Source organism: Onychomys torridus, chromosome 6, assembly GCF_903995425.1.
Source record: "Onychomys torridus chromosome 6, mOncTor1.1, whole genome shotgun sequence".
Taxonomy (NCBI): Eukaryota; Metazoa; Chordata; class Mammalia; order Rodentia; family Cricetidae; genus Onychomys; species Onychomys torridus.
In genome coordinates this window covers 52,847,588-53,121,728 of record NC_050448.1, presented here as the reverse complement: position 1 = coordinate 53,121,728, position 274,141 = coordinate 52,847,588, and the positions used below count along the sequence as shown (strand labels likewise).

The 274,141-nt window shown below is 38.2% G+C and overlaps 3 protein-coding genes across 6 annotated transcripts in view; 2 read left to right on the top strand and 1 right to left on the bottom strand.

Moving 5' to 3' along the window:
• Positions 1 to 30,596: 30,596 nt before the first annotated feature.
• Serpini1 (serpin family I member 1) lies at positions 30,597 to 110,085 on the bottom strand. Of its 3 annotated transcripts, none has more exons than XM_036191114.1 (9): positions 110,056 to 110,085; positions 56,726 to 56,996; positions 55,503 to 55,733; positions 53,201 to 53,395; positions 50,784 to 50,988; positions 45,812 to 45,909; positions 34,168 to 34,254; positions 32,464 to 32,553; positions 30,597 to 32,277 (listed from the first exon to the last, which is right to left on the bottom strand). In XM_036191114.1, exons 2-9 carry the CDS (start codon positions 56,976 to 56,978, stop codon positions 32,201 to 32,203), a joined length of 1,236 nt encoding a protein of 411 aa, XP_036047007.1. In that variant the 5' UTR covers positions 56,979 to 56,996; positions 110,056 to 110,085; the 3' UTR covers positions 30,597 to 32,200. The 3 variants fall into 3 exon arrangements, with proteins under 3 accessions (XP_036047007.1, XP_036047005.1, XP_036047006.1); XM_036191112.1 differs by lacking the exon at positions 110,056 to 110,085 and adding an exon at positions 109,592 to 109,863; XM_036191113.1 differs by lacking the exon at positions 110,056 to 110,085 and adding an exon at positions 59,395 to 59,455.
• A 333-nt stretch (positions 110,086 to 110,418) lies between these two features.
• Pdcd10 (programmed cell death 10) lies at positions 110,419 to 151,972 on the top strand. Of its 2 annotated transcripts, none has more exons than XM_036191116.1 (8): positions 110,419 to 110,544; positions 127,209 to 127,315; positions 135,007 to 135,060; positions 139,114 to 139,231; positions 140,628 to 140,754; positions 147,022 to 147,100; positions 147,364 to 147,446; positions 150,078 to 151,972. In XM_036191116.1, the coding sequence occupies exons 2-8, from the start codon at positions 127,220 to 127,222 to the stop codon at positions 150,157 to 150,159; spliced, it is 639 nt and encodes a 212-aa protein (XP_036047009.1). In that variant the 5' UTR covers positions 110,419 to 110,544; positions 127,209 to 127,219; the 3' UTR covers positions 150,160 to 151,972. The 2 variants fall into 2 exon arrangements, with proteins under 2 accessions (XP_036047009.1, XP_036047008.1); XM_036191115.1 differs by having other exon boundaries at positions 127,098 to 127,315.
• A 22,952-nt stretch (positions 151,973 to 174,924) lies between these two features.
• Wdr49 (WD repeat domain 49) overlaps positions 174,925 to 274,141 on the top strand; it is a 168,800-nt gene continuing 69,583 nt past the window's right edge. Inside the window, exons 1-8 of the mRNA XM_036190936.1 lie at positions 174,925 to 175,286; positions 215,183 to 215,623; positions 216,156 to 216,332; positions 217,145 to 217,319; positions 230,120 to 230,287; positions 232,032 to 232,180; positions 257,571 to 257,804; positions 271,832 to 271,996. Of these exons, the coding sequence (XP_036046829.1) occupies positions 175,098 to 175,286; positions 215,183 to 215,623; positions 216,156 to 216,332; positions 217,145 to 217,319; positions 230,120 to 230,287; positions 232,032 to 232,180; positions 257,571 to 257,804; positions 271,832 to 271,996 (1,698 nt within the window). The 5' untranslated portion in view covers positions 174,925 to 175,097. The remainder of the gene's footprint in view (positions 175,287 to 215,182; positions 215,624 to 216,155; positions 216,333 to 217,144; positions 217,320 to 230,119; positions 230,288 to 232,031; positions 232,181 to 257,570; positions 257,805 to 271,831; positions 271,997 to 274,141) is intronic.

The following is a 274,141-nucleotide window of genomic DNA, read 5'->3' as shown; positions in this document are numbered from 1 at the left end:
AAATAGAGAGCTCTTTGTGTAGAAGCAGGTAGGGCAAATACAACTTTATAATGTTGATGTTTTGAGGGGCCTGAATGGAAGTGGGGGCTCCTGAGACCAGCTCCAGGAAAAGAGGGCATTTTTTTCTGTTAAATCACATAATATGCAGGAAGAAAAGTTATTGATTTATGTGTAAGTCCTATGCATAATGCAGTATAGCTCAGTTATCCTCAAAACTCAGGGTGTATCAGAATTACCAGGAATGCTTGCTCAGCACAGGCTAGTGGACCACATCCAAGAGTTTCTGATTCAGGAGATCTGGTGGGCAAGTGCTAAGAGATGGCTTTTCTAACAAGTTCCTTGGTAATGCTCTAGGGTCTGGAATGTAAAGAAAAGGTCACAGTTGGGAAGCAGAATGCCTATGCTCTTGTGTAGGCTGTGTGTGTGCATGCATGTATGTATGTTTGTATATGTGTGTGTGCACCTCTCTTGAAGTTATTTTAACATTTACTTTGAGGTAGAGTCCCACCATGTCATCCTGGCTGGTCTGAAACTCACTGTCTAGACCAGGACGAACTCATACTCACAGAGATACCCTGCCTCTGCCTTGCAAGTGATGGGATTAAAGGAATGAATCACTATGTCCAGCCCCTCTCTTTACTTTTATGACAAGATTTCTCACTGAACCCTGAGTTCATTGATAGATTAGGCAGGCTGGCCACTAACTGCAGGGGTTCCCCTGTGTCTGCCTCCTCAGCACTGTGACCCCAGGCTCCCAGTGTGCCTGCTCTGTTCATGGGTGCTGGAACTGGAATACAGATCTTCATGCTTACACAAACATTTCACCAACTGAGTCATCTTCACAGATCCCCTGGCCAATTCTTAGCATCCCATGGCTGAATGCCCTCGCCAGAATCACTCTACCTTCCTGGTTTGTGAACTTTTGACTTTTTTTCCCCTGTAAAGTATGTATTATCATATACCAGCTGAATCACTTACTCAAAATTGTTGGGAGGGCCCAATGAACTGATGCAGGAGAATGTTTATAAATGTTGATTAATAACATGAATTTCTTCCTCTTGCACATTTAGAAAAGTCAGTAAAATCCTTTCATTCACAAATCTATTCCCAAATGATTCTGCCTTGATTTCTTGGAGCTGATGTACATATAGATGGACTCATATACATGATTTCAAACTGGAAATTCTGGAAGACAATGTTGGTGGCCTACTTTATAGCAAAAGTTCTTAGTAACAGAACATTAAATTTTCTCAATAATGTCATTTTGTGCCCACATGTATAAATTATATACATTTTACCCATATGTATAAATTGTAAGTGGTCTAAGACCATCTTTTTTTTGTGTGGTTTTTTGATATAGGGTTTCCCTGTGTACCTTTGCGCCTTTTTCTGGAGCTCACTTGGTAGCTCAGGCTGGCCTTGAACTCACAGAGATCCTCCTGGCTCTGCCTCCCGAGTGCTGGGATTAAAGGCGTGCGCCACCACTGCCTGGCTAAGACCATCTTTCTAATCTTAGCATTTTCTCATAAGAATAATGTTAAGAAAGTTAAAATTCATGAAGTTAAGTAATATCAATTTACTACTGTTATGTCGAATCTTGGTTATAACTTAATTTTCTGTATCATATTGACCTTTGGGCATGTCCATGGGGCATTTTCTTGATTACTAACAGACAAAAGAAGGCCCAATACGCAGTCAGCCTTAGCATTAATGAGCAGGTGGGCCTGGGATGTATTTCAAAGGCAGCTGTCTGCAAGGCTGGAAGCAAGGCAGTACGCAGGATTTTCTGTGGTTTCTGCTTCAAGCTCCTGTCGTGAGTTACAGCCTTGGCTTCCCTTGATAGTCGACTTGAAATAAATCCTTTCCTCTCCAAGTTGCTTTTGGTTATCATGTTTATCACAGCAACTAATAATCAAACAAGGACAATTCCTAAGTAACATCTTGCTGCAATGAGATAGGATGAAGGAGAACCATTAAGTCTTCAACTGGTGCTATATTGTGAAAGAGAATATTCTCGAAAATGTCACTGTTGGATTTGGTGTGAATAACTAGATTGATACATCCTTTTCTGAGATGCTGATGGAGTAGCTGGATGGAAAAAAGAAACATTTTTCTTTATATATGAAAGACAACATATTTTGTTTATATATGAAAGGCAATGTACTTTGGTTTGTTCATACTGGGTGTGCAGCTCTTCAGAGAAGATCAGAGCAGGACATGAAATTAGTCAAAGATGATCAGTAGAGCTACTGGGGTCATGGAGTTCAAAGGGTAATTGACTGTATCAAGAAGTAACTACTGAGGAAGATGGTAAATATTCCCAATGCAAAGAATGATGAACAGTGTGAAAGACTTGCCAGTTGCCCCCAATATGACCATCACACACTGCATATTTGTGTGAAATGCCACATCCTAGTCCACAAACATCCTAAATTACCACATATTAAAAAGAAATTTAAAAATACTTTTTTTCATATATTTTGATTGTATTCTATTCCCACTTACCTTCTCTCAGATCCCCACCCCATCCAACTTCATGTTTTTGTCTCTTAAAACAACAAAAAAACAGGAAAATAATGCAAATTTTTAAGATGAAATCATTTTGTGTTGGTCAACTACTCCTGAGCATGAGGCCTGCCCTGGAGTGTGGTTGATAAACTTGGTATTACTCCATGAGGAAAAAAATGATTTTCCTCTCTCCTAGAAGTTACCAATTGTAAACAGCCTCTTGGTTAGGTGTGAGCCTGTCTGTCTACTTCCCCTTCTCCATGCTGGGATTTTGTCCAGTTTGAACTTTTATAGATCTGTGGGTTGTCACAGTCTCTGTGTATTCATATATGCATCAACCCCATAATTTTTAGATAATACACTTATCCACCTCTTCTGGCTCTTAATCTTTCTGCCTCCTACTGCACATAAAGACTGAGCCTTGAGGGGAGGGGTATGGTAAGATACCCCATTTAGAGCTGAGTGCTCCAAAGTCTCCCACTCTCTGAACATTATCTAGTTCTGGATCTCTATTTGGATTACCATCTATAGCAAGAAAAAGCTTCTCTAATGAGGGGTGAGTGATGTGCTGATCAATGTGGATAGCAATATGCATCAAGTTTATTTCTCTGTTTGTTTAGGAGAATAAAGGCTTTCCCCTAGATTTCATGTCCTAGCTAGTCTCTTGTTTTGGGTCTTATTAGCAGTGCCAGGTATGGGTTCCATCTCATAAGGAGTGGGTAAAATAAATTCATTCAAAAAGTGGTTAGTTACACCCATTCACGCCGCTATTGTACTAGTATATCTGTAGGCAAGCCTATAGAGCATATTCTTAACTAGTAGTTGATGTTGGGAGAGCTGGGGCCGTTGGAGGTAGCACCCCTGGTGGCTGGTGCTCCTGGATAATGGCTGAGCAAGTCACAGAAGGAAGCCAGTAATTAGCATTCCTCCATGGTCTCTGCAGTCTTTGCTGCCTCCAGGATTCTGCCTAGAGTTTCTGCCCTGATTTTCCTGGATAAGCTACATAGAAGCCATACTATAAGTTATAACATTTTCTTCTCGAGCTGCATTTGATCATGGTCTTTATCATAACAATAGAAACCCTAATATATAAGACAGTTTTTTTTTTCTTTTCTTTTCTTTTTTTTTTTTTTTTTTTTTTTTGGCTTTTTGAGACAGAGTTTCTCTGAGTAGTTTTGGTGCTAGTCCTGGATCTCACTCTGTGGACCAGGCTGGCCTTGAACTCACAGAGATCCACCTGGCTCTGCCTCCTGAGTGCTGGGATTAAAGGCATGAGCCACCACCACTCAGCCAAAACCCTGACAGTCCCTAAATATCAAAATTGAAATTTCAAGTGATTAAATGTTTCGTAGTTCTCCATTACTAGTCTTTCTGTGTGCATATTAAATTTCCTTTCATTTTCCTTCAATACTGATGATAGAACCCAGGGTCTCACATATGCTAGAAAAGTACACACCACTGAGCTATATCCCCAGCTCCTTTTTCTTTAACTTACATATTTATGTTTTATTTAGAATGAGGTCTCACTAAATAGACCAAATTTATCTTGAAACTACTCTGTAGTCTTAGAAGATCTTAGATTTAGGATCCTCTTTCCCTAGCCTCCTAAGTAGCTGGAAATAAAGGCCTGTGCTACCATTCCTGACTAAAATGTCTATAATGAGATGTTGCTATTGAGTTTTCTATAGATATACTTTTCTAAGTCAGATGAATTCAAAAGATAAGGATTGAAGCATGTTCTTGAATCTTTCTATTAGAATACAGTTGTCCATATTTATAGCTCAATTAGCCCAAGCCTCAGCATACTCTTTTGACATTTGAGAATGAAGAATATAAGAAAAGATGATTACAGTCCTAGTTACAAATAGATAAAAAGAAAAAGACTAGGACAGTTTAGATAATGTCTCTGGGCTTTCATTTCATTCTACTTACATTAGGAAGAGGGGAAGCATACAGGTATAACTCTGATATTTCCATACACTGTGTAGTATTGTGCTTTAGTTTACACAGAAGGAAATGTAATCTAGCCTCAGGATTTCCTATTATTACATTTCAACAATTTAGAAGTGATTATTGGGTAGGTATTTATTTATTATTTTGTTTCAGACATGGGTCTGACTATGTTACTCTAGCTGTCTGGAACTTGCTATATAGTTCAGGTTGTCCTCGAACTCACAGAGTTCCTGCCTCTGCCTCCTGAGTGCTGAGATTAAAGGCTTACAAGCTTCTTAAAATATATACATATATGAAGGTGACCTAAATGAAACCACCAAATAATATGGAAGCTTGAGTTCCAACTGGACATCACTTACCAACAAATGAAGCTTCTGGTATGGGAAATTAGTTACATCTAAGTGATTTGTTGGCCAAAGGGGTGCCATGGGAACTCCCAAACAATCCATGCTGTTGCTAAGGCTCTCCATAAAAGACAGCAAAGTTCTCTTGGTGAAAACAACACCTACACAACTCATTGAACACCAAGAAATAAAGCTGGTGGCTCCTTAGATCCTTTACCCCTGGGGATTAGTGTTCTTAGTACTGGAAGGTACTCTGCACACTTTCAAAGGAGAAATGTAATCACCGAAACAGCTACAATCTTCAATCGACAGTGGTATCTCCCCTCAGGGCTCAGGGAACCTTTAAGAAAAGAAGGCATGAGAAGGGGTCTCATGGGGAATCAGCAAAGCCTGGTATATTCAGTTGAGGCAAGACCAAGTCCCTCTCCCCTGCTTCAACGGTGAGCAGGGCCTCCAACCATAGGTAACTGGTTCCAGAAAGCCAGCTCATGTGCCAGGGATATATCTTGATCCCACTGCTAGGGGGCCCCTAAACACATCAAACTACACAACTGTCTAGGAGGGATGGGGTGGGGGTCTGTGGTAAGTATGTAAAATGAATTAAAATTTGTCTTAAAAAATTTTTTAAAAAGTAAGAAGGAAGGAAAAAAAGAAAAGAAGGCCCAAAGAGTTTAAGAGCCAGAGGAGGATGAGAACTGCAAGGAAACAAGGCCTTCTAATCCCAGCAGGATCAACACACACAGAAAATGACAGAGACTGAATCAGCATGTGCAATGCCTACATGGGTCTGCAACAGATGAGATCCTAGAGCTGAAAGAAGTGGACACATGCCCCCATCCCTAACACAGAAGCTATCTCCAATTGAGAATAAATTGCAAGTGAAAACTGAGATTTTTTTCTCCAAGGGAATCTCACTGGGCAAACAAACTATTCCCAAGTGTAGGCTGCATGCCCTGCAGTAGATGTGCAACAGAAAATGAACTCAACAACGTCTTTGTGGTTCCTTATTTTAGGATGTTATGCTCTCTCTCTCTCTCTCTCTCTCTCTCTCTCTCTCTCTCTCTCTTTCTCTCTCTCTCTCTCTCTGTCTCTCTCTGTCTCTCTCTGTCTCTCTCTGTCTCTCTCTCTCAATTTAAGTTATTTTTCTCCATTTTTTATTTATTATATTTGTGTTTTAATTTTACACATCAGCCATGAGTTCCCCTGTCCTCCCCTCTCCTGCCCCCACTCCCACCTTCCCCCCATCCCCTCCCCTCTATTCCCATCTCCTCCAGGGACAAGACTCCCCTGGGGATTCATTTAAAACTGGTGGATTCAGTACAGGCAGGTCCAGTCCCCTCCTTCCAGGCTGAGCAAAGTGTCCCTGTGTAAGCCCAAGGTTCCAAACAGCCAGCTCATGCCCTAAGGACAGGTCTGGGTCCCACTGCCTGGGTGCCTCCCAAACAGTTCAAGCTATTCAGTTGTCTCACTTATCCAGAGGGCCTGATCCAGTTGGGGGCTCCACAGCTTTTGGTTCATATTTCATGTGTTTCCATTAGTTTGGCTATTTCTCCCTGTGCTTTTCCAAGCTTGGTCTCAACAACTCACACTCTTACAGTCCCTCCTTTTTCTTGACAATTGGACTCCTGGAGCTCCACCTGGGGCCTGGCTGAGGATCTCTGCATCTACTTCCACCAGTTATTGGATAAGAGTTCCAGCATGACCATTAGGGTGTTTGGCCATCTGATCACCAGACTAGGTCATATCAGGCTTTCTCTCAACCATTGCCAGTAGTCTACAGTGGATGTATCATTGTGGATTTCTGGGGACCTTTCTAGCACTTTGCTTCTTCTTGTTCTCATGCAGTCTTCATTTATCATGGTCTGTTATTCCTTGTTCTCCCTTTCTGTTCTTGATCTACTGGGATCTCCTGCTCCCCTAAGCTCTCTTTCCCTTGAAACTTGCCCTTCATTACTCCCACTGTCATCCAGGTTGTTCAGCTATGTTCATATCAGCATTGTTTGTAATAGCCAGAATCTGGAAACAACCTAGATGCCCTTCAACTGAAGAATGAATAAAGAAAATATGGTACATATACACAATGGAGTACTACTCAGCAGAGAAAAACAATGACATCATGAGGTTTGCAGGCAAATGGATGGCTCTAGAAAAAATCATCCTGAGTGAGGTAACCCAGACTCAGAAAGACAAACATGGTATGTACTCACTCATAGGAGGATACTAGATGTAAAACAAAGATGACTAGACTGCTACTCACAACTCCAGGGAGGCTACCTAGAAAACGGGACCCTAGGAAAGACACAGGGATCACCCAATGACAGAGAAATTTAAGTTAATTTTAATTTTTATTTTACTTTACTTCTTTACACACTACAGGTCCTTCACATACATACTATGGTTGCTGGTTTTGTGTTTTTACGAGACTCCTGTGGGCAAATGTGTGTCTCTGTGTCTATCTGTTTTTCATGCCTTTTCTTGGCTTTTCTTATTTCTCTTTTTTTATGTTCTATTTTGATTTGTTTGTTTTTGTTTTATCTTATTATTTTTATTTTATTATTGGCCCTTAGATGCCTGCTTGTTTTCTAACAAAGGACAGATGAGATGGGAAGGAACTGAAAAAAGTAGAGGAAAAGGAAAACATAATATTAATATTCTGTATGAAGAAAAATCTATTTTTAATAAAAGAAAAAAGTGCCTGTATATTACATAACTTGTTTATTATGAGTTCAAGTTGTGTGATTTGTTTAAGGTAATAATTTTAAATGTCAGGAATCAATAGCTAATGTCCTGATATCTGTTTGCTTTTCTTCTCTATACCTGAGTAGAATAGTATAGCTGTCTGATTATTTTCTTAATTTTATTGCTGGGCTTTGGACCACTGTACCAAAACAACAGTCACTTTTTCTAATCTGTCTTACTCTATGAGATGATATAATAACCACTACCCATTGCAAAGGAGAAGTTTCTATGACGGATGCTGACAGTAGCAGCAATGTGTTGGTGCAAAGACAGATATTTAGCAATTTGACTTGTACATCACATCCACTTAACACAACAACAATGATCTCTCCATCAAAGCCTATGACCTGTCCGTCACTTTATCATTGTCTTTACTAACAGAGCCAAGTATTAAGTTTCTTCCTTGGGAGCAGGCCTTTAATCCAATCAGGAAGCAGATACTTGCATCTGTAGAAGTAGTGATATCAATACAAGAGTGGGCTCATCTTAGCTGGCACACTGTAGTAGAGAATGCAGGATCCATAATCCAGCAGTGCTACTGTTTTTGTTCATTGTTCTGAAGCAGTGTACCTATTGACCTTACAAAACTAGGCAGCAGGGAGGAAGCCACCAGCTCAACTCCAGCTTGGTTTCTCTAAGTCCCACAACCAAGTGCAGTATTTTTAGCAAGGGGTTACATCTAGTTCTAGCATGTAATCATCAGCAGTGGCTGTAGCACTGATGTTTTGTGTGGTTTCAGGGACACTCCCTCCCAACAACTTTTGAACTTTTTTTTTTTAACTGAGGATCAACCCAGGGCCTTGCACTTGCTAGGCAAGTGCTCTACCCCTGAGCTAAATCCCCAACCCACCCAACAACTTTTAGAAAGGGAACCCATCCTGGTATTGAAACTTTTATCCAAAAACCTACAACTTCTCAGAGTGAATTTTTTTAAGCAACTCAGGAGTCTATCATTCAAAGTGTTCAACTACAATGTTTGCCATTTTTCCAAATGCTTTCCCAAATATGTAAGACAATAAAGGATTAACCTTGTATTTTGGATTTTTTTTCAGAGAATAAACAGGATCTCTCAAGCCCCACTTTCATCCATTCCAAGGAAATTCAATGGATCTTGGAATTCAGTGTACAAGGGGAATGCTAAAGTAAAGCATAAGCAAGGCCCAACACAATGTGCGAAGATTTGTCATTTATGTCCACGGTATGCCCAAGCACTACAGACAGGTTTGTCCTTCCCCTTTCCTTTCCCTTGTTAAAGCCTTCAGTTGCATTACTAAAGCTGGCCCCCAAGGTCTCTCCCTTCCTTTGACTATTGACTCCTTCCTGAGGCTAAACACCAAGGTCCAGCAATCAAGATTCATTATTTGGCTACACAGGCTAACCTGTCTAATCACAACTTACCAACTCATCCTAACAGAGATTTCCCATTTTCTCCTTCACACACACACACACACACACACACACACACACACACACACCACACACCACTTCTGTAGAAATACCTGCTGCTGCTTTGATCTAATCTGGAGACAGCCCCTCCCTCTGGGATATTAAATATCCTTTGTGCTAAGAAGAATTTTAGTGTTTGGGTGTTTTCTTAACTAATTCCAATCCATGCCTACCCTCACCCCCATCTGACAGTTTAGACCATAGATCAATACTAGATATTTGTGACATGGAGAGGAGACACTATCTCATCTAACCTCCTGTAATCTACATTAATTTTCTATGAGACATTCATTTTCCTCATCTGGAACCACTGCTGTGGCCTCATAACATCCCAACCTCAATGATGTAGGTAGGGCCATCTTGCACTAGACAGTCCTGTGTAAGGGGAAGGGGAGACCTGTGGACTTAGAAACTACTGGCTTAGAAAGCCTTCCTGACATGAAGCAGCCATTGTTGCATTTCCTGAACCATATTCCTTAAGCCAATCTAGTAAATATCATATATATTCATCATATCAGTTATTTCTATGGAAACCCTAACTAATATATAAGTCTTCTTGTTAGCTTTCTGAGTTTTATGAGCTTGTGTCCTCCCTCTCAGGGGCAAAGTTTTGATTCAAAGAAAATAACTACACAAAAATATGTCTTAGTTATTTAATAAATCCATATGAAATATCTGATTAATGATTTATAATCACTGTAGAATTAGATTCCTAACATCATTGGCTGAAATACACTAAAATAAATTGTGTCTGGGTTGACTATCCAAATGGAAAATGAAGCAGATATGCTATAGGATACATGGGAACTCTAAACATATAGCAACTGAAAATATAAAGAGAAATTTTACCTCTAAATTGAAAGGTGAGCCACATCTGGAAGAAATGCTTACAACAATGCATAACAAAATGCTGATGTACATAATAGAAATCTATTACAGAGGGCTAAGTAAACTATAAGCAGGGAAAGAATAAAAGAGAAAGTTTCTCAAGTATACACAGTCAAAAAAGAGTTAAATTTCAGGTAAATTTGGATGCCAGGAAGGATTCTTTAGCACAGATATATTTGCTGCACAACAAAGAAAGAGTTCCAAATGAAAGGATGTATTGGCCTTCTTGCTTAGATATCCTTCCTTGTTCCATGGGCTTGTCTTTGTTATCTTTCCCAGTGGGAAATTCTGATTATGTCCTTTGTCATCCACACAGGTCTTTATTTTCTTACCGCCTATATTTATTTTCCATGTCAAATTGTGCTGCTGTAATAAAATAGCATATGCCAAGTAGCTCTACATTACATTCCTCAGGATTCCAGAGGTTGGAGATCTGAGGTCAAAACTCTCCAAGGTGAGGTCCTGGTATGTAGTAGAATATTTTAAGGTGTGTTACTTTTGTTTATGTTGCATTTGTTTAGCTCTGTGAAGCTATGTTGCTGTGCTTGTGTAAAATACCTGTTGGTTTAATAAAGAATTGGCCAATAGCAAGACAGGAGAAAGGATAAGCAGGGCTGGCAGGCAAAAAGTATATATACAAAGAGAAAACTAGGAGAAAGGATCTAAACTCAAGGAGAAAGAGAAGGAGAAGGACTTCAGGGACCAGCCACCCAGCTACACAGCGAGCCATGGAGTAAGAGTAAGATTTACAGAAGTTAGAGAATGAGAAAAACCCAGGGAAAAAGGTAGTTGGAATAAGTTAAGGAAAGCTGGCTAGAAACTAAGCCAAGCCAAGGCTGGGCATTCATAAGTAAGAATAAGCCTCTGAATGTAATTTATTTGGGAGCTGTATGGTGGGCCCCCTAGAAAAAGACAAAAAACTCCAACAATACTGGTGTGGGTCCTCTTCTAGGCTGCTGATAGCTGACTTACCCTTGCTTGTTCATGGTATAAAGCATGGCAGGAGCTCTCTGAGGGTCTTTAAGTAAGACTCTTCACACATGATCCAATTATAACTCACAAATCCTACCTACAATGTCATCCCACTGGGGAAAGGTTGCAGCATATGAATTTGGAGGGACACAAATGCTCATTCCATGAAAGTGCAACATGAATTTTTTGTACTTTAAATGTTTTTAGAAACTTTATCATGCCATATACTTTTTACTGAATATTTTTAAATATTTTAAGATCAATAGTTGGAACTGTAGTTTATTATCTTTAATGTATGTTGAAGCATATGAATCTGTAATAAATTATTCATTAATTCCTATCTTGATGGACATTTATCTCATATTTTATGCAATGGATACATATTACTTCACAAAATCACAAGTTGCTGATGTTATTGAGTGATGATAAAAGTTAAATGATGGGATTTACTAATACATATGACTGCAATGTCTTGTAGGAATTATTAATTATGCTACTCAAATGCAAATGTACCTCGAAACTCTCCTTATATTGTTATGAATTCTATTTATAATTCATGATAAATTAAAATTCTTTTATTTTTAATTTTTAAAACTTCTTCCTTTCTTAAATATTAAAATAATGTAAAAATGAAAATCTATTTTCATTTTTCATCTCTTTAAAATACAAGTTTCCTAGGTAATCCTACACATAACTGAGAGAGAAGAAACAGGTAGGAGTTTAGCCTTCTATAAAGATCAGTTTTCAACATGTGTGCAATTCACCATCAACTGACTTACAGCTACTCATTCCTCTACCCTGGGGAGGCTAACATGTAGTGAATGGTCACTAAATAGTCAATGAATAAGTTATTGTATTGACTTTTGATGCTGAGAAAAAGCCTTAGAGAGCATGTTCATGTTAAAATAAAGATATTTCACAAAGAACTGGGAGTTTTATAAGGGAGATTTTGGAGAAAGTACAGTTTAAATTGCTACTGTTCTCAAAATTCTAAAATATTGTTGTAATAGATTTCCAATAGACTTCAGTCTGTCTTATTGAGCCTATTTATTCAATACCTAGGTGCTGGATTATAGTGATATTTTATTTGTATTGAAATGTGATTTTATTTGTATGTCAATAAAGTTGCCTTGAGGTCAGAGCAAGCCAGAGCAGAAGCTGAGCAGTAGTGGGGCACGCCTTTAATCCCAGCACTTGGGCAGCAGAGCTAGGCGGATCTCTGTGTGTTCAAGGATACAGCCAGCATGGCAGACACACGCCTTTAATCTCAACACCAACCATAGAAGACTTGGAGGTCTGTACAAACAGGCAGTGACGAGGAGGTCATGTGGCTGGGTTTACAACCAATGAGAAAACAGAACAGAAAGTCTTTAAATAGACAGGATGCACAGAAGTAGTTCTCTTGAGGAGAGGAAGAACAGCAGAAGCAGTGAAGGGTAAGGTTTTCCGCTCTTGCTCTGACCTCGTGGTTTTTAACTCTGCAATCGGTTCTGTGTTTCTTATTTAACAAGCCAGTTACATCTACACTGGATGACACTGAGGCCTCAGTAAAAAAGTGTCAGTAGTAATATGTTATTGTCTAAATCATAACTTATGCTTAGAGAATGTGTGTGTATATATACATGTATGAGATACATATATATGTGCTATATGTAGTTAGATGCTATGTAAAACTTATTATGACTTTAAAATGTGATATTATTAATGCATTAGCATATAATTTTAGTCCTTAATTATTTTTAAGATAACATACCAAGTAATGGATTTCATTATTGCATTTTTGTACATACGTTGTTGTTCCTTGTCCTCTGTGATGGTTAGTTTTGACTGTCAACTTGATTCAATGTAGAATCACCTTGGGAGAGTCTCAGTAAAGGATTGTCTAGGTTAGTAGGTCTATAGGAATGTCTGTGGGAAATTGTCTTGGTTCCTTAACTGATGAGGGAAGACCTCGTCCACTCTAGGTGACACCATTCCCTGGGTTTCAATCTTAGGTGCTCTAAGAGTGGAAAGTTAGAATCATATGCATGTGTTCATTCTCTCTTCGCTCTTGACTGTGGCTGTGCCTATCTGCTTCAAGATGCTTCCATCTTGGGTTCCCTGCAATGATAAAATATAACCTGGAACTGTGAACCCAATAAAACCCCATTTCCATAAATGGCTTTTGTAAGGGTATTTCACCATAGCAATGGGAAAGGACTCCTCCATTACCTTCTCCTAGTGCCCTACATCCCTCTGGCTGGTCCCCTTGCTCACCTCCAGTCTCCTTTCTGCTCTCATGTCCTATGTGCTTCAATAACCTCTCATTTTCCTTCACACACTCCCCACACATAACTGTTCTTCCTCCCTCCCGTGTCTTCCATTTAATTGGTGATTAATTTTTCTTTTCACTTTTATTCAGCCACATTTTTGAGTCCTAATCTCTTTGGAGGTACTGCACATTTTCCTGTCCCATAAGTGTCTTAGATTTTTTATTTTCTGTTAAGATAATGATTAAAATAGTAATAAATCTAATCCAATGAAGAATCACTTTATTAAGTGGCTTGCAAAGGGCCATGTGTTGATGATTTGGCTCCTAGTCTGTGATCTGTGGTGCTGTTAAGAGATAGTAAAATCCAAACAGACTCCAAGAACACATCAAAACAATTATACACCATGGTCAAGTAGGCTTCATCCCAGGGATGCAAGGGTGGTTCAACATACGAAAGTCCATCAATGTAATACACCATATAAACAAACTCAAAGAAATAAACCACATGATCATCTCACTAGACACAGAAAAGGCATTTGACAAAATCCAACACCCCTTCATGATAAAGGTCTTGGAGCTATCAGGAATACAGGGAACATACCTAAACATAATAAAGAAAATTTACAGCAAGCCAACAGCCGACATCAAATTAAATGAAGAGAAACTCAAAGCAATACCATTAAAATCAGGAATAAGGCAAGGCTGTCCCCTCTCCCCATACTTATTCAATATAGTACTTGAAGTTCTAGCCAGAGCTATAAGACAACAAAAGGAGATTAAGGGAATACAAATTGGAAAGGAATAAGTCAGGCTTTCACTATTTGCAGATGACATGATAGTATACATGAATGACCCCAAATAATCAACCAAGGAACTGATACAGCTTATAAACACCTTCAGCAACATAGCAGGATACAAGATCAACTCAGAAAAATCAGTAGCCCTCCTATATACAATAGACAAACAGGTTGAGAAGGAAATCAGAGATACATCACCCTTTACAATAGCCACAAATGATATAAAATACCTTGGGGTTATTCTAACTAAGCAAGTGAAGGACTTATATGACAATAACTTTAAGTCCCTGAAAAGAGAAATTGAAGATGTCAGAAAATGGGAAGATCACCCATGCTCATGGATAGACAGGATTAACATAGTAAAAATGGCGATCTTACCAAAAGCAATCTACAGATTCAACGCAATCCCCATCAAATTACCAACACAATTCTTCACAGACCTGGAAAGAATAATACTCAAATTCATATAGAAAAACAAAAAACCCAGGATATCCAACCTCTGGAGGCATCACAAATCCAGACCTCAAGCTCTACTATAGAGCTACGGTAATAAAAACAGCTTGGTACTGGCATAAAAACTGAAATATGGACCAATGGAATAAAATTGATGACCCTGACATTAACCTACACACCTATGAACATATAATTTTTGACAAAGAAGCCAAAACTGTACAATGGAAAAAAGAAAGCATCTTCAACAAATGGTACTAGCATAGCTGGATGTCAATGTGTAGAAGGCTGCAAATAGATCCATATCTGTCACCATGCACAAAACTTAATTCCAAGTGGATCAAAGACCTCAACATAAATCCAGTTACACTGAACCTGATAGAAGAGAAAGTAGGAAGTAGTTTTAAATTCATTGGCATAGGAGATCACTTCCTAAATATAACACCAGTAGCACAGACACTGAGAGAAACAATCAATCAATGGGACCTGTTGAAACTGAGAAGCTTTTGTAGAGCAAAGGACATGGTCAACAAGACAAAGCGACAACCTACAGAATGGGAAAAGGTCTTCACCAACCCCACATCTGACAGAGGGCTGATATCCAGAATATATAAAGAACTCAAGAAATTAGACATCAAAATGCCCAAAAGTCCAATTAAGAAATGCGCTATAGAACTAAACAGAGAATTCTCCACAGAGGAAGCTCAAATGGCTGAAAGACATTTAAGGAATTGCTCAACATCCCTAATGATCAGGGAAATGCAAATCAAAATAACTCTGAGATACCACCTTATACCTGTCAGAATGGCTAAGATCAAAAACCCTGAAGACAGCTTATGCTGAAGAGGATTTGGAGCAAGCGAACTCTCCTCCACTGCTGGGGGGAATGCAAGCTTGTACAACCACTTTGGAAATCAATATGGTGCTTCCTTAGAAAATTAGGAATCCATCTCCCCCAAGACCCAGCTATAGCACTCTTGGGCATATACCCAAAGAATGCTCAATCATACCACAAGGGCATTTGCTCAGCTATGTTCATATCAGCATTGTTTGTAATAGCCAGAACCTGGAAACAACCTAGATGCCCTTCAACTGAAGAATGGATAAGAAAATATGGTACATATACACAAGCAGTACTACTCAGCAGGGAAAAACAATGACATCATGAGGTTTGCAGGTAAATGGATGGCTCTAGAAAAAAATCATCCTGAGTGAGGTAACCCAGACTCAGAAAGACAAACATGGTATGTACTCACTCATAGTAGGATACTAGATGTAAAACAAAGATGACTAGACTGCTACTCTCAATTATGGTTCGGATGAAGGACCTTCAGGGCTTGAGATTTAGTTTTCTGAGTCAGGGCATAGTGCACAACTGCTTTTGACCTCAGTTTCCTTAATAGATGGTGATTTTAAACGCCCTTGACGTCGTTAATATGATGCTACAGTACAGAGTGTAGAAAGCACAGTAGTCATCCCATCGAAAATGCCCAGAAAGCACCAACATGGCAACAGAGCTGATGATAATGGTTTGATTGATGAGAAGCACCTTTTGTTGTGTCTATTTCTCACATTGAAGTGGGTCTCTTTAAAAACATATTGTGGGGTTGAAGATTTAGCTCAGTGGTAGAGCGCTTTCCTAGCAAGCACAAGGCCTGAGGTTTGATCCTCAGCTCAAAAAAATAAAACAAAAACAAAAACAACAAAAAAACATATTTGTGATTGCCTGATTAAAAACTTCTAGGAGAACACTTTATTGCCTGTATTGCTTCACAGTAAATCACGAATTCCTGGAGATCTCTAAGGACTTGCCAAGAGTACAGGGGCAAAGAGACAGCAATCCTGCCCCTGTGAATGCACAGATTAAGTTTCTATAAAGTTTATTTTCTCACTAAGAATTGTTTTCATTTCTATCACAATGTTTATTTTTGTCTGTCATATTTGTCAGTTTGATTTAATGTTTAAAGTTTTGGAGTTTATCTATTATGATATTGGACTTTTTTTTCAGAGCGGAGTTATTAAAATAAAGCTCCCACTGAGTCTGACTCCTGGGGGAAATATGTACACAAAATTGCTAAATCATCATCAACCCCTTTCTCACCTTTGATACTAAAATTTAAAGCTTCCATAACACTTCATATTTTTTAAATAGTTTAGCACTGTTTTAATTTCTGTTATGCTTGGGAAATGTGAATGCCCTAAATAACTCAAAAGTAGGTTGAGAAAGGATCAGTAAATATCTTGAGTCTTCAAGAGAAAATGAAGACCAGAATTAAAAATCAGAAGTAATAGGTGGAATCCATTTAAATAAATGTACTAGGAGTGGCTGAGAGTGTAGCTCAGTTGGTGGACAATGGGATTTGATCCCCAGCAGCAGATAAACCAGGCATGGTGGCACATGCTTGTAATTTCAGTATTCAGGAGGTTAAGCAGGAGGAGCAGAAGTTCATGGGCATATTTGGCTGCATAGTGTGATAGAGGTCAGTCTGTGATACACAAAATAGTATCTTAAAATAAAATAAAATATACTGTGGCAAAAGAAGTAAAAGCTTTCCCTGAAACAGAGGAGTGGGCAGGCTGCAAACCAATGCCAATGGTTAATAGATTTTAATACATTCTTTATTTATTTTTAAATATTTGTTCTTATTTCCTGTATATGAGTATTTTGCCTGCATGCATGTATGTCTATCATATACATACCTGATGACCTCAGAAACCAGAAAGAACATTGAATTCCCTGGAACTAGAGTCACAGACAGTTGGGAGCCATCATGTGGATGCTGAAAATCCAATCCCAGTCTTCTGCAAGAACAGGAAGTGCTCTGAGCTGCTGAAGCATCTCACCAACCTCTAGATTAATTTTTTGAAGTAGTACAATTTACAAAATGCATTCTGCTGCATATACTAAGACACACAGAACTGCAGCTTGCACAGCTCAATTGATTTTGACAAATCCCCAGAGCATCTTCTGTCTCACATCTTGCATAACATCTTAGCTGCCTCCACTGACTTCTGTCTCTCCCTCTCACTGTTCCCCACTTGAGTGAAATCAGGGTGGGAGCTGGGTTGAGTGCACTTTCATGTTTGTGTCCCCAAGACTCTGGTGGCTAGGTCCTCAACAAACAGTTAATGGAATAACAAATGAACAAACATTTACTGAATTTATCAAATGGCTTCCCTATTACATAACTTCCTAGGGAAAGACAGTAAGGTTAAAGTTCAATAATACCTTTGTATCCTTAGCTTCAGGAAAGTCAGTCAGGTTTATTAGCTGCCAGTCTCGGCTCTTCAGGCAGTGGCAATCAAGCACACGATGTGAATCCTGGGGCAGGCATGTACAGAACAGCAAAAGCTGTTTCAACTCTCAGAAGCAGAGAGGTAGCAAGAATGTAATCAATACCCATCAAGGGACCCACTGGCATGTGTGGAGGTCTTGTGATGTTAGAGACTTGTCCTGCATTATTTAGCAAGTTCTAGTGTGAGCAACCTCACAAAGACAAGGTATTCAATTAAAATAAATGCATCTTTCTGACTGGAGACCACACTGCTGTCACGAGTGAGTATATTACATAGTTTATTATTTTGGTGAAATACCAAAGGGGGAAAAATGAAAACAAAAGTAGAAAGGTGCATTTCTTTTCATGAGAATAAGTTAGTCATACGCAAGCCCAGAAAAATCCCAGCAGCCTAACAACTATAAAAATGAGCAGATGCACATTTATCTGTTTAATTATTCAAGTTTCTTTTTTGTGTGTGTGCAGGCCAATTAGACATTTCTATTCCTTAGGCTGTCCTCAGCATTTGTCCTTTAAATAGAAACTCAAACTCCTTTCCTGTTGGAACTATTTTGGCTCACACAGTCAGAGTCTCTCTTCAGATATATTATACCCAGCTAGCAGGGGTGAGCGGAGAAAGGGCCAGACAGTAGTAAAGAAATGTGTTCATGTTGATTTGTATGGACATGGTTACCTGACTGCAAAGTTATAAGACAAGCTGGAATACAACAAAGGTGGCCTTTATTCATGTCATTGCTTTTCCTTTCCTCTAATTCATTTTTCTTCCATGCAAAAGATTTAATAGGCCTAAATGAGGGTGAGTGGACACTATATCTCAGCATCTCCCTCATAGAGGTTGACCAAGTTTGGTTGCCTGATGGTACTCACAGAATGAAATTTCTATGCAGATCGAGGAGCATAATGAAGGTGGACTAGTTCCTGTCTATGCCCAGCCAGTGCAATCCTCTAGAGCAGCTTGTATACCTATCTGTGGTATGAATCCCCTGTGCAAGAGCTCCTAACTTCCATGCTCTAGATGCTGCCAACAAAATTGAAGGACCATCTAAACTATGTCCAGCTGGCTAATTCTGAATCTACATTTTTTTTTTCACCATAAAAGCATATGTAAGCATGGTGGGTTATCTGTGTGCTTTGACTTTGAAAGTATTTCTGTGAGAGACCAAAACAACCTTCTTTTCTTTGTCTTCATCGTTAGCATCAAGAAGCTTAAGATTTATGGCCATGTTTCTCTCAGGCTGGACCAGATATGGCCTAAACAAGTGAGACTTTTTTTTTTAACTCTAGAGAATAGGTTTGAAAATGTCTATTACCACAGAGACAACATCCAGCCTACAAGATGAACAGTGGAATTTGCGGCATCTTTATTATGCATTAAGGTGAATTTTGGTGTGCCTTTTCACTTTTTACAAACCTGTAGCTCAATGGATGAGTTTTTTTTTTTAAATAATGGGTTAATATGCAGAAGCAAATGGGTATACCATCTGATCTGATCATGTAGCTACCTGAGTACTGCCTTAGAGAAAGTTTTCTTTAGAAATGTTTTCCTTCATAAAGTAAATAGTTCCTCATGTTTCTTCTATTTTTAGCAAAGTCATACAAGTTAAAAATGGTTGGTCTTAATTAATTAAGTTGATAAACTGAAAACTGAAACCAAGCATCTGGGCAGGTTTACTTTAGTACAGAGGAAACAATAAGCATAAGTGGGTAACAAACAATCCCTCGAATAGTCTGCAGTGTCTTGCATTTATACACCTTTGGCCTCTGTCACCAGTAACCTGAGACATAAGAGCACTGTCAGCTGCATCAGTACAAGCTTCTCTCGCATTATTTTTAATATGCTCAACTAGATTTCATCTTTAAGCTGCATGCAGTTCTAAGTCTTATTTATCTGTGTGTCGCTAGTATATGGCAATTATTAAGTGAGTAAGTTGGAAAAATTCCAGTAAAAGGAAAAGACCCATTATGGACAGCAAAGGCATTCATGTAGTTAAAGAATTTGCTAGTAGAAATATTCTACTGTTTCTCTATTTAAAGAAATAAGGGGCAATTTCTTTCTTTCTTTTATTGAAAATAGATTCTTCTCTCATACGATACGTCCCAACCACAGTTTCACCTTCTTCCACTGCTCCTAGCTTCCCCCTCCCCTCTCACCAAGATCTACTCTTCCTCCAACTCCTCTTCAGGAAAGAGCAGGGCTCCAAGAGGGGACAGTCAAACAGAACAGCAAAATACAATAAGATAAGGAGAAAGTCCACATATCAGGACTGAATAAAGTAACCCAATAGGAGGAAAGGGTCCCAAGAGCCAGTAAAAGAGTCAGAGACACATCAGCACCCACTGTCAGGAGTCTCACAAAAACACCAAGCTAACAGCCATAACATATCTACAGAGGACCTGGTGCAGATCCATGCAGGGCCCTTGCTTGCCACTTCAGACTCTGAGAGCCCCTGTGAGACCTGTTTAAATGATTCTGTGGGCCAAGTTCTCCTGGTGTGAAGGACAAGTTTTTTAAATGTCACCTCCAAATTCATGTATAGCAACCATTTACCCCCTAATAATTAAAACCCAAAGGCATTGAATGTAACTTCATTTTACACATTAAAAGAAAGAAAACAAGCAGAACATGGTGGGAAATGCCTTTAATCCCAACACTCGGGAGGCAGATGTAGGTGGATATCTGTGTGTTCGAGGTCAGCAAGGTCTACAAAACAAGTTTTATGGCAGACTAGGCTATAATATACAGACAAAGCATGTAACAGGCACACAGGAAAAGCCACGGAATATGTGGAAACATCTAGATTAACAGAAATGGGCTGAGTTTGATTGTAAGAGCTAGTTAATGGTAGGCCTGAGCTAATGGCCAAGCAATTTTAAATATTAGCCTGTGTCTGTTTACTTGGCTCTAAGTGGCTGCAGAAATGCAAGGACACTGGAGCTGGGTGGACACAGGAAAACTTCAACTACAAGGCAGAAATAAGATATGAAAAATATTGATTATTTTACTTGAGTAGGGGGAAAGATTCTTCTGCTTTCTGAAACTTACCATTGACATCAATAGTCTTGTTTTAGCAGATACTTTCTGTAGTTTGTGTTATTCTGGAACTACACACTAACATTGTCAACAGTGCTTTGGTGCCTACTGGGTGGGGGGACTTTTCCTACTCATCAAGCTCTTTAAAAATTGAAAGGAAAACATTTATTATTCTTAACAGCTTATCAAGATTGCAAGGGCATATTTTGCATGCCATTCTTCCTTTAAAAATTGATGCGGGGGGGGGGACATCTCAAGCTTACTCTTTCAAATTTGTATTTAAGTGTGTGAGAGTGTGCATGTGAGTGTGAATGTGCACAGTGCATCACATGTGTACAGGTGCTCTAGGAGGCCATAGGGGAGGTAGGATTCCTGAAACTGGAGTTACAGGCAGTTGTCAGTTGCCTGAAATAGGTATTGTAAAATGAATGGGGAAGCAAGTTCTCTTAATCACCAAGTCATCTCTTTGGCCTCCTCATCCTTAGTTTTATTGAGAAATGTTAATAAAAAATTTTTAGAAACTACACATTGAAGTGGAGCCTAAATGACCAAAACCATTTCACTTTAAGTATTTCTGAATAATTTAAATTAGAAAAATGTTGCCCTTCAAAAATATTAAACTATGTACTGTTCAATTTATTTTTCTATCAGTATTATTGTGACATGGGAAAATATCCTAGAAAGTTCATTGTGATTTGATCCATACAAAGACAATGAAATAAAAAATTTTAACATCTTCTCCTAAGAAATAATTGCCCAGATCATAACTACTAGAGCACGTTAAATTCAGTCAATTAAAATAATTTTATTGAAAGGAAAGGAACTTCTCTGGGAAAAAATTAAAGCTCTGCTCTTTATATATGGTGGCTATCAGCCTCCTCAAAGACTGCCACTAATCAGCATGTGAAGTATGCTAGGTAAGAATGTGATTAAACATCCCTGAAAGACGCTTGCTTTTTACAGAGGCTCACAGAACTAGATTCAGCACTCCTAGACTCCCCTCTGTCTCAGCACTCAAACACAGATTCCAGTCTTTAATGTTCACTCCTAGGTCATGGGTGAGTGATGGCCATGTTTAGTTTACTTCAGATAAGACCCACTCATCTGCTGAAAAACATTCGCAACTCCCTCAGCATCCAGTCACTTGTCCTTCTCATCTCTTCTTCCTTTCTTTCCCCAATTACTCTCTCTCCTCCTAATTTTGATCTTCTAAATAGCCCTTATAATAGCCAATAGAAGTAATACTTTTAGGAAATTACAGTTGACAACATTTCTTCTTGCTGTGTACTTTAATAAATAAGTCCCTTTTAGGCCCTGAGATGAGTAATATCTATCCCAGTTCAATGGACTCAGGACATCAATGACAGGATCATTTTTTAATGTGCCACCAAGAAAGAATAAAAAATACTGACCTAAAATGATATCAACTACATTGTTTACTTAAAATTCATTCAAAACTCAATAAATTCCATTTATATTAATTCAAAATAATTTTATTGTATATCACGATACTTATATTTGAAATATAAATACAGACAATATGCATGACTGTAGAGCAAACACCAGCTCTAAGTTCCTTCTGTGAAGTGACTGTTGCCCTTATTGGCCCCTACCATTGACAGGGGTACCAGTGACTCAGTGCCGACAAAGGAGTCCTGAATTTTTTGTCTCTAGGACATTCTTCCAAGCTATTGACATCTTTTCTTAACGTCTTGAAACTGACACTTTATTTTACAGAAAAATCAATGAAATGTGTTTTAGACAATAACCAAGATTTATGATGCTTTCTCGAATGATCATTAGGATTTTTTCTCAGCTGTTCTTTGACTGAGTTCTCAAGGGACACCAGTTATGTGACAAGATTACTGCATGCACAGACAGTGGTAAATGTCTCGACTGTTGCATGACCACAAATGGTCCCCAAACAGCTTTGATTCCTCCATTGCCATAGTTTTGAAACATGGAAAATGGAATATTTCAGAAGGAATGAAGGTCAGTGATGAAAGATCATCTTTCTTGAAGCTAAGTATCAAGTACCTAGGCTCTTCATTCACATGACATCATTTAAGCTTTACTATAATATTATGAAGTAGATACTGTTATTAAAATAAATAGATGGTAATTAAGTAAGTTGCTTCAAAGATAGCCATCTAGTTAAGGGCTGACTGGGACTTTAACTCAATTCTCCAACCCTCCCCCGCAACCCCGTTTTTTTTCCCACAGATGTATGTTTATAAAAAAAATAAGCAAAAAGTATTGGAAAAGGAGGCCGCTCTATCATATACAATAGGGTAATCTTTTCATTGGTAACTTTTTTATTTTTTGTTCTTTTGGTTGTCAGAGAGAAGAACAGTTGTGTGAACAAAGGTCAGATTTAAATACTGATGAATTATAGCCATACACAGGAAGAGGAATGAAACATCTATCTGAGGGAGAACAAAACTGCACCAGCTAGCTCAACTGTGAAGGCTGCTAAAGAAATGGTTCTTCGCAGCATGCCATATGTTACAGAAAACCACTTTATTTTTCCTTTAAAATTTCTGAAAGCTTCAAAAAAAAAAAAAAGGATGTATATATGTGGTGTAATAATAAAGAGAGAACTTAAACAAATAATACTCATTTTGTCCCTTTTTTAAATTTTAACAAAGTTAGCATCCTTTTCATATATCCTTCCCATCAAAATGAAAAGCCAGTATCAGTAGTGTCCTCTTTAGATTTTTGACTTATTAATGTTAAATTATCTTCTTTTCTTTGACCTGAAGTATTTAATAAAAAGTTAAGCTGATTTTTTTATGGAAATCTCTTTCTTTTTAGAATACATATTTACATTTTTAACAAGATATTCTTATGTGCTTATTAAGGCTTTAATGTTCTCTCAAGCAGAACCTTGTTGGCATTCATGAAACAAAGCTTATGGGCTAAAATCATGCTCTCAGGCTTGCATAAATCAAAGAAATAAATGTAAACCATTAGGTTCTTTATACATTTCAGAAAAACAAATGGTTTTAGCTTTTCACAGTCCTGTAAAAGTTTCAAGATATTATAAAATTAAAATTGGACAGATAAATTAAACCTTTTATTTCTTGCAAACCTATTTTATTTAGCAATGTTAAAAATGTCTGTGAAGTCCAGGTGTAATAATCCACACCAGTAACACAGTACTTGTGATGCTGCAACAGGAAGATCATGAAATCTAGGCTAGCCTATGTTATAGAGTGAGATGCTTCCTCAATACATGCCCCCCCAGACACACACACACACACACACACACACACACACACACACACACACACACAATGACAAGAAAGAAATGTGTATGTAGATGAAAAATAAGCAAATAATTGTTCACAAATTAGAGAATTTGAAAAATTTGTTCTGAAATCCCTACACTTTATAGTGTCCAATGCCATCGAAAACAAAAGGCTAGAAACCTAACAGTTTTCTAAATTCTTCCTAAGAGAAAATTTAATCATCTGTTGATAACAATAGAAAATATTTCCAAAACAGTTAAAGTAGAAAAATAAATCTATTTAAATAAACAACAGGTTAAGGCTGGCAAGATGTCTCAGTAGTTAAGAGCACTGGCTGCTCTTCCAGAGAACCAGGGTTCGATTCCCATCACCCACGTGGTGGCTCACAACTATCTGTAACTCCAGTTCCAGGGAAGCTGACACCCTCCACATATACATACACACAGACAAAACAACAATGCTGTAAAGTAAAAATAAATGTTATTAAAAATAAATAAACAATAGGTCAGAAAAATCCAAGCATTCATGATCATCTACTTTTTGTATTAATCATACAGCATTCTCGCTTAATTACTTGGGGCTCAATATTATTATAATGCATACATGTCTAGGCATGGATATGAAGAGGCAGATTTTGTTGTACAGAGAGATATAGTACATAAAAAAAGGAAGTGCTCAATGAATGGGCAAAGGAAAATGAAATTGGAATTGAAAAGATTTAAAAAAAAACATTCAAAGTATCTAACTCTAAAGCCTATAATAAGCAATTATAACCTAGACAGTATGTAATTGTTGAAAAGACAGATATATAGATGAGTAGAATAGACTAAAGAGACCAGAATAGAGTCATAGAAATGCTGTCAGTGGATTTTTCACAAAAAACGCAAGAGCAATTCATTGGAGTAAGACCAGTCTTCAGTAAATGGTGCTGTAATAATTGCACATCAGAATGCCAGAGACATGAAATATCCCACAGCTCCACAAAAGTTAATCCAAGATGTGTTATACACACATGTATGTAATAACCATAAACATACAAGAAAGTAATCCATTTTCAGGCTTGATCACCTGAGATAATTAGTTCCATTGCCACAATTCTAGACTCTCATGAGAAGAGCATCTCAGTCAGACTGGCCTGTGAATATATCTGTAGGGGATTGTCTTGTTTGTTAATTAAGGTGGGAGAGGCACCCTGTTTGTGGGCAGCATTATTTCATGGCTGGGCCTGAAACTGTGTAAGATATGTAAGATAGAGAAAGCAAGGAAGCCAGGATGCAGCATGGGTGTATCTCTCTCTCTCTCTCTCTCTCTCTCTCTCTCTCTCTCTCTCTCTCTCTCTCTCTCTCTCTATCTCTGTGTGTGTGTGTGTGTGTGTGTGTGTGTGTGTGTGTGTGTGTGTGTGTGTGCTTGAAGGTGATGGTGATCTGATCAAGCTCCTGCCTCTGTGACTCCCCGCTAAGGGTAGACTATAACCTGGAATTGTGAGCAAACAAACCATATCCTCCTCTATGTTGCTTGTCAGGGTATTTATCACAACAGCAGAAATGAAGTTATAACATCACCAAGAGTGTGAAGAACGTTGACTTATTTGATACTAATAATGTTTTAATGTGTTATGTCTGTGTAATATAGTGCCAAGTGAGATATACTGTAGATTGATAGAATGTATTCACAAGTAGCATATTTGATAAAGGACTGAAACTATAAAATAATTTTTGAAGGCAAAGAAAAAAGAAAAAAATCAAATAAAGGTCATAAGCCAAAGATTTTAACAAATACCAGAGAAGAAGCATAGATGTAAAAAGTATGTATAGAAATCAAGTAATTAGGGATAAATTAGTTGAAATCATAATTAGAAACCACTACGAATTTTAGATTGGCCCATGCATACACAGAGACATGTCAGCACATGTAAGTGTTTGTATAACCTGACACTGGAAAGTGCTGACACAGAGATCAACTGGAAAATGCAGAATGGTGAAGTTACTATGTGCATTTAGGCAACTTCTTATGAGTATAATATTGTTAAATGATTCAGTAATCCCTATTCTGTGTTATATTTTTATCATTCAGACTTGGAAAAAGTATTTTTATAAAAGTTCACACTATTCTTCACGTGAGTTTTTACAACAGTACTATTTATAATTGCCAACAATTAGAAATGACACAGATATTACTAATGTGTTAGCAGATAAATACATCATGGAATACACATACAGTGAATTGATTCTGCCATAAAAACCAAGAATATATAACTTGAATGGAAAAGTTGGATGAATCTCAAACATGTCACAGCTGAATAATGCAACGTCTTGAAACTTTATCTTCTGTATTATTGTGTTCGTATGATCAGGATAAGACACAATTGTAGAAACAAAGACTAAACAAATGGCTGCTGGAAGACACAGGCAGAAATGATGTGACAGTTGCTGTTGACAGTGTCTAATGTTTCCATGGTTTTGGCCTCTTATCCAAAGAATTGCAAATAGGAACTTGTGTAGATGTGCAAAACAAACAAGACAGTTTGACTTGGAGTGAAGAAACTGTGCAGGTTATACATGGACGTACTATTCAGGTTGACAGAAGAGCACATTAGTGTGAGTACTCAAGGGGCCCACAGTACCCTATGGTATTTTTATGGACTTCAAGAGAAGGAGAGGCTATCTACTAAGAGGCCTAGTTTGTCTAATTCTCCATTTTGATTGACTTTATAGATTAGGCTATATTATCATTTCTCTTTTGTGAATAGCCCTTTCCATAATGCATATTATTTTAATCATACATATGCCTATTTCTGCACAGGCATAAGATGGTAATATGGATTCCCCCAAAAAGATCACTAAAGGATCAAGTTTCACGTTACTATACAGGATACCATGAATTAGTTCAGTTCAGATTGTCTCTTCTGTTCCTCAGAGTGAATAAGGGAATACAGTTTGGAACTCATTGAACAGAAATAGTTTTAAATTGATTGTTACCAGCAGTGGGGAAACTTGTTCAAAGATGGGAATATGTGTGGCCTGATGGAAATGAGAGTTTGTGAGGTTTCGAAGTTGCTAGGCTTCTTGTTGGAGTCAGGGTGATGGAGATACAGGTGAAGGAACTAGGCTGTGGAGTGCATTATTACAAAGCCTTGTGGTGGTATTGTGTTCCTCCAAATATTGTGTACCCTAATAAACTTATCTGGGGTCAGAGGACAGAACAGCCACTAGATAGACATAGAGGCCAGAAAATGATGGCACACACGCCTTTAATCCTATCACTTGGGAGGCAGAGATCCATCTGGATCTCTGTGAGTTTAAGGCCACACTGGAAACAGCCAAGCATGGTGACTTACGCCTTTAATCCCAGGAAGTGATGTCAAAAATCAGAAAGGTATATAAGGCATGAAAACCCGGAACTAGAAGCTTTTGACTGGTTAAGCTTTCAGGCTTCTAGCAACAGTTCAGCTGAGATCCATTCAGATGTGAGGACTCAGAGGCTTCCAGTCTGAGGAAACAGGATTAGCTGAGGGACTGGCAAGGTGAGGAAGCTGTGGCTTGTTCTGCTTCTCTGATCTTCCAGCATTCATCCCAATACCTGGCCTCAGGTTTGTTCTCATGAATAAGACTCTTTAAGATTCCTACTACAGTGTGTAAGTGCATAACTCACATTCAAATGGAGTTCCCAAGCTAATCTGTCTCCTATGCTTGCCTACCCCATAACCATGAAGAGGTATCGTGAGGAGAAGGGAGATACGTATTTTGATTGTAAAAATGACATGGATTTACATATTTTAAAAGCCAAAGAACCATACATAAAATGACCAACTTTCAGTGTATGTAACTCTTTTAAACCATAGCAATTCAAAATATTTTTATTCACATATAAACCAGACACCTATATTTGTTAAGATTAGACTATCATTTAATCCCATTCAGTTATGTAGCTACCCATGACATATGCAGGTAATTGTTCTAAACCTTAGTTTACATGTTTTTAAAACTGGCAAATTTCCTACTATATTTAAAATGTTAAAATTTTTGATGAGAAAGTGATTTTCAGAGCACAGTCTAGATGTGAATGAGTTTCATGTCATAAAAATATTCTTTTTTCTAAAGAGGTTTCTCTAAACTCTGGAGTAAATACCATCAGCATCCTGATGGAGTAGCAAATGACTCCCCAGTGAACAATATGGAAAGGCTCTCATTTACAGACACATTGAGCAGACAAATCTCCAATGCAGAGAGTAACGTGTTAAAATAAACACAAATAGGAACCTAAAAAAAGATCAAGACACACAAAACAAGCCACCATGTGCGCGCATGTGCGCGTGCACACACACACACACACACACACACACACACACACACACACACACACTGAGATATACATACTGAGACACATACACACTGAGATACAAACTGTCACACCCAGACAAACACACATATAACACAGATACACTCTCACACTAATAAACATACACTGAGACACACACAAGGGGACACATACCCTGAGACATATACTGAGATACAGATATCTACACATATATAAAGACACACAACCTAACAAGAGTGTAATGGAATGATTTGCTGGCTCAATTTTAAAGGAGGAAAATAGCTAAATCTTTTGAATAATACATGGCATGTAAGTGGACCAGAAATCAAATAGTAAAACCTTACTCTAAGTTTGCCTACTTTATCTTTGCTCCTTTATGACTCCCTATCCTGAAATCACACATAGTTAATGATTCAGTTATTGTCTAGAGACAAATAACTGAGATACGTTACTTTGCACCCAATGTCACCTAAATCTGGAAGTTCCTTATAATTATATGCTCCAGTTGAAGAGAGATTTGTCTTGTTTATTCCAACATTTTATTTTGAGATTATAATATAATTACTTAATTTCTTCCCTTCCTCTCCTCCCTCCAAACTGTCCTATATACCCTTTCCTTGCTCTCTTTCAAATTCTTGGCCTCTTTTTTTCATTGATTCTTATTGGATGAATATATGCATATGTATATATATGCGTATTTCTAAGCACAACCTGCTCAGTCTGTATAATATTACTTCTATGTATGTTTACAAGCAATTTGTTTTAATGTGCACAAGAATAGTAACAGGCCATTTAGGCTTCCTGGAAGCTACTAGCAGCCTTGGGACCTTGGTAGGATGTTTCTGTGAGTCTCTACCTTAGGACATTCTTCAGAATAATCATTGAACTGAAGAATCTTGCATTGTGTCTGCTTTTAGAAGATTCCCTTTATAATGGACCATGATGTCATGAGAGTCTGAGAGTAGGGCAAAGTTGCAGATTTTCACCAACAATATTTTTCCTATTATTTCTTTCATTTTTGAAATTGTATCTTATCTTTGCTCAAGATTACAGCAAAGACCTTTACTTCATAAAGACAACTTTCAACTTGCCTTCAGCTATTAAGTGAAATTCTGCTACTACTCTTGTTTTAGAGGAAAAATAAGACTGGATTTCAAATAAGAAAAAAATGACTACCATTAAAAATTCAAGAAACTGATTATATATCAATAATCAGTGAATTGTATTATATATAACATGCATATTTAATGAGAATGAAGCATGCTGTTACTGTATTTTCTTTTTATTTTCAGTCTTCTTAAAATAAATATTTTTGGTATTTGAATAAACATTTATATAATACCTATTTTAATATTTGTTTGGTCATAATGGTGATATTAAAGTATGAAGGATTATATTGTCTATAATTATTCAGTGCAATCTGTTTCATACACACAAATAACTAAAATACGAATTTCAGTTGATATCAAAATATTCAGAATGATGGTTGACTTCCTCTAAAACATAAGTTCAGAGAACAAAAATCTTTTCTGTGCATAGTGTGTGTGAGAGAGTGTGTATGAATGTGTGTGCATGTGTGTATGTGTGGGTGTGTTTATAGTAATTATCCATTGCAAAAAAATAATAAAACAACTAGGAACTATACATTGTTACTTTTTCAAGAGAAAGAAAACTAGTCAGGTGGTGGTGGCACATGCCTTTAATACCAGCATTTGGGAGGCAGAGCCAGACGGATCTCTGTGAATTCAAGGCCAGCCTGGTCTACAGAGAGAGATCCAGAACAGGCACCAAAATTACACAGAGAAACCCTGACTCGAAAAAACCAAGGAGGGGCAGGGCGGGGGGACTACAGAAAAAATTGAAAGCAAAGTGAAACAATAAAAAACCTTGAGGAACAGTGAGATAGCCCCATGAATACAAGTCCTTCTTGTACAATCCTGACAACTCAAGTGTGAGCCTGGGATCCCAAGGTGCAAAGAGGCAACGAACTCCCTGAATTTGTCCTCTGACTTCAATATAACATACATACTGTGGCATATGAATGCCTGTTCTCTGTTAAACACACACACACACACACACACACACACACACACACACACACACACACAGAGAGAGAGAGAGAGAGAGAGAGAGAGAGAGAGAGAGAGAGAATACTAAATTGATAAAATTGATAAAAAAGAAAAGCTTGGTAGTGTAAAGTATTATTTCTAAGCTTTCCATCAGCAAGGGAACATCCACTTTCAATTAAGTAACACCTAACTTATATTGAACTATTTTAATATAAATATTCCAAGTAGTACAACTTAATCATACATCTGTAAATAAAAATAGCATCTGGGACTTTTAAGAACCATATGATTGAATAATGAAGTTTATTCCTCCTTACAGGCAATACATTTAGTTAACTGGTGAACATACAGGTATAGCCATGTGTGTGATATTCACAAGAAGGATACAGTGATAAATACTGTCTTAGCTCAGAATGTGAACACTGGATCAACATCAGCCATCCCAGCTAAATAAATTATAAATGAAAACAAGAGCACTAGTCTATAATAACATGAAGAAGTCTTCTGAAAATATAAGTTGCAAAAGATTCAGTGTTAAAGTACTCTATCCTTGGATATTCATAAATTCCTTCATGGGTATGGCCTATAAATGTCTCCATATTTTTAAAGACTGTATTTCAAGTGTTGCAATATACAGAAGAATCTCATTTATCTGTAGTATGTACTGGAGAACAATTTTAGAGTCATACCAGATCTTGACAAGGGCATTGTGTTATTAATGCAGATTACATCCTGCCCCCACCCTGATTCCCTCTAAGTGCAGTCAGTGAAAAGGATAGTTTTTCCATTTACTTATTATGAATATCAAAATGTAATGCTTACATTAAGTAGAATTTTGTTACACCAGTGACAAACAGCAAAGCCCATGGTCAAACAACTAGGGCACATTTTGGAAGCTTGTTAGAAAGGTATGGTCCCCACTCTACCTTAGATATCCTGGATAAGATTCTGTCTTTCTAATAAGTGAACAAGTGACAGCATCACGCACCAAGTTTGTGTTCCATATCTTGCACTGACCAGCGATTTTTCCATAAAGTCAAAACATCTAGGTTCTGGTACATCAACATACCTACCACTTGATGTCTTGGATATATTCTAGGAAATGTGCCACTGGGTGATTTCATCTTTGTGTGAACATCAAAAACATCACTTAAAATTCAATAGTACAAGACAATCCCTTTGTGGGGCCTCTTGATGCCAACAAGAGTGGGTAATAAGATATTTGAACTTGTTTCTAGAGTCATGTAGCATACAGATTCATAGCAAACTCTTAAAAGTAAATATAACAGGTATACTCTAATAAATTTAAAGTACAAATTACAATATACACACAAATCAGTAACATCTATAGGCTTTAATTTCCCAATTTTTTTTCCTAAAAGTTTTATTATGGAGCTCTATGGTACATGATTATTCCAATTTTTGTGACTTACTTGTCTCCACATTATTGCTTATTATGTACACGTATGCTGCTCACTTTGGTGTTGATTCTGCATGATTATGAAGAAACTCAGAAACAGCAGCTTCTACATTTTGCATTGTGGGATCATTTTACTACAATTCCTAAAGCAACAACATAGTTTCCAAATCTCAGCTAACAGTGGTGTGCAGACTACACCTACCTTTAAAAGAAAAAGTTGTTCACAAGTTCAATATCTACTTTTATTTTAAACAACAGCACAACAGACACAATGACAGAACAGGACCATAATCTTAATATTGATAACATTTCTTGACAGGCTGACTGATAGGTCACATTTACTACTTCTATTCAGAACTACTCTAAATATTACTTTAAGTAATCCTGTAAAACAAAAATCCTAAATATATACCAATTACAGACATAATGTGCTTTATTACTGCTTTTTTTTTACTTAAATGTCATCATTTAAAGTTCCTCAAAATCATGTCCACTTGTGTTCATTGTTTCTGGGTGCATGACTCGTCCCATGAATAAGATTGTACCTGCATTGGTTTGGAAGTGAATGAAAGAGGAGAGAGAACAAAAAAATCAGAACTTTAAAAATATATGTTATTTTGATTTTTAAAAACATAAGAACATTGGAAACAATCTGAAAAAAATATATATCATTTTAAAACAGAGAGTTTCTTTGTGGCTTGTGCAATAACATGTTCATATGACACACTCACCAGTTTTCCTGTTCTTGATAAGAAATAAAAATGGATGGTCGACAATAACCTGGGGGTACAGCACAGCCATCCTGCTAATTGCAATCATTCCTATGGTTCAGAGAGAAAGTAATTACATGTCTGTAAAAGTGCAAAGATTCAAGACTCATGAGAATTATTCAAAACAATCTATGTCTATTTACTTCATGAAAAAGCAATAATCTACAGAAAATAGGGGTTTGAAGACAAATATTTTAAAGGTGTTAATATTTATACTATATTTTAAGGAAAACAACTACAACACATATACAAGTCATTTCTTCCCTCTAAACCATCAGAATATCAAAATGTCATCCTTAGTCTAAGGCAAATATTTGTGTTTTAGTCAAACTGCCTTTTCAATTAAGAGAAGGGGAAAAAAGAAAGAAAAAATTGTCAAAGTGAAGGCAGTCTTTCATATTTTCAGGATATTTCTGTTGCCTGTAGTAAGTGTTGTGCCCTGCAGTTCTAGCAGGTTCCAGTAATGACCAGGATGAAACAATCAATGAAAACTCAGCAGGAAGCCGGGTATTCAGTTTCCCAAGTTCTTATTTGCTATAGTCTGCTTAGTTATCTGGAGATTTTAATCGGTTTTGATAACCTAAAACTGTCTCCCTTTCCTCTTGAAAGTATTGTTATCCCCGATGAGGTCAGAAGTAATAGATGTCAGTAAGCTAATATATTATCAGGTAACAGAAAGTTTATTAATTTGGTCTTATCTGTTCAGTATGCAATGGAAGCAATCCTAGACCAGCAAGAGGACACAGGAAATGCAAATGGTAAAGTCATTCTTGGTTATCTAGGGAAATCACAACCATCAAAATGATCAAGGGTGTGGCTGGGGAGAAGGCTCAGTCAGCAAAGTTCCTACCCTACAGCTATGAAGACCTAAGTTTAGGTTTTTTGCATCCAGATAAAAAGCTAGGCATGGTGGGTTGGGCTGCACTTTACTTACAGTTGCTGAGGAAAGAGAATGGTTCTCTGAGGCTTACTGACCAGCTAGTTTAACTAAATCGGTAAGCTTGAGTTTCAGTGACAAAAATTATCTCAAGAAAATGAGATGGAAAATTATTTAGAAAGACACCAAATACCTACCTCTGATTTAAAACACCCCCCCCAAACATACATGCATATACAGGTGTACATAGGAACCTGTATTCATCACACACAAAACTAATGAAGGACAATTAACTATTGTAATCTGGAAATGGAATATATGTCCATTTAAAATTTTGCTAATTTCAAATTATTATCTTATGACCATTGTTATTTAAAAGTACTTAAAACATTTTTATATCTATCAATTCTTGTTTGTGCATGTAATTTTTCAAAACCAACTTTCCACAGACAAAAATTAAGAACTAACTTCCAAGAGTAATTAGGAAGGAAAAATGTTTGAATACACAGGAGGCAAATATGAATAATATTTATGCAAATGGTGGCAGGGGGTCATCTTAGAGCTGCCACCATGTGATGCCTCACTAGGACTCTAGGCATAGGCCTATGACACACTTCACATTCTATTGAAAATCTTCTGACTGCTTTAGGTTTTGCTTGACTTCTGACTTGGAATAGACTGGTGTCCTTGGTGCGGTTTCAGAAAAGGCTCTCCGTTTCTACCCAAGACTGTTTAAAAACAGAAATCTGGAAGAAGTAAGAAGAGTTCAGAAAAGGCTTAATATGTACCGGAGGCTGCAGCTGCTTCTGACCCTTCTTCGTTAACCTCGATGAAGGACTTGTGAACAATTTTAGAGAGAAACAGCTCTTTCTTATCTGAAGAGAAGAAATGAGATCATTAGCACCAGACAGAGAGACATATTTGACCCCTTGGGCAAGTGAGTTTGAAGGCTCTGAGAAAGCAGATATTGATAAAGAAAGAAAAAAAAAAAAAAAAGGCAATCTAATGCCGGATTTTACTTAAGGCATGGGAGACCTAGGGATGGTATCATTTCAAATTTGCCCTCATTTTATAACCACTTGTTAATTTACTTCTATCTTTTCTTCAGTAATTTTACAGTATAGATTTCTTTTTTCTATTACTTATTTCTTATATTGCTCAGCAGTAGGAGAGCAGAAACTCTGTTTTTAATAGTGACCTCAAATGATTTCATAATTCAAGATAAAAATGTTTCCCAGTGTCCTCTATTTTGAAATGTAAAGTTCACAATGAAAAATGGTGAAGATCCAGAAATAAAAATATTCTTTTCTTAAACCTAATCAATAATTTTTATAATAATATGGATGGCATTAACACAGTAAACTAAAATCGACTTCTTCCCTTTAGAAATGTTAAAAAAAAAAAGAAAAAAATATCTATATAATGGCATTCTAGTCTGGCTTAGTGGCTTATCTGAGTGCTTGTAAATACATCACTCCAAGATTATATTAAAAATACATTTCTAGTAAAAGGAAGAACATTTTCTGCATTGAGTTGCCTTTCAGCTTACTTTGAAATTAATGCTATTTGAGGCAGATTTATGATCCCTAAACATTCATTTGCTCAGGTCCTAACCTCCAGGACTTCAATACATGATTATATTGAAAAATGGGGCTTTAAAATGAAGTCACTGGGGAGGAGTATCACAAAATATGACTGGTCTCCACTCAAGTGTAATTTGAACTGAGTTAGCTACAGAGAAAAGCAGATATGGAGTGTTTAGTTTCATGTGTCAATTTGTTCAAGCTTTAATACTTAGACACTTGAACACACATTCTGGTTGTTTATTTGAGCACGTTCTTGGATGAGATTAACATTTAAATTAGTGGATTTTGAATAAAGCAGATTGCTTTCCCAGTGTGGGTGGGCCTCATCCAATCAGCTGAAGAAGCTGTATTACAACAAAGACATCTCTTCTGAGCAAGGAAGAATTCAGTCAGCAGATTGCTTTGGACCCAGCTACGACTCTTCCTTAGATATCTGCACTGTAGAATTTTCATTTCCAGAGCCTTGGCAATATGTAAGCCAATTCCTTAAAGGAAATCTATCTGTCTGTCTATCTTTCCATCTATTTATCTGCCTATATATGTATCATCTATCTATCTATCTATCTATCTATCTATCTATCCATCCATCCATCCATCCATCATCTGTTTATCTAGATTTTGTATCTATTTAGCCATCTAACTATCATATACTACACATGCAAAAAGATCTATCCATAAACACATAAAATATGTATTATTTAGACATGCATATACACATATGTGCATACACATGTCCTATGTCTCTGGAGAGACTTAACTAATGTATATGTGATGATGAATAAAGAAAATATTATCTGTAAGCCAAGGAACTAGACCTCAGAAAATGCCAGTTCTATCAACACAGTTAGCTGTAGAGCTAGTGGGAACATGAATTTCTAAGTTTCAATAAATCTTTTTATTAAAATTAAAATATATCATTTTTCTTGTCCTTTCCTTCCTCCAAGCCTCCCATATACTCCCCTTGCTCTCTCTCAAATTCATGACTTTTTAAAACTGTTACACATATAATATAAGACACACATTTTATATATATATTCTGAAATACATAAAATACATAAATACAACCTGGTCAGTCTGTATAATGTTACTTTTATAAATGTGAGTTCAAGGCTTACCACTGATTATTTCAAAATCAACTTGGGAGTTCTTCCCTGGAAAAGACTAAGTTCCACAGTCTGTTATACTTTGCTGTGGAGGACCTAGCAAACAATAAATGTCTTCCAGTCTTGAGTTCAACTGTACCCAAAGATGAAAACAAAAGCACCATCAAATTCATCCTGAGTATTTTTGAAAAGGAAGAAACATGGACAGCAGGATAAAAGGTTCTCAAGTGTGTTCTACTCCACAAAGTTCTTTCCTTTTCTTCCATCCTAAGAAGTCTAATCTAAATTACAGATCAATAACTGCATTGTTGATGTCCAGCACCATTTGCAGAAGCCACAATCCAATGGCTGGGTAGAAATCTACATTGGTAAGTTGTCTGCCACAAAAGCTTGACCTGTATTCAAATCCCAAGTACCCACGTGAAAAGGCAGGCATGGTGGGAGGGAAGAGACAGGAAAATCATTGGACCTTCCTGGCCAGCTAGTCTAGCCCAGTTAGTGAGAGATCCTGCCTCAAAAAAATAAGGCAGAGAAGATTTGAGGGAGACATATGATGTTGACCTCTGACCTCTACATGAACGTGTATACATGTGTACCTAAACACACATATACACCTGATACACACACACACACACACACACACACACACACACACACATACAAATGCATGCATACAGAAAAAAAATCACAATTGATTTACCATTAGACTGTTGAATAACTTATAATTAACTTTGACCTAAAACAGCATACATTTTCCTTGATGTTTTCAAAAACACACAATTATCTTTCATACATGGAGAACATTATTCACCAACATTTTGGTACATCTGGTAAACAGCACCTGGTTATTTTGAATTATCACCATGGTAACCAACAATGGTATCTGTGAATATACTTCTAATAGGGATACATTTCCTTAGATTATATTTGGCATCAGTGATAATTATCAGATTATTAAATAGCCTATCTCTTCTGTTTTCTTACAAAATATATTTGATGACTAAAAGAAAAAATAAAATGCAACCAAAATTTATAGGTGAATACCAAGTATAATTAGCTCTCTCAATTCCAAGAATTCTTTTATTTTTATTTAACAAGGAGAAAAATATAAGACATTTGGTTAATCAGGTATCTTTAGTTGGTAAAACAAAAACAAAGGCAGTGAAATAAAGGAAGAACTTAGCAGTTAATTGAGAACTATTTTCAAACCCTGATGCTTTTATCTTCACTCTATCAGTTAATGGAAGGTCATGAATCAAGACACAATTATGACCCTGAGTGCAAAAGCAGTTGAACTCAATTCCTCAGGACAATGGATGCCCCGCTTGCCAACTAAGCCCCACATAATACTCTAAAAGGGAGTTTACAAAGACATGGAATGATCTTCCAGCCATGTCAGTCTGCAGAGATGAAACTGCCCACAGTAGCTCTTAGACCTGTCCTAAATTGTGAATTAGACACCTGGAAATAGGAAAACCATGACCCCTTTACATGTGGCCTCTGTCCAAGTGTTGGAGCAATAGGGAAAGACTGATCAATGGACAGTACCTTACAGTTAAGTAGGAGTAAGAAGTTATGATTGTTAACTGCAGATGATAATGTGACTTGCATTTCAAAAGACAACACTAAAGCATTTCTGAATTGCTTTTTACCATAAGTGAATAAATGTTAAAGGAGAAAGATGTGTTTAGCATGATTTAAGTATTAGTCAAAGGTCGTCCAGATGGCCCAAATGGTAAAGTGATTTGCAGCGTAAGCTTGAAGACTTGAGTTTACTCTCCGGAACTCATAAAGGTGGAAAAAGACAAGTGGCTTCACCTAGTTGTTCCGGCATGGCACATGCAACCACATACAGATGCACAGAAATAACAGATAGAAATTCATTTTCAAATATTTTAGGGTTGGCAGGATGGCTCAGTGGGTAAAGGTGCTTGCCTCCCAAGCCTGATGACCTAATTTCAATCCCCAGGACACACATAGTGGAAGGAGAAAATTGACTCATAGGTTGTTCTCTGACTTTCTCATATGCACTGTGACATGTACATGCCCCTCCCTGCAAATAAATTAATGAGTGTAATTTAGATTTTTAAATTCTTATACAGTGTGTATGTGTACTTGAAATGTTGCACGGTACACCATTAAAATGCAATTTTTCTATTATTTATATCAGCTGAAAGTAAAATTGTAAATTAAACCCACTGACCTATATAAACGGATGTTTACTAAGTTGCAGTGACTGTCACAGTGTGTCAGAGCTAGGGGATGGAAGGGTTGTACTGCCTACACTATTCACAGGATGATTTATCCCAGGACCCTGCTGGGCACTCCTCCTCCTCCCTCTGGTCCTCAGCCTGCCGGCCCACCTTCAGGGTGTTTGACATTTGTGTAAGTCCTAGCCCCTCCACAGAAGACTCTCCCTCATTCACTCCACACTCTCTATCCTGCACTGTGTGCTTCTTGTCATCTGAGTTAAAAACACTCCAGCTTCACTCCTGTTTTGCCTCGCCAGATCCTCCCTCAGCCTCGGTACTCCTAAGGCTCAGCTTCTACCCCAGGAGTTTTCTCTTGCTTTTCTGATCCTGTGCCATTCTTTTCCCATGGACCCAAAACCTGATTCTATGAAGTCTCTCTAATTTATTACACCTGCATTAATGTCTGTCCTCATGGACTGCCACCTTCCTTAAGGCAATGGCTGTGCCATTCATCTGAGCACTCCTACCTTCCGGCAAACAGCTGGGCCTAAAAAGTGAACCCTCCCACCTCAGTACTGACAGTTTGACTTTTGAACGTACCTTCTAGGAATTGAACTTGGTGCTTGGGTGTCAAGCACTGTATTCCTTAGTCTACAAATGTTGCTTTCTTTTCTTTCTCTCTTTCTTTCTTTCTTTCTCTCTCTCTTTCTTTCTTTCTTTCTTTCTTCCTTCCTTCCTTCCTTCCTTCCTTCCCTTCCTTCCTTCCTTCCCTTCCTCCCTCCCTCCCTCCCTCCCTCCCTCCCTCCCTCCTTCCTTTCTTCCTTCCTTCCTTCCTTCCTTGCTTTCTAAAGGCATTCTTTCTTTCTTTGTTTGTTTTTGTGTTTTGTTTCGTTTTGTTTGCACATGGGCCCCAAGCAACCTTCTCTTCTGGCCACTGCAGACCCTGTTGTTCAGTGGTTGATTCTACCTTCCTCCAGGCAGCTGGAACCCAGACTTTTTTTTTTACAGTGGATAAGATGAGAACCAGCCAGCATACCCTAGGATACCCAGAGAGGAACTGGGCAGAAAACCAAACTCTTGGGGAAAAAGCAGGGCAAAGTACTAAAGCATTCATTCAGTGGCTGAGCAAATATTTATTGAGCAAGCGCTCCACTTGACTTATTGTGCGGGGCACAAAGGCTCTGAGCATGAGAAACACATCGAGTTGGCATGGTGGTCAGCAGGCAAGTGTTGGTCTCTGTTTTCTTTGTGGCACTGTTTCTGAATGCAGCCAATTTAAACAGATGTCTGCATCACCAAGGGCAGGCTTAAAATAATAAAATGAAGAGAGTATCATAGCCAAGCCCTACGTACAAAATGGGCCTCTATGTGGTTCTATTCTTAGCTTCAGCCCCACCCATATAACTTCTGAAGAATTTCCCAGGACCTGACTTCTTTCTGATTAGAACAGTATTTGTTTTCATATAGATTTTGTTCCAGAAGCAGAAATTATTCACTTGTGTTGTCATGAGTATCTACTGTACACACTAGGCATACCATGGACACCTAACAACCTCTTCCATATAAAGGCACATGGGCATAAATAAAATGGAACAATAATAAAGCAGATCCATAAATGGCTGTGATTTCCAGATGTGGTTCGTGTATCTGTGAATACAACATAAGACAGTATGTTGGCTGGTGACAGGGGCAGTCGGGAACATCAGCTTGGAAGAATGTTCAGTAAGGGAAGATGGGAGGGTACATGGGAGCTGAGACTCAGTGAATATGAAGGAACCAGTCAGGGGTAGACCTAAGTGTGCAGGTGAAAATGAGTGCAGAGACAGATTCAAACTGAGCATGTTTAGGGAGGGACCCAAAGAAACCCCAGTGGCTCGAGCATGGGAAATAGAAAGGGTGCGGAGCAGAGAGAAGCAGCCTCACATAAACCCAGGCAGCAACCCTTGCCATACTCCCTGCGCTGCTCACTCATCTTCCGCCCCACACCAGCACCAGGCTGATCTCCGAGGACAGAATGACCTCTCTCACACAGTAACTGCTTTGAAACAGCTTGTGGCTCAGGCACAAGTGTGTAAACAGACAGTCCAAGTGAAAGGTGAAACATGGTAAGAGACATAGGTGTGAAACCAAGCCCTGTTCTGGTTGAAGGAAAGGGAACTGCCTAGGAGGAGAGCACGATGTCAGGCAAAAGTGACAGCTGGGCTGGTTATGGAAGAATAGGTAGAGGAGAGAAAGAGAAGGAGGCAAGGTCATTTGACACAGGAATGCCAAATGAAATGTGAGAGAAACAGAAGGAATGACCTAAAAGGCTCAGTGGAGTGTAGATTATGAGGAGGCTGGGGAGCAGGAGACAGTGTCTTGTGTTAAGAGTTTTGACCATGAGGTTAGAGAGCCTGGGCTTTGTCTATAAACAATAGCATATGCTTGCTCTGATGCTGCAGTCCACAAGAAAAATATGAAGTAGGAATTCAGCTGATTATGACAAGCTAATACCTGGAAGAACCCAAGGGTCTTCCAGAGGTAAAGCCAAGGTTCAAGGACTCTTGGTGATATTAGTTTTTCAATATTAGCTGTTTCCTGCTATGAATTTCTTGTGTGCTATTGTAGCTTTTCCATCATTCATTGGGCACAATTTCACTGTACAATTAAAGTATTTGTATAACTTTCTCCAACTTGCTACAGTGGACATAGTCAAGATCCCTAATTTTAGGCCTTTATATAACTATCTTCATTAGCAGCACCTGACCAGGACTGTTCCCAGAGGGATGAAAGAATCTTATCTGAGATACCTCCCAGACTCTCTAAGAACAGATGTAAGCGTTTAGACTATCTGTTTGAGGGGGCCTGGTGGATGTGCTATTTAAGCTTAACCTTCCCCTTTCCAAAGTCTTATCTCTAGTTTTAGATCTACCTTTAACAATTAACTCAGAACTAAAGGGTTTCTACTTACAGGTAAATAAGCAATGACTCAGGGTGCCCAGCCACCGAGTACACTCCCCCTGCCCTGCCAGGGAATGGCAGGAGCTGAGATAGCTTAAACCAAAGGAAAAAAGAAGGTAGTTTTATTTTCACCCATGACCTAGGTTAGGACTCACAGGTTCTATAGGTTCTTAACATTTCAACTAACCACTTCTAAGAATATAGTTTGAGCACATAAATGCCCTTTGCTTAGCTATCAACCAAATTTGGCCCTAGTTGATTCATTTCCCTATTAGTCACTTCCCATTAGGGTTGCAGATGATGGCTGACAATTACTGTTCTTTTGTGTGACTCTTATTGCCCCTCCTTTTGACCCTGACCTTGAGAATTCAAGCCTGGTGACCTTGTCTTAGCCAAAGCATTGCTATTGCATGGGTATATAACTGCAAACCTCAGAGGCTTGAGGAGAACTGGACTGGAGGACTAGGAGAGAGAACTAGAAGGATGAGATGGAAGATGAAGAAGAGACAGATGGGGAAGAACTAGACAGGTAAAGACAAGATGAGAAAGAAGGAGATGGGAGAGGAGCTGAGATGGGAAAGAATGACATGGATGAGAACCTAGATGGGGCAGAACTAGATGAAGGAATTAAGATGGCACTTAGAGGGAACAGCAGGAAGATGTAGAGAGAAATCAGGCAAGAAAGGAGCTAAATAAGAGAGCAGAATAGAAGCTGTGTAGAGAGAGAACTGACTCAGAAGAGTAAAGTGAATGGACTAAAGAGTACCGTGTATGTAGTACTTATCATCTAAGATCAGATAATCAGCTGGTTGTCGATTCTTCCACGGGCCATGGAAGAGGGCTATGGAGGGGCTGGACCCAAATAGTCCTCCTGACTTTGAGTTTAAATGATACCAGTGACAAGACAATTTAGATAAGTAAATACCTAGGAACAGGCAGATCAAGTTCACTTTTGCAATAGTCAGACAAGGAAGTAGGAACAAAAGTAGAATTGTGGCAAGGCAGACGGAACAAGCCCTCTGGCTTACAGTGCAAGGAGAAGGAGCAACAAGGGGCCCACATGGGAGCTTGGCCAGCCTCCATCCACAGCACTTGCTTCTGACCTGAATATGCCTTTCACTGTGCCTTTTTAAGTCCTTTATTTTATTGGCTTCTTTATTAAAGCTTGTACTTTATGCTGAAGGATTTAGTAGTCTCTTTTTCTCGTCCCTTATACCTTCCAATAAGATTTCCTATTAATCCAAATGTCATTCATTTCCATTATATATATAAAAAAAATAGCCTCCCTCTGTAAAAGAATCCTGGCTGCAACTACCTAAGGATTTTAAAGGGAGCCTGAGAAGAAAATGATTCTCAGCATTGTGCATTCCATGTTTATTCTATGAGTCATTACTGTGTTTTATGTTAATGGGATTTAGCATCAGAAGTAATTGATATCAAATTGAGATGGAGAAGTCAACATAATGCATATTGAACACCCTACCTCATTCATATCTGCTTTCAGTGAGTCCTAAGCAAGTAAGAGTGGTGGGCACTGAGGAAACAAGCATCAGAATCAATCTTTGGGACATTTACATTCTACCCGGGATATTAGACGCATAAGTAACAAATATGAAATAACATGTGTGCTATACAACAAAGAGGAACAAAACATGCTAGGGACTTAATGAGTAGTTGCTTCTAGAGATGCAATCATGGTGGCTTGATGAAATTTGGGCTGTCTGGAGGTGAGGCCCAATTCAGGTGGAAGAGATTTCCCAGATGCGAGGAGCTGAGGAGACAGGCAGAGCAAGTGTTCAGAGCGACCAGAGCACAAGCTAAGGAGAAGGTCTAAACTTTAGAGGGAGGAACTCTCAGTTCCCTGGGGAACAGGGGACAGTGACCTGCAAAGCAAAGGAAGCTTTGAGCCGATGATGTAATGTATCTGAGAGTGAATATTAAAGTGATTAATCTTGGCAGGGGAAGGTACAACAGATTAGGTTAGAGAGGATTGGAAACCATTTCGCAGAGTATTGAAGTAGCCTAGGGCAGCGGTGATAAGCATTCCCACAAGAGTGGATTCAAAGGGATAAAAATGAAAGAGCCTCTCCAAGAAGTCTTAGTGAAGGATTTCAAGTCACTCGGTTTCCCCTAAAGCGAAAGGAGGTAACACAGGTGGTTTATTTGCCTCCCCATATGTGATTTAAGAATCTACCGTGTTTACAACAGTTCGTTGAATGCTTTCAAATTTGCAGATTCATTCTATTATAGTTTTTTAAAACTTTAAGCCAGGCAGTGGTGACACATGCCTTTAATCCCAGTACTTGGGAGGTGGAGCCAGGTGGATAACAGTACTTTTCTTATACATTTGCCTCACTAGCAGCTGTTTTATGAAAATAACAGACACAGCATGAAATATCATTCACATGATATGCCATTAACACCCCCATAATCCTTGAGAGAGTAGAAAGTATTAACTAAATGCATACAAATATTTCTACTGAGTCCTTGCGAAGGTCACTAAGAACGATAGAATCTCTATTTATCAAGGTTTTGTGTTATTTAGAGAGGTGAAAAATTAGTCATCTAAAAAGGATTTGAACCATGGGAGGCAGAGCATGTGATGCTCCAGTCAACAAGGCAGAGGAACCAAGCTGAAATGAGATGGAGCAGAAGCAAACAAATGAATGGTTCATGAATTAATGAAGGAGAGAGAAAAGGGGAGGGGGAAGAGGAATGGAGGGAGGGGGAAGGGTAAAAGGGAGGGAGGAAGGATTGGTTGGGGCAGCTGGCACGCTAGAGCTACCAGTGTTTAATCAAACTACTAATTTAACAATCAAGGAAGTCTCACTGCCAATCGTAAGCCATTTGCTTCAGATTCATTCAAGCAATCCAACGTCTAAACAAGGTGGTATTTAAGATGGTGAGTGCTGGCTTGGTAACTGAGTTCCCAAGAACTATAGAATGTAAAACGGCCCCAAACAGCCCCATTCCTTCATCCCTAAACCCGTTTTAGTCTTTGGCAAACATTTACTGTGTGCCAACTCTTTCTAATAGGTTTGATCAAATGACTAGACACATTTCATACAGACTCCTAAAAACTCTCCGGAAGATCTTAGTCTTATTACAAATCTCTAAGCCATCTGATTCATAGCAAACATTATGGTATGTTGTGCCTCTGGTAGTAAAAACAATGACATATTACTTTATGAACCTAACTATGTCTAAAATTGTAAGTCACTGACCACAGTGATTGACTCACCATAGCAGAGCTAACTCCTCAGGACTGAGTAATAGTAAGTATTATATTTGGGTAAAATATCTGCCTGGATGCTTGGGAGACAGTGAGGAATCCATGGTAAAGAAAGTAGACTATAATTATCCAGTGGGAACTCAGCCAGTAGAGTAAGATCAATGTTCTAAATTTATAAGGAAGACAGCATTAGAATTTTATGCTAGGCTTCAGCTATGGATATATATCTGACTCAGGTATAGAGATAGCAGATGATCTTTCGAGTCTCCACTCATCTGGCCTTCCTGACTATGCCAATGACGTGCTTACAGCTCTAAGAACTTGGACATGAGCCCTGAAGACATTTACTAAAGGAAAACACACACATCTCTCTTGCATAGGCAGGGTCATCTATACGGTAGGCTCTCGGAAAATATCTGCTGGTGCTTAGGGCATCAAGCTCCCTGAATGAGAAGCAGAAGCTATCGTGTCAAACAGATCAGAAATATATCATTCTCAGCTCATTGCTAGAATCTAAGTGATGCTTAAAAACAGCCCTCACTATCCTAATTCTGAGAGCTTGAGTACTAGGATTTCTTGAACCCTGCGATTCTCTCTCTCTCTCTCTCTCTCTCTCTCTCTCTCTCTCTCTCTCTCTCTCTCTCTCTCTCCCTCTCCCCTCCACTCCCTTCCTCCTCCCTCTCCCTCCCCAAAGTAAATGTACATAACAATATACATACACACATGTACACATGTAAGTAATTTCAGAAGTGGGGAATATATTTCCAGAATTCAGAATTTATTTAGGATTAAGCTTAAATTGTAAATACATTGTGATTGATCACTTAAAACTATATCCAAAATTATTTAAAGATCATAAATGCCTGAATGTTACTAACATTTTATGCTTTCTCGTCCAATAATTCAACTAGTTATTTTTAATTTGTTGTATACTTTAAAATTACTTTTTAAAAAACATTGTTTTACTGAAGACTTAGGAAAAGTTTTACAATATCTCACAAAGTAGTTTTTATTCTGTTTAAGATAATCTTTGGTCTGTTTCTTACAATAGAAGGTATTCCCTTATCTTTCCTCTATGACTAACTCCAGTGGGATATATTTAGATATTCAATCAGCATGTTCATGGTTTGTCAGTTCCACGAGGTATTCTATCAGGTGGGATAGCGAATTTGAGGGTATGTAAAAAAACGTGTTCTGGAAAGAATCTACTAAAAGGCCCACATCAGGCAATATGAAATCCTATGGCTATATCTATAGTTTTGCAACTTTTGTTTCATTTATTTGGTAATAACTATATGTAAGAAATCCATGAGAAGTGATAGACATAGGATCATTATTTTGAAGAGCTTTTTATATTTTAATTGATAATTATTTCTTACCTGACATGGCTGTCAAATTTGCATCTTTGTTGAAAATTTCAGTGACTCCAAGGGCTTTAAAGGTGTCTTTTAAATCAATTTCCTGTTCCACTGTGAACCTGGAGAACATATGAGAAGAAAGTATTCAGTTAACAACAGCTTCGTACCTAGAACAAGGATACACTGCTCAGGACACAAGTGACAAAATTTTCTTAATAATAAAAAAAGAAAAAATTGAATTTTATAGTAGGTAAATTATACAAAAACTGATTTTTCACTGAAAGATGTATGCGATTGTTTTTATGACAACAGGGGAGTAACAATTCTAAAAGACTAATTTTTCTTTTGCCAGTGGGTATCAATTTCAGATAGGTTCTTGGTTAGGTATGGCAACCTGTGTCTATTCTCCCTACCAATGCTGGTATCCCATCTGGCTTGAACCTGTGCAGGTCATGGTCAATCGAAAAGGAACTTGAACTTGATGGCATTTTTGTAGATGTTTTATCTTATATTGTTTTGTTTGGATTTTTTTTTGGTTGGTCTTTGGCTTGTATATTTTGTTTTCTATGGTTTCTGTTTGTAAGGGGGTGAGTGTGGTTGTGTGAATATGTGAGAAAGAGAGAGATTCTTGTTTTTGTTTTTTGATTTTTAGAGAATCTGTGCAGAGAGAAGAATAAGGATCTAAGTAGAATTGGTGGAGGGGAAAGCATGATCAGAATATAGTGTATAAAAAGGATTCTTTTCAATAAAAGAGAGGACGGATCAAAGCAAATGATGTAACACAATAGGATTTAAACTCATTAGTAGAAAAAAATATTTGCTACGGATACAGAACTATAATGCATGAGAGTTCAATGGATCTTGGAGGTCAGGTATTATGAAATACTATGTCAGACTTGGAAATGAGGACCAGTGAGACGGCTCAGTGGATAAAGGCACTTTTCACCAAGCCTGATAACTTGACCTTGATCCCCAGAACCAACGATGGAAGGAAAAAGTGACCCCATCAAGTTGTCCTCTTATCTTCACACATTCATACACACACACACACACACACACACACACACACACACACACACACACAAATATAAAAGCATTTTTGAAACCATAAATAAGTAATTTTCAAAATACTGTAATGAACCAAGTAATATACATGATGTTTCAAGCTGATAATGATTTACCCACAAATTTACTCAGGGTCTTTCTTCCTTTCTTTTCTTGGCTTTGTTGTTGTTGTTCTTAAGGATCTGGTCAAGTGATGCTTCCTTTCCATCCCCCTCCCCCACCATTGACAGGTTAAACAAGTGGCAATTTTGACTGTATGGTTAATGCAAAACAAGAATTTCAACTCTATGAAACTGCTATGTTAAAAATTATCACTGTGGTTATATTAAACTCTGGCATATAACTAAGCATGTTTCATGATATCATCATAAGAAATTACTTATCAATGAAAATGAGGTAAATATTGTATCTTCAATACTGTAAACTTTTACAATTACAGTAGAGCTTTTGAAAACAAAAAAAATTACTATTTGGTAAAGGATTTTGAATTACTATACACAAAAGTGCATCAACTTTATAAGAAGAAATAAACCATTAATTATCATAGCCATAAATGGAATCTCAACTTTATATAAATGGTTTCTATGGTAAAGCTTTTTGGTTAATATATAATCTCTCCATAAACCAATGAGTCATGTTATTAGTCATTCTGGGAAGAGATATTGAATGAACATGCCTTCACCTTTTTAATTTAATAAAGAAAAAATGTTTAAGACTTTAAAAACAAAACAAAAATATATCAGAAAGAAATGTTTTCCTTTTTCTGTTGCTTCCTTTTGCTGAGTACAAATGCTGCATATACATTTTTAGACAACAGGCTCTGCCTTTAATAGGTTGAACCATCCACTAAACACTACATTAGCATAATTTCTGACATTATAAGAATTTAAAGGAAATAACTGTTAAAACAATACTCAGATATAAAGACAAATGCCTGGGGAAAAATAATTTGGCAGGTTAATGTTTCCAAGAAAAGACCAAGAGACAAGTCTCTGTAAATCAAACATCCTAATCCAAACACTGAAATTTACTGTATTTTTACTTTAAATTAGACTTTTATTGATTGTTCATACCAAAATATGAATATTTATTGGGGAAACAGAATTGTTCAGTGTCTAATTTATTTTAGTGTTTGTAGTAGATTTAATAGGAAAACCCATACCAGTCCAAGTATATGAAATCTAGTTTTTTCTAAGATTTTTGTTCAAAATTAATAAAAAGCTGTCAATAATCTCTGGTTGTCTGATCCTGGTTTTTGTTGTTGTTGTTGTTGTTGTTGTTGTTGTTTTGTCCCTTGTGAGCAACTATAAATACTGTTCAATCATCGCCTCACCTCTTATTACAGACCATTAGCATATCTATTACTATCCCCCCTCAAACATATTTCACATACCCTGTCCTGTTTCTTATCATGATGTCAGACAACCTGAGAGGAAAATAGTGTTTTCTCTAGGATACAAAAAAAGAAGAAGAACTGAAGTGTAAATAAGATAAGCCACTTGCTCAAGTCCAACAGATTGAAGGGGAGAATGAGGATAGTGACTGAGTCTTTCTGACTGCACAGTTTTCCAAATTCCCTACAGATCTCTGGCCTCAAACTTAGTATGTAGCTGAAGATGACTTTGAACTTCTGATCCCCCCAGCTCCACCTCTAGAATGCTGGGATTAAAAGTATGTGTCACCATACAGGGTTCATGCAGTGCTAGGAGTAGACCCCAGAGCTTCAGGAATGCTAAGCAAGCACTCTACCAACTGAGCCACATCCTCAGTCTTCCACTCTACAACCCTGAAGGATGGTTGGTATTTAATACTATCTGTGTAAACTCTGGTGTGGCTGAAATTAAAAGTACCTGTCTCATAGGATAAGAATGTAGTTATGGAAATGCTAGCTTGAATTTTTAGAATAATACCTCCCCATGAAAACTACACGCGTCATTAAAAACTGATCCTTGAGTAAACCTAGAATCCAGCCAGTAGAGGTATTTTTACATTTGCTTAAATTGGGGTACAGAAGCCACTACCTTCATAGCACTTAGAAGTTCCAAATTCTATAGATGTGGAGCTTTGTAATCTACTACTACAAACAAACACCTATTTTTGTTACCAAAAAAAATCAAATTTATCCCATTGAGCTATTTACCCTCCCTATCTGAGCATTATCCATGTAGAGAGAGAGTTGATAAAAGTCCTAAAAAATGGAAACAGGGTAGTTAGCTGATCCTAGTTTAGTAACAGGCATTAAAAAGAACAAGTGAGCTAAACCATTTCATAATTGAAGAATAACTCTCAGAAAATGAAAATTTAATTTTCCTCTGCTATCATATTCTGTTTCTCAGTGGACATGACCTGGAGGACACATTTTCTAGTGAATGTGGATGAGTTAGAATCTATAATATTTAAGCACTCATTTAGAATTCTGTTAAAATACCCTAAGTAACTTTATATCTTCACAAAATGGAAGCTTTTAGAAACATTACACTTAGCTTATGGAATTTAATTACCGAAGCATTAACACTGTATTGAATTTGTAAGGAACTTCTTTTGAGAAAAACTATTAATTCATGCTAAAAATCAGGGAATGAGTTTTAACATGAGTTAAATTGTTTACAAATTTGAGCCTTAGACAATATTTTAAATTCAATCATTAATGTTTATAAATAAAATGTTACAGTTTAAAACTTGTTTATAAAATAAGCATAGAAAATCAATTTTTATATTTTAACAAATTGCTAGCATTTGTTAGATATTCACTGACTACTTCTCGAGAATAGACTTTTAAAATCTTTCTACATCATGGAAAGTGATTCACACTAAATACCTTAAGTATTTGGGTTATTATTACTTTGGTTTTCATAAGAAGAGTAAACAAGGTATAGGATATATGAAGACTTTATAATGTTCTTGCTACAAATATCAATACAAAATAGATCTCCTTCATTTACAAAGGCAGGACATCAGCTAAGTTTTTGGACAAAGTAGGCACTTAGATAAAATATAACTTTTAAACATCAACTTCTAAAATTGAAATCCATATGAATTAATAAGATTTTATAATCCAGCTTTATTAATTTATTTATCATCTTTTAGTATTTATAGAAACTAGTACTTGAATAGTTTTTTTAATGTAAAATGAGTCCGAGAACTTTACTGCCATGAACAAACACATTATATATGTTATTAATTAGTGTATCTTGTTCTCTAGCCTAAATTATTCACTATGCTTATGAGCCCATGGTTCATGGAAGGTTTTCTGGAAGGTCTAGTGTCACAAATGACCCTTAAGACTAAGTAAATAATACTTGGAAAAGGGCACTAAAGGTCAGCACAAGGATATAAATGGAGACTCAGACACGGAAAAGTAATCATACTGTGGCATAGCTCTCGGGAAGTAGAAACAGCATGCTGTTAAATATGGGTATGCTGAGGGAGGAGCCCAAGAGGAGTCACAGTAGGAAGGCCATGCACACATCTTATGTTTTTGGATACAGGGGAAATTTCGAGTAGATTTATTTCTTGTTTATATGTGAGCATATGTCAGAATCTACTACGGTGGCTTGTTTGCAAGTGTTTCTGATAAGGGCAGAGGTTTCCTCCCCTGCTAGATGCTTAACAAATCAGAGAGTAGATGTACATCTCTGGGCAGGATCATGTCTGTATTACGGAATATTAAGGAGGAGGACAAGAAGGGAGAAGGAAGAAAGAGAAGATAGTGGAGATAGAGGAAGGAAAGGGAGACAGAGGAGGAGGAAGAGGTAGAGAGAAGAAGGATGCAGAGAAGAAGAAAGAAAGAAAAGGGGGAAGGATGATGAAGCAGGAGGAATTGGAGGAGGCAGAGAACAAAGAGAACACTGAAAACTCAAAGGCATGGGCAAGAGATGGTCTGGATGCCAGCACTGTGCTATGCAAAGGGCTATGCAGGAACTCTCACCTGGGCAGGTACACTTCCACCTTTTGTTTCTTAACAGAGTTTGTCCACTCTTCAATCAGCTGGGCTTTGAGTAGAGGCTCCAGTGTGGCCAGTGGAACTTCCTGTCTGGACAGTACCAGCATCATGCTGATCTCATCTCCCTCATAGGGTATTTCTAGGACTTGGTAGATGCCACCAGCCTCATTGGATCCATCACTAAATTCCCCTAAAAACAAAACCAAGGCTTTAAAAAGTTCATATCAAAAAACTGATTTCAGACTTTTTTTCATGTCTGCACTTGAAAAGGTGTTGGGACCAAGAGAAATGCTCAGTAATTAAGACTCTCACAGAGGACATGGGTTCAGTTCCCATCACCCACATAGTGGCTCACAGTCATATGTAACTTCGTGTCCAGGAGTTCCAAATGCCCTCTTCTGGTGGCCTCCTGGACTAGAACAGGTTTTGGTAACATACATACACACACACATACATACATACATACATACATACATACATACATGCAAGAAAAACAATCATACACATAAAAATAAATCATTTTAAAATAAAAGGAAATAATGTTTAAAAATAAGAAATTCAGGAATCCAAAGCAAATTATTTATTTGAAAATAGGCCTCAAAAGCAATGAATCATCACCACCAAAAATGTAATTGTTTTTGAATTCCAAGAATTTATCTTACATTTTTTTTATGTTTGCCAGACCAATTTTTATTTTTAAATAAGATAATTCAATTTAACATAGTGAAAACTCTAATTCTAAAAATAAATCTCTGGCTTCAAGTTGAGTGTACTAACTTGGACAGTTAGCAGTATTCTCTTGATTTTTAAGAACACAGCTTGTATTTCTGGGTATTCCACTATCACCACAATTACAAGACACACAAGACCAATGTTGCCAGTTAAAATAAAATCTAAGCATTATATACTGTATATCAAGTGTGTTTGTGATAAGAAAGTCCTCAAAGTCAGTAACTAGAGAAGTGAGATAATTTATTTTGTGTTCCATAAATTTAGCAGAATTACTTATGTATGTGTACATACAAACACAGAGGCAGAGAGACAGAGATAGTCTTTAGAATACACCATTTTGTCTTTACTTTAAATTTTCTCTATCATCAAAACTAAGAATAATATATCTGTTATTGATATTTTCCTAAGTATATTATACATGGCATTAACCATCATGGTTTTCATAGTTTAAACTGTTGATTCTAATGTATATTCATTATACAATTACATTTCTGCTAATGACTTAACTAATTATTTTAATTCAAGAGGAAATAATGCCTTAAACTTCTGAGGAGTCAAAAAAATTAAATGAAAATAATGTCAAAGACATTGAATTGCATCATGATGTACAGTTCTCTCAGCCATATAAATACAAATCTGAGGCATCAGATCCCTTGGAACTGGAGTCACAAGCAGGTATGTAGGTGCTAGGGACTGAATCCACGTCTTCTACAATAACAGCAAGTGGTTTTAACTGATGAACTATTCCTCTGGCACTTGATATTCAAATTCTAAAGAAAAAATTTACAAGGAGCTGGTAGTGTGTTCAAGAGTGGAAAGGCATTGCTGCTGAGAACAATGACCTTATTATGATTCCCCAGAACACATATGGTGGAAGAAGAGAACCAACTTACTGCAGTTGTCCTGTGGCCTCCGCACATGAGCCATTGTATACAGGCTCACAAACAAACAAGTAAATTTAAATGAAAAAAAGGAAAAGAAAAATATATAATAAGAATGTTGAAAACTAAATCAGGTTCTTGGTAGACCAGAAAGCCAACGACCATCCCAAAGCCAATCATTTCATGTTGTAAACTAGAATATTATCACTCAAGATCAGAATTTTTAACGTGTGTGTGTGTGTGTGTGTGTGTGTGTGTAGGTACAAATATGTCATGGAGCACGTTTGGTGGAAGGGTCTACTTCTTCATTTGATACCAGGACTGGCATTGCTTCACTATTGTGTCTGATGGGTACCTGTGCCATGAGTTTCCCTGGAAACTATCTATCTCTATCTCCTATTTCAAGGTACCAGCACTGGGATTATGGATACACAAAATAGGGTCCAGTTTGGGTTGGGTGCTGGGCATTCAAACTCAGGTCCTCATGCTTATGTAGCAAATGCTTAACTCAGGAAGCCACCTTGCCAACCCAATATCAGATAATTTTAAATGAGTAAAGCCACTTTGCACATGTAATTAACTGTATAAATTAAATATGTATGTCGGAAAACTGTCAATACCTATACTATTCAGTCATGATCTAATGACAAGCCTTTGGAAATGCAGCCAAGCAAATTGAACTATAGCCAAATTATAGTCACAAGAGTAGGAGCACTAAATATTTCATATTTCTAAAAGATTTGCTGATATGCTACAAGAATTAAAAAAACATAAAAAAAAATATCTTACCATAATAAAATTCTCCTTGTTGATACATCATTGGAATCTGTACTTCACTTTCATCATCTTTAGTGAAGGAAAAAGTTCTGGTATTTTCAGGCCTAAACTGTGATTTCCAGTTCCCTTTGAAATACACAGCATTGATGAGGGCCAGATGAGTGACAGAATCAAAATCCCTTGGAGATACCAAATCTTTCAACAGACCTATTTAGGTGAAGTAAATGAAAACTTCCATTAAAAGTGGAAGAACAAAGAGAAGAATTTTGATACCACCCTCAGATAGAGTGGTCCTAAAAATGCAAGATGTGTATGTAACAGAAGCAGGAGAATCTTCTTTGTAAAGGAAAAATGCTATCATACACACATAATTATATCATTAACAATTAAGGGCACCCAAAATCAAGAGTATGCCTAGTAACATCCTAAGACAAAAACTATCCACTCACATCCAAGGACATCTTGGCCTTCACCACTTCCTTGGTGTACTGATACATGTAAAACTATGAACATAGACAAAGCACAGTGATTTCTCAAAGTTCATCTTTTAAAGATTCATTTATTTTTTTATTTTATATGTATATGTGTTTTGCCTGGATGTATGCCTGTGCACATGTATGACTGGTGCCTCTGGAAGTCTGAAGAGAGTTTCATGCCTCCTGAACTGGAATTATGGATGGTTGTGAGACACCATAGGGTGCTGGGAACTGAACTCAGGTCTTCTGAAAGAGCATCAGGTGCTCTTTAAGTGTGGAGCCAACTCTCCACCCATTAAATTTTATTATTCAACAAGGCACATATTCAACTTGTCCCCATTGAATACTGGTCATCTTCCTACTGTTTTAAATGATGTGCAAACATAATTGAGAGCTAATTTAATGCACCAAGTATTATTTTCTTTCTTTCTTTCTTTCTTTCTTTTTTTTTTTTTTGGAGCTGAGGATCGAATCCAGGGCCTTGCACTTGCTAGGCAAGCACTCTACCACTGAGCTAAATCCCCAACCCCAAAGTATTATTTTCTATCATTTGTCATTTGAAATCTTCTTTTTGAAAGTCTAATCTAAAAGATAGTAGGTTGCTGCTATTTGCTAAGAGTGCCCAAAAGAATTGAAAGCTAGCATATTTTAATGATGCAATATATTTCAAGTAAATAATTATTCTTTTTAGATGATTAATAATATTAAAATGTCTTACCACAAATAATTTCATATATTAAAAAGGTAAGATCAAATTTATTTAATATTTTATCAACCATATCACTTTGTATGATAAGTACTACCTCAAGGTTGTGTGAATTGTAGGGTTTAGAGTGTCTGATAATATTTTTTCTACTAACAAAAGATTTTAGAATATAACTGTTTGGGAAGTTTTCACATTAATATTTCATGTAATAAACAGCTATACTAATCTACCTAAAATATTGATCTATTTTTAATTCATTTATTTTTTTCATACACCATGTATATTTTTTATTATACACATTACCCACATATTCTTCTATTTTAATTTTCTCTCTCCTCTTCCATTGAACTACTTTTAATTAGTCTCAATTTTTATTATTTAAACTATCTTCTTGGCTAATTGGAAAATAAATGGTGAAATTTTAACCACTTAGAAGTATTTACAATTCTTAAATACACGTAAAATGTGAGTTATGGGGGCTGGAGAGATATTTCAGCAGTCGAGAGTACTTGCTGCTCTTACACAGGACCCAGGATTGGTTCCCTGTACCCACAAGCTCACATCAGCATGTAATTCTAGTTCCAGAAGATCTGAAGCCCTTTTCTGGCATCCATCGGTATGTAAGTGGTTCACATACATACACGTAGACCTACACATACGCACATAAAATAAAAATAAATCTGAAAACAACAAATATGAATTAGAAATAAAACGGAAAGTATGTGCAAACAGTTTCTAATCCCTCTCGCCTAACTTGACCTAAAACGGGCCACTCTTTTTAGAATTAATACCATTTACTTCTTAAAATTACTTATTAGTTATTGTGGTTGCAAAACCAAGAAACCTCTTCAAACTTTGATTTCTTTCTTTCTTATTCTATTTTAATTTTACAATGAAACTATCACCAATTACCATTCTGTCTGACTAGTTTATCAAACAGTTGAAGCAAACATCCACACAGTAGCTACACAAGGGAGTTTCCTCTATTGGAGAACATTGGTGGCAGATGATCAGAGCCAATATTCTACTCATGGCCACACATTTTACTTATTTAGTATAAGTGAGGGCACATATACATCACAAAGTAGAAGATGTTTAGGACTGAGCTAAATAGTGAAAAGAAAGAACATACTGTTTGTATAATTCTCCACCCACTTATTGATGTAATTGGCCACAGCTACATTTTGACTGAAATCCACATGATTGACTTCTGCATTAAAGTACTTTTTCATCATTTGCAAGAACTCATCATTGATATGAAATCCATTCTGCACAAAGAGGGAATTGGCAATTTTCATCACATATTGGCTCTCTTCAGCAGAGACCATGTTAGAAAAATCTTTTAGAAAAGAAAATTCTCCACCTGCAAGATGACAAATGAGAAGCATATCAGTGAAAGATCACTATAGCACAGGAAAGGACACTAGAAGAACAGTGATAAGTGAAAAGCAGCAGGCTTGCTCCTCGCCGAGACATGACAAGGATCTTCAAGTGCTGTTTCTAGATGCTCAAATTAGCTTGGTCTAATTTACCGAGTAATACTCTTTATGTGTTTTTGTTTGTTTCATTTTGTTTTTAGTTTGTTAGTTTTACAGAATCAGACATCAAGCCCAGGAGGTTGAACTGCAGCCTTTCACTGTGACTTAGATAAAGTCTACCAAGAAGAAACAAATTTAAGTTGTTTTCTTTCAGAATATTTAGCTTAGTTTCATTCAACTGGTCTTTTTTAAGGTTATCAAGCAAAATTAATTATCTAGAAGATATTCCTTTAAATGTTCCTCTCAATAGACTATTTAAATATCATAAGTAGAAATCTACTACTTTCTTTTTAACTTTCTAGTGAATTTGTTCGTGTGTACACTAGAAAGAAGCATTAAAACAGAAATCACACCTCATTTCAAAATTATTTTCCCCAATACATGTAATTTTTATAATAACAGTACATTTCAAAGGACTTGGATATTATTTAAACAATGAGAATATCATTAATTGTAAAGCAAAATGTGATATTTTCAAAAATCATGATAATCTTTTGATAATCCAGCAGTTACCTTCTCATTTATTTCTATAATAAAATTTACACTGAAAATTGCAGAAACACTTTCTGTTTTGTTTTGTTTTTTAATATGAAGGCGTACTTAAATAACACTTTTGGGAAGTACTTTCCTTGGACTTACTCAGCTACGACTAAAGACAGGAGTGAGCCCCTTCTCTTATTCTAACCCTTCTAACTATATTCTTGCAATGAGATCATTTCTTACCTCTAGTAAATATTGCTTCCTCTGGCAGAAGGCAATATGATTGAATTCAAAGTTAAACTCAAATAATTGTGAGAAACAAACCCCAGGAACTCACCATTTTTCAGGCCATCATATCCCATTGAATGGCGAATTTCTTTCAGAGTAGATCCTTGAGCCCCAAGCTCCATCACTCCCATTGCGAGGGCAATGCTCAGTGGAGAAAAGAGAATGTTTTCATCTTCCCCAGTGGCTCGAAGATGGTTATACATATTCACTGACCACTCAGCTATGGTTTCATCTGGAAAAGTTGCCCCTATCAGAACACCTTGCATGGCCAGCAAAGAGAACATCGCCAAAAAATAAGCCATCCTGGAATGGTTTTAAGTCTGGAAAACAATAATTTATATATTAATTATAATCTCTAATACATAAATTAAAGGAAGAAAAACAAAGAATTAGTATTTTATGGATTATAAGATGAACTTTTTTTAAGAAGTTGAAATTTAAAAATAATTCAATATTAATTTATCTGTGAAAATTGCCCATTAAAGATTTAAGGATAAGTTTCCTCTCCTATCCCACCTGTGTGTGTGTGTGTGTGTGTGTGTGTGTGTGTGTGTGCGCGCGCACTTGGAATGGAAGGCATACATGCTGAACACACGCTCTAAAACTGAGCTAAACCCATGTAATAGTTTGCTTTCTGTTGCTGTAATAAAGCACTGACCAAAGTCAATCTGAAGAGGAAAACATCTATTTGTCTTTCAAGTGTTTTGCTTATACAACTTAAGTTCACCTGCCTAGTGAAAGTATTGCCCACAGTGGACTGGACTCTCCTGTATCAATGAGGAATCAAGAACCTGGCAAACAGACATGCCCATAGGTGAGTGTGATAGATACAATTCTTCAATTGAAGTCCCTTTTTGCCACATATGTCCAGTTGACAATCAAGATTAACTATCACAAGCCACAATCCTCAAACTTCTACTTTTAAAAAGAATCAATTAATAGTCAACTGAACAGAAAAGATTGCTAAGTTATGAGGATTGCATAAGGAGCAGGACAGATATGGTCATAACATTCATGACATTAAGAGGATATATGGTGTCCTGACCAGTTTAACTTGACACTTGCTAGAGTCATTGGAAAGAAATTAATTTAGAATTAAGAATTGCAAATATGCCTCCATAAGGTCTAGCTTTAGGACATTTTCTTAATTAGTTATTGATGGGGCAGTGCCTAGCCCCTGGTGGATGGTGCTATCCCCTGACTAATGGTTCTAGGTTCTAGAATAAAGAAGGCTCAGCAAGCCATGATGTACATCAACTCCTGCTTCCAGGTTCCTACCTTATCTGTGTTCTTGTCCTGATATCCTTCAATGATGAGCAGTGATATGAAAATGTAAGCCAAATAAGCCATTCCTCCTTAAGCTGCTTTTTGTCATGGTGTTTCATCACAGTATTAGTAATCCTAACTAAGACAGAAATTGGTACCAGGATATTTGGGTACTGCTATGTAGACCTAATCATGTTGTTTTGGGGAGGATAGTGGAAGGATTTGGGGACTTTGGTCAAGAAAAGCCACTGAATGTTCAGGGACATTCTGTGGGAGCTTTGAAGAAATCAGATACTTTAAGCAGTGCTTAATGAATGGGCCAAGCTAGTAGGAGTAAGAAATACAGTGCTGAAGGTGATTTGAACTATGAAGGCCCAGCTCAAGAAGTTTCAGAGGGGAAGAATTTTAGCAAGTGGCCTAAAACCCACTTTTATGATATTTTGACCAAGAATATGGCTGGTTTTTTGCCCTTGTACTGAAAATCTGCCCAAGGATAAATTTAAGAGTTTTTGATTCATGGCAGTGGCAGTGGAGATTTCAAGATAGACTCTGACATGTGATTATTAGTAATCACTCTTATGGGAATCTATAATAAAAAAGGAGCAAGCTAGACAAAGAGATATTCAAAATGTACAATTTGAAGTGAAAAAAATCTTCAGGAAATGTAATGGAATTAAAGCCAGTGCTCAAGGAGATAACAAGTTTAAAAAAAAGTCTGATGCTAAATGGAATAAAGGGAGTGAGTGGTAGCTCAGTGTAAAAACCCACCCAGCTCAGCTTCTAACTTGTGAAAAGGAATTAGAGAAAATCCTAAGCAATAAAAGAAACCGTCAACAACAGAAAGTTGGTGCAAATGTAATTGAAAGAGGGGCCAACCAAGTTCTAGCCCCATCAGGCAACAGAATTTGGCAGCTTTGGCAATGTGCTTCTTCTAACTTCGTAGTCACAAATACAAGAAATGGATTGAGGAATCTCTCTGTGGCTAAGAAAAGCCACTGAGACCAGGTGTATGTTAGGGGTATTCCTGCATGGAGGCCCAGAGAGGCCATTGAGTGAAGGTCAAGCCTGGGTTTTGTTGGCTATCTCAAGATGCTAGAGATTCTAGAGACATGGGATACCACTCAAGAAGAGCTGTGACCTGATATAGATCCAGTCCAAGAGAAAGAAGTGTGTTGTGGTCAACAAAGCTGGAAGTTGGCATTCTGAAGAACACTTAGACATCATATATGAAGATGCACAAGTTAGAGTTTGCCCTGATGGTTTTTTGGTCTTGTTTTGGTGCAGTATTTCCTCACTACGCTCCCTTTCCACAGGGATTAGACTTAAGAGATTTTTCTTGAGTCTCAAAAGAGATTTTGAACTTCAGACTTTTAACTGGAGTTGAGACTATGACAAACTATGGGACTTTTGAAGCTAACTAAATAGATTTTGCATTGTGATGTAGCTACAAACCTGGAGTTGGGGCAGAAGTTGAATGAGGTGATTTGAATGGCCCCCATAGGCTCTTGTATCTGACTGCTTGGTCACCAGGAAGTGGAACTGTTTGAAAGAATTATAAAAATTAGAAGATTTTGTAGCATTGTTGGATTTGTAATGGTCTTATTGGAGGAAGTGTGTCACTGAGGGTCCCAAATCCCACAGAAGAGCTCACTGAGTTTTGACACTCAATGGCTTTTCTTTCTCATGGTTCCAAATTTTTTCCACAATCCAGGTCTGTCACAGCAGTATACCACTATCCTGGTAGCAATTTCTGACTTAGTTAGGGTTACTACTACTATGATGAAGAAACACCATGACTAAAGCAACTTGAAGAGGAAAGGGTTTATTTGGCTTATACTTTCATATCACTGTTCATTATTGAAATAAATCAGAATAAGAACTCAAAAAGGGCAGGAAGCTTGTAGCAGGAGCTGATGCAGAAGCCCTGAGATGTGCAGTTAACAGGTTTACTGATCATGGCTTGCTCAGTCTTCTTTCTTATAGAATATAGGATCACCAGCCAAGGAATAGCATGACTAACAATGGGCTGGGGCCTCCCATTAATAACTAATTAAGAAAATGTCCTACAACTTGACCTTATGCTTTTCTCAATTGAGGTTAGTTACATCCTTTCAAATAACTCTAGCTTGTGTCAAGTTGACATAAGACTGGCCAGGGCTATAAATATGGAGATTGGGAAAGCAGCTCAGGCAGTTCCTGTCCCATAATTGTGAGGACCTGCTTTTCAGTTCTATAATCCACCTAAAAAAGCCTCTGTCTGCTTCCTTTTAGCCATTGCTTGGAAGTACATCTATATTTAATGCTGTTACCACTGCTATCATCACTGACATTGGAGCCCTGTTTTCTGGGTTCTTCAGTGTGAACAGTGGCTCTTCAGGAATTCTCTAGGCCTTCTGCACTAGATTGTGACTGATAGAGCATCTAGCCCCTGAACTGAGTACCTATCGTTCCCAGCCTCTCCAAGGTACAGGTAGCCATTGCTGGCTATCCAGACTGTGTTGTGTAAGCTAATCTAAATAAATTATCTTTAAATATATTAACACCCACAGGCACACATAGCATTACATTGGCTCTGTTCCTTTAAAGAATGTTTTCTAAAGTTCTTATTTGTCCATAGTCTGACATGTACATTGAGGAAAGACCTGGTTCCCCCCTCTCTGTCTCTGTCTCTCTCTGTCTCTCTCTCCCTCCCTCCATAACCTCCCACTAAGTCACTATAGGTATCTGGAAGGCAAATTGCTTATTCAAACAATTCAGTAACTTATTTTTCTTGATCATTTTTTAAATCTATCATTAAAACACCACATAGAGTCATGTTGAACAAACACATTAGGAAAATTATAATTTAATTAGAGTTGATAGTCTCAACTAATAAAATAACTTTGTATAAAGGAATTTGACTGGAGTACATTTCCAACAGACTTTCATCCAGAGGACTCTAACTGCTTTGTGTTGTGATTCTGGTTTCAGTAAACAATTTGGTCACTTTCTGTAAGTTCTTTGCATTTTAGAGTTAGATACATGTTTTCTTTTTGTCTGAAGAGTCTCAAGGTTCTCTGCACAACCACAGTCTCCTTGCTTTTGTAATAAGGTTTGGAGAAAACTGAAACATTTAGGAAGGCAGACTCAACAAGGTATCTCCCAACCAATGTTTTAAATGTTCTGGCTACTGGGAGGTAAGCAGCTACATCAGAAGATGCTGTGTGACTCAGCCAAGCGCCGAGAAGGAGCTAGCTAACAAGACCCCAGCACTGAGCATCCACAGATGCTGCTCATTCTTGATTTCACAGACTCCCCCAGAGAACATGGCTGGAGCTTCCTCTTTCTGAGTTCAGAAGGAAAATTAGCAGGCACTCTTCTAAGGTGAAGATTTATTGGAGATTCATCTATTATTTAATTCATTAGGTTTAATAATCCTTAGTGGATCATAAATCCACATGAACATGCCAAAGAGAACAACTTGAGGAGTTTGGATCTCTCCTTCCACTATTTGCGTAGTGGGCATAAATCTGAGGTCATCAGGCTTCAAAGCAAGTACCTTAACTGGAGGAGCCATCTCAGGATCTCCTGAAGCCCATCTTCTTGATCAGTACAATCAACAGGCTCGTATGCCATCTTAACTTCCTGACTGTGAAGGACTGAACCTGGGCCTCATGACGTGCAATTAAGATCACATCCTATGGGGCTAGGAAGATGGCTCAGTGGTTAAGAGTGTCTGCTGTTCTTTTCTCAGACCCAAGTTCATATCAAGCATCTCATGATTGTTTATAACTCCAATTCCAGGGTATCTGACACCCCATTCTGGCCTCTGCAAGCACTGACACACATCACACACACACACACACACACACACACAAAAAAAAAAAAAAAAAAAAAAAAAAAAAACTCACAAACACTCACACACACACACACACACACATATCTATATAAAATAAAAATGAAAATTAAATCTTAACCAAAGGTTTGGTAAGAAGGCTCAGTGGGTACATGTTACCAAATCTGAAGGCCTAAGTTGTATCACTAGGACCCATATGTGAAAAGAAAACTGACTTGTGAAAGTTGTTCTCTGACCTCCAGGAGCACATCATGGGACATGAACTACTTCCAAAAATAAGTAAATGTGATCATTAAAAAAAATTTTAAAGTCTACATGGTGTGAAAAGATAGCTGTATCTACCAGCAAATAATGCAGGTCTTTAGAAAACACTGGGATTAGCACAAGTATCAAATTTCAAGGTAACAAAATGAATTTTATTCATATAAAACAAAACTATATTATCAATATAGTCCAGAAAATGATGCTAAGTCTATTAAAATGTATTGATAGGCATTTTAATTTACAAATGAGTATCTCATGATAAAATAACAGCTTGCTTAAAATTTGTTGCTGCCCTATAAGAAGTGCTCACACTTTATAAATGAAAACAATGTAATCTTTCCCATTGTCATAGGAGTTCTGAACTCAGAACCCAGGCTCAAGTCATCCTTACATGGCCTGGTCTATTAAGGTAATGTTCCTCCAGGCTTTGAATAAACAGAAAGACACAAGACTTGGAGAACAGAAACTTGATGTATACTGAACACGACCCTAGCAAGTCAGATGCATTTTCTCAGCCTAAGTGTCCACACTGGCAAATGAAAATTCAAGTCCTATGCTACAAAATTATTAAAGAAATAAATGAATTTTTTTCTGTATGAAACACAGAAATACTCATTTGAACATACAAGTTATAATAATGGGGCATTGCCATGGGGGGAAAATGTTTCTATATTCACATCTGTCAAAGAAGAGGCTGTAGAGTGAAAATGGAGATGTATCATTTCTCCTGGCCCAGCTAATGTACCATCTTTGTACTTTCATGCAGCCAAGAGTGTAGAGGTTTATAAAGATATATTTAAGCATAGGTTTTTGTCCTTAGGGACCTCACACATCATGCTGTGAGAATATACACTATAATATATGATCTTACCTTTTAGAGAAAAACTAATCCTCTAAAGGTCAGGACAAAGTCAATTGACCCATCAGAAAAAGGTATCACATTGATGAGAACAAATGACATTCCTCTGTAGGATAATCAGGGACCTCGGATGAAGATGCCCTAGTCTACAACAGATTGTTCAGATAAAGAATCTGTATTTGGCCGCTTTGCATTTTGCAAGTCTCCCTGTCTTCAGGAAACCATTATCAAAACCATTAATATATCTTCCAGTAACTAGAGGACTCTGGTAATAAGTACTCAGTATGTTTGTGGAAAAGGTTTCTAGCAAGGCTGTGAGCAGTCAGCTATGGACAGCAAATTACACTAGGAAATTAGGGGCCTGTGGCTTGGGATGGTGGCAGCAGGTCAGACCATGAAACATTTTTCAAAAATATCAAAAGACCTGCATTTTAAAAGCTTAGCTACCCAGCTGCACAAAGAGAGCAACCAGTTTGCAGGTCAAATTTCCTTTGCTATCCTAGTTATGCATTTCTGTTGCCACCTATCTTACTCTTGGGTATTTAACTTTTGGCTGGGGCAGGATTTCATTTCCCTAATGTACCTTGTAAGTGTATGTGGTCCCCGTATGTCTTATCGGGTCTTGCTCTCTTCTCTTGGACACATTTCTCATAGAGGTCTACAAAATGCCAGGGCCTTACTAGTAATCCAAATGACTAACACATTCTCAAAGATGTTCAAGCCTACTTTCCAATGTGCATTGCAAAATGTGCCTGTGGCTTTTAAAAGTCTTCACCTTGCTTGAGCACTTAGAGTGCTGTCTGGCTCAAATGGGGCTCCACACCTTATCAAGGACTTTTTTAAAAAATCAATGTCAGTATTTGGTTCTAGTTTAACTCTTTCCCCTCATATTCAGTGGGTTGTCCACATTTCCATATCTTATTCTATGCACTTCTTGCTATGTTTACTCAAAGGCTGCAACTGCAGTTGTCTTGTGATCTGTGCTCAGAAGTAAACCAATGATTCCGTTATTCTCTGACTACTAATTACCCTCTTCAACCTAACATGCTGGTAGCCTCCAGATGACTACCTTGACAGAACCTCAGAAGCCCTCTAATGCCTGTGGAATGAACCCCCAAAGCTTCAGTCTTGCATATAATCCTTTGCACTCTGGCCTTGCACAAATTTCTACACACCACTCTTTCATGCACCCTGACACTCTTGCAAGACTCCCTTTGGAAACACAAACCCCAGAAGTCCCTCTCTTCTTGCTGGCTTGTGCAGCTCCTTCTGGAACTCCCTTACCACAGTTCCCCATGCTCTGATTCTTACCACAACTCAGCCTCTGCCCTGCACCTACACCCTTCACGAACACCCTCTCGGTTTTTTTCAGGTAGAGTTTCCACAATTTCCCTTTCTGCTTCCATCTATCAAAGGTGATTCCATATATCTAGCATCTCTTTTGAGGGTTTTGAGGGCACTAACGCAGAGTATTCTTTGTGTACACTAAGCTAATGTGAATAAGCAGCGAATGTATTCCACAAAGGAGACAACAAATCAATGCTTATTGAATTAGTATGGTATAAGACTTGAAGTCACACAGTGCAGCATCAGTCCCACAGCCAGAGAGGCTGCAGTTTCTGAACACTACAGTGCAGTTTCATCTGAGCCCGAGGATAGAAACTCATTTTCATTTGTTATTATAATATGATAAATTGTGTCCTCACTGAATGTGAGGCCACTTTTCCAGCCTGACAAAGTGGTACTGTCACTAACACAGGTATAATGTGACAGCTGGCCACTGGAAACAGTAAGAACAAGCACATCTCCTTGAGCAATCACACAGGGGCTGCCCAAATGCTACTGTGATAACATAAGTCTGCAGAATGTCAGGGCCACTAGTATTAATAAGCAACCTTCTCAAGGCACTGGCTCTCACATGGAACCTTAACTTTGGAGATTTATTATTTACAACAGAACTGAATGCTTTAATGCAAAAACTACAAAGGGCTACAGTACTGGAACAGCAGGAGATGTGTGCTGCAGTGGTAGAAAAGTTAGAAGAATTCAGCTTTGGAGACACTACTGTTAAAATTTGCACTTCTCTCCTTTCTTACCAGTGGTGGGTAGTTGTGTGCACGTGACTATGTGCACACTATAATACAAAACACAGCGTAAAGCACATGAAGGAGCAATATTCTTTCTTATTACTGCTTTATGAGAACAATATAATTAAATGCCAGCCCTATTAAATAGTTTAAAAAATTCTTCTCAAGAGGATGGAGAGAAGGCTAAAGTGTTAAGAGCACTGCAGAAGACCTGAACTCCATTCTCAGCACTGCTCTAGAGATCTCACTACTCCCTGCAACTCCGGATCCAGGGAGTCTGATACCCGGTTATGGCCTCGGATGTCACCTGTATGCACATGGTACATATACAAAGAGGCACACACACGTACACATGAACAAGAATGTATTTAAGAACAATAACACAGCTTACCAGGCTTAGGAGATGGTTCTGCAGGCAAAGGAGTTTGCTGCCCAGCCTGACAACCTGAGTGCCAACCTCAAGACTCACATGGTAGAAGAATAGAACAGACTCCCTAAGCTGTCCTCTGGACTCACAAGCATGCTAGGGGATGTGCACTCCCCCCTCACACACACTCTCTCTCTCTCACACACAAATTAATTAATTAATAAATAATTAATTAATTAACAAAATAATTTAAAAACAGAAACAAAATCTTTTCTGGTATCTAACATAATTAGTGAGACTATTCAAAAATACATCTTATTTACATTTTAATAACACAATTATTTCACACTTAAAAATTTTTCATTATCATGAGTTGAGAAAAATGGCTAAATGTCCTTTCTCCATGGGAAAAAATGCAGGTAGAAATAACTAAGGATGAATAACTAACAGAAAATGGAGCGGAGAGGAAAGAGAGGGGAGGGGGTGGGGAGGGAGGAAATTTCAGTCTCTTAAACTGAAATTATTTATGTTCATGAAGTATCGCATCTTTTTTATTTTGCTTTAGGTTTTGAAACTTTATGATGACCATTTGGTGTTTGAAAGCATTGTTCCAATTTTGGTAGTATTTACTCTATTGATAAAACGTTGGATGAGCTGAAGTCTCCAGGTCTTTCTGTTTTACTAAGAGAAGGGCATATGTCAGATCAACAGCAATGATGTTGGAAAATTGAATTGGTCCAAGACAGAAAAAGTCCACTACTTGTTATAAATAATAATAATAATAATAATAATAATAATAATAATAGTAATAATAACAACAACAACAACCTGCATCTTAGCTGGCCTGTAATTCAGCAAAATTTCTACTTGTAACATGTGGAGTCTTCCTTCTTTTCCCCAGTTTCAACTTTTCTGAAATTTGAATGAATTTTTAATTCAAAGAAACCAGAACCCAGCTAATCTCTAGGCAGAGAGGCAAGTTGTGACATGATTGTTTCAGGTTGCAGTTGGAACAAGTGTGGACTTTGATTCCTACATTGGCTTCTTTACCTTAGTTCTGCATTTCACAATTGAAACTTTTCCTTCGTGGTAAATCTGAAAGTATCCACAATTGAATCCTGTTTATGAAGAAGAGACAAGAAAGGGTACCTGGAACATAAATTTGCTGTAGATGATGCAAATTTCCATGGAGAAAAAAAATCAACTAACTTTCTCATGAAATATCAATCAAATGTTTTAAAAGGTACCAAGAAAGAAGATACATGCACACAGATATATCTTTCCATCTGGGGATAGTCAAAATAAACAAAACAACAACAAATAAATAAAACAACAACAAAAACTATCCATTAGATGCCAAGCAGAGTAGTTAAAGACAGAAAAATGATCAGACCTCTCAGGATGAATCATAGTAAATAAAGCTAGGCAAGGGAAATAATCCTTCTGTTCTAGGATAAGGATTATTGTTAGAGTGCTAAACTATCAAGGCTTTCCAATATTTTCTGAAATTGTCTTATAATCCTATGTATCAGACTAAGTTGAAATGTATGTGAAAGGCAGGGATATCGGGTGAACTTTCCAAATAATAACTCTGCATTTCTGAAATATTATAATGACTACATTTTTAATCACAAAAGTGCTAAAAAGGTAGCAATCGAAATAAGCATTATGGAACTGGAGAGATTGCTCATGCAGAGGTAAAGGCATTTGCCAACAAGCCCCACAATGTGGGTTTGCTAGGCACAATCCATATGGTAGATGGAGAGAGTCAACTGCCGCAGGTTGTTCTCTATGACTTCCACACATGCACAGGGATATGCACTCACGTGCGTGCGCGTGCGCACGTGCACACACACACACACACACACACACACACACACACACTAACTAAATATAAAAAATTTCAATGCACTGTAGAAACATTACCTCCTGTGCTAGAGAAGTGATAACCAAAAATAGTCCTGAGGAATGTTAGAAAGTTAACAATTAACTTTCTGCCATGGCATGAATACATCTTTTTTTTTTCTCCTAAAGATGTGTACATTACTTGCTTTATAAATTATCTTTTGCTGAGCAGTAATGGCGCATGCCTTTAATCCCAGCACTTAGGAGGCAGAGCTAGGCAGATCTCTGTGAGCTCAAGGCCAGCCTGGGCTACAGAGTGAGTTCTAGGAAAGGCACAAAGCTACACAGAGAAACCCTGTCTCGAAACAAAAAAACCAAGATAGATAGATAGATAGAAAAAATGTCTTTCTATCCAAAGAACAGTTATTAAATTAATATGTTTCTTAAAATCTGTAAACAAAGGTAGTATGGAAATGCAAAGGGGTTTAACTCTGTAATCACATATGATATTGTTGGGACTCAAAAAACAATAGCCCCAAGCCTGGTTCCCTGTGTGCTGATTATCTTAAAAGACTTCAGAGATTAGCAGTTGCTACGAGCAGCTTTTGTCTGGTACCTTGTATCTGCCTTAAAAGAGCATGGCATACCTTCCACCTCTTTCTGCAGTTTCCTAACTGTTGAAACAGAGATGTAAGCATGGGATCATATTTGGATGGACTCTGTCACAAGGGATTGTTTATCTCTCGGGTTCCCTCAGATTCTAGAGGGAAAGCTGATTTCTGGTCATTGATTACTGCTCTGAATTGCCTGTACTTTCCACCCTCCTGCCTGTTGTGAAGAGGGTATTTAAGCTTTCACCATCTGAGCCTCCCTGAGGTCTCATTTTTTTGTGGCTCCCAAGCTATGCACATCAAATATAGTTGTGGATTTTTTTTCTCCTTTAAATTCTCTACTGTTTGTTTCAGCAAGATGAATTGTTGAATCTACAGAGAGAAAGCCTGAACTTTCCTACAATGCAACAATTTGGTCCTTTCCTCTTTTTCCTTTTATCTAAACCCAGCCACTCAGCACATCTTTCCCTGTGTTCTTAACTTGCAGTTTTCAGCATTATAAATGCTTGTTTTCCCCTCTCCCCTGTGGGATTAAATCAAGCAAAAAAAGGAAAGCTTCTTGAGGCTCATCTCAAAAAAGTTGAACTTGGGAAAATGCCAGGTAAATTCAAGGGGCAGAACTGAGGACAGAGTTAGCTATAAAGATTCAATTTATCAGTATAAATGAAAGAAAAGGGCTGAGATGCTGACAAAGTGTTCTGAATGGAGAACTATATATTGTCTAAAACATATACCTATATTTTCAGTTTACATTATTCTGTGAGTTTGGGAACCTTTATTCTGAACAGACTTCTAGCATTCTAAATTTTACAAGGCTGACAGTGGTGCAAATAATTTTGTTCATAAAAATGCAGATCACATATACTTGATGGAAGGCAGCTGATGATTGCCCCATGGACAAGACCAGCTGTGAATCTATTAAGTAATGGGATTCCAATTGACTTTCTGTTGGTGCCGAGGAATTCAGACAATATATTATTAATTACTGTTAACACATAATTAATTAATATATTAATCAACACTCAAAGAGCAATATTATTAATGTAATATTAATAATACTAAGGAATTAATATTTCTTATAGACACATATTATTCTGCTTTATGAATTCTCCACTGAATTGGTCATCCTATGCTAGCTCTCTCATAGTGAAGTAAACAAGACTTCTAATTTTACTAAATATCCTTCAGCTACTAATTGAATGAGTACTGTACCTATGATGCCTCTCACTGATTTGGTAGCATGCTGCACCTGGAAACTGTTGACCACAAAACCACTAGTAATATCTTAACTTCTTGGACATTTTGCTTACATCCAAGAGGGATGTCGGTCCTGGGGCCCCACTGGGGACTAACAAGTCCACTCTTATGGACACTGAAAGCTGGAGAGGGAGTATGTATGATGACAGAGCTCTGCAGACTTTCTGACACCCTCTGGTATATGCACAAGCTCTTTTTTGAATTGTTCAGTATCAACACAAAGCTAACTGTAATGAAGGTGCACTGTGACTTAAAAGACTCCCTTTCTTTGGCAGTGCCTGTGCCCAAGAGGAAGTGGTTTCCCAAGATCCTTCATGCCCTGAGGAGATAGGGTCTCTAAACCTCCCAGACTATTCAATAGCCACAATAACTTTGGGGTAAATTGTTTTTATATAAAGCAGCTATTGAAATAATAAATATCTAATTGACTCCTTTCTCTCTTGAAGTCTCAAAAAGTAAAAGCTAACATAATTTGGTTTTTTAAATCTAGAGTAATGCTATCAAAACACATGTGATGTTTGTTTAAAAAAATGATGAGGAAGACCTTATTCAAGAGACAAAACTGCAATGGATGTTCTGAAATAGTGGAGAGAGATTGGCATGATTATAAACAAAAGAATGAATAGATATTTACTAAACTCTCTCTGTGTCTGTCTCTCTCTCTCTTTGTGTGAGTGTCTGTGTCTGTGTCTGTGTGTCTGTGTGTCTGTGTGTCTGTGTATGTGTACATGAACAAAATGGAGACAGATGAGTTGAAAATTACTAAGAGAAACTCCAGGAAAAAGAGGCAATTTGCCTAAACTGACTTAACAGGACTCTTATGAAAGACAAACCAGAATGATAAAATATTGAAGACAGTGAATGAGAAATTTGGTCAGATATGAAGTGTAGTGGATAATTGCAAAGCTGACCCAGCAGGATTCCTACTAAAACTGGAGTTTTAATCAGACCCAGGAGAGAGTCGAATGCCTACTTGAGAAAATAGTTCGGAAAAAAATTTGACTGAAGTTTGGTCAAGCAGTGAGTTTTTTGTTAATATAATTTTATTAAATTTTTGAGAACTTCGTAGATGTGTATAATGAATTCTGATAATAATCATCCCTACTTTCCCATAACTCTTCCAAGATCCACCTCCACTCTCTGTCCTCTTCCTTACTTCACAGCATTTAAAAAGATGACACACTGACTTTAATTTGTGCCACCCATATATAGGTGTGGGGCTACCCACTGCACCATGGTTGACCAACCAGGGGCCATACTTTATAAGAAAATTAACTTCCCCTCCCCCAGAGGCTATGGCATTTCAATAGCTCTTCAGCTGGGGAGTAGGGGCCCATGAGCTTCTCCCAACTCCATGCTGGAATATTGACTGGCTTGATATTGTGTAGGCCACTACAGCTGCAGTGAATGCATAAGTTCAACACTCTTGCCATGTCCAGAAAAAACATTTTCGCTGCTCCTTCCAGACCTCTGGCTCTTAAAATCTTTCTGACCACTTTCCCTTGATATCCAACGACTCCTGGAGGCAGGGGTAGGTAGAACTGCTACATTTATGACTGAACAGTCCACAGACATTTATTCTAGCTGTCAGTTTTTTATTCAATACTCTTAGTAGTATTTTCTCCAAGGATAGATTTATTATCCACATGTGCTTGTCCAATTATATAGTAATTAGGACTTGTATTAGTAGGCATTGTGCAAGGTGGTTAGTGTAGTCAAAAATTATATTTTAATTTTGTTTAATTTTAAGCAACTTAAATGGCTCATGTGTTTAGTGGCTATCTGATGAAGCCAGCAGTATGCAAAGATCAACTCTTTATAACATTGGTTCTTAATCAAATAGCCTACAACAGAAGCATTTCAAGAAGCAGAAAAAAAGTATCTAGAACCCTACAGCATGTGTGTCTGTACCTAAGATGCTTTGACTTAAAAACAAACTCCATTTCTTCAGTGATCGCAAATGACAGAGAGGCTCCATTTGAAATTCCAAAGTGTTTTAGTTTCAGCTGGTGAGTACTGGGTGGGAAGCGGGGAAGCAAATCATTGCCTACACAATACCAGGTAAGCTGGCAAGTCCCCAACCATCCAGGAAATGTGTATTAGACTTTCTACATAATGGTAATAAATTATTACATTTAGCACAACTTTGGAGAAATCATACTTGTCAACAAGTGATTTCTTGTGTGTGTGTGTGTGTGTATAGAGAAAAATAAGACATGAAACCCAACTAGAGATGAATCAAACCTCATTCTCAATAAAAGTCACATTTTACCCATGTCCACTTCAGAGCTTGACCAGTCATTAAATGGTCTCAAAGTTCCAATTAATGTTTTAAGAAATCTCTACAGTTTCTTCCTCATACATTGGTCATGGATTGTTTCACAACTGTGGATATTCATACTAGAAAGACCTTGTCTCACACACACACACACACACACTGTGGTTGTTTAGCATGAGGCTTTTGTGGAACTCCTAACAATGGGAGTGGAGGTGTCTCTGATTCTTTTGCCTGCTTTTGGGACCCCTTTTTCCTACTGCATTGCCTCATCCAGTCCTGGTGAGGGTTTTGTCTAGTTGTGTTGCATCTTCTTATGTTGTGTTTGGTTGCTATCCCTGGGAGGCCTGCTCTTAAGGGAAAGTAGGAGAAGCAGATCTGAGGAAGGGGAGATGGGAAGTGTAAGGAGAGGATGGATGGGAGGCTGCAGTCAGGATGTAGTGTACGAAAGAAGAATAGATGTAAAAAAAGAAAACAAAAGGAAGTCTTGCAGAAACCTTCACAACCATTTAAGGTCAGTTTTAGACTAGTCTTGATGACATAACTTCTTGCAGAGATGCAAATACATCATTGTAATGTAATGGTATCTAGTAGAGAAGAGCTGTGGATAGGACAACTCTATCCAGGTGAAATTGTACCACGTTATATTTAGAGAGGGTTTCCTTTCTGTTTTTTGGACTTTCTGTCCCTCCCTCCCCATGCTATTAGCCTCAGCTCTTGTGTTCTGTCTGCTCCTTTAGCTCTATCCTGGGCCATTCATTAGAGAGATCTCACATGATAGTTTGAGGACCGCATACACTTTCCGGAGGCGAAACCCCTAGATGTCTTTCACTCTAGTCTCTACTGAGACCACACAAAGCTATTTTCTTGTCTGGCTAACAAGCATAGCATTTTCAAGATTGCATTCAGCAAGGCAGTTTTGGCTAATGAGATTCTGACAATAAGTAAACAAGGAGGAACTCTTAAATTAACTTTAAATTTATGAGGCTGTAATCTTCCTATGTCAAAAATATCAAGTATCAAGAACATCATATGCTTCAACCTGCTACACACTGAATATTACTGTGTGTCAACATGAAGACAAGTTGGCTAATATGCTATTTTGCTACCTTATAGACCATAGAGTTGCTATGTTTGAAAAATTCATTCAGCCTCAGGAATTCGGACTACATTCTTCATTATCAATTCCTCTAAGAAGTCTGTTCTCTGTCAGGTGCACAGGAGGTATGGGGGACAGAAAGAACTATGATGCAGAAGAACAACCTCGGTTAAGTGATCCTTGGGCTTTGGTTTTTGTTTTTGAAGACAATTTATTTTTAATTCTCCCTTTGTAAGAGATTATCTCTTTTATTTTTTGAGACTATAATATAATTATACTATTTCTCCCTACTCTATCCTCCCTCCAAATCCTCCCTTACACCCTCTTGCTCTCTTTCAAACTCATAGCCTCCTCTTTCATTCATTACTGTAATGAACACACATGTATATGTATATGTACATATATTCTGAAAGCGCTCATGGTTCATATTGGTTTTACCCTTGGGAAATGCACTCATATACATTACTTTTCAATGTTCCTGTTCAGGACTAGAGACTATGACAAGAGTGAATTAAGAACTTAAAGTTAATTTTATTGCTTTTATTATGAAACCCCCTGACATTTGCTAGGGTTATATGAATGGTAACCTAAACACATATGCCTGGTAACTGTTTATGAATCTGTCACAGGGGAGTTCTAACAGAAATGTTAGTTTCTTCATCCTGCTCATTGCCATGAATGATTGAAAGGACAGGATATTATCTTCAGTACTGAGTGTGGTCAACCAAGTAAAACATAAGCCAATAGAAAAAGGTTCCATAGAAGGATTCTGGTTTCATTTCACTCTCATATTCAGAGCAGCCTTTATAATACAGTAACAGCTCTAAGGAAGTATGTGAAAATATGTGTCAGGGAAGTCAGCCAATGTGAAAGTTTGTTAGGAAGAGGGTGGGGTGGGGGAAGGATTTATTGTATTTCTCTACCAGGTTCTTAATATAGGATTTTCTTATTTTAAGATATCATGAGAGAAATGGATTTAATTATTTCCTTCTGAATTGAATCCAAGTTTAACAGTCCACACTGACAGGAAATGGTCCTTTATTAAGCTACTCTCATAACAGCTTAAAGCTTTTCCCATCATCAACAGAAGAATGGAAGAAGGGGGCAGTTTATGCTGTGAATCTCCAGCATCTGTCTTCTCCTGTATACCTAGGACACATCACTTTCTCTCAATTTAGCCCCTGAGAGAGTACAGTAAGAGCCACTGTGTGTGTGTGTGTGTGTGTGTGTGTGTGTGTGTGTGTGTGTGTGTTTGTGTGTGTGTGATTTTCAGGCTTAAATTTGTGTGTATCCATGCACACACATATATGTGCGCATACATGTGCACAGAGGCCTGAGGGCAACACTATTTTTATGACTCTCCATCTTATTTTTTGAGACTGGTTCTCTCCCACAACCTGGAGATAACACATTAGGTTGGACTGGCTGGCCATTAAGCTCCAAGGATCCCCTGTCTCTGTTTCCCTAGTGCTAGGATTACTAGTATGCAGCCCTTCTCCTGGGAGTGTGCATGGGTGCTGCGGCCTGATTTCAAGGGGCTTCACAGTTGGGCAGCAGGCATTCTACCCTTCTTCAGAGCCTAAGTTCTTTTTAAAAAAAATTCTGGGTATGTTATCAAAATCAAAAGGTACTTTTATTGCAGGAATTTCAGAAAATATTTTAATAGTCATTAATTTGTCAGAACATATCATACAGACGAAATTTATATGTAAGCAAATTAGAACCAAAACCAATTATCCTGCTGGTTTACCCTTAACACACACACACACACAAACACACACACACACACACACACACACACACACACACACACACACACACACTTGACCCCACAGAGAATGACTGTCTGATGGTCATCATGTTGCCATGAGCATCATAAATTTTATGCTGTAACAGATCTCTATTTACGTGCAATTTTATAAAATCAGTGAGAAAACAATAATAGTTAAAGCTCAACTGGAAATGAGTGTAAGGCAGGCACCCCTAGCAGAGGGTCCATTCTGCAGCATGCTGTCACCTTCAGCATTTCTCTTAGAGTCTGTTTGAGTGGCTGGGACCTAGACTACTCACAGAGGAAAATTCTAGACATGTGAAATTTTCAAATTGCAGAGAAAATATGCCATAAAATAAATCCCCTGACCTTCTTTCCTACCTCCCAGGAGCCAGATGATTCAATAAATTCTGCTAGAATAATAATATAATAAACAGCTATCAATGAAACATTTAAAAATTCACCATATATGTTGAAATTAAGCATGATGGTGCTTCCAAAAGTATTACTTTTTCTGGGGATTGCTCTGGTTATCTTTGGTCCTTTATGCTTCCATATAAATATTAAGATCATATACACTAATAACCATTTTCATAATATTGCTTCTTCTGATCCAGAAGCATGGGTAATCTTTCCACCATCTAGTGTCTTTTTAAATCTTTCCTACATTACTAATTCTCATAAAAAGCCTATATATACAAAGATGGAGGTAAATTATTGTGTAGATTAAGAATTTGAAAGCCAGTAAATTTAGAAGACCTATATAATTGTTGGAAGTTTTCATATCCTTTGCTGTTTCACTGTGTCTTCATTGTATGAAATGTAAGGTCAGCATATACTTCTGTTCATTTAATGCATGAATTATGGATATGAGATTAACTCTGCTAAATCTTTCTCATCCCAACACATGCATCACTGTGTGTGGTATGTCATCTTACTTTCTGATGAAGTATCTCTCTTGTTTAGAGGAATACTCTATTTTTAACATATTGATCTTACCTGTGTTGAATAATATATGACAGGAATTGAACATAATAAAATATATTAATTTAGACATTAGCCTCTATTTATTTAGGTAAGGTTAGCTTGTCACAACAATTATATTTTTAACCAAACATGAACTGGGTAAAATATCCAGAGAGCAACAAAACTGAAACATTTTTGCAAAGCATATTAAGACAGGGTCTAATGTAACCCAGGCTAGTCTCAAACTAGTTATGCAGACAAGGATAACCTTGGAACCCTGGTTTCCTATCCCCTTTTCCAACTTCTGGGCCTATAGGCTTGTGTCAGCATCCCTAGTTTTATATGTTCTGGGAAACACATTACAAACTAGACATAATGGTAGTGATTTTCTTTCCCATATTCCTTTGCTCACATCAGTCAATTTCCCTCAGTTCAACCAATTAACATCCTCTTATGTATGCTAATACAGTGGGTGCATTATCATTCTTATAGTAATTAAGATAATAATAATGAAATAAATGTTCAATTGTTTTCATCTAGTAATATACATTGGAGGCTATTTTCTATTAACAAAGAATGTCTTCCTTTTTCTATTGGCTTCCAGTATTTCACTGATATAGATGTATGTCATTTATTTAATTAGTCTCCTACCAATAGGAACTTAGATCATGCAGTCTTTTACTATTACAAATAATGCTGCAATGAGTAATTTCAGGAAATACATCAATTCACAGGTATGCAATTACCTCCGCAGGATACATTCCTAGAAGTTAAATTACTAGGTCAAAAGACACGAGTACTTGTAATTTTCAGAAATACTGCCAAATTGCCTCCACAGAGGTGATGTCATTATAAACCCTGGGAAACACTCAAAAGAAACAGATTTATACAAAAGAAAAGGAGAAATACTGCTGAGGAACAGACAGAAAAGGGGTAGATTTCTTAGTGTCCTGCATGGTGTTCTTGCCAAAATAACAACAGTTCGGATTATTAAACAATACTGGGCCATAAACAGAAAGGACAAACTCGTAGGACAAGTGGTCCAGTTCCAGAAAAAAACATATAGGAATTACTGGTTGGAGAAGAGAGAAAGATGATTTGAAAGAGATCCCAGAGACAGCAACAAAGCTTAATGTCCAGACTTTATTTGGAAACTTTGTTAAACAAACTCTAAAAATCATTAGTGGTGATTATGAGGAAGTTGAAGATTAAGAAATATGAAAACTGATATAATATATATATATAATATATATTATTGAGACCAGAATATTCAACACTATGAAGATGTCAATCCTTTCTATAGTTTGATAGATAACATAATTTCAATAAAATAGCAACAAATTACAGAAGTTAATTTTGAAATTCATAAGAGCCAACTAAAATGTAAGCATAAGAAAAATGTTCTGAAGAAAAATAATGACCAGAAAATAAAAGGCACTAGGAAGTTATAATTAAAACAAAATGGCTCAAAATACAACTTAATACATGACAGAAGTTAGGATTTAAAATTAGTAGGTTAACATAGATTATCTAATTAGTGATAACTGATATTTAGATAACATGATATCTGTCTTCGGTGTGATTAAGTTGGTGGAATGTTTGCTTAGCATACAAGATGCTCTAGGTTTGTGACCCCAGAACCACATAAAATTGGGCATACTTGCGTTAACCTGTAGTCTGAAAAGTTGTGAAGTAGAGGTGACCAAGGGTTCAAAGTTATCCTTAGCTATATGGCTAGTTTGAGACTACCCTGGACTATGTAAGACCCCATTTTAAAACAAACAAACAAACACAGCCTCAAGAGAGGTAACAGGGTGAGTGTGTATGTAAAAAGTTTAAGGTAATGTAAGCTTTTCGTCACAATCAAAATAAATTCTAGACATATAAGATTTTAACAGCAAATGAATAAATATTCTAGGGACACATCATGGAAATATCTTAAAAGATGCATTATAACTGTTTCATGTGTTGGTATTGTGGTATCTTGAATGTAATTGGCTCCCATAAGCTCATAGGAAATGGCACTATTCAGAGGTGTGGCCTTGTTGGAGGAAGTGTGTCACTGTAGGGGTGGACTGTGAGTTCTCATATATATTCAAGCTACATTCAGTGTCTCAGTGCACTTCCTGTTGCCTGCAAGATGTACAACTCTCAGCTCCTTCTCCAGCACTAAGTCTGTTTGCAGGCTGCCATGTCTTGCCATAATGATAATGGACTAGACCTCTGAAACTGTAAGCTACCCAGTTAAATGTTTTCCTGTATAAGAGTTGCCATGGTCATGTGTTTTTTCACAACCATAGAAACCTTAAGACAGATATATTTTTATTTACACATGCATATGTATGTAAAACATGTCTATTGTATATACATACAAATGCATGTTCAGTGTTGAAATAGAAAAGGTCTAACAATAATAAAGACCTCAAAAGCATTAAAGAAAAGATTAATGAGTATGATTGAGCTATAATAAAAACATTCACATAGTCTACCCCCCAAATAAAAATCAAAGACAAAAAAGAAAACAGAAAAATCTGGGCCTGGAGAATTGCTCAGTGGTTAAGGCTCTTGAAGAGGACCTAAGTTAAGATCCCAGAAGTCATAATGGAGTTTGATGCCCCTGGCCTCAAAGGACACCTGCATTCATGGGTATATATCCTGATAAAGACGTGCATGCATGTTCTGGATAGGTTTTTGCAAACTTGACACAATCTAGAATTATCTGAGAAGCAGAACCTCAAACGAGAAAATGCTATCATGAGACTGCTTATAAGAAAATCTGCAGGTTATTTTCTGGATTAATGATTGATGTGGGATGGCCCAGTCTGCTGGGGGCCAGTGCTATCTTTGAACAGGTGGCTCTGGGTGGTATAAGAAGGCAGGCTGAGCAAGTCATGAGAAGCAAGCCAGTAAGTTTCTCCATAATCTCTGCTTCAATTCCTGCCTGCAGGTTCCTGACTTAAGTTCCTACCCTGTTTCCCCTCAGTGATAGATTGTGACCTGGGAGTTGTAAGGTGAAACACACCCTTCCCTTTCCAATGGATACACACAATTCAAATAATAAATAGCTTTTAAAAACTTAAAATGTAGAAAAGATAGAGGTTCATAGAACCCCTATAGACCAATAAAACCAACATAAATATAACTATATAAAATGTATATATTAAAGATTAATAGACACTTTACCAAGAAGTTCCTATAAATGGCTCTCAAGCTCACAAAAATATGATTACTTTATAATTAATAAAGATAACTGATACCTATGAGACTTAGCTAAAATAAAAATACTCTGAAGTATTATTAGTCATTTTAGTCATTTACTAATTTTATAAGCCCTCAATATTGGAGAATAACCCAAAGGCTAATTAACTTTTGTGAAAAAAAAAAAGAGAAGAGGCTAAAGACAGCTACTTCTTAAAAGTTACAGTACACTCCTAAAATCTCCAGGGCCTAGTATGAGAGTCTGTTATACAAGGCCTTAATATCAGATGAGTTCTCTGATAGAGAATGCAACTAAAGATTCAGAATAAACAAAATCTTTAAAAAGTTCTTTAAACAGTCAAAAATAAAGATCCATAAAGATAATTTTAATTGAATTTTATATAGTAAATTCATAAAGCCATCTCAATCCTTACCACAGAATGCATATTTTAATTTTTCATATAATAGTAATATACCTGATTGTTTTATTCATGCTCCCTATCTTTGTCAGTCAAACCAAAAATTTGAAGATAGGCCTCTGAAGATAGGCACAAAGTAATATTCACTACATTACTTACTATTATTAAAAGGCAGGCTCTCTGGTCTTCCAAATGACTGAACTGGGAAATTTCAAACTTACTTTGTGACTTCTAAGAAGTTCTTTTGTGAGTTTATGACTGAATGCAGAACTTGGCGACAGGCCATATTTTTAAATTCTTTGACTTGCAGTAATTACATTAAGAGAGTGAAATTACATTCCTATTTGAATCTGCATGACTTAATAATCGCAACCATTGGCACCATCTGTTGATCGCTAGCCTCTGTGGATGCAGATGTAAGACTCTCCGAGGTCAGTTTTCTCTTCGGTTGTGGCTGGTTTTTGCTGTTCTTTACTTTTTTATCCCCTCAAATGGATGGCATTTTAAAACTCTTCATATGTATCTTTTTTTTTTCTCCAATAAAGCCACAGGCAACAAAACAGATCCTCTGGGGGTAGGGAGAGTTATTTTAAGATTTAAATCCTACTATGATTAGATAGTGAGTATGTGATCTCTATAGGTCATTAATATCACTAATGTGAGCCAAAAATGTTAGATTAAACGGCTTCTGGGAGAACATAACTTACTCAGAATAACATGCTTTACAATGTTTTTATAACCTATTATTAAAAAGGGAGACAGTAAAGCTATTTCTCTAGATCAGCATTTCTCAGGGGTCTGGCAAATTCAGTGTTGGGATTTCATTAGCAGGTGTTAAAACACATTTTAGGGACCACATCTTCAATGTCTTGAGTCAGAAATTCTATGCAGTGGACTCATTTCCCTACATTTTTACAGGATACTTCAAGGGACTGATAAACAATAAGGCAAGCAGGTAGAATAGCAAGTAGACTATGCCTGGCTGAGACAGTTTTCTGAGAAGAATGGGAAGGAGACACTTGACCACTACTTATAGTAAGGCACTTCATAAGCCAGCTCATCTCTTCCTTTACACCCCCACACCTGTGGTTTTCACACTTGTTCCAGGATGATGCTTGTTTTCTATTGCTCTGCAGAGTGCAACCTCCATGAGTACAGGAGCCAACCTGCCTCACGCAGGGCTGTCTAAGTACAACCACTACTAGACCTGAGCCTATCCTCAGTATTTGCTGAGTAAGTGATATGTGTAGAAAATTACTTACATGTGAGCTAGTGGAGACTCCAGAGAATTGGAACACACTGGCTGGGACTACATAGCTTCTAAGAATCAGAAAAGAGTCAGTCACGTCTGGTTCTTAAGCATGGGCCACTTACATTCAATATCCCTGCAGCCTTCTCTTTTTTTGGACATTTGACCTGTCTGTAAAACAGACTTCTATCCAATCCATGCTGCTTGCTAAACTACCAAGATTCACCAAATCTCTAGGTTTTAAGGGGGTGCTTGAAGGAGGAAGATGAAGATGTAAGCTCCAGAATCCTGAGATTAGAGGCCAGAATTTACAAGTGTAACTGCTAAGGAATCTGTAGGTCATTTGGCTGAAAAGCAGAGAGGCTGACACAGATGGAATGGGCAAGGGGGCAGAGAAGTGGTGAATGCCTAAGGGAGATTCCTAAGTTGAGCAAAGGCAGCTCTTTTGAGCAAAGAAAGGTGATCTAGCTGAATGAAGGACAGGACAATTAAGAGGAGAATTTCATTATTTTCACATTGAAGACAGGAAAAGATAGCATTCTTATTTCTACTAGGGATGGCCCAGGAGAGGGGGGCATTGACTACAGGTCTTGCAGGAATGCGATCAAGAGCAGAAAACAGGAGATGGGATAGAGAACAAGGAGACATGTTGGCTCTAGACAGAAACACAGATGTTGCACTGGTAGAAACTGGAGCAAAGGTGAAGTCCACAGAAGCAGAGACATTTGGGTGGGTGCATGGGGGAGCAGGAGACCATGGTTTCCCAATGGATCTTCCAACGTCTTGGAGGAAGTGCTATAAAATCTGCCTTAAGAACATTTTTCCCCTGTCAACATTCTCTCCACACATAAGCATGAAACTACGTATTTCTGCTTAACCATATGGAATATGTAAAGCACAGATTCTTGCCAAGGCAGAGTTTCTCATCTTTGGTTAGAATAAGATTGGAAAACATATTGTACAAGTAATGGATTTTACAAAGTAAATTAATACAGATTGAAAACCTTCTTCTGTGTTCCCACTTGTATTGCAAATTTATTCTCTTAAAATCATTTCGTGTTCTGAATGTCACTGAGAAATTTAGTAGACTGCTGAGCTGCACCCCAGAAGTGGGTTTTCAACCATAATTTAATTGGAAAGGTCGTAACTAAGTTTCACCATATGGGACTGCCAGATGTAATCAATGCAATATAAGTTTGAAGAGGACATTATTGAGTGTGTCATTGCATTTTATAAGCAATGAAGGTTATCATTTATGCAACAGAAATCATTCTAATGTCTTAGGAAATTAACACATTGATAGAACATGCAAGTATCAGAGGGTAAATGCAGAATGAGTAATCATGACTGAGTGATACCATACTAAATAAAAACACACAGAAGTCAAGTAATAAAGCTATTGTCCACAAGCCCTCACTGTCCACATACACCAAATCTGTAAGGCTGATATGGGCTGAAAGTCTTAACCTTAATAAATTTGAAGATGCAACTGGAAACATATAATTGCAGATTCAGTTTTATTAACAATGACTATAAAGTCATTAAATAAAAGACAAAGGATGGTTTAAACAACGGAAATTACTTCAAGCCTCAAAGATTTTTTAACCCAGCTTCTAATGCACCAATAGATAAACTTAAAATGAAGTCAGTGATCCCAAGTACATCAAGTCCATTATTCACAGGTCTGAAGTCATAGTCAGTAGAAAAATGTCACACCAGTGTAAATCATACGAGATTCTGTTGTATGTCACCCAGGTTAGGTTGAAGAGGGTTCTTGTACAAACAAAGAGCTCAAATACCCTAACTGTATACCAGGAAGAGTTGTTGTACATGTTATATTTCTTTCAAATATAGGTGTATATGCTATTTACCACCAAAGGAGTAAGATTCTAAAGCTTGTGCAAAACCACCCATCATGTAAAGCATTATCATTTGTACTGATCCTCCTAGAACATGACACTGCTGAATTTCACCCTCATACTGTCCTAAACTAAAATTTGCTGAATTGTAACAGAGAAAGCATCACAAATATCATTGCCTCAAGTGCCCATAATATTTAACTCATCCTTCAAGATGAATCTCAATGTACATGTGAAAAGCACAAAGGAAAACCAATTCAGACTGTTTGTATTATATGGTCTTTGGTCACATCTCTTCAAGGGTATGTTCCCCTTAGAGAATCTCTAGAGATAAACAAAATTTGCAAATATAGTGCCATCTCTCCCTCTTTTTTGGATAAAAACACCTAGAGTTGTCCACAAATAAACTCATATTTTAAAACCAAGACAGCATGCTTGACCTAGAAATAGTCCATGAGATGTTTGAAAGTTACACCTATACTCCAAAAGTTACACCTTTCCTGTCCTGGTGCCAGAACAGAACAATGATGCTCAGCATTTCAAAACCAGGTTGGCACATTTTCTCCTGACAGGATCCAGCTGGCAGCTGCCCCTGTCTTACCAGAGCCATTTCAATCTTGATCAGACCCAAGTAATGGCACCACACAGAGGAAATGATGAGTTCACCCAGCTGGACCACAGGGATGTGTGGACAGCAAGACTAATTGAATATTTTCAGTGAAGCACAATTTTGCCAGTTCTAAAAGAATCCCAAGATTAAAGTTAGTTTGAAGAAAATAATGCTTATTTACCAACTGTCTTCTGTAGGTGTCCCTTTCTTGAGGTAAGGACACTATGTGCTTACAGAATATTCCAAGAAGGCAATGAGGATTTGATGCTCCGAGGTCATGTCTGACACAGTTGCAATTTTCATATCACTGAAGGCAGAGTTACCATACTTGCTTCAAATAATATTCTTTGTCCCTTCTACCTGGCCAACCTTCACTTTTTAAAAAAACTTATCTTATTGAAGGTGACCCTCAACAATTCATGTCTTTTTGGTTCTCATGATGTTTGGTTCAGTATTTTGACTTGTATATTCTAAACAAATGTTTGTCAAATGAAGGGGCATTTTGGGAATATGAATAATTTGAGGGTATGAATAGTGAGAAAATTACATTAAGAATGAGAAGATATGGACTCGACTTCTAACTCCACTGTTAATAACCCATGTTACCTTGAAAATATTTTACTTTTACTGGAAACTCCAAGTACTTTGTAGTTACAAGAATGAAATTGTTAAAGCCTAGGTGTTTCTGAAGTGATAAAAATAGGATCTAACAGCTGACCTTCAATGGATAGCTTCTACAAATCACTGAAAGAGTTGGTATCTGCATCCAGGGTCAAGTCTGAGCCGTAAATATGGCTCCTCATCTCCTCACAACTTTCTCCTCCTTCAGCATTATTTCTTCTGGATGCTCAGGACTGAGTGCAGGGCATCATGTGGGTGCTAAGCAGTAAGCACTCCATTGCTGAGCTGCACTCTCACCCTTCACTCTAACTCTTAAACTTCTTTTATAAAGCACCATAAGAATATCAAAACCTGTCACGCTTTTTATTTATTTAAATTATTTCCTGTTTAAGAATGATTTTAGCCTAAAAAGAAGTAGGAAGAAGTACAAAATTCCCGTGTGGCCTTTCCTGTTTCTCCAAGCATTAACATCTTATAACTAATGCAAAATTATCAAAACCAGGAACTTTACCATTGACATAATAATCTACCCACTTATTCCAATTTTATAAGTTGTATACTATCTGTTATTTTTCTGGTTCTGGATTCTGCCCAGGATCCAACATGATATTTAGCTCATGCTCCTAGTATTCTCCAATCTATGAAAGGTTATCTTATGAATTGATAGTTTAAGACAGTATAAATGTCCTTTCTTATCTCAATTTTGGTTAAGACAGTATAAATGTCCTTTCTTATCTCAATTTTGGCCATAATATTTTTCAAACTGTAATGTTTCTAATTTTCTTACTCTATTTTTACCTATTCCTATTCTACTGTAAAAAATAGGTTACCTTTATATGCTCATAATTGCATTAGTTTATATGCACTTTATTTTATTATATGGACAATAACATACTGCTATATAATTCCTTTTCAAGTTATCCTAAACTTGGTTTTTGCCTCAATGCGTTGCAAGAAATCAATCCATCCAAAGAAATGCTGGTTTAAAGATGTAGCCTGGCACATCACCTGAGAAATGAAGGCAGCAGGATCAGAACGCCAAGTGTAGTGGTTTGAAAGAAAACGACCCCCAAAGGGAGTGGCATTATTTGAAGGTATGGCCTTGTTGGAGGAAGTGTGTCACTGTGGGGGTGGGCTTTGGGGACTCCCATGCTCAAGCTACACCCAGTGACACAGTTCACTTCCTGTTGCCTGTGAATCAAGATGTAGAAGTTGCAGCTCCTTCTCCAGTATTATATCTGCCTGTATGCTGCCATGGTTTGCAATAATGATGATTAACTAATCCTTTGAAACTATAAACCACCCCAATTAAATGTTTTCTTTTATAAGAGTTGCTGTGTTCATGGTGTCTCTTTACAGCAATAAAAACCCTAACTAAGCCAGCCAGCCTGAGCTACATGAGAGCTAGATCTGAAGAGTGAAAAAAAAAAAAATGACACCGGGGAGTCATGACACACAACTTTAATCCCAGCAGTTGGGAGGCTGAGGCAGATGAATCTCTATGAGTTTGAGGCCAGCCTGGTCTACAAAGCAAGTTCCAAGGCTACAAAGAGAAACCTTGTCTTGAGGAAAAAAAAAAGAAATAAAAAAGCATGGCATGGAATGGATGAAAAATTAAACATATTTTAAAAGAAGAATTGTGTTTTCAGGGGACATTAAATCCAGATAGCTGCAAGTTCCAAATTGAAGACAAAAGGCTTTAAGACACACAGAAGTTTGGAAGAGTGAGCATCACCAATGTTTATACCATAACTAGAGATTTAGTCATGTAGCATTTGGCAAGAGGGAATTTAGGGGCACTTACATTGTTTTATACTTGTATGAATGTACAGAGCACAGTAAAAAGTGTGATGGGAACTTTAATGAGACAGAGAAAAAAAGAGAGGGGGACAAAGACAGGAGAGGTGGGGGAGGAGATGAATACTAGTTCACCAATTCAAGTATTTGAAAATGAGCGAACTTAAAAAAACAAATAGGTACCATCAATCTGTAACATGAATTGCATAATGTAATCCTCAATGCAACAGAACACATAGAAAAGCTATACTAATTCATCTATTATGTTTATTCATAGTCTCATCTATTAACTCATCAAACTGTCTCATGTTTTGAATGTTTAATATATTCCAAATACTGTGTGGAAACTATGGACAGATGCAACAATTAAATGTTTTCCAGTGACCTCACAATTTAGTGGAACTGGGCATCTTTCCAAAAGTTAGTCATAGAGAGAGCTCTTGGCTTCATGGGTAAAATGAAAGGTTCTGTCTTTGATTTGTAATACTATTGTTTGTCACTGAAGAGACTTCATATAGTGATTAATTAATTTGATAATGGCTAGGATACTGGTAAAGGGGCCTCCCTCTCCAATTTACCCAGGTGGTAGTAGATGCACTTTCCTTTCTCTAATAAATCCTTTGTAGCTGCTTAAATACTGAGTCTCACAGAGCTGATTCCTCACGGATGGAAAGCCCTGTTTACAGAGACTCTCCAACTCTTTCTTCTGCTGCAGCTTACAGCTGTGACATAATGAAGAGTCAGCTGAGATTCAGAATACATTATTTTTTTAAAATCCGAGGAGGAAAGCTGGTTGCATATTGTATTTTTATTTGTTTTTTGGGGGGGAGCGTGGCTTTTTGGTTGATACAGATAAAATGCAGTCTAAATAATTGTAGCAGTACACTGGAAATTTTTTCACAGCCATGATGGCCACATTGATTCAAGGGGATATACTTATCCACACCTTCTAAAACAAAATATTTTACTTCATAACCTATGACCAGATATTCTTATTTTGGGGTTTAGTTAATAAAACACATTCATAAAATAGGAAGCTTCTACTTATTTAGTCACTAATAATGCAGAGTTTTGGTTTATTAATTGCAAAATACTTAGGAGTGTCAGATATAACATAAAATGTGAAAATTAATGAAAAATTTTCAAAGAATATGAGCAAATAACATGAAAGGACTATTTACCAAACTCACATTTGACCTTTGTTTCAATTCAAAGTGTAAACAGTTAATGAATTGGTCTGTACTATAGAGACAGAAAGAAAAGTGGGAAAATTCACATGTGATATGTGCCAGGCAGATTTTGAGGGGCTCATGCTCTAAGACCAAAAATCTTTATGAGATTACCTAAAGCAAATGAAAAATATGACTATGTATGCTAAATGAGTCTGTGACAGGATCGCACATGTTTTCCTTATTGAGGAGAGAAAAAATCATTGTGAGAATGTTGAAGGCACAAGCCCAGAGTTATCAAGCAAAGTAAATGTGATTCTTTTTAAGTAATAAAAATCAAGCTTTGCTCTATGATAAAAAAAAAAAAAATCAATGCTCCCAATGTCTTTGGTTGCCTGCCTATTTCAGGCAGGGAATGAAGGTCAGTTACTGATAAAAACAAATTTGAAATTAATCTGAGAGGAGATTCAATTACAATGATCACAGTTCTGAAAGTTTATCATGGAGTCTCTTTTCTTCAAAGGACTTTTTTTTTAAAGCTATCATCACCCTGAAACATATCCTGTATTGCAATGTATCATTTTTGTGTTCAGATATCCTTATGCAATACAGACATGCAGTTACGGGTTCATGTTTACAGTGAGAGCTATGGCCCATGATTTACTGAAATTTTTGACAGACTAGACATAGTCAAGAAGAAATTGAATTGGTTGAATGAATGGTTTACAAATTATATATAGATCACACTGTAAGATGCCTCATTTACTGTCTGAGGCAACTGTAAGGTGTTGCCAACCATACTTGTTGACTTTAGGAAAGGAAGAAAAGAAGTAACTTAGTGGATAAGGAAGGTGGCTAGCATGATGGTTCTTTTTGGTGGTCAACTTGATACATCTGGGAAGAGGTAACCTGAGCTGAGTAATTGCCTCCAGTGGATTGGCCTGTGTGTATGTCTCAAGGAATTTTCTTGCTTGCTAATTGACTTAAGAGGGCCCTGCTCACTGAGGATGCCATCCTTAGGCAGGAAATAGGGCTTGGGCTGCATAAGAAAGGCAGGTGAATGTGAGCCAGGGAGCAAGTCACTATGCAATATTCCTTCATGGTCAGGGAGCAAGCCATTATGCAACAATCCTTCACAGTCTTTGCTTCATTTCCTGCTTGAGTCCCTTCCTTGGCTTCCTTTAATGATGACTGTGATAGGGACCTGTAAGATGAAATAAATCTTTTCCTCTCAAAGCTGCTTTTGGTCATGGTGTTTATCACAGCAACAGAAAGCAAAGTAGGTGATATGCAGAGGAAATGTGCTTCTAGGCAATAAGGAACCAGCAGTATTCTGGGCTGGGGAGGACTCAGACAAATACTTATCCTATGATTCTATGTTGGGTACATACTTTCCACTGTGGGCTTTATACAATAAAAAGGGATTCATTTAGTTAAATCTGGGAGCCCCAGGGAGTGGCAGCCAACAAGTGAATTATGCTGCAACTAAACATATAATGGGTGTGTTCCGTGAACATCCATATTTTTTTTAAATATAGCTCTACCAGAAGTGGGTTCTTCCTGTATGAATTTACCTGATTAGTGATACTCCTAACATTTAGCAGATGTGGCTTTCTTTAAAGCTGAGTCATGAACCTTAATGACATTTTATGTTAACAGTAAAAATAGTCAAGTTTGGACAGACTCTGTACACTTCAGAAAGCATAGCTTTATGCTGGAATCTCTAACTTAGGAAAATGTATGTCCTAGAGAAGTAAGCAGAACACTTATAGATGCTTAAGTACTTTAACTGTATAAACAATCAAAATGCCAGGAGCATTTTACAATTATGGATCAGTAGAGGTCTTTAAAGGGCACTCCCTCTATTCCAGTGGCTGAAGTTGCATCTCTATTGTCCATGGCCTGGCTATAATGTCTGGTTGAGTTGGTAGATAAATTCTCATTTCATCCATTTGGGGATTTGTGTTACCCTGCAGTAACTCTAAACATTTATTCATTCTTCCCTCCTGGATTGCATGCCTAATTAACTAATATGAAATTTACAGTAGTAATCATGGATTCTTAAACAGGATGAAAACAAAGGTAAACATGGCATAAGTCTCGATCACTTCTAAGCACAATTATTAGAAGTGGAAACTATGAAAAGGGAACTTGGACTATAATTTTTAGATGACTTCAAAGAAGAAACAAATTTACTCTTCCTCTTTAAAAAGTTATGGTTTATTAAATATTTTATGTGCTTGGGATTAAATCCAAATATGGCTCAAACAGTCAAGCAAACATATACTGTTTCTTAGCAGAATACAGTAGCATCACTTATAAAATCACTTCAGTTTTTCCCATACCCATACTTTAGCTGAACACTGAGTTTCTGATACACACTAATTATCTTTTAATGTAGTGATGCTGGTTCTATGCAAGATTTAGACATGTTTCTCAGTCTCTGCCCACATCCAATGAATATGACATATTCCTCAAAAAAACCAGTCTGTAGTAGGTGATGGAGATGAGGGAGACTTAGAAACACCACAAAGGCTCTTCTGATGTACACACCTCACTGCACATGCCCATCCCCACTCCAACCTGCATAAAAGGCCAAGGCTTTTGAGAATCACTGTTGGAAAACAAAGGGAGGGTACGGAAAACCGAGTAATTTAGCTCCATGCTCTGACATCTGATGAACTTGATTCTTCCCTGACAAACAGATCTATATATTCAACAACAACAAATTGCTTATACTTGCAATTTCACAAAATCTCCAATTTTCCATCTAGTTTAATCAAATCTCCAATTTTCTACTTTTTTCCCCCACAGGGAGAAAACATCTAAGAAAATAATAGAAAAGATTGGCTGTTTCATCTTTTAATTTTAGTACGGAGCAAAAGCTTTGAGAATTTTTTCTGATACACTTTGAGTCAGTCTGAGTAATAATAGGTCTACCTCAGTTTACTAAAAAATAAACATTCAAAATATTTGTAAGTAAATTAGTGTTAGCATTGCTACATTTTGAATATGAAATGTCCCCAAATTTATGTGTTTAGTATTTGGCCTTTACTGGGGATGTGAAACTGGGAGATGGTAGAAAGCAGGTGTGCTATAGTTGGAGAAAATAGGTCACGATGAGGTGAATATATATCAGCCCCTCCACCTAACTCCTAGTGTCTTTAGTCCCCCCTCCACCTTTTTTTTTCCCTGTTCCTATGACAAAATACTTTGAGAAGACAAACTTAAGGGAGAAAAGGTTTTTCTGGCTTACAGTTCAAGTGTATAGTTTATCATGGTGAGGAAGGAAAGGTGGCATGAGCTTAAAGCAAATGGTCACACTGTATCCATAATCAGGAAGAGAGGACCATGAATGCTTGCTGCTGCTCAGTTCCCTTCCATTTATATGGTCCAGGATCCTGTCCAGGGAATGGTGCCACCCCCAGTGGGCAGGGCTTCCTACCTCAATTAGCCCAATGAGAATAGCCCCTCAAGGCATGGTCAGTCATCCATCTTCTACCTAGTTCTATGTTCTGTTAAATTGACAATTAACAGTAAGCACTGTGCTGCATCCACAAGGTCAGCTGCTGTTCCAATCTCCCTCAGTCATTAATTCTTCTTAGACTCAGTCCCAAAGCTATGAAGCCTGCTGACTTCGGACCACTGAAACATTTAAAAACATGAGTTCGAGTAAACTTTTCCTCCATTAAAACTGTTTCTTTTAGATGTTTCTCATGGCAACAGAACACTGACTAATGCAAGAATACATTAAATGTGCCAGTAGGCTCATAAACCTGAAAAACTCAGAAGTTTCAAGTGTCTTTGGCACACCAGCAGGGTCTGTGGCATGGAAGAGGGTATATCTTACCTAGATACAGGGGCGTTTTCTCTAAAATAGAAACTCTGCTAAGCATACTTAATGAGGTGAGGCAGGTTTCAGTTACTACGCTGACAATTTGGATATCAGACTTAAAATAACCTTGCTGTGTTTTAATATCGCCTGTCTGAGATTATAATTGTGTGTGTGTGTGTGTGTGTGTGTGTGTGTGTGTGTGTGCGTGCGCGCACACATGTTCAGGAAGAGACCAAAGGTACCATCAGATATTTTCTTCAATAGCTCTCCACCTTATTCTTTGAAACAGCATCTCTCAGTGAATCTGGTGCTCATTGATTCAACTAGATTGGCTGGTCAACAAGCCTCAGGGCTTGCTTCCTATCTTGGCTTCCCCAGCACTGAAATTACAAGCCCATATTAGTATGCCTGGCTTTCATGAGGGGTTGGAGATTGAATTCATGTCCTTATGCTTGCAAAACTGAAAAAGGACTTTAGTAACTGAGCCCTTTTCCCTGAAGTTATAATTCTCCCATATAGATTTAATCAATATTTTATTTTAAATGGCTTAGATGTATAATAAACTCCCACACTTTTCTAATTTTAAGAATGCAAGAGAATTTGTAGCTGCCCAGTGTAAGTTGTGGGACATAAACACTGCAGTAACTGCACAATTTACAGAAAGACACAAAGGATTTTAGTTACTGTTGAAATAATGGTCAGACTGCAGGACCCATTATTGGTGGAAACAATAGAGAATTAACAGGATAGGTTGATCTCTGGGCTAACTCAGGCAACTTTTTCTGTCATTTTTCCCATTATAGTAGTTGGAATTGCACCAATAATTGACTCAAATGACAGTTATAAAAACCAAGGGGATAACATATGGGGGGTGATATATAGACATTGGCATGGTGCTTAAGTTATAGAAAAGGTACTGACTTGAAAAACAGTGTTGTTTTCTAAATTTCCCCCTATGCAGCACCCACTGCCGCCTTAAAACCTTTCACTGTCTGCTCACATACTAAGAACTGCTTCCACATAGCACACAAACAGGTACCAAGAAAACATGAGTATAACCCCACTGCGCCATGTTGCCTCTTCTGCTTCCTTAATTTTCCTTGTATTTATTTTGTTCTTACTTATTACATCAGACTGTATAGCTGAAATAACTTTTCACACAGCTTCCGGAGCTCAACTGCAAAAGGAGGAAGCTTATATAACATATAATGTGTTCACATGCCCATCTCAAGCATTTCTGTATGAACTGTTTCCATAGCTGGAAAAAGAGTAAATGCAGCTGCGTAGAGGAAGCAAAACACCAGTTTTGGTTTCCTTTCTCTGAAAATAAGTCCCTCTGGGTGGGTGTTTTGCCAATAGCTGTAATTTTACTTATTAAGCAACAAATATTTTTTGTATCAAAACAAGTTGTATGAAACCTTAAGGGAAAGTGTCATTATTTCCCCGTCAAAGGAAAGACAAAAATGTATGCTCTTCCTCATACAGGAAGATCATCATTTGAATTCAAAAGAACTGTCCTTCATTTTCCCAGCTAACTCACTGAACATCACTCTTGTCCCATGTCTATCTGGAACTTCTTTCAAAACACCTCACTCAATATTTGGATTCCCTAATTTCCTAGGGTTCTCCACTCCTTTCTTATTTGGTTTCTATTACTGAAGCATTGTTACCTTGTCTGAGCATACAGATTAAGTAGCAATGAACAGAAAAGTAAACACTTTGCTTAAATTAAACAGTTTCTGAAACAGGCTTAAGGCACTAACTGATGAATACAGTGAATTTTCATCGAATGAGTTGGCAAGATTCAGGAGCTAATCCCGTGTCAAACACAGGCTACTCTTCTGTGGGAATTCCATACCCATTTGACTGATGAGAACTTATAACATGATATTATTACCAAGCCTTGCTGATGAGAAGGAAAAGAGTTAAATATTTAGAATATTGAGTGTATTTGTTGTTGTTGCTGGAGATCAAACCTTGGGCCTTGTGTATGTTAGGCATACTCTCTACTACTGAGTTACAGTCCCAGCAGAGCACACATTTAAAAAAAAAAAAAGAGAGAGACTGTCTAGGCAAAGAGAGCAATTACCATGACATACTGCATATGATAAATGATTTTCAGTGATGGATTATTCATGCCAGCTAGCTAGCTGGATTTATGGCTCTGAGCATGAAAAGCACAGGTGTCTTAATATGCTTTGTGGACATGAAGAGGCATACAAAACCAAAATTTGAAAATTTCCAAACAGGATAAATTCGAGTACAAAATACACACAAAGACAATGAGAGGAAATGAAGCTGGGTATTTCAATCAAATTTGACACCTTTAATCAAAAAGCAAGTGGTAATTTTAAAACAGTGTTGTAAACATGTCCAAGGCACCATTATTTTGCAACAGGAAGCCAAGTGAATGCTGATGAATTGTCTTTTCAAGACAGACGATTTCCATGCTTCAAAGTTTCAGTTTCATAAGTGAACCCCTTTTTATCTAAATTTATAACCATATTTTTTTTAATGGGCAAAAGTCATCAAACAGCACATTTGTCATCTTTACCACTTGGGATCACAAATTGTTCTATAGTCATTCTTATTGCTCATTCATAGCTTCCATGATCAATGCTTCCTCAGTTTTTCCTATCCCATTGGTGATAAAGGTCACAGGCAAGAAGACAACTCAGCAAGGTGGGGATGGTGGCAGATGGCCATTTTTATTCAGTAACCACACACACTTACCTCTGGGTTGATTTCTGACCTGTACCAATTGAAAGACAAAAGTTGCCGTTGAACCCATATTCCAGATTTCCCTTGGGTCTACATGACTTTTACCACAGTGGGGCCACTGTTACCTCCTCTGCTTTGTCACTAGTTTCTTCTTCTCTTTTCTTTATTTGTAACCACGAGTCATTCCCTTTGTGTGCTCATTTACTTCCATCCGACTGAATACAGACCTGACACCAACAGCCATGGTTATGCTCATTTTTCAACTTGTGTTAGGTTGTAATTCTATGTAAGCTACACAAACAGGCTCGACGCTATGGTATCTTCACAATGTAATACACTGTCATCAGCATGAATGACTCCCTTTTCATGAAATTCAATCCTTTTGTCTTGAATTCTGCTGTGTCATAGAACCATAGCTTTTTTAAGATTTTAAATTAACCTTTCTATATTACTTCTTTGCATTCCTTTTTCTTACCCCAGTTTTGCTTTATTTCACTTCATCGCTTTAAACCTGTATAACAGGACACTAGGAATGCCGCTCATCTGGTAGGGTGGCTAGCCTACTATGCATGGAGTGAAGCCCCTAGCATCCACAAATCAGATCTGGTGGCACATGCTTGGAATTCCAGCACTCAGGAGGCAGAGGCAGGAAGATAAGAAGTTCAAGGTCATCCCCAGTCAGACAGACCATCCTTGGCTTTGAGACCCAGTCTCATTAGAAGATAAAAGAAATGCTGAGTTTTTAATGTTCAGCAGCAAAGTAAAGCTAGGCAGTTGTTTATGTCTGTAATCACAACACTCCAGAAGCTGAGACAGGAGGATCTTATGTCCAACTATAGCCCATACTACAAAGCAAAACCCTATATTTAAAATTGGGAAGGGACAACTGAAAGGGAAAAAATCAGTAGCCATCTTGAGAGACGCTTCCCCCTCCCCTCCTCCAAAGGTATTTGCTGACTAGCGGTTTTAGAAGTGATCAGAAGTTGAACTTAAGGCTGGGACAATACATCTATATATCCCGGACTTGGCCAAACAAGATATGGAGAGTAATGGGCTCAACTGACCAGAAGTTGACCTTAGAGGAGAGTAGAACTGGAACAATAAATCTGAATGTACATATTCTGGGTTCATAGGGAGTAAAAATTTGTGTCTCTAAGATACCCTGGATCCTGTTAGCCATCAATGACATCATGCTTATAGTTCAGCCAGTAACTTCAAAGAACTGCCTCACCCTTAGCCCTTACATCCAATCCCAAGCTGCATGTAAACTTTTCCTATATAAACCCCTTAAAGTGAATGCTGGGGCCATCCTCCTTCACCTGCTGAGTCAGATGTTGGATGGAGGACCAAGATTGCTTGTTTTGTTAGTAAAAAACCTCTGTGTGCTTGTATCAGATAATGGCTCTGTAGTGGTCTTGCTTGAGGGTCTTGTGACCTGGGCACAATGACACCATGCAGAGTTGTTTAGTATGCTGACATCCTGCATTAAAGCTTATATTCTGCTTTGATCATATTTTTATTCCTTGTTATTAATATTATCTTTTACAAATGTGAAAAAGCACTTATTGACTTCATCATTGGTAGAATAAAGACTTGAATATGGGGGCTGTTGGGATGACTCAGAGGCTAGATGACTCAGCAACAAGGCTTGCTGCCTTTCTAGAGGACCCTGGTTCTGTTCCTAGCACCCACAGAGGTGGCTCATGAAAGCTAGGAACTCTCAGAGGATCTGATATCCTTGTCTCTGCAGATGCTTGCAAACCTCTCCCTCTCCCTCTCCCTCTCTATCTCTCTCTCTCTCTCTCTCTCTCTCTCTCTCTCTCACACACACACACACACACACACACACTAAATAAAAATAAATTGTTTTAAAACAAATTTAATATTTCTTACATTTTCTCCTGTTTTCCAATGATCTGGGATAGCTGACAAAGCACATTATCACATTATTATTGATTTTTTTCTACCACAAAATATCCTATTTCGTACCAATTATGTATTTGCCACCAAATTTAATTTCTAATCCCATTAAAAGCTAGGCAGTAGTAATTTGTTTATATTTGTTTTAAGGGACAGCTGAGTCCATTTTCTTTTCAGTTAAACAATGTTAGAGTTTGATTGTGCCCTTAGCTAGAGGTCAACTTTTTGACTGGTTCTTCCTCAATAATCTTGTAAATCACACATTGTAAAGTGTTTCTATTACTCTGAGAATTGACTGACCATAAGATGTTTCATGGTATGTTAACTGTCTGACCACAAACAAACCCATAACATGCACCCTTCCCATGATCATAAAAATAACTGCAAAATTCCACTTTTAATCACTTGTTTGCTTGGCATAGACTACTCTCTCTCTCTCTCTCTCTCTCTCTCTCTTTTGGTTTTTCGAGACAGGGACCACCACCTGGTTTAGACTCCTCTCTCTCTCTCTCTCTCTCTCTCTCTCTCTCTCTCTCTCTCTTTTGGTTTTTCGAGACAGGGACCACCACCCAGTTTAGACCACTCTCTTTAATCTTAGCAGTTTTCAGTCTACTACAAGAGACTGAAAATATGGCCATTATTAATATTTTCCTTTCAGCATCTCAGTGTCAGCTCCTGGTTTTTGACACTGTAACAACTTGTTTGCATGTGAAACAATTATTTTTAAGATCTAAGTAACTTTAAAGAAAAGCACTGGCAAACATTTGTATCTTGTTTCACTAATCTTGAATTCGTGTTTACGTGGTCAACCAAGTATCATCTGCTATTTTCTGTGGATATGAGTTGTCCCTCACATGACCAAGAAGATTGTACTCTTGTTCTGATGTGTGCTGAGCTAAGGGATTAGGAATCATTAACACAAACACACGCCATTGGGATTCCCTGGCACTGCACTATTTCTTTCTGTCATTAAGTGCTGCAGTGGAGGACATGACAAGTTTATTGTGAGGGTTTAATATCTCAATTTGAGAAGATCTGTTGCCATGTTTGTAAGAAAGTTTTCGGACTGGCTTAATGAAGACTCAAACGAAATGTAGTCAGAATAATTCCATGGACTGGGGGCCAGGGCAAACCAAAAGGAAAAAGTGAACTGAGCACTCTCTGCTTCTGAACTACAGCTGGGATGATGTCTCCAATTCCTATCATCACATCTTCTCCACCATGATGGACTGTACATACCCTCAAGCCACAAGCCACTCTCACTTCCTTAAGTGGCTTTTGTCACATAGCTTGTTGCATCAAAAGGAAAAGTAACTACTAGAATGAGTTTTTCCACTTCAGTTTGTCTGCTTAAAATTTAGCCCTGCCCTGGCATTCCAAAATTTATTTATTTATTTATTTATTTATTTATTTATTTATTTATTTATCTATCTATCTATCTATCTATCTATCTATCTATCTATCTATTTATTTATGGTTTTTTGAGACAGGGTTTCTCTAGTTTTGGTGCCTGTCCTGGATCTCCCACTGTAGACCTGGATGACCTCAAACTCATAGAGATCCACCTGCCTCTGCCTCCCAAGTGCCCAGCTTCAACCCCACTTTTAAAGATGCCAATCTCTCTTCCTTAATTTTGCCTGGTGTTCTAAAGTCAAATGATGCCAAATGACTGATTTCTTTATTATTACTTCTGTCTGCCTGTTGAGGTTTCTCATAATTCAACTTTGTATAATTTGCCTTAGGTTGGCCTTTTTATATTAGCTTAAAAATCACTTTCATTGCAATTCAATTTACCTTTCATAATTAAAAAAATAAATTTAGTTTTAAATATAATAGGGAAGCCTTTTCCTGCCTGATTTTTGAGATATAGGTTTCCTGGCCAGCCAGGGGTTGTCAAAATTAAAATAATCCCCTTTCCCTGAAATTGATTCTACATTTTTTATTTGATAGGTTTAATAACTATATCCATATTGTGTGTATGCACATGTGTGCTATACATGTTTGCATGATTGTGCGTATGTGCATGTAGAGGTCAGAGGGTAGCACTGGTTGTCTTTCACATTCACATGTCTCTCCACACTGAAATGTCTTTCTAATAGACAATTCAATCAGTTAAAAAAAAGGCTCATGATATTGAGAAACCATCACTACCCCCTGTTTTGGGCATTCCATTACCATGTAAAGAGACACACTACTAACAGTCAACTTCCATGCCTTCTGACCCATCATTAAATTACTTTGTGTTTTTATGGATTTGCCTGTTCTAAAGAGTACCTAGAAAAATTGGCCTATTGTACCCTGTGATTTGCTTGGCATGTTTTTAATGGTAAGTGATGTTAGCATCTATCAGCACTTCATTCATTCTTAGGGTCAAGTAATACTCCACTGTATAGAAATACATTGGATTTGCCTATGAACCAACTTTTATGTAGACTTGTTTCCCAAATTCTTATGGGCATACTGCTACAGTGTTATTACTGGGGTCACATGCTAATTTTGTGGTAAAAAATTTGAGGAATGGTCAAAGTGCTTTTCAAAGTGGATGTGCCTAGTATTCTCAGAGGCCAGAACACAAAGGTTTCAATTTTGTCAGTTTGTTGTCAATGACTGTTACTGCCTCTTTTTAATTTAGGGGATTCTATAGTTGTCAGTTTCACATTTTGATTTTTTAATTTCATTCCCCAAATTTCTAATGATGTTATCTATCTTCCCCCCCATTTATTGAAAATAGTCTTTTCTAATACAATATATCCTGATTACAGTTTTCCATCCCTCTACTTCTCCCAGTTTCTCCTTACTCCCCTCCCATCAGGATCCACTCCCTTTCTGTCTCTCATTAGAAAAGAACAGGCTTCTAAGAGATAATAACAAACATGACAAAATAAAATGTAAGATAAAACAAAAATCACAAGGCAAACCAACAGACGAGTCCAAGAGAATGCATAAGAATCAGAGACTCACTCATACTCAAGTTAGGAATCTCATAAAAATATTAAACTGAAAACCATAATATATACACAGAGGACCTGGGATCTGTCCCTGTGCTTGCTGCTTCCATCTCTGAGTTGATATGAGCCTTGCTTAGTTGATTTAGAGGCCTTGTTCTCCTCATATACTCTATCCCTTCTGGCTCTCACACTCTTTCTGCCTGTCTTCCTAGGAGTTCCCTGAGCTCTGTGGGGTGGGATTTGATGGAGACCTCCCATTTAGAGCTGCATGCTCCAAGGTGTCTGTCTGTCTGTCTCTCTCTGTGCTCATTAGAGTTTTGTGTATACAAAATTTATTTCAACTGCCAGTATAGGTTTCATTATTTGTTTCTAATCAAGAAATTTTCTTTTCTTTTCTTTTCTTTTTCTTTTCTCTGTCTCTCTCTTTGGTTTTTTGAGACAGGGTTTCTCTGTGTAGCTTTGTGACTTCCCTGGAAATCATTCTGTAGCCCAGGCTGGCCTTGAACTCACAGAGATCTGCCTGGCTCTGCCTCCCGAGTGCTGGGATTAAGGGCATGCACCACCACCACCGCCGCCAGGCTCTAATTAAGAAATTTCCTATTTGCCTTTTCCAGGTTCTTCACTACAGGAGCAAACAATTGAGAGGTTCTATATTCTTCTTTTTCCAGATACTAAGAATGTACATTTAGCCCTTCATAATTAAATATCATTTTAGCACTGAAATTTGTAACATTCTTTGAAAAATCTGACATGTTCTATCTTATATGTGGAATCTGAACAATAATATATGTATATATGTAAACAAATGTACATTATGTATACAGTGTAAGTAAATATAGGGAAATGAGGAAGGAGTGAATGCAGGCAATGTACAAGGGTGTGTGTGTGTGTTTCTAGTTTTAATTCTGTCATGGATTTTTTTTCCTTTTGGTGCTGGATAAGTACATAAATTTAAGGTGAAACTTCACAGCTTCCCAAAGAGTTCCAAGTCTAACTGTATATAAATTCACCCACTTGTATAGTATTTGGGTCTGCAGAACTTGGGTGTGACTTTTTTATTTATTTCAAAATTTGTTTTTTTATAATAAAGTAAAAAATAAAAAGTTGAAGAAATTATCATCTTAGTTTTCTAAAAATATCAATATGAAAATATTATGGATTATTACTATTATTATGTTATTATTTTGCTTGAGACAGCCTCAATATGCAGCCAGGCTATATATCTTTACTGTGCTGTTGTGGTTATATTTTATGTTACAGTTATCTGGATTAAATTCTCTTTCATCATGGTAGATTATTTCTAACTTTTTCTAGTTCCTAGTTTTTTCATAGTTTTTCCTTTAGCTATTCGTCTATTACATTAATGTTATCTAATTTGTTGCTCTATAGTCACAGTACCTCATACTAACTTTTGTTTTTATAATAGTGATATCATTATGGTTCCTTTTAAATATTGCTTTCCTCTTGTTTCTAAGAAGGCATTTTTACCCCTTTAAAAAATCTGTTTTCATGGTTTCCTAAAATACTACACTATTTACCCTTAAATGTATCCTAGCTATAGAATGACTTCATATTTAGTTTGTTACTTTTAAGTAATCTTACTATCTCTATACAATACTTTATGCAGCTCTTCAAATTTCTTACAGTAAAGTATACCATTTGTAGTTTCCTGATCATTTTCCCTGGACATAGGAGGAATTAATTTTAGTTTTAAATTTTCATGTGAACCAATGTTAAGAGTTCACTTAAAATAATAAAGCATAATAAACCTAATATTGAATAAGCAACATTTAAACAGCAGTAACGACCGCTAGGTACAGTGAAATACTATACCAACATAAACAGACTGAGCCATTATACATCATATACTAAGAATTAAAGAAATAAATGGGAGCCCAGTTTTGTCTGACCACAGAGCTGATATACTCAGAGGATGGTAGACTTGCGAAAAAGACCAGATATGAAATATTTTAGGCTTGTGGACATCCCTTGTTCAACTGATATTACAGTAAGAAAGCAATATGCAAATGAAGGGAAATAGATGTGTTCTAATAAGACTTTATTTACAAAGGAAAGTTATGTGTCTGCAGGGGTAGCTGGTAGCTTGTCATTCCCTGAAATTCAGTGATATATCAGAATGCCTAAATTCTTTACAATCTCCCTTGATTACCAATAGATCAATTTTTCCTGCTTCTTAGGTTTCTCAAATACTAGTATCATACAAGAGCTGTGATTTGCATGGCTATTTTCATGTGATTGTGCTCCATGTTGCCTTTTTCTGTTAACGACGTTGACAGATTATGACATGCAGTAAATTAGTTTTGTGTTTTATCTTCCTACAGTACTCAAGCCCATGTTATTGAATGACTAAGAGTTTAGAAGCTTATGGGGGAACCTGATAGGTAAGGATAACGGGAGTAAAGTATTGATACAAAGAGTATAAATACAGCAACAATGTGGCCAAGACTGTTCCATAACATCAGGAAAATGGAGTCTATACGTAGGTGAGCTTCTCAGTTGTTTTCATTTCCTCCTTCTGGAATTCTCCTCAGGCTTTCCTATCTGAAAGAATAATTCATCACAACTGCTAAGTCCAGGATGTGTCATTGTACAGATGAATCACCCTGCAGATAGTAATCACTGGGTAGATGTTGGCAACATTTCATAATTTAGAAATGGACAATACCATTTTCTATGGCAACAAATTTTATAGGGTTTCCCTCTAGGAAGCAATTGCTTATTTTGTCTTGTCAGGCAGCTTAGCAAACTTTCAACTCTTCTTAAGTGCAATCCTAATATCAATAACTATTATTTATTTATTTACTTGGTGGGTCAATGTCTTGCCATGGAGCTCAGGCAGGCCTCCTCAAACTCATAACCCTTCTAGTGTGGCTCTCAAATACTAGGAATATAGGTGCGCATCACCATGCCCTACAAACCCATATTATTGAATGCAGTCCATACATAGAGTGTAGAATATTTTAAGGCAGATTACAATATAATCATCAAATTTTACAGAAAATGTTTCAGTGAAAAACTGCAGGAAAGGTTTTAGATTACTGGCTTTCTGGAGAGAGATGCCATCAGTCTTTAAGGATTCTCTTTGCCCAGGGACTTGAAATTTGCTTATTACCCAGATGAAAGTTGGCATGGGAAAGCTGTAGTGGGTGGTTGTTTGAACCACACCCTGAAGCACCACCCCTAGTAAAGTAGGTGACTGTTACACCTGCCTATGGCCGTGAGGCACATGCCCTTGGGGCATGGCCACTGGGATCCTTAAGACCTAGGATGTACATGTGTGGCTTTCTCTTAGCTTCGCTAAATTGTGGTTTTGGATGCTGATACAGACCAGGGCACAGTTTGCCAGAGAACTGCCTTGGAGCATGCCTCACCCTTCCAGGATCCTGTGAGAAATTCCTTTATTCTGTCTTGTGAGCTAACCCCCAAATAAATTCCTTTGATCATTAAATAGACTCCATGGATTAATCCCAATAGAAAGCATTGAGTTTCTAAGGCTGAGAATCAAATTTAAAGTTAACATGGTTTTAAGGAGCAGTCTGGCCGACACTACTGAAAATTACCCCTAGTCATTTTCCAACCTCCACCCCTTTGCTTCATACACCAGAAGTCCCTGATATCCCATCTTCCTTTGGGGTGCACAGTGCATATCTGCAGGAGGCCTTTAGGAAAGCTTTTATTTCTTGGTTCAAAGCTTCATTCCCCATTCTTCCATCCTCGGACTGGAACGGGATACCTGGACAGATGGGCAAAAGATTTGTTTGCCTTACACCTAAATGTGAGAAATTGCTGGGTCAAAGATCCTGAAAATGCTGAGCTTCTGCACAAAATGCAAAGTCTACTCACCTCTGGATTGCTGCTCTTAAAATAAAGTAGGAACGTAAAATAAATCCTATTGTTTTGCTATCATTTTGCCTAAAACTTACAGCTGATTAAATATTTATTATTGAGACGTTTGTTTTTAAATTCTTAAATACTTGGGCGCAACATATTGGGAATACAGTTTTTTGGGTGTTTGTTTCTATGTTTTTTTTGAAGACAGTGTTGCACTACATAGCCCTGGCTGTTCCGGAACAGGAGAGCAGGCTGGCCTCCGACTCACAGATATCTGCCTGCCTCTGTCTCCTGTATGCTGGGATTAAAGGCGTGGCTACCATGCCTGGCAAAATGTTTGGTTTTACATTACTATGAACTGATGTGTCTTCTTTTAAATCCGTGTGTGTGGTGGGGGTGGGGTGGGTGGGGAGAAAGGCACTGTGTGCCGCAGAGCGTGTGGCAGTCCCTGCACAGATAGATGACCTCGGATCGTTTAAACCAGGGCTTCTCGCTTTTGTTCCTCCCACTGTCCTGCAGGCAGGCTACGGGGGATATTCTTCTGCCTCTGCCTCCCATTTTGGAGTAGGAGCACTGAGACAGATTACAGACCTGTGAATCCTTCGGCTTCCTGCCGGTGCTGGGGATACGAAATGCATCCTCAAACTACCTCATAAGTCCTTTACCCACCAAACCACCTGCCCAGCCCAAACATGTTTTTGTTGTTAGTTTAAATGCACTTTACTTTCAAATAATTTACCCAACAAGCGTGGCCTCCCCAACGCCCTTAAAACAACCGATCCACTCAAATAATTGAGGATCAAAATAACAGAGCTCAAGATGACATCAGTCATCAGTGCAGCATAATGACAAACATCGGCCAGATGACATATACAAATTGGTGACTCTGTTAATGTGTCTCCATTTCTAAATCATGTAATCTGCTTTCATCTTTTGTGGAGCATGAGCGGTTGCCAGGCCCGGGTGGAAGTGGCCTATAATCCTAGCACTGGGAAGGTGGAAGAGGAGGAGGAGGAGGAGGAGGAGGAGGAGGAGGAGGAGGAGGAGGAGGAGGAGGAGTTCAAGGTCAGCCCTAGCTATGCAGCAATTTAGGGAGCAGCTTGAGCTAGTGGGACCTGTCTCAAACAAATTATACTCGAGTAGCTCTTCTAAATCTTTTATAATTTTATACTGTGTATATGTATTTTATGAATGCACGTGTGTGTGTGTGTGTGTGTGTGTGTGTGTGTGTGTGTGTAGGTGATGTATGTAGGTGGGTGTGGGGGGTGCACATTCATGAGTGCCATGAGCTCACACAGCTAGGAGGGCAGTTTTCAGAGTCGGGTCTCTCTTCTACCATGTGAGGCCCAAGCCAAGTCATGAGGCTTGGCAGCAAGTCCCCTTTACCTGTTCAACCACCTCAATGGCTCTAGTTCTTTACAGGAACACAGAGACGTTAAATACAGGCAATAAACCAAACACCTTTTCTGACAGATTTCATTTATGCACCTTTTGTGTAAGACCTCATAACTTTTTAAGTTTCCTGAGTTACCTGAAACAAAAAATACAACATTGTTATAAAGCTGTAAGAATGTCATTTGACTTTCATGTGGTAGCACATGGCAGAGGACTTATACATGATTTAAGCTGCTTTAAAGATAGATTAAATGATTTAATGTATGTAAGCAATTAAAACTCTATGTAGGTAACTAGATAGAATAGATAGAGACCTCTTTTTTTTTTTTTTTTGAGCCGAGGATCGAACCCAGGCCCTTGTGCTTGCTAGGCAAACACTCTACCACTAAGCTAAATCCCCAGCTCCCGAGACTTCTTAACTAGAAGGCTGAATATACCTCATATACATTGCTTGCCTCAAAGATTTCAAACTGTTATGTGAGGTGTACTGTGGTAGGTATTGTGTTCCCTGAAATATTGTGTGTTCCCCAAAATAAACATATTTGGGGTCAGAGAACAGATAGCCACTAGAACAAAGCCAAAAATGGTAGCTAGAAAATGGGAAGAGTAAGCCATAACAGAAGTTGGGCGGTGGTGGTGCTCACCTTTAATCCCAGCACTTGGGAGGCAGAGCTAGCCGGATCTCTGAGTTCAAGGCCACTTTAGAAACAGCTAAGCATGGTGACCCATGCCTTTAATCCCAGAAACCCAACCTTTAATCCCAGGGAGTGGGGGCAGAAAGAGAGTATATAAGGCATGAGGACCAGGAACTAAGTGAGTTATGCATGTAGTTAGTTAAGCATTTTGGCTGGATAAGCATTCAGGTTTTGGAGAAGCACAGTTCAGCTGAGATCCATTGGGATGAGGACTCAGAAGCTTCCAGCCTGAGGAAACAGGATCACCTGAGGAACCAGCATGGTGAGAGAGCTGTGGCTTGTTTTGCTTCTCTGATCTTCCAGCATTCACCCCAATAATTGGCCTCAGGTTTGATTTCATTAATAAGACCTTTTAAGATTCCTGCTACAGTGTACAATAATTAAACGCTTCAATAACTAATTTAATTCAAGTGAGTGGCAAGTATTATACTTTGTAATAGCATGATACGTCATATTATACTTCATAATAACATCCTACTAAGAAATGGAAAAAATACAATTCCTTCTTCAATTCACACATTGTTAAAATACCTATAACCCAACAAAATTTAGATGATCAAACAAAGGACAGCTGTGTGGTGGCCTAAACTTATAAACCTAGCACCTGGGAGGTAGAGGCAGGAGGATCATGAGTTTAAGGTAATCTTTGGATATATATATATATATATATATATATATATATATATATATATATATATATATATATATATATATATAGAGAGAGAGAGAGAGAGAGAGAGAGAGAGAGAGTGTGTACCAGGCCAGTCTGGGGAACATGAAATGCTATCTTAAAATAAAGGACAAAAGAAATCAAATACAGGCAACATATCAATCATTTCTTGTATTTCTGGCTAAGGTCAAGGGGAGAAAAACATGAGAACTTTCCCAGTGATCTCTTCTCATTTCAAAACAATAGACAAGCAATAATAAAAACAAGATGCTAGGAGAGAGATGGATGACAGTTGAGAGGCACTCACTGACCTGTTAGCCTGGGCAATTTGAACTAGTTACTGGTAATTCTGGTTGAGATAAGTCCGAGAAAAACAATGAATATACTTGAAAATGAGAATATTAAGGCAGAGTAAATTCTGTTGGCCTTACCACATTAATTGCAAGTTAGTAAGGAGCTGTAAGCACTATTCCTACTAAACCACAAAGGGGCTCAAATGGTAGCCAAGTTGACACGCCATACAAGCTTCCACAGCCAAATGATGCAGGCCAGAACTGAGTATAGTCTCAAAACTCACCCCTTCCTGGTGACAACCCTAAGGTAACAAACACATGTGTCATTCAGGTTAAATTAGTCTTACTATGGACTTCTTGATGTAACCCTTTTGCTAAAATAGAACAAATGTTATATTTTAGACTAAATTCTAGTCCAGATGAAGCCTCATACTATAGTCATCGAATTCTCAGTAAGTATTTCTATAGGTAAGAAAAAAAATGCACACATAAACACAAACACATGCATTTGAGGGTTATATAATCTTTAAAACAATGCAATTCTGGAGGCAAGGCGTGGAAGATCTTGAAATGGCATCCAGTACATGAATTCATAACTAAAGCATATACCATGTTAGGCTTAGGTTAATGACAATATGTGCTCTGTTCATTCAGAAATCCAACAAAAGACAGCAATGATTATTCTGAGCTCAGTATAAACAACTGTTGTGGCAGAGGGATGAATTCAGTGCAGAATCAGATGTTTCAGCAAAGTGAAGTTTCCTAATTGAACTTGTTCGTAAAATGATACAATGGCTTGGCAAATAGCTGAACATATTATCCCTGTTAAATATGGCCTATGCATATGGTTCTTAACATACATATCAAAGCCAATGAAACTCAGTATTAGTCCTAAAGATCCTGAACATCTGATGAGCAAGACAGTTGTGAACTCAGCTAACAGTACGGAGCACAGTACTGAGCATGTGAGTGTCAAAGGAATAGTACGATTAATCATCATTTCCAAGCTAATCTATATCCATCAGCATGTTAGCAAATGTTGGCTAAAACAAAATACAGCCAGCTACATATCTGCTGTTATTAATTTCATTATCAAGAAATTGTTTATAATTAACTAGCATTCACCAAGCGTATAGTAACAAAAGAGAAAAAAAAACCTTACAAAATTTTTAATTCTGACACAAACCAAATTATATTTTTCTAAAAATGTCACGTCAAAAGTAACATCCAATCCTACAAATGGTTAAATAATGCAGGAGGCCCTCTTTCCTCTTTTTGAGGGTGGGGTAGAAAAAAATTATCAGAGAAACTGAAGAACAAATTCAGACTTTACACAATGAAATTCGGCTTTAAAAGGAAGACATTAGCAAAGGTCTTTCTCAGAGGCTTGATGGCAAATGGAGGTGAGCCATGGGCTTCCCTGGCTGGGAAATGTCCACCATGGGAGAATCTCCTGGCAATGCCATGTCTCTCAACCATGTTTCTTCCCTCTGGAATGAATTTAGAAATGCCCAAAATTGTAGATTGTAGATAAAATTTTGCAGCTCACAAAGTCTGAATCAAATCTGGCTCGAATCAACACATCTGAATAGTTAATCGGAACAAAGCCATTTTCAGAATAACTAACTTACACAGTAACCACTCGGTGGGATCAACTGTCTTATCCATGGAAATACAAGTGTCTTACTGCATTCTTCACAGTACTGGACAAATGTCTAATTGAGTGGGTGGTCACAGTGCAGCTTCCTTCTCCTGACCTTGATAGGATTTGCTCCAGATTAACATGAGCTAGAAAAGAAGCACCTGGTTTGGGGAGCCTAATGCTCGAGCTTTCAAGACCCAAGCCTCCTGGAGAAGTTAAGGCAGTAGGGTCAAAATTTCAAGAGCAGCCTAAGTAATTTAGTAGCATCCTATCACACAAAAACAAAGAAAAGACAGCGAAGACTTCAGATTCCAAATTGAATGAGCTAAGAGTACAGTGGTAGTGTTTAGCTATCATCCCCGAGAGCCTAGCTTCAACTCCCAGTACTGACAATGACAATAAAAATATAATACTCTACATGTATGAAAATGACTATTTATACATCCTATAAAAATAGAAAAAAACATAATTACCCAAATTTTAAGGATGAGATATGGAAAATATTAGCTGTAAGACTAAAAAAGCAAAACAAATCCTTATCTGAATAAACAACTGATCTGGATCCCCAAACCAGTATTTAACCTTAGGAAATTTTGTAAAAATCTAAACTGGTTATTGTTTGTATTGTCTGTGTAAGTAGCTCTGTTAAGGGAATAAATATCACTTTAGTTTTCATTTCTTTTAAAAATTTTGTCCAAATAATACCATGTACTTGTTCTGCCTTTATAACCTACAACTGTTCAAAATTTAATGTATTAATGATGTAGTGACTCACAGTGTAAAAAAGTAATGTCTGCGTTATGTATGTAGGTCATAGAAATTACTGGTTGAGAAAGGAAGTTCATACTCTCTTATATGAACTTAACACAAAACACCAGCATCTTTCCTCTCATGCCAAATGTATGCTTCTCAAGCATTTAAAAAAAAAATCTATTTCCCTGTCTCCCATTCACACCAAAACCATTTGCTCTTGAACCTGTATGTACTTATCCTGTTGTGTCAGAGACAGTCACCAAAACTTCCACTAGAAACATATCCCAGCTAATTTTTGACTCAGTAGGCTTAGAGTCAGAATATTAAATTTAATGAGAGGTCCGAAAAATAATGACCATTGAAGTTAACCAAGTCTTCTGGCCGAAGGAGAGTCATCTCTGAGTAGTTTCTATAGAACAGAAACATTTGCATTTTTCATACCATATACTCACTCATAGCTATGCATAAGCAGCAAAAAATGAGATGAGCAGGATAATCTGCTTTTTGATCATAGTTGATATTTTATATAAACTGAATGGTCTTTCCCAACACTAACCAATAAAATATTTCTGGTTATTTGAAATAGAATGTGAACATCAATTACATTGGATGAAGAATTCAAGGTGAAAAATAATTGTCCAAGTATGATATGCTAATGATTTGCTCTCATATGGAAGCATGGTCTTTTCACTGTCAAACTGACACAAGAACCCGATCTCATCCATTGAATTCTTAAAAAGATCCAATCTTAAAAACGGAAAGATTAGTTACTTTAAAATCGCAATCTTTCTTTTTGTAGTCTTATGACATCTCAGACCTAAGATGTACATAGCTAGGTGAGATTCAAAATGCATCTACATTTCAGCTGTTTTCATGTCAATTATCTTCGATCCATTTTCTTGGTTATTGACTGATTTCCTTCTCATAAAGAACTTCATTAGCAGTCATGTAAGTAACTACTATCACTCTGTGGAAGGAATAAGCTAGAGACAACAGGTATTCAATTTCCAAATGAATAAGCAGTGGATCCTTAGCATCCAAGACTCTGACTCAGGACTTGCACCTACATCACAAATAACAAGGGCAAGCACAATCCTTTCCAAGTGTAACTAAACCACCAGATCATATTTGCTCTTCCCAAATAATGGTTTGAAGATCACACCAGCTACATGGCTGCAGCAATGAACAGGTCTCCAGTAGTGTACCCCAAACAGCATCCATCCTTACTGTGGCTGCTAAGTTTAGTGGCTTCTGTTGCTTTTTTGGTCTGACAAGCTCTTTGCATCTTCTCATGCTTACATGATCGCCAATCTAAGCCTAGATAGTTTTGTTTGTGTTTATTTTTATTTTTTAAGATTTGTCTGCGTACACAGTTCTTTGGCATATGAGAATGTGGGAGGGAAGGATCTAATTAACTCAGTGATGTAGAGTTCTCATCTGTACCAGCACTCAGCAGAACTGAACCTTAAGCCATGGAGAGAATACCTTTGAGTCAGTCATTTTAAAAAGACAATTGTGTGCGTTACAAAAACACAATTCAAAACCCTAACGTAAGTCAGAATAGCATGACAACAGAAGAAGATAGAAGGTAGTTACTGGGTCTTATTGATCACGCTTTTAAAAAAAATCTCAAGTATTCTGACACTCTATGGACCAGTCAACTGTCATAATAAAGGCATTTCAGAGCAGTTTTGCTGCAATATGATACTATCATTAAGAGGCATATAATCTCGGGCACTGTGTAACAAGAAAATGAACTAAGCTGATCGATTCTTACTACTTTTCCAAAATGAAAAGTCTGTAATCTGTCCTAGTTACACAGAGATAGGGGAGACTATCATCTTCACCAAGTATTGCAACGTAATGCCTCCCATATTTATTAAACTTACATTAAAAAGTATACACATGAGAATGAACTATTTTATGATACTATGTATCTCTAAAATCGGAACCTATTATAACATACTAAAGCTTATCATTTTACACCTAGTCTCTTCAACAGAGAAAAGCTCCTCCACACAGCTTCCCCTGTACTCCTGTTTTAAAAAGACGAACAAACGTTACCGGACACAAATGAGAGACTAAGGAGCAGAGATGAAGTACACCATATGTTCCTGTTGTAGGCTGAATCCAGGTCTTTGTTTCAATATTCCAGCGCCAGCAAGAAGGAACGCTGAATAACAACCTATTTAAATTTATTTTCTCATTATCGCGGTAAAAGTTACACTTATGATAGGTTCAGCCTGAACCCATTCTATCTTATTATTTGCTCCTTTAAGCCAGATATTTTTGCAATCCCAGGAACCTGCAATACAATCGCCCAGAATAACAGGTCCGTGGCAGAACAATCTGATAAGCCAACACAAGCGGCAGGCACTGAAGAGAACAAAGTTATTTTCCTAGCGAAACAGTTCCGAAGTGATTCTAGATCAATGACATTTTTGCTTTTTACCAGCTACGCACCTATCTAGACACCGTCCACCTGGTTCTCAATTAACAGGGCTTTCTTCAATCTTGCGGTCTCCCACATCAGTTTTAATGGTGCAACTCAAAACAAAACCACTAACCGCGCCCTTAAAAGCTCAGACGGAGTTACCTTTTGCTTTTTTCTCCCTACTAAAGCCCCAAATTGTACATCTGGAAGGGTTTGCGCCGCTATCTTACGGCAATATTAGCACTCTTTCTGCTCTGCCCTGGCGTTCCTATTGTCGGAAACCTTTCTCCCCCGGGCGGTATGCTGGCGTCGGCAAAGGGCACCCACGCTTACCTCCCGCACACCTGCAATCCCGGGCTCGGGATGCTGGAGAGGACGCTGGGCAGGCTGCGACCGCTCGGGTTCCTGCTCCTACCTCTCTCCGGGGAAACTACAGACCGGGCTGAGCTTGGGCTTCTACGGAGCCTCAAGCTCCGCCTTCCCCTCCTCTCGTTGGCCGAGCCTCGGGCTCCGGCTCCTCCCTCTGCCGTTTGCGCAGCCCGAGCTGCAGGCGGCGCGAAGCGGTACGGGAGCAAGTGTCTCTCTGGTCTCGCTTTTCGGTCCGCTCCGCCTCGACCCCCCACCCCCGACCCCCCACCCTGCGTCGCACCTGGCGCTTCCTCCCGTCCCGTTTAGCCCTCTCAGTGCGCTGGCCCAGGGTGTCCTGGGGACTATTGCTACTTTGGCTCAAGCGGAGCCCACACCTCACCCTCCCTCCTCCTCCCCTCCAGTCCCTGGAGGCTTCCTCTGCCGCCTACCCAAGGAAGGACCCAGCCCAGCTGCCGGTCGCTTGCCACCTCTGGTCCCCCACCCTTTTCCTTCCACCCATCCGCGGGCACCGCCCATCAGTGGGCGCGGCGTCTGAGGGCCGCCCTTGCGTTCTGATTGGTGCAGGTGAGAGTCGGCCCCGCCCTTCCTCCGTTTCTGGGCGCTCACTCTCTCTTCACCTCCCTTCCTCCCGTAAAGGCGGGGAACTCTTTTCCTATTTGCTAGAAGTGTCCCCACCTATCGCCCTAGGCGTTCTCGCAGCTCCTTCTGGGAAATGTGGTCCTAGGGTCGCAGGAAGTGCTGGCGGAACTGGAGGGCGGAACTACGAATCCCCATCGGGCCTTGCGCGACTCCTGCTGGGCAGGATTCCGGACAACGCCTGGTTCCTCTCGGGTCCTTCCGGCGTCGCCGGAGTGAATTGATCCGGGAGTTGAAGAGGGCTCCAAAGGTGGGAAGTGAAGTCTGTGCCTCAGTTGCCGGTAAGGCGAGGTTTCTCGGTTCGGGTCCGCACGGCTCCGCGGGCAGCCAGAGCGGCCTGGGGTCTGGCGGGGGCCGAGGCGGAGGCGCTGGGGCTGGGCTCTGGCCGGCGGGCGGACGGGCGGAGAGCGGGGCCCTCTGGGCGTCAGCGAGGTCTCTACGCGAGCTGCGTAAAGCTGGTTTGTAAATGCCGCTTGCCCAGCCCGGCCCGGCACCTCCAGGAAGTCCGCTGTGGGTGCGGGCGGAGGGGAAGGGTGAGGTCGGCCTCCCGGTCCCCGCCGACCGAGGGGGCGGATGTGCTGGGGTGGGGTCCCCGGCAGGTGAGGCTGGAGCTGTGCAAGGCCTGGAGCGAGCGTGGGAGCCCGGGAGTCGGCTCCCGGTGTGACTGGGGTTATGCCCTTTGAGGGAAGAGGAGAGCCAGTGTTGACAGTTCCGACTCAGTTCCAGTTTCCTGATGTGGCCTCTTTAAGGAGGTAGTTCTTAACTAGAAAGGTTTGTCCCTTTTAACTCTAAGACGTCAGATGTTTTTACTTCTGAACCGTACTCAGAAGCGCTTTCACTTTGGGATGCTCGTGAGGAAACTAAAGAAATAAATGACGTGCCCAAGGTCACACAGATCTCCAGAATCTAGTCCGCCGAAAGTCCAAGTTCTGACCAGAGTTGTCTGCCTAGAAAGAGAGTGGGGAGGTGGTTGGTAGTGCTCGAAGCGGATGAAAGAAGTTGGAAAGTAGTGTGTTCATTCTTCAGAAACGTTAGGATGTGAAGATTTGGTTTGTTGAAGTGGAGTGAAATCCTTCCCAAAGCATCCTTTCTTACGTTTTGTTAAAACAGGAAGGATCGTTTTTTTAGCTTAGATATTTACCCCCTTTTCTGTGCATACTAAATGATAACAGTCATCTTCCACGTGCCATTTTTAAAAGGATAGATAATATTTAGCAATAAGCTCAGCGTTGCCATAACGAGAATAGTACTTTTCTATTTTCTAAAACTAAGAGTAAAGTATGGGTGAAACTTTCACAAAACTTATTTTACACATTTTAATGTTTTCATTAAGTGAAAATTAAATGCAGAATCATGGAGAAGTTATAACATGGCCATTACCAGAAATGACTATTTTTTTGGTGTGAGGTTTTTACTTTTCCCTCATTTTCTTCACTCCATGTATAAGTAGTAAAACAAGCGCTGGTATGTTTTCTTTTTCTTGCCATCATCTGTGACTTTTAATTCATTCTTAACGTTAAAGAATGAAAAAAATGATGCTTCTGTATTCAGTAAAAAGCAATGCACTTCTTTCAAACAAGTGACTAATTTTAGCGGATAGGTATTATTAGATAGTTTTTAATAGACTTGCAAGAGCTTTTTTTTTATTGAAGACAAGATTTCTTCATAAGATTATATCCATAAACACGCACATTTATAGTTAGTAGGCATGGTGTGTAAATTAAAATATTAAATACATAATATATACTATAAATAAATATACTATATTTTCAATGTGCTTTGCTTGCTATGATTAATATTAACAATTTGTTTTTTTTTTAATGCAAAACTTTTCTGGGATCAGAAGAATCTTTGTTTCTCTGTTGTTCAAGTTAATATGGTCTTGTTTTACTGTGACTTTTAAATGGAGAGGTCTGGGAGCATAAATGGACAAAATCAGGGATAATAGAACATCATGCATAGAGTAGTACAAAATAAGGAAGAAGCAACTAAACAAACGGGAAATTGTGGGGTTAATTTGCTTTTGAAGTAGATTAAAAGGTTTAAATGGGCCGTATATACATCAATGCTAGTAAAGCAAGAATGCCAGTGTATTTTCTAGATGACTGTGGACATTTGCTGTTTGCTGGGCAAGTTTTAACTGGCACATAGCTATGTGGTTATGGAGAATGTTTTTTTTTTTTTTTAACAAAAATGAAAAATTAACTTTTGTCTACTCTAAATATCTCTGTGTCTCTGAGGTCCATTATAATTTTAGTGTTTCATCACTACACGTGTAGTGCTGAGATGAATGATGTTATTGCTGTATTTAAAATCCTTCAGTTGCTAGCTAGAATTCACCATGGCTTGTTTAACCTGTAGTGTGCAGTTCTCAGTGGCCACAATTGTTCTCTACTGTAGCTTTGCATCAACTTTAAGACATTATCCTTTGCAGGACTTTGGAGGTCTTCCTTGTATAGCTGTCCTTTCTTAAAAGGTAGTCTATAAGAGCAGTACTGTGTATTATTAATCTCTGTAGTCCCAGTTGGTAGAGTAATTGAGTGGCTACAGAGAGGAGAAAAGCTTGGGTTGGTTTAGTGACTTGCCCAAGGTCACGTGGCCTGTAACAGATCAGGTGGTTATAATCCAGGTCTTTTGACCATACATGTTCAAAACTGTGATTACTGTATGTAAGAAAAAGAGTGACCATTACAAATGTTTTGATGGCATGACCCTCTTACTCTGTTTAATGCCACCAATTTTTCCTGAATGGCTCCAACCTTATTGTTAGCTATTGTTTTTCTAATATAAGATACCTCCTGATTTGGGGACCATTTTACAAATTCCACCTCTTCCCCTGCCCTATTTCACTTTCCCTCTCCCAATGTGATCAATCTCTTCAAGGCCTGTCTTACTCTGAGCCCTTCTTTCCCAAACCAGAATAGATTCCTGCCCTGTATTCTACTCTGAATTCTTCCATATACTAAATTCTTTCCCATATTCTGAATTCTACTGACACTGTCACAAGAGGAATTTACTATTTCTATACTGATTGAATAATGTTTTCCCATACTAAAGGTTACCTGGGCAAGGCATCTTATTTGTTACGGTTTAGCCTACCTCTTGTACTATTTAGCAGTGAGTATTCAGTAATTATTTGCAGAATGAATGAATGAAGGTATGTATTCCAGCATAGTGCCTTTAGTACCATACTAGGGACAGACATACAGAAATGAATGAAGCATCTGCTTCTTTCCTCATAGCCAGTTGAAGGATACAGGAATTTTCAAATGAATTTAGGACAGATGTAAAGGAGTTAATGCCAGAAGTTTAATGTAAATTATAGAAAGGTATTTTTTCTTGGTGATCTCTAAAGTCTACATTAAGTAGTTTCATTGTGGAAATATAAAGGAGTTATTTTCTTTTACAGCAAAATTTCTGTGTAGCTCAGCATTTTAGAAAACGTGCTACTGCCTTGCTTTTTAAAAACAAGCAAGATGCATTATAACAAAATATAGACTTGGAAGAAACTTTTTAATGGACATTATTCTTTCTTAGATATATTCGTTTTTTACTTCAAAACAGTTCTTTTACTTGCCTATGGCCAAGGACACCAAAGAGAAAGAAATAAGTTTACGCATTCAACTCAGAATTCAATTAAATTGCTAAAGTCTTAGAAGGACTGGAGGCAAGGTTTGCATCTAGACCTGTCTCCATGCTTCTTTGGTTTTTTTTTGGTTGTGGTTGTAACCAGGATTTACTACAACCTTCTTGAGAGAAGATGATTTTGGGAAACTGACTTTCTAATTTCAGAGGAACTTATATTTTGCCCTTCTTAAAAGTTATATTTGAGGATTTTAAGATAATATTTTACTTGCTTTGAATATGACACAAGATTAAAAGTGTTTTTAAAATTTTGCAAAAAAAATTTAAGGATATAGCAGGCTAGATTTTTGTCTGGAAAATAAATTATGTAATTTTTCACAGTACCACAGTATTATAATAGAATACATTCAACATCTCTGAATGATGTAGCCTTTTACTCATTTGTAACATTTACCAATACACCGTCCAAAAGAATATTATCAAAAGTGATTGCTTTAAATTTTGATGATGTGCTGAGGTTTATTATTGAATGTGTCTGCTAAATTCTAAACTTGATACTTTAAAAAAGTTAGTCTGAATGTTATTTGAATCTTCAATAAAAACTTCATATTTATCTCATATGCAGTTTGCAGGAGATTAAGCTGAGGTATTGTTTATATGTTGTTAAAATATTAGTTATTATGATAGGTATTGTTACTAAGAATTTTAAGCCAAATACATGAATTTTTCCTCTATAGCATGTAGAAGATGGTGTGATTTTATACTTTATTGCATTTGAAATATTGTGAGTTTCAGATTTAAATAATAGAGTATTTATACACATTCAAAAACAACAAAAATGAAAGCACTTGTGTTGAGGCAATTAGAGGTAATTTATTTGCTGTAATTTAATTTCACAGTTCAATTTTATATAAACAACAATTTCATCTAAGCTACAAAATACAACTTGGCTGGCATCACACTATTAGTCTCATTTTTCAAGACCACTTTTCCATTTGGAGTATGGGAAGCAGGTTTTTTAAACGATGCAAAAGTGATTTGAACCTATATAATCTACAGTTACTCAGAATCTGATGTTACTTTAGGGATGAAGGGGAGCACAAAGGATTTGTTTTTATCATTGGGTTACATTAATTATTGGGTAAGCATTAGAAATTAACTTCCCTTTCCTTAGTCAGGAACTGTCTCTTGGGAATAAGTTTACCATAGGCAAGTCTAAATTGTATAGTAATAATACCTTGGTTCATTCACCTAAGTATTTGTTGAGTATGTTTAATGTGTGAAATCGTCTACTTTGGCATGAGCTAGAATCTAATATATATGGCCAGTGTTCATGCCAAGCATTTTACATGCCCATCTAAAATCCTTACAACCATCAGAGGAGGTAAGAGCACTATTATCCACAATTTGTAAACAAGGAAGAGAAAACAGGCACTTGCCCAAGATCACAGAATTCATATTTGCTTGGAATTATGTTAAGAGTTCAGTCCAGGTGGCTCACTAGAGATTCCAGGCTTTTAATCATTTCAGTAAAATGGTGTTCATGGTTAAAGGCCTACTTGTAGCATTAGAGTTGCAGTAACAGAGAAATTGTCCCTTAGATGTCATGGTCACTGGGGCACAGTTATTGTTATTTAATAAGCAGGTTTACACTTAAGTGTGCTGGGAAGTTCATACAGCAGAGACTAACAGACCACATGTACATTACATCAGTTTTTTTTTCCTCTCTCAGTGAAATAGATTGTTTTCCTTTAGATTGGTGGGCTTAAGTATTTGATTTCCTATTCAGATGCTATTGGAAAATATATATAATCTGGTATTATATATCATAATTCACCACTCAAAATCAGTGCTAGGAGCTGTTTAGACTGAGGCTCTGTGACCGAGTTTGTCAGGGGAGTAGTCCATTTTCTTATCTCAGTCTGGGACTGTATACATGGATAATTAGTCCTACCACTGGACTTCTTAGAATAGGCATAGCTCACTAGATGCAGGAGTGCTCCTCTCTGTCACTGCTTCTTCATTGACTCTTCACTGCAGTCCTGTTCATTTTCAGGGGCTTGTACTGACTTCATCACTATATCACTGAAGAATTAGAGCACTGTTGCTGACTTAGACCGTGCAGAGTTCTATGACAAGTACTAGGAAATCGAAAAATGGATACTTTTTTTAGGGAGTTTAAACTTTAGATAGAAAAGGAGATGTGAAGATGATATCTTTGGCACTTAGACATTTTAACATACAGCACTTCATATGCATCTATTTGTTTAATAATTAGGAGCCATAGCTGATATGGAGGGACAAAACATGGTTTCTCTAATTTGTCATCTGGCTCTTTATGCTAAAATGACTCTTTCTGTCTTATTCAGCCATCCTGCCTTAATTCAGGATGACCTGGAATCCAGCTGTGAGTGGATTGAAGGAATGACAAAATCCTAAAATGTTACACCCTTGCTGCCTTCTCATACTTATGTAAGGTTGTACAACAAAAGGTACTTGGAAATGTTAAATGAGTCAGACCTGGCCTCTAGGCAGCAGTGGCTCTCTATGGCACTTTATTGCAAGGCTTTCTTATTTAATTCCAAAAGATTTGGAATAATGCTATGACCTTTTTATTCAGAAATACACATGCTTTGAGAGATGCCTTTATCCATGTTAAAATTGACATTTTAATAGTATTGAGATTTTGAGGTTGATGTAGGTGTTCTTATAAACAGTTTTACACAATGAAGGGTACAGAAGGGACTCTAAACACCATATAGATAGCCATTCTATTACCCTCTTCTTGCAACTAAGATAATTTGTATTGAGATCAGTTAGGAATAAAAAGTAGAGTTTAATGGCATCATCAAGGGAACCTTGCCTTCATTAACAGCACTTAGTGTTAAACAAGAGAACCTGGGGCAACCTGTATTTTAGTGCTACAGATTCTATCAGCATTTAGGTGCCTTGTTTTGGTGTAAAAACCATCAAATAAGCACAAGTGTTTCTGTTGCATATTGTAGAGAACCTTACCTACTTGGGGTTTATTAAATGAAAGAGTAGGCTTCTAAGACAAAGGAGTTAGTACAAAGCAAGTAGACATGGTCCAGGGTGGTTTTGTTTAGAGAGCAGAAGCATACTCTGGGAGATGTTCACTTAAATTTCTAAGATACTTTAAAGTGAAATCTTAATGTTGGTGAAATTAAAAGGAGAGATCACAGATGCTAATCAAAAGGAAAACCACCATGTGCATCAGTTAAACACTAAGTGACTATTCAGTTGGGCACTTAATTTATGAGCTCCCTACACAGAGAACTTCATGGCCAAAAGAGGAGAATGATCAAGAGGGCAAATTATTTAATTTTATCCATACTTGAATTCTGGTTAGTCAGTGGAATAGGAAATAAAAAGACTCATAAGAAGAAATTTATAATACCCCTAAACCAATGATTTTCAAATACCTTAGAGGCCATTTTCTATTTTCCTTATTCCCATTTCCCATCAACCAACTGATTGATCTCAGATTCTGTTTGTCAACTTTGGATCATTCTAGAGTTTTACCTTTAATATATTGACCCTCGGTCTTTGATCACATCTTGATTTTCCTGTGCTACCCAATCTGCTTCTAGGACACAGCTTCCTTTATTAAGCTGACCTGTGTCCATTAAGAAAATAAAAGTAGGTTGTTTTTTTGTGTGATTTTTTTTTTTTTAAATTTATGTTTATGTGCATGGGTGTTCTGCCTGTGTGTATGTCTGTACCATGTGTGTGCAGTGCCCACAGAAGGTCAGAAGAAGTTGTTGGATCCCCTGGGGTTGTAGTTACAGATGGTTGTTAGCCACCATGTGGGTGCTGGGAATTGAACCCAGGGTCTTTCAGCATGCTCTTAATCACTGAACCATCTCACCAGCCCTGAAAATAAAAGTAGTTTTAAGGTCATTGCTTTAAATAGTCTTAAAGTTCCTTTGGTGACCAAATTCTTTTTGTACTCCTAAACTGAAAGTAATTTCCTGTGGGTTACGTAACTTTGATGGCCAAAGTAACTTTTGACTCTCCTTTGACAAATGAGAGGGAAAAGTTTGGAAAATGGTTGTGTATAAGTGCTATGACGTTGTGATAGCCAGCATTAGATCGCCAGTGTGCCGGGTAGGCAAGATGAAGGTGAGGCCAGCAAAGGCAACTGGAGGTGCCAGAGTTGAAGGAGACACTGATTCACTTGTCCTGCAAGTCAGAATTTGCATTCTCATCTACTTTGTCTCAGCCCTTTTCAACCTGAAGCCATCTCGGGCTCAGGGAACTTTGATGAAGTAGCATCTCTAACCATGTGAATTAGATGTTTATTGGTTCTTAATACTCCAAACAACTGCAAAGTGAAAACTTCAATCAGTATATGCATTCATTTCTCAGTGAGCTTTGAAAGTTATTAAAGACTTTAAATAGTATAACCCAGCTGAGCAAAAATTTAAACTATATCTTTCTTCTAAACCTATTTATCTCCTGCTATATACTGTAGAAAAAAGATGCTTCTTATCACTTCATAGATTTTTATATTGGTCAGTAATTCCTCCAAATATAAAAGGATATACATTTGCCACAGTATAATAATTGACTTTAAGGTGAGTCAGAGTTACCAAATTAGAAATTCACAAAGTCAGATCTTAACTACATTCCTGCCTACTTCGGTCTCCTGACAGTTTTATGGGAGTTTGCAGCTCTTGCTCTGTACAGATTGAGCCAGCGGTGACGCAGAGTGAGGCAGGGTAGCATAGTGCTGTTTGTAAACACCAAATACAAGAGGCCTTGGAAGCACATTAATGTATTTGGCTAACACTATCAACCACCATTCTGTTTCTGAATTGTGAAAGCTGAAGACTGGGCTTGATGTCTATAATGGTATTTTTAATTTAAAGTTTTAGAACTTTAGCAGTTAACTTTCTTAAGTGCATCAACATCTATAGCAAAGGAAGTTACTGGCTAGAGATTGAGATCTGGTACTGAGTTACAGAAAAGTTTGATTCTAGGTATCCTGTGCTCTCTTAAACCTTATATTATGGTCACTCATTTAGGTTTCATTTATAGTGCTTATGTTAGTTCTAGTTATGTTATCTATAGAATAGTGACTTGCATTTTGAGGAGAGATGTGTCATGGCTTCTGTGAGAGGGAGGGGCTAGCAAATTTTAAGTGCTTAATTTATTAAATGAAAGAATAATGTTTTGTTTCACATACACACACACACACACACAGGGAGAGGGGAGATGATTTTATTTTTAAATACAAGTTCTGCTGTCTTAAAGAGGTTTAAAACCATTATGTTTACCAGCTCTTTTGTTTTCAGGGTCCTTGATACCCTGAAGAGGTGACGATGGAGGATACCTAACTTCATCCTGAATTATGTGTGCATTTCTCCACTTGGATCATGATAGCTAATATTAATTACTATGCCCCATACATTGTCCTATCTTCACCTCAAACCTAGAAGTTAGCTGCTGTTAGCATTGATGCATGTTCTTGAGTATCAGTGCTCCTGATTTTCTCAGGTCTGTCGGCAGCACTTTCTGGCCCTGTTGTCTTGTAGGCAATATTAATTTTGAAATCTGTTAACTTCCTTTCTCTATAACAAAATACCTGAGATAAACAACTTGTCTGTAGTTTGTGGTCACTTGGCCCCAGTGCTTTGGAGATAGAGCCAGCCCATCAAGGTAGAATAAGATCATTCACCACACAAGAGGGAACAAAGAATAAGAAAGAGGCCTATTTTAAAAATTCAGGGCCATAACACCTTTGACCTAAGTACTTTGGACTAGTTCCACTTCTTAAAGTTTCTACCAACTCCTAATATCACCTCCTTAGAAACCAAGCCTTCGACACATGAGGGTCTGGGAGACATCGAAGTTCCGAGTGACAGCATTCAGCTTCTGTCCTGTCAAGGCTTATGTCCATGTTGTGATTTAAAATGCATTCAGTCAGTCTCTAATAGTCCTGTAGTCTTAACTCTTCTGACATTTCTCTGCAGGTCCAGAGTTACTTGAGTGATCAGTGTAACTCAGCTGCAAGCCCCTGTAAAAATAAAAAAGAAAGCCTTATCCTTCTAAAATACAATGGTGGAACAGGCAAAAGGTACCCATGCCCATTCCAGAAGGGAGAAGCAGTGTTCAGCCCTAATCACCTGGGAAAGCCAGCAAGGCAAACATCAAATTCTAAAGCTCTACATCTGTACCTAGGACACACTGGCAGAATGTGGGCTTCCAAGAGCTTGGGCAGCCCTACTTTCCAGCTTTGTTTGTTACTGTCCACTTGGTTACTAACTCGGAGTGACTCTCATGCTGTAGTTGCACCCGATGAGCAGTGCATGTCAATTCTTCCTTACCATGGTCTGTAAGTGTCAGCTTTGGCCCTACAGCCCCACAGTTGCCCATTTCGGGTAACTTCCAGGACTGCCACTGCACTATACTTGCTGGCCTTCCAGGCTTCCTTTGAAATGTGGATGAAAATCTATGTGACTTAGCTATTTCACTCTGCATTCCTGAACACTCAGCATCAGGTGGAAAATGGCAGTGTTTGCCACCAGCCCAAGCTGTTCCAGGGCCTACTGGAACCACAGAAGCTGCCTTTGTGTTTCCTCTTGGCAGAAAAGGAAAGTGAATCCCAGGAAAACCATTCCCTGGGCAGACAAAGGCTAGCAGGGTGTTCTTCTCCCAGAATTCTGATTGGGTGTCTGCAACATTTGCTCTTCTAAGTCTCTGAACCTTTGATGGGTGCCTTGGTTTTGCACATTTGGTAGGTGCCCTGAGGCACCATCCTACTCTGCTGATGCAAACTGTCGGTTGTATTTTTTATCCTACTAGCTTAGCTACCGCAACCTCTAGCTGCATCCTTACACATGCTCTTTTTTTGGCCAAGTTAAGAAGTTTTCAAATTTCCATTCTGTTCCTTTTGCTTATGATTGTCATTATAAAGTTTGCCTTCTGGTAATATCTGTGTCATTTCCTGACTTGCTTTGTTGCCCTGAGATTTCCTTTTCCAGATAAGCTTGCCTATTTATGTTTAAGCTTGGTCTTTGTCAGAGTGCCAGAGAGTGGACAAAATGCACCCCCCCCCCCATGGAGTGACAAGTGTAGCTTTTAGCCCAATTGCTAGTCGAGTCTTCATTTCCATTGGGCCCCTCATCAGCCTGACTTCCTTTACACATCTGTGTTTTCTGATCTGACATAATCACCCTTTACTCTACATGATTACATTTACATCCTTTCACTTGATATGATAGTTTGTCCTACTGTTCCTCTGAACTTTTCCAAGCCCTGCTTGTAAAACCGATCCCAAAGACTCCTTCACATTGTCTCATGTAGCTATCATCAACAGCTCCATTTTTGAGTACCACTTCTCTGTTAGCTTTCTTTTACTGTAACATCATATTTGAGATACTCAAATTTGAAAGAGGAAAAAGTGTCTCTCACATGGACTCTGCACCATGCTAGAGTAAGGTGCATTTTCAGCTCAGAAATTTCTGGAAAATATAATTCAACAAAGGAGTGCTCTTCAAAATTTGATTAAACAGACTGGACTTTCCAGTGCAGTCAGACATTATTATGGTATGTATATACTTTTCTGGGAAAATTATTTAAAAGACCTAAAATATAATGCTTAGTAATTCAAAATTTAATGTAAAGATGTTATAGTTTGGTTTATAAACGACTTCATTTTTAACTCCATCTCTTTTTTAAGTATAGGACTTAATTATCTTAAAGAAGAATATAATAGATAGAGGTGAGGTGATTTGTTCACACACAACACAATTTAACTAAAACAACTTGAGCCCATTTGCGGACTTCATTTCACTTCCCCTCTGTACCTTTCTGTATAAGCTGTCTATTTGATATTATGAGATGCATATGTATGGTCATTCGTAAGTATGCATAGCAGCAGTACAGTGTCAGAATCGTAGTTAGAGTTTTCCTGCCTGGCCCACAGTCAGGACAAATCTCTCTCACCTGCCAGGCCTTCAGCTGCTCAGATCCAACCAAGTAAACACACAGAGACTTACATTGTTTACAAACTGTATGGCCATGGCAGGCTTCTTGTTATGTACTTCTTCTGTCTTAAATTAACCCATTTCTATTAATCTATACTTTGCCACATGGCTCGTGGCTTACCATTACCTTACATCTTTCTTGTCATGGCGGCAGCTGGCAGTATCTCTCTGCCCCAGCCTTCCCCCTCCCAGAATTCCCTTCTCTCTTGTCCCGCCTATACTTCCTGCCTGGCCACTGGCCAAACAGCATTTTATTTATACAGAGCGATATCCACAGCACAGAATGCTATATATTTCTTTGCTATTAGCAAGGTATTTGTATGTGTTCCCAAATGCAGCATTCCATAACAGCTTGGTAACCTAAGTGTATTCTGAAGATTTGAAGCTCATTTTTATCTAAGTAGAATTTTCTGCTTTCAGTATTCCTCAATCTTCCTCTTTCCAAACCTTTTAGGAAATGTTAGCTCTTACTTGGAAGTGACTTTATCTCTTGACACACCTTAAAAGTTGTAAAGGTCGTGAGGACAAATTAGAGCTTTCCTACTTTGTAAACTGGCTGTAGTGTGATCTATACAGTTCTAGACATGTAGCTTGGGGAAACTGGTTTCTCTAGGAGCCTGACCAGTAAGATTCTTGATAATTAGAAGAGAAAACAGGAAAATGGCCTTTTGATCTTGCACTTAATTTTTTTGATCTGATGAGAGTTGTTTTACTCTCTGGACCTGTATTGCATATAACAATAGAAATGTAATAATTTTAGAATACTAAAGACCTCAGAGAGGATACAGTTTCACCACCTGTCTACTTCTGATGGAAAAAGGGAAGCTGGTGATAAATTGGAATTTCATAAAGCATGATACATACTCTTTGCAAATTCTTTCCGGATATTTCATCAGACTTAATTCTACCTGTATCCCTGAGGCTTGTCCTAGCTAGCTGCTAAATTTTCTATTTACCCTCTTTTTGTTTTTTTTGTTTTTTGTTTTTTGTTTGTTTTTTTTGTTGTTGTTCTTGTTGTTGTTGTTGTTTCATAACAGTGATTCCCAGACTGCCCTCTTCCTGAGACTCATCTGGGTCATCTGTTAAGAATAGATACCTGGATTCTAAGTGAGTAGTCTTGGGAGTGAGTATTCCTAATAAACTCTGAAATAGTTGGCGATGGCTTATATCTCCCAGCACTTGGGAGCTAAAACTTTGTCTTAAAGAGAAAGGTTTACTCTCTCCTAAAAGCTTATTGGCCTTTTTGGTCTTGCTTGTATGGAAAGCAAAGTTAGATAGCATTAGGAATCTTGTTAAGCATGAAATTATGCTGGACATGGAGGTGCATCCTTTTAATTCCAGCACTCAGGAGGCATAGACAGGCAGATCTCTGTTAGCTAGATGCAAGGCTGTTTGATGTAATGAGTTCCCGTCAAGGCTACACAATGAGCCCCATCCTAAAAGAATAAAATAAAATGTACATCACTTGTGCCTTAGAATCTAAAAACATTCTAGTAGTCATAATACATACAAGATTTTAGAGTTTATAATATCTTACTGTTTAATCTTTGATTTTACTTTTGTCTATATTACTGTGAAATTTTGAATTTGCTTATAATTTCTAATGTTCTATTGTCTTTGTTTAATGTAATAGGAAGAGCTTGGGGAAGCTAGAAGTAAAAACTGGTAAAAGTGACCAAATGTGGAATTTAATAGGATTAGTTAGGTTTTTGTGTTTGTTTTTATTTTGCTAAGCTTGGTACTGGGAAAGGTACTAGCAAGGCTGAACTTAAAGATTGTCTACTTACATCCTTAGTGTGTTCATTCAAATATTATTCTATGCTATCTCTTAAGGCCTTTTGGAGAGAAGAAATACACATGAATTGGAAAATAGCACATGGACTCTGCACTGTGCTAGAGAAAGGTGCATTTTTCGTTTGTATTATTTCGTTTGCTAAATAGTGAACGTCTAGTTTATTTAGGAATCCCTTTTCAAAGAAGAACTATATTCAGTTCAGTTCCAAGAAATTCTTCTTTATTCCCTTTGTCTATTGTAACTAGCTTTAGAATTATCTCTCATGCCCCAGATGGAGTAAAGTGAGTCTGTTTCAGGAAACTGCACTACTGTAGCTTTTTCATTGAGCAGATTGGAGTTGGTCAGGCAGGGCAGAAACCCTGAAGACTTAAGTCTGGAAGTGGAAGTGGCCAGTGATCTATTTTATGCCTATTCATTCTAAACAAGTGATGATTGTTCTAAACTCAGGAAGATATTTTAAGCTGATTTTTCTTATCTTAGAATTTAATGTTACTATTTTGAATAAGGAACATGAACGAGAAGGTTCCATTTGTAACGGAATCCTATATCATAACATTTATTTCTAAACAAAAACTAAGGATATCATTTGTAAAAGTTCTTATTAACATTTACAGCCCTTGGTGTGTGTTTTTAAGATAGTGTCTCTCACTAGGATGTGGGGATTCCTTACTGTTTGGCTAGGATAAGATAGGCTGGCCAGTGAACCCCAGGAATCTGGCTGTGTTTTCCCTACTCTGGAATTACAAGTATATATACTTTTGCTCCAGTGCCTGCCTTTTTATATGGGTGATGGGGATTGAACTCACGTACATGGTGGCAACAGCAAGTACCTTACTGACTAAGTGTTTATGGTTTATATTATTATTAGGAAGACTTGTGCCCATGGGTAAATCAACATGCAGTGTGCTAGTCTATATTGATTGTAAACGTCATTGGAGTAAGGAGAGCCTAAAAGCTTAGTGAAGCACCACGGACTGCGTCCATGAGCATTTCCAGAGAACTTTAAGGAGAAAGCCTGTCCAGACCTGGTTATGTGGGGAGCATGGTTCCATAAACTAGGCCAAGATCTACTGGAATGGAGAAAGGAGAGAGCCACTTGCTGTCTCCTATCTGCCATATCTGCTACTCTGTGCTATCTTCAGGGTAGACAGAAACCTCCAAAACTGAGGCAAAGAAATTGTTCCTCTTTGATTCTTTATGCAGGTAAATTGTTACAATTACAGTAAAGCTAGCAAACATATTAGTTAGCCTTGGGGCCCTTTTGTTTTTTTAGTACAGTATAAGGTAGATGAGATCACTTCCAGGTTTGGGATTTAGAATCTGGGATCTTCAGTTATCTGTACATGCAGGACCATTTCTTACCTAGAAACAAGTACCCTTTAGTGTGTTGTTCATCTCCTATGGCATGGCTGAAACTTGCAACTGTCCAAGGAAGGAAGCTTGTCCTCAGGTCTCTGCTCAGTGGGCCCTGGCTATTTATATAGCAAGCTTTTTGTTGGCTTGGCATGTCTGTAGGTTGTCCATGAAACCATTTCAAATGAAGAAGCATGTGAAAGGAATGAAAGAAGCACACATCAGCTTAATTAAATCTGGCAGACTAATTCAGTATTTTAAAGGCCATATTGGAACCATTGGTGGCTATCTCATGCTATTGGAACCATAAGTGGGTCCAATTTGTAACGTATGTTCTAAAAACAGTTCTGTTGTAAAGTATTTGGAGGAGCATTTTTTTTTTTCATAGTAATAATATTAAAAGGTTGTTAAAGATCTGATAATAGTATGATGTTAGTTTTGGAGGAGAAACTACTTAATACAAGACCAAGAGAAGCTGAAGACTAGTATATGCAGAAGGTTTGAGTAGGCTTATTGTATGTAGAGATGTCAGCAGAATCTCATAATGGTTCTAACCACTTACCCTGATCCCTGAACCTGTCAATTCATGTTTTAGGTGATATTTACATGTGTACTTAAGAGTAAAGCAAAAATGATCCAATTGATCCTGCTCTGCCCATTGCCATCCCCTCCTTACTGAAATACTGGGAAAAACATAACCTTTCTTCTGATCAGCTCACTCTAAGATTCCAAGATACTAGTATGCTGTTCTTTGAAGGGTGCTCTTAATTTCAAAGTCATTGTCTATGTTCCATGACTTTTAAAATGTCTGGCTACCTTCTTCATGAAACAGTATGTAATGCTGACCTTGTCACTTTCCCATTTCAACAAGCACATAGGCTTTGCTTTTGCTGCTCACACTTGTTCATGTTCTCTTTTCCTTTCATGACAGCGCTATATGGTTAAAGATTGTATTTTTTTTATCAGCTGATGTGTATTTACTATCATGCCTATGGGTAGTCAGTAAAACATTTAACAAGTGATCCTCCCTATTATCAAATTCAGTTGCTCTTGAAGGTCTGTCTCTGGTCCTGTTTTGCTATTTCTCACATGTTTTTTCATTGGGGCCATAGATTCTTACTATTTAGACTATGCTCTCCTTGGTTCCAAATTTGTTTTGTGTGGTTGATTGTTTTGTGTTATTGAGACTGGCTTTGAAGCACAGGTGGACCTCTGACTCGCAAACTCTCCTTTCTCTTCAGAGTGCTGGGATTATATACATGTGCCACCATGTGAAGGTAGATCACCTAGAAGCATACTAAGTAGTTACATAGGAACAGAAGGACTACCATTGGTATTTACGTGCTTCTTCTTGCTTAGTTCTGGTCCCTATTTATCTCTTGCATTGACTTACTAAATTTGGTAATTTCCCCCTTTCTGTAATTCTGCTTCTCTGTTCTTCTCTTCATGCAGTTTAGAGCCAAAGCAATCTTCATAAATCTACAGTAGTATGATATGTTAGTGGTTTTCTCTTGCTCTGTATTATAAAGTTTAGGAATTGGTTTTGGTGTTGTCCTGTAAAGTCAGGGAGCAAAGTTTAACTCAGAAAAATGAAGCTTTTTGTTTTTTTGTCCTTCCATTTTTAAAAATTGCAGTAACCAGGACTTAGCTGTTAGCAGCTTTTGAGCCCCTTTCTCTGGTAAAGGTGCAGTAGAGTACTAAGCCCTCAGATTTGACGGGAGCTTTTGGAGCACTGCTCTAGCTCTTTGTCAAACAATTGAGTTCTTTGGAAGAAGATTGTATAGACCTGTTTAATGAGTAAGAACTACATCTTGTGTCTATATGTACTAAACATTCATTTGTCAACAGCTAGGCTTCTTGGGTACCTGGGGACAGAAAGGGTGCTTCACTTCAAGAGGTCTCTGTGAATCTTGAGTCTGTAAAGGAGAGCAAAGTATCTTGCTGACTGGGGTGGTTTTCACATGGAACATGTATTAACAAATAGCTTCTGGGTGTGATAGCCAGCAACTCTAATTTTAAAAGGAATGTTTCTAGAATTTTGTTGTTTCCCTTTAGTATAAATTCCTTTTTCTCCTTTCCCTTCCACCAGATTGCTGTTCTTTTTTTGTGTACCATTCTTTATCATACATACATAGAAAAGGAAGAAATTCTGCAGTGAATGAAGATTCCTTTGCATTTAGCATTGCTTTTTCTACTGTAGTTGGCTTTTGAATGAGGATGACAATGGAAGAGATGAAGAATGAAGCTGAGACCACTTCCATGGTTTCTATGCCTCTCTATGCAGTTATGTATCCTGTGTTTAATGAGGTGAGTATACATTTAAGATTTCTGCAGTTCCTTAGTACCTGCTTCATTTACTCATCTATTCTCCCACATGATAGACATTGGTATGAACTGAACTCCGTGTGTTGGCTGTTGGGTCTGGTCCATACATATAATTGTAGAAACAAACAAACAAAAAAATAGATGTGGTGTTCTTAGTGGGGGAGATAGATATTGCATACAATTCTAAGTTGAAAATTACAGTAAGTACAATTAAGTAAGGAGAAAAAATGAGAAATTGGTAGATGGGCTCTCTTGTAGGGTTCAGAGCAGGCCCCACTAAACAAGATACATATATGTTAGAATCTATGAGACAAGAGTAGAAACAAGTACATTGTACATAGCCAGAATGGCTGGCACAAGGTCATGGTGACCAAACCCATTTTAAAAATTGGTATTTGGAAGATGTTGTTACGTTGTATCTGAAGAAGTCATGGTAGTTTTTTTATTAAAGGAACATGACACAAGTACATTTCTGGTTTTTTTATTTAAATTAATATTATTCTAATATATGAAGAGAATTCTAGACTGGTAAGTCTCTTTGATGTTAGTTAATTCCTTCTCTGTAATGTTGAATGGAGACCTTGAATAGTGAAATTATTTTTTTAAACATGAATAGTGAAATTATTTTTTTAAACATACATAAGACAGACATCAAATCTACGAGCTCTGTCTCTAAAGTCAGAAGTTTTAGCAAAAAAAAACCAAAAACTAATAATAATAATTTTTGTTGCACAATACAGTTAATCTTTGGAATCATCAATGTTCTTGTTGCTAAGATAGCTGGAAGCCCTTAGGAAAATGCCAAAGCGTTTTAGAGTGTTATTCTAAGACTCAAATCTTTTTGTCCTCACATTATTTTGGTTGATGCACTTGATGTACTTACGAACCTTAATCTTGGAAGCAGGAGAGAATGATTCATTATCCTTTTTTTCAGACCAAGTGTGTTGTAGAATTTCAAACATTACCAATTAGGTTCAGAGGCCTTTCAGGAGAAATTCAAAATTATGGTATAGTAAAAGCTTCTATCTCCATTACATAAAAGGTTTTGGAGGCAGAGGATTTCAAGGCTAATAGTGTTTTAAGTCTGTGTCATCAGAAATTCATCTTCTGCTTTATTATGTTACAATCTCCTCAGCTACCAAAGCTCTATCATGTCCCAAGTTCTTATCCAGAAGGGATAAGATGTGAAATCTTGTTTCCACTGGGGGTCTACTTACTTAGTGTAACTTTTACTAAAAAAAAAAAAAAAAAAAAAAAAGCCCCACACAAGACCTCCATGTACATCTGTTTTTTAAGAACTTAACCTTACAACCAAACCTAACTGCAAGAGGTTAGAAAATTCAGGAGTATTTTCTTACGAAGGAGAAAGCCTCTCTTGTAAAACTTAAAATTTGCCTCTGTGGTAGTCCCATCTGGGGCAGCTCTCAACAAGCCAATCATTAGATCCATCTTTTTTTTTTTTTTTTTTTTTTTTTTGTGATACTTCATTGCAAGTAGTTATTATTAGAAGGAAGTACTTTCTTATGGTACATTCTGACTGCTTATTGCTTAGTTCTCTACTAGGGCATGAGGATAGAGAGAAACAAGCATCATACCTGTTCTCCAGAATGCACTGGGGAACGAGGCTGTTTAAGGCTCCTTAGCTGACTTTGTACCAGGAGTGACATGAGGAGAAAGCCCTTAGGTTAGGTAAGAAACTTAGGGTTGAAGTAGTTAGGGTTTGAAATGCTTACACTCTCCAAAAACCATTTTTATAATTTCACTCATAGGTGCTTTGTCTTTCCAGGTAGGTCTGTGTGCCCAGCTTAGTGTCTGCTGCAGTGTTAGGGAGAATTTCTGGATTAATCTAGTATTTTGACTCTCAGTTTGAGAGGAGGTAGGTTTCATTTACAGAGCATCAGTTTCAGCTTCCAGTTAGTGAAGAGGAATGAGAGAGGGCTTTTGTTCTAGAAACATGGGGTAACTAACTTCCTAATGTGTATGAGTCTTGAATTTGATCCAGAAATATGGGGCTTGGGTTATATAAATTGCTAGGATTAATGCTAATAAGAACTTTATTTTGCTCACATGTAAGAGAAATTTACTTCCAAGAAAAGGAAGCTGCTGTGAAACGGCTGGTAAATCTATAAGTAAAGATGGTGGTGTACCCCAGGTGAGATCTGAAAATACATGTGGCCTCCTGAATTAATTTTCAGAAGCAAGGGTTGAAAATGAAGTGGCTCCCCGTGACAGACTTAGCATTGCTGCACCCAATTGCTGAGGCCTCATTCTGAGGTTCAGCTTGCTGGCCTAACTTTGTAGCACACTTTAAAAAAAAAAAAAAACATCACTTCCTATCTTGTATTCAGAAACATGCTCTAAACTATTGTTTTAGATAGGGCAGTGGTACTTAAATTTCCTGTTGACAGATGAAATCTAGACTTGGATGGAAGAATAGAATAGAATTATTGGTACTTCATGAGTGAAGTGTTGGGTTAAAAGGCATTGTAGTCACTGCTAGTGTTATTCTCTAGCATTTCTGTGTGTTAATATAAGGTACCTAATAAATTAAAGCCATAGTTAACTATAGTTCATAACTGACTTTTCTCTATGGGTACCAATGGGGAAATTATAGTTTACTTCGGCTTTATTATTCTGTACTGTACAGGTTTAGATAAACATAAAAATAGTTTCAAATTACTTCTCCAGAGAATAGTACTACAGTCGGGATGCTGAAAATAGTTGTGGCTTTCCAGCTCTTTCCCATAGTATATACTAAGTATTAGGAAGTCTCCTTCCCTTCTTAACATTTTAACATAGTAGCTCCAGTCTAGGTATCATTTGTCTAGAGGGACAAGCTTCATGTTAGAAATTTTTATGCTGTTGCTCAAGTTTACAGATCACTTATTTATGGCAGGCATTCTGATCGCTGGCTGTACTTAGTAAAGCAGCTGTAAGATAACTGAGAAAGAGCACACTTCTCGTTTAGCCAGCTGCCAGGGAGTTCAGAGTCCTAGAATATTGCACACATAAACTGACTGTGAAATAGTCCTCCTTACTGCATTGTGGAAAACTTGGTTTCTACAGACCGCTACAGGCCTTTGGTCAGGTTCTCCTATAACTGCATTGTTCTTATTGAGTCTTTGTATATGGAGAAAAGGGGAGTTCCTTAACATAAGCCACGTGTATGTGGAGAGATATGTTTAAGATAAAATACATTCTGATGCATTATGGGGCATATTTTGTGAAATATTTTTGCAACTAAATAGGAATTTTAGGCTGCAAAATTTTATCAATAAATAACTTCAAAATATACTTGTAAATAGTATTCTATTCAGATGCTTCTCTGTCAGTTTTTGCTGATATATAGCTCTACATTTTTTCCTAGTAAACAAATGTGACCTGAGACTGTTGTAGCTTAACCTGTTTACTTCTGCTTTCTCCTTTGTTGGGAGGAGAAGAATTCAGGCAACTGAAAAGTGAATGGATTTTTACCTGTAGTCTCGTCATCGAGGTGATCAGAGTTTGGGGTATCACTTAGTACAGTGCTGCAAAAAAGGCATACTTTTGCCTGGATTCCCTGATGACTAAAGTTGGAATAAAGAATAATTTATTTGATTTTCAACAACCTGTGAAAATATATTAGTTAATGTATTGTGATGTATTTGGAGTAATACTAGGCATATGGTGTTATAATTATGAAGATCTCATCCAATATTTTTGATAAAGTTGTGGTCAGCATAGAATGTTTGCCTACTTTCCAACAGAGTCAGCAGATGTTTTTATACTACTTATGTGCCCCTTCTTATCTGATTTGTCCTAGAGTTTGGTAAACTCAGGAACTACAGAGGAGGGCTTTTTCTTGTCTTCTGTACAGAGCATAGCTGAGGGCGCTTGCTTCCTGTGGCAGCTAACAGGCCGACTTTCAACTTGACTCACCTCATTCTTACAAGATACACCTGGAGTTTTTAGCCTTGTGACATGGTCCAGTTTAGTTTAAGGTTTAGCATAAGAAATAGGATCAATAAATTGGGTGTCAGTGTAAGGATGGTGGTCACCCTGGGAAAACCTAATCTTGTCTGATGTTAAGAAAGCCAGTAAATTTATATGCAGTTTAGAACTAATTAACCTACTTCTTTTGACCTTTAGAGGAAAAAAAAACCTTCACAAGATTTTATACAAACTGTTGAAAACTTGAACAAAGGCTGAATTGATTTCTTTCTTTTCTTTTTTCCTTCCTTCCTTCCTTCCTTCCTTCCTTCCTTTCTTTCTTTCTTTTTTATTTTCTTCTAACTATGGGTTTGGAAACTCAAAAATATGGGAATAACTGATGCTTCTAGAGGGATCAGTGCAATAAATGAGCTCCTGAGAACTGGGATTACACTTGAATTTATAAAGTTATTTTATTTGTGAGCCTGAGTTTAAATTTGGCAAGTGCAGTTGATAATAGTGTTGAAAAGCTATCCTCAATTCTGAGGAAGGAGCCCTGGTGCAGTTGGTTGTGTGGGCTTAAGTTAAGAGGCCCATGCTCACTTTCTTAAGGGATCCTTCAGCAGACACCGTTGCTCCACCTCATAGTGGAGATAAGCTATCTTAAGCACTCTTTTCTCTGACTTGGATGCTTTTCTTGTCTTCCTTTCTGTAGTGACATAAAGTGAAGCTGAGGCCCAAGCAATGCCATTTCTTACTTTGGTGTCCAGCGATGCAAAATGTAGCTGTAATCTTCTCCCCATTAGACCCAACTACGTGATGTAGAAGCTATCAGTTACTAGTAATCTAGTAACTTGGTAAACAGGTCAGGGTTCTTTATGAAACTACTCTAGCCATCAGCTGTAACTCCAACAGCTTTCAGGATTCCACTCAGGAATAATTGTTGGAAACAAACTGCAAACCTTTTTTCTGTTAGAGACTAACATGAAATCATCATATCCTCATGTGTCACCAACTCTGAAGAAACCTTTGAGTGGTGGAGCTTGTGAAGATGGTTTTAAGAAGCCAGGCCACTTTAAAACCAATTCAGATATTATCTCCTCAAACTAAGCTGATGACAGTCCCACCTTTCAGCTTTTCACCTAGCTACTGAGTTCAAACTTCTGGTTAGTAAGTGTCTGGATACTCTTTTAACATTGACTTCTTCAACATGGGTAGAACTCAGGTGTCTGTTAGTTCTTACAGAGATGCAATTCCCAACTCCAGTGTAGAAAATGATAAAGACTGCTAATGTACAGGCTTGAGAGCCAACCAAGCCTATGATGTGATCCTTGTCTCAGTGCAAAGTTGGAAATTTGTATCAACCAGAGTTTACATCTGTAAAATTATGATGATAGCAACAGATTTATTGTGAAAATTAGAGATTATTCTGTAGAAAGAAACTCCATAGGCACTTAGTTGATGCCTAATGAAATGGCTGCTGTTAGAATGTTCTCAGAACTTTGTCAGAAGAGGGATAGTGTGTTAACATGGTTTTGTTAAATCTTAATCACAACTGAGAGGAGGTAAAAGAAGTACTTTTTATAGGGTGGGTAAAAATCTTGCTGCCTAAGTACAATACAAGCCTATGTAGATTTGAGAACAATTTAGATAAGTTCATTGAGATGGGAACTTCTCTGCAAATAAGAGGTCCGGGCCTGTGTATTGGTGAAATTATTAAGGCCACTCCACATAGTTAAAAGGGAGGTTTATTTTGTGGGGTAACTTACAAATGAAGGGGTAGGTTGCAGGGTCTGGCAAAGGTATAGCACAGTCCGGCAGTGTTCTCTCGAGAACTCTGCTCGGTCTACCTCCAGCGTCCAGGGTCCCAGAACCAAGAGAGAGAGCTCCTCCCGATCTTTGGTCTTCCGCTTCCTCCTCCGCCCTCCTTGTGGGCGTGACCATTACCGAAGCCTCAGTGGGGGTTGGAACTTCCAGGCCAATGCTGGGATGGCTATCCACTACATCTCCCCCTTTTGTCTAAATAAGAAAGTTCTAACCGAATACAAGACTATGTACAAAGAGATGGTAATCAAATATTGTCCAGGAGTAATGAGGGATAATGACCTAGACCTGTGTACCTGGCATCTCCTGGGCATTGGAAACCACATGAGTAAGAAACCTATTAAGTTCTTTGCAGATATGTGGGTGTACAGTATACCACAAAATGACTCCCAACAGAGCTTTGCTAAAGTGCTTCAGTTTACAGACTTGGATTTACTAAGCTGTGTCTGACCTTCCTGTGACTGTTGTCTTTGTAAAATACAAATGTGCAAATTTAGTCTAGAAATTCCTATCTTGGATGCATTTTACCAGCTCTGCGCTTGCTGTTCTGGGCTTTTACTTGCATTCCAGTGAGGATGATACTGAGCTATTTAATAATGCTGCTGCTTGAAGGCACACATCTGACTCAGACCTTTGGCTGGTCAAAAGAAGGCCCTGGGCTGTAAACCCAAAGAACATGGGCTATCAGTATAAAAACATCCATCCTGTCTGCCTGTCCCAGATTTCTTAGCAGCGCCGTTACCTTAAACAGCATTCACTATAATTACATGAACTATTGGAAATAGAACTGTTTTCATTGTTGAGCTAGACCTTTGCCAGTGTTAAAAGCTATTTACAGTCTGTCTTTTCCCATGTCAGTTTACTGGGCTCCTGTACCTTCCCTTTACCTAGTTAGTGCATTTTACAGGCCTCTGTAGAAGCCAGATTAAATACTAAGCTAAATGGTACATTGTTTATTGGGAGATAAATTGTTATTTTTGACAGATTGTTTTGCTTTGTCCTGTGCTACATAATTTGTACTGATACATTTCTTAAATGCATTGTTTACTGTTAAAATAAATTGACTTATAGCCTCAACATTTGATGTAAAATTAAAGTCATTACATTTAATATTTTTAAAAAATCACTTTAATGTGTATGAGCATTTTGGCTGCTGCATGTGTGTGTGTGTGTGTGTGTGTGTGTGTGTGTGTGTGTGTGTGTGTTTGTGTGTGTATTATGTATGTGTGCAGTTCCCGTAAAGTCCAGAAAGAGTTGTTAAATACCCTGCAGCTATAGATAGGTATGAGCCATCATATGGGTGCTGGGAGTTGAACCAGGGTTCTCTACAGAGCGATGAATACTCCTTACTGCTCAGCCTTCTCTCCAACACCTACAGTTAACTTTGGTGTACTATTTTAGAAAATTACTTACTGCTGGAGTAGTAGATGACAGATGGAAATAGCTCTGAAATTCTGATGATCTAGGCTTCAGTTTGAGTATTATTATTTTTTGTCAGCACTATTTGCTGATTGGCAAAAAAATAGACTAAGCTTAATCCTTGGCTGAGTTAAAGCAGTTAAAAAGGAAGGCAATACGAAATAGAATCTAAGCACATGTTTCCTTATGTTGGTCATTCTTTGTTAGTTGTATGTACACACAGAACTATAGCTAGTGAATCAGAGCAGTGAATTTATCCTTAATCTTCATTATTTTCAAGAAGTCAAGTTGATATGTATAGTTTCTCTTAGGACTTAGAATTCTGTATCATATGTGTATATGATTTACATCTTTTTTTTTAATTTTACAGTTTTGAGTACAAATTCTAAATGTTGGAAGAATTATGACTTATTAAACATTTTTGCTTATTGTATGATGGATTTACCATTACTGGAGAGTGAAATTCAGAAATGTTTTTTTCCAAGAACATTGGTACTAATTTTAATTTTTTTTTATTGTAGCTAGAACGAGTAAATTTGTCTGCAGCTCAGACTCTGAGAGCTGCTTTCATTAAGGTGAGCTCCAATAACTTCTTAGATTTATTAAACTGTTATATGTAAGTCTAAATACCATGTGATTGTTGCTAGTTTCCTTTTAGTGAAAATTATTTTATATTACTTAGATAGTTCTTACGCTTTGGTCTATTCTGTATAAGCTTTAAATACTTATAAAAGGCAAACCACAACAAATGGTGTTTCAGATGGTCAGCTTTAGAAGAACATTTTTATGTTCCTTTTTCTATTCTTAAAAACATGTTTATGAAAATGTAAATTAGTTATACTTCATATTGTTTAATTATAGGATATAAAAATCTACCTCATATATGGCAGATTATGGTTACTTTGAAAATATATTTAAAGCGTTCCAAGTGAAGTTCTTCTTAGCCTTAGACTTGAGCTGTTGATTTTATCATTGTTAGCAACATGTTGAGCTCTTAGAAGTATGATTTCTTTAAACATATGTGTGCCGAGTATAAAATACAAACATGCTTGGTGACTGTATTAAAATGAGTGTAAGCTAGCTTAGTAATAAGAATTCATTTTAAGTACACTGCTAAAGCAACTTCACTGTCTACAGCCACTAGAAAACTTAAAATTGTATGATTGATTTCATATTTGTTCTCAGGGTATATTTCTGTTGTATAGCTGTACTCTAGAGACTTAATGTATGTATTAAGCATATTATTTTCAATTATTACTTGCTTTCTCAACTCATATATGTTTGGGTGCTCCCAGATTAATTTTGTTTACTTGTTAATTCCAATCATTAACTAAAATAACTTATGCTTTTATTTTTAAGTCAAAGTATTTTAATGTTTAAGTTAAGAATAAACAAATTTTTAGTAGCTGTCATTTTTAGTTATATTCAGAAATAGGTAAAACAGTGTATTCTTGAGGAATTTTCTCATGACAGTGTGACAGAAATACGGTTGTGTGACGACTATGATAGAGCTGTGTATCTAGGTTTGTCCATGGATACTTTGTTAGCCACAGGTCTAGACTTGAACTTCTGCCCTCAAAAGACCTTTTGGTCTCAACCTTCCAAGTATTGGAAACTACAGGCAAGTACTATTCTGCTTCAAGTTCATAGTGATGGTTCTTAATTTTTAAAATAGTGAAAATTATTTGAAAGCATCATGTATCACATAGTAAAGCAGTGAATTATTGTTAAATATCACAGCTAGTTATATTTCAAATCAAATTAAAGGATCTATGTAGAAAAGGTGATTTTGTATTTTTAAATTTCTCTTTGAGAAACTGGAGAGTTGGTTCAGAGGTTAAAAAAACTTGCTGCTCTTCAAGAGGACCCAACACCAGTGTCAGGAGCCCACAGCCTTCTCTAATCAGCTCCAGGAGATTCTATGCTTCAGGCCTACTCAGGCACCTTCATTCACATGCACACACCCACTTTCAGACATGTAATTAAAGATAATAAAAATAAATTTTAAAAAATCTTTTGAACATGGCAAAGAAATATTGCCTGGCTAGCTTTTGAATCCATACTTTCAGTTCTTGGCTTATTCAGTGATTTTTTTTAAAATCATATTGTATTATCTGTTTTTATTTGGAGGAAAAGATTAGTAGGTTTTCTCCAAATAAAAATATGTCACAGACTATTTTCTATTAAGGTATCAATTCTTGATTACCTGTTACCCTGCCCCTCTTGGCAATTACTGACATGTTGTGCTGTCTCCTACATTGGTAATCACTGGCCACGAAACTATGCTTTTATGGAGTGGATGTTTTCAAAGGTTGAGTACCCATCAAGTTCAAGGTTGAAATCTGTCAAGTGCAGATAGTGTCTCTGATCTAAGAACAGAGGCTTCAGAGGTACTTGTTCAATTTGAGCTTTGAACTAAGTAGTTTAGCCAGGACTTTAGCCCAAAATTCTAAGACATATGATTCCCAAAAGTTGTACCCAGGCACCCTGCAAACTCAAGGAGGTTGTGAAGTATTTTAGAACAGTGAGTACCATGATACTTAGCATCTGTTTACACTATATGAACTGAACTTGAAATAGTTCATGATTTCAGCATACTAGATTGATCTACATTCCTCTCAGTGATGTCATATCTTTGTGGAACTAATAAAAAGCAAGTACCACAAGAAATCAGTGTGCAAAAAGAAATGAGAATGGTAATTCCAATCTAAGCCCAGTATTTAAGAAACGATAGTGCTCAGGAAATGGAAGCATCCCCATTAAAACATAGCTTTAATTAGCAATGAGACAAAATACTGTCTCTTTTGTTGTATGCATAGAATTTAAGTTTCGGGGTTGCCAAATTGTTAGAACATACCATTTAACCAAGTTATTTGTACAACGTAAACTACTTGATAAACAGCATTTGTTGCTAAGAGCTTTATGAACTGAGAAAGCTTCAGGCCTTGCATTCTCCAGTTCTGATAGTTTGCTGTTTCAGATCAAACTAGTATTTAAAACTTTGTGTGTTGTGTGCAGACTTAGAACATTTAATTCTTTCAGCACTTTAACTTTTTAGCAAGATGTTTTTCTGCTAATATTTCCTGTAAGCACACAGCAAATGCTCTCATTCCCCTGAGACAATTCATTATGATGTAGGTGTACTTAATGCTACTTGGACAAGGAAGGTAAACAACTGTTACCAAATAAGCATCAAGTACAATTTTTTGGCAGTTCAGCAAACTAATACTGTAATGGTGCATTTAACTATATTTGGCAATTTTTCTATTAAAGTTCACCTTGATAAAACAGAAACAGAATTAGATGCTTCATTAATTGTTTATCTAAATGATAAGCATAGCATTTGACATCAGGTACAGGGATCCCAACATGAGGTACATGTGTATATGTTGTCTTTTCCTACTTTAGTTCACAATCTCTGAGGTTTTCCTATCTGAGACCTCATAAGAACAAGAGTGTTTTAAGAAAGTGGTGGAATAGAAGAAAAATAACTGCAGTGGCAACAGAATAAGACAGCAAAAGCAGAGAGGTTAATTGTGCTTGACAACTAAGAAGTAAAGTGAGTGCCATTGGATCAAGAGTGGAAACTGTTTCTACGTGTCAGTTGGAGCAAAAGAGAAAAAACCATCATTATATGGATTTAATCGGCAGGCATCCTAAAGGAGACAAACTTTCAATGTGCTTAGGAATGTTTTTAGTAGCAGAATAAGCTAAATTGACTGAGAAAATGGAAATGTGAAATTTGCCTTTACATTCAATCTCTTGGTTTGGCTCGATCTTGGTGCCCTAAGAATTACAAGTCACAAAGAAGGAGTGCACATTTTTTTCTCATGGTCTGTATATAACTTTCAGGGGTATTGCAGAGGGCTACAGAGATGTTTCCATGCATAAATAAAATCCTAATGTCAAGCAAGCCTGATGAGTGACATTCAATCCCTTGAACCCCCGCAAAGGTAGAAGAAGAAAATGGACTCCCTAGAGCTGTTCTCTGACCTGTCCACATGTGTCCTTGCACTGTGGTCAACAGGCATCCCATTACACATACACACATGCATGAATAATAATAAATAAAAATCAATTTTCAAAGAGTTATATTTTAAAAGCCATTGAACAAAATTTCTTGCTATGAAAATAAAATAGGAAGTGGAAATTATTGTATGGAAAAGTAGGTAAGAGAAATACATTTTATTAAAAACTGCAAAAACTACCTTACTTTTGGTTTTTCCTGGCATGTAATTCTAATACAGCATATCTTCATAGTACACTTGATAAGAGTTATTATTGCTCATCCTTAAGAGGAAATGTTACATATGCTGAAAATTCTCAATGTATTTAAATTCATCAAAAGACTACTATGGAGAGAGACAGAGTGTGTGTATTTCTATCATTGTTAAATTGATTGAAAGAGGACATAACGGAGAAGCAAGGAATCCTGAGGACCTCTGACTTTTCATTATACTGAAGAGCTCCTGATGGATGAAAAAAAAAAGCTGAAAAAAAGCTGAAGATGGTGCCCTCGGTGGCACCTACTTCACCAATGCTTGCTGTCCTTATGACTGAGTAATTTCTGAACTATTAAAGTTTAGCTTTAAAATGCTGATTACATGAAAGCAGTTTTTTTCTTGCAGGCTGAAAAGGAAAATCCAGGCCTCACACAAGACATCATTATGAAAATATTAGAGAAAAAAAGTGTAGAAGTTAACTTCACTGAGTCCCTTCTTCGTATGGCAGCTGACGACGTAGAAGGTACCAGAAAAGGAGAATTGGGTTTAGTTTCTCCATTCTTGAGAAGCACTTCCTTGAGCTCATTACCATTCAACCAGACAGTCTTCTTCCCTCCCCCAATCTCTTCATGCTCTTGTGATGGTAGTGGACATGGTCTGTAATAAAGTAGACAAGCAGGCCCTTTAGCTGTCTGTGTTTGTCAGATTTAGTTAGGGGAGATATGTGTTGATGCTGCATACCTCCCCTCCCCCCATCATTAGAGCGCTTACCAGATTTCATTTCATTAAAAGTTCTGAGAAACATGTCGTGTTGCATTTGAAAGAGGTGAGCCATTTGTCTTGTTTGAAGCCACTGTTGGTAGCATTTCTTTTTCCAACCACAGATTGGAGAGGACTTTTTTAACATTATTTTTACTATTTTGCTTTTTAATAAAAATAATGAGAAATAGCTTTATTTAAAATTATTTAGAAAAACATTGTAGTGTCCTACATATATTAATAGAGGACATGTCTTCTATTGAGCTGATTGCATGTCTTTCCTTTCCTGAGACTGAATACTTGCTGCCAGTTTGGCCAGCCGACATTGAAGGTGTAAGGTGGTTTTGAGCTTCCTGCTAGAGAGTGAGCATGGTAGCTGGCCCTTTCATCTGCAAAGTCTGATTGAATGGCTTTTCCGAAAATCCATTCTGTGATCCTAGCCCTTAGGTTGAGTGCGAATGAAATTCAGGAATACACTGAAAATACAAGCAACTCTGTGGTTTTACTCTAACAAGCCACAGTATAGTCTACATTGTAGGGGTTTTAATATAATGAGCCATAGTATAGTCAACACTGTAAGGGTTCCAATATGATGAATCATAGTATATTCCATACTATAGGGGTTTAATATGATGAACCATATTACATTCCATGCTGTAGGAGTTATATTATAATGAATCATCATATATTTAATACTAAAGGAAGTTTAATGTAATAGATTGTAGTCTATTAAACACTATTGGAGTTTTAAGTTACTGAATTCAACCTTTCCCTTTCATTGATACATAAATGACCTTTGTATTCTTCATGAATTTCATTATTTAAGGTTTCATGATATAGTAGATATCAGAGGACTCATGAGCTTGATAAAGCCTACCCTCCTTTATATTAGTGGATGGATATGGTTTTTAAGGTTTTATTAGGTTTTTCCATATAGCTCAAATTAAAAATCTTTGGTCTTAGCCTCTTTTACTTCAGAGAAATCCTAAGGTTTTTTGTTTTTTGTTTTTTGTTTGTTTTAAACTTGATCAAGTTGAACTTCCTTTGTCTTTTCTAACAAAATGGCCTTCCTCCCACTACATCCTTCCTTTGATCAACTCTTAGACTTGAATTTTTCAGAGAGTTACATGACTTTTTTTATTTGGTTTTTGTTTTATCAGAGTACATGATTGAACGACCAGAGCCAGAATTCCAGGATCTAAATGAAAAGGCACGGGCACTTAAACAGATTCTCAGTAAGATCCCAGATGAGATCAATGACAGAGTGAGATTTCTACAGACAATCAAGTGAGTGAGGTTTTTGCTTTGACTTGTTTAAAAACAAGAGTCCTTAAGTCTTTTTGTATTTTGATATGCAATTTAACTAAAATACTATTTTGGAATAAAATGTGAAAATTTTGGATTCCATTATCTTTGAATATAATAACTTCAGAATATCCTGGTTTTCTAGAATGTTTAAATGGCAATAATGGATTTTTGAAACTGTGAACAAAACATGATAATTTAAAGTATAGAAATAATGGGAACCTGTGGATTTCAAATGAAAACATATGCAGACACTAAATTGGTAGCAATAATGACCACCATGGTTTTCATTTCAGAAATGACATAAGTCATTGGAGTAAGTGAATATGTAGATGTGACTAGCATTTTCTGATATTGACCAGACAGAACATCTAAGTCTCTTCTTTTGGATTATAGGTTAAATAATAGGGTCTAAGAGACTGATGGGTAGGCAGACAGCAAAGGAGGAGTTCTAGAGAACTAGATCTCAGACTTGTGGCCCACTTGTTACTTAGGTTTCTTTTGCTATGATAAAGACCATGACCAAAATGCACCTTGGGGAGGGAAAGGTATTTTGCTCACACACATCAATCTTCAACGAAGAAAATACCCCCAGGTTTACCCACAGGCCAATCTTATGGAGACTTTCTCGGTTGAGTTTCACTCTTGTCAGATGACCCTAGCTTGTGTCAGGTTGACAAAAAACTAACCAGCATACCACCTTTAATATCTAATCAGTGCAGTGTTTTGGGGAAACCATAAGTAGAAACTTCTGGGAAGCCTAGTTTTATTAGCACGTACGTCTCTGTAGCATAGGCTACATTGTATGCTACCTTAAAAACATAAAGTTACAGTTATTGGAATAAATGCTAGCTTTGTCTTTCAGTAATACTCTGTATAACTTATGTGACAAAATGCTATATCAAATGTTTGGAGCACATGTTTTGAATGATAAAGAAGCACAGGAGTATGCCCCAGTGTAAAAAGTGGTTTGTGATGATAGATATGCAAACAAATAATCCTGAATGACTCTCCTCCCCAACAGCAGTTGGAGAACCAGGGGTATGGAAAAAGGTCTTTACAATATAGCCACCTGTGTAGGGAGTTGTATTTTTAACTTACTGTACTTTAGTAAAATACATATGTACATTAATGGATCTATTGTTACTGATCTCAAGCTCAGTTGTTTGGATGATCTCTCTATTAAGTTTCTAATGACTTAATGTGGTTTCAGTTGCTTTTGATAATTATATATTTGTTGATAAAGTTACATTATGCCTTTAGACTGATAATCACAATCATTCTTTTAGCAGATATTGCTGCAGACCATTGACACATGGGTTTTTAGAATTAGCAAGGTCTTAGTAGCACCAATCTTGTATGTTCTAAACACTATTTCAAGCACTTTCCTGTGTTAATTAATAATTATTCATCTAGCTGGGTGGTGGTGGCACGCACCTTTAATCCCAGCACTCAAGAGGCAGAGGTAAGTGGATCTCTGAGTTCGAGGCCAGCCTAGGCTACAGAGTGAGTTACAGGAAAGGCTCCAAAGCTACACAGAGAAACCCTGTCTCAAAATAATAATTATAACTGTAATTATTACTCTAAGAGATGAGGAGAATGAGATACAAAAAAAAGTTAAATTGCTAAGGTTGTAGAGCAGCTTGAGCCCTAGTAGCCTGATGTCAGATACCTCTTTACTGTTCTCCATTCCTAGACTCATAACGTTGATCTAACTTAGTGCAGACAAGTTTCTTATATTTGAATAAAATGTAAGAAGAGATACTATGCATTGAATGCCAGTAGATTAGAGAGAGGACTGTATAATGAAAACCAAGGCAGAAAGGTAGAACCAGAGACGTCAACCCTTACTTGGATAGTTTCCTTTCTCCTAGGGCAGTGGTTCTCAACCTGTGTGTGTGTGGAGGGGGGTGGTGGTGTCACATATCAGATGTCTTCTATATCAGATATTTATATTATTCATAATAGTATCAAAATTAGTTATGAAGGGGCAGCAAAATAATTATATGCTTGGGGGAGATACATGTTCCTCACTACAACAAGAGGAACTGTATTGTAGCATGAGGAAGGTTGAGAGAGAACCACTGCCCTGGAGAGTCAGCGAGCATCTTTCCTAAACCTATTGTGGCCTCAAGGAAATAGGTTGCAAGCTATATTATGAACAACCCAGTTTTAGCTCAAACACTTGAGAGTGTGCCCGTAGTTTGTTTTTTTTTTTTTAAAGATTTATTTATTTATTATGTATATATACAGGAGAGGGTGCCAGATCTCATTACAGATGGTAGTGAGCCACCATGTGGGTGCTGGGAATTGAACTCGGGACCTCTGGAAGAGCATTCGGTGTTCTTAATCTCTGAGCCATCTCTCCAGACCCCCGTAGTTTTTAATAAAGGCTTGGATGTTGCAATATTTCACTTCCACTTTTTGATTGTACAAAGTACAATTAAAAAGAGTAATGGCAGTGCAAATGTATTTCTTATACGTTTGAGAATTTATTTGCTTTGGTAAGTTTTTAGATGTCCACATTATTTCTGAAATGAGAAGTCAAAATCATGTATGAATAGTATAAATGGCTACAGTTCTGTTTTTTTCTTTAACATACCTTACCTTTTCATATTTAAAGTAATTATCCTTTCCCACATCTTAGCAATATTAATCTTGTATGACTTAACTGCACGAAATATGTGGCTATAAATGATGGGTTGTATTTTACAGTGAAAATATTTCTGACTAGTAACCATGCAAGCATTTTTAGATATTTTTGCTGACTTGGTTTTGACTCTCCATTGTAACACATAGCTGTGTTATAAGTTGCTTAGCTTCTTAATTAGTTTTTGACTCTCAGAAATGAAGGTAATGCTTATGAGAGCTGAAAGAAAACCCAGAGTATACTCCACATTATAGCTCATAGAAGGAGAAAAGGGCTCCTCCTTTTCTTGACCTAGTTGATTGGGGGAAAAAATGATCTAGTCCGAGAACATTCTCATTTTTTTTTTATTAATGAATGCTTTTGTTTGTCTACATTTGAACTTAATGTAGATCATTGTAGAACTAATTTACATTAAAAATCTGACACCTTTCAATTGATGTTGACTAGTGGCAAATCCTGATTTATGCACTAAAAAGAAAAGCCATGCATTCATTGGTTTCTTTTTCTCCTCCTCCTCCTCCTCTTCCTCCCCCTCCTCCTCCTCCTCCTCCTCCTCCTCCTCCTCCTTCTTGTTGCTAAGTTCTTTGTACATTTATTTCATCTCATGTCTATTGCCTACCATTACATTACAATTCCTATGTTAACCAAATTTTTCTTACTAAATAACTGCAGGTTCACACTTCTTTCTCTCTGTATCATGATGTCTGTCAGTTATAACAGAATCTGTCTACTGCAAATTCTCATAATTAAATGAGAATTATTTCACTACAATTCCTTATTTGGTTTACATTCAGTATTGGTGAGTCCTTTTCTCTAAAGCCTTGCCAGCATTTGTTATCTTTGTGTTTTTATTAGTGCCACTTCTCCTAGGGTGCCTTATTATGCTTTTGATTGTGTTTCTTTGTTACTTAGTAGTGTTGAATGTCTTTTCATCTACCTGTTGGACGTTGGTGTTTTAAGAAATACCTACTTAGGTTTCTTGTCCATTTCTTATCTTTGATTATTTTGCTACAGTGCTTTGTGTTCTTATCTGGTGTTTAAGTAACCTTGCTTCTTAGATTTGTTTGTTTGTTTTTTAATAAATTAAAGAGAATTTGGTAGCATTTGTCAATTGGTATATTAAGTTTTGTTATTCAGAAATTAGAGAATGAAAATTCTCTATGTCCAAGTCTCCCACTGTGCTCCAGATAGGTTGAAGGCCTTGTCTACACTCCCTGGTCTAAGGTTTGACATTACATGGTTGTCCTTTCTACAGACAGTCACTGTGAGTGGAGCACTCCTAGAGTCCTGTTTTTAAGCTGTGGTCATCATGCCACCAGTCTGTCTATTCCAACCACATGGCCAATGAAGAACAGCACATTGGATGGTTAGGACCAGGGCCCATCCTTGCAAAGGCTCTTATTTGGTAAACGTACAACCAAAGAAAGTTCTAGGCACCAGTGATGCTCCTAGGTTAGAAGTCTGGTAGACTAGGGTCTGTGTTTTCATGAAACTTAGAGCTGTTCTTGAATCTCTGCTGCAGGGCAGCCTGGGAAACTGCCCAGTGTACCATTTGTCTTAGCAACTGTGGTCTGTCACCCCACAATACTTTGGGTTGAGGTATTCTTGGTAGAAAAAGACCATTGCCCACCTGGCCTGATAGCACGTTTTGTTATGCATGAGTCTGCCCAGTCTCAGGTATACTGAATCCTTTGTGGTAGTTTTCAGTGTTGCAAGCAAGCCAAACTAGTGTGATGCTGGAAAAGCACTAGAGTCTACTATGAGCACTGGCCAACTAGCTTTTCTACTTGTGTTTCAGAGATGGGTTAAGGAGGCAGCCACTTGATACCAAATTGAGTTGTACCCAAACCTTAGCCCCAGATGTCTACATAGTCTCAGGAGGAGGACAGGCAGCCTATGACATGCATATGCACAGAGCTTTGCCTATTGCCAGAGCTGGTCCTAGGCTGTATGTGTTCTTTATCTCACACAGGGCCTTCACTGTCTCTTAAGTACTTGTCTCATGATAGGCTTGGACCTGGCCAGTGAGGCAAAGCTGTGCTAACTTTTCTGCCCTGTGTATTTGTTTTTCCTCCCTGCTTGTTTTGTAGGATAGAGCTGATGTAAGAGTGCTTGAGGCCATAAGCTTTGTGGCCTGATGCTGTTGTAGCAGCTAAGTCTACAAGCTCCTGGGGCTTTGCTCAGCCCTAGGTCTCACTATGGCTTTGCTTGGGACTATTGCATCTTTGTGGATCTCTCCCTCCTCTGAGAGGCACCTCTCTCTGAACTGGGCTTGTTGAAGTTGAAAGACAGGAACGGTGCAGACTCTTTCCTTCCTACTTTCTGTAGTGCAACTAAAACCATGCTGTCTGGTCACCCAGCTGATTCCATACCCTTGTGCTGACAGTTTGCTGTTAGTGGTGACTCCTTAATTTGGGGTGCTGAAGAAAGACTCTAGTACTAGAGACTGGGATTCAGCCTTTCATTAGGCCCACCTTTCAGATTCCCAGTTCTTAAAAGCAGATCTAGGGTAAACTTGAGCAAAGCCCTTTCTCCTCTTCCTCCTTGTGTTCATTTTTGGTAAGTTAACAGTCTGTTTCTGAGCTGCTCATTTGACCTGCCCTGTCCAGCCATTTGCACTATATTCACATCTTCCTCATTAGACATGACAACAGTGTGATAGTAACTTTTTTTGGTAGAATATTAAAATAGGTGAAAAAGTGACGCTGTATTTGCATATCTATGTGATCTTCTTAATTATATTCTATTTTAGTTAGCTCCGGTAGGAATTTCTTGAACCTTACATATGTAGAGATTTACCATTTTTGATTGGTTGCAGCTATAACTTTTCTCAAAAACACAGCAAGGTTGTGTGACACCATTTTATTAAATGTAATGGTCTCTGCCCATCACAGCAGTGCAGAATATTGAAGCTGTTTAAAAATACAGAGGACCTTATAGTTTAGGCTGCTACTATTAAACTAGCAGTAGTACTAGTAACAAGTGACCAGGTGACATTTTTGTGTCAAAATAATTCTACTCAAATAGGTAATATTTTTATGTTCTAGCCTAATATCAATACCTTAAATATTGGCACTAACATATTCACCATAATGTTTAGTTTAAAAAGAAGTCATTACTATTCCAGAATGAGCTAAAGTCCTTCTTGAACTGAGATAATCAAGTATGGAAATGAAGTGTACTTTGAGGGTCTGGCAGTATATGGCTCAGTTGGTAGAGTGCTTGCTTAGTGTTCATGAAGAGGATTCCAACCCCAGCACTACATAAACTAGGAATGATTACACCCTAGAGGTGGGTCAGGGAGGCTCATGAAAGTTGAGAATTCTTGGTAACATGGGAAGTTCAAAGCTATCCCTGATTACTTGAGATTTTTTCTTTAAAAAAAAAAAAGAAGAAGAAAAAGAGCCAGCCATGTGTTTGGCACACACCTTTAGTCCCAGCACTCAGGAGGCAAAGGCAGGACCGTCTCTGAGGCCAGCTTGGCCTATGTCAGTGAGGGGAGTGGGGGTGGTATAATGTGATCCATAATTATACACACATACATACATACATGCTTTTACTATAGCTGATTTTAAAGATTCTTTGTCCTTTCTCCACAGGGATATAGCTAGTGCAATAAAAGAACTACTTGATACAGTGAATAATGTCTTCAAGAAATATCAATACCAGAATCGCAGGGTAAGTTAGTTGCTTGTTGTTGCCCCCTCGATAGGAACATATATGCAGTTGTTTTCCGACCTGTAGACTGAAGGGTTTGGATGTTGGAAATTGTCTCATTGACTTATCTTCAGATGTAACCCTTCTGTGGTTGTTAGTAAACCCTCTTTAATAAGGCTTGCTGAGTATAAAGTTCACCTCATACTCATTATACTCCTTGGCCTTTAATTTAGTCTTTTGTGCTAGTCTTTTGACTTAGTTTACTTTTCTTTTCATAAATATAGGCACTTGAACACCAAAAGAAAGAATTTGTAAAGTACTCCAAAAGTTTCAGTGACACTCTGAAGACGTATTTTAAAGATGGCAAGTAAGTACTGTCATTTATACTTTTCTACTAAAATTCAATGTATGTGTTTTTGTAGGACATTAAAACCATGTAAATTGTGCCAGTAAGAGGACTCCAAGGGTCAGGGCTCTTGAAGCCTGGCCCGACAAGCCGAGTTTAATCGAGCACCCACTTGAGGGAGAGGGAGTGGGAGAGGAAAAGGGAGGAGAGAGGACAAGCCATGTAAGTTAAGCTCCTGTCTTACATTGTTAATACTGAAGTCATCTGGTTTAACAAAGGCAGATGACTGGAGAGTGAGTAGCTGCTGTTCTAACCACAACTCAGACCTAGACTGAGAAGTTTTGAGACCAGTCTTCACCTGTCTCCTGATAGCTTTCCTTTGATCTTTTCATATTTTTTTGTTCTTTGTTTTGTTTTTGCCATTTAGAGCTCTAAGGCCTTTCCTAAGGGTTTGTACCAACCCCTAAAATAGTTGTTCTCAAACTTTAGAATTGGGGTCCAATAATTTCTCAGATTTTTTTAGATGTTGTCAAAGCTGCCAGTCCCTTGAGAAAGTACTGTACAATAATTCTTAATCCTGTCTACATGTTAAAACCATCTTTGTAGGTTTTTAAAAATCTCATTACACAATTCCACTTTGAGAGAATTCTGATCTTACCCTGCCTAGGAGCGTGGTCTAGATGTTCTGTAAACTTGTCTAAGTGGCTTTGGAGTGTTGCCAGGCTAGGGATCCATTATCCTAAAGGGAAGGTAAAGTGGCTTACCACGTTGTTCTGCTGAATAACAGGTATAAAGAGACAGGACACTGAATAAAAAGAAGACAAAAGCAAATAACTGTTTAAGAGAACTATATGAGAGTTGTAAGTGGGACATCATAAATTTAAATAAGATGTGTAGAGCACTGTGTAGATCTAGAGATTGTGTTTTTTGTGTATAAACTCAGTATTTCAACAGATGGTATGGGTCATGACTTCTGTGGTATGGTTTCATTCATTATATGTTGTTGACTGTACTTCAGGTAAAATGCTAGAAATTGTATTTGTAAAAGACTTCTGTTTTTTGTGGGGGTTTTGTTGTTTTTTGGTTTTTTTGTTTTTTTTTTTTTTTGTTTTTTTGCTTTTATTTTGTATTTTGGAAATAGAGTTCCTCTGTATAACAACCTTGGCTTTATACACCAGGCTGGCCTTGAACTCACAGAGATCTACCTGCCTGTTGGAATTAAAAAATGTGCGCCACTACACCTTGCTGAAAACCTTTTTAATAATGTATAAAATTAGAAAAATATTTTAAACAGGCACTGCAAATATCCTTGAAGTTTTTAAGATCCTTTATAAAATTATACCCTTATGATATTTATTATAATAATATTTTCAAATAAAACTACTTCGAAATAAAAATTTTAGGGTCAATTTTAATGTTCAGACAAATTAAAATACTTTTCATTTATATAGCAGATTAAAGATAGTTACATTATGGTTTTATGTTACATATGCAAATTCTGGTTGTCTAGGGAAAATGATCTTTTGTGGCTTAGTTTAATAAATGAAATGCAAATAACCAAAGGTATAATTTTCATAATCATATAATTATTTCTAATTTTAATTAATAATTGTGTATAATGAATGTTGAAAGGAGGGATTTACATTTCATTAATCTAAGATTATTTATGTATGGATTATTCAAGCTCGCTATGTTTCCCCCCTCTTCAGCTTTAAGTTCAGTTTTGTTTTGTTTAAATATGTGCCTTGAATTTTGTACTTCTTTACTCCAAATGGAAATTGTTAGTGGAGCACGCTCTTTTACATAATTTTCACTAGGGATACAGATTCTCATTGATTGAACTGGTGCATTCATAACCCTGCCTGGGTGAGAAATGCCTAAGATGAAGATCCAAACTTCAGCAGCCCTGGTACAGAGGGACTGACTATAAAATGAGAGTAGCCTCACAACAATAAGACCAGTGGCTCAGCTCTGTCCTGTAGTCTCCAGGAGAACATCCCAGTAAAGCAGCTTTTAAAAGCATGCTTTCAATATTTGTCTGATCTCATATTGAATCAATTGCTTGATTTTTTTTTTCCTTTTTTTTTTTTTTTTTTTTTTTAGGCAAAGGTTTGGATAGATTAGGGTGGGTGAGATTAGAAGTGGTTAACTTTCCTGGTTTTCATGCCTGTCAGTGCCAGACGTTATTATGCCATTACAGATCTTGAGGCTTAGTATCATGTTTCAGCAGATCATGTTAACTGGAGACCTCATCTGAATCCTTTTGAGTATATTAGATTTTATTTTGTTAACAGAATTTTTAAAATGTATTTTATTTTGTATATGAAATCATAGCTGAAGACCAATCTGAATGAATCCTTTTTGACTAGTGATTTGTTAGGCTTGTAAATAAATGGATGTTGAGGTAGCAACCCTTCAACACTTTATTGCCAATCAGAACCACCAGGGGGCAGTAATTCCTAGACACTACAGATTGAAATACTAAAACATTAAATCCCAAACTGGAATGAAAGTTTAGAATTCACAGTACTAACTTGCCTTTCCCTACTTTATTTCATTGCTACCGTTGATATGACATTAACTATAAATATTTTATTTACAAGAGTGAATTTTGGGAATGAAATTAATGCTTGTTGTTTTTCTTTTTAACAGGGCAATAAATGTGTTCATAAGTGCCAACCGGCTAATTCATCAAACCAACTTGATACTTCAGACCTTCAAAACTGTGGCCTGAAAGTTGTATATGTTAAGAGATGTACTTCTCAGTGGCAGTATTAAACTGCATTTATCTGTAAATTTTAAAGTTTGACTGTATAAATTATCAGTCCCTCATGAAGGGATCTAATCCAGGATGTTGAATGGGATTATTGCCATCTTACACCATATTTTTGTAAAATGTAGCTTAATCATAATCTCACACTGAAGATTTTGCATCACTTTTGCTATTATCATTCTTTTAAGAATTATAAGCCAAAAGAATTTACGCCTTAATGTGTCATTATATAACATTCCTTACAAGAACTGTAAATATTGGTGTTTGTTTCTGACATTTTAACTTGAAAGCGATATGCTGCAAGATAATGTATTTAACAATATTTGGTGGCAAATATTCAATAAATAGTTTACATCTGTTAAACATTTCTTTACTTGAAAAAGAAGGATGCATATATATATGTCTGTGTATATATGATCAGAAGACCAAGACAACTTGGTCTAATGTTAAAGATCTTCTAATGGGAGCTTACTAGCAGTTTATCAAAGAATAAAGCAACAAGAATTCCTATTTTTTTGTCCTTAATCACTTTGGGCAAAATGTAGTCAGTTAAAATAGTTCTGTTAGTTGTTACATATAAAAGACTGGATATTTTTTCACTGTTTCTAATCTTTAGAGACTTCTGAGAAGAGAGAGCAGTCTACAATGTCTTTATACTGTAATGATGCTTTCTGAACTGTGTGACATTGTAGATTTTGACTCCAAGAAATTACTTCTGGTATGCTAGTCCCTACTAAGCTTTGCACATTGTCCCCAAAGTAGTCACAATTAATAAAAACTATTCTAATAGTTGTATTGAGATTTCATCAGTGTTAATATAATATACACTCTTTAAATATGTATTTGTTTCACACTAGAGAAGTTATAAGTAAACTATGTATCTAATATTCATTTTGAGTGATTTGAATATTCAATTATAATAAAGGGAAATCAGGTTTTGTTCTTCTTTTATAAAGAAATTAAATACTAAACTCAATCTGTTGACAGTATATTTTGACTACAATACAATTTAGTTATTTTTGTTTTATTTTTAGAAAATGAATTTTAAAGATTACTGTCATTGATAACATAAAATAACCCTGATAAATATAAGTCAGTGTGTGAAAAGAAGCAAAGCCGAAAACATAGATAATTGATTGAACTCTTATAACCTATGAACGTGTTCCTAATTTGATTTGTCATTCTTCAAAAGTGCAGAACTATTAAACATAAGTGGTAATCTCTAGTATTTTCATCAAAAACTATCATTTATTGTTGGGAAATATGAAGTCAAGTGTGTTATTTGTATAGAGGTTTTCTAACCAAAAATACTATCTCCCTTATATTTTCATTCCTTCATAGAAGTTGCCAGCCTTGTTTCTGTAAGTCTTCTCTCTTTATAAGTCTTTTTCTACTACATGTGGCTTCTGTTGTAGTGAAACACATGTCCATAAAAAGGGACAACTACGAGTGGCAGTTACTTCCATAAATCCTTCTAAAGCACCTAAGTTGAATCGATGAAAAGAGCCAGTGTCCAGGTGGCTTCTGAGGAGAGGCATGGAAGGAAACTCACTGTCTTGCTGCGTTCTGTGTCAAATACTATTGAAAATGCATTCATTTACTTTGATCCCCTAAGGGTTCTATAATTTAATCAATTTCCTTATAGTTGAAGAAACAGCGAGGTTATAACATAGCTATCAGCTGGGAGCTGAACTTGCGTTTGTATGTCCTATATGTTCTCCTCATTGATCTTTGTTCCATTGCCAGAAATAATGTAAGAACCTGCTTCATCAAACCCCTGTGTGGTTTACTACTTCATAAATTATAATAATGTGGCTTTTTTTCTAACATCCAATGTCTACCCCCCAGACTTAAACAACATATCACACAATAAATGATAGGTGTTAGGTGGGGCAAGATTAGAGTGAAGAGCCGATGTCTGTCCCTTTTAATACTTTTTAAGTTTTCATATGGAAACAACTTCAAACTCGCAGGAAACTTGCAAGGATAATAGTAGCATAAAGAAAAAGCTATATACTTTTTGCCGTCTTGTTTGCTTGCCCTGCCTTGTATCCCCTGTATACTTTGGATGCTTTGCATGTCTTACAGCCTCAGTGTTTGTTATAATTTGTTCCTCACTCCAGGTTTTCTTACTGGATTCAAGTTGTACATCCTTGGTCAGAATGTTGCACTAATGGTTGTCATGGGAATGGGATTTAGAGTGCATACCCATCTCCACGGATGGTTCTAGTTTTCCTCACCTGCTTATAGTGCATTTATGTTTCTCCAATGTATAGTATAATTTCTCACCTAATAAGCAATATCTGGGAGGCTTTTCAGTACATGTTAACATCTTGCTTGAGGGATGAACATATATTAATGTTTCTTGCTCCAATCTCATGGTGACTTTCCAACCCTAGCGTCTTCTTCCACATGCACCAGTCAGCCCTGCAGAAGTCTTCCCCATCCCATCGATTTATTCAGTCAGCTATGTTTACACCAAAATTTGAATGTTGTCGCAGGTTCATAAGTTTTCGTTGTTGTTTTCCTAGTGGTTTATATCCCATACCTTGCTACTCAAATTATTTTAAATTTGGCAGATAACTCCTTCCAGCTGGCTCCTGTTCCCTGTGAGTTCTTTTTTCTGTTTGTATATGGATGTATGTCATTCAACCCCCCCCTCAACACACATACTAATTATCTTTGCATAAAACGCATCCCAAGATTTATGACCAGCAATTTCTCCATAGAACTAGAGGGAAGTTACTAAAAGTTTAGACCTAGATCTTGGGTGTTGTCATTGCATCTAGGCTGTTCAACAACAACAAAAAAAAACCTAGGAAATGTATGCCTGCTTGCATACAAATGTACATACATGTACATGTGCCCTTACACTGATCTCAGAAATGAATTCACAACTCCAAATTGAGTTCTTCATAGATTGGTAGGATTAACATAGTAAAAATAGCCATCCTACCAAAAACAATCTACAGATTGGGTGCAGAACCCATCAAAATTCCAACATAATTCTTTATAGATCTCAAAAAGACAATTTTCAACTTATATGGAAGTAAAAAACCTAGTGTAACTAAAGTAATCTTGAAAAATAAAAGAACTGTGGCAGTCCCATTATTCCTGATTTCAAGTTTTAGTACATAGCTATAATAATAAAAACTGCATGGTATTGGCATTAAAAAGAGCCATACTTATCAATGAGATCTAATTGCAGACCCAGACATAAATCCACACACCTATGGATACCTGGTTTCTGATAAACCAAAAGTACACACTGGAAAAAAATAAATAAATAAAAGGACAGCATCTTCAGCAAATGATGCTGGTCAAGCATGTAGAAGAATGCAAAGAGATTCATCCTAGCCACCCTGGACAAGACTAGAGTCCAAGTGAATCAAAGACCTCAACATAAAACCACATACTCTGAAACTGATAGAAAAGAAATTGGGGAATAGCCTTGAATGCATTGTAGGAGACATCTTCCTGAACAAAACACTGGTAACACAGGTACTAAGATCAACAATTAATAAATAGAACCTCATGAAACTATAGCTTCTGTAAGGCAAAGGACACAATCAAAAGTACAAAATGGCAGCCTACAGAATAGGAAAAGATCTTCAACCCCACATTTGACAGAAGGCTGATTCCTAAATTTATAAAGAACTCAAGAAACGCCACCAATAAACCAAATAATCCAATTAAAAATAAGGTACAGATTTAAACAGAATTCTCAAAAAAGGGATCTCAAATGACCAAGAAACACTGAAAGAAATGTTCAGTAGCCATCAGGGAAATGCAAATCAAAATGACTAAGACTCCACCTTATACCAGTCAAAATGGCTAATATCTAGAACACTATTTACAGCTTATGCTGGAGGGGATGTGGAGTGGAGTAAGGGGAACACTCCTTCACTGCTGGTGGGAGTGCAAACATGTATAGCTACTGTGGAAATCAATATGGTGGCTTCTCAGAATATTGGGAATCAATCTTCCGCAAGACCCAGCTGTACCATTCCTGGGCATATACCTAAAGGTGGTAACAAGGACACTTGCTCAACTATGTTCAACTAGGTCCAACTATGTCCATAGAAGCTTTATTCTTAAATAGTCAGAAACTGGAAACAACCTAGATATTTCTCAGCTAAAGGATGGATAAAGATGTATATTTCTATAATAGAGTATTATGCAGCTGATAAAATGAGTGACATCATGAAATTTGCTGGTAAATGGATAGAACTGGAAAAAGTCATCCTGAGTGAGGCACCCCAGGCCCAGAAAGACAAATTTGGTATGTACTCACTTATAGGTGGATATTAGCCATAAGGTAAGTAACAAGGAAGGCTCAAGGGAGGACATGAATCTCACTGTGAAGGGGAAATATACAGATTGACAGGTGATGGAGTTTGGATGGGAACAAGAGAGTTCTAGTGGTGGAGATAAAGGGAGAGAGTACTAGGAAAGACATCTGGAATCAGAGGCATCTCTGAGGTGAGCTAAAAACCTGGTGCTATGGAAACTCCCAGGAATCTATGAGGGTGACTGTAGTAGGACAGGCACATAGGGTCGAGGAACTTGGCTCAAATCAGTTGTCAAGGCATGCACCTGAAGTCTGCCTGAGGGCCTAGCAACAGGTGCTATCAGAGTTCCTGAGTGTGTCCAGCCAATGAGGGAAGGCCATGCAATGCCACTAGACTAGGACACAGTTTGGGTGCTAGGAAGAGGGTATATAAGGCCTTCCCCATTTTTTAGTAAATGAGTTCATTGTTTGCCTTCAATTGACTCCAGGTGTCTGTGCTGTTGATGCCCCTCCCCCAAGGGAACCATTAGGATCCAGCAATAGGTGACCCCTAGCTTAGACTCCTAACAGTGGGAGATAGAGCCTGGATTGGCCATCTCCTGTAACTAGGTAGGACTTACAGTGTAGGGATTGGGACCCCAACCCAGCCACACAACCTTTGACCTACAATTTACCCAGTCTACAATATATGTTGAGGTAAAGGTGGTGCAGAAATTATGGGAGTAGCCAACCAATGGCTTGTCCAACTCGAGTCCCAAACCATTAGAGGGAGTCCACCCCTGAAACTTTCTGGAGGGCCAGGACTCAGAATCAACTACCAGGGATCCTGCATGGGACTGACCTAGGCCTTCTGCAGGTGTTACAGTTGTATAGCTTGGTTTTCTTGTGGTGCTCCTAACAGTGGGAGCAGGGTCAGTCTCTGACTCTTACCTACTTTTGGGACCCTATCCTCCCGCTTGGTTTTCTTCTCTAGCCTTAATAGGAAAGGCAGTGCTTTGTCTCACTGCAACTTGAAATGCTATCGCTGCCAGATATACATGGGATAAAAAATGGGAGGCCTGCCCTTTTCTGAAGAGAAACACTGGAAGAGTGGATGAGGGAAAAGGGGAAAGGGGACTGGAAGGAGAGGAGGAAGGGAGGGAGGGGACATTTGACTGGGTTGGAGAAAATTAATTACTTAATTAGTAAAAAAGATTGCATCTCTGATTCTTTTGCCTTCTCTTGGGGGTCTTATTTTTCAGTTGGTCTTATTTTTCAGTTGGCTTGGCTTGTAAAACGTTGATATGATTGTTTTTGTTTTATCTCATACTTTATTTTGTTATGTTTTGTTGTTGTCTGTTAGATACCTATTCTTTTCTAATGAGAGACAGAAAGGAAGTGAGTCTGGATGGGAGGGGAGGATGGGAGAAACTGGGAAGAGTAGAGGGAGAGGAAACTGTTCAGATTATATTGTATGATAATAGAATCTGTTTGATCAAAGGGGAAAAATTTTTTGCAATAGATTGAGATGCTCACAGCTAAAATTAAAACTAGCAGAGAATAATAGATATTGTAGTCACCAACACCTATAATGATAGCTAACATGGGTAAATAGTTTGGAAAGTTTAAAATAGCAGGCTCACTGCTTATATTATTCACCAGGAATTACTTTTCTTTTTTTCAGAAATCATAGCTCTTTTCTATACAGAAATCAGATGACATTTAAATATCTTAAAAAGTTAATAGGGTCTTAGCTTCAATTATTTAAAACAAGAATGGAAGGATTTAATTTTTGGTTCACAGTTTGAGGGTACAGCTTATCACCTTGTGGAAGTCACAGTGGAAAGAGCATGAAGTGGCTGGTTAGATTGCATCCACAGTCAGTATACTAGTCAGGGCTCTCTAGAGAAACAGAACCAATAGAATGAATGTAATGGCTACAAAAGCAAGCCATACAGGCTCACATAGTGAGTCAGCTGAAAGACACAGACCAAGCTGGAAAATAGCTGCCTAATAGCTAAAGAGTCGGTGGCTCAATAGTTTGAGAGAGTTGCCAGAGTAGAAAGAAGGGTAGCAAAAATAGAGAGAGGTTAAAAGAGGTCCAGGAGCTGAAGCTGAAGAACAGAAAGCTGTACAGAGTCAAAGAAGATCTTTTGTTATGAATTACATTTATTTATTTATTTAATATCCTGAATAGAGCCTCCCCTCCCACTCTGTCCCCTGCACCTCCCTCCTTGCCTATCTCCCATCTAGTACTCCTCTGTTTCTGTTCAGACAGGGTCAGGTCTCCCATGGGTGTCAACAAAGCATGGCATATCAAGTTGAGGTCGGACTAAGCTCCTCCCCTTGTGTTAAGGCTGGGCAAAGCAGTCCAGTGTGAGGAATGGGTTGGAAGCCAGGAAAAGATTTACAGACAGGTGCTCTCTGCTTCTATCTCTAGGAATCCCAAAGTAGTTCAAGGTACACGACTGTCAAGCACATATAGAGGGCCTAGGTGGGCCATGTAGGTGCCCTAGCTGTCTGACGAGAATCTGTGAGCTACTATGAGCCCAGGTTAATTGTTTTTTGTGGGTTCCCTTGTTATGACCTTAACTGCCTTCACCCTGACTAGTACAATCCTTTCTCCCTCTTTTCAACAGGATTCCCCCAGGTTAGCCTAGTGCTTGGCTGTGGATCTCTACATTTGTTTCCACCATCAGTCACTGGAAGAAGGAAGGCTCTCTGATGACAATTGGAGTAGTTATCAATCTGATTACAGGAGATGGCCAGTTCAGGCTCCTATCCACTATTTCTAGGAATCATCCCTATAGATTCCTGGGATTTTCCCTTGCATCAGGTTTCTACCTGACCCCAAAATGCCGCCCCCCAATCAAGACATCTCTTTTATTTTTCTCCCCCTCCACTCACCCCAACTCAATCCCTCATGTTCCCATTCTCACTAGCCCCAAGTCTACCCAGGAGATCTATTTCCCCTTCCCAGGAAAATCCATTTGTCCCCATCCCCTTTTGGGCCCTCCTTATTACCTAGCCTCTTTGTGTTTGTATATTGGGCATGGTTATCCTTTACTTTATAGGTAATATCCACTTATGAGTGAGTATATACCATGTTTGTATTTCTAGGTCTAGGTTACCTCACTCAGGGTGATTTTTTTTCTAGTTCCATCTATTTGTCTTCTAATTTTATGATGTCATTATATTTGACAACTGAGTAGTACCTCATTTTGTAAATGTACTACATTTTCTTAATCCATTCTTCAATCAATGGAGGGGCATCTAGGTTTTTTCCAGGTTCTGACTATTACAAATAGAGCTGCTACAAATATAGTTGAGCAAGTGTCCTTGTGGAATGATTGAACATCCTTTGGATATGTTCAAGTGTGGTATAGCTGGTTCTTGGGGTAGATTGATTCCCAATTTTCTGAGAAACCTCCATATTGATTTCCAAAGTGGCTGTACAAGTTTGCATTCCCGACAGCAGTGGAGGAGTGTTTTCCTCCTTACTCCACATCCTCTCCAGCATAAGCTGTCATCAGTGTTTATGACCTTAGCCATTCTGACAGGTGTATGATGGAATCTCAGTCATTTTGATTTGCATTTACCTGACGACTAATGATGTTGAATATATCTTTCATTGTTTCTCAGCCATTTGAGATTCCTCTATTGAGAATTCTCTGTTTAGATCTATACCATATTTTTAATTGGATTATTTGGTTTATTGATGTCTAGTTTTTTGAGTTTTTTATATATTTTGGAGATCCATCCTCTGTCAGATGTGGAACTGATGAAGATCTTTTCCCATTCTATAGACTACCATTTTGTCTTATTGACAGTATCCTTTGCCTTACAGAACTATTCAGTTTTATGAGATCCCGTTTATTAATTGTTGATTTTAATGCCTGTGCTATCAGTGTTTTGCTCAGGAAGTTTCCTCCTGTGCCAAAGCATCCAAGGTTCTTTCCCACTTTCTTTTCTATCAGGTTCAGTGTAATTTCATTTATGTTGAGGTCTTTGATCCACTTGAACTTGAAGTTCATGCAGGGCAATAGATATGAATCTATTTTCTTCTACATGCTGACACCACGTTATACCAGCAGCACCATTTGTAGAAGATGCTTTCTTTTTCCATTGTATAATTTTGGCTTTGTTGTCAAAATTCAAATGTCTATAGGTATATGGATTTGTGTTAGGGTCTTCAATTTGGTTCCCTTGATCAACCTGTATGTTTTTATGCCAATACCATGCTATCAGAGTCAAACAAAATCTTTAGACCTCAGTCATTGGGAGCCAGGGATATATATTCAGTCTTTATGTCCTGGGTCTTGGACAACCCAGGCTGGGAGATGTAGTTCTGACCAAGTTTAGCAATTGAAGAATCCCAATGTCTAGCTTTATAAAAGGCTATCACACTGGCTGGTGCTACAGAATGAGAAATCCTGGTACCTAAGCCTTCCCAGGAGCTATATAGTACCTGTTATAGCTAGGCACTAGGGATTCATAACTTCCTAGATGCTCACAGTAACTGTAACACTAGAAGGTGCTAACTTCTGTTGTCACACCCACCTGTATGCTTACAATGTTCCTTACTGCCAAATGTGAAGGGATACACAATGTGCCAGCAACAAGCAAGCAGCTTCTTGCCTACCCACAGTGTTTATGCAGGTAGAGTTAGAGGGCATCTGTTAAATTAGTGATGGCAGTATCTCTTCAGATTCTTGCTGAAAATTCTAAACTTGGTAATTCTAAGAATTTTTTCTGTAGTGGGAGAGGGCTGAAGAAACACAAAGTTAAAAGCAACAAGGCACACATAGAAACCAGTGTTCAGAGGAAGTAGAAACTACAAGTAGGAATTAGGTAAAATGTGTCAGTCAGAGGGCAAGTTGTCAGTTGAAACTGGAAAAATGAAACAGGTGCACACGTACAAAAAGAAAGAGAGAGAGAGAGAGAGAGAGAGAGAGAGAGAGAGAGAGAGAGAGAAAGAAGAAAGGAAGGAAGGAAGGAAGGAAGGAAGGAAGGAAGGAAGGAAGGAAGGAAGAGGAAAAAAGAAAGAAAGAGAAAAGAAAAAAAAACCAACTCAAATGTTGCTCAAGTTACATTTGGAAAGAAATTTGGTTGACTTAAAATAATCCAATCCCCAAGCATTCCTTCCCAAGGGTTGAAGAATGGTACCCAAGTTCCAGTATGAATCTGTGTCATTGTTAAATGCTTTTACTTTCCCTGGATTTTGTCTTTTCTCTTACCCTCCTCTCTCTCTTGTTTTCACTCCTGGTCTCTCCTTTTAATCACAGACAACTATAACAGTCTTCATTAGCTGGCCATGTGTGTGATCTGTACTTCATAAAGAGAACAGCTGACCTGCCAGGTGCAGTGTTCAAGAGCTCTTGGAAAGCACTGACATTAGGCGCTCATCTGATTTTTTCCTGATGCTAAAACACTATATTTCTTTAATCCTTTCACTTCCTCCAAAGTATGTTTTCTCATTCTTTTTTTTTTTTGCTGTTTAGTTTTACTTTCAGAATTACCACTGAAATGCAAAATGAGGGAACTCATCCATACATATACTTGTACACCTGTGTTGTCTCTGCTACTGAGCTGCAGCTGCTGCTGCTGTAGCTGCAGATTTTTTTTTTTTTTTTTTTTTTTTTTTTTTTTTTTTTTTTTTTTTTTTTTTTTTTTTGGTATTTCCAGACAGGGTTTCTCTGTGTAGTTTTGGTGCCTGTCCTGGATCTCACTCTATAGACCAGGCTAGCCTAGAATTCGCAGAGATCCGCCTGGCTTTCCCTCCCAAATGCTGGGATTAAAAGGGTGCACCACCACTGCCCAGCTTTGCTGTAGAATTTCTGAAGTCAATCAGCATGTCCAGTAGAAGTGGCAGCAACTGCTTCCTTAGAATTTAGAAAAGAATTGTCTCTAACATTCTGCCTAAAACTAAGGAAAATGTAGAGCTCATGGTTCAGTTTTAACTCTCTTTGTTCTCTATACAGGAGAAAAACAAAGCATTGAAAAACAGATGCTGCCCAGATAACAGGAAAGAAAGAGAGAACGGGGGGGGGGGGGGGGGCTGAAGATAGAAAGGAGAAAGAAAGAAAGAAAGAAAGAAAGAAAGAAAGAAAGAAAGAAAGAAAGTGAGAAAGAAAGAAAAATAGCCCATACTCGATATTTCTGATGGGTTTGGAATACAAAACACAGTGAAATACAGGAAATTATTGCAGTCATAGCTTTACTATGATCAATGGGCAGGATGATGGTCAGCATGTCCATAACTGCTTGTATTGGTTAGTAAAATATTAGATTACAGGGTATAATACATGGTAATGCTTAAATAAACAGAATCATTTTCAGATTGAAAACTTCACTTTATTAGTATCACTATAATTATTTTTATTTTACACATTTTTTTTTTTTTTTTTTTTTAGCTGAGGATCAAACCCAGGGCCTTGTGCTTGCTAGGCAAGCGCTCTACCACTAAGCTAAATCCCCAACCCTATTTTACACAGTTTTAATGAAAATATAATTACACTACTTTCCCCTCCCCTTTCTATTCTTTAGCCCTTCCCAAGATCCTTCCTTTAATTCCTGTATTCCTCAACTCTCAAAGTGATGGCTTTTTTTCACACAATAGGAATAAGAGAAAGGCACTTGTCAATGGTGATAAAATGGCTAAATAATGACTTTCCAAGAGTTTCATGGTCTTGCTGTCATCTACAACAGTCATCAAATCCACTTATTAGGCAAGGCAAAGAGAAGAATGATTGATTGCCTTCCTTTCATATTAAATAAAATGTCAGCCCTCTGGGTATCTAGCATCTTCCAGGTATGTTTATTTCCATTAGCCAGAATTGTGTCATGTGGCCATTTCTACCTGTAATGGAATCTGGGAAAGCAGTTTGTCTTTCCTCATTGTGGGTGCAAAGACTTGCACAAAATATGTGTCCTTATTAGCAGGTCAGAGAGAAAAAAAAAATGTCGGGTAGTGAACTCAACTGTTCTCAAAGCATCAAGAGGAAAGGCTAATCTGTGCTCAATAGCCTTCCTTCAAGCTTCAGAAATGCTTAGACATTTGAACTTCCATAAAATTCCTTTTGACACATTGCCTCTCAGGACTCTGATGGAATTTAAGTGTTCTGGACATAAGAAAATGAGATTTGGTTAAAAGACTCAAGTGGGTCAAGCACCTGTACTCCATAGTTGCCAGATTCATAGGGAAATGAATAGCCAGTGTCAATCAAGTGCAGATGGTTCTGAAGAATAGACTAGATGCAGAGAGTAACCACAAAGTCAAGGACACCTGGGCAGGGGCAGAAGGCATTCTGAACATCCTAGGTATGAAAATCAAAGTGAGAAGAGCTAACAGCTTCTTTATTGAGCCTGCCCTGCCTGCCTCAGCTTGGCATCCCCTAATGCTACAATGGTTATGGCCTGAAAGTTCAGTCTTTCTTCTCTTTTATGGCTTAAGAAACTTAAAGTCATAGAAGAAATGGTATAAAAACAGAATAATAGTATAATAATGTACATATATGTGAATTATTAATATTTTGCCATCTATTATTATTGAATTTGCTGGAAATAGTCTAAATATCATGATGCTTATCCTAAAAACATTGCTGTGTGTGTGTGTGTGTGTGTGTGTGTGTGTGTGTGTGTGTGTGTGTGTATGTGTGTGTGTGTGTGTGTCTATTTCCCATTCTTAGCCCACTCCCCCACCATGTCCTCTCAGCAGGCAGCCCAGACTCCCAAACCACACTTACTTGTTATAACTTCAGTCTTAAGCTATCTTCAACTTTGTGTATCACTGACTTTTTCAAAGACAGAGGGTGTTATATAGAATTCCATCTGTCTGTTTACCAGTTCGTGATTAGATTCGGTTATATATTTTCTTTTTGTAATCATTGATTATTTCATACACTTAAACAACGTATTTTGATCCTGTCTATGACCCACTTCCCTTTCAACTCCTCTGAGGCCTTCCTTCCACCACACCATATCAAAACTTCACTTCCACTTTTCATAAACCACTGGATTTGGTCAGTGCATCTTTATGTGGATGGTTCTAGTGCCACCCACTGGAGTTTGAACAAACCAACAGTGGCCACTTCCCTGAAGAAATCCAACTCTTCCCTGCCTTGAAAGCCTTCAGCTGCCAAAGATCCTCAGTTAGGGGTAGGGTTTTGTCAGCCCCTCCCCGTACATGCTGGAACTTTGAATGGTTTGATCTTGTTCAGGTCTCATATATTATATACTGTGAGCTCATGAGTGCAGTGGTCCTACCAAGTCCAAAAGTCACTATTTTGCAGCACTCCTCCCCAGCTCTAACTGTTACATTTTTTTTCTTCTCAGTTAGGTATTTTTACAGAGTAATTGAGAATGTGATGTTAGGTACCTCCATGTACATCACATTAGAATACATATAATGTCAATTTACCCCACACTTCCAACACCAGAAGCAGGGAGTGCAGGGCTGAGTGTGGCTGACATAACAGAAGCTTGAGTGACAGATCCATGCTTGGTTTACGTTATGATCTCTTCCACTATCTTTAAAAATTTCTGGCATTGTTTAGTTATGCTTTTTGTACTTCAGGAGTTCATGCAATGCCATTACACAGAACACAGCAGCTTTTCTTATCAGGCAGAGCTCATTACGTTCTTGAGCTCTCTCCTCCATGATTTATAATGTAAGTACTTGTAGGAACCTTAGTGATCCTCTGATTTAATTCTTTCATTTTCAATGAGAAGATTCTGAAGCCAGAAATATTAAATGATTCTCTTAAGCTCCTGCAGTTGGTTACTGTCAGATCTGTGCACTCCTCACTTAATTATCTTACTTTCTTAAATTTAATATCCCACTTGGTAAGTCCATAAGGCACATCTCTCCCCTACTAAATTTTCTCAATAGATGGATGAGCTTGTTGCAGAGCTAACTGCCCCCTCCATCTGCAGTGGAGATGAAAATGTCATTAGCGCTTCTGTCTCTGGCACTGAACATGTATATCTCCCTACCTAAATCCAGAGTGTATTTTTAAAGTTCCCCCAAAAGAATATCATATTTCTTTAGACAGTGGTAAGAGTTTATCTTGAAAAGTAGAAAACTAAAATGCATTGAGTAATTGAGATGCATTTTCTGTGGCAGCATTTGGCCAGGGCCGTGCTTATGAAACACCATCTGCACTTCTGAGATGACTTCTCTGGGTACACTCACAACAATTGGATTTTGGGTGGGTTTCCAACATTAATTTTACAATTGCTCTTCCTGCTGGCAAGAAATAGAGCCCTGGTCCTCTGGGCATTTAATTATAAACACTGTGTTCGGGAGCACCATGTTCTGGAAGAAATATTTATTGTGGTGTTTTTCCCTTCTGGGGCTACAGCTTTCAATCTTTTCAAGTGCAGTTTGCCTCAGAACTTTGGTTTTTACAAGTTTTGAATTCCATTTGATTGCCCCCTTTCTCTTTTCTTTCTTACACAGAATTTCTTGCCATAAACAAAGGTGAAATGGCAGCATTTTTCACCTAAGCGTGAGCTGATGCAATTTTCGCTCTTCTTTTTCTTATAGTAAGTGGGGAGGAAAAGCAAAACAGAAAACAAAGGACATGAAACAAAGGATGAGAAATAGATTTAAAGGATATATATAATGGCAATCTACTGCTCTTTCTGTAACATTTTTATACTAAAATTGCATTCAGTAAATAATCTTTCTATTTTTGTGTGTATATAGGCTATGTATGGTGTGTGTTTATATCTCTCTGTCTGTATCATACATCATTTCTATTTCGGTAAGTTTTAACTTGAGTCTACTCCATTTAGTGAGTCTAAGTGGAATTAATTCCCACTTCCAATGTAGAATAAATATGAAAAAAGTATCAGATTTCAGTGACTCTAGAAATTTAGGAAATCTAGATTCTAGGAAAATCTAGGAATTTGTGCATCTAAGAATCACACTCTGTCTGCCTATATTCATAATATTCTTAGTGTCCTGTTATTAAAAAAAATTAGACAGGACAAAAAAATGTAAGAGCCAACTGACAGGGAAGAAGTCTGTGAAACAGTGTCTTATGGGTATGGTGTGGCCAGGGTGCTCAACAATTTTCAGCAGCTGTGTTTGTCAGCATAGACCTTGTATAAGACTGAGTCAGCAAATAGTTATTGATGGGGAGAGGCTTGTGACTACACCACATGTAAGGATGCTAAAGGCAATCTAGGGCCGCTGCAGAAGTAGAAAATCATTGTCGTCAGTGCTGTAGCTACTGTCCAGTTAGTTAGGCATGCTCCAGTGGATGGTTCCATACAAATGCCATGTGAGAGACCCAGGTGACTATGAAAGCCAGAAGGTCCTGGACATACATTTTTCAGACAATAAGAGACCACAAATGTCAGACCAGTCTACTATGTCCAGCAAAACTTTCAACTCCCATAGATGGAGAAAGCAAGATATTCAATGAAAAGTACATTAAAAAAAATCTACAAATCTAGCCCTACAGAAAGTACTGGAAGGAAAACTGCAACCCAAGGAAGTTAGCTGCACCCAATGAAAACACAGGAAACAGACAATCTACCACCAGCAAATCCCAAAGGAGGAAAACACACACACACTACTACCACAACCACCAAAACTGAAAAAATAAATAAATAAAACCAACAGGAATTAACAATCACTGGTCATTAATATCTCTTCATATCAATAGACTCAATTTGCCTATAAAAAGACACAGGCTAACAGAATGGGGATGAAAACAGGATCCATCCTTTTGCTGCATACAAGAAACACATCTCAACTTCAAAGACAGACACTACCTCAGAGTAAAGGGTTGAGAAAAGATTTTTCCAATCAAATGGACCTAAGAAACAAGATAGTGTAGCTATCCTAACATCTAACAAAATAGACTTCAAACTAAAATTAATCAAAAGAGATGAAGAAGGACATTTCATATTCATCACAGGAAAAATCCACCAAGATGGCATCTTGATTCTGAACATTTATGCCACAAACACAAGGGTACCTACATTTGTAAAAGAAACTTTACTAGAGCTTAAATCACACATCACAACCCACACAGTAATAGTGAGACTTCAATGCCCCACTCTCACCAATGGACAGGTCTGCCATATATAAACTTAACAGAGAAATAAGGGAACTAACAGATGTTATGACTCAAATGGACTTAAGAGATATCTCTAGAACATTTCACTCAAATACAAAATAAAATACTTTGTTTTCAGTACCTCGTGGAAGCTTCTCTAAAGATGACCACATACTCAGTTGCAAAGCAAATATTAACATATACAAAAAATTTGGAATATCCTATCAGTATCACCAGGGCTTAAAGTTAGAATTCAACAACAACACAAAGTACAGAAAAACAACAAACTCGTGGAAACTGAGCAACGCTCAACTGAGTCACCACTGGTTCAAGGAAGAAATAAAGAAAGAAATTAAGGTCTTCCTAAAATTCAATGAAATGAATCCATAACATATCCAAACTTTTGGGAAACAATGAAAACAGTGCTAAGAGGAAAGTTCATAGCACCAAGTACCCATACAAATAATTTGGTGACAATTTACACTAGTGACTTAATAGCACACCTAAAAGCTCTGTGACAACAACAACAAAAAGCAAATTCACCCAGGAGGAGTAGATGGCAGAAAATAATCAAACTCTGGGCTGAAATCAATAAATTACAAACAAGGGGGACAATACAAAGAATAAATGAAACAAAGAGTTAATGTTTGAGAAAATCAACAAGATAGACAAACTCTTATTCAAACTAACCAAAAGACACAGAGAGACTATCCAAATTAACAAAATCGGGAATGAAAAGGGGGACCTAACAATAGACACCGAGGAAATCCAGAGAATCATTAGGTCATACATCAAAGATCTGTACTCCACAAAATTGAAAAATCCAAAGTAAATGGACAATTTTCTCCATAGGCACAATATACCAAAATTAAATCAAGACCAGATAAATAATTCAAATAGACTTATAAGGCCTAAGGGCATACAAACAGTCATAGAAAGTCTCTTAACCTAAAAAGGCCCAGGACTAGTGGGTTTCAGTGCAGAATTTTACCAGAATTTCAAAGAAGAGCTATTCCACACAATAGAAACAGAAAAAATACTGCCAAACTCTTTTATGAGGCCACACTTACTCTGATTCCCAAACTATACCAAGACACAACAAATAAAGAGAATTGCAGACAAATTCTCTCATAAACATTGATGTAAAAATACTAAATAAAACACTAGCAAACCAAGTCCAAGAACACATAAAAAAAAATCATCCACCATGATCAAGTAGACTTCATAGCAGAAATGCAAGGATGGTTCAACATATGAAAATCTGTCAATGTAATCTACCATATAAACAAACTGAAAAAAAAAAAACAACCCACATGAACATCTCATTAGGTGCTGAAAAGCCTTTGAAAAAATCCAACACTCATTCCATCATGATAAAGGTCTTAGAGGGATCAGGGTTAAAAAAAAAAAATCCCCAAACATAATAAAGGCAATATGAAGCAAGCCAGTAGCCAACATCAAACTAAATGGAGGAAAAACCTCAAAGTGATTCCACTAAAATTAGGAACAAGACAAAGCTGTCTACTCTCTCCATATCTATTCAATATTGTACTATCTAAAGCAATAAGACAACAAAATGAGATCAAGAGGATACAAACTGGAAAGGAAGAAGACAAACTTTTGCTATCTGAAGATAATATGATAATATACATAAGTGACCCCAAAAATTCTACCAGAGAACTCTTACAGCTGATAAACAACTTTAGTAATATGGCAGGATACAATATTAACTTAAAAAAAATCAGTAGCCCACCTATTCAAATGATAAACAGGACAAGAAAGAAACCAGAGAAACATCACCCTTTGTAATAGCCACAAACAAAGTAAAAAAGCTAGGGTAACTCTAACCAAACAAATTAAATACCTGTGTGACAAGAAATTTACCTTTTTGAAGAAAAAATTGAAGAAGATATCAGAAAATGGAAAGGTCTCTCATGCTCATGAATAGGTAGGATCAACATTGTAAAAATGGCAATCTTACCAAAAGCAATCTACAGATTCAATGCAATCCCCATTAAAACTCCAACAAAATTCTTCACAGACCTTGAAAGAACAATATTCAACTTCATATGCAAAAACAAAGAACTCAGGATAGCCAAAACAATTTTGTACAATAGAGGAACTGTAGATGGAAGTTTCTGTCCCACCAGCAATTCCCAAATATCGGCCAGCTGCTTCCCAAATAATTGACTCAGAGGCTTAACGTTACTTATAAATGATAAGCTGGTAGCTGAGGCTTATTACTAACTAGCTCTTATACTTAAATTAACCCATAATTCTTATCTATGTTTAGCCACATGGCTTGGTACTTTTTCTCAGTGTGGCATTCTCATCTTGCATCCTCTGCATCCGACTGGTGACTCCTGACTCTGCCCTTCCTCTTCTCAGAATTTTCCTAGTCTGGTTGCCCCACCTATACCTTCTGCCTAGCTACTGGCCAATCAGTGTTTTATTAAACCAGTTTGAGTGACAAATCTTTACAGTGTACAAGAGAAGTATCCCACAGCATTTTATAGTTTTCCTTGTTAACAGATTCAGAAAAGAAACTCATTAAGAGGTGTAAAGTACATAGAGTGGAGAAATATTAAAAGATAGTTTTGGTAATGCAAATTAGAATAAAAAGTGAATTAGGCACAACCTTTTGGACTCACCAGGATATATGGAGTATTTTCTCTGAATTTGTCAGTTGTTAATAGACTAGATATTGTTGATGTAATTATTTCCTGTATATATTGTATGTAGTTATTGTATTTATTGTATATAGTTTTCTTATATTAGTCATAACCTTTTTATTTTAGACAAAAAGGGGGAAATTTGTTTGTGCTCTAACAAATAAAGCTTGTCTGAAGATCAGAGGGTGGAAATAGCCATTAATTAACTATAGAGGTCTGGAGAGATATACAAAAAGCCTGGAAGTGATATTGCTTGGTGGACAGAGGAATATAAGGCAGGAGAAGACAGGGGCTTGGCCTCTTTTCAGCTGAGGATTTCATGGAGCTAGTGGCTGGCTGCTCTGCGTCTATGATCTTTCAGCTCCTAATACCTGACTCCAGGTTTTAATTATCAAGACAATGCACTACAGGGTGGCATCACCATCCCTGACTTCAAGCTCTACTAATAGAACTATAGTAATAAAAACAGTTTAGCACTGGCATAAAAACAGACATCTGGATCAATAGAATCAAATTGAAAACCATGACATTAATCCACACACCTATGAACACCTGACTTTTGGACAAAGCCAAAATTGTACGATGGAATAAGGAAAGTATCTTCAACAAATATGCTGGCATAATTGGATATTGACATGTAGAAGAATGCAAACATATCCATATCTATTGCCATGCACAAAACTCAAGTCCATATGAATCAAATACCTCAACATAAATCCAGTTGCACTGTACTTGATAGAAGAGAAAGTGGGAAGTAGCCTTGAAAGCATTGGCACAGGAGACTACTTCCTAAATACAATACTAGTAGCACAGACACTGAGAGCAACAATTAATAAACTGTTAATAATTAATAAACAATTAATAAAACTGAGAAGCTTCTGTAAGGCAATGGACACAGTCAAAAAGACCAAATGGCAGCCTACAGAAGGAGAAAAAAAACTTCATCAACCCCACAACTGACAGAGGTATGATCTCCAAAATACATAAATAACTCAAGAAACTAGACCTCAAAATACTAAATAATCCAATTTAAAAAATGAGGTACAGATGTAAACAGGGAATTCACAGCAGAAGAATCTGAAATGGCTAAAAAACATTTAAGGAATTACTCAACATCCTTAGTCATCAGGGAAATGCAAATCAAAATGACTCTGAGATACCATCTTAACACCTGTCAGAATGGCTAAGATCTAAAGCACCAGTGAGAGCTTATGTTGGAGAGGATGTGGAATAAGGGGAACACTCTTTCACTGCTGGTGGGAGTACGAACTTGTACAACCACTATGGAAATAAGTATGGTGGTTTCTAAGAAAACTGGGACTAGATCTACCTCAAGACACAGCTATACCAATCTTGATCATATACTCAAAGGGTGCTCAGTCATACCACAAAGACACTTGCTCAGCTATGTTCATAATTATGTTCAGCATAATTCATAATAACCAGGATGTGGAAACAACTGAGATGCCCCTCAAAAGAGGAATGGATAAGGAAACTGTGGTACATTGACACAATGGAGTATTGTTCATCATGACATCATAAAATTTGCAGGCAAATGGAAGGAACTAGAAAAAATCATCCTGAGTGAGGTAACACAGACCCAGAAAGACAATATGGTATTTACTCACTTATAAGTGGATATTAGGTGTAAAGCAAAGGATAATCAGGGTACAGTCCATAATCCCAGAGAAACTAGGTAACAAAGAGGACCCTAAGAAGGACACACATGAATCACCCTGGGAAAGGGAAGGAGATTAGATAAGATCTCCTGGGCAAATTGGGAAGTGGAAATGGGAGGGGATGGGGGATGAGAACATCAGGGCAGGGGATGGTCGAGTAGGGGGAGGGATGGAGAGGAAGAGAAATGAAAGAGATATCTTGATAGAGGGCACTACTATACAGTTAGGGAGAAACCTGATGGTAGGGAAATTCCCAGGAATCCACAAGGATGACACAAGCTAAGTCTCCTAGCAATAGTGGAGAGGGTACCTAAACTGGCCTTCCCTGTAATCAGATTGGCAACTACCATAACTGTCATCATAGAGCTTTCATCCAGTGACTGATGGGAACAGATGCAGATTCACAGCTAGGCACTGGGTGGAGTATCTGGAGTCCAGTCTAAGAGAGGGAGGAGGGATACATTTTAAAAATAATATTCAGTTAAAAAAAATTCAGAGTATCAAGCAGACCACATCTCAGTAAAGACCACTGCAAATTGCATTAGCTCTGCCTAATGCTAAAGATGAAGATGATTTTCCAAAATGATAACTCCTTTCACTGCCATACCTCTCATCATTCATTGCATTTATGACTAATCTTGAAATACTGATATGGCATTGCTCTCTGGGATAACTTTAGACAGTAGACTTTCTTAGGAGCAATGGAAACAGTTACAGAATCTCAGTGTAGACATAGCATGCCCTGATGTGAAGAAATTGGCTTCATTGTAGCTCACAATTGAAATGTTCCAGTCCTGTACAAAATCCTACTACATCTCCACAAGATTTCATGAGCCTTTTCTTTTTCAAAAACCTTTTCTTTACTGTTACTAACTTAGGCAATAGTATGTTTCCACTATACATTTCAGTTTTCACTATAGTTTCCCATTAAAGCCTAGAAAAAGATTCTGTATGTTAAACAGTATTGCGTCTTCATTGTATGCAACCTGGCTGTGATTATAGGAGTGAAAAGAAGAACAAAGACTTGAGCGTGACCTGACTCTGGATTCTAAGCACTTTCCACTTTATTGACTAGTATCTACTTTCATGTTTCCTTCCTTTTAGTTAAATCTTAGTTCCTAAACTGTAATGGAATTTCCTGTGGCTTTTAGCAGATTACTTTTTCTGGGGATTTATAGGAGGAAGTGTATGGACAGGTATAGGTTTGGATTTCATCCAGCTCTGGTGTTTCTTTTTTACTTGATGCATATCTATGTATGCCTTAGTTTTTTGGTTGTTTTTTTTTTTTTTTGGTTTTTTTTTTCACTAAAATCTGATAGCAGTTATACTGTGCATAGCATAGGGCTCACAAGAGAACTGGATGAAATGATATTCATAATGTTCTTAGTATCACTGCATTGGCCCTAGTATGGTATGCAATCTGAGGTTAGATGGACTGGGATAGGAAAAATATAAAACATTAAATATCTTGCAGGAATATCATTAGGCCTACCCCTCAACTTATCTTTCTGAGAATGTCCTACAAATTCTTCCAGAGGTATATTTTTAAGGTGCTTCTAAATTCTGCCAAGTTGACAGAATTTATGCACAGTCAAGACCAACTATCAAAATGACAGGATCTCAAATATTGTTTATCTTTTGATCAGATTATGCCTCTTTTTCTGGCTCAGTGCTATCTGTGCTCAGGACCCTTGCCGATTAGTAACCCATAGGTAATTTTTACTTTTGCTCATGCTGTCCAAAGAATTAGCACACATCACTGTGCTGATGTATAGCTAATGATCACCTTTTTGAAGGGCAATGTAAGATCACAAGCATTCTTGAGGTAAAGTCGTGTTTTCAAGCTGTTGCTCTAGTAGGGAAGAGAGACATAGACAACTATGTTATGATATAGAAAAACACGGTTATTGCTAAATGACAAAAATAAAACAAAATGCTGTGTTTGCAGAATAGACCGGACAATTAACTGTACTTGGAATACAATGAACAAAGGGGTGAAGAAATTAATGTTTACCCAAGGGCTTAAAGGATGCTGAAGTTAACCTCATGCCCCACATGGGCTCTAGGAGGAAGCTGCTTTTAACTGTTTGGTCAGTGGAGTCATATTGGGAAGGCGTAAGTTCAAGAGACACGAAGATAGTGGGGAGGTAACACTCTCCTGGATCAGAGAAGCAGCAGCCTTGACTTTGGACAATTTCCAATGAGGAGATGGGAAGAGAATTCTAGGTGAGAGTAAAGAAAGTTAGCTGTAACTCCAGTCCAAAGAGATGGGCAACAAAGGGCAAGGAAAATAGAGGAACATAAATTCACCTCACTGCAGAGTAAATATAGGACAGAAAAAGCAAAGGGATTTGGGTATGGACTGGAGTGTAAGGATAAAGCCACAGATGGGGTATCTCCTCAGTGGAAAAGCCCCAAGATTTTAAAGGAAGCAAAAGCAGGTGGGTGTGTGAGTCCATTTGGCCCTTAGGTGCTCTATTGTGCTGGTGGAGATTGGCCTATCCCTGCAGGAGAAGTGAGCCATTACTAATTTATACGTCCTTTGCCTTAACAAAATATCAACACTAGGCACATAGACTTCATCCAGTTTTTTCCTTACAGAATTTTAATTGATTCACAGAAAATAGCAAAGGAGGTCAAGTTCAGCAATTAAGAGCTTGGTTATGAATTTTACAGTACTAAGAAAATGTAACCTGAAAATTACCAATATGACCACAATGAACATTAGAGCCGTTTAAGAATTTACTATCAAGAATGATTTCTGCTGCCATAATTTTCCAGAAAGACAACTGTGTGAATTGATTAGTTCCTAGCACAATTAGTTAGTTTCTCATTACACATTCCTGTCTTAGTAATGAAAACATTTAGAGATACATCTTTATGGAAGCTAAGTAGGCCAGGCAGCCTAATGGTCTTAGAATAATTAGGGAATTTTGCATCATCAGTCAGTGGGATACTTGCATCTTCTGGTGTAGCTTTGCAGATTTTTCTTTTCTTTTCCCTCTTCCCTCCCTCGTTAGTATCTGTTACTGAACAAAGCCCAACTCTACAGACTATCACTATAAAATATTTTACAAACACACATGGGACTGATCTAGCTGATATAAACCACTGTTAACTTATCCAATAAAGTGGTAGGAAGACAAAATTTGTTCCCATGTGAGATAGCTTAGTGTGGCATACATGACTGTTGTCTTAAAAAATGTTTTCCTAATGTGTAAGAGAGCCTAATAATGTAGGAAAGGTAAGTGCTGTGGCTGAGGAGATGATTCTGCAGTTGGTTAAAGCCCTTGCTTTACAAACCTGAGAACTCAAGCTTGATCCTCAGAACCTACACACAAGTTGGGCACAGGGGCACAAGCTTAGCATCCCAATCCTGCATAGATGGGGATGGGAAACAGAAAGATCCTCAGGTCATGCTGGTCAGCTAGATGACCCTATTTGGGAAAACCAAGCCAGAGAGAGACCCTGTCTTAAAATAATGAAGGAAAAAAATAGGTGGGTGGCAGTTGATTTAGGGCACTGGAATATCCCTTTGCTTCCTCATGTACACACATACATGTGCACCCATACAAACATGAGCATGCACAAACACACAAAAAAGATAAACTTGTAAGTTCTCCCATCTGCCCTTCTGCATCTATGATATATTATCTATAATCTGTAATGCCGTCCTTTCCTCAGGACATATGTCTTCAGAGTCTTTCTGAACTCAGCACTGTAAGCAGCAAGAGGTTAGATTTGTCTTGAAAAACAAATTAGACAGATAATCGCTCCATTAAACTGCAAGCCTCACAGAAATCAGGAACTAGGTCCAAATAATTCTTATGCATTTTTGTACATATAATAGATATATGAATGAGTGGATGGATGCAAGAGTAAAATTTGTTTTTCTTTTTCTTTTGTTAGCTGTCATAGGATGCTTGCAGAAAACCTCCTCTGTGTTGTGGGAAAGGCTCTCAGCATGACCATGCACTGTGGAGCTCATAGACCCTTAGAGCTGGATCAGACTTAAGGGAAGCCCTTCTGCCATGTTTTCATTTCAAGAAGATAAAAATAAGATGCAAAATAACCATCTGAAACACAAGGGTTGATGCTTGAGAACCACTCTGCTGTGGTTCACATCTTAGTAACTTCTCCATGTTGTCACATCACTCATAAAATGGGAATAATGATACTGCATGCTTCTTAAAGTTGTATGGAGTCCAAGTAAAGGAAGGAGTGGAAATTTCCAAGTGTAGTTCCTGGAAAATGGACATGACAACTACCCCCAAACAAACAAAATCACAAACAACACCAAGAACACTAAACAAACAAAAACACAATAACAATAAACCAACCAGCAGTTATTGTTGGGCCCTGAAGGCCTCTTCCCTCCTTCAATAAAGGGCATTCTACTGAGACAAATGACCCACTGTTTTTTCTCTATTTCAATCCTCAGCTCCTCTCTCGGTAGCAGTGAGGGTGCTACAAGTTACTGTTCTGTTCCCCACCCCCCTTTTCCTTTTCATATTTTTAGCTGAAATGGAGATGGTACAGATAGATGTAGCAATGCAGTAAAATTACCATTGTTTTTCAGGTAATGCTGTTTGTTTTCTTTTCTCTTACAGTTTTAATGAGTTGGAACCTTTTCTGCGTTGTCCTTACAATGTGTACATGAAAATTATGACAAAAGGAATATAAGGAGCAGACCTTTATTAAATAAAAATAAGATATTTTGTGAGTGGAAAGTATAAAGTTCTTTAATGTCAAGCTCTTTTTTTTTTGGCTAATCACATAGCCATGCTTCATAGAAAAAATATTTTTCAGCATTGTCTTTAAATAATAGAGGACCTACGTTAATGGAGCTAGTCTTCTAAAACATAACTTAAAAATGACATTAAACATTCAAACCTTCAGTTCAGTCGTTGGTAGGGCACACGGAGGGAAAGGGAAAGTAAGTTGGCTTGACGTTGGTTGCCAGGAAACACACAAACACACCAGGATAGAGGAAACAAACAACTCCACATTTTACTGGGAAGGTGGCCTTTGGGGGCAAGAACATCACTGGGTGGGCGAGCGGGCAAGATGTTTTTGTTCAAACAGTTTGCTTCATTATATAGTTGGAACTTTCCTTTTAAATTCTAGCCTACGTTGGGCTCCTTTCCAAAGGCACCCATTGAAGGACACAGCAGCAACAAAAGAGACAGACACAGAGGCTTGAAGGATGCTGAGGAAGCAGGAAGCCATTAGGGGTTACCCTGATGCTGCACTTGAATTAAACAAGGGGCCACAGCCAGAGACAACATGCCTTGGAAAAACAGAAGGCGTTACTGTGAGTGAAGACTATAGCACAGGCCCCCTTGAAAATTGGCTCTGTGTGGAGGATTTTATGAAGATACAACAGGTCTTTGAGGTAAGTGCTAAGCTGACTGACCAGAGGATTTGGGCTGTTCACAAGGGGCAGTGTCACAAAATGCACACTTCTGTTTTAAAAATCCTTTAATAGCATGTCTGAGAGGTAGCTAAGTTAACAGAGTAACTTGGTTAACAGAGTAACATAAGTCTGAAGACATGAGTTTGATTCCTAGCGCCCATGTGAAAAGCCAGGTGTACAGGTGCTCACTTAGAATCCCAGTGCTGGGGAACTGGAGACACAGAGTTCTCTGGGCCTCACTGGCCATCTATCCAGTACAGTAAGTGAATCAGCCAGTCCCAGTGAGAGCCCCTGTCTGAAAAATATATGGTGGATGTCCCCTGCAGAATGATGCTTGAGACTGATTTATGGCTTTCACATACTTGTAAGTATACATGTTTATCTGTACACACACACACACACACACACACACACACACACACACACACACTTCAAAAGTCAAAGCAGGGACTTGAACAGGGTCAGGTTCAGGCTTAACATCAAGTGCTTGTAGCATTATCTTTCAGTTCTTTGGGACAAATACTGACAATTAATTTGAAGTTGATAAACAAAAAATCATCACTATCAAAAAAGTACGATTTATTATTGTGCATTTTCTTAGAATTTAATATACTTCGCCAGAAAGTAAAATATATGCTTACGAGTGAGAAAAGTCAGATGATTAAATTAATCCCCCCTGGTAAATAACTGTCCTTGCATTTGTTAAGAAAATAGAACTAAGAAAATGCAGATACATATGTCCAGTTTGTGAAGATTCACTTCTGCCTCCCTGTGAGTGACACAGCCCCTTTCAGATCTGATATGGGCACTGTGTTGCCCTACAGCAAGGGACCTACAACAAGGGACCCACTTCCCATGCCTCCTGTTCTTTCCTGCACTAATGCCTGTCAAAGCAAAATTTGAGGTTTTTTGTTTTCATTCTGTATAGAAAATAAACCACATGATAACCACAACCGACTAATTTCCCCTTCCTTACCTTAGCTAATTAATCTGGAATTCTGCAACTGTATGTAACTGATAACATACTCCAAAGTGAAATCGAAGTTTCAAACACAGGAAGGAAGAGTGCCGTTCAGTGCTGTGGAATTCAGACAGACATAAACCTCTGTCCTTTCTGCTTCATCATGCTTGCTAAGATGCGATCTCAGGGCTCCACAAATTGTTCTGGGGGTTCTTGAAGTGTTTGTGTTCATTGGGAGCAGACGTATAATGTTTTGGAGTTCAATCTTAAAGTTAATAAAACATGAAATCGAGCAATGACACTGAACTCCAACTTGCTATCACAAAGTGAAAACAGAGGAGGTAGCGGGAGAGATGGCTAAACAGCGAAGAGTGCTTTGTAAAGATCCATCAGAGGACCTGAATTCAGGTCCATGGCAGGCAGCTCATGCTACTAATTCTAACTCCAGAAGAAGTGATGTCTCTGGCCTCTGTGGAGACACACACACACACACACACACACACACACACACACACACACACACCACTCAGAGAGAGAGAGAATGAAAAATAAAATTAACTTTTAAAAGGCATTTACTATTGAAAATGTACCCTAATAAACTTACCTGGGGACCAGAGGACAGAGCCAGCCACTAGATTAGACACAGAGGCAAGACAGCAGTAGCACATGCCTTTAATCCCAGCACTTGAGATCTCATGCCTTTGCTACCAAGTATTTGGGAAGCACACATGCCTTTAATCCCAGCACTAGGAAGGAAGGAAGAAAGATGGCAGGGTACAGAAAGGAATATAAGGTGTGAGTAAACAGGAAGTCTTGCTCTGGAGGCTGAGGAGTTGGTAAGGTGAGATTGGCTGTGGCTTTTTCTGTTTCTCTGATCTTTCAGCTTTCACATCCCCCCCCCCCCACGCTGCCTCTGCCCAAAAGAAAATCTACTTGGTATAACAATTCAGATTCTACCTGTATAAATATCAATCATTTCTGTGTAACTAAATCTATCATATACAGTAACACTGGGAATACTGCATTTCATTCTTTTAATCTTTGTATATTTGCTATTCATGTCACCCCATTTGTCTGAAAGATTCCAGTGTGTCCCATGCCCACTGCCCCAGATAACTTTGGCATGTTTTGATTGTCACTGCAAACATTTTGACAGCTTGAGGACAATCAAGAAAATATAACAGTAGATTATGACAGGTTTGGCTTCAGAATGAACAGAAATGTGGCATTATCATTCTAATGCTGAGAACACACAGGATTTGAATGCTGGGGTCTATGAGAGTTAAGGTTTTAAACAGTAGACGTGTCAGGGAAACTGCTACTGAATGTTGGGGCTGGGCGACATTTGAAACAGATCAGTCTTGGGTGAATCCAAACCAAACCCCAACATCCAAGGGAAGTTTGAGCGCTTGTTTGCGTGGTGCCAAATCTTCAAAAGACTGACCATTTATTTTGAAGTTACAAGATGAAGAAACAATAGTGAATGGACCCGAAAGCCGAAGAGCATGAAATTCCAAGCTGCCACAAACACTGGAAATCTATGACAGTTTTCCTTTTAGAATGTGCAGGTGTACTTTCAGGAAGTTAATTCAGTGAAGAGGATGGAACTAAGCTCACAGCAGGTTCACAGCCAAGGCTGACTGTCAGGAGCAGAGAAGGGTAATGCAGAGAGGGTGACACATGTTTTATTGTTTTTTTTAAAAAGATTTATTTATTTATTATGGATACAGTGTTCTGCCTGCATGTATGCCTGCACACCAGAAGAGGGCACCAGATCTCATTACAGATGGTTGTGAGCCACCATGTGGTTGCTGGGAATTGAACTCTGGACCTCAGGAAGAAAGGCCAGGGCTCTTAACCTCTGAGCCATTGCTCTAGCCTCCTGTTTTTTTTTGTTTTTTTGTTTGTTTGTTTTGTTTTGTTTTGTTTTGTTTTTTAAATAAAGACTGCTTATTTGAAACAGAAAGCTATCACATGTTAGCTAAGATCCCGCTCCTTAAATACAGGTGGTGGTCAAATGAAATCGAGACGGGAGGTAGTGGTCTAAGGAGGAGAGCATCTGCCTGGCGTGTTCAAGGACCTCGGCCAGATCTCTAGCACTAGGGGGAAATATCACATTAAGAACCAGCCTCCATTTATCCTGGTGCTGGAGAAGTTTACACAAGAGCTCCTCAAGCTCAGTGCCAGCTTTGGCTACAGAGTGAAGCCCTATCTCAAAAACAAAGCAAGAACCAGCGAGACGGCTTAACAAGTAAAGGCACTTGCTTGGAAAACCCTAGAGACCTGAGTTTGTTCCCCAAAACTCATGAAAAGCAGAACCAATTCCACAAAGCCATCCTCTGACCTTAATGTGTGTACTGTGGTCTATGCCATATATACATATATATATAGGGGGAGAGAGAGAGAGAGAGAGAGAGACAGAGAGAGAGAGAGAGAGAGAGAGAGAGCATGTTGTCGATAAATTGGCAGTGAGGCTCTGAGGATGTAAGTTTGATCCCTAGCATCTATATAAAATCTGGGAACAGTGAAGCATAGCTGTAATACCAGTGCTGGGGAATTGGAAACAGGGCTCCCTGGCCAGACAGCATAGCTAAATAAGTGAGCATCACATTCAGTGAGAGACCCTTAATTAATAAATAAGGTGGAAAGCAATTGAGGAAGACATTGGATATAGATCTCTGACCTTCACATGCAAGTGCACACAGGTACATGAGCACCTGAAAACAAACACACACACACACACACACACACACACACACACACACACACACAGAGAGAGAAATAGAGAGAGAGAGAGAGAGAGAGAGAGAGAGAGATACAGAGACACAGAGATACAGAGAGAGAGAGTGCTAAGCTGTTAATATGAATGGAAATTGCATATTTTACATCAATCTCTAAGTGAATTATTTTATACCATACTATTATTTAGTTGTAGGAGTAACATTTAGGAACAAAGTGAGTCATTATGCCCATTATAAAATGGTATAGATGAGTTACAATTATCACAGTGTTTGAGAACCCACATCAGACCTGCTAGGCAGCTTGCCACTTACAATTGTTACTATGCATCCCAGTATCTCTGTGCCTGTTTCCTTTATCTCTAAACTAGAGAAATGGGGGTTTTGTTGTAAGCAAGTGAGGTATAATTACTAAGACCAGTGCTTGCCTCACGGGGAATGTTCTCAAGGAACATTAGCTGTTACACATTTGATTAGCAGAGGTTGAACCACGTAACATCTCTAACATTGTCTTGGTTCTAACTCATGTTTCCTAAAGGAAGTCAAGTTTCTGAATGACACGCCCTAATTTCCCTGTGTTCTTTACATTTATGATATGAAATGAGAGTTGCACAGACTAATCTTCACAGAGAGCACAAAGGCGTCATTTCCTCTTATTTCACATTTCTATTTGCAGACAAAAGGTTTTAATTGATGTCTTGATCCTCTTTGGAACAAAGAAGTTGAAAGGGTAGAATGACTACAAGGGAGCTTATGGTTTCATTTCCTTTCAAGTAACCACGTCAAATGGCTACACTTCAGCCAGAAGGGAGGGAAGCCAGGATTATTCACAGAACTGTAAAATGCCGTCATTCCAACTTTTCTGCAAAGTTTGCAATGATTAGAGAAATGAGGTTTTAGGTGGAAACTCAAAACCACTGGGTGCCATTTTATCTCCAGTCCCACCTGGACCCACAGTCACTCAGATCCAAATAAACATACACTTATTTAAACTATTTGGGCTAATGGCTCAGGCTTCTTGTTACCTAGTTCTTACATCTTAAATTACCCATTTCTACAAATCTATACCTTGCCACATAGATCGTGGCTTACAAGTATCTTACATGTTGCTACTCATGGTGGTGGCTGGCAGTGTCTCCTGAATTAGCCAGCCTTCCACCTCCCAGAATTCTCCTCTCTCCTTATCCGGCCTACACTATACTTCCTGCCTGGCTACTGGCTAATCAGCATTTTATTTATCAATCAATCAGAGCAGCACATTTACAGCATCCCTAGCAGCACAGTCTCTGGATATTTATATTATTCTGATATCAACCATAGTTTGTACTTTCTTTAGAATTTCAAAAGCCAGCAATTGCATGAGAAAGAGTAGCTGTGCCTGCTAGTTCTAAAGAAATGGTGAGAGGTGGAGATTATGGTCCAAGGGATGTAGTGGATAGCCATGGATATTGCTCTGTGTAAATAAAGTTCTGATTGGCCAGTGGCCAGGCAGGAAGGATAGTGTAGGCGGGACAAGGAAGAGGAGAAGGCTGGGAAGAGGAAGGCTGGGAGGAGAAACCGCCAGCTGCCACCATAAAAAGCAATGTGTAAAGACACTGGTAAGCCACAAGCCATGTGGCAAAGTATAGACTAACAAAAATGGGTTAATTTAAGATAAAAGAAGTAGATAACAAGAAGCCTGCCACAGCCATACTGTTTGTAAGCAATAGAAGTTTCTGTGTGCTTTCTTGGTTGGGTCTGAGCGACTGTGAGACTGGCGGGTAAGTTTCCTAGTTGTCTTTCTCAAGGTAGCGGCAGCCTGCCGGTTTGAGCTACTATGGCGGGTTCCTGGCGTGTGCGTCTGACCTGCAGTGTGGCGGGAATGAGGAGTCTACAAGCAGCACTTTACTCTGCTGCATGGTGGATTTAGTCTTTGCTAGTTAAAAAAAAGGTGGGGGGGAGGGTTTCTGGGCTATGCGCTGCTTTGATAGAACTGCTTCTGATAGTTGATGGTACACATGGCTCCAGACCCAGAGCTGGCGGTAAACTGTACCACCGCCATGTTGGGAAACTGGGGTGGGCAGAGCCAGCAGCCACAGTGGCGTTTCAGTCTTACAAAGATGGATATTACACAGAGAATCTGGTTTATGTTGTCTTTGCGATTTTTAACTGCAGAAAAAGATTTGATCATAAAAGCTGTTGAGTTAAACAAATATGTAAATTTTAAAGGTACCTTGACTTCAAAATTTGGATATGTTGCTTTGGAAAGGAGTCTCTGCTTTTGTTTCCACAGAAAGCCAGAGGCTAGGGATTTGTTCCAGATTAAAATACATCAGGTTTGATCAGCCAAGACCACCTGAAAGGTCTCCAATGACACCATGGCCCAGATGATCCAACATCCAGAATGGTTTCAAGGCAACTGGCTCAGAGGTTCACCCTAATGGACTACTCCATAATCCTAAAATTTTCTGTGTCCCCATAAGATACAGCACCCCCCTCCAGCAGGAAGTAGTAAGAAAAACTATGCCCACATTCCCAAAATTATCAAGCTGGCTTTGGAGATGGAATTGGCTCACTCCTTCTCTAAACCCAGACGTATTGTTAAAAGAAAAGGTTAAAAGATTCTTCTGTCCCAAATCAGAAGAGCCCTCTGGTGTGGAGCAGAGAAAAAACAATATTTTTATTTAAATTGGGTTGATTATAAATGCGATCTCTTTCTAAAGAAGAAAAGGGGATAGGGGATATAATAGGACAAAAGGGTAGATTAAGGAACTTACTTCTAAAGAGCAACAACTTGTTTAAAATGTTTTACATTGGTATAGACTTTAGTCTATTGATACAAACTTAAAGTTAATGTTGTTATACTGTGTGCATATTTCTACTCACGTTTAAGGTATTATGTTTGTATAGCTCATTTTAAATTGTAATGGATAATTAAAAATAGATTAATAATTAGTCATCTAGGATAATCATACTTTAGCCATGTTAGTTAAGTCTTCTAGGTATACACAGAGATATTTCAGATAGATAGGTAATCTTCAAATACTTCAAAGACCTACAGAATATGGCATTTAAAATACTTTTAAAATTTAGGCTTTCTGGACAGTGAGACATGTCTGCTCCTGGCAGCACCATTTTACTTCAGAGAGGAGGATGGGCATTGAAGACACTTCATATGGAGTTTATCTTCACCTTGACAAAAGAGCCATTTGGACAAGAAACTGTTCTTGCCTGGACTGCTTGATTGACTGGACATGCAGGACCCATAGAAAGGTGACCACTAAACTTTGCTTGACAAAATGGTCCTTCAGGTTCCTGCTTCACAGAGGAAACTGCCAGACATTCTACAGGACACTGAGAGAAGTGACCAAGAGACTCTAGTCCTGTGGGCTGAAGACAAATGCCCCAACTTTACAAAGGAACATTACGTGACTGTCCAGGCTGCCAGCTGTCTCTGTCTACTCTTGCAAGACTCCTGAAAAATGCTTACATCCTTCTCCCGGTTCTCAGGTAATATTATATCCTTCTGAGGTCTTTGATGTGGTTGAAGACTAGATAGTTATAATTTCCTCAGTTATGATACAAGATAAGTTAGACATAAAACTTTAGATTCACAAATATAAGATAGATAGGATATCTTCTTTACTACTGTAACTATAATTCTTGCTTGATAATTGCTTTGTTATATGTAATTGTACTATGTAAAAGTTAAAACCTTTCTTAAAAAAAAGAAAAGGGGAAGTGCTGTGGATATCACTCTGTGTAAATAAAGTTCTGATTGGCCAGTGGCCAGGCAGGAAGGATAGTGTAGGCGGGACAAGGAAGAGGAGAAGGCTGGGAAGAGGAAGGCTGGGAGGAGAAACCGCCAGCTGCCACCATAAAAAGCAATGTGTAAAGACACTGGTAAGCCACAAGCCATGTGGCAAAGTATAGACTAACAAAAATGGGTTAATTTAAGATAAAAGAAGTAGATAACAAGAAGCCTGCCACAGCCATACTGTTTGTAAGCAATAGAAGTTTCTGTGTGCTTTCTTGGTTGGGTCTGAGCGACTGTGAGACTGGCGGGTAAGAGAGATTTGTCCTGACTGGGCCAGGCAGGAAAACTCTAACTACAAAGGGAAATGAGTTTTTTTTTTTTTTTTTCCTTTGAAAAGCCCAACAGGAGCTCCATGTGTGTTGAGCTTCCAAGACCTGGCTGCAAGATATCCAAGCACTCCTTTTTCCTGACACTTTCTATTGTGCACCTTGATGTGTCAGGAAGTTCTCTGCTCAAGGCTGCTCTGTTATCTGTTTGGTTTGGTGCCACAGTGTATTCAGCACACCTGGGTCCCTGGACTGAGTTCTGAATTCCTTCTACCAGCAGCCATGTTTGCTTCACCCCTCGGCTCATGCATTCTGGTCGAGGCTTGGTTCCAAGGCCCTACCTATTGTATGCTATTGTTTGCCCATGCCCTGCAACACTTTTAGTCCTTTTTGCCTTTGCATATGTGGGTATGTGGGTGTGTGTGCATGTTCTAGCGTATGAGGGGCAAACATGTGGGCAGGTATGTATGCATATAGGGATATATAGAGGCCAAGGGACAACTTTGGCTGTCATCTCTTAGTCACTATCAATTTGGTTTTTGACAGTTTCCCAGTGCCCTGGTGCTACACTGGCTTGCCAGTGAGTCTCAAGCATCCAGAAGCCCAAGACAACTTTCTTTTGAGATGGTGCTATACAAAACTAGATTTAAGTAGGATAAAGCCTTCACTCATAAAACAGCACATTATGTTGAGATTGTACAGGCTCTGTGCTCTTCTAACTTGGAGTCAATGCATAATCAGCAAATAAAAACTCCTACGATGAAATCGCTGCAGAGAAAGGCTTGAAGAATAAAAAGATAAGAATAACCCATAACATTTTTTATTAGCTTTTCTTTTCTAAAGGCATCTCAATGGAGACTTGTGAGAAAGTAAATAGGTAAAGCTTAATCTATAACTTTATTATGTGGCACAAAGTTCATTCAGTAGGCACAATCAATTGTCACCTGCTGAACAAAAGCAGCAGGCTAGAGACTTCCTCCTCCAGCTCCCTTAGTGGAATCAAATACTTATTTTTGATGGAAGCAAAAAAATCAGGCCAGCTCTGCAGGTCCCCCTCTTCAGCACCAAGGTAATAATGTTGGAACAAATCCAACACTCCTACAGCTGGCAATTGAAATTGAAATTGAAAGTGGCAGAGGCATTCTTTGGTGATTTTTGTCTGACTTGTTAAAATTTATGGGCAATGTTTGTAAATAGTGTCATCACCAAAAAGTCAGGGAAATAAAGATGTGCGCTGATTGGAATGGAAAAAAAAGTGTCTTCTTGAATGCTGTGGCCTTTGTACACAACTTGGTGAGGAGCTCTTGCCTGGCTGTATCTTTTCCAATTTCTCCCTGTATTTTTATAAAAAAAATACTTAGGGAGATGAATCTGGACTAGGGGAAGCAATAAAGAATGCTTTTGGTGAACAAATGTTTTAACCTTGCTCTCTGGTCAGGCTGGAGTAGAGAAGGCAAGCTGTGGAGAAACTTCTTAGCTAGGAGCTAATAAGGAGACTATGCCCATTACTTTCATTTGTCATGCAACTCAGCTAGACAGCCATATTGACAAATTTTATTAAAATTAAACAACAAAAATGAAGAAAATTGATAAAGAATGCTAACCTGTATAATTTTGTTATATTTGCCATGTGTTACCCAAGATAGTGTGCCCATAATGATTTAAGACACTACTTACTCAGAAATAGATAGAAATAGGAAGCCTTAAATTGTCCCTCGTAAAATCCCAAAGCTCCACTTCATACTTGCTCAAGAATGAACCCTGAAGGCTTTTCCCCCGTTCAGTTCATTATATCAGAAAAGACAGACTGTAACTCTGTTACACAGAACAAGGGACTTTTAGTAGCCTCAGCCAGTGATGTGGTTCTAACAATGGTGATTTTCCAGGCACTGATGTTCTCTGCTGAAAACTATCAGGGTCACTATTTTTCTCCATTCTTCCAATTGCCTTGTGTTATTATCTTCACATACAACACCAGATTGTTACCCTAGCTTTCCTATAAGTTCTGTATTGCCTAGTTGGTACAAGTTAGATGTGGTTGTATACATTAAATAAAATGAAAACTTAATAAATTAAAACATCAGTTCCATACAAATACTAACAATATTTAAAGTGCTCAGTATTCCCATGTGGCTACTGACTATCATATTGGCTGACTGGAAATATAGCACATGTTATCACCATGGAAGGTCCTATTGGGTGGTATTGATTGAGCCCCTTCTTCCTCATGTTTTCTTATTCCCTTGATTTGTCTTACTTCTCTCAACATTTATGTATCTAAAGAGATACTTGTGCTTCTCCAAAATCCTAGAGAATGCAACGTATCACCCATGCATTAAATACTATGGGCCATATTGACTCAGCGCCCTAGAAAGACAGAAAATATTTTCCTCAGTTCTAGTATAAAAGAACTGTTTCCCCATATTCCTTACCTAGGACAGGAAAGAATAACCTTTCATGTCAGGAGACTCTTCTCTTGCCAGTCCATAGACCTCTCCAACATGCAACACACACACACACACACACACACACACACACACACACACACACACACACTCACTCACAGTCCATATTGGTACCTCCAAGAAGTCAGTCACAAAATCATCTGACAATGGAACATTATTCAAAGTATGGTATGATCCTATTTTATTTAGTTGAATATAGGACTGTCACAGGGCTTACCAAATGCAGGTACTTTAGTGATGATGGTGATGATGATGATGATGATGATGATGATGATGATGATTGTCCATTATTATCCTGCATGGAGGATGCCTAGCCAAATCTTGGCCTTTATTCACATATAAATATCAAACCTCAAGAAGACCTTCTTTTCACACACAGGCTGGATTAGACCTGCCTTCAGACAGTTTATAATACATTCTTTTCATTACTCTTTTTCCCCTCTCCCTTCACTCTTGCCAGTTCCTATTGTTTGAATCTTAGATGATCTTTTAATAAAAAAAACCCAAAGCCAGATATCATGGTGAAAGCTGAAAGATGAGAGAAGCAGAGCAAGCCACAGCCAACCTTGCCTTGCCAACTCCTCAGCTGATCCTTTTCCATAAATCCTCAGACTAAAAGCCTCTGAGTCCTCACCTGATGTGGTCTGCCTTAGTTTCTGTCTCTTCACACCTTATATACCGTTTTCCACCCAGCCATGTCACTTCCTGGTATTAAAGGCAGGTATGCTTCCTAGTACTGGGAATAAAGGTGTGTGAGACCACTGCCTGGCTCTGTTTCCAGTGTGGCCTTGAATTCAGAGATCTAGATGGATCTTTGCCTCCAGAGTGATAGGATTAGCATGTGTGCTGCCACTGTCTAGCTTCTATGTATAATCTAGTGGCTAACCGTATCCTCTGATCCTCAGGCAAGCTTTATCAAGGTACACAATATATCACCACATTTCCCCTTTTTTGTCTAAAATAATAAAATGTTATAACAAATATAAGAAAAACTATATATATAATAAGTATAACAAGTATATACAATATATACAATCAAAAGTTACATTAACAGTGTCCAGTACATAAACATTTGACAAATTCAGAGAAAAATACTCCATTATATACCCAACAAAATGTTGTTCCTAACTCACTTTCTATCCTAACTTGTATTACTAACTGAAAACTATCTTTTGATGTCTTTCAAATTTATGCACTTTACACATTTTTAGTGAGTTTTTCCTGAATTTGTTACAAGGAAAATTATAACTATCTATTCTTCAACTCCCTGAGATACCCAACAAGGAAATAATATTAACTAGTAAGCAGGAAGTGCAAACAAGCGACTTCCAAAAAATGTGAGAAATGACAGGAAAGCTTGCTGCCTGGACAGTCACCCAAGGTATCTCTGCAATGTTGGCCTATCCATCTAGCATATCTGACAGACTCAGAAGCAGGATTTTCTAAAGGGCCTTCCTACCTTGTCTTGGCAAGGCTCAGCAGTCCTTTCTTTTGTGTCCTGCTTGTCCATTTTGGACAGCATACTGTCAGCAGTTGAGGCAAAGGTGTTTTCTTGCCCAGTGGCTAACATTCAACACAAAGAAAATAAACTCCATATGGCATTTCTTCAATGCCCATCATTTTCTCTGAAGTATATTGGTGCTGTGAGGAGCAGACATGTCTCATAGACATAAGAAAGGAATATGTTATTAAAACATTTAAAATGTCATATTCTGTAGCTCTCTGAAGTGTTTGAAGATGGCCTGTATATCTAAAATATATCTCTTTGACCTTAAAAACATACCTAATATGATAACAATTTTGATTGTAATAGGTGACTAAATACTAACTTGCATTTCTTTATATTCTAATTAGTTGATAATAATAGCATTCAAGGACTAGCAATTTGCATTACTTTGTTAAATGGGCTGTCTAGGTACAATACCATGAATAAGATTAGAAATATATGTACAGTATTTTCTAACAAAATTAATCTCAAATTTGTATCATTATACAAAATTTGTATATAATATACAAAATTCAATTCAATGTAAAATATTTAAAATTAGTAGTTGCTTTTCAAAAGTAAATTCAATAAACTACCTTTTTATCTGTTCATTTCTATATCATTTTTTTAAAAAAAATCAAGAACCCCAAATCTAATTTCTTTTGTTTAGCTTTTTTTCTGACCACTAACAATTAACAATTTGTAATAACCATCATAAACAATGACAATTATCCATAACCTGTTGAAAAAGCAAAAACCACCCACCCATCTCTTGGGATGTGAGCACTGTGTTCTTAAAATTACTTCCTTCTGTCTTGGGGTGAAGGCATCTTTAGGGGACCCTGAAAAGTAAATTTTGGTTTAATTGTCAAGTCCTGGGAGAGTTAACTCTATCATTTGTCCAGTCTCTGCATAATGGTAAAATGCTTTTCAGATGGTGGCACTATCATAGTCCATGTAGAATCATCATTGTGGGATCACATTGCGGGGGGGGTCCCCAAAACAGCTTGACCACACAGCTGCCATGACAGGCTTAGAGGCCTAGACACAGTTTCTGGCAGACCCCACCTAGTGGCACCTTCATCTAAGGGGAAATACCTGAGGCCCAGACACAGCTTCTGGCAGGTAACACCTGGACCCAGGAAGAGCCATAAGTTGGCCCCACCCAGTGGGGTCTTCATCTAAAAGGAAATACCTGATATTCCAAACATTTTCATTTTCAGACTGCTTAATGTATAGTCAAATAGAGACCAAACGCCTTCCATTGTAAAAATATTTCTCATTTTCTAATGTGGTAAAAAAAACTTTCTTTAATTAATTCCTTCCTTTAAGAAATCCCAATTGACTCACCAGGTCTTTTGACAGCAACAATTCAGATGATGGTGTGGCATCAGCCCACATAGAGGGCCCAGAGAAAGCCACAACCCACTTGTGGGAGAGAGGGGAAAAACCAAAGAACCAGCAGTCTGCACAGTGGAATGTGTGAAAGCAGCTAATTGGGAGTCAAAGAGTCCCAAGAGCAGGCGTAAGAGTTAGAGATCCACTCATTCAGAAATCCATAAAAATACTAAGCTGATTGCTATAATGTATACATGGAGGATGTGGTGCTATCTATGGGTATAGGAGCACATCCTTAGTAATTATTACATTGATTTTTGGACCATTAGTATTTGGTTTTCCCTAGGTCTCTGGGATATCTAGTCTCTGGTTCTTAGTTACCCAAGTAGTGTCAGGTGTGGGTTCCTTCTCATTAAGTGGGCCTTAGGTCAAATCAGACATTGATTGGCTGCTTCCACAAGTTCTGTGCCACCAGCACCCTAGCATATTTTGTGGCAATGCAGATTGCCAGTCAAAGGTTTTGTGGCTGGACTGTTTTCCACATTTCTCTGTCAATGGCCTGAAGAATAGCTTCCCACGCCAAAGAGACTAGAACTTATGGGTGAAGGTTCCATGTAGGTACCACGTAGACTTCTCCATGTTTCATGGGTTTTGTGGGTGTTTTCCTTCTGCAATAGAGCTCTGGTGTCAGTTTGGGGAGAGCAATCTTTTGTCTTAGCAATAGCATAGGTTGTTTGGGTATTTCCATGTGATCCTCTTGGCCAACAAGTTAACTGAATGCAACTCAGTTCTTCTGCTAGAAGCCTCACACAGAAACAAGAAATGGCCTATTGAAACACCATATCCCTCATTACTAGTACATATTAGGATCACCTTTATATTTTCTAGGAAGTTTCCACTGCATTAGGTTTTCACACTTTCCCTCCCAAATCTCCCAGTTCCAGTTGAGTCTCTCCATAGCTTCCCCCTCTACCACAATTCCCCTAGTACCTGATGCCTACCCCTTGCTCCTATCACTACCTGACTCTAGTCAGCCAATAAAATCTATTCTGTGTTCTGCTCCCAGGGACATCATCCATGAGTTCCTCCAGACCCCTTCTGTTTACCTAACCTCTCTGAATCTATGTAATCTTTGGATTGTAGCTTGATTATCATTTATTTAACCAATAATACCCACTTCTAAGTAAATAGGTAACATGGACATTTTTACTATGTTAATTCTACTGAACCATACATGTCTTTCACTTGCTTGGTAAAAGTTACCCCAAGATATTTTATATTATTTGAGGCTACTGTGAAAAGTATTGTTTCCCTGATTTCTTTCTCAGTTCATTTGTCCTTTGAATATAGGAGGGCTACTGATGTTTTTTAGTTAATTTTGTCTCCAGTCACTTTGGTGAAAGTTTATCAGCTATAGGAGTTCCCTGGTGAAAATTTTTTGGGCCACTTATGTATATTATCATATCACGTGCAAATAATGATAATTTGACTTATTCCTTTCAAATTTGTATCTTCTTGATCTCTAGTTGTCTTATTGCTCCAGCTAAAAATTCAAGCAGTATATTGAATAGATATGGTGAGAATCAAAAACCTTGTCTTGTTCCTGATTTAAGAGGAATTGCTTGAGTTTCTCTCCATTTAATTTGATATTGGCTATAAGCTTGCTGAAAATTGCCTTTATTATGTTTAGGTATGTCCCTTATATCTCTATGGATCCTGGATTTTTCTCCTGGATTTTTTAATCATGAAAGGGTACTGGATTTTGTCAAAGGCCTTTTCTGCATCTAAAGAGATGGTCATGTATGACTTTTTTCCTTCAGTTTGTTTATATGGTGGATTACATTAATTTATTTTGCATATTGAACTATCCCTGAATATCTGGGGTGAAGCCCACTTGATCTTGATGAATAATCATTTTTATAGGTTCTTGGATTCAGTTTACAAGTATTTCAATGAATACTTTTTGCATCTAAGGGAAATTGGTCTGCAATTCTCTTTCTTTGTTGAGTCTTTATGTGATTTGGTGTATGAGGGTAACTGTGACCTCATGGTATGAATTAGGCAATCTTCCTTCTTTTTTGTACTTTGTGGAATAATTTGAGGAGTATTGGCATTAATCCTATAGGGCCTTGGGCTTTGTTTGTTTGCCAGGGAGAATTTTAATGACTGCTTCTATTTCACTGGGAGTTATAGGTTTATTTAAATTGTTTATCTATTGTTGATTTAACTTCAGTAAGTGATATCTATTGAGAAAATTATCCATTTATCTTAGATTTTCAAATTTTGGGGAGTACAGGTTTTTAAAGTATATCTTTATTCTCTGGATTTTCTTGGTGTCTGTTATAATAATCTACTTTTCATTTCTAATTTTGTTAATTTGGATATTTTTCTCTCCATCTTTTAGTTAGTTTGGATAAGGATTTGCCTATCTTGTTAATTTTTCTCAAAGAACCAACTCTTTGCTTCACTTATTCTTTGTATCATTCTTTTTGTTTCTATTTTATTGTTTTCAGCCCTGCATTTGATTATTTCTTGCCATCTACTTACTCCTCTTGGGTGAAATTACTTCTTTTTGTTCTAGAGTTTTCAGGTGTGCTGATAGGTTGTTGGCATGAGATCTTTTTTTTTTTTTTTAAAAATGTAGGCACTTAGTGATAGGAAGTCACAACATGCCCACATAGTTGGGCTTGCCTGGCGGACCGCCTAGTTATTTCTGCATAAAGCGCATGTGGCCATGTAATCTATGTGCATGTGTGGAGTAGCCACATGCAGTCTTGTACACATGCGCAGCCCTCTCTTTAAAAAGCCGCTGCCATTTTGCACAGGTCTCTTCTCTCTTCTCTCCTCTTCTCCTCTCTTCCTTTTCTCTTGACCATGTGGCCTGTCACGTCTTTCTATCCTATATTAATAATCAGCTCTTCTGTGGATTTTTCATGTTCAGGACGTGTTCCTCGCGGGGTAAGAGCGCCAAAATAACCAACACTTAGTACTATGAACTTTCCTCTTAGCACTGCTTTCATTGTGTCTCATAAGTTTGAGTACACTGTGCAGTCATTTTCACTGAATTCTAGAAGTTTTAATTTCTTTCTTTCTTTCTGTCTTGACCCAGTGGTCATTCAGTAAAGAGTTGTTCAGCTTCTATGAGTTTGTAGGTTTTCTGTTCTTTTTGTTGTTGTTGAAATCCAGTTTTAAAAGTGTAGTCACAGTAGAGAAAAAGATAGGCAAGGAAGACTGTGAAAGCTTTCCTGCTGTGTCAGTAGTTGACATTAGCAGTGAGTAGGTAGTCCATTTTAGATGATCAATAAATGTCCTGACTGGCTATTTCTTCAGTCCACAGACCATGTTATTAAGAATCTGGATAAAGAACTCACTTTTTATGAAACCAAATTACTGTATTATATCAGTTCAACCTAAGTAGTAGAACTGGATAAAGTGGTGTGGCCCTGCCTAATATGACTGTTTTCCAGGTTTATGATGTATACTCAGAGAGAAATAATATTAGTTCTCGGTGTGCTCTAATATAAATCCCTTGACTCTGGAGCACATGGCTATAAAGCCTGTTTCAACTTTTTAACAGATTTTTTTATTATAATTACATTATTTCCACTGTATTATTTCCTGCCTCCAACCCCTCCCATAGTCCCTTGTGTTTTAATCCATGGCCTCTTTTTGATTAACAAGAGATATGGTTTGAATGTGACCTGTGTTTGGATGCAGGATCTCTCAGCTATGAAATACAGGGCTGTCTACACTGCACATTGACTGTGTAATGGAATGTCTACATATTTGTATATATTCCTATTGGACCCTTGGAAGAGGAACAGGAAGTGCTCTGGGAGAATGGAGGATTTTACTAAACTCCAATTTCCTGGAATAGTATCCTGTCTGACCATAGTATGGAAGGACCAACCTGGGAGGGATTTTGCTCTCTGAGTCATTTGATCTCTGCTCACCCACTAGGGTAACTGCTAATGCCCTGAAGCCCAGTTGGGTGGTCCTAGCTAATGAGGGACTCTGGGAAGGCTTAACAATTAGGAATACCAGTAGGAGGTAGCTTACTGGATGTTTCCAGGATTCTCCTCTTGTTCTGCTGTAGGGAGCTTTAAGGATATCCATAGGCCATGTCATAGTGAGTGTGAGGGCCACTATCCCTAGACCAGAAAGAGCAAGTTGGCTCATCTGTCAAAACTGCTTGGACTGTGATGGACCATGGGCCAAACAGTTTCTGATGGTCCCTGTGGTAACCTGGGTAGTGGCCCTTGGCCTCTGAGCTTTGTGGAGTGTGGATTCCCTGGGGAGGGGAAGGCCCTGCAATCCTAGGCATGGGAGACTATGAGCTTGTAATATCACTGCCTCATGTTATATAATTGAAAATTGTTTTGAACACCTAATCCTGCCTTTGATGCCCAGATATTCCTTCCATTCTGGGCCTTGACTGGTAAGTGAGAAGGAAAAATAGACCAGTTAATGAGTGACCTCCAATGTCTCTGGCTTTTAGTGGGGACTTGTAAATGAAGAGGGACCTGTGCAGGTGTTAAGTTCACAGACCAACTTTGAACCTTGTAGAGTCACAGTGCAGAAAGGGAGAGGCATGATGGAGGTTGAGTGATTTCCTACTTCAACAGTTGAGATTAGCAATGTGGCATTAGGTAATCAATTTCAGATGCTCCATAAATGTCCCGATTGGCCATTTCTTGGGATCCATAGACCAGGACAAACCAGAATCTGGATAAAGGACTGACCTTATTTTGAACCCAAGTTGCTATAGTTATTGTAGTTCAACCAAAACAGATCTGGGTAAAATATCATGGCCCCACTTGACAGGGTTATTATTTTTCTGGTTTTAGACATAAACACTGAGATAAAAGTTTTCAGAAATCTTTGATGTGCTGTAATAAAAGCCCCTAGTCTCTAGAGCACCTGGGCATAAAGCCCATTTCAATTTTTCAAAGTAATTTTTTGAGATTACAACTACATTCTTTTTCCTATCTCTAAGCCCTGCTATAATCCCTCATTGTTTTCTAATTCATGGCCTGTTTTTCTTTAAGAAGTGTTACACAGTAACAACAGTGACTGTGTGAATATGACCTATGATTGGCTGTAGGACTCCCAGCTACAAGGCAATGGGTTGGGTGCTCTACACATTTAGTGTGTAATGGAATACGCACACAAAGGACCCTGTGTTTTTGATAAGGATCATGATGTGCTCTAGGAGAGTGGAAGAATGTCTACTAAAATACAAACTTTCTTGACTAGGGCATGTATTTTGGGCTGGAAGGGCAGAGCTGGAAGGACTGTTTTCTGAATCATTTGATCTCTGATTGCCCAGTAGGGGAGTTGTTAATACTCTGAAGCCTAGCTGGGTGGCCCTAGCCAATGAGGGACTCTAGGAAGTCTTAGCAATTAGGAGTACTAGTGGAAGGTAGCTTTCAAGTTCTTTTCAGGATTCTTCTCTGCTTCTGCTGTAGTGAGTTATAAAGACCACAAGATATGCCATGGTGAGTGTAGGGTGTTCATAGCAGGTCTGCTGCGCTCTCATTTCTGTTGGGATTTGGATCAACCATGAGCCAGACTATGCTTCTCTTGGTTCATGTGATGACCATGGCTGTCATCCTTGTCCTCTGAGCCTCACCGTGTAAGGATTTCTGTGGGAGGGGGAGACTTTGCAGTCCTGTCATGGGAGGACATGATGCTTATAGTATCACTGTCCAGTGGGCACACACGGGCGCTGCTTTTGGTGTGCAGTGGGAAGACAGATTGGAAAACTGATGGTTTGGTTTCTAGAAGTTTGAATATTGCATTCCACTTTTAGGTTGTTTCTAAATGTTTCAAATAGTTAGAAATTGGTAGAAATGTGGTGATGGGGATTGTTTTTCAAAATACATGATTAGAATGCTTTTAAGTTTCTGCTACTACCAGCCACAATGGTATGATTATATAAAGTTTACTTCCATGGGACAAAATTAATTTCTGATCTTCAGAAGTTTCTCAGGTGTGCATGATGTTGGGTGGGTAGAAAGGGCAGAAACTACATCTTCTGCCATAATCTATTTGACAGGAACTAATAAGAAGTCTCTGTGTCAATATTTTAGAGCTGGCTCCTGGCACAAAAGAAAACCTGCTACATGCCTCTACTTACTTCATTTCAAATTGGTTGTTTCTTTTTTGTTGTTTATATGTGTATGCACAAAAATAAATATGAGCTACTGAGTCCCCCCACAGAAAGAAATCCAGTGTTAATATGTGGTGATCTGATAGGCTATGGGTAATTATTTCAACTGTCTTGTATCTGTTGAGACTTGCTTTGTGACCAAATAAGTGGTCAGTTTTGGAGAAAATTCCATGAGGTACAGAGAAAAAGGTAAATTCTTTTGTGTTTGGATCAAATGTTCAGTAAATATCTGTTAGATCCATTTAGTTTATAACTTCTGTTAATTCTAATTTTTCTTAGTTCAGTTTTTTTCTCAATGACCTGGTCATTGGTGAGAATGGAGTATTAAATTCTCCTACTATCAATGTATGAGGGTCATTATGTGATTTAACCTGTATTAATATTTCTTTCATAAATGTAGGTTCCCTTGTGTTTGGGCCATAGATATTTTGATTAGTTTTGGTTTGAACTCTATTTGTTAGATTAAAGTGGCTACACCAGCTTGCTTCTTAGGTCCATTTGCTTGGAATATCTTTTTTCAACCCTTTACCCTGAGATAATGTCTATCTATGATGTTGAGGTGTGTTTCTTGTATGCAGCAGAAGGATGATGGATCCTGCTTCCACATCTGTTTTGTTAATCTGTGAGTTTTTATTGGGAAATTGAACTACTGATATTTAGAGATATAAATGACCAGTAATTGTTGATTTCTGTTATTTTTTTGTTGTTAGTTTTGCTTTTGATGTGTGTGAGAGTGATGTGTGTGTGTGTGTGTGTGTGTGTGTGTGTGTGTGTGTGTGTATGTGTGGTGTTTCCCTCCTTTTGATTTTGCTGAGGTTATTTATTTTCTGTTTCCATGGGTGTAGTAAACCTCCTAGGTTGTCATTCCCTTCCAGCACTTTCTGTAGGGCTGGATTTGTAGATAGATTTTATTTAAATTTGACTTTTTCACAGAATATATTATTTTCTTCATCTGTGGTTATTGAATTTTTTTCTCAGAGAACGGTAGTCTGGACTGGCATCTGTGGTCTCTTAGAATCTGTAGCACACCTGTTCAGGCCCTTTTGGCTTTTAGAGTCTCCTTTGAGAAGTTGGGTATTATTCTAACAGGTCTGTCTTTATATGTAATTTTGGTCTTTGTCTATTGCAGCTTTTAATATTCTTTCTTTGTTCTGTATGTTTAGTGTTTGGATGACTATGTGATGAAGGGTCTTTCTTTTCTGATCCAATCTGTTCAGTGTTCTATAAGCTTCTTGTACCTGAAAGGCATGTCCTTCTTTAGGTTAGGTAAAATTTCTTCTGTGAGTTTGTTGAAAATATCTTCTGGGCCTCTGAGTTGGGATACTTTCCCTTCTTCTATTCCCATTATTCTTAGGTTTAGTCTTTTCATAGTTTCCCAGATTTTCTAGCTGTTTTGTGTCAGGATTTGTTTAGATTTAACATTTTCTTTGATAACTGTATCCATTTCTTCTCTAGTATATTAAGTTCCTGAGACTCACTATTCTACCTTTTGTGTTCTGTTGGTGAAGCTTTCCTCTGTAGTTCCTGCTTAAGTACCTACATTTTTCATTTCCAGAATTCCCACAGTTTGTATTTTCTTCATTGATTCTCTTTCCATTTTTAGGTCTTGAACAGTTTTATTTGTTTCCTTCAATTGTTTATTTTTTTCTTGGATTTCTTTTAGGGATTTATTCATTTATTCCTAATTTTTGTTTGTTTTTATGAGGATTTCATTAAGGTATATATTTATTTCCTCTTTGAGGACATTTGTTATCTTTATATAGTCCGCTGTAAGGTCTTTTTCTTGTGCTTCAGCTCTTTTGGTATATCCAGGTCCTCTTGTGGTAAAATAATTAGGTTCTAGTGGAGACATATTTCCCTGACTGTGATTGTGTTTTTATGCTGGCATCAAGGCATCTGGGTTTGGGATGCTTTTATGTCTAGGTGCTGTTTATCCATTTTGGGTAGGTATTTTGTTCCTTGGTGTCTATTTCCTCTCCAGATTTTCAGAGAGCCTGATGTTTGTGTGTTGCCGGTTTTCCTGGTCTGCACAGCTGGTGTATTTACAGGGAATGCCTGCTGATGTGGGAGGCTGGGATACTGGGATGAGTTGGGGGAGTTAAGGTTGATGAAGAAAGTCTTTGTGATTTCTTGGAAATGGGGTCAGTGAGGAAAGGGAGACGACATCAGGTTTCTTGTTACAGGGGTGGGTACAAGATGGGGGATTTGATCTAGAAGAACAGAGGAAGCTTTTTCAGTCATTCTTATAGATGTTCTGATTAGGGAAAACACTATTCCTTGTATAAAGATGACTCAAGGTCAAGCAATCTTTGGTCAATGTGAGGGAATCTCAGCAAGCATGGGGAGACCATGGATGAAGATAAGATTAAATATCTGGAAGAGAGGGCAGAGTGTCTAAAAATGGCCTGCAGGGGAATCGTCAAGGGTGCTGGGAGCAAAACACTGGTATTTTAAAGGAAATCAGAAAGTAGAAGAATGTTCTAGAAATAAAAGGAGGAAGAAAACAAACCAGAAAGTAGTGTACAGATAGATGTGGGAGCACATATAGGCAATGGCAGTGTTCCTGTGGTGAGATGGGAGGCAGGAGTCACTGAAAACTCAGAAGTCAGCTGGCCTGGAGTACACCACAGTGAGAGGGTGGTCCGTCTCAAACAAGGTGGGAAGTGAGAATTGATTGTTCAAGGTTATCCTTTGATCATCACACATATGCCATGGCACATACATGCTTGACCTCACTCATAAAATCATGCATACAAAAACTAAATAAAACAAGCAAAACAAAAAATGAGCTCTGAAAAGATGCATACAATTAACATTATACAGACTCAGCTGGTTATATTTAGGAATATATGTGATATATATATATACACACACACACACACACACACACACACACACACATACATGTAGTAGTTTTTAAAGAGATCATAAATTTAGAAAAGAGGAAGGTGGGATACTTGGAAGAGTTTGAATGGAGGAAATGAAAGTGAGAAATGATGTATTTATATTACAATATTAAAATGAAAAATGTTAGAAGAAATAAAAGGAATCATAGCATCATTTCTCCTACCTTGGAACATTGTAATTTACTGCATTGCTCCCACTAACTATTCTGAATTCTGCTAATCATTCTTAATTCCCAATGATGTTTCTTAATTCTTAGTATTTCTTATATGTTTCTATCCACATATGTCTGTGTAGATATCATATGTAACTTTATTTTACATTTAATGAGTTGTACTCTTTAAGGTAGTTTGTTACATAAATAGCTGCTAATCAAGTAGAAAGAAACTAAAAATCACTAGCAACATGTTTTAAAGCTATAATCAGGAAAGAAGACTAGTTTTCAAACACCAAATCACCAAAGATGACCGTGATGAGCAATATTCACTGTTAATAAAACTCAAGAAGATAGGTACAATTGCAAATTTTAAGTTGGCAAAACTTTTTGTAAGATAATATCTATGCATCTATCTATCTATCTATCTATCTATCTATCTATCTATCTATCTTCTATTAACTATCTACCTATATCTATCTATCTATCTATCTATCTATCTATCTATCTATCTATCTATCTATCTATCTCATATACAATTTCAGAACCAATGAATATCTATTTATATACAAGATACCCTGAATAAATTGGATATATGCATAGGAAAAGCATGTTCACCAGAATATTGATACAATACTGCTCATAAACTAGAATATTTGTAATAATTTTAATCAGTGGATACACAGAGAAATGAATTACACTATACTCATATAACAGGTATACAAAAGAATTAGGCAGATTTATGTATTTGTTAATACTAATTAGTAGAAGCCTATAAATTGATGATTAACACATAATCACAATAAAAAATTTTAAAATGTAACTATTTTTATGTATAGAGGCCTCAACTATGAAATATACAACTATATTTGTAGTGAGATAAGTATAGAAGATGATTTTGTGGACAGTTTGCCTTTCAATGAAAAGATGAATGCTACTAAAATGTCAATGCATCTTAATTACTCAAGATTCTGTGATTTCATTTCAAAATGCATATGTAACTTGCTGAATTTAAACTGTGATGAACATAGAGGCAGGGCCTTCTATAGGTACTTTGTCCTTCTACTAACTAGTCTTTATCAGCTTCTTTTCACTGAGTTTTAGCGTTAAACAAGTGTGGTAATTTGAATGTGCTTGTCTCCCATAAGCTCACAGGGAGTGGCACTATTAGGAAGTGTGGTGTTGTTGGAGTAGGTATGCCCTTGCTGGAGGAAGTATGTCACTGTGGAGGCAGGCTTTGAGGTCTCATATATGAGGTCTTGAGCCATGACCAGTGACTCAGACTACTTCCTGTTGCCTGTGGGTCAAGATGTAGGACTCTCAGCTACTTCTCTTGCATCATGCCTCTCTACATGCCACCATATTGCATTGTGATGATATTGGACTAAACTTCTGAAAATGTAAACCACCTCCATTCAGTGTTTTCCTTTTATTAGTTTCCATGGTCATAGTATTCCTTGACACCTATAGAAACCCTAACTAAGACAGAAGTTGGTACCAGGAACTGTAGAATTGTTGCAATAGGCCAAATCATATTTTTCATTGGAGTAAGATAGACTTTGGGACTTTGGGTTAGAAAAACATTAGAATGCTTTAAGTACTGCTTAATGGGCCATACTAGCAGAAGCCTGGAAGACAGTGGTGCTAAGAGTTACATTAACTGTGAGGGCCTGGCTCAAGAGGTGTCAGAGGAGAAGAATATTAATATGTGCCCTATGGATCATTCTTGTGATATTTTGCTGAAGAATTGTGGCTGCTCCTTGCCCCTGTCTAGAGTCTGCCTAAGGCAAAAGTGAATAGTTTTGGAGTAATTCCATTGGCCAAGGAAATCACAGAACAGCCTAATATAGAATTTGTTGTGTGGTTAATAGTGTTAACTCTAATGAAGATTTTAATGAAAAGTTACAAGCTGAGCAAGGAAAAACACAAAATGTAAAATTTGAGGAGAAAAGGAACACTAGGAAGTGAAATGGAGTGAAATTCTGTGTTCAAGGAGATAAGCAGATTAAGAAATGGAATAAAGGGCATGGTGACCTCAGGGCAAGATCCCACTCAGCTAAGTTCCCAAATTGTGAAAAGGAATTTAGTTGAGATCCAGGTGTGGTGGTGCACACCTTAATCTCAGCACTTGGAAGGCAGAGCTTGGTGGATCTCTGAGTTTGAGGCCAGCCTGGTCTATGGAGCAAGTTCCAGAACAGCCAAGCTTAGGCAGTGAAGGCAACCATCAAAATAAGAAAGCTGGTGAAGTTGTATTCAGAGACCTAAATTCAAAGCCAGCCTGGTTACAGATCCAATTTCAGGTCAGACACGTTTAGGCATAGAACACAAAGCTGGTGAAGATGTAATTGAAAAAGGGGCCATATTCCAGCTCCAGCATGCAGCAGAACTTTGCAGTTTTGGCCATGTAGTTCCATCATTAATTAGAGTTAAGGACAGAAGAGAGAAGTTACGGAGTATTCCTCCAATACTAAGAAAAAGCTGCTGAGGCCAGGCAAGTATAAGAGGTGTCCCTGAATGGAGGCCTAGAGAGGTTATTAAGTGAAGCTGTGAAGTTGAAGCCTGGATTGCCTTGGAGACCCCAAGATGTTGGAGATACCAGAGCCATGGGATACCTCCCAAGGAAAACTGTTAATAGGGACTGGAATCAGCTCAAGAAAAAGAAGTGTGTTGCAGTCCACAAAGCTGAAAGAATTTGGAGATCTGAAGAGAATTTTGACATCAGACATTAAAATGCACAGTTTAGGGTTTGCATAGCTGGTATTCAGTCTTGCTTTGGTGTAGTATTTCCTCACTCTGCTCCCTTCCCTGTATTTTGGAATGGTAATATATATCCTGTGCCATCATATGTTGGAAGTATATGATCTTTTTTTATTTTTATTTTGTAAGGGATTACAGTTAAAGAGATTACATGAATCTCAGAATAGACTTTGAACTTTGTACTTTTAAACATTGTTGAAACTGTGATAGACTATGGGACTTTTGAAATTGGACTAAACACATTTTGCATTATGACATTGTTACAAGATTATGGGGGCCAGTAGAATGTGGTAGTTTGAATGTAATTGGCTTCCATAAGCTCATAGAGAATGATACTTTTAGGAGGTATGGCTTTGTTGGACTAGGTATGACCTTATTGGAGGAAGTGTGTCACTATGGAGGCAAGCTTTGAGGTCTCATATATGCTCAAGCTATGCCTAATGGCTCAGACCATTTCCTGTTGCCCATGGGTCAAGATGTTGGCTCTTACCTCCTTCTCCAGACCCATATCTGCCTACATGCCACCATGTCACACCATTATAAGAGACTAAACCTCTGAAAATCTAAGCCACCCCAGTTCAATGTTTTTCTTTGGTAAGAGTTGCCATGATCAAGGTATCTCTTCATAGCAGTAGAAACCCTAACTAAGGCAATAAGCAACCACAGAGACTGACTTTACTGACTTTATTTAACAAGTGAGGAAACAGAAATCCCACATAAAGGGTTTATTCATGTTTACTGGATTTTTTTGGCTGATCCAGACTATTGCCCCATTTGATCTGATAACCAGCTTTTGTATCTTTCTTTGTAGTAAATATCTCTCATTGTTTCTTTGTTCAAACATATTCCTAGTTTTCCACAATTATTTTCTACATTGTTGTTCTATATTCTTTGCCATCATTCTGTACTCTGACTTCTACTCCAAAGTTGTTATTCCTGGTGAAATAGACATCTCTTCTACAGCACACGTGAGAGGTTTATGAGGTACTCATATTCGCATATTCTTTTATTCATTCATTTTCTCACACGTACAACAGACGTTTATGGAATGGCCTAAATGGAGCTATTGAAAAAAACTTAAAATAAGGCCTTGCCTCAGTGAGGACTGTAGCAAAAGCGAACTTGTGTTACTTTGTTATTTCTCATTGGATTGAGAAGAAAACAAGATGGGGGATTTACTTGTTACGTTTTGATTACTGTGATGGAACACCAGAGAACATGATGCAAAGAGGGAAGGAGGGTTTATTCTGATTCTCAGTTTCAGAGACACCAGTCCACACTCGCTTGGCTCTGAGTTTTTGGGCCTGTGGTGAAAGAGGAATTCATGGTAAAGCTAATCACTTACCAATCTCCAGGAAGCAAAGTCTGTAAAACAAGTGTCAAGGGACAATACATTTCCTCTCAGGTGTGCCCGTGGTGATCTACATTTTTCAATTAGGCCCCATCTCCTAGTTTTCACCACTTCCCAACAATGCCATCAAAGTATGCACTTGTCAGTTAACTAATCTACAAATGGGGATGGAACTCTCACGATCCAACCACTTTCTCAAATCTCATCATATGGCAAAGAATCCCGTTAACACCTGAGCGTTTGGGGAACAGTTCAGCCTCAAGCAAGAAAGTACTTTCTCATACCAGAGAGGTCTCCCAGAAGCCTTCCTCAAGTGGGAAACATCCAGGAAGCCATCTGCAGGTAAGGATGTCATTTCAGCTAGGTAAAATGGGGGTTAAGAGAGTAATTTGCTAAAAATAAAAAATACAAAGCCTTATTCTACCAAGGGAGTATGAGGCATTGATCGATTTACTGATTTAAATCATAAATCAAAAGGAATATTGCTGTGTATCCCAGTTATCCTTGAAATCCTTGTGTAGCCTGAGCTGGACTCAACCTCTTGACCCTCCTGCCTTAGCTTCCCACATGCTGATGTGACAGATGTGACACCATATCTGGGCAGTATGGTGTATTTTGCTGCCTGTTTTCAGGGATCTAGAACTCATCTGCAGAAGAAAAGGAAATAAAAGATGAGACTGGAGGACCAAGCCACAACCACATCAGGAAGGACGTAAGCAGCCATGTTAAAGAGACTGAGGTTTATCCTGGGGACTGTGAGGAGGCTTGGCACAATTTAATTATGGAAGTCACGTAATAAGATTGGTAGTTCAGAAACAACTTTTAAGCCTGTGTGCTTTTACAATGGTGTGGGAATAGAAGTTGTGTTGGCAGTAGGCATAGAGGAAGGAAAACGACAATTAGAAAGCTGGTACGGTGGGTTTCCACTGTAGAAGGGATTGAAGAGAGAATGAAGTGATATTCAAAGCTGTGATGCACAGAACTTGTTGACTGATTGGGCATGCTGAGTAAGGTAGAGTTAGGGAACATAGAAGAAGGAATGGTTAATTGTTCCCTCTGAATTTTTTAAAAATTTTATCAAACACACAGAAAGCATAAAGACAGAAGCACAAGTGCAGTAAAACAGTCTTTCATTTAAATTCAACAACTTTGAGGTTTTACTTTTTACTTTATACACATTTGATGTAAAAGGCTTTACCAAAGTTACTTAAAAGTAACTCGGGCATCCTAAGTAAGCCTTAATTAGCTCAGCATACACCTGCTAGTAACAAACACAGTCTTCCACAAAACTATAATGCCATTTTGTACCAAGATAGTTTAACCTCATATTACCAAACAAAATCTGTACTAGAATATCCCTACACATCTTTGCAATATTTTATAGTTTATATGCTATTTTTTTTAAAATCACAGATCCAATCTAGGATCACACATTTGCTTTAGTTGGTCTGTCTCTGGTTTCCTTTTATCTTCAGGAGGATTTTCTTTCATCTCTCATGAAATGGATATTTCAAAGAACTTGAGCCAGTAGGGTGTTCTAAACTACAATTGGGGTTTGATTATTGGATCTTCACTGTTACATTTAGGCTCTCTAATGTTTGTGAAGACACAGCAGAGGATATATTCTGTGTACCTACCTATTGTCTGGCGTAAGGAGTAATACCAAAAGAGATGGGTATTGATAACTTGATAAATTTGACTAACACCTGGGGGATTAGTGAAGAATCCTTTGGGGGTGGCTGGGATGGTATTTTCTAGAAACTTGTAGATCATAAAGGTTCTCATCTAATGAATGGATCAATATCCTAATGAAATTATTATGTGGTGGCATATATTATGATGGCAACAGGTATGGGGTCTATCCTAATCAGAAGTAAATCATTGAGTGCATGTCTTTAGGATTATACTTTGCTCTGTTCCTTTTTGCTATAACCTTTTTCTGCCTTCTGCACAACATGAAGTGAAAATACTCTGCCACATTAAGAGTTTCTGTTCAGAGTCCAGAGTGCTAACCATTACGCCATGGAACCAGCACAGTCCTTAGTGCATCAGCTGGCTGTTTGGAACCTGGGGCTTACACAGGGACACTTTGCTCAGCCTGGAAGGAAGGGACTGGACCTGCCTGTACTGAATCCACCAGGTTTAAATGAATCCCCAGGGGAGTTTTGGCCCTGGAGGATATGGGAATGGAAGGGAGGGGCGGGGGTGGGAGGGGAAAGGACAGGGGAACCCATGGCTGATGTGTAAAATTAAAACACAAATATAATAAATTTAAAAAAAGGAAAAAAAAAAGAGTTTCTGTTCAAGCATACAAAGCTAAGTAAACATAGACTCAACTTTCATATACTATGAGCCCACACAAATTGCTACTCTTTTAAAGTTTTTCTCTCATGTTTTGGGGCACAGGTTTGCCAAATATAGCAGATCAATCTGTTATTAAAGTGGGTTCACTGAAGTTATCCACTACAAACAAATCTTTTGGTTGATACTTTCATATTATACTAGGAATATTTTTCAATGAACTTTTCCTCATTGGTCTGATTATTGCTTTATTTTTAATGATCTTTGCTAGAACCAGTGATTTGAAAATGATGTTTTAAATGTTATCATTTCTTTTTTATTCTCAGGTTGGCATTTGTTTATAAAACTACTTAACTCTTTTCCCTTTTCACACTCATTTTATTTCATCTTGAGGAGCACCACATATTCATGGGCTGATATTTCATATTAATACCTTATTAGCCATAACCATTATTATTCTTTGTAATGTTAACTTGCCTCAAATTTTGACAGTAGGTTTCCTTTGAGTCAGCTTCTGTATCCTTTTTTTCCTCTTTCTTTTCTTTTTTCTTTTTGTGTGTGGGGAGGTTTGAGACAGGGTTCTTCTGTGTATTCCTTTCTGTCCAGGAACTCATTGGCCTTGAATGCACAGAGATCCACTTGTTTTTGTGTCTGTAGTGCTGGGATTAAAGGTATGTACTACCAGTGTCTGGAGCTTTTGTATCCTTTTAATATTTTCTATCAATCTTTTATTTTTATTTTTCCAGCAAGATGCCATTACTTCCCGACTTGAAGTCTGCCATTTTTATCAAGATCCCAGTTCTGTTTATTGGAAAATAGTGTTTGGACAGTTGTCATCTGAGAAACAGCATCCTTATCACTACAGGGAATGACATTGTTTCTGTGCCTTTTTAGTTGACAGAGCTAGAATTTATTTATACTTATCTGTATCTATATCTATACATAATTGATCAGTAGATTTAAAAAACAATGACTGTATAGTATCTTCAGTTCTATTTCAACAGCACCTGGTTTATTTTAAACTGGTAAATTGTGTGCTGGGATTTCAAGGTCCATGTTTTTGCTAGTAAGTGCCTTTCCTGGATTAAGTGGAAATTGAAACCAACTAAGTCCATTGAATCAGGGGAAAGCCATGAACCTGAGCCAGCTGCATGGTCTCTTCAGTCCTGTTGCTCACTTTCTCATGACTGTTCTTGGACAGATGGAAATTACAGGGGATGTTATAAGTGGATGCATCTGTTCCAAAATAATGTATTTTCTCTTCTGCTTCAAAAATGTTCACAGAGTTTGAAAGTGAACCCTAATACATATTCATAACCAGCATGGTTTATAACCAAGGGAAATTGAGGCAAGTACAATGGAATGAAGCATGAGAAAGCAGCATGTTAATTTTAAATTTAATTATAGAGATAGAGAGAGGATGCATTTTGATAGTGTGTGTTCACTCAACTGTAGTGGAACATTAACAAAAACTCACACTGACTACCTAACAAAAATATTATTTGGTGAAATGCTTTGTAAAACTAGTGGGTCTCCAGTAAACAAGATTTAGGCACTGATTTTGAACTTTTCATGCAGAGAGAAGGCAGCATTGTTGAGTCCCAATTGTGTGTAGTAAAAGTAAAAAAAATGTACAAACTAAGGAAAAGGTTTTGATCTCTTTAAGATTGGTATTTATATAATGTCCTCAAGCTTAAATACCACATGGTGTTTAATAATGAAGAAAAACAATAGAGTGATGTTTAGGCTTTTACTACTTTTAGTAATTTAGGGAGCATGTATTACTCCTTATGACTGACATATCTTGGCTTCCACTGAAATGAAAGTATTTGAAGAGTTTACCTTGTTTAAAGTTAATTCTGTGTGTTTATATATATACATAACATTATTTGGTATGGAATGGATATTCAATGTTTGTTGAATGAATAAACAAATTTTCTACTTGATGCCTATTATGGTATACATATCCTTTTATATTTTTTCATGAGTAGATGGGTGGAAGAAAATCTTTCATCTAATGTTTTCAGGTTCTGGTAGCAAATACTCAACAATGAATGGAGATAATGAATGGTATCACACTTATTCATGCCAGGCTTTGGCAGGAGAGAAAATATCTAGATTTTGACCAAACTGTATTATGATTTCTTCATAGGTTTAAACTTACATATGAATTCTAGTCTGTTCAGGTGTAAATTTATAAGCAGGAGAAAAAAGTAAGAATTATGTAGTTAGTTATAAAGTATTGCTATTATTATTACAGGGTCTTTTTCAGAATGTATGTAAATGAGCATAGTTCTAAAAATTAAGTTTCATCATTACCTGATGAGTCTTAATAAGAACAAGCACCTACTTTGGTGAGGGTCTTCAGTACTGATAAACTTAGGTTTTGCTGCTAAGAATATAAATTTGTCTAACAATTTGGAAAGAGATTTGGCAAGGAGTTTCAAAGACTAAGAATGTGTTGGTTCTGTTCTTGGCTACTTGCCAGAACCTACCTTATCTCTAGGCTTTTCCCTCCCTGTGGAACTTGCCATATTCTTGCCTGTTCCACATCAGTGACATTCCAGCCTCCCCACATGGCCTGGAGATGCAAATAGGTTATGTGTGCCTCCACTTTTAGGCTACCCATTTTCCAAGCCATCTTATAGTCCCAAGGCTGTCTGCCAAGGACCATTACTTTCTTCTGGGTCTTTCCCCCCTCTTTGGAACTTGCCAAATCCCAGCCATGGATTTTTCAGCCACCTCGTACTTTCCTCTTGTATTCAACAGAGTACTACTAGCTTCCTGACTGACTCAAGTCACTTCAATCAACCTTGAGTTACAGGAGCAGTTCACACTGCTATGATGAACTTTCTCTATCTTTTCCTAAGCCTTTGTAGGCATTAAACTATGACTGACATACAGAAGGTTTGGGCAATCAATAGTGAAACTCTGCTTTGAATTTGTTCCTTCCTGAACATTGTAGACACCTGTGTTGAAAGAAAAAAGCTACTTTAAAAAACATAAAACAAAAATTCAACCAATAAATCCTAGACTTACACATCCCAACACTGGAATGAAAATAACAGGAAAAATAAAGGTAGCATGTTTCCTCCAAAATCATAAACCCCATAGTAATGGTCGTTAGTGAAAATGCCATCCTGGAAAGAGGATTTAGAAGAATGATTACAACTATATTAAAGCAATTCAAATAAGACACCATAGAAAGATCTAATCTTCAGATTATAAGCATAGAAGGATACTATCATAGTGAAAGTGTAGAGAATATATATTATCTATTAAATTATCTAGAAAAGTGACAGAAGAAAATTCTCCAAGCCTATATAAAGAGATGCCCATCCAAGCATATCAAATATAAAATACTGAAGACAGGATCAGAGAAAGGTCAAATCACTTATAAAGTCAGCAACATTAGAATAATACCTGGTAATACAACAGAAATCTTTAAAGCAAGAAAAGCTGAAAGTATATATTTCAAGCTCTGAAAGACAATTATGATCATCTCAGACTATTATATCCAACAAAATTACCCGCTACAATTATAGGAGAAATAAATACTTTCTATGAGAAAAACAGATTAGAGGAATTTGTGACTTCTAAGCCAGTTCAACAGAGGATATCAGAAGAGATACTTCCATCTGAAGAAAAGGAAAAATATCCCCAAAAGGTTTCAGGGAATGAATAAACAATGTCAGGACAGTTGATCAAAAGCATTCTGAGAAAACACTACAAAATCAAAAAAGTGACAGTAATTCATATGCATCTTTAAGTAATGACTGTTATTGGTCTTAACTTCCCCTATAAACACATAGATTAGAATACTGGATTAGAAAGCAGAAATGATCTATTTGCTGCCTCCAAGAAACATACTTCAACATTAACAATAGATATATATCATCTTTGAGTAAAAAGATGGAAAAAGTTACTTCATGCCGATAGAACTATGAAATAAGCAAGTGTAGCTAGCTATTCTAATATCTTCCCGCATATGTGGATGCTAGCCACAAAACTTTAGATATGTGTGCTTAAAGTGGTGTATTCCCAAAGTCATAGAAACTAGTAAGGAGCCATGGTGGGGGGTTGGATCTCACACGAAGGGGCTATCAATAACTCAGGTTATCAATATGAAGGGGAAACAGATCAAATGAGGAGGAGGATTGGAAGACTGGGTAGCAGAAGGATTATGAGGAATGATTACTATTACTAAAACTATTTGAAGAAGCCATAAGTAAACCTATCACTATAGAAGTATCCTAATATATATATCCTAATATGTATGTTTACACATATCAAAGGAGTTTAAATGGAGGTACCCTATAACAGGGGACAAGTCCTCTTCCAGGTACCTCAGGTTAGCAAATAAAAAAAAAAAACAAAACTCAGTGCTGGGTATTGGGTACCTTTTTTTCAAGTTTTTCAAGCAATGGGTTATTGCTATTGTTTACTCTCCAGAACTTGATGGTAAGACCCTATTGCTAAAAATGACACATATTTGAGTAATAGAACATGAAGAAATAAAGTTGGTACTAACCTGGAAGCTTCATTCCCACCAGCTAGCTTCCACACTGCTGGGAGGTTCTATGCATACTACCGGGGAGAAAGGTAATCAACAGTCTTAGTGAGCTGAGAACCCTGTGTGCTACAATAATGAGTAGCCTGGTAACATGTCTACTGGTACAACAAAGGCACAATTGTTTGGGGAGTAACCAACCACTTTCAGCTTAGGTTTAAGGTCTGCCTTATAAGATGGAATTCATGCCTTGTATAGAAATTCTGTGACTGCCTAGGTCATGGGGGAGAATTCAATACTATTATTCTCCTGATTGGCCATAGAAATAAACTGCCCCCACCAAGTTCTTACCCATTTATCCAGATATTAGGACATCTTACCTCTCCTCATCAAGGAAGTTTTGTTTTATAGTAGATCACAATTCAGATATCCATTACTGGTCCATGTGCAGAGAACAAGAGACTGGGGAGTGCTCAGTTCTAAATGGGCTGTCTGTATCACCAGCCCTTCCAGGATCAGGGTCATTGCAAAACAAGGCACAGAAAAATGGTCAGAGCCAGAGTAGACATCTGAAATAAATCAGTTTTTGCCAGGCATGACAGGGCGATTGTGTACAGGAACTCACAGCTACTGTGACCGCATGCTCCAAACCTACCAAAAATTAAATCACTCAGACATCCCAACATGGAAGGGGAAGAGATCATGAAGCCACACCCCTAGCTAAGGCTACAATCCTATTATTGAGAGGATAATGGTATTGGATTCTCCCCTATGACCTAGGCAATCACATAATATCCATACAAGGCATGAATTTGGTTTTATGAGGCAGACCTTAAATCTAATCTGGAAGTGGTTGATGACTCCCATAACATTTGTAAATTTACTGAATCAGTAGACATGTTATATTCCCAACTGATGGCTGCTGGTAGAAGAAATGTCAAGATTTTTCAAAAATATGTTCTCTGAGAGGAACATGTCCCAGTATACTGTCCTATAAAGTCAGAACTAAGTGAACTCAGTGGGTTTAAAATCAAACAGGAAGTTGGAAGGGAAAAAGCACGAGAGGGGCAGTAGCATTTTGGGGGGATGGATTATGGATTTGATGAAAACCCAATGTGTACATGTAATCAAAATTATGATTTCCTCCCAAAAATAATGTATAAATAATTTATCTCAGAAATTCTGCTTCTAATACATTTTTCCTTATGAATTAATTACATAATTGATCTAAGATGTGTGTATAGGCTTATTTACATAAAACCAGCACTTTGAAAATAGTAGAGAAGTTTATTAATAAAGGATGCTTAAATTATGTATGTCTCCAAGAATATTGTGGTGGTAAAGATAAGTATACATTTTGGAGGGATAGCTTCAAAGTATGAGGTAAGTGGAAAAATCAAAATGAAAGACGGTTATCTACATATCTCTGTACATGGTAGGATGCCATTTGTTAAATAAGATGTAGTAATTTTGATTCTTATCTAGAAAAATGAAGAAAAGTGATCATTACAGGAAAGTTTAACAAGAATTAAAAATTCACAATCTTTTCTTAGTGCCAAAAAGGGATGTCAGATTTCCATAGAAGAGAATATTTTAGCCAGGCAGTGGTGGTCCACACCTTTAGTCCAGCACTCAGGAGGCAGAGGCAGAGGCAGGTAAATCTTGGTGAGTTCGAGGCCAAACCTGGACTAAAAGTGAGTTCCAGGACAACCAAGGCTATACAGAGAAATCTTGTCTTGAAAACAAAAAACAAACAAGCTAACAAACCAAAAAGAGTATTTTTGGAGTTTCACACTGAGGTTCTGAGCTAAGTTTTCATAAATATTAAAATAATATGATATTTATAATGTTCTTTATTTGAGAGATATTCAGTAAGATGATTTTGTGAAGTCTAAAATTGTGCTGAGGGAGATAATCAAGAGGCATTCTTGAGTGTATCAGCATGTGTTTTGGTTGATCTCAGGACAGAAACCAGAGTCAGTATCTGGGTGTTTCCTTAGACATGGCAAATAACTTTAAACAGCATAATGACTGTACCTCAATCGCATATAAATTTTATCAGAATTAGGAAATATGTTCTGAGAGACAAGAAGGCTTGATCAGATGCTAAGAGGATTAAAAAGTTGTGTTTGTAAATGTACCAAAAACTTTCACTTTTAAACTAAAATATGTTCTCTTGTAAGGACAGCTTTATTAATGCTATAGTGACTCAACCTTCACTTAAAAGAACGTTAACCAGTTATTTATTACTGTTTTATAATTAGATAAAATCCACCCAAATTCCTAGTATTCCCCTATCTGTACTAAATATATGCTTGTTAATGTAGTTTAATATGGCTTCATCTACAACAATAATAATTGATGCTTAATATAATTGGCAGTTTTTTATACAGTTTATCTTCCTGGAGCCTTACACACAAGCACCGAGGAATAATATAATTTGCCAAAATTACACAAGTATATCCCAAATTCAGTCATAAAGTCAAGATCTAGTTAAACATACATGTATATACATATTTTCAGAGATGATTCCAAAAGAAATTATGTTGCCATATGATACAGAGTCTACTATAATTCAGTGATTATAACACTTAAATCATGGTATGTCTGATCATATGCGGATTGAGGGGTTATTGTAGGTCCTCTTCCATGGAGTTATTTCCTACTAAGGAGCCCGTGAGTCCAGAATAGGGACCTCCTCTAGAGCATCAAGAGTAACTCAAGAAACAGAAGACATCACTGCTCACACTGGTGAGAGTTTGATATTGTGAAGTGATAGTCACAGTTTCTAGGAACAGGTAAACTTTACTTTTACCAAACTAGTAGAGGACAGCTTGCTATTTGTTCTGAAGAACAGCAGCGTAAAGAGTATGAATGGTTTTTAGCTCATAGCTAGCCTTTGTTGTCACAGTGATAAATAACCCTGAAAGGGCGCTTCAGACTATTCTGTTGTTTGGGCCTCCTACATATATTTTGATCCCCTGGGAAATCTCTTAGATATGCTCAGTTTGCAACAGGTAACTCCTTATAATGCTTTATAAGAAAAGATAATTATAAGATGTAATTAATGCTTAATATAATTGGCAGGGTTTTTTTTTTTTTTATATAGTCTATCTTACTAGAGCTTCTGAGGGATACACAAACTCTGAGGGATAATATGACTTTTATAGTATAAGATAATGTATTACCTTCTTTTTTTTATAATTGTTTTTGAGACAGGCTTTCTCTGTAGCAGCCCTGACTATCCTAAAAGTCATTCTGTAGACCAGGCTGGCCTCAAATTCAGAGATCTGCCTGCCTCAGCCGCCCAAGTGCTGGGATTAAAGACATGAACCACCACTGCCCTGCCACCTCAAATTTTTACACACACACACACACACACACACACGCACGCACGCACACACACACACACACACACACACACGCACTCACTCAGTGAAATTCTCAGACAACAGTCATTGTTGGCAGAGACAAAAATCTATCTGTATGTTTAGACAACTTAAACAGTTATCAATATTAAACTATATATTTATAGATTCCTTAATCCCTTAATCAGGGAATTATTTAAGCCCTTTTGCAGATAATTTACATTCATTAGTTTATACATGTGTTAAATTATCACAGATAATATTTATAAATAATATTATATATGTAGTATATGTTAATTTGTCAACTTATTCACACCAACATAGAACTCATAAACACATATCCACAAAATATAAGTTTTCTGGAGCTAATATTAGGAATGGCAGGCACAGATATTTTAAACAAAGGTGTGCAAAAAATATTTTTATTTTTAAATTTAAACCAAACAGGTAACGAGCCAACCATTACTAATGGAACCATCAAGGATGTTGTCATACTTACCTCTATGCACTTTTATCAGGTTCATAAACTGGAGTAATTCTCATCTTTCCTCTCCTCTGAGTGCATGTTGGCATTATCAAATGTACAGAACACTTTTATGCAGCTAACTGTTTTTATTACTTCAGGGAACATAGCTTGTTATTTATGCTAGATTTGTAATTCTATAATTTTGAATACACAACATCAAATTGTCTCTGTATTCATCAGATTTGTCTCCTGTGTTTAGCAATATACTACAGTTACTAGCTTGTAAAATACATATTGAAGGTCTGCTTTAAAATGGTTTTATCAATGAGCTAGCAATATGGACAGGCGGTGAATGTTCTTTTGCAGTACAGTGGCTCTCAACCTTTCTCACACTGCCACCCTTTACTATAGTTCCTCATGCTGTGGTGACCCCAACCATAACATTATTTTTGTTGCTATTTCATAACTGTAGTTTTGCTACTGATATGAATCATAACGTAAATAATTTTGGAGACAGAGGTTTGCCAAAGGGGTTGTGACCCCTCCCCCCACCATAGGACGAGAACCACTGCTGTAGCATCTTACACTAAAGATCACAATTGACTCAAAAAAAATTTTTTTTTTTTTGAAGCTGAGGATCTAAGCCATGGCCTTGCTCTTGCTAGGCAAGCGCTCTAACACTGAGATAAATCCCCAACCTCAATTTTTAAAAACATTTTTCAACTTTGTCTCTGATGGAGTGCACTTAGATCCAGGTATCTTTGTTTATACTAAAAATATGAGCCTTGAAGCATTTAATCTATCTAAACTTTCCAGACTAAAAATAATTTAGTGAAGGTAAGGTTGATGGGTTATGGCTGTCAAAACACCCACTTATTTTTCAGAAAGCTGATTTAGTTAGTTAAATGCCTAAATAAATCTCCACTAACCAACTGATTACCCCAATCTATTCTCATACAATAACACTTTAGATTATCTTCATGTATATTATCATCAGTACTATGACTGATACTGATAAACCCATTTTACAAATGGGTAAGTTAAGGCTAATCAATGAAGTAATTTGCTGATAATTCTTACACATGAATAGATGGGCCCAGAATCAGATGTGCATGGGGAAGGGGAATGCTGAGGGAAAATGGCATTGACCATGGCAAACAAAACATCCATTCATGTGAGCAGCTATATTCCTGGATACCTCATACTCCAGGTGTATCCTCACACTTTGGCTCCCTCAAACTGAAAGTCGATTCCTTCATCACAAATCCCACCACCTGTATTAAGCTCTGTTCTTTGTTTGTTTGTTTTTTTAAAGATTTATTTATTTATTATGTATACAGCATGTATGATTGCAGGCCAGAAGAGGGCACCAGATCTCATTACAGATGGTTGTGAGCCACCATGTGGTTGCTGGGAATTGAACTCAGGACCTCTGGAAGAGAAGTCAGGGCTCTTAACCTCTGAGCCATCTCTCCAGCACCCTCCCCCCCTTTTTCCCGTTTTTTTCAAGACAGGGTTCCTCTGTGTAGCTTTGCACCTTTCCTGGAACTCACTCTGTAGACCAGGCTGGCCTCAAACTCACAGAGATCCGCCTGGCTCTGCCTCCTGAGTGCTGGGATTAAGGGCGAGCACCACTGCCACCACCACCGCCCTAAACTCTGTTCTTAATTAATATATGTGTAGACAGTGGATTTGCCCTCTACCCCAAATTTCTTTGTAAACCACCAATCACTACTCATACCACGTTCCTTGTCCTTCCCAGGCATGTAGAGAGTAGAAAAAACTGAATCTCTTAGACTTATGACAGGGTCAAGTGAGGTTGCCATCCTGCTGTCTTCTAGTACTGCCACTGTAACACAAGGAAGAGTTGTCTTCTCTATCTCCAGTGGGCCACATTTTCCACATCCTTCACCTGATGATTTGCTGTTTAAAATGGTCCCTGAATCCACTGGGGGAAGTGTTGCTGATATTCCCAAGCTCAAAAATACTGGAAAATTCCAAAAATGTACCGTGGCTTCATTCAAACATGAATTACAACACTCTTGGTCATGAATTCAGTTATGAAGAAGTAACAATAACATTAAATAAGATGTCGTTCAATAGAAATACACACCAAGTACAATAATGTCATTAACACCTTATGTAAATGGGGTGGATAAATTTGTAGAAACATGACCTCATCTTTCCTCGGGGAGCCATGCTTTAGTATCTGCTAACTTAGCAATTGCAGGTACTTTATGGAATATAACTACAGTTACAGTGTCTTTTTTAATAGGATGTTACAGAGTATAGTTCTTACCCTTGAATTGAAATTGTATTATGTTGTAGTTTCACTGGCTCTATCAAAACCTTTCAAGGGTTCATCCATTCTTCTATAAACCATGCATGATATTTTCTTTCTGTTGCTTCTATAAAAGATTACCACAAACTTAGCTGGTTACATTTGCCATCTTATTGATTAACAGTTTGATGGGCAGAAGGCCAAAATGAGATTTATTGGGCAAACAAGTTATTCTCAGGATTGCTTTGCCTTCTGAATTGATCCCTTGCCTTTTCCAGCTTCATGACTAATGTTTCACATCTCTGCAATCCCAGCTTCTATCATCACATAGTCTCTAACTCTCCTGCCTCAACACTGTAGTTGAGGATGCACTTTCTAGCACCATAAATTATTCGTCTCCCCTGCCAAAATCCATGTAAGTACAACCCCACTCTAAAATGGAAGATGCTTTTCTTCCCATGCTGCAAGAATTGCTGACTAAATTCAACCCCAATACAGCACAATGCTCTTCTCTGTGTGATGATTTTTCTGTTGTCTTTCTTTTTCTCTTCCCATGTCTAGTCCCAAGATCCAAGACAAACCATTTGTATGCCCAGGGAAGAATTCATACAGAAGATGACAGAGACTGTGGGTTGGGGCACAAAGGAAGAATTTGGAGAACTCTTTGACAAAGTAGATGTGGCCCGGGATGGCTTTGTTGACTGGGACAAGCTGATTTCATTTGTACTGCTATCACTTTATGAGAGAGAGGAACGGACAAAGGCAACAGTGGTTCCCCAATGGAAGGATCTTGAATTCCTCCCAGGAAAGCACAAGGACACCATTCAGAAAGTAGTTTACTTAAAGAATTCAAGTCGTTATTTGACCATTAGCAAGGAAGGCTTACTAGGAGTCTGGGGAGAGAACTTAAAGTCACAGGAATCACTTCCTATCACATCAGATGCTACCAAACTCAAACACCTCTGGGTGACAAGTCTGGTTTCTCTGGAAAATGTTAACAAGGTACAAAATCTTTATAAACACACTCTCTACTTATGAAAAAGATGAGAAAATTATGAGGGAAAGCCCCTGGCCAGTATCAAGTGCAACACCAGCAGTGACAGAGAACCACATTCATCTTTGGTGCCTCTCGTCTTAGCTGGAGGGGATATAAGAAGTACTTGCCTTCCAAAGTCCTTTGCTTGGGTGTCTTAAAATGACATCACAGATAACGACTCATGCTTTTTTTTTTCCATTTCTTATCTGATTAATTGTCAATATTTTGAGGGATGGAGCATGCTAGTGGATGTAGGATTGAAATGAGAAAAAAAGGGTGCTTGAATGCCTTTCATGATAAAAGTGTTTTGTTTTGATTTTTGGCTAAAGCCCAATGTTAGAATTAAATACCTCTGTACTATGCATACTTCTATAATACTGCTAAAGACTCTCAGAGAACTACATCTCATTTGGAAGTTAGATTTGCATGCTTGCTTTGTATAATAATTTCACTAAGTCCACCATAAATATTCTTTGATTTTCTGCTTGGCTACTCTAGATAGCAGTGGCTTTTACAAGCAAAGAGATTTGTTTCTATGATCTACTGTCCAAAGAAGAATTTCCTTGTCAGTACAAACTGCAAGGCCTGAGAGGAACTCCCATATGCATGGATTATTGGTATAATCCTCTTGATCCCAAAGAATCCATCCTTTCTTTGGGGGATATAACTGGAAAGGTAAGTGAGGGGAAGATAAGACTGCACAATAAGGATTGAATCCTCAAACTGTAGCGAAAAGTAGAAATTGAAATGCCTTAACTATCACTTTCTATACTATAAACTATGAGGCAATTCCCCGTAGACATAGGAGGGATGAGTGATACTACCATCCCTCCTGTCAGTGATAAAATACAAACCTTCATTATGATCTGCTGGTCTGCTTGTAATCACATTTCTCTAGTTTAAAAACTTACAAACTTTATATTATAAAATGATTAATGCATTAGATTCTAATATTACTAAATATTTACTTACTATTAAATGTTTGAACTAACTTCCCATGGGCCTTTCATGTTAATTGTTTTGATTTGGGGGAAGTCTGTTATCAGACATCCAAGAGAGTGTTCATATTCTGTATCATCTAACAAGGAAATAGAGGCATGAAAGATGGTAACATTGAACATGTGACATTGGATCCAGGCATTTCTCCTCCTATCAAATTGCAGTTTAGATGAGAGGAATCATTACTTACTCAGTGACATTGGAATGAGCTGGACACTGAAGAGGCTTGAACGATCAATTCTCTTTCATGATTGTGAAAGCTTCCAGTCTTCCTGTTGTCAATGTCAAGTCCTTTTTCAAATGAAAGCTGTGCTTGGAAACCACTTTACCGACAGTGTGGTGGTTCTACTGTGGCTGCCTGAATGCTTTAAGAGATATTGGAGAAAACCTTCCTCACTCATGATCCCTTTCTTGTTAACTGTAAAGGACGTAGAACTGTTGGATAGCACTTATACTGCATATGTTTATTTCTCTTTCAATGATTCAAGGTTCAAGCGATTGCTTTCACGGCAGCCATGATTTCCCTTTTTGAACGGCCTGCTAATGCCTGTGATGATGAAGAAGCAACAATGACCATCGACTGGGCAGAGCTGCTCTCTGGATGTCACAAATGTTGTCACATATTACAGCACACACTTCATCATGGAGAGTGGGTCAGGCAAGGTACCGAATTTGAACAGTAATATGAGGAAACCGTCATTTTCAACTTCTACATTTATATTCCTTAATGAAAATGGCTCACACAGAATGTTTAATTCTAGAAACCAAATAATTGGTTCTCTGGAGGTTTGGGCCTAGACTCACTTTATCCCCTGAATGCTGGCAGGAATTACTTCTTTTCTTTTCTTCTAAAATTTATGCTTCATTCAATGAACTATGCACTCAGAAATCTCAAAAGACAAAGGAAAGTTGTCCTAGAATCTATTCAGCTTCAATTCCACTCTGATCCTACCCTGTGTCAGTCATCCACACGCTTCTCAGTAAAGAATTTAATGAATTCCTCAAAAGGGCTTCTTTTCTTTTCCTCGGTTTTTTTTTTTTTTTGTATTCTTATGAGAAACAGTTTGGCTGTCTTTACATGTAATTTTTTCTTTTTCTTTCTTTTTTTACCTTTTATTTAATTTTACTGACAATTTGTTCTATATATTTTAGACATTTCTTTTATTAAATAGACATGTACTTTCAATATTTAAAATATATTTTATAAGAAAGTCCACTGTGCTGGCTAGTCTTATGTCAACTTGACACACAAACTAGAGTTGTTTGAAAGGAGGGAACCTCAATGAGAAAATGCCTCCATAAGATCCAACTATAAGGCATTTTCTTAATTAGTGATTGATGGGGGAGGGCCCAGCCCACTGTGGGTAGTGCCGTCCCTGGGCTGGTGATCCTGAGTTCTTTTTTAATTTTTTATTTTACAATTTAATTTAATTTTACATATCAGCCATGGGTTCCCCTGTCTTCCCCGCCCCGACCCTCCTGGCTTTCCCCCCAGCCCATCCCCCATTCCCATCTCCTCCATGACAAAGACTCCTCTGGGGATTCAGTTTAACCTGGTAGATTCAGTCTAGGCAGGTCCAGTCCTCTCCTCTCAGGATGAGCAAACTGTCCCCACATAGAACCCAGGTTCCAAACAGCCAGCTCATGCATTAAGGAGAGGTCCAGGTCCCCATTGGCTGGGTACCTCCCAAACAGTTCAAGCTAATCAACTGTCTCACTTATCCAGAGGGCCTGATCCAGTTGGGGGCTCCACAGCCTTTGGTTCATAATTCATGTGCTTCCATTCCTTTGGCCATTTGTCCCTGTGCTTTTTCCAATCTTGGTCTCAACAATTCTTACTCATACAATCCCTCCTCTTTCTCGCCAGTTGGACTCCTGGAGCTCCACCTGGGGCCTGACCATGGATCTTTGCATCTGCTTCCCTCAGTCATTGGATGAGAGTTCTAGCAAGACAGTTAGGGTGTTTGGCCATCCAATCACCAGACTAGGTTAGTTCAGGTTTTCTCTTGACCATTGCCAGTAGTCTACAGTGGAGGTATCCTTGTGGATTTCTGGGGACCTCTCTAGCACTTTGCTTCCTCCTATTCTCATGTGGTCTTCATTAATCATGGTCAAAGACAGCCAGGAGGAGTAATCCAGTAAGCAGCACCCCTCCATGGCCTCTGCGTCAGCTCCTGCTTCCAGGTTCTTGCCGTGTTTGAGTTCCTGTCCTGACTTCCTTTGATGATGAACTTCGATATGGAAGTGTGAGCCAAGGAAACCCTTCCCTTCTCAACTTGCCTTTGTTCTGTCACAGCGACAGAAACCCTGACTGAGACAATCACTTCATACTCAGTTTTCTCTGTTTTCTTTCTTTCTCGAGAGAAAGTGTCATTATACAGGACAGGGTGAGACTAGACATGTGGTTCTTCTTTTTCTGCCTTCAAATTATAGCTAAAGCTCTCTCTGTCTCTGTTGTCTCTCTCTCTCTCTCTATCTCTCTTCCTTCTTCCCCCTCCCCTCCTTTTTTCCTTCACTTTTCCAATTTGATATAATGTCTGAGTTCTTGTCTGGAGTGCATGTGTAGTAGTTCTTTGTGATAGGATTATTTTATAAATCAGCATTTATAGAATACTAGTACTTTCTTAAAACTCAACCATTAATACTATTAATGAGTTAATGATTTCACAAGCACTTTATTTCTTAAAAAATGAATATGATGATTCAAAAGCAAAGTGTATAATATCTATACTGATATAAAGAACCATGGTGATTTTTCTCATGTCAAAAATGCCAAATTAATGAAAATCCACTCAAAAGAATAGAAATTAGCAATCCCATTGGCTTGAATAATATCTAATGAAGTTAATATTACCTTTCAACTTTTAACATAATCTAAAGGAGGGATGGTCAAGTGTACCAACTGTTGGCTTCTCCAGCAGCTTTATGAGCTTTGGATCACATGTTGTTGTAACTGATCTACCATGTGGCCCCAACTCAAGCTCTATACAAGTGATACTATATTATGCCTTTTTTCAGTATAAATTATATATTTGGTACATTCTATCCATCCTTTGATTTTTGGCAGGATATTAGTTGGTGAAAAACAAAACCACACATTTCCTGATCATGTCCTATTATGACAGGCACAAAATTATGTGTCAAATTTTTGTGACACCAAAATAAAGATCAAGGTTCTGGAGATGAACTGAAGTAAGTTATTGGAACTGTGTTTGAATTAAGTGCTATATGTTCATAGATAAATAAAAGAATAAATTATAGAAACAAGGCAGTAGGTTCTGAAATCTAGTGTAGTGGGTCTTTGAAGTTCAGTGTATTATTTGAATTCCATTATTTTAAAGTAACACGGATAAATAAGAATTAGCCTGTAGTATGAAGTTTAGTGTATTATTTGAGTTCCATTATTTTATAGTAACATGGATAAATAAGAAGTAGTGTGATTCTTTTGAAGAGGCTGAGGTTATATCAAGTAAGAGTTTCTGCAGATGAGTGATGTTCAAATGTTTCCTTCCTACTCGATCTACTGCAAATTCTACCTCAATTTCATTAAAGTCTCCTTTAAAAAAACCACTGTTAATAGCACAGGACCTTGCCCATGAGTCACTTGTCTCTTTGCTTGCAGTATGAGATTGCTCTTCAGGTCAGGGTAAATTTGCTGCTCATCATATTTTCATCATATCATTCTCGTCTGTTGATAAAAAATATGGAAGAAAGTCATAGTGAAGTTTGTATCTAAGACCTAAGAAATCCTGTATGAGAATGTGCCTCCTAAAATCATTGTAAACTAGGAACTAGCTACAGAAAAAGTTTATGTGTGTATATATACATACACGCACACACAGACACATCCCAATAATGGCTGTTTTCACACTGAAGAGACTGATGTCTGGTAGCTTGTCAGTTCAGGAGGTCCCATGTCTCAGCACTTTTGGTGTGGTGCAGAGGATTCCTGGAGAGCTAGTGGTGTTTAATTCAGGGTTCAAATGTCAGTGAACAGCAGCAACAGTATAATGGCAGCAATAGGTGAGATGAACTCACCAGCACAGAGATAAACTCTCAGTGAGATAGATATAAAGACAAACAAGTAAAGCAGGAGCTTTCCCTGGGTTCTCCTGATATTTAATTGCCACCCACATTCAGGGTGAGTCTTTCTATTTCAGCAAATGTGATAAGGAAAATCCCTCACAGGCCTGCCTAGAAATCATTCTAATTTAGATAAGCACTCACAGATATGCCCAGAGGCTTGTATTTAGGGTATTCTGGGTCCTGTCAAGTTGCTAATCAGTATTAAATATCAAATATTTATCTATTATCTATCTATCTGTCTATCATCTATCAATAATCTATCTATCTGTCTCTATCTTTCATCTATCCATCTATCATCATCATCATCATCTATCTACCCATCATCTATCTCTGTGTGTAAATATATTTATGATTAATCTAACCATGCGTAGCTACTCAGTACTAAGGCAAGGGAATCATGACTGCCTTAGCTTTATAGTGAACTGAAAGCTAGATTGGAAACTTTCTGAGATTCTATCTGAAAATTAAATTGAAAGAAGGCTGGGTATATAGCTCAGTGGTAAGATAGTTACCTTACTTACATGAGGCCCTAGTACATGTGGGTATGCACACACACACACACACACACACACACACACACACACAGAGAGAGAGAGAGAGAGAGAGAGAGAGAGAGAGAGAGAGAGAGAGAAATACAATATCTCATACACATAGGCACACAATTTATCTCACACAGAAGCACACATACACACACACACACACACACACACACACACACACACGTAAGTAATTTAAAATTCTTCCTTTATTCCGTTTCTAGGTTTAAAACTCAACTGCCTCTAAACATGGAACTACTTAACTCTTAACCATTGAAAAGAGATCTGACCTGTAGCAACAGACACTAGCTTAAATACAACTTTCTATTGTTCAAAGCTCAGTTGTTCTAGTATGAGGAGAAGGGAGGAAGAGGAAAAGGAAAAGAGAAGAGAAATGGAGGACAGAGCAAACTGCAGCTCACTGGGGTTTGGCAGCAGTCATGGGCAATGCTCACTGATTCCCAAGGCATGCTCTGCCAAGCACCCCGTGATGGCTGCGTGGACTTGATATCCAGCACTGCTGCGGCATGGGTTGACATTCTTACAGTTTCTCAGGCAAATATTTGGTCATTTTCTTCTTAGGGCAAGAGGCTACGCAAGTGAAGACAGAAACACAACTACAGAAATACATTTTTAGCAAAACTAAGGGTAAAAGATCTGTTATGTTGAGATGTCAGAGGGGAAACTCAGTTTGAGTTGTAAGTATGGTAACATAGGTTTTAAACAGAAGCCGAGATTCAGTATTATTAAAATTTTGAAGGAGAAAATAGTTCCATCCTGTCTGAGTGGTTCTATATCATTTAATAAAAAAATAATTGCATATGACTACAAAATGAACATAGATATTTAGGGCAGTAGTGGAGAGACTGTCCTGAAGCTCACAGAATTTCCTTTTTAGGAATGGTCTTCTACAGGACATACTTCAGAAGTTATTGTCTGAGAATGTAGCTATTAAGGAAACATGAGCCTGGTTTGGTGGTGCATGTCTTTAATTCTAGGATTCAATTTCTGAGGAAAGATTGTGTGTCTAATGTAAGCCTGGGATACACAGACATTTCAAGTTCATCCTGAGCCATAGAGCATGATCTTGTTTCAACAAACAAACAAACAAACAAACAAACAACTAGTTGGGATGTCACTCAATAGTTAGTTCTTGCCTAGAAAATATTGCTAAAACAAAAACCATAGGCCTTTTAATCACACCAAAATGTACTCTTCCTCTTTGGGTCATAAACAGAAGGTGATAACCACCAGCTTACAATGGTAACATAATTGTTGCAGTAATTAATAGAGCTGGTGCCAGAGAATTTAAGCACAGACACCAAGCTGTGATTCCTTAGGGAGTCTTCATAATTGATGTGAATTAAGCTAGCAAGAGAAGCTGAATCTAGGGACTTGTGCCGTGTTGCTCTGCTTCCCAGAATTGAAATCCCTTCCAGGTAAAGGAGGTTGCATCACTGAGCAGCTAGACTATGCTGTCCTTCTTGCCAGGAGTCATACTGTGTTTAAGGCAGTAGAAATTAGCTGTGAGCTGGTGACCTGTGTCTGAAGAAAACACTCTCTTCCTTCAGCCTGCTTGTATTATACACACACTTCTGCCTGACATTCTGGAAATCATGGAAGTTTCTTATCTTAAAAGGTGCTTAGCTGGGTTGGGGATTTAGCTCAGTGGTAGAGCACTTGCCTAGCAAGCGCAAGGCCCTGGGTTCGATCCTCAGCTCAAAAAAAAAAAGAGACGCTCTCTTGCTGGGTCTCTGGGCAAAAGGTGCTTAGCAGTATAGATTTTGGTTTTAACAACAAACGTTGACTTTTAATGACCCTGTAGACAATTGTTTCTTATATTTCCTTTTGACATGATTGTTGCTTGAGTATGAATAGCCCTGTGGGTAGAGGGGGAAAGGCTTAGGGAACAGGAGTCCAAGGTATGACAAAAACCCGAAAATGACACCTCTTCATAAAGAAAACATTAAAAACTGGCAGGACAACTTGGTGTGTTTACTCACGTGACTCAGAATGAAAGCCTGAACCCTGTAAGAGTTCTGGGTTATGAATGACCCAGGTTTCCGAAATAATTCACAGTCTGTTCCAAATGTAGAGTGGTGGCTTCTGTCTTATCTTAAGGGCATTCAACAGCATTCCCTCACTTTGAGATATTACTTTTCATTTTCAAATCACTTTCTCACATTAACTAATTGCTACTTTGGGGGGTCATTTTGACAGTACCCAGATAAGTAAGGATGAATGGCAGGTTCCTTTGATGCCTTCTTATTGTGTCTTTAATTTTTATTTATATGTTTTTATTATTATTATTATTGGTTTTTCGAGACATGGTTTCTCTGTATAGCTTTGCGTGTTTCCTGGAGCTCACTCTGCCTCCCAAGTGCTGGGATTAAAGGTGTGTGCCACCACCATCTGGCTTATTTGTATGCTTTAAATTGAAATAGAATTACAAGACGTAGCCCTTCTTTTCTTTTCTCCAGCCCCTCCCAGATATCCTTTCTCAACTTCCCCATTCCCCTCTACTCAAGTTGTACAACACACACACACTCACACACACACACACACACACACACACACACACACACACACACACCCTTATGTAAAAAAAAAACAAAAGGAGTCTTTCATGTCCTTTTTTTTGTTTTGTTTTTTTGTTTTTTCGAGACAGGGTTTCTCTGTAGTTTTGCAGCCTGTCCTGGACTAGCTCTGTAGACCAGGCTCGCCTCGAACTCACAGATATCCACCTGCCTCTGCCTACTGAGTGCTGGGATTACAGGCGTGTGCCACCACTGCCTGGCTTCATGTCCTTTGAAATCCCTGTGTTGCAAGGAAGTGTGGAACTTTTGAAAGTTAATATCTTACTGGACCAATAAGTAAATATAATAATAAAAAACCAAAGTTTGTCTTTTAGTCTTAAAATGTTACATAAAATTAAAATATTTCTTCTAATTTTCAAACTCACCAGGAGTGTGAAAAACAAATAATTAATTTGTCCAGCTCATCTTATTCTATAGCTTAATGTTCTAAAGAGGTGTTCTTTTTTTAAATTTTATTTTTTATCACAGTGTGTTATTATCCCTACCACAATTAAAGAAGTGAGGAAAACATTTTTCTTTTTTAGGCAGTTTGGTTTTTAAGTAATGGCTCTGTGGCTCTTCTCTCATCTTTTACTCATGTCTTCCCCCAGAGCTCTGTACTTCTACAATTTAATGAGAAACAAGTTATGTCTTGATTTAGATATTAGATGCGGGTTGCTGAAGCTCCAGTGTGTGGCCTTGCAGACCCATAAATGTCACCCAGGAAGCTGCACGTTCAAGTCTTAGAACAACAATTTAAACACTAGAGCAAGATGAAGTTCTGTGCCTTACATGTCCCCCGAACCAACTGGGTGTCCTGGGGGACATGTGACAAAGTAATTTTCTGGAGAGGAAACTTTGTTATATTATAATCATGTTATGGAATTTCCGAGGACTTGATGATATGGTTATAGTGCAATGATTTATACGTTGGATCTTAGAATATCGATTTTAAGTGCCATGCTATAGTAATCTTAAACATTTTCCATAAACAAAAGTAATATGTCAACTGAGTCCCTGAATGACACTTCACACCTGCAGAATTTCTTCTTCTGATATATCTAGGAAAATTACCATCATGCAGCAGGTGAAATGCCCTTGAAGTTAACTATTCTCGAACGAAGCTCAAAGCACTCACCTTTACATAACTGCTTATTCCTTTAGGCCACCCCTCTCACTTCCTCTCTCCCTTCCTCCCTCCCCACTCCTCTCCATCAGTATCTCTTTTTTTTTCCCTTTCACAAGAAAGAAATACAGTAGATGACAGAAAAGGATGGAGATATTCAGGAAGATAAAGGACGATGGTTCTCCTAGGGGCTCAGTAGCAACATGAAGGAGTCAGGAAAGCAGAGACTGAAGTTCAAGTGGGGATTTGTTTGAGAGTGAGGCCACAGGGAACAGAAATGTGGCCAATAGTAAAAATCACCCCAGATGTGGTCCTGGCATATGTGTGGCAATGTGGCTGAGTGCCAAGGAAGAATACAGTAGAAGAGAAAAGGAGAACTCACAGTCAGCTCACTCTCTTCTCCATTTATAATTCGCCACATGACCTGAAGCAAATTGAGTTTTGGAATGTCTATTTCCTCATTAGCAAACTTCAAATAACTTACACAATGAGGATTATGATAGACCAGGAGCTCCAGGCGTGCTTGCTGCGTGGGACATGAAGAAGGGTTCAGCAAATTACCTTCATCATTATAAAAATAATCCATAAGGCAAGAAAAATTAATAAGAGAGGATGAGCTAGACACAGACTGGAAACATGGACCCTTTTTTTCAGTAGTATCTCTTCTGTGTTATGACATCTCACATTGAGTTATTATATGTACCAGAGGGTGCTTCCCTTTCTAAAATTCTCTTCTGCATCTTGGCTTCTCTTTGTCTTGGAGAAATTATGTTCAGTTCAACATCAAAATCTGGTTAAATTTATTTTCATTAAAGAAGTAAAAGATAAAATGCAGTATCTATTTTGTGCTTTGATAGATAAAACCAATTAGTAAAAGAAACACCCTGACGGTCGGGCTGGAACTCTCATCCAGTGACTGATGGAAGTGGATGCAGAGATACTCAGCCAGGCCCCAGATGGAGCTCCGTGTGTCCAGTTGTCAAGAAGGAAGAGGGACTGTGGGAGCGTGAATTGTTGAGCCCAGGATTGGAAAAAGCATGGGGACGAAAGGCCAGACGAATGGAAGCACATGAATTGTGAACCAAAGTCTGTGGAGCCCCCAGCTGGATCAGGCCCTCTGGATAAGTGAGACAGTTGAATAGCTTGAACTGTTTGGGAGGCACCCAGACAGTGGGACCTGGACCTGTCCTTAGTGCATGAGCTGGCTGTTTGGAACCTGGGGCTTACACAGAGACACTTTGCTCAGCCTGGAAGGAGGGGACTGCACCTGCCTGTACTGAATCCACCGAGTTTAAATGAATCCCCAGGGGAGTCTTGGCCCTGGAAGAGATGGGAATGGAGGGGAGGGGATGGGGGGAAGGTGGGGGTGGAGGCAGGAGGGGGGAGGACAGGGGAACCCATGGCTGATGTGTAAAATTAAAACACAAATATAATAAAAAAAGGGAAGGAAAAAAAGAAAAAAAAAAAGAAACGTTATGAATTACCCAAGGGAAGTCAGGTATGATAGTACACATTTGTAATCTCAGCTCTTGGGAGACTCAGATGCTAGAGTGGTGAGTTAGAGTCCAGACTGTGCCATATAGTGAGATCCAGGACAACCTGAGGTATCTATCAAAACCCTTTTCCAAAAATCAAAAATGAAGAGCCACATAAGAAATCAGGTATGGAATTTTTTTCTAATCCAACATTACCTTGTGCTCAGAGATTTATTGCCTGAGTTTCTCAGCTCTATCATGTATGAATCATGGTAGGGAGGTTCTTAAAACTCTGGTATCTTATACAAAAATCTGTCTCTGTGCACAACTTTCTGATGGAATCTATAGTTTCCATGAGATTTTAAATAAATAATTGCTTTCTGAAATTTAAGAACTGTTGATTGGTCCTTTAGAGTATGAAGTAATGTCTAAACTCTACAGAATTCTTTAAGTGTGGTCCTTAGGGAGTATAAAGCATCATCATCAAGTACTATGTGTGAGATGCCCAATCTTAGGACTGTACAGTGAGAATCTGCATTTTCGCTCTAATCTTCCAGTGACTCCTTTGCATGCTACAACATGAGATGTCCTCATTGTCAAGGAGTCTGGCTCTGCGGACAGGTTGTATTTCCAGCTCTGCCAGAGTCTAGCTTTGAGCTTGGATCTGTAATACTCCATGTTATGCACCATTACTCTGATCAGAGGATTAATACCAGAACTCCAGACCCAAATTGGAAATAGTTATTTTCTGTCTCTAGCCTTATAATTAAACTTGTTTTGGTGGTTTTTCTTTTCCATTTTTCTTCATCTGTAAAATTAGACGGTAGATTGGATTTCTGTCGGCTCAAAATTTTGGAATTTATATTTTTCTGTTCTCCCATCTCAGAGATGGCATCACATGTATGCAATATCATGCGGTTTCCCTTGGGGGATTCTTAATTTTTAAATTAAAAAAATAATTATATGTAGGTTTGTGTATCTGGAGTAGGTTTGTGCACATGGGTGCAGTTGCCCAAGTAGATGAGAAGAGCGTGTCAGTTCCCATGGATCTGGAGTCTTGGTGAGCCACTGGCCTTGGAGGATGGGAACTAATCTCAAGTTCTCCACAAGAGCGATAGATACAGTTAACTAATGAGCCCTACCCATAGGTGATTCTAAAATGTTCTTTTGATGCACATAAGAAGTTCCTCATTTTAATTTTGTTCCTTTAATACAAGTGAGGCATTTTGTCCTCTCATCAATAGAATTCTGTCATCAACAGAACATTTGTGAAATGTCTTCAAAACACTGACTCATACACAGTGTCTTTCTTTTTACTCATCCGTGTACTATTCAATGTAGCAATTTACTATGGGATAAGATATTGTCTAATTGTTTGATTTACATGTCCCTTTTCCTAAGCTCAGAAACACATGTATGAGGTACATAGTGAATCTAGTTCTTCAGGCTCTTCATCACACCACAGGTGTTAGCAAATACCAAGTAATTCTGAAGACTAGATGACATCCTTCAGGAAAGGATATCTGTAAGTGGCACTCTAAATTGTTTCAATCTCATTAAATATAAATTGGTCATGTGAGATATTTATTTACTAGGAAGATAGATATGAAATATATTAAATCAAGCCATTCTCATGTCAATATCTGCTCCTGAATGAATAAATTCTAGCTGCTTTCAGAAATAATTAACTCAATAAACAGTTTACATAGAAAGGACTATATAGCTATGGTTCAGCTTCCTTGCCTTTAGTAATCATTTGGAAATTTGTTTATACACATTTATATAAGCACATATTCTGAATATCTTATAAATAATAGATATTTATTTTTATAGATCTGAAGGATGTGAAGTTCTGAGACTACGCTGTTAGTAGACAGGGTGTCTGGAGAATAACACTTCTTGAATTATAGATGCTATCTTCTATCTGTGTCCTCTCTCGTAATAAAAGGAATAAACAAACTCCCTTATATCTCTTATATGAGGACTTGAATCCCAGTTCCAAGATTATAATTCCCTAATCTCCACCCAAGGTGAACCCTCCCTATTATTATGTTATACTTAGCCATAGCAGTACCTGCTGAGGGTTTTGAAGACTGAGTTTTCACATCTTTGAAAACAATTATTTTTACAATCGGTTCTTTGTCACTCTGTGAGTGAATATGCATGGTCTGTGAGTGCAGTGGGTCATGAGTGTGGCATCATGTGGGTTCTGGGTATCGGTTCAAGTCATCAGATGTAAATCAAGCACCTTGACCTGGATTTAGCTGACTCGCTGACCCTTAAGTTCCTTTCAGTTTAGCTGTAGAGTAAGTATATTGTCTCAAGTAGTACAATGCTTGAAGTGAGCCACAGAATGAAAATTCCTACAGTGACAGATGATATACATGTCTGTATCACAGATTAAAAAAATTAAATACATATATAATTCATAGGAAAGCAAGCAGAGTAAGTATTGACACATTTGCTCCATGTCACAAAAGGCACATTTGTGCTTGCACATGGATGTTTTAGAGAAGAAACCCAGGTTTAGAGAACCTGAGCCTTTTATATGGGCACAGGACATGCATCTCCTTCTGCTCCTGAGAAAACTACTCTGGTTCTTCTGGATAACAGGCATGCCTGCCATTTCCTTCAAAGGGAGACACTACCTCTGCATTCTAAGGCTATTTGCAGTGTGCATGTCTTTGAAAAGATAATCTTGAGTAAAGAGTGCTCAATTTCATTAGATGTACAGAAATATTCCTGGTCCACTGAGAATGGTCTTCCTAGTCTACCTCACTTGATTCTACCTAGTAAGCAGAAAGCAGAAAAAAATAAATAAATAAAAGCACTTCTGTTTAACAAGTTTTACTCTATGCAAGTGACAAAATCCTTTGTGTGAGCCAGAAATTTTATCTTGGTTTTAAGCCAGAAATCTTGCAATTTTGGATACAGGTAATTATATTCTGAGCAAAAAGCAAGGAAAGACCTCTGTGTGAGTATCATGTTCCAGCCTGGCCAATGAGCAGTTACTTGCCTTTGGGAGCTTGCGATTCTGATGAAAAACAAAGCCCATCACGATACACGGTAGCTGGGCCGTTATTACATAGGAAATAGAATTTTGCTCCATAACATCTGACGCAGGGTCAGTCATCTTGATCGAAATCTTAGCTCCGCTTGGGAATCAGACCCGGTCTAAGTCCTGGCCCATCTACTCTTAAGCATTCTAGACTGGTCGAAATTTACACAAACAATTGTTTAAGCGTGAACTATATAGCAAGCAGGGGCTTGCTAGTTCCTGTTTGTCTGCCTCCAGTCTGAGAGGAAGAGGAAAACAGTCATGATCACGCGCTCATTTTCTGTCCACCGAATACCCCATGATTTTTGTGATGAGTGTTGTTTTCTACTCTATATTCCATAGAAACAAAAAACCAAAACCTTAAGGTGTTTCTAATGTAGAGGAAGGTCAGAATGGAGAATACGCTGTGGTTTCTTGCTGTAAAATTCTTTGATTGGAGGGAATGGGTGAGTGATCTGTTCTGAGTTCTGGGATGTGTCATCACACTCTGATATTAATTATTATATACTACTATATGTTAATATATAATACCATTATATATTTAAATGTTTCTATTTTGCTAATTAAAAAAAATCAAGATTCTTTTTTTTTCTTTTTTCTTTTCAGTTACTTACAATGCCTCTTTGGATGCTTTCATTTCCAGTACAACCAGCAGTACAAATACTGTGGTGCTGGCATGGAGAGAGAAGTCAAAAAAACTCCTTAAAATGACGTCTTTCAACATTGCCCAGGGCATTCATGCTTTTGATTACCACTCTCAGCTCAATTTAATTGGTATGTAAAATAAATCATGATAACTATGAGGGCCTCATAAATTGTCTAGGATGCATATTTGTATGCAGGGAAGTACAGCACCTTGTTGCTTTATTGCCAGGGAGACCAACTTGAGCAGCTCACATTTTATTGCCTGAGAATGTTTGATAATGATGCATATGATGTGTGGTGCGTTTGAATTACACTGGGGTGAAATATGAAAAAGCACCCCGATGCTTTAATGAGTCTTTTTATTGGAATTGGTAGGGGTGGAAGATGATATAGGGAAAGAAGACAGTTTGTACAGCATCTGCTATTCTGCAATCCTTCTAACACCATCAAATGCTGCTCCCAAACAAATACATCACTTTCATTACTCACACACATGTGAGCACACGCATATGCACATACCCAGCATATACACACCTGCACACACCAGTATAATTGCAAATCCTACATACTTTTCAGACTACATTTTCTAATAATTTTTGTGAATTTATAGGATATCATAGCTTTAATTTATTAAGGAAGTATTTTCTTGATGCAAAAGGTATAGGAAATATAAACTTTTCCAGGTGTTAATATTTTAAATGGAATACCTAGATATTCTGAAAGTTGATAATTTGATATATGGATATGTAAGTTCAAGCATTATAAAACTGACATGTGGATCTGTTATTGAAATTAATAGAGTAGTTATACAGACCACATATGGCCGATGGTGTGGGTCCACATCCATGTAGTTAGCATTCACAGGAAAAATTCTGGTATTCATTAAGGAAACAGATGCTTAAAATAACCAATAACAGCTGATATAATGCAGCTTAACACAGGCCTGCTGAGATGCAATGACTTCCAAGAATATACTAGATATATCAGTGACGGCTGGAGGGGTTGATGAATTAATTTGGCAAGGACCCAAATACCACCCCTTTAACTCACTGGCTGACTAGTTATTTAATTTCTCTACACTGATCTATTTGGTACTTGTAGCAGTGCTGGAAAACATAAGTGCAGGTGCATAATCAGTTCAAGACTGAGAAACAACCAGAGAGTTAAATTGCATCCCACATGCTCACACAGTACCTAGCTTGCTCTTGAGATGGTTCTTGAATATAAAGGAGCCATGATCAAAAATGCCTGATCCCACAATAAACCAGATTGGAAGTATTGGTGATGCTTGGTGGCTTGTGCATGCTTGGTTATTAAGCAGTGGTAAAAATAGTATGTTTCTAATAACTTCTATTTATTGACTTGTGAACTGTGAATATTTAGTTCTTTGTTTGACCCCAACACCTGTCATGCTGTTTAAATTTCTTGTGTCTCAGAAATAGGGAATTTTAGGGCTTGGAAGAAAAAAGGTATTCCCTCTAAGGCAAGCTGTGGGTGGAATTCTAAATGAGACAATCTTTTTGCTTCTAGCCTATGCAAATGTCTGCCTCAAGGTCAATGGTTCTCTACCTGTGGGTCATGATATCTTGCATATCAGATATGCACATTATGATTCATCGTAGCAGCAAAATTAAAGTTGTGAAGTAGCAAAGGAATAATTTTATGTTTGGGGCCACCACAGCATGAGGAACTATTTTAAAGGGTTGCAGCATTAGGTGAGTTGAGAACCACTGCTCAGGATCAACCCACAATTTAGTTGGGCAATGACAAGATATTTTTTCCTTCAAGACAGGGTGCATTAATGTTCATATGAGACAAAATAATTCCAAAGAGATAATTAAAAACATTTCATTTTCTCTTGAATTCTGATTAGCAACAGCTGGCATTGACAACAAAGTTTGCCTATGGAATCCTTATGTCCTCTCTAAGCCAGTTGGTGTGCTATGGGGTCACTCAGCTAGTGTCATAGCAGTCCAGTTCTTTGCTGAGAGGAAACAACTTTTCAGCTTTTCCAGAGACAAAGTAAGTAACTCGACAAATCTGTTTTTTCCACCTGCATTCCCAATTCTTCAGGAAGTCTTCACTGAGCTCTGAATCTCTCTAAGAGGTGTCAGTCATTCATACAAACTGGCTAACCATGAAGTCTTGGGGAAATTTGTATTTGGAACAAGTATTGATTGATAGTTACTTCATAAGAATTCTGGGCAACTGGACAAAAAGCATTTCATTACATTTTTGCTCAAATCATGTATTCATAGGTTTATTTCTTTTTATTTGACACTCCATATGTCACATCCTAAGAGCATCCAAGGTTTTCATTCATTCTACATGGAAAAGAATAGATGTGGGGGCAAGAAAATGCTGTTTGGGCAAAATAGTGAAAAGACAGAGTTGACTGGTGTATCAGTGTATCACTTTAATATTGAAGAGACTCATTAAATTATAAACAAGCTAAATGAAAATTTCAAATATATGATACATTTCAATTAAATATCTCTTTGAGAATCTTGATGGGATTCTTTTGTCTATATTTGGAGATGTTAGGGATCTGACTTAGAGCCTCAAACATACTAAACAAACAGTTTACCATGAGTTATGTTCTCGGTCCTTGATGGGGAATTTTCAATATTGTGGAAAATGACCCAAGAATTAAGTAGTCTAAATTGAATTATGAATATATTGTGGTATCTAATTAAGTAAATTTTTAATCTCCAAAAATTTTGTCTCTTATGTATGGCATATTTTCCATTTTACATAATACCAAACTTTAAAGATTCAGTCAAAACTATGATAGATTGTTGGCTAGATGGATGGCTCAGTGGTTAAGAGGACAAAGGTTGTGTTCCTTGCATCCTCATGGTTGGATTCACAACCACCCATAACTCCAGTTTCAGAGGACTAATGCTCTCTTCTGACCTCTGCAGATACCAGGCATACATGTGGTGCATGTGCATATGTACAGGCAAACACACACACACACACACACAAATGATAAATAATTTAAAGATACATGAAGAGCTAAGTGGATAATAAATGGAAATAATCTATGGGATTGAGAGAACTTTTGTTTTGTGTGAGAGGAATGTATCTGTGTTATAGGTGAAACTATTTTGAAACTTAGAAATTCATCTTCAACTCTTTAGCCATACCTGTCATCTTAATTCTTGTTACTTACTTTTCTTTTTACCTTTCATATAAATCTTCTTTCCCCTTAACATTACCACTCATCTGCCAGTTATTGTTTATTCTATTATCATACTCTGTTCGTCATCTTGCCTCTTCATCTCAGCTGTCCTTGTTCTAACTTTAAAAATCTTGTCTTTCCTGGGCGTGGTAGTGCATACTTTAAATCCCAGCACTTAGGAGACAGAGGCAGATGGATCGTTCATGCAAGGTCCATCTTGTCTACAGAATGAATTCTAGCCAATCCAGAGACACAGTGAGACTCAGTGTAAAAACAAAACAAAACAAAACAAAACAAAACAAAACAAAACAAAACAAAAACAACAAAATCAAAGGAACCCCTATCTTTTTAACTCTAAAATACTACAAACATTGTTTAGCATGTCTTCTTACTGCAGAAGAATTTCCTTCCATTCTGCTAACAAAGTAGTTTTGCAAGAAAACAAACACAATGGATGAATTAATTTAGTCTCTTCAGTCTCTCATTTCTATCCTCCATTTAATTATCAACTCTGAAATTCTTAACCTTTCACACAAAGTCCTCCTCCAGTTGGCCAGCCTACTTCACTTCTTTCTCTTCTTGTTTATTAATTTCACACTCACGCTGTATTAACTTTTGGCCTTTTCCACACACAGTTTCCTGGCATCGCAACTGCACATTCTCCTGAAGTTTCCTACCCTACATTACAATCTGATGGAGAGGTATTTATCAGCCTTCAGATGTTTTGGAGTGTTTCCTTCTGTGACTCCAAATGTTCTTCATTAGAACATTGTCATCATTAATGCCCTTCTTTGAGATGTTGATATATTTTTTTAAACCTGTATTGTCAGTATCTTCCACAAACCCTGACCTACTATAGGGCTTATTCTGTGACTACAGGTTTCTAGCTCCAAGTGAAGAACTATTGCTTTGGATATAAAGTAGCAAAGAAACTCAGAATGAGACCTCTTAGGATGCCCTCCTGGGTTTAGTTGTCTTACTTTTTGAGGTCTTTGAACACTTTGTACTGACTTCGATTATTGAACACTCTGCACTGTGTTTCTGTATTTTGTCTTTATTTTGACTTGAAGGTAATGGTTATTTGTTTAATTTATTCTTATTGTTCCCAGGATCTAGTACATATTAATATTTTAAATGTGGTAGGAGATAATATATAAGTAGTGTAACTCTTAAGTCAGTGTTAGTATTTTTGAAGTTAGGGACTGTATCTTTCTTGGATTGTGCCATACATGTGCAAGGGCCTCAATAAATTATAGTTAAGTGAATAAAGCTGAACGAGACAAAAGTGAAACAAATATCAAATATTTCATCATTATGGAGCTCCATGAAAGGTTTTATAACCTTAAAGGCAAGTTCAAAAACATGTATTTTGAATCAGGATTGATTGCATACAGCTGTGATCAATATTAAGACTATCTGGCCCTTTTCCAAAGCAGTTTTGTCCTCCAATTTTCACTTTGGCCTTTAAACTGTTTCATCATTATAAAGCTTGTCATGCCGTCACTCAACATTGGTTGGAATGCATTTCACTTTGATGAATGTATGAAAACCTTACTTCTTATGTCTACAGCAAACAGCAGGGTTTTCTATTACTGGGCTAAGCCCCTACTTTATTGTTGCAAAATACTTTTGGATATTTTAGAGAACTGTAGTTAAACTAGAACTCCAGGGAAAATGAAACATACTGTTTTCTTTTTCATAAATATTTTTATTTTATAATTAACTTAATTTTATACATCAGCCACAAATTCCCCTGTCCTCCCTCCTCCCACCACCCAGCCTTCTCCCATAATCCACCCCCACCATTTTCCACCTCCTCCAAGACAAGGTCTCCCCTGTGGAGTCAGCCCAGCCTGGTAGATTCAGCTGAGGCAGGTCCAATGTACCTTTGATTGGATTGTGCTACTATCAATCAATTGATAAATTAGAGGATTTGTGGATCAAAAAAGTCAGATCTCAGTAACTTCCTCACCATATGAGCTTCAACTTGAGTTCTTTCAGGGAGGTTGTTCCATTGGCACTTTTCAAGGGAGGATGAAAACGTTTTATTCCTTTAAGACGCTGTATCATGATAAATTATCATAGTCCAATGGATTTTATTTTGAACTCCTCCTAAGCTGCTGTTTTTAACATGTTAGTTACTGGTGGAAAGGTCCTTCTGGAAGCTGATCATCTGCTCATTTAAGAAAGAACAGTAAAGACAGGAAAGGTTTCTTTGCTGGGCACTGACTTTCCACTAGGAAAGCAGGATTCAGCTCCTCTTTGCTCCTATCTGCTCTCTCTCGGGATGCTAATCCTGATTTGGCCATCAGGATAGTGTTAATTTTTAACTTAATCCTTTGTTTGAGGTTCTAATTTTTCCCAGATCCTGGAATCTACTCTCTAGAAAGATGGTTGGCAAGAGAAACACTGAGGTTTTATGTTGATGACTAGACCTTACCTATTGGTCTTGACCCATTCCAATTTCCATCTGTTCATCTAGGGATTTTCATTTTGTTTCAGTTGTACAAGGAAATGGCTTAAACCTCTCCTTGAAAATCTACAAATGATGAAGATGAGTGGAGGGCAAAGTGGGTACCATCTTCTTTCCCACTCCTTCAAAGCTCTTTCTCAGAAATAATTATGAATACTTTATGTTCTTTTTACACAATGCTGTCATATACTTAATACATTGTTGCAGTATGTTGTATATATGTTATTCTTTGTGAATGCATAGATTCAAGATGATACTTTTTATTTGTATATATGTGTATCATGCACAAATGTATTTTTCACCATTATATTTTCCCAAACAAATTTCATAGAGAACATTTTATGAGAATATATATTTTATATATATTAATTTTATGTCAGTCTCTTTTCTTTCTCTTACCTTTCTATTTTATGGTATAGTTGGCAATGATGCCTTTATTTAATTACCAATTAATTTAAAAGGTATTGTTCCTAATTTATTTTTAGACCAGTAGTATTTGGTTTTATCCTAGGTCTCTAGCTATCTAGTCTCTGGTTCCTGGTAACCTAAGCAATATTTCTATCCATGTGAAGAACTATTGCTTTGGATATAAAGTAGCAAAGAAACTCAGAATGAGATCTCTTAGGATGCCCTCCTGGGTTTAGTTGTCTTTCTTTTTGAGGTCTTTGAACACTTTGTACTGACATCGATTATTGAACACTCTGCACTGTGTTTCTGTATTTTGTCTTTATTTTGACTTGAAGGTAATGGTTATTTGTTTAATTTATTCTTATTATTCCCAGGATCTAGTACATATTAATATTTTAAATGTGGTAGAAGATAATATATAGTAGTGTAACTCTTAAGTCAGTATTAGTATTTTTGAAGTTAGGGACTGTATTTTTCTTGGATTGGGCCTTATGGCCCTTTCTTGGATGGGACTCATCTCATGGAGTGGGCCTTAAGTCAAATCAGACATAGATTGGTTACTCCCACACTGAAGCATGAATCTAATTAGTCTTAACAATAAAAACCCGGAGTCAGTTATCAGGGTGAAAGCTGAAAGATCAGAGAAGCAGGGCAGCTAGCCACTAAAGACTTCTAACCTCTATGAAATCACAGATGAAAATGGGCTGGAGATCCTGTCTCTATGAATCCTTAGACTGAATGGGGGTCGAGAATTGTCTCCACAGGCCTAATTTTCCTGTCTCTGCCTCCCAAGGGCTGGGATCAAAGGCATGAGATTCCAAGTGCCAAGCTCAAGGGTGTGAGCCACCAACCTCCTGGCCCTGTTTCTCTTTTAGACCATTCAGTCTCCTGTGGGTAGCCTTGAACTCCTGATCTTCCTGTTCCCTCCTCCCAAGTGCTGGGATTAAAGGTGTGTGCCAGGACAGCCTGGCCTCTATGGTTAACTAGTGGCTGCTTCTGCTCTGATTTCCAGCCAAGCTTTATTTGTCAGAATACAAACAAAATATCATTCAACATCACACAGCTTGTGCCACCATTGCCCTAACATATTTTGCAGGCAGGGCAGATTGTAAATCAAACATTTTGTGGTTGGTTTGATGTTTATGCTTTTCTTCTGGTAGCCTGCAGGGTACCTTTCCTTGTCATAGACACTAGAACATGGGGGTGAAGTTTGTATCCAGGCACCAGCTAGACATGTCCATATTCAATGAGTTGTGTGGTTGCGGGCTTTAGTAATGAGGTCTTGCTGTCAGTTTGTGGAGAGCACTCTATTGCCTTGTCTAAAGTTTGGGTTGTTGGGGATTTTCATAGCCCCCCTTTGGCCAAAAACTCAATTGAATGAAGCTCAGTACTGGTACTGAAAGCTTCATTTGATGACAGGAGACATTCAGTTGGGGTTCTGTCTCCATCATTATTTGGAGACTTAGGCTCACTTTTATATATTATAGAAAGTTTCTACTGCACTAGGTTTCTATACTGCCCCTCAAATGCCCTTCGATTCTAACTGTCTCTCCTCTTATTCCCTCCCTCCATCTCATCTCCCCTTCCCTTTCTCACCTGATTTGCCCATTGTGGACTCCCCTGCAAAACCTTGGCCTCCAGTCCACCCATATAATTTATTTACTCCTTCCAGAGAGATCCATGAGTCCCCACTAGTCTCTTTATCTATGCCTAACCTGGCTGTGTCTATGGATTTTATAGCTTGGTTAACATTTATTTCATGGCACTTATTTTGATATAAGTGAATACAAGGCATATTTATCTCTCTGGGTCTGGATTTCCTCACTCAGGATTATTCTTTTCTAGTTGCATCTATTTACCTGCAAATTTCATAATGTCGTTGTTTAAATTGCTGAATAATATTTCATTGTGAATGTACCGCATTTTCTTTATCCATTCTTCTGTTGAGGGGCACCTAGGTTGTTTCTAATTATTGGCTATTATGAATAGAGCAGTAATGAACATGGTTGAGCAAGTGCCCGTGTGATAGGATGAAGTTTCTTGGGGGTATATGCCCCAAAGTGGTGTAGCTGGATCATGAGGTAGATCCATCCCCACCTTCCTGAGAAACTGTCATATTGATGTCCATGGTGGCTGTCCAAGTTTGCACTCCCACCAGCAGTGGGGTTGCCCTATATCATCTCTAGCATGAACTGTCACTTGTATTATTGACTTTAGCCATTCTGACAGGTGAAAGAAGGAATCTCATAGTAGTTTTGATTTTAATTTCCCTGATGGCTAGGGATGTTGAAAATTTCTTTAAGTATTTCTTAGTCATTTGAGTTTTCCAAACTGAGGATTCTCCTTTTAAAATTTTATTAATCTTTGTTTTAATTGAAAACAGATTATTCTCTTATATAATAATTCTAACCACAGTATCCCCTCCCTCCATTCCCCTAGCACACTCTAACCTCCTTTCTCCTCCAGATCCACTCTACCTTCATTTCATCTTCAGAAAAGAGCAGGCCTCCAAGAGACAATATCCAAACAGGACCAAACAAGACACAGTCAGACAAGACAAAAGCCCTCCTATTGAGACTGCACAAAGCAAAACAATAAAAGGAAGAGTCCCAAGAGCAGGCAAGAGTCAGAGATACACCCATTCCCACTTTTAGGAGTCCCATAAAACACCAAGCTAATAGCCATAATGTATATGTAGAGAACCTGGTGCAGACTAATGCAGGTCCCAAGCTTGCCACATCACTATCTGTTAGCCCATACAAACCCTGCTTAGTTGATTTTGTGGACCCAATTCTTCTGGTGTCCTCCATCCACTCTGACGCCTATAATCTTTCTTCACCCTATTCATGGGTTCCCTAAATCTCCATGGTGAGAACATGATGGAGACCTCCAAGTTAGACTTTCTGCATGTAATATCTGGCTGTGGGCCACTGTACCTACTTCCATCTGCTGACAGAGGAAGCCTCTCTGATGATGACTGGACAAGGCACTCGTCTACGAGTATACCAGGATATCATTAGGAATCATATCGTTGATTTTTTTTTTTTTGCTAGTCATGTTTGGGTCTATCCTTAGTCTCTTCTCAGTTTAGACCTGTACCCCATTTAAAAAATTGGGCTATTTGTTTTTTTATATCAAGTTTATTGGGTTCTTTATGTATTTTGTATTATGCATGTATTAGGATGTGTAGTTGGTAAAAAATCTTTTCCCATTTTGTAGGTTTCCAATTGTTAGAATTCTGGTGTCCTTTTCTGTACAGAAGCTTTTTAACTTCCAACCCACAGTTTCCCCTCCATCCTCTGCTCTCAGTCCTCCCACCACAGTCCTCCACTCCTCCTCTATTTCTGTTCAGAAAAGGGCCGGTCTCCAGCCACCAAACATGGCATATCAAGTTGCAGTAAGACTAGGCATTTCTCCTGTGTTAAGGCTGGACAAGGCAACTGAATATGAGGAATAGGGTCCCAGAAGCCAGGCAAAAGAATCAAAACAGCCCCTGCTCCCACTGTAAGAAGTCCCATAAGAAGACCAAGCTACAAAACTGCAACATATATACAGAGGGCTTAGGACAGTCCCATGCAGGCTTCCTGGTTGTCAGTTCAGTTTCTGTGAGGCCTTATGAGCCCAGGTTAGTTGATTCTGTGGTATATATATATTTCACATATCAGCCACGGATTCTCCCATTCTCACTCTTCCCATCCCCCAGTCCTCCCCCCAATCCACATCCCATTCCTACCTCCTCCAAGGCAAGGTCTCCCCTGGGGAGCCAGCCCAGCCTGGTAGACTCAGCCAAGGCAGGTCCAGTTCCCTCCTCCCTACACCAAGGCTGAGCAAAGTGTCCCAGCATAGGCTCCAGGTTCCAAAAAGCCAGCTCATGCACCAAGGACAGGTCCTGGCTCCACTGCCTAGGGGCCTCCCAAACAGTTCAAGGTAATCAACTGTCCCACTTATCCAGAGGGCCTGGTCCAGTTCCATGGGGCTCCTCAGCCATTGGTTCACAGTTTATGCGTTTCCACTAGTTTGGCTATTTGTCTCTGTGCTTTTTCCAATCATGGTCTCAATATCTCTTATTCATACAATCCCTCCTCTCTCTCGCCAGTTGGGCTCCCGGAGCTCTACCTGGGTCTCAGCCGTGGATCTCTGCATCCACTTCCATCAGACACTGGATGAGAGTTCTGTCATGACAGCCAGGGTGTTAGACCATCTGATCACCAGAGCAGGTCAGCTCAGGCACTCTCTCGACCATTGCCAGTAGTCTACAGTGGAGGTATCTTTGTGGATTTCTGGGGACCTCTCTAGCACTCTGCTTCTTCCTATTCCCCTGGGGTCTTCATTCATCAAGGAATTCTTAATCATGCCACAAGAACACATGCTCAACTATGTTCATATCAGCACTGTTTGTAATAGCCAGAACCTGGAAACAACCTACATGCCCCTCAACTGAAGAATGGATAAAGACAATGTGGTACATATACACAATGGAGTACTACTCAGCAGAGAAAAACAATGACATCATGAGGTTTGCAGGCAAATGGATGGAACTAGAAAAAAATCATCCTGAGTGAGGTAACCTAGACTCAGAAGGACAAACATGGTACTCACTCATAACTGGATACTAGATGTAAAGCCAAGGATAAACCAGACTGAAACTCACAACTCCAGGGAGGCTACTTAGTAAAGAGGACCCTGAGAAAGACACAGGGATCACCCAATGACAGAGAAATGGATGAGATCTACATGAGCAAACTGGGTGTTGGGGAGTAATGGAGAGCAAGGTTTGAGGGAAAGAGAGCTTAGGGGAGCAGGAGGTATCAGGTGGGTCAGGAAGAGAGTGAGAGAATGAGGAGGGAGATACCATGATTCTGTGGGTTTTTATGTGGTGTCTCTGACCACTCTGGCTCCTGAAATCCTTCTCCTTCTCTTCCATAGGATTCCCTGAGCTCCACTTAATATTTGGCTGTGGGTCTCTGCATTGGTTTCTATCAGCTTCTGGATGAAGCCTCTCTGATGACAATTGGGCTAGGCACCAATCTATGGTTATAGCAGACTCTCACTAGACATCATTACATTGACATTTTGTTGTTGTTGCCAGTAGTGCTTGGTTCTATCCTAGGTCTCTGGGTCCTGGTGATCGAGGCAGTGTCAGGGATAAGCTTCCTCTCATGGCATGGGTCCAATGCCGGACCAGTCATTGCTTGCCACTCCCACAATTTTTGCACCACCTTTACCCCAGCACATAGTGTATGCAGGACAAATTGTAGGTTGAAGGTTCCGTTGCAGAGTTGGTATCTCAGTTTCTCCACTGGAAGTCTTGCCTGATTATAGGAGTTATCCTGTTCAGGCTATGTAACCCCTATTACCAGGAGGCTTAGCTGGGGAAAACATTGTAGATGCTTGGGAGTTTCCATTGCACTAGCATTCTATATCACCCCCAATTCTTCCTCTTTTTGTTCTAGAGCCTTCTTCAGGTGTGCTGTTAAGTTGTTAGTATGACATCTCTCTGATGTCTTTATAGAGGCACTTACTGCTTTGAACTTTCTTCTTAGCACAGCTTTCCTTGTGCTCTGTAAGTTTGAGTATGTTCTGCATTCATTTTTATTAAATTCTAGGAAGTCTTTCACTTCTTTCTTTATTTCTGCCTTGACCCAGTGGTCATTCAGTAGAGAGTTGATCAGTTTCCATGGGTTTGTAGGCTTCCTGTTGTTGAAATCTAGATCTAATATGTTGGTGGTCTGCTGTGACACAGGGAGTTATTTAAATTGTCTTGTTTCTGTTGGTGCTTGCTTTGTGACTGGGTATGTGGTCATTTTTGGAGAAGGTTCCATGAAGTGCTGAGAAGATATATTGTCCTGTGTTTGGGTGAAATAGTCTGTGGACATATGTTAGGTCCATTTGGTTCATAATGTCTGTTAACTCTGTTATTTATCTGTTTAGTTTATGTCTGGGTGACCTGTCTATTGGTGAGAGTGCTGTACTGAAGTCTCCCACTATCAATGAGTGAGGGTCAATATGTGATTTAAGTTCTAGTAATGTTTCTTTACAAATGTGGGTGCCCAACATAGGGGCATAGATGTTGAGAATTGAAATGTCATCTTGGTGGGTATTTTCCTTTGGTGAGTATGAAGTGTCCTTCCTCATCTCTCTTGATTAATCTTTGTTTGAAGTCTATTTTGTTAGATATTAGAAGAGCTACACCAGCTAGCTTCTTAGGTTCATTTCCTTGGAAAATATTTTTCCAAACTTTTACTCTGAGGTAATGTCTATCTTTGATGATGAGGTGTGTTTCTTGTATTCAGCAGAAGGACAAATCTTGTTTTCACATCCATTCTGTTTGTGTCTTTTTATTGGGGGATTGAGACCATTGATACTGAGAGATATCAATGACCAGTTATTGTTGGTTGCTGTTATTTTGTTACTATTGGTAGTGGTAGTGCTGCTGCTGCTGGTAGTGTGTGTGTGTGTGTGTGTGTGTGTGTGTGTGTGTGTGTGTGTGTGTTTACATATGTGTTTTCCTTCTTTTGGTTATGCTGGTGTGAGATTATTGGAGTTATCCTTCTGATACCTTCTATAGGGCTGGATTAGTGGATAATATTGTTTAAATTTGACTTTATCAAGGAATGTCTTATTTTTCCCATCTATTGTGATTGAAAGTTTTGCTGGGTATAGTAGTATGGGCCGAATCCTCTGGTCTCTTAGATTCTGCAGCACACCAGTTCAGGCCCTTGTGGTAATATTTTACTTATGCTCTAACAAATGAAACTTATCTGTGGATCAGAGGACAGAGTCAACCACTAGATTAGTTAGACATAGAGGCCAGACAGTGGTGGCACACACCCTTCATCCTGTCACTCAGGAGGCAGAGATCTGTCTGGATCTCTGTGAGTTCAATGAACACTGAGAACAGAACCAGGGGTGGTGGCACACACCTTTAATCCCAGCACTTGAGATCTCATGTCTTTGTTTGGGAAGGACACATGCCTTTAATCCCAGGAAGTGATGGCAGAAAGCAGAAAGGTATATAAGGCATGAGACCAGGAACTAGAGACTTTTAGCAGCAGTTCAACTGAGAACCTCAGGGGTGAGGACTCTGAGGCTTTCAGTCTGAGAATTTGTGGAAACAGGATTGACTGAGGAGGTTGGCTGTGGCTTGTTCTGCTTCTCTGATCTTTCAGTTTTCACCCTAATATCTGACTCCAGTTTTTTATTATTATTAATAAGACTATTTAGCAATTTGTGTTACATCTGGCACCCAAGTGTTACAGGCCTTCTGGCTTTTTGGGTCTCCATTGAGAAGTTGGGTGTAATTGTAATAGGTCTGCCTTTGTATGTTATTTTCTTTTTTTGTATTTTTTCATTTTTTATTATTAAGATATTTTCTATTCATTTTACATACCAATCACAGATTCCCCTCTTCTCCCACCTCCCACCCCCCAAGCTCTCCCCAACCCACTCCCCCATTCCCACTTCCTCCGAGGCAAGATCTCCCATGGGGAGTCAGTAGAGCCAGGTACATTGAGTTGAGGCAGGTCCAGGCCCCTCCTCCTTGCACCAAGGCTTTGCAAAATGTCCCACCATAGGCACTAGGCTCCAAAAAGCTAACTCATGCACCAGGGATGGATTCCAACCCCACAGCCTGGGGGCCCCCTAAACAGTTCAAGCTAAACAACTGTCTTGCCTTTCCAGAGGTCCTAGTCTAGTACCATAGGGGCTCCTCATCTGTTGGTCTACAGTTCGTGTGTTTCCACTAGTTTCCTGCTCTGTACATTTCCCCATCATGACCTTGATGTCCCTTGCTCATAGAATCCTTCCTCTCTCTCATCAATTGGACTCCTGGAGCTCAGCCTGGCACCTATGGTGGGATCTCTGCATCTGCTTCCACCAGTCACCGGATGAGGGCTCTATGATGACAGTTAGGGTATTCAGCCATCTGATCCCTAGAGTAGGCCAGTTCAGGCATCCTCTTGACTATTACCAGTAGTCTAAGATGGGGTCATCCTTGTGGATTCCTGGGAACTTCCCCAGCACTCTGTTTCTCCCTGTTCCCATGATGTCTTCATTTATCATGATATCTCTTTCCTTGCTCTCCCAACAATGACATCATGAAATTTAAAGGCAAATGGATGGAACTAGAAATATCATCCTGAGTGAGGTAACCCAGACTCAGAAGGACAAACATGGTATGTACTCACTCATAAGTAGGCACTAGATGTAAAGCAAAGGATAACCAAACTTCAACCTGCAGCTCCAAGGAGGTTAGCTAGCAGGGAGGACCCTAGGAAGGACACATCGATCACTCATCAAAGGAGAAACAGATGAGATCTGCATGAGCAAACTGGGGGTAATGGGTGTGTGTGTAATGGAGGGCAAGGGATGGGGAATGAGAACATATGGGAATGGGAGGTTCCAGTACTTGACTGTTTTTTATTGCAGCTAATTCTTCTTTCTTTGCTCACTGTATGCTTACTGTTTTGATTATCATGTGACTAGGGGTCTTTTTTTTTTCTGGTCCAATCAATTTGGTATTCTGTAAGCTTCTTGTACTTTGACAATCAGCTACTTTAGCTTATGAAAAATTTCTCCTATTTTGTTGAAAATATTTTCTATGCCTTTGAGCTGGGATTCTTCTATTGCTATTCTTAGGTTTTTTTCTTTTCATAGTGTCCCAGAATTTCCTAGCTGTTTTGTGTCAGGAATTTTTTAGAGTTAATATTTTCTTTGGCTGATGAATGCATTTGTTCTATTGCATTTTTAAAGCCTGAGAATCTATCTTTCATCTCTTTTATTCTGTTCATGATGCTTGCATCTGTAGTTCCTGTTCACTTACCTACATTTTCTATTAACAGAATTCCTTCAATTTGTATATTCTTTTTTGCTTCTATTTCCATTTTCTGGTCTTGAACAATTTTGCTCATTTCCTTCAACTGTGCGTTTTTCTTGGCTTTCTGGACATTCTTTAAGTGATTTATTGATTTCCTCCATTTTTTAAATTATCTTTTCCTGGACTTCTTTAAAGGATTTGTTAATTTTCTCCTTGAAGAGCTCTATCATCACTATAAAATTGGTTTTAAGGTCATTTTCTTGTGCTTCAGCTGTGTTGGAATAATCAGAGCTTGCTGTAGTGGGATGGCTGGATTATTATGATGAAATATTGCTTTGGCTGATGTTGATTATGTTCTTAGATTAAAGTTTAGATATCGGTATTTAGAGTGATTATAGTCTAGGCACCTATTTCTGGGTTTTTCTTTGTTGAATGGGTGTTTTCTTTTTTAGTTTCTGCTTTCTCTCTGGTCTGCTTTCTGCTTTCACCTCTGTCTGAGGTGGCCTGTGGCTGAGTAGGGGGTCTCAGCTTAAGTCAGGAGCTGGACTTCAGATGGCTTAGATGGCCTCTGGTCCAACAGGGGATTGCTGCCCAAGTGAGTGGCTAGAGTTCTAGCTATGTGCGTAGCCTCTGATCTGGTTGGGAATCTTATAGGGTTGAGGAAGCTTGCCTGGCTTCTGGTGTTGTACAAGGCTTCTACCTGGTTTTTAGAGAGGAGATGACCTGGTCTCTGGACTTCAGGATGCTGGTTTGGTCTCCGGTGGAATAGGAGGCTTCTGCTGTAAATGTGGGCCAGGATATGGCGAAGAGGAGAGGGGCAACTGATTGTTGCGAGTTTCATTTGTATCCAGCTACTTTGATGAAAGTGTTTATCAGCTATAGGTGTTCCCTGTTGTATTTATGTTTCAAAGAATTGGAAAAAAGTAAGAGAAAATGAAGATAACAGTTATGGTAACATTTAAAGATGGATATCAAAGAACAGGACTTAGTTGGTAAATAGTGCTCTTATTCCTGGGAAAAAGTGGTAAAATTTTTTAAATTGTCTATTTATTCTTTTATAAATCCATGCATATATTTTCTTTGACTAAAACCCTTCCTATTCAATATCCCCTTCCACTCACACCAAATCCCTTCTTCATCCCTAGTTCTCCTTCAAATTTCATGGTGTGTGTGTGTGTGTGTGTGTGTGTGTGTGTGTGTGTGTGTGTCTGTCTGTCTGTCTGTCTGTGGATCTGTCTTTCTGTATAATGGGTTATTTGCTTGATGGGGACAGTTAACCAGTACCTACACCAGTATGTCATCCACTCCCCCTGCAACCTTTAACTGCTCCTCTGGGAGGAGAAACAACTGTTACTTGACTTTAGGATAAAACCTGTGCTGATGAATTCCATATAAATATTTTTGTGAGACTCTATCCTGTCAAACAAAATGACTTTCAAGTGTTTATTGATTATGATTTTGTATATTGCTGAAAGATTTAATTCTAAATGGAGCTGTTGTATAAGATTTTACTCAGGGCAGCCAGTACCTTCAGTTCTATCTTCTTATTTTATGCTTAAGCCATGTACTTGGGAACCGACTTCCCAGTGCCAGGCTTCTGCGCTGCAGTCTTCAAACCCCCCTAGCCAGACACATCCTCATGCCTCCTCTCTCTTTTTCTATTTTTTCCACACTGTTATGAACAGTAGGAAGCCTCCTCATACATAATAATTTGAGTCAGCTTTCTCTCCCTCCTTCACTTTTCTGTCATTACTTGGAAATTATGAACCTTTTAAAGCCATGTACCTTGAATTAAATCTTATCTGCTGCTGACTCAGCTTTCAAAAGTGCACTGAAAACAGTCTCTGTCTATCCACACATTTATTCATGCATCTCCATATTCATGCAGCTACTTATTTATAAATGTAATGTTTGTAGTAAAAAGTGAAATATTTGTTTATTGTAGTTTTATTAGTGTCTATATGAATAATAGTGATTCTGCCTACCCCTGGCAGGGAGCAGGGTTCTGCAAAAGCCTGACTAAAAACAAAATGCTGGCCTACATCTTAATACAATCCTCACAACACACTTTAAGTTGTGATTTGGGGATATTTACATAATAGGATGAGCAATTTTACTATATTCTCCACACAATTGACATAATTCCAGAGTTAGCAACAGTGCTTCTATGGGAAGGTAAGGAAATGGATGGATAAAGTCACACATGTAAGATCACAAACCTGAGCTGGATTAAATTAGGAGTCAAGCATCTGAAGTCTCAATGTATTGGCTTCTACCTCTCACACACATAAACACTATGGTATTTATAATCTTGCAGAATTAAAAAGTTAACAATTGACACGAAATGAGGTCAGGAAAATATATCTCCATCATCATGTGAAAAAAATAAATTTTGCTTTAATAAAAATAATGTGTTCCAATTATATAAAGGTGGAGATGAAATAAAGAGCCCCAAGTGTGCCCTGACTAAGCATACGTTCAAGAACCTGACTAATGTGAATTGGTATGGCCACTGTAAGTTGCTAGGCATCAACATGTAAGTAGAAACATCACATGTGGATAAGAATTTAAATTTACTGAACCAATTGTTCAATCTGAATTTTAGGAATTTATCTATTATTCTTAGTAAAAAAGAAAGCATAGTTGATAAATAACAAGATTACTATTAAATACATTCATATTTTTCTGAATGTGGTGATGTGCATCTCTAGTCCTAGCTCCTGGGAGAAAGAAGCAGGAGGGATAAGAGGATTCAGATCATCTGCCTGTACATATCAAGTTGAAGGCAAGCATGGACTATGAAAGACCCTATCCCAAATAAAATAAAAAAAATTTATATTACACACATATATTCACACTGGGTATGATGTATGTACATGTTCATGTGTATGTGTAAATGTACATGCAGATGTGTGTGCATACATGTGCATGTGTAAGTGGAGGCTGATGGTTCATGTCAGATGCATTCTGTAACTATCCACCTTACTTTTTTGAGACAGTCTCCACTGAACTGGGACTGATTGGCTAGCTAGTTCCTGGAATCCTCCTGTCTCTACCTCTCCAGCTCCAGGATTACAGATAAAAGCTGCTATGCCTGTTTTATATGGTTGCTTAGCATCTAAATACAAGTTGCCATTCACGTGCTGTGTTCTCGTTTGTTTTCTGTTGCTTTGATAAACACCATGGCCGAATGAAACTTAGGTAGGGAAGGGTTTACTTGGCTTCCTTTTCCACTATAATTGAAGGCTATACTTCAATTATATACTATAATATAAACTCAGGGAAGGAACTCAAGCAGGAATTTTGAGGCAGAACTGAAGCAGAGACTGGAGAGAGTGCTGCTTAGTGACTTGCTTTTTTATAAAACCCAAGACCACCTGACTAAATATGGCACCACCCACAGTGGGCTGAGCACCTCCCCCTACATCAATCAATCAATCAAAAAAAAAAATGCCCTATAGACTTGCCTGCAGGTCAGCCTGATGGACATGTTTTCCCAGGTGAGGTTTCCTCTTCTTAGATGACTCTAATTTGTGTCAACTTGACAAAAATCTAACGAGCACATATTGGCAAATCCTTTCATAGCTGAGTTATCTCTCCAGTCCCTAGTATACTCATTTTGAACTGTGTCTTAATTCTATTTTAGAAGTTCATTGAACACAAAAGAAGGGAGAAATTTATGATCCTCAAATAATACCTGTACCATTGAACAACATCTTGGCAAATGACTTGATTGAAGAGATTGAATTGCTATGAGTTCTTTTGTGTCAGTAACAGGATCTAGACTGAGTATAAACTAGAGGATGGTCATCATCTGGGTTAATGCCAAGACACATGATATTAGTTATTAAGCTGAGATAAAAATTTCTAGTTCACAGAGATTAGCACTGACTGGATCATAAAACCTCAGAGAACAATTCAGCTAGGGACAAAGGAATGACCAGGAAAATTTATTTTTAAAATAATATCCTCTGAGCTTGTCTTTAAAGATTCTGTTTTAATTGCTTGAGAAAGTGGATTAGGAAAAGAGATAGTGTTTAGAAGATATAAGTTGTCTTTAAAGTCAAATTTAAGGTCCATTTGTATAGAAAACAATAGTGCAGGGGACTTAGAGAATCTAAGAAAGTCCCTATGCCCTCGGACAGTTTGTAGGAACACAGGAGAGCAGTGCTTATACATTGCTGCCAGTATGTTTCTGTTATTGCCTGATTCCCAGCAGAGAGACAACATGAAAAATTAAAAATGGAAGTGGATTTGGTGGAATTGTTAATTGAGAGGGTTCAGGGTTTCTCTGAGAAATAACAATGAAACTTGTCTTAAGGCTGGGGATATAGCTTAGTGGTAGCACTTGTCTGGCAGGTGCAAAGGCCCAAATGATTTTAATAACTATATCAACAACAATTTTAAGGAGAATTAAGGACATTCCAATTAAAATATTTATTTTTTAAATTGCTAGTAGCATGAAATATCATGACATAAACTACAAAGTCTATCCTCATATGTTTTAATTTTTTTGTAAGTTATATGAGTAACCAAAACAAAATCTTAAAGCCAATGTAAGTTACTTAAATAGCAAAATAGAAAATTGTTGTTAGGAAATTGTAGCCCAGTAATACTAGTAAGTTATTGCTAATCGGTACTTATCTATGCTCCAAGTTATTATTTTGATATGAAATAAGTTTCTATTTCTTTGAAGGGGGACACTTTCAACAAAACAAGATTTTTGAATAATAAGGATATGAGCATCATCACCATCAGAAATCATCTAGATGTGAATAAACAAATGAGTAGGGCTGTTCAAAATAATAGTTTTTAATTCTTCTTGTATTTTTAATACACTTAAATGATTTATAACTTATAAAAGTTATAATTATAAGCATAAATAATTACATATGCTTTATTATAAAAGCATATTTATGAGAAGACATTTATTACAGAACTACCAACACATTTAAAAGGACACATGTGTATATATTAATGTGTCCTAAGGTGGGAAACTAACTTGAATCCTCTGCAAGCGCAGAAGCACTCTTAACCGTTGAGCCACATGTACAGCCCAAAGGAACATTTTAAACATAATAATTAAAAGAAGAAAACAAGCTTTATCAACCATTAGGATCCAGAGATTCTTGCCAATAAAGTCACAATTCTCTTGTGTGTGTATGTGTGCCTGTGCGTGCATGCGTGTATATGTGTGTGTATGTATGTGTGTGTGTGTGTGTGTGTGTGTGTGTGTATGCATATGTATGCACCTGGGTGTAGAAACTTGTATATGAGTGTACAGATGTCACATACGGTGTCTTCTACAATTATTATTGTTATATTTTTTGTTATTTATTATATATGTGTTTTAATTTTACACATCATCCATGGGTTCCCCTGTCCTCCCCCCTCCCGTCCCGACCTTCCCCCCAGGCCCTCCTCTCCATTAATGGAAGTGGATGCAGAGATCCTTGGCCAGGCCCCAGGTGGAGCTCCAGGAGTCCAATTGTCAAGAAAGAGGAGGGACTGTAAGAGTGTGAATTGTTGAGACCAAGATTGGAAAAGCACAGGGACAGATAGCCAAACGAATGGAAGAACATGAATTATGAACCAAACGCTGTGGAGTCCCCAGCTGGATCAGGCCCTCTGGATAAGTGAGACAATTGAATAGCTTCTACAATTATTTTTGACCCTATTTTTTGAGAGAATGTTTCTCGCTGAACTTGGATCTCACTGATTGGCTAGATATGCTGACAATGAGCACAGGGTTTCTTCCAGTTCTCTCCACTAGTACTGTGACTACAGGTACATGATGTAACTAACATTCAGATTTTTTTTTATTAAACAATTTTATTTATTTTACATACCAACTACAAATCCCCCCTCTCATCCCTCCTGCTCCCTCCCCAGGTTCCCCCAACAGTAGACTGAGCCCCATTCCTACATCATAACATCTCACTAAAGATTATATGAGCTCTGCAAATGCTTGAGTAATCACACAGATGCAAGGCATTTTTTTTGTAGCATATGCTTGAATTTACCTTATCATTTCTGTTTATGAAATAAATAATGGTGTAGTTATTATATGATCCACAATCTTAAAAAAATTCAGAACTATTCAGTGGATTTCCTCTATTTCCTATGGCATGCATAGGGGAGAGTTGTCAATACATTTGGATTAAGATTCAATACATTTAAATTAAGATTCAAAAATGTCATTTTGAAACTCTGGATCAAAACTAGGAAAATTTATGATCTTTTAAAGAAACTGATATTTTAAGGCTAGATAATTGGTATCTCTTAGAGAATAAGATCTTCAATTTGGTTCAATAATTAGACCTTAAGAGGTGTGAAAATCATGATAGAATGGCTTAACCAGTTAGTACCTAAATATGACACTTTAAAAAAGCCATGGTCCTTGGCATCATAAGAAGCTCCTGGGAAGAATGGCTCAGTTCTGAGCAGACTGTTTAAAACAAGTGCTTGAGAATTGTAAGATGTGCAGAGAAAATGAATGTAGTAAATTCGTGGTGCAGTAATTAATGTGTACGAATGTAGAATATTATTTAAAGATGTGTTACATTTGTTTATGCTGTGAAACATTTGTTTGAGGATGCAAAGATGTGTTGCATTCTTTTATGTTGCATTTGTTTAACTTGGTGAGGCTGTGTTACTGTGCTGTCTTAAACACCTGATGGTCTAATAATGACCTGAACAGCCAATAGCAAGGCAGGAGAAGGGATAGGTAGGGCTGGCTGGCAGAGAGAATAAATGGGAGGAGAGATCTAGGATAAGGAAAAGAAGAAGAAGCAAGAGAACAAGAGGAGGAGGACGCCAGGGGCCAGCCACCCAGCCACCCAGCCACCCAGCCACCCAGCCACACAGCCACCCAGCCACCCCGCCACCCCGCCACACAGCCACACAGCCACACAGCCACCCAGCCACACAGCCACACAGCCAGCCATGGAGCAAGAGTGAAAGTAAGATTACAGAAGTAAGAAAAGGAAAAAGCCCAGAGGCAAAAGGTGGACGGGATCATTTAAAATTAAGAAAACCTGGCTACAAATGAACCAAGCTAAGTCCAGGCATTTATAAGAAAGAATAAGACTCTATGTGTGATTTATTTGGGAGCTGGGTGGCAGTCCTCCAAAAGATCATAAGAGTAAAAAACCACCAACAGTATAATAACATTATAATATCATGATAATCAGGAAGACGAAAACATTAAAATGCTTAGCTTGGGAAGAATATGAAATAAAGTAATAAGTAGTAAAAGAATGTAAGTAATTTTTTTTCAGATGAGAGTTGCTACATATGTATATGTGTGTGTAATTAATACACACATATATCACATTCTTTAACATGATATTCTTCAGTATTTTAGATTAATCCTAATGGAGAAAGAGTTAGAGCAAAGGCTCCCTCCAAGGTGTGAAAGGTGTGGGGCTTAGAAATCTAGATTAAGAGAAAACACCTTGTTTATTTTTAAAATCTCTAGTAGGATGATGGAATTGTAGATAAACAAACCACACTGGAGGTGTTTTCTCTTAACCGCGAATTGTTGAGACCATGATTGGAAAAAGCACAGGGACAAATAGCCAAACTAGTGAAACACATGAACTATGAACCAAAAGCTGAGGAGCCCCAACTGGATCAGGCCCTCTGGATAAGTGAGACACCCAGGCAGTGGGATAGGGACCTGTCCTTAGTGCATGAGCTGGCTGTTTGGAACCTGAGGCCTATGCAGGGACACTTTGCTCAGCCTGGGAGGAGGGGATTGGACCTGCCTGTATTGAATCTACCAGATTGAGCTGAATCCCCAGGGGAGTCTTGGCCCTGGAGGAGATGGGAATGGGGGGGGTGCCCTGGGAGGTGGGTGGGGGAGCAGGAGGAGGGAGGACAGGGGAATCCGTGGCTGATATGTAAAATTAAATCAAATTATAAAATAAAAAAATAAAAAAAACAATACTAACAGAAACTCAAGAAAGAAATACAGAAAATAAAAAACAAAAAACAAGATCTGGTTGATAGCCCTTTGCAAATAAACACAAAATTAAAGAGAATAAAGGGTCTTGCCTACTAGATGTGGAATCTAAAAATTGATGGTAAGATGATTGAGGAAATGTATAGAAGAGCATCCAAAGGTAGAAGAGACTATCTTTGGTGACCATATTTATGTGTCACTGTTAGAATTCTCATACTGCAGAGTCTCATAGCCTGCTCATATGAGCTTGAGATGAATATCTCTATGCATCAAAAAAGAGAAAAAGTGCAATTCTCTGTAGATGTGAGCAGGTGCATTTATGTAGTGGCACAACACTGCCACTTTCAACAGATTGTTTTCCTATAATTTCCAATGTATTTGAACTACATTAAGATTTATGAATTTACCTGACCTAAAGGATGATAAGCATTCATTTAAACATCATCAATCTTTAGAAATAATTCTTCCATTGAATTAGTTAGACTATCTTATTTAAATGCATCTTTCTGTTCTTAAGTGAGAATATTTGCTTTTGTAAATATTCAATGCAGCAAACAATGAAGTAACTGTAATAAAATAGAACATTCATTGAACAATTACTGAAAGCTGGCCAAAATTTGCCAAATGCTCAATATGAGTTTTCATTTAATCCTCCAAGAACTGGATAAGGTAAGTATTTATCCTCCAAGAACTGGATAAGGTAAGTATTGCATTCACAGCTCAAGAGAGATACAGAACTTCCTGGAGATCACCTTCTAGTAAGGGACAGAGTTGAGGGTAGAGTACAGGAAGTCTGACCCCAGTTCCTCAGGTCACTCTTGTAACTCTTTATTGGCCTGTGCCAAATCTGTAGCACAATGGATACCCATTCTTGTACATACGCAGGTCACATAGTGTGAGTTAGAAGCTTTAGAATGAGCCATGAGTGAATGGAAGAATAAGGAAAAGAATTAACATCTGCTGAAAGTAATCTTTCTTCAAAGATTCAATGATTATCCTCTACAGTCCATTGATAAATACATTTCTTGTACATATCTTGATTGTGTTAAGTAACATACATATATGTAATTTATTTAAACTTGATTTTATTTAGTGCCACTTTTTCACAAAACAATATTTATGCATACGCCAGCACACACACCCACACAAACACAAGAGAGAAAGAGAGAGAGAGAGAGAGAGAGAGAGAGAGAGAGAGAGAGAGAGAGAGAGAGAGAGAGAGAGAGAGAGAGGGGGAGAATGACATTTAATTTATATCTATAGTAGAACAAATGACCAAATGACCATGGCTTGGAGCTATATAAATTTACAGTATATTGTATTGTTTTCTCTAGATTAGAATTCTGCCATGTTCTGTAAGGCTCTCATAGGGCTAAAATCTAGCTGTTGGAATGGCTGTGTCTCTTTTTGGGTTCTGGGGAAAATACATTTCCCTTCCTTCCCAGCCTATTTCTCTATCTGTCATTACCCTATTCTCTACCTTCATAGCCAGCAACACTAGGAAAAGTCTTCGCATTGCACTTTTGGGCTTTTTCTTTGCTTTCTCCTTCAATATTTAAAACAACATATGTTTATTCTAGTCTCACTGAAATAATTCATCTTAATGTTTCAATTTTAAAGTCCTTAAAGTTTTTTTAAAAGATTTATTTATCTACTTTATTTTATGTGTATGGGTGTTTCCCTATACCACTCTTGGGCATATACCCAAGGAATGCTCAATCATGCCACAAGGGCATCTGCTCAGCTATGTTCATATCAGCATTGTTTGTAATAGCCAGAACCTGGAAACAACCTAGATGCCCTTCAACTGAAGAATGGATAAAGAAAATATGGTACATATACACAATATAGTACTACTTAGCAGAGAAAAACAATGACATCATGAGGTTTGCAGGCAAATGGATGGATCTAGAAAAAAATCATCCTGAGTGAGGTAACCCAGACTCAGAAGGACAAACATGGTATGTACTCGCTCATAGGAGGATACTAGATGTAAAGCAAAGATGACTAGACTGCTACTCACAACTCCAGGGAGGCTACCTAGAAAACAGGACCCCAAGAAAGACACAGGGATCGCCCAATGACAGAGAAATGGATGAGATCTACATGAACAACTGGGATGTGAGTAGGAGTAATGAAGGGCAAGGTTTGAGGGAAAGAGAGCTTAGGGGAGCAGGAGATCCCAGCTGGATCAAGAACAGAAAGGGAGAACAAGGAATAACAGACCATGATAAATGAAGACCACATGAGAATAGGAAGAAGCAAAGTGCTAGAGAGGTCCCCAGAAATCCGCAATGATACCTCCACTGTAGACTACTGGCAATGGCCGAGAGAAAGCCTGAACTGACCTAGTCTGGTGATTGGATAGCCAAACACCCTATTGGTGGTGCTGGACCTCTCATCCAATAACAGAAGTAGATGCAGAGATCCTTGGCCAGGCCCCAGGTGGAGCTCCAGGAGTCCAAATGTCGAGAAAGAGGAGGGATTGTAAGAGCGTGAATTTTTGAGACCAAGATTTGAAAAAGCACAGGGACAAATAGCCAAATTAAATGGAAACACATGAACTATGAACCAATAGCTGAGGAGCCCCCAGCTGGATCAGGCCCTCTGGATAAGTGAGACAGCTGATTAGCTTGAACTGGGAGGCACCAAGGCAGTAGGACTGGGACCTGTCCTTGGTATATGAGCTGGCTGTTTGGAACCTGGGGCTTATGTGGGGACAGTTTGCTCAGCCTGGAAGGAGGGGATAGGACCTGCCTGGACTGAATATACCAGGTTGAGCTGAACCCCCAGGGGAGTCCTTGCCCTGGAGGAGATGGGAATGGGGGTGGGGTCGGGAGGGAGGAGGACAGGGGAGTCCATAGCTGATATGTAAAATTAAATTTAAATAAATAAATAAATAAATAAATAAATAATAAATTTATGTGCCCTATGTGCATTCTTGGTGCATGCAGAAGTCAGGGTAGGGCCTAGGAGCCCTTGGAACTGGAGTTACAGGTGGTTGTGTGTAGCCAGGATTGAATTGAACCTGGCTCATCTGGAAGAGCAGCAGTCTTAACCACTGAACTCACTCTCTAAACCTAGATTTTAAAGTATTTTGTTGTTGTTGTTTTGGCTTCTTTAAAAAAATAAAAATATAGGTTTTTTTCATACAATCTATTCTGATTATAATTTCTTCTTTCCTAACTCCTTCCCACCTCTCTGCCCATCTAAATCTGCACCTCCTTTCTTGCTATCTCTCATTAGAAAACAGACATCTAAAAAAGAAGAAGAAAAGTAATTATAAAATATGAGAAAATAAAAACAAGTAAACCTAAATGGGACATAACAAACAAACAGTAAAACAAAGAGCCAAAAAAAAAAAAATGGCACAAGAAACACAGAAAGGTACAGAGACTCATACATTAGCAAACACAGAAATTCCATACAAATGCAAAAATCAGAAAATAAGATATATAAGCAAAGGACATGAAGGGTAAGAAAAAAATGAAACCAAGGAAAAAATGCACAGACAAAGCAATGTGAGATTCAAAACAAACAAAACTAAACTAAAAAATTCCAAATCCTCCAAAATACTACTGAGTTCCTTTTTATTGGCCATCTACTGCTGTACACGAAGCCTGTCCTTCAGAGTGGTTTATATACTCAGTGAGACCTCATTGGAGAACCGGTCTTTCATTGTGAGTGGTTATAAATTAGAGATAGCTTCTAGGTGAGGGAAGGGGGTTCGTGTGCACTTCCACTCTCAACACTTAAGCGCATTATGCCCAGATCTGTGCAGGCTGTGCATGCTGCCACATTCTCTGTGACTTCCTAGGTGCATCAGTCCTGCTGGGTTCAGAAGGCCTTGTTTCCTGGGTGTCCTCTATTCTCTCTGGCTCAATTACAATTACAATCCCCCTCCTCCTCTACACAGTTACCAGAGCCATGAGGGGAGAGAATTGATGGAGACAGCCCATTTAGGACTGAATGCTCCAAGGTCTTCTCTCACTGTCTTCATATTTTACACATGTGAGTCTCTGTATTTATTCTCATCTACTTCGGCTGGGTGGTTAACTGATGAACACTGAGCAAGGTACTGATCTATGAGTATGGCAGAATGTCCTTGGGAGTCACTTTGTTGCTATGTTCATTTAGTAGAATGGCAGTATTTCAGTCTTCCCCTTGGTCCCTGACTTATCTAGTCTCATTATTGGCTACCCAAGCAGCATCTGGGATGAATTCTAGCTCATGGAGTGGCCTTAAATAAAATTAGCTATTGGTTGGTTACTCTCACAAGCTTTGTGCCATTGTTGTGCGAGCACATCTTCATTCAGGTCATCATTGTAGATTGAAAGGTCTGTGCTGGGTTGGTGTTTACTACTCTCCTTTGCTAGCCTGCATAGTACTCCTACAGTATCCTGTATACTAGCCAGTGGAGGTGAAAGTATTCTAACTAAAGTACAAAGCAATCAGTGCTGTAGAGGCAACAACCAGGGTCAAGAGAGCTATGGGAAGATACTGCCTGGAGCAGACTTGTTGTTGACTCGTTTATTTGATTTTTCCTATTTGTTCCCTGTCATCCAGATTCTGAGACTCTGGGATATTCAACACCAGCTGTCCATTCAAAGGGTAGCTTGTTCTTTCCCGAAAAGTCAAGACTTCAGGTGCCTTTTCCAGTTCGATGAAACCCATGGACGACTTTTCATCTCCTTCAATAATCAGCTTGCCTTGTTAGCCATGAAAAATGAAGCCAGCAAGAGAGTGAAGAGCCATGCAAAAGGGGTCACGTGTGTCCTTTACAATTCCCTCCTGAAGCAGGTAAAGGCATGTTATTCTCTGCTGCTGTCCTGACATATCCCAAAGCTCAGTGGTTACTTTCCTCAGTTTAACCTAACCTAAAACCGAAAGTCATGGTTTCCTTCTGTTGCAAAAGGAAATTTCCTTGATGAAGGGTATGGACTACACTGATCAATGGATGTAAGGACAAATATTTAGAGAGTAGTTAGAGATTATGTTGCTTTAGGAAAGTGGCAGGTGTAGGTTCTTCTGTCATGAACATATCAAAGACAACTGCAATAGACATGCCAAAGTAGATAAGGGAAAGATGGCAAGGCACTACACAAAGAACTCCAGGCAACTAAGGAGTGCTGAGAGTGGGAGACATCGTCTTCCTGAGGGAGGAGCACACCAACTGGTTATCCAACATCAAATTGTCATCACCAAAACCACATGCACCAGTTACATTATATAGACAGAGGTCATATTTAGCAATATCTATTTTAATATATATGTAACAACAATTAATGAAAAAAGTGGCTGTGAATTTGAAAGAGCAAGGTGGGACTTTCTGGGCATGTTTGGAGGGAGAAGAGGGAAGGGAGAAATGATGTAATTATATCATAATCTCAAAAATACAATTAAAAAATACATTGGTGAATCCAATAAACAGCCTATGGGTAGGAAATGATTGAACAGCCACATGCTCTTATGCAGTATGCATGTGTGTCCAGGTGGACTGAAAGGGGAATTTCATTTTCTGCCTGTCACAAAAGCAGCCCTAATAGAGTTATAAGGAATCACAGCCTTTGCGTTAAAGCCAACGCAAGCCACAGTGTAATGCTACTTATCTTCATTAACCTCTATTTCAGGTTTTGAGCCAAAATGCAGGTGAACCTAGTTACAAATGTCCTTTTATGATCACCACCCTCGTGTGTGTATCCCTGTGGAAAGTTCTGAAATATGCATGAAATGTAATTAGCAGAGATCCATTTTTTTCCAGCATATTTTCCAACAGTGGCTCAAAGTGGCAGCATGGAATGAATTCATAAGAAAACGATTCAGTTAAATGTGACTCCACTTGGTATGCAGCACCAGTGTTGTTTGTCTCCCCACCACTTTAATGACACCACAGCCTTTGCTTATGGGGTTGCTACCTGAATCTCAATGAAGCTTAGCTCCTCTGGAACCTGATGCCGCACAGATCCTGGCCCTTCTTAGAGGACAGAGAAGTCCTCCAGCCAGGCAATGGTAGTGGGGTCATCTCTGAGTCTGATGGAAGGAATGGGCACCATTGGAGTTTAGCCTCTTGCCATTATCATCTCAGGCTCCGTGGAAACAACACAGTACAAGTGATGCAGAAAGCAAATCTCCAGCTTGTAGCCAATTAAACAATAACTCCAACCTTCCTTTCAGGGCAGGGGAAGCTTCTGAACTGGCTCAGAAACATGGGAAGCACTTTGTTAGTAATGAGTGTTGGGTCATGTCACCACTACAAACGCTCTGTCTTCTGGTTATTCTAGGAGATAAAAATCCTTGACCAAACAATTCAGTGTGAATTCCATCTGTGCAGAAACATTTCCCCGCAAATGTTTTACTGAACTTCATGAAGACAACTGGTTAATTTGGCTCCCTGGTGGCTGCTGAGAGCTGGCCTCATTTGTTTCCCAGAGAACATTCTGTTAATTGAGACTTGCAAAGTGAAAATGCCATGTTTGTGTGTAGATCTTTAAGATCCTGTGTTGTCTAGCTATGAAATAAGCCACATTCCAGGAAGAATTCGGCTTGCAGGACACAGAAAAGAAATTCCATATGGGAGTTGAAAATAAAACCAAGATTACACAGGCAGGCTGTAGAGACAGAGCAATATGCCCATGTACCAGACGCTGCAGGAAGCATCTGTGCAGAGTCAAGTGTATCTCTATTTGTTGCCATGTCTAACATCATAAAAAAAAAAAACAACTAAGAAATAACTCCAAAGAACATAGGCCTGTTATTGCATCAACAGCCTTTCTTAGATACTAAGCTAATGAAAAACACTTTCACATAACATCATAGAAATGCATTCGAGAGAAGTACAGAGAAACCTTTTCCCCACAGTCCTTTACTAGTTACTACTTTAGAATAGTTGGACAAAGCAAATAACATGTTTTTGGACATGTGCCAGGTGTAAGAAATGAAACAAATATTAGTAAGCTGTCATCCTTAATTGCCAATCCCTAGTAGCTCAGGGAGACTGTTCTCTCAGGCAGGCCTAGATTGTACTCTCAGAAGCACTGTTAGGAAGATACTCATCACAGAATGGAAAATGAAAGAAGAGAGAGATGAAAAAGTGTGCATTGGTACTTTGAGTAGGAGTTGGGGGATCTTTCAGCAGAGCCTTGCAAGGTAGCATGGGAATCTAAGAAAAAGACCAACCAGAAGACACATCAGGAGCACTAGTGAAGCTTGGTGTGCATGGTGGAATTATGGGGACAGATTTAGTTTGGGAGTTGTTATGGGAGCCTAGGTAGGCTACAGAGCTTAAAGCCAGAGTATGGATGCTGTTCACTGATATTTCTGTTTGGTCTTGGAAAATAAAGCACAGACTTGAGGCCAAAATAGTTTCCATATAGAGATCTCAATCCCTGGGAGGCTGAAATCTTCAGGGAGTATGTGATGCCAAGAGTATTTTTCATGTCAATTCTTTCACAGCTCTGCAGTAGAGCTTTCTAGTGGTACACTATGGATGATGACATAATTGCTCTGGCAGTTAAGGGAATGTGTGCTCTCATATTTTGTTTTAACAGTTAACACTTTAAATGTGCAATGCGATAAACATATGCATATATAAATGTAAATATTTCTTTATTACATTTATGTCTATATTTTATTGCATGTAAATGAAAGCCATTGTGATTCCACAATGATTTATATAACTGTAAAGAGATCTCAGGATCAAAAGTTTTGAGAACTGGTGAGGTAGAAAGGTGGGGTTGTTATGCTGGGTGGATTACTGACCTCACTTCCCAAAATGTGTGCCTGAGAGGATTCAGGAATCGTAATGCAGCACTGTGCCTTTCCAGCATTGCCTTGGTAGTGGCTGATGGCTGATTTCTTCAAAGCAATGCCCTGCCTCTAGTTCTGTTTACTGGAAAAGTTCTCTCAGCTCCATAACTCTCTCCATGACTGCCACTGCTTTGATGAATCTAGTTTTCTTAGTAACTTCCTAGAATTCTTTAGTTTCTCATTTGAAACATGTACCAGGTGATCGATGTTAAAACGTCCGAATGTAACCCATTGGCCCCTGCTCTCTGTCTCCTTTTGTGTCAACTTGAAGATTTTTTGTTTTGTCTAAATTTGACAATAGCTTTCTCTTCTGTTGTCATTTTAGCATTTTACCCACATTTCAATGTTATTTCCTCCCAGCTGGGCTTCAGAGAGGACCTCACCTTGGACTTGTATAAAAATAGCTTGGTACATTTCTGATAATTTAATTCCATGCCTTTTCCCCCTGCAACTCCTATCTAAGAGAAGGTGGTAAACCATACAAACTCTGTTAGAAAAAACTGCACACCCTCACAGACAGCCAGAAAGCAAGAGTGCCTTGATGAGGAAGGCCATGGAAAGATCTTATCTCAGGATGCTGAAGACAGTTCTCATAGTGTTTGCACAGATTTCATAATTGTAGGAAATTTAAAAAATATGCATTTCTACATGTGTTATGAAGCAGAATAGTCAAAATTTCTGCTTCACGATTCTGATCCTCATCTTAATAATGCATTTTCAGTGGTTTTACAAAACATGATTTCAATTGTCTTTTACCTGTAATATATTTGTAGTCAAGTTAGATAGGTGTCACTGAATTTTGACATAAATAATATTTATCTTTTATTAGCATAACTAACTTATATAAGACATCACCTTCAACTACTACATGCTAGTTACAAGAAATTCACAAAAATGCAGTGAAGCTCAACTAAGGAAGGAGCTGAGGCTTCAACAAGTTTTATGATTATTTTGTGCAGAGTCTATTTTGCACAATTATGGTTGTGTGACACACTTTTTCAATTCAGTAATATATTAGAATATATTTCCTTACATCTAAACCTAGAACTACTTCATCATTTCTCTCTCTCTCTCTCTCTCTCTCTCTCTCTCTCTCTCTCTCTCTCTCTCTGTGTATGTGTGTGTGCGTGTGCGTGTGCGTGTGTGTGTGTGTGTGTGTGTGTGTGTGTGTGTGTGTGTGTTGAGGTGGGGTCTCTCAGTGAACCTAGAGTACACTAATTTGACTAGTTTTGATAGACAGCCTGATCTGGGGGTCCTTAGACCTGGGACTAAAGGCAGGTCACCACGCACACCTATCGACTGCACAGATGCTAAATTGTGGTCCTCACGCTTTCACACTGGCACCTTTAGCTGATAAGTCATCTCCCTATCACCTGCTCAATAATATTTTTAGGAGGCAGAGTGGAATCTCTGATTTTACAGATCCATTTTCTTTAATGATTATTTTGGTTTTATGATGTTTTGCATATAAATATGTTCATACTCATGATTTTATTGCTTATGGGAAATTCTTGGAAATTGATTTCTAGGTTAAAGTATGTCCATATTTGATAACTAGATACACAGCCTGCCTCTCAGATTTTAGCATTATCTGCCTTCCAAGTGCACATGTATTAATCACATCTTTGGTCTCTTCAAGGGATTTGTTTGACAGTAACCATCTGGCTTCCTTCAGCATTCCCAGCATCCACGTCTGGGTCCGGGTAAATGATCACAGGTCAGGGGCTATGCAAATTTGCAGACTGTGACTTGTGACTTTATCCAGAGTGGTGCTGTTTTGTTTGTTTGTTTGTTTGTTTGGTGTTTTTGAGACAGGGTTTCTCTGTGTAGCTTTGCGCCTTTCCTAGAACTCGCTTTGGAGACCAGGCTGGCCTCCTGCCTCTGCCTCCCAAGTGCTGGGATTAAAGGCGTGCACCACCGCCTCCGCCGCCGCCACCACCACCACCACCACCACCCAGCAGTGGTGCTGTTTTTGAGTCTCACACTTTCACAGGAATTCAATCCCAAATATTCATTAAATATTGAGCCACTGGCCCTGCCTTCTTTATTGCACATCTTTTATTTGGGGGTGAGGTGGGTGGATGAGGATTGAGTTATTTGATAATTTTAATAGTTTAAGTGTTAATTCTCTCAATAATTGGAGGTATGAGGCAAGTTAGAATTAACAGAAAGCTTTATCTTTGCCTTGCAAGACATGCCACACTTTCAGAACTTGTGTTCAGGACAAAATCAGTAATATTCCTTTTTGAACAGAACTGGAAAGAGAAACAAATGACAATATTTGCCTTGTTGCCTTATTGTTAGGCTCCAAAAGACAAAATTGTGTTAACACAACTTTTTGTCATTGGTCATCTCAAAACTAATTGATTATAAATCAGTCTTGAGACCATATGCTCTAATCACATGATAAAGGCATATGGTCTACCTCAGCCTTATGGGTTGCATTAGCACACGTGCGTGCATGCGCGTGCGTGCGCGCGCACGCGCGCGCGCACACACACACACACACACAGTTGCATACTCACCTGTACACATACTTATTTTATTGCATGTTATTCGGAAGGAGTAACACTCCTATCAAAAGGACAAAGGGTACACACACACATACACACACACACACACACACACACACACATATCTATATCTATATCTATATATATATCCCTCTTGCCTCCCTTTATCTATCTACTTAGTTTTTTTTTCCTCTGGAAGCTATAAGTTTCTCAAAGCTTGCTTATAAATGCAGAGAGTGGGGTGTCCCTGGTTGTGACTGGGAGGGGCATGGTGGAATGCTCCACTTTTTATTAATTCAAACAGAAGAGCACTTCTTTGGGACAGTCAAAAGATTGCCTATTTTTTTTCTTAATTAAATGTTTGCAGAAAATTTTTCTGCTAGTAACTTCCCACCAACTCCACCCAGGAGGCACAAAGGAGTTTATGGGGTCCCACACTGATGCTCCTCCAGAGGTCAACCTTTTCTGAGAGGCAGTAACACCTTGCAATTTTTGGTCCAAATGCAACCCACTTTGTCCTGGAATTCTGGTTCTATGAGGGGGGCAATGACTCCTTTGAGATTCCTAAACTAAACAGGGAAATGCAAGGGCATGAACATACTTCTGGGTCAGGGCTGGGATCCATGAATTATTTTATTATTATATAAGTGAGCACACACATTTATGTATGTATGTATGTATTTGTATTATGTATGTGTGTGTTATTGTATATATTATGTTTAAAATATATATATATATGTAGTTGGAGTTTTTCTGCCTGGCCCAGTCAGGACAAATCTCTCTCACCCACCAGGCCCACAGTCACTCAGACCCAACCAAGAAAACACACAGAGACTTACGTTGTTTACAAACTGTATGGCCGTGGCAGGCTTCTTGTTATCTACTTCTTCTATCTTAAATTAACCCATTTCTGTTAGTCTATACTTTGCCACGTGGCTCATGGCTTACCAGTGTCTTTACATGTCGCTTTCCATGGCGGCAGCTGGTGGTGTCTCTCCCGAGCCTTCTACTTCCCAGAATTCTCTTCTCTCTTGTCCCACCTATACTTCCTGCCTGACCACTGGCCAATCAGAACTTTATTTACACAGAACGATATCCACAGCATATATATATATATATATATATATATATATATATATATATATACACACACATAATTTAATAATTATAAGGGTTACCTGTGGTAGCAAACACCTTTAAATCCAGAACTCGGGAGGCAGAGGTAGGCAGATCTCTGTGAATTCAAGGCCAGCCTGGTCTACAGAACTAGTTTCAGAACAGCCAGGAATGTTATACAGAGGAACCCTGTCTCAAAAAACAAAATAAAACAACAAAACAAACAAACAAAAAACCGAGGTGTTTAAGAAATTAAGTGCTTTTGTCATCAGCGGTCATGTGGAGCTGTTTGGAGTGTTCTGATCCCTGTATACCATCCACAGGCAGACTCAAGAGTGGCCCTTTCCCCCATCACACTGTGTGAGCTTTGTGTGCCTCTTTGCTACTATTTGGAGGGTTTTTGCATTGCTATCTCTGTTGCCTAAAATCCTTGTTTCCCAGTTATCTGGATAACTCATTCCTTCATGTCAGTTAGGTCTTGCCTCAGTTTTGAGCCCATCCAAAGGGCTCCCTTTGCCTTAGTCTCAGCACATTTCTGTGCAATTCTTATGATTACTTAGCATCATTTTAATACATTGTCTTTACTCCCTGTTTCTTTTTCCCTCCCCATTTCTTCATTTACTTTCTATATCCTCACATTTTCCCTCTTTCTTTTCCTCACAAAAGGTAATACAGAGCCTTCCATTATCGTAAGTCAGTCTTCTATATGCAGCCTTGCACATTATGGGTGATCAATAAATCCAAGGAATTAATAGGAAAGAGTAGCTACAAATTAACATAGGAAGAGGCAACATTTGATGAACAAAATTTATAGATCGAGAATGGTTGTCTTAAAATATCTGAATCCAGTGTTATATGTTAGTTCACAGTATGTTAGCATTCTGCTCATCTCTCTGCTTACTGAGATCACTCCTAGTGATTTAATGGAAAATGAGAATAAAGGAAGAAACCTGCTTCATCTTATGGGGCCATAAATAGCACTGACTAAAGAAATAAAATTATAAGCAGCAATTAAATAAAATGTCTCCATCCCCTGGTAGTCAATGGCATCTGCTGCTATCACTTTTGATTCCTGCTGTTACTTAGACCCCTACTTGTGATGCATATGAAGGATGACTCACTTTGCCTGCTATTTGGGGAATTGCAAGAAGAAAATTAGGTGACATGGATATAGCTTCTGATTTCTTGAAATTGTCTGATTAGCTGTGACAGCCTTAGATGAGAGAGGCAGAAAGATCCCATATATTCCTAGACACTTAATAGCTCAGGTACATAAAATGGATTGTGTTCTTGTCAGAGCAGGCCTGCGTGTGAGGCCCATTTGCTCTGGAATGTGGGGCCACTTCTGTTCTGCAGATGGAGGGCAAGTCAACACTTGGTTGAGGCTTACTCTGATAAAAGACAACCAGGCTTGAACTGCATACTTAAAGAAATTTGCTGGAGTCAAAATGAAGCATACCAGTGTGTTGCCAGTATTTATGCTGGGCTTTATTACTGAGAAAAATAAGAAGCTAAAAATAAAGTCCCCAGTGTCCTGCAGTTAAATTACTTTCCTAATCTGCCAGTCTACATTAAGTGTATTCTTCTCTTATTAAACATGAAATCTTTTCATGTGCATTGTTTTTCTAATTCTCCAATGTTGCCCTAGAAGTGTAGACTCTAGTTAAAGCAGGTTGTATACGTGTGACATGGTAGGTTTCAATGCACTGCTTTCTTGCCTTCAGCAAAGGAAGGCAGATTGCTATATAATGGAATCAGACTGGCTCTCTGCTGTTGTCACAGTTGATTCAGATTTCATACAATAGCCCTAAAGGAGCAGAGAAGAGTGATAAAAGCTGATGACTAGTATGCTGGAGCTCAACCCGATGTGCAGGGAAGGGGCAGTACAATGCAGAAGGTGAGCATTGCTTATTCCAGAACAAATGTCTACACGGGTAAAGGAGTAGAGGGGCAAGTCTGTTAACATGGCTTTTACACGTCAACTTTCATGCATATTTCTGCTGGGGAATATTCACCTTTTAGTACTGGACAGCAGAGCATATAATACCTGCTTAACTTGAATAGAAAAATATAAAAAATCCTTCACAAGCTTTAGTCTTTTTGTAAAAGGCCATTTTCACATTTTTTTCTTTTATGCTTTGTGAAAGTTCCATTTATTTAAAGAGTATGGACTTTAAATTTCGTAGAATTTATGTAACATTGTCTTCTGGACATTATGTGGCCACTTCATGACAGAACTTAAAACAGCGGGGTTTACCTGCCCAAGACCTGCATAAGACTCGGCCTGTCAATAGTTCATCATGGGAGGGAGAGAAGGTTATGGAAACCTAACCCCCCTCCCCAGGAGTTTTAGTTAATAGTTACTCAGTGATATAGCAACTGGTCAGTTGCCATCATTATTCAGTTAAAAAAATCCCCCTTCCATGCTTATACAGGCAACTCTAATTAAATACTGTGCATATCACACACAGACACACACACACATACACACAGACACACACACATGCACATGCACAACTCTCTCATACACACAGACACAGACACACACACAGACACACACGCACACACGCGCACACACATACACAGACACATGCACAACTCTCATACACACACACAGACACACACACACAATGCACAACTCTCTCATACACACACACACACACACACACACACACACACAACTCTCTCATACACACACATGCACAACTCTCTCTCTCTCTCTCTCTCTCACACACACACACACACACACACACACACACACACACACAAAGATGTGCAAGAAATGACAGGAGGGAGACTTGCTTGAAGAAGGAGTATGTTAGGTGTGGAAAGGAACTAAGAGAGAATAAGAGAGTAACAGAGTGACTGTGATCAAAACACTTGAAAGAATAAAACAAATAATAACTATGTAAGATAACAGTAACAGCCATGCGATATTTGAAATTTCAATGTACATTGAAATCTAGTTTCTAAAATTATAATCATTCATTGTTGTGGTAGCAGAAAGTTATATACTATTTTTTTCTTAAATTGATTTGAATTTGAAAGATGAATGGGCCACAATAATAGGCCAGACAAATGAATCTCAGGAAGAGTGATATGGCAAACTTTTATAGCTTATTTGCAGCAATACCATATGCTATAGTTAGTGATCTACAAATCTTAGCTTCTTTAAGCCCTTTTAACAAGATTTGGGCTAGTTGTTATAATTATATCTGCATCACAGATGGGTAAGGTGATGCCTACAGAGGTTAATTAATAGACTTGACCTTCATGCCCAACTTCAGACAATTAACTGGTGAAACAGTCAGACTTCAGCACATTTGCTGGAGAATCTGGGTGTTCAAACAAAAATCAAGTGGAAACAGTCATCTACTTTGGATGATAATGTATTAGGTCACAGTATTTCAAAGATATAGGCCACTCAGCTTTGAAGTTTCCCCCTAGCTTAAAAATAATCTTTTATGTCATTTAAGGAATCATTTAATCAGAATTGTAACTTCAGAGGGGAGAACAAAGCTTAACAGAGATCCAATTCAGATTCTTTTTTGTTTCTCCTGAGATATCAACTTTACCAACAGTTTGTCACTTCTCTCAGCCCCTCCTCTCTTTTCCACCTTTAGAATGACTTGGTTAGCTAAGACGCTCTGAATTCACGATTCTAGCCGGCTCTGTGTGGTCTTCTTGCAGCCCCACTTCGTTCTCTGCTCTTCTCTTAGAGGTATGCTTACCAACAACAGCCCTTGTAGCAGTCTTCTCCTTTTTAAAAACAACGACATTTCTCTCATTTTTTTTAAAACTCATGAACTTTTTTCTTCAATAATTTCATACATGTATATGATTAATACACTCCAACTCCTCTTGCCCCCACCCACTTTTGTCTGTATTACACTACTGTTACACACTCTTCTGCTTATATGTTCCTTTATTATATTCATGTCGTTTTTGGTTTGTTTTGTGACTCAATCATAAGCAGAATTGTCTGTGTTACCACAAGTTTGGAACTTTGCACTGCATCACACAGTTGGGGACACACTAAAGACAATGACTCCCTCTTTTTCAGAATTTGTCAGTTGCCAGTGGTTTATTAAGGAGAGATTTGCCCCATGTGACCTCTTACTTAATCCACAATTGACTATTGATAGCTCTAGTCTTGTGAACATCCTGTCCAGGCAATCACAGCTGCTGTGAGATCATTATTTCAATGACTGTGTCCTAGTTGTATGTCAGTTCACCACAAGCTAGAATCATCTGAGAGGAGGAAACTTACATGCCTCCATAAGATCATGATATGGGCACATAAAGCCTGTGTGGCATTTTCTTAATTAGTAATTGATATAAGAGGCTGTGGCGGTTTTAATAAGAATGGCCCCCATAGGCTCATGTGTTTGGATGCTCATCCCCAGTTAGTGGAATTGTTTGGGGAATAATTGGAAGTGCAACTTTGTTGGGGGATGTTGTCACTGGGGGAGGGGTGGTCTTTGAGCCCACATTTAACTGTTTATTTATTTATTTTTTATAAGAGTTGCTTTGGGCATGGCATCTCTTCTCAGCAATAGAACCATGACTAAGACAGTGGCCCATCCCATTATGGGCTGTGTCACCCTTAGGCTGATGGTCCTGAGTGCTATAAGAAAGCAGGCTGAGGAAGCTATGAGGAAAAAGTCAGTGAGCAGCAATCCAGCCTCTGTTCCTGCTCCAGGTTCCTGCCCTGGCTTCTCTCTGGGTTGTACTTGTAAGCTGAAGAGTGAAATGAACCCTATCTTCTCCAATTTACTTTTGGTCATAGTGTTTTCCCACAGCAATGGAATCCCTACCTGAGACATCTGATTTCTTTGTCCCTTCACACACTGTGCACTTGGCCTTCATTTAATTTCTTAATGTTTTTCAATAAGAGGTACTCTTCTCTTTTAAGCAAAGTTTAAATTTCATGGGGTTCTACAATGGAGTGAAGGTGCCACTCTCACCTTGAGTGATAAAACTAGTTACAAAAGGTAGGAAACAAGAATTAACTGCCAAACACCATTGGTAAAATCCTGGTCCCAATAATGTTTGCCAAGTTTGCAAGTGATCACTAGGATAATAAGTGCAGTGGGGCTGCCATGTCCAGTTTTTTTCTTCTTTCTTTCTTTTTGTGCTGAGACTAGAACTCAGGTCCTCATGCTTCTGTGGCAGGCTCTTTACAGACTGAGCCATCTCTCTTGACCCTACCCGCAAGTTTTAATACGTAGACCTAGAGTTTTTGAGAGTAGGAATTAACCACTCAAGTCCTCAGTCACGGTCTGGATGTTCAGCAAGTGCCTGTAGAATGTATGCATGTGTTTATGATCACTACCAGTGTTAGCCTTCCTAACATACCTTAGGGTCCCTCAACACATATGATATGAAATATAAACTTTTCTCAGTAAGTTTACATTTATAGAATGACAATGTGTAAATAGTAGAGAAATACTTTGATTTCTCAAAATCAAGATGTTACTCTAGATAAATTACTGTCTACATACTCATGTGTTTATCATTTTTCTTTCACTAACTAGATCTCTACAGTCTCACCGCTAGAGTTTTTTTTTTCTTTTTTATTATTATATTTGTGTTTTAATTTTACATATCAGCCATGGGTTCCCCTGTTCTCCCCCCTCCTGCCCCCACCCCCAACTTCCTCCCAGCCCCTCCCCTCCATTTCCATCTCCTCCAGGGACAAGACTCCCCTGGGAATTCAATTCAACTTGCTGGATTCAGTCCAGGCAGGTCCAGTCCTCCCCTTCCAGGCTGAGCAAAGTGTCCCTGTGTAAGCCCAAGGTTCCAAACAGCCAGCTCATGCACCAAGGACAGGTCAGGTTACCATTACTTGGGTGCCTCCCATACAGTTCAAGCTATCCAACTGTCTTACTTATCCAGAGGGCCTGATCCAGTTGGGGCTCCACAGCTTTTGGTTCACAATTCATGTGTTTCTATTAGTTTGGCTATTTGTCCCTGTGCTTTTCCAATCTTGGTCTCAACAATTCACACTCTTACAGTCCCTCCTCTTTCTCGAGAATTGGACTCCTGGAGCTCCACCTGGGGCCTGGCCAAGTATCTCTGCATCCACTTCCATCAGTTATTGGATGAGAGTTCCAGCATGACCATTTGGGTGTTTGGCCTTCTGATCACCAGAGTAGGTCAGATCAGGCTTTCTCTCGGCCATTGCCAGTAGTCTACAGTGGATGTATTATTGTGGATTTCTGGGGACCTCTCTAGCATTTTGCTTCTTCCTATTCTCATGTGGTCTTCATTTATCATGGTCTGTTATTCCTTGTTTTCCCTTTCTGTTCTTGATCCAGCTGGGATCTCCTGCTCCCCTAAGCTCTCTTCCCTCAAACCTTGCCCTTCATTACTCCCACTGTCGTCCAGGTTGTTAATGTAGATCTCATCCATTTCTCTGTCATTGGGTGATCCCTGTGTCTTTCCTAGGGTCCCTGGAGTTGTGTAGCAGTCTAGTCGTCTTTGTTTTACATCTAGTATCCTACTATGAGTGAGTACACACCATGTTTGTCTTTCTGAGTCTGGGTTACCTCACTCAGGATGATTTTTTCTAGATCCATCATCCATTTGCCTGCAATCCTCATGATGTCATGATTTTTTTTTTTTTTTAAACGAAACCTGCCTTACAGGTGTTGTATACCTAGAGTGGGAAGAAGTGGTTGACTTGCCTCTGTCGAATCCGTGTTTTCTCATTCTTATCACATGTAGTCTTGTTCCTCCCAGAGTTTCTTCTGTTGCTTTTTTCTTGAAGTGATCATGTAGTTTTATATTTAACCTGTGCTCTTTGTTTTTAGCGATACATGAATATAACACGCATACAACACACACACACACACACACACACACACACACACAGATACGCCCCACTCTGAGCAAAGAGAAAGAAAAGGACTGATGGCATAAAAAAAGTAACAGTTCCAGTAACTTGTTGAACCTAACTACTTCCTTTTTTTTTTTTTTATTTCTACATGGAAGTAGACCACAAACAAAAAGTTCCATCTTATTTAGTAAATAGTGTCACAGTACCAGAACTATGAGATTTGTCTTTCTTAAATAAATGTGAAAGATTTGTCTTTATGGGCAGTGAGGCATTAGTCAAGATGGTCTCTAGACAGTCAGCTGAATGGTGGATAAAAGAAGCAGATAAATGTCTTCTATGACAAAGAAGATCATGACTTCATTACTTCAACTCTGGCCTACGAATTGAAATGTTATCAGCTTAACAAACAAAAGAAAAACATTACAAAAAATGTCTTTAACCATTGGGGGATCTCAGCAGTGAAATTGCACAGGCAAGATATTTTTTATTGAAATGAAAGTGGTTGATCCTGAAACTATATTTAATTTCTCCACTATGTTATTTTCTCCTAGGTAATCAGCTCTGATGTGGGGTCTACTGTTTCCTTCTGGATGATAGAAACTGGGCAGAAGATCAAACAGTTTTCTGGTTGCCATGGCAATGCAGAGATCAGCACCATGGCCTTGGATGCAAATGAGTCCAGGCTTTTGACTGGCAGCACAGATGGGACTGTAAAGGTATGGCCAAAATGAGGCTTCTTCTACCTAGATATGAGGAGGTTAGAAGGATGTGTGGAGAGGCACAGCTAAAACTTTGCTTGTTTTTGCCTTTGTGGCCTCAAAAGGAGAAAGACAAGATGATAAGAGCTAAATAAATCAGCCAATAAAGAAGCTGTCAGAATGATAGATAAATGATTTTTTTCTGAATAAATTATTTGTAAAAAAACACAACTAGGCATACTCATTTCAGAAAGCCTTTTCTAGTGCATGATTACTTTTTGGAAAATAAGAGCCCTGGATAATTTTCATATGCTTCAGCTAACATGTCTAGTTTTCTTTCTTCTAAATTTAAGAAATGAGGAATAGGACAACATAATAAAGTTTTCAAATGGCAGTAATACACTTTTTTTTGCAAAAAGTGAATTCTTGAAAATAAACATATTTAATGACTTGTATTTTTGTTATATGAAAGTACTGAGTTGGTGAGATGGGATAATAAAACTATAATCATAATCATATTTCTTTTCCATCCTAAACTAACAGTGCCTTATTTCTTTTAGTTTTCTTATTTTATAACTACCATCCATTTCTTCTGTGAGAAAGGAGATAGTTTAATTTGCATCATGAGGAAATTTTTATGTAAAGCCAGATATATCTGCTATAAATTATGCCTATCAGAGACACTTCTAGCCTTGTGCCATGAAGAGAGCCATGGTAGCCTTTGATTGGAGATAGCTTGTGACTCCGTGAGGAAACAGAAAGTAGTTTCTTGAATAAACTACATGATTCTCAAAGTTGTCGTAACAGGGATAGAAAGATGCTAGACTACCTCCCATGGTGAATGGACCATTGCCATGGAGTGCATAATGCATCCTGTTAAAGTAAAGGGAAGTCACAAAAAGCTACCTGGATACATAGGAACACTATCCTACAGCTAGTGGCAAAAGTTCAGAGAAAGCCCGGGCTGCTAACTGTCAGCATGAAAAGGGAGCCTGGGTGGGTTCAGATGGAAATCTCTATATCCATAGAACATGGCTGCACAAAGCAAATCAACAAGACAGGTACTGGAGATTGGTATAGAAAAGATCACTGTCACAGGCGATCTGGTACAATGTGTGAAAGTCCACTGGTCACACCAGTCACAAGAGGTGAAGTGAAATAAAAGAGTAACAGCCGAAACTGGAATGTTAGGCAGGTGAAAGGAATCAGCCAATACCTCATTACCCAATCCTAAAGTGTGAAACTGAGGCAAAAATAAAGCAAAGGATAAAGGCCCATTTACCACTTCTGTAGAAGGAACTGGTTAGAGAGTCTAGGGTAACACAGATCTTGTAGATACTGAAAAAATGATCTATGATAAATGCTTCTAGAATGCAGGACAGCTAGATCTTTTCAATATTTCTTCATGGGAATTATCTCAGCTGGATGGATTAAGAGTCTTTTCTAGAGGAAAGCAGTACAATCTGGATGAAGAGCCTAGGTGACACTGGATTCTCTGTAGAAACCTGCACATTTTAGAGGTGACTATGAATTAAGTTGTGTATTAGCTGAAGAGATGGCTCAACAGTTGAGAATCATTTTTGCTCTTTCAGCAGACATATGTTCAATTCTCAGTACCCACTTTGTACAAGTGCCTAGAACTCTAGCTCTAGGGAATCCTCTTCTGGCCCCCATGGGTATCTGCACATGTGCACATACACACTCAGAGACACACGTACATATAAACTCACACCAAAATAACCTTAAAATCTAGTTAGTAGCTAATTACTGAATTTTAAGGTGCATTTATTCGTATCACAGTTACACAACATAATCTGAAGTCTTGCAACCTCTGTATTAGACATGTAAATAAAAGTTGAGCTTCTTTGGGCATATTTTGTGAGGAAATAAAAAATGAATGACAGTTTGCAACCCCATTTATGATCTCAAATCAGAAGCTGTATGATCAAAGAATTCACATTATGTTCCACTTATCATGGTTTTGAAAGACCTGAAAACTAATTAATCTTTGAAGTAATGTCTCCCCAGAATCTCTGTTTCCTTTTCCCCTTATGACACCAGTATTGCTGGTTTGTAGACCATTTTTCTAGCCTCGAAGAGCTATTTGTTGCTAGATGATAAACCACTGTACATGCTGGTCTGCCATTTCAAGGTTCTGTCTTG

Coding starts and splice junctions, on each gene's coding strand:
- Serpini1 (XM_036191114.1), bottom strand. CDS start 56,978: ATGGCTTATTTTTTGGCGATGTTCTCTTTGCTGGCCATGCAAGGTGTT. Junction 55,734..56,725: donor ATATGATGGCCTGAAAAATG/GTGAGTTCCTGG, acceptor GTCATCTTGCAG/GTGGAGAATTTTCTTTTCTA. Junction 32,554..34,167: donor AGAAGCAGCTGCAGCCTCCG/GTACATATTAAG, acceptor TCTGAACCATAG/GAATGATTGCAATTAGCAGG.
- Pdcd10 (XM_036191116.1), top strand. CDS start 127,220: ATGAGGATGACAATGGAAGAGATGAAGAATGAAGCTGAGACCACTTCC. Junction 139,232..140,627: donor GGCAGCTGACGACGTAGAAG/GTACCAGAAAAG, acceptor TTGTTTTATCAG/AGTACATGATTGAACGACCA. Junction 140,755..147,021: donor AGATTTCTACAGACAATCAA/GTGAGTGAGGTT, acceptor CTTTCTCCACAG/GGATATAGCTAGTGCAATAA.